The 288358-nt window shown below is 36.8% G+C and overlaps 1 protein-coding gene and 4 long non-coding RNA genes across 7 annotated transcripts; 2 read left to right on the forward strand and 3 right to left on the reverse strand.

The window, feature by feature from the left end:
• Nucleotides 1–60439: 60439 nt before the first annotated feature.
• LOC145554276 (uncharacterized) lies at nt 60440–61197 on the reverse strand. Its single transcript, XR_014090298.1, has 2 exons — nt 61043–61197; nt 60440–60887 (listed from the first exon to the last, which is right to left on the reverse strand). It is a non-coding gene; the product is annotated as an uncharacterized LOC145554276 (long non-coding RNA).
• A 31578-nt stretch (nt 61198–92775) lies between these two features.
• Nucleotides 92776–93876, reverse strand: LOC145553977 (uncharacterized). Its single transcript, XR_014090039.1, has 5 exons — nt 93849–93876; nt 93634–93751; nt 93449–93536; nt 93291–93343; nt 92776–92922 (listed from the first exon to the last, which is right to left on the reverse strand). It is a non-coding gene; the product is annotated as an uncharacterized LOC145553977 (long non-coding RNA).
• A 14605-nt stretch (nt 93877–108481) lies between these two features.
• LOC103473837 (uncharacterized) lies at nt 108482–170328 on the reverse strand. 3 transcript variants are annotated; one of them, XR_014090078.1, is made up of 5 exons: nt 168139–170328; nt 168003–168060; nt 167524–167645; nt 164648–164702; nt 159194–161260 (listed from the first exon to the last, which is right to left on the reverse strand). It is a non-coding gene; the product is annotated as an uncharacterized LOC103473837 (long non-coding RNA). The 3 variants fall into 3 exon arrangements; XR_535078.3 differs by lacking the exons at nt 159194–161260; nt 164648–164702 and adding an exon at nt 108482–109024; XR_535079.3 differs by lacking the exon at nt 164648–164702.
• brinp1 (bone morphogenetic protein/retinoic acid inducible neural-specific 1) lies at nt 111163–234201 on the forward strand. The gene is made up of 8 exons (XM_008424389.3): nt 111163–111514; nt 139012–139279; nt 170358–170548; nt 186237–186406; nt 201877–201982; nt 218195–218431; nt 221948–222170; nt 229863–234201. The coding sequence occupies exons 2-8, from the start codon at nt 139062–139064 to the stop codon at nt 231001–231003; spliced, it is 2286 nt and encodes a 761-aa protein (XP_008422611.1). The 5' UTR covers nt 111163–111514; nt 139012–139061; the 3' UTR covers nt 231004–234201.
• A 7973-nt stretch (nt 234202–242174) lies between these two features.
• Nucleotides 242175–243880, forward strand: LOC145554242 (uncharacterized). The gene is made up of 3 exons (XR_014090272.1): nt 242175–242737; nt 243220–243326; nt 243421–243880. It is a non-coding gene; the product is annotated as an uncharacterized LOC145554242 (long non-coding RNA).
• Nucleotides 243881–288358: the final 44478 nt, after the last annotated feature.

Below are 288358 nucleotides of genomic sequence, written 5' to 3' on the forward strand. Positions count from 1 at the left end.
TTGCCCCTGTCCTCATCCTTCACCCCCCACACAGACATTCACTTTCTCGCAAGTATCAACATACTTACCCACACCTCACTGACTATCCACAGCCTGGTCCTTGGTAATCCTCTAACTTATAGGCAGTGCAGTGTGCCCCAAGCAAATCCCATTCCTTGAAAATGCAGTCACCTCTGAAGATGATGTTTGGCTAAAACACATCAGAGGCAAAACAGCACAATGTTTATTTTTTTTTTTATTATTATTATTTTTTCCTTCATGTTGGCCTCCTTGCTTTGCATTGTTCTTTTCTGTAAGCAAATAACTGTTCAGTGTGCCAATTCAAGACAGCATATTTGTACAAGTAAGTCAAATATTATTCATACCTATCTATGTTTAAAAAAATATTTTAATTTGACTAAAATGTTTCTTCCGACTGGCAGTGATGCCTTTCAACCTCAAAGACACACAAATGAGGACTATGCAGTTAAGCTGGTAAGCAATCATTGGATTGCTTACCATTGCTTGACATTGATTAGAGCAATGTCAATAATTATTCCATTGGTTATTAACAAGGTTAAGATATTAATATATATATATATATATATATATATATATATATATATATATATATATATATATATATATATATATATATATATTATATATGTATAAGTAATATATATATATTACTTATATATATATATATATATATATATATATATATATATATATATATATATATATATATATTTTTTTTTTTTTTTTTACTTTTTTTTTGCAAACAAGATGCTACTTTTAAAACATTTTCGTGACACATTGCTATATATATTTTTCCCTTTCATAACCAAATATCTTGGCTGAATGTGAAAAACTCTAGGCCTAATCACATATCCTAGCAAAAATAGCAGTGGCCCTTGATTTTGTTTAACACAACATGTTATCATGACTGGGTATTTACCAATCTCATATTAATTTAATGCTCACTCAATCATAATTCCTCAACACATGCCATTTTAAAGAAGCCATATACTATTGAAATGGGATCTTTGTGTTTTGGTTTTGGAAGATGTACTTCAATATTTCTTCAATGGCACATCAGGATGCATATATATGATATATTCTATGTTTATTTGTTTTAAGCATAAATTCCTTTTTAAAATATGGGAAAGACTCTAACCCTGCGTGGTAAAAGTGAAACGACAACATCTCAATTCCACATGATTGACAAATATTTATATCAGAGTGTCAGTCATATTTAGTTGAACAATATCGGAATATCAGGTGTGGAAAATTGTCTGTACTGTGTCACCCTATTTTTAGTCTTTGACAGATTTTTGAATTTGTAATACTCACAGCAGGAAGATCCCTGAATGAAGTGTCAATACCACGTATATTTTGGGAAATAAATATGCAATTATTGAGTGCTGCCTTGTGTGTGTGAAATACTGATGATCTTCTAGGTCAGTGACGTTTGATTTCAGTCTTTAGGGGCTGGAATGCTGGACGTTTTTGAAGTGTCCCTGTCCCAACACAGTTCAAATGGATTCAAGTAGTGCAAATACCATATTCTGTATGTCATCACATCCTACAGAGGCCTATAATGAACTATTCAATTGATTCAGGTGTAATGAACCAAGGAAACATTTACAACATGCAGACCCCAGAATTTCAGGAATTACTTTGGACGCTATTTGTCTAATATGCAATACTGTGAAGAATGGTTTATCACTTACAGATTTATTCTGTTTTTGTTCATTTGTGTATTTTTTTCCTTTTTTTTGTGAGGTCATAAAAATGAGTTCAGAAGTGAATAAAGATAACTCGAGTAAATGTAAAAGCATACTTCAAGAAAAAAAAAGAACATGTCTCTATGTGAAAAAGTAAGTCACCATGAAACTCAATTAATTGTGCCACATTTAGCAGCAACTGATGTCAACAGTTTGGGGTAGCTGGCAGTGAGTCTTTAGCTTCACCACAACTGACCATTTACCGTTTTTCCTCTTTGCAGAAATATTTTTGTTTTAGCCATGCCATAAGGGTTTCAAGTATGAATGTGTACGCATGTGTTTAAGGTCATACTACAGTATCTGAATTGGATTTCAAGTCTTTATCCAGAAATGTGTTTGATGACCTAAAACTTGTAATTGCAAAAGATTAAAAAATGGCAAAAACAGAAGAAAAACTTATGCCTGACGTCTCCTTCAGTATGCTCCAATTCACTCATGATTCCTAAACTGCAAAAAGTACGACTAAAAACGGGATTATGAAATCATTCTAAAAATGTTTCCAACTCTTTCAACATCAGAAATGGCTGTAGGATTAATAAAGGATATTTCAATTTGTTACAACTTGAAATTAGACATCCTGGAACAATATCTAGCCATTCAGCTTTAAAGTGTGGTAGTTTGTAGGCTTAACAAAAATTCTCATGCGAGAGAGCAGATACCTGACTGTTAAGTATATTGATTGGGTAAATACAATGGCGAGACTGAAAATTGTTCTGTCTTCTGCAGCTTGATGGGATTTTTTTTTATTTCCCAAGGTGTTTAGTAAGGTGTTCTCATACTTCACATGAAAACCACATATCTGCGCTACCTTTTAGGCTTTACCTTGACCTCTGACAAAGTTAACCATGCAAAATAAGTATTATATTGAATGTATAGTACTCCACATGAGGTGTCGGCAGTACCATTTGTGATATATATATACAGTGATTCTTGAGAATAGGGACAAAATGGGTTTTAATTTTCCCATAATTTTTTTTTGTTATTTCTCAACCTTATGTATGCAAATATGACAAATAATGTTTTGGAAATGTAAAGATGCTAAGGTGCAGGCTCCCAGTTGTAACATTTTTTTTTTTAAATTACATTTTTAATCGGCCTGACGTAGAACGCTGTCATCACCATCTGACAAAAATAAATAAAAACAAATTTTTAATGACCTTATTAGTGATATTTTTACTCATTTTACAGACAAATGCTTCTCAAGAAACAAAATAAATATTATTTAAAACAAAAAAACAACAAAAAGTCTATCTGACGGAGTTGACACTGCATGACAGAGTTGACACAGAACTGAAAGTGGTGACAAACTAGTGAGTAAAATGACAAACTTGATACATGTGAAGTAATGCAATTTATGAAAAATACATTAAAATGAATTAATTGCACATTTAAGTGAGATTTGACAACAATTTCACTGAAAGAGTCAGAAAAACTCTGATGGAGTTGACAAAAAGCCAAACTACCTCAATTTATATGATGTTATTCTGAAGGAGGCCATATTGTAGCTCATCAGGTCCATGAAATCTTTATAATATACCAAAATTAAGCTTTTATTTCACAAAATTTCATCAAAGTTTTGTAAATTGTCAGTTATGGTTTTGACACATCATGGCTGTGACAAACAACTTAGGAATAAAAAGAAGAAAAAACTAAAGAATAACATAAGCTAACCAGAGCTAACTAGCCCTCTTAGCAAAGGAAGAGAAAGGAAGTGGTCATGAGGTCCTCAGAAGTTCTGGTGCCCCCCAATAATGCCTGATTTTTTTACATTCTTTTAATTTCTGACTGTGTTGTCAAAAACTAGGGACACATTTCAATGGAGTTGGAAAATATATAAAAATGATTTTTAATTCAATTTATTGATACTTTTATAATTATTTATACGACTACTTATACTTAATTGTCCATCCATCCATCCATTTTCTTGCACCCTTTTTCCCTCAGTGGGGTCGGGAGGGGTTACTTAATTGTCATACTATATAATTTTAGTATTTCTTTAATTATTTTAAACTATTGAGTTCTGCTCCTGGACAAGGGCTTTTACAGGCATCATCCACCGACTACAATGTTTAAAATAATAAAAAAAAAAAAAACAAATACCTGGAAAATATACATTGTTGTGCTCACATGACCCAGGTTAGTTTAGTCAGATATTTGAAAAAAATAATATTTTGTGTATATTTTATTCAAATTTTGTGCTTTATCCATAGGACCTGTTTTGTCCCTATTCTCAAGAATCACATATATATACATATATTTTTAATTTAGAGACATAGCAACATTTTTGCATAAGTCAATTATATAATCATGATCAAAACCATAATCTCTGTTTAATTTAAATGTCTTTTAATCTAACTCTGAAGAGTGAGAAGGCGCTGCTGTGTATTTTCTCTCGTGGTCCGGTGATCCAGCTGATGTGTAATTGCTTACTGCTAACAACTTTACAGGTATTGGGTTTTGTTTCTCTTCTGATTTGGATCTCTGCCTAGTGCCACAACACATTACTGTTTTCTCATCCCACTGCTCGCTCATTTACCTTCTTATACTGATCTATTAGAGAACATTTTTCTTGATTAACACTTTTACTTGAAATTGGCTGAGCTGGTTAAAGGTGTTCAAAGAACACAGCTGAGGGGTTTTTGTGTTATTTGCAACTTCATGGAACAGGACAGCATCGAAATGCACACGGGTTTACGTAGTTGTGCGAGTTTGCTTGTAACAAAAAGAGGACTACATATATATATATATATATATATATATATATATATATAAATGTTGGACATATATATATATATATATATATATATATATATATATATATATATATATATATATATATATATATATATATATATATATATATATATTTATATATATACGTGACCTATTAGAGATGCAGAACCTTGACCTGAAACAAGAACCATCACACAGAAATTTTAATAGTATTGTGTACTTCTTTCTTTAGTGGTTTCATTTCAATATTTAAATGCCAGATGGTATTGCAAAAAGAAATAAATCATTTTCCAAATAAGAGCTGTATTCCCGTTTCATTTCTCCTAACACTTCAAATCCCAACCCTGACAATTTACAGACCTGAAATCAGAACCTTCTTGACAAAGCAAAGCCTGAACATTCTGATCTCTAACATTACTGTATTTGTTGTACGTTTACATCTCACTACACTCTAATATTATGTCCACTCGTTATTTCACCATCCTTATGTATGCACATCACTATCCTGAGGGAATCCACGCTGTGCTCGTCATCCAATTAGGATTAAATCTGATTTCACTAAAAGGCTTGATCATTTAGACGGTCTTTTAGGGAGCAGCCATTAAGATGCATTACAACAGGAGAACTGTTTACATTCATTTTCACAGCAGTTAGCACATTCTTTCCTGACTCTTAAGCAAAAGCACCAGTGCCAAACTTCTAGTTGAAACAGCTGATAGAGAGACAAGTTTAAAGTCAGAACATTATGTTCCTAGCTCAGGAGGGATACAAAGGTACAGCTGACAACAGGTCAGAGAACATGACCCTCTAATTATCAGATCTGTTGTAAGTTACAGTGTTAAGCGATGGGACTCATCTGCATGATATATTCTGTCATTATGTGATTATTTTCCATTAGCTAAGTAGAGGTACTGATGGCACAGTATTGTTAGCAGATAGGAGGGATCTGAAATAATGAAGGAGGCTAAGATACTAAATAGGATAAGATAGGCATTTGTTTGCATTTTGCACCCGTAAGCTGTCTCATGCTTATCAGATTCTTTTATCAGGAGTGACGTACAGGTCGGGAACAAAGTGGAGGCAATAAATCAACTGAAACTATATTATAGGACATTTCCACAGGTTTCTACCCACTACCGTATAGACTTCAAACAATCTACATACTAAATGTCAAGCATTCTCATCTCAATTTTTTTCTTTTAGAAATGTATATGACACCCAGTCTGGTTCTTTTGCCAGTTCTTAAGTCAAATGCTCTTATATTAATGTCATATTTTTAGATAAAATGGTTTGGATAAATTTTGATGTCGTTCAAAACATATGTCCAACAACTATGTGATTCTACACTGTCAATATTGTACATATTATAAGATATTATATTCAGTGCAATATAGAGAAGGCCTTTTTAAGCACTTTGTACCCCTAAAAAATCAAATAGCTTATATAGGATAGATTAAACACAACAAATGATGTCTGATAAGTAGGTTGTTCGCATTGACAGCTGAACATTTAGTAGGTAGGTTTATAAGAAAATGAGAGCTTTATTTCTAAATATTGCATGTATTGATTGACTTATTTAGGTAACTGTAGCATGTTCAGTTGAAAAAGTTGCTGTATTCTTTTTTTGCATTTTAAGATAATCTTATTTTCTTTCAATCTTTTGGCAAGGCGAATATTTTTCCCTGAAGCAATTTGTTTCTCACCTTCAGTTATGGTTCAATATTTAATTTATGCCTATAAGTTGGTTTCTTTCTCTTTTTCTTTTACTTTTGGTTAGAGTCTTGTCTCTTGTATTTTGGCTAAATGTTTAAATCTTAATAACAGTATTTGTTTCTATTTAAATTTTGCCTGTCACAGACATGTTAATTTGTTCGACCATTTTTTCGTACGCTGCCTCAACCTGTTCTTTGTTTCCTCACTACTCATTTGATTCTAGCTAACTTATGCTAGTGCGTGTGTGTTTGCGTGCGCATGTGTGTGTAAGTGAGTGTGTCATAACCTTTGATTTTTTATTTTTCTAAATTAGACTTGGTGTCTTGCTAAAAAACCTAAGCAACAGGCAGTTTTTGTAATTCAGGCTGTCATAAGATTTGATTGTTGTCCCTTCAAGACTATTGCATAAATTCGTTTTTTCACTGTACTATTCAGACCACTCTTGTGGTAATTAGAATTCAGGTCGTTTTCTGCTGAAATATTGATGTTGGTGAAAATATAATGAAGTTTGCATGAGTTTAATTAAAACACAGAAAGACAGAGGTCTGCAAAAAGGAACATCTTAAATGAGGTCCCTAAAATATTTATAACATTTTTAAACATCATGCCACGTAATGTGGCGAGGATTAGGTAACTCTTTGTGCCTACATCAAACTAATGCCATATGTAATTTAAGTTATTAATGACTTTAGGATGCATTCTCAGAAATAAAAATAGGGCAAAGAAAAATTTGTCTTAGCTATGGTAAAGTAATTTCTAAATAATTAAGCAATTATTTAATTTACAAGCCTAGAAAGGCTTGAAATTTCACAGAAACCATTAGCATCAAGACAGCTAAGTCATTCAGTTGGACATTGTGTATGTAGTTAGTACTGATCATACTGAGCTCACACAGCTAGCATCAGTGCTCGAAAAGAAAGAGTTTACTTCATTTATGTGTTGACAGATTTGTTTTCCTGTCAACTGTCTTGCCTTAATGTTGTGAGAATGCAGCATACTAAATAGGGAGACAAGAAAAGGGAGAAAAGCATGATAACAAGTTGAAAGCAGCATCATCCACTCAAAAAGAAGAAAAAAAAATAACAAAGGTTATTTTTTTTACAACCACAGTAATTATCTAGAGAACATGGATAGTTGAACCACAGTTAATGTCTTACAAGAAAATGTTGTAGACAGCTGAAGAGAAGCAGTCATTTGCAATGGATGATTGGATAAAGGATACTTTTTTCTTTTTGGTGAAATATGGGCCTTTTCACCATCCGCCAAGTAGAAGAGAGCCTCAGATTTAAATGAGAACGCTTATGCAAAGGCAGAATGACACATCTTGGTATTCCTCAGTATCATCAGTTGTAAATTTACTAAACCTGAAGTATGAAGTAATTTTTATAAAAATATATATATTTTTACATATTTGTTGAAGCTGTCTCTATGTCATGAAGAAAACATCCATCCATTTTCTCTACACCCTTGTCCCTCAGTGGGGTCGGGAGGGTTGCTGGTGCCGATCTCCAGCTAACGTTCCGGCTGAGAGGAGGGGTCACCCTGGACAGGTCACCGGTCTGTCACAGGACAACACAGAGACACACAGGACTAACAATCATGCACACACACTCACGCCTAGGGACAATTTAGAGAAACCAATTAACCTGACAGTTATGCTTTTGGACTGTGGGAGGAAGCCGGAGTACCTAGAGAGAACCCACCATGCACAGGGAGAACATGCAAACTCCATGCAGAAAGACCCCAGGCTGGGAATCGAACCCAGGACCTTCTTGCTGCAAGGCAATAGCTGTACCTACTGTTCCACTGTGCAGCCCATGAAGAATACAAAATAAATAAATAAAAATCAACCTCCTCTGCCTTCTTCCAGTGTTAACTAGAAACAACCAACAGGAGCCAGCAGGAGGGTTTTATCACTGTCAATCATGCCCATGTGCTTGCCAATCACACACCCTCCCTCATATCTTGCTCTCTTGCTCATTAAACCTGCATTATGGTAAAGAACTCTAGATTTGACCATAATGCAGGATAATTCTTACTGGACACTGATGTGCACAGGTTTTTAGTAACTAATTTAATCTCTAATCAAAAAGCAACTTAAAGTAAAGTTGACACTGACATTCAATAATTTTTTTCAATCCTTTTGTTCTTAGAATAATACTAATGTGAATAAAGAGATCCATTCAATTTGTCAATTAATTCATAAAAAGCTTACAAGTGGAGTGTGTATGCAGCATGCATTCCACATAAACTAACATCTTTAACATGGTAATTATTTAAAATGTAGAAGAGGGAGAAAGCCTTATGCTCTGTTACAACTTTCTCATTAGCACATTGTTGTACTGTCTACACACAGCACTTGACATCATTGCATATTTGTGTACAGATTATTAATAGGATATGTATCAAATTTCCATATTTGGGTCCACTTAAGTCCTAAGACAACTAATATGCCCCGTAGCAATATTAATAATTATTCATTATTACCACGTGGAAAGGAAACCAATACAATGTCAAAATTTCTTGTAAAGTTACCAAAATTATTTTATTTCAATAAGATAAAAAAGAAAAAAACTGCAGAGAAAACTTGAGAATGATATGAAAAAAATAAATAAATCCACATTTTTCTTAAAACAATTAAAAATTTTTAATTTTAATTTGGGTGATGCAGGCCACAGTTTCTTTCACATTCCTTAAAACAAGGAGCAAGATAGTAGAGCCCTAGACTGGTTATGAGAAACTTAGCCTGAAGACCTGCATACCTGTCAGAGATATGGAATGTATTCTGACTTATGCCTTCATATTTTATTACACTTGATGAGTGAGCCTGTGGTGCAATTAATCAAGCACAACATGGCAGACATATCCTCTGAAGCCTGGGCTCAGGCTCACCCCCATTCCCTGCCTCACAGGGTAAACCTACCTCTCCATTTACATTTTAAAATTCTACCAGGCATAAATGCTAAATAGCTTCTGCGTTCAATTATTTATCAAGGTAGAGGCCATCGATTGACATCTTGGCTATATTTTAAAGCAATGTAACTACAGGATTTGAAACCACATTCAATTTTAAACTAAAGTCACTTTTAAATGCAGGTTATAGTAGAAGTTTGGTGTCTAAGTTAAGAGTGCTGGACAGTCTAGCAAAGAAATTAGGTTTACGTCACCTGTAAGATTATTGAAGAGGTTTGCTATAGCACAGAATTATATTGTGAATAAACTGGGTCTTGTGTATTTCAGTCTACAGTTTGTGGAGTATTTCCAGGAAAAAATGAAGAGGAAAGTCAGCATAGTTGTCAGTGTTTAAAGTGTATAGTAGGGTTAATCTGTCGGTTGATGACTGATTGATATGATGGAGCATACATTTTTTTAAATGCAATTTAAAACAGATAAAGTTTAATCTGATACATCTAACCATTTTAATACTCTGACAGATCCATGCTTAATTTCCAATTAGAAACAAATATCTTGGTTGAGTAAAAATAATCTCAAAATCTCAATAAACCAGGGGTAGGAGAGTTTTGGTCTGTTAGCCGATTCACACGTCCGAACAACACTTTGAAATTTACAACTGGTCCCAAATTTGCTGGTAAATCATCATAGACTCATAATGTTGAGTAGCCATTCACTAAATGGAGCAACATAAAATTTTATTATCACTATCATCCAATCTGACATGAAAAGGGCAAATACTCTAAATTTACCCTTATCGTAAATGAAAAGGATGTAGTAATGTGACGTGATTGGTCATATCTCTGAGAAGATAACTTTGATAGATGCTAAAGATGGGTATTAAAAGACCATAAATGTGCTATGTGCACATGTAGAAAACCCTTAATAGCACGCATAAAATAATTATTTAACCATTGAGTACTTTTATAAAGGAGAATTATTTGTTTTTATTTAACTGTCACTTTGTGTTATATCATCCTAGATGTGCACTGCTACTGAGAGTGGTTGGATAAAGCACACCTGCCATCTCAAATTTTCACCAACAGCACTATCCACACTTGCCTAATTTAAGATGCAAGACCTAAGGCAAGCTGTAAGAAAGAGATAATTACAAAAGAAATAATGAGAATTTTTGATCTGTGGGGCTTCTGACAGTGGAAATAGTGCAACAAGTGTCGGCTTTCCACGCGATTTCATGAAACCAGGGTGATTGTGGCACAGGAAGTGGCACTTCTAACACTGTTGTCTTGTTGCCAGAAGCTTTTTGCTGCTCTGTCAAAATACAGTAACCTTTTAAAATGCTCCGCAGTTCTCGTGATGTAGGAGGTCAGGCTGGGGTGCCAGAGTCTCTCAGATTCTGTGTATCATTACAATTTCTTGTTTAATTTACATACTGCCAAGGTAAAAAAAAAAGTTTTAACAATTTACCCATAATGTATTTTATTGAAAAACAGTTTTTTCCACAATGTTAGTTTATACTTTTTGTTTTTTAAAAAAAATAATGACATGGTGGAAACTATTGTGTTTTATACACTGGATCTTGAAGCAGCAGTATGTAACTTTTATAAAAAATCAGTTTTTTGCATATTTGTTAAAACTTTCACTATATTGAGACAATATGTCATGAGACAGATAATCTGTGAAACATTCAGGCTCCTCCACGAGTTACTATTTGAATATATAAAGTCCCGTCATTGCCATTAAGTAATCAAGATATTAAGTTTAGAGTCATCAACCACCCACCAAGGTAACACAACATTTTCTCCTGTGAAGTACAACATGTACATCCCTGGGTGTACAACAGGCCACTACAGGGGGCTGTCCATTCCAATTGACTGGACATGCAAACAAGCAACAGAAAACAAAACACCTCATCATCACTGCAACTAGCAGAAAATGGTTTTGGTCATCTTATTGTGTCATGGCACACATCTCTAATACACCGCCTAACCAAAAAGATGTCTCAGCAAATAGGCATGTGCCTCCTATTAGATAGTTCTTACATGTTAAGTAACCTCAACATCTTGTGATTGTTGAAAATATGTTAGTCAGTTTGATAATGGTCAAGTCACTGGCATGCATCAAGCAGAAAACACATCTAAAGAGATTGCAGTGGCTACTAAAAGCCATAGACCACATGCAGCCTGCGCAGAAATATGTTGTGCTGGGTTTGATTCCCAATTTGCTGAATGTCTTCCTCTTCTCTTTCCACTTTGTTTCCTGAGAATTGACTGTTCAATAAAGGCCGCTAAAGTCAAACAAAACTTGGGAAAGTAAAAGCACTTCCACATGCACAATGCAAAGGGAACTCAAGGGATTCTCTGGGGTTGCTGCAGTTGGTCAGGTCTAAGTTTGGCAGTATTTTATTTCCAAACAATTATGTCAGCTGACTATATAAATCTTGAATGACCAAGGAAGGCCAAAGATAGATTTTTTTCCTCCCTGATGATACATGCATATTCCAACATAACAAGGATTCATCTGATAAAATTGTGAAAGTGTGGTTCAAGAACAAGAGACATACATTTTACACATGGCTTAGACATCATAGGATCCAGACCTTGACCCCACTGAACATTTGTGAGACATGCACGTGTAGAGGGGGGAGCTGGGGGTACTTGAGTACCTGCCCTTTTTGCTCCTTGCCCCCAAGTGCCCTTTTGGTCAAAGTTTTTTGGTATTTATTATTATTATTATTATTATTATTATTATTATTATTATTATTATTATTATTATTATTATTATTATTCATTGTATATGTCACATTTTTGTAATTTATCATTGTTTATTAAACTCTGAAAGCTGGGAGGCTGTTAATATTCTGTCCTAGAATGCGGTTAGATGTGCCCTTTTTTGTTGTTGAGCACCTGCCCCCTTAGTGGTCTCTGCACGGCCCTGTTGTGAGATGAGCTGCAGAAGGCTTTAAATAGTAGTCAGTCTCCCATCATTAGTACAAGATCTCGGCAAAAAAATTAAAGCAACACCGGATGGATGATAAATATTCTGACATTGCCAAATCACGGTGAACGTGTACCATAATGGAAGTGATAGGTGCTTCACAAAACATTAGTGTGTGTGACTGAGCCTTCCCATTTTAAGAAGAACATACCCCTCACTTGTTACGTTACTAAGCACTAAAAACTGGATTCCTATTTTTTTTGTGTCGTGTTGCATCTGGATACTTAGTCCATGTTGCTTGGAATCCCACACATAAAAAAGCAAACATCTGTTACTTTGATTCATTGTGCATTGTGCTTGAACGGCGTCATTTCTACAAGATCTAAAATAAGCTACTCATGACTAAATACCATATATTAACCGTCTCGCAGTCCAAAGAGATGGGGTCCATCACACAAATGCCTAAATGAGGGATTTTTTAAGTGGTTTCGGGAACTAACAGATTGATGGGACACTCCCTCTGCCGCTCTCCTCCTGAGAATCACACTAAGATGCTCCCGTGGCTAGATAGATAGATTCTTTCAATTTACTGTTTGTCTAAATTAGCGGTTCTCAGCGTGGGCGGTACCGTCCCCCATGGGGCGTTCAGAGGACGGCAGGGGGCGCTGGCGGACATTTTTACAATAGGGGGGCGCTGAGATGCCTTTGGGGGGCGTTTGGTCGAAGGTAAACTTTACACCTTAAATGCACAACAATGCCAGTTTAGACTTTGAGCAACGTGGTAAAACTATATTGTGTAACATTAAACCTTGCATGGCTGCAACGGTATCGATGGCAGCTCTTCTTCTATTCAGTGTTTGTTAGCTTCTGTTAGCTTCTTGGCGCAGCTCTGTTCTCCTGCTACTGGTAGCTAAAATCACAATACCCTCACTGTGTATCCCTCTGAAAAATGAACCCATTTAAATAAAGAAATCAAGAAATCCCTCCATTGGTGATATCACGATAGAGAGCGTTCATTTTATAGCGTTAACACGGTGCTGTACAGTGGTCCGGTATGAAACGGGGGTGATAGAACAACACAGCACTTTTAAATTTCAATAATTAGAATGCAGAAATTGTTTCCTTCAAGTTACGCAAACTCTGAAACAGGAGAAACGGGACATAAAACGGAGCAACGAACTAGATGTGAATTATGGCATAAAAACAGAGAATCTGATGCTGAACAGTGAAAAAAGATGATGAGATTACTGATGGTGAGCATCAATAAACAATAAAATAAATCTAGCAACAGGAAAGAAACTAAAGTGGACATAGCAATAAACCAAGAGAGGATAATACTAATCAAATGAAACTAAATGGAAATGAATGAAGAACAAAATGAAAGAATAAAATAAGAAACTAAAGTAAATACAGAGGAATAAACCTGTATGGCAAGACCTTTTGAGCAATAATTAATACAGAGGACTGTATGGCAAGAATAAACAGACACTATTTCCAGATAAAAGGTAAAATAATAGTGTTGAAGTGCCATGGGTTTGTTGAGACCACATCTAGTACTGAGAATAAATATATCTTACAGACCATAACAGTAAATAACTTATCACTTATTTATGTTTTTAATTAGATTTGATATATTTATTTCTCCAATATTATTTTCATGTCAGTGTTAATGTCATGAGGCTGATGACTCCATGGCACTTTCAATTTGACTCATTAGGATTTGATTAAGAACCAGATTTGTTTATTGTAATTTCTGTCCAGTAAAACTATTTTTAATCTATAATCAATAGACAGGTCTATATAAAGATATAATCCATGTTTCTGACTCATATTTGTATGACATTAAAAGGACCTGGAACTTTTGTTTTTCCACTGAAAGCTCTGGTTTGCACAATAAATGCCATGTGGGTGAAATTTTATGGATGATACTCTGATGTCCCATTCTCCTGAAGGCAGCACAGAGCTGCACCACCAGAAACCCACAGAAACACTGAAGAGAAGTGTACATTATGATTAATGTAGTTACAGTTCTATCCATGTTTTAATGTTGCAGAGCTCAGTCGTTTTGCAAATAGTTCAACGTTTAAACTGGCATGTTGAACATCTTTTATCTGGTCATTTTAACCATAACCCTACCAATTTTAACTTGAATGTTCATTGCATTTTTCTTAGACACCTGTGAAAATAATTTCTATTCACATGACTTTTTTGTTCTCTGGGAAATTATTTTTGATGATAAATACAGAAACAAGCATAAAAATCAAAACATCTACAATAGCGATAGTAATATTAATGATAAAATAATGGTCAGTGCAAAGTAGTCTACAAATTCTTTGGTGGGGGGCGGTGAGGAACCTGGATAAAGGCTAGAGGGGCGCTGGCCCAAAAAAAAGTTGAGAAACACTGGTCTAAATTGTCTTTCACACCAGGTAGTGGTCAGTGGACAGCTCCGCACCTCTCTTCTGCCCTTTGTCACCGATTCTGTTCATTACTTTTATGGACAGAATTTCTAGGCGCAGCCGAGGTGTTGAGGGGATCCGTTTTGGTGGCCTTAGGATCGCATCTCTGCTTTTTGCGGATGATGTGGTCCTGTTGGCCTCATCGGAACGTGATCTGCAGCTCTCACTGGAGCGGTTCGCAGCCGAGTGTGAAGCGGCCGGGATGAGGCTCAGTGCCTCCAAATCCGAGGCCATGGTCTTGAGCCGGAAAAGGGTAGAGTGCCTTCTCCGGGTCGGGTTATCGTCCTGCCTCAAGTGGAGGAGTTTAAGTATCTGGGGATCTTGTTCACGAATGAGGGAAGAAGGGAACGGGAGATCGACAGGCGGATTGGGGCAGCGTCTACTGTGAAGCGGGCGCTGTACCGGTCCGTCGTGGTGAAGAGAGAGCTGAGCCAAAAAGCGAAGCTCTCGATTTACCGGTCGATCTACGTTCCCACCCTCATCTATGGTCATGAGCTTTGGGTCATGACCGAAAGAACGAGATCACGGGTACAAGCGGCCGAAATGAGTTTCCTCCGCAGGGTGGCTGGGCTCTCCCTTAGAGATAGGGTGAGAAGCTCGGTCATCCGGGAGGGACTCAGAGTAGAGCCGCTGCTCCTCCACGTCGAGAGGAGCCAGTTGAGGTGGCTCGGGCATCTGGTAAGGATGCCTCCTGGACGCCTCCCTGGTGAGGTGTTCCGGGCACGTCCCACCGGGAGGAGGCCTCGGGGAAGACCCAGGACACGCTGGAGGGATTACGTCTCTCGGCTGGCCTGGGAACGCCTTGGGATTCCCCCGGAGGAGCTGGAAGAAGTGGCTGGGGAGAGGGAAGTCTGGGCCTCCCTTCTGAAGCTGCTGCCCCCGCGACCCGACCCCGGATAAGCGGAAGAAAATGGATGGATGGATGGATAAATTGTCTTTGCAAAACCAAATACAACAAGGAGTTAACTCCTAACTTATTCTACTACTATGCTTCCAAAATTCTATCCCAGTGCAACATTGACTCAGTTCATTATTTATGACGAAAGGTTTTGCCTATACATTCTTGATGCATGGGTAGTGTCAATGCTCCAAAAAATGGACCCGTTGCATACATGTAGGATACCATATTTCATTAGTAAAGCAGCAATGAAGATGGATGAAAATATAATTTTTCCTTAGAAATATGTATTGAATTTCAAGCACAGCCAGTAATTCAATTCACACCATTTTTTTTAAGTTTAAAATCAAGTTTCAGCCTTGCAGCACCACAGATTCAGAAACTGTCTTTCATTTGGAGTCTTGTAGTGTGAGACTTCAATTATCGCTTAACTTGATGAACTGCAAAAATGCATTGCTAGTAGAAGATATCGGTGACCTTCAGTCATGTAGGAAAAGCAGTTTTCATACAAATGTAAAAAAACCCACCAAATATTATCTTCAATTTAATAAATTATAAGTCCACACAGTTAACATGTGGTATTACTGCATAACTTACAGCCAGTGACAGTGTGTTGTACAGAAAAAGGCTAGATTACGGGATTTATTACCATCTGTAACTTTATACTTTATTCAAAAAAATAAAAAATACAAGAACAGAAATATGGCAAAAGGATGTCTGAGAAATTCTCCAATATTGTTCCCACCTCCTACCTTATCTGCCCACTGTGTTGTAGACAGAAAGGATTTTCCACAGCACCACTCGGTAGCAATCATTCACTTGGTGCAGCAACCCGAACTGTAATCAGCTAATATAATCTAAAGCAAATATCCTGCAGGTAAAAAGAACAATCATAGCAAGTCTTTTATAACAGGAGAGCTGTGTATTTTTCTGTTTGATATAAGCGGTGGAGGACCTTTTAAAGACACACACAGCCTTATGTTGTCATGTCTGTATTCATCATCTGCATCCATTTCTAAGTCAGACATCATGGACTGGTCTCAAATGCCTCTCAAAATCTAATTTGACCTTAAAGTGTTTTCATGGTCGGTCTTGCTGCGCTATATAGATACTTAGCATCCAAAGACACGCTTTCACAAGAGTGACATTTAGCAAAGATGAATTGAAATAGTGAGTTATACCCTTTGATGGAAATGAAGCATTCCTCACAAAGCACACTAGGCTGTAAAGAAAGTAGGAATCCTTTTGTTATTCTGTTTTGTATAGAAAATGTCTGAACTTGCAGGCCAGATTATAAGCACTTTACAGTCTATAATTTAAGATAACACATCACTGAATCCTTCTTACTTGATATTGAAAATCTCAATAGTTCATACAGCATCTCAACCTTTTTCTTAAGAGTCTATATTTTCCATTTTTGTGTAATTGTTTCTTTTAAATGAAAATACACTAGACATTTTTTTTTCTCTGTGTGCTTGAAAATCAACTCTACAATTCAAATGAAATAAACCATTTTGATCTGAAGTACCTCTGCCCAGGGATGAAATAGCAACATTTTGTAGTGAATGGTTAATAGCTTGTTTTTATTCTGACAAGGACACAGACTCTCCAATATGCACAGGCAGTATTACTGCATAGCAGAATAAACTGAAACCCAATGTTTCATCAAGTTGAACGCATCAACGAATCAGGGGGAGAAAGCTCAGACTACGCTAGAAGCAAGAACTTTCTGTCTCCTGTTTTAAAGTCTTTATTTTCATGATTAAAACATTTCATTTTACCTCTCTGCCTGTATTCCACAAAACACATACACTATGAAAAGCCACAAATGTTTGTTTGGCTTTTGCCAACTCTTTTCTCCAGATTGCATACAATGACAAAGTAAGAATGCAGCAGCTGTTTGATGATAATAAAATGGGTGATTATTCTCGGAGAAAATGCTATACCTTGAGGACAGTTGCTAAAGAAATTTTTCTGGGTTACAATAGCGAGCAACTGATACAACGCAAGTCAAAAACAGAATGGGAAATATTTTTCCTAATGAAACATTGTGCTTCACCAAAGGTGTGCTGGTGGGCCCCTTCAAGGAAGTCCACAGGGAGGATTTCAGGTTGCAAATCAGTAACTTAATTTAGCTAATTACCTATATTGAATATAAACTAATGGCTTAATGTTATGATTTTGATTTCGCACCAACGTGACACGATTTCAGCAGGAAGTACATTTCAATGAAGGTAACTGATTCAGAGATTCCATATTGTAGCGCTTTAGATTAAGTTTCAAGACAAAGATGGCGAAAAATAAATTAACAAATATGGTTGACGTGGCCCAACATAGCCTCAGCACATTTTGACCACCTTTGTTTTTCTTTCTTTAACTTTGTTTTCTACTCTCGATGAAGAGATACCTCCGTTTTGAGGTAATATTATTGATGATCGAGGTTGACTGGCCTATCAACTCATCGATACCCAAAGAACAGGGACAGCCTAAAAAGTCCAGATGAAGTTCATATTAGGCTAAACAATTAATTGTGTACAAGCGCATACTGACAGCCTACTGGTAAAAAGAGTCACAAAAAACAAGTTGAATACCTAACCTGGTGTTGACAAAGTGGTTGCTTGAAGACACCGTCATTAGCAGACGATACTCTTCCTGACAGCAGACGTAGATTTAACATCCCCCTTTTATTGCATTGTTCTGTGAGTTTTTCTTTTTTTACATGTTTCACATTTATGAACGGCAACCTTTAGCACTCAGTAATAAACCTTTCCATTTTCTTTATTAGAGCGATTGGAGCAGCCATAAATTGCACAAAATATGGGAATTTTTTTTCTAATGGTAGATCCTCAGTGACTTCACTGCCTGTCCTCCATTTTCATTCCACGCTCTTGTTTGTATGTGTCGTCACATAAAAGCAACCTAAGCAATTTAATTATGTTCAAGCTTCAGTTAATTGCTGTCATTAGCAAATAAACGCTCCTTAGGCTACCTACACGGATTAACCTCTTCGTCTTTATTAACTTGCACGCAAACAAATGACAAATAAGCATTTTAATAGGACCAGTGTAATATGCAACATAAAATCTGCCACTGTAATATTTGAAATTTGGAACATAAAATTGTCCCACATAAATTTTCTTTTGCATTGTTTTCTTTTCCTGTGTGGTTCTAAACTTTGTTTGGATCACAGTGTCTCAGGAGCTGAACCGTTGAAGAAGTGTGACATGATGGATGCTCTGGGGCAGTGTTGTGGAAAACGTGATTCCACCTCACACTTAATGGACTGGTAAGCCTTCCCCTAGTCTACCAGAGCTTCCAAAATAAAGGCCTTCAATCTATCTCCACTAGCACTACAAGACAAACACGTCATTCCAGTTGTTTAACAAGAGCGTTCAATCTTGAGATTAACTCCTTTAGAAAAACATAGGGAGTAATTTAAGGGTTTGCATTATTTTTCAAAACATTTGCGGGAAACTTGTTTTCCAGCTTTTTTTAAGGAAAGACAAAATTCTTTGCTGTCCTAACGTATTTACACAAAATTAGAATTTTTTTTTCCAATTTTTGTAAATATAAAATATTCAGATATCAGCAAAAATAATAGTTAAAACTAAAAAAGTCAGCACCACAATGAAATATACAATAGGAAAAAAATATAAACCTTCCCAAAAATTATAGCACAATCCTAACAAAAAAAGCATAACACCATTCATCTATATTCCACAGGATACCAAAATGTACTTCATTTTCTTTTTTTATTTGTTGCTGTAAGAAATTTAACCTCAACATGCCTGTGCGGTAATCACAACACAATTTCTTGACTTATTTAACGTTCATTCACCCACACAACCTGTTGGACCGTAGACCTAGGCGAAAAGACAGCGAAGATGGTTTTAACCTTTTTCCTAGGACTCACCTTGTAGGCATCACAAACACAGAAGAGAGGAGTGGGCAAACAAGGATGCTGCCCCGCTCTGACCTCAGTAGTAATGGGATGACTTTGATATTCCCAGAGCGTATGACACGAGGTACTCGGATTAAAAGCCTTTTATTCACCATGACCTTTCCTTTGCAGTGTTCCCTCCAAGAAATCCTCGGTGGTTCTACTGCCATCGCACTGACAGGCCATCCCCACCGAAACAAAAGGCCAAGTCGTAGTGACACAAAGTCAATATGGGAGACTTGTTGATGTTTGAACGCGTCAGAGTGAAAACCCTCTCTTGTTGCTGTATGTGTATCTAACTAATGAAGGGAGGCAGCGCATAGCAAATACAAATTAAAATCACAATTTGTTTAATGTGCTTTGTATTTTGGGCCAGATATGCTTAAGATTGAATGGAAAAAAAAAAACTCAACCATGGTGCTGTGAGTGACAAGACTCAGAGTGACAGAAACCTAATTGAGGTCTGGTTCCAATTTTTGACCATCATTATCACCTCTCCACCGTTTACAGGACGGCTCGTCCTCGATATGTCATGTCAATGAGTACACACGGATGTGATGGACGTTCCCAAATCCAGCATTTGTTGTTTTGCCATGTCTTCCATGATGTTTTCATGGTCGACCAATGTTAAATGCCTCTGAGAAGAATGGATGTATATTTCTGAACACACTAAATCAAGAGAAACGAAATTGAAAAATCAGTTTGTGCTTAGAACATCGCTGGAAAGTACATTTAATAAAATGAACTGTAATTGGTTTGTGGAGCTGTTTCTTACCTAGTATCTTTGAATTTGCACATGCAGTGATTTCATCTGCTGCAATAGTGTGGCTCAAGGCAATACTGGGGCTCAAAGCATTTCAGATTTTTAACAACAATAGAGCTTCCAAGAACAGAAGTTAGACTCAAACAGGAAAGAAAAAAAAAAACTTGCATTTCTCATTCCAAACTACATCTTGCAATTCATCATTATCTATAGTTTTGCTCACAATACACATATAGAGTTAAGCCCAAAATTATTCATATCCCTGGGAGGATAATTGATGATGATCATTTGAATGATCATTAAAATGTATCCAACATATTTCTTCTAGTTGGAAGTAATACAAACATCTTTTGAGCAGCCCAGCCAGGGTCTAAGCTTGAGTGTGACCTTCCCATTCTCTCCTTAAAATAGAGCAGTTAAAAACCATGACCTCCAGTCATGAATGCATTTATTTGAACTTGTGAGAAGTGTTAGTTTAATATTAAAAAAGAGGACTATCTCTATATTAGTTGACTTCACATCAAACAGCGTAATAACTGAAATTGGTTTTCCAGTTGGACCTGAAAAAACACTAAAAAATGTTTTTAAATGATTTGGACCTCAAACCAGCTGAAAATGCTAAACTACGTCTGTGACTTAAGTTTGGGGTCAGTTTAAAGAAACTCTGTATTCTCACATAAGATTGATCAAATATCCTCTTTAAATCATGCCAAGAGCTTGTTGATCAGTGCAAAAAGTAGAGTGGTTTCTCGACAATTTGGCAAGGGAAATTTACTCAGACCTCATTGTTTTCAAATGTAGCCGGCTTGTATGCACTCATTTGGAAATGTTTGTATAATTTTCACTGTGTGGATTTTTAGAAAATTCACAGTAAATTTAAAACCCAAATTTTAATTTAAAATATTTAAAGCTATGAAACTGTGCATAGTAAATAAAAAAAAAACAACAATGCAGCATATTGGCTTAAAACTTTATTCCCCCCAAGCTACGAAAACATATGGTGAAAAGATTCAGCGGGCCCTAAGTGCTAAATATTATTTTTCAAGAACAAACACACAAATCACTTTCGCAAACACACTGAGAGAAATCTTCTTTTTCCTGCTTGCAGCACACATAAACATGCTTCCTATCTCTTTTGGCGCATGGAGGAAATGTGGAGCATAATCATAATAATTTCATTTGAGTGGACATTAACATGTATGTTGTTCAGCTAAATTCATTACGGTTGTTCTTCTGGCTTGCGGCTCTGTTTGTCATTGTCCAACTGATACACACCACCCGCTAGTAACTTTATCACACTGTCCAGCTTTCCAGCCACCGTGGCCAAGTCCTCTCTTCCTCTGCCGACAAAAAAATGTCCTCTTTGCACAAGCCCCCCTCATTCATTCTAATTAAGCCAACTGAAACTAAATAACAGAAGCTTTGTTTACAAGGGGATAGTTGTGCTCAGCATTCTGTGCACGGAGCCGCTTGCAGTTGCAGGCAGTCAGGGCTTTATCTAAAGCTACACTTACTGCTTTCACCAATTTACATTTGTGTTTTCCTTTCCACTTATTTCCATATTTGCCACTGTGGGGCTACGTTGCCTTCACAGAGGAAATTTATCAATCATATTTAAGCCACTGGCTGTTTCAGCAGCCTGAAAACATTACCATACACTCAGTTTTCAGAATCCTAATGATTTAACAACCTTATTATACCTTGTTTAAATATTAAAACAAACAAACAAAAAAAAACCGACTAGACATGAAAATAATTAAATTGTCTTTAAATGTTTAAAATGGCATGTTTCTGCAAAAAAAAATCAACTTGAGCCGTAAACACAGGGTGGCGCAGTGAGCAATAATGCCTCAAGGTTTCTTGTTTGAGTCTCTATTGAGCTTAAAGTAAAAAGCAGGACAATTTAGAACTTCGTAGTTTCTTCCTGGAAAGGGATGACATTTCACATCTAAGCTTGATAAAACTATCGCCTGGAACAAGCTTCTTGAATAACTTTTATAGCTACTTATTTTGTAAAAAGGATCAATAAGCAGTATACTGAGAAATATTGGCTGCAAAGTGCAATGTTTAAGCAGTTAAAGAGTTGATGGTGTATACTGTATTTCCCTTATACTGCCTGTGCTATTAGATGTTCACAAAATATTTCTTATCTACTGGAACCTCCAACTTTACTGTATAGATTGGAACTATGCCGCTGACAGCTGGCTAGACGTTTCACTGTGACTTAACCAAAGGTAGAAACAGAAGCTGGATTTGCCCGGGAATTGTTCCTACATCGTACCACGCTTCACTCCAAGACAAGTAATACTCCACATACAGTGAATCCTCCCACACACGGTGAATCCTAGAAAAAGGTTAAAACCATCTTCACTTTATTTTTTTACTGTTTTTTTCCTTTATGTCTGCTTCTTTTTCCATGTGGTTATGCGTGGGTGTGTAAACCTTAAATAAGACAAGAAATTGGATTCCAATTAGAACACAGGCATTGCTCACAAAAAGAAAAACATAACAGAAGTTTTATGAGTATTTCTCTTTTTCTTTGCAGCCAGGGAAATATGGAAGTATGGTGCTTTGCTCGTCTTTTTAATCACCTTCTTACTTTTGTGCTTCATTCTTACCTAGAACTTGTAAAATAACCCACTATTTGTTTTCTGAGGTATTGACTTGTTTCCATTTGGTTCATGTTCTTTTTGACAGCAGCTATGTGCTACACAGGGTCCTCTGAGATGTCTCTAAGGATCTCAGTACTATTTAGATACCATGTAGCACATGCAGTTTGTAACTCAGGACTTGGCCTATGAGGCGTTTTATGGTGGCTTGGACAACAAACAAATCAAACAGAAGTACCACAGGCTGTGCAGACAAATGAATGTTGTAGTATGCCATGATTAAAGCTGTATCATAAAAATAAGAAAAGCTGGTCTATTAACTTGTCGTCTTGCTTCAGGGCCTAGGTGCCGACCTGGATGATTTTGCTGTTTACCTTTTTGATCTTAATCATACAACCATTTATGTCCATTTTTCTTTACTGCAAGAACAAATGCCTTTACCAAGCTCCATTAACATGTCTGTTTTCAACATGGATTTTAACTTTTCCTCTTGTCTTCTGAGAGTCTACGAGGCCAGAGACGCCCCTTGAATATCCCGAATAAAGTTGAGCAAGTTAATATCGCGGAGTTGAATGAATTAGAGTGGATTTGAAAAGTCTGGCCCCAGCTCTGGTCCATTTCTCATAGCCTTTACTGGAAATTCATGCAAATCTTTTCTTCATGTCTTATGAACAGAAATGCATTTCTCCTAACATTGTATTACTCTTAATGTCTTAATCCCAAAGGGCCTTTTGCAATTTGGTAAGTCCTTAGTATTTGGTGAAAAACTTTCTCATCCACACCATTGTGTTATATAGATATTTCTGACACCTCACCATGAAGATTTAATGTCACGGCTGCCAAACTGAAAAAGGCTTTGTTTCAAAACATATTTATTATTACCTTTTCCATGATTTATTACTTCCTTACAAATATCTGTCATGAGCTTACACAAAAGTACAAATCACCAACTTTAGTGTAATGGTTATTCCATCAACCTGATAGTCAACAAATGGTTGATGATGGTGCTATTATTTTCTTAGGTTAATATTGAAGTGAGTGCCCAACATTCACTCTAAACTTGCATAAACACACTGTAAAATGATATGCACAGTTTGAATTCACCCTGATGTACTTGAACAAGGTTGCTGCGTTCAAGTACAGCTATTCTGGACAGGACATGAACTGTATCTCCAGGAAGCGTAAAACACGTGGAAAATGTTTTGCAATAATTTATTGTGGTCTATTTTGTTTACATCGCCAAAACCCGCCACATTAACATGCGTGAGTTTTTTTCAAATGAAGAAAATGTGAAATGGTTTTGTCAACATTTGTGTCAAAATACTGTGAAAAATACTGTGTAGTGTTCATCCTGTAAAGAAATGATACCATATGTGGAGGTTCTGCCAAAACCATTCTGGCATGAAAAAATACCCAGTTTTATGGTCAGGTATCCACAAGCAAAGTGGAAAATAATAATAATAATAATAATAATAATAATAATAATAATAATAATAATAATAATAATAATAATAATAATAATAATAATAATAATAAATTCAGTCATCAAGGACAAGTTCTGTTGCATTTCAAGTCTTTCACACACACATAAATGGTTAACATTTTCTTCTTTCTTGCATAGCAAACCAAATAAATGGGGGGAAAATGCATTGTGATATTTATCTTGCATATATTTTTAAAAATACAAAACACATACATTTTAGACACAACTTGCTAATTCTGCTAATGTGCCACAGCTCAAATGGATTTTGAGAATAACAAAGAGCAATAGAAGCTTCATTATTCAATCAAAGCCCTAACCAATACAGCCTTTTAAAGCGTATCCATCTGAGGAATGTCCTGCTGCTTTCCCAGAAGGAGGATTGAGGCTATAGCCTGTCATGATCTTCAAACAGGAACAAAGGCTGAAGCAGTAGGGATAGTGGCACACTATGAAATCTTTTATGAACCAATGAGTGCAAGAAACAGCAATAATAAAAAATGCACCTCTCTCCAGTGGAGAACAGAGGTGAGATAACCCACTTTTGACTAGGTATTACGTTAATAAGCCATTGTACAACAATTAATTAGATTTTGCTATCAGGGGATGTAGCATATGCACAAATGAGTGAATAGTTTGAATGTCAAAGAAGCTACAAGTTGAAGCAGACATTTATTTGCTCTTTATTGAGCATTTCTGGAGGATTCAATTCAAAACATTTTTCAATAAAAACCTCATAAGAATGCTGGTCAAGATACATGATCATTGTTAACAGATTTTTGCTCAACATGTGTTTTTTTGGGGGGTGGGGGGTTTGATGAAACAGCATGCTTTTACAATCTTAACTATGGCAAAATTAACAGAAAGGAGGAGAGTTTGAAGAAAAAACATGAAAATGCAGGGTTTGAATTTTACTTTCACTAAAGGTTTTTTTTTTCTTCTTCCGCATCAACATAATTATTTAGGTCCAACAGCCTCAGATCTTAATTTTAAATCCACATGTTTAAGGCTGTTTGGTTCAACCATACAGCTATGGGGTTTATGGAGGAGGAGGCGGAGGAAGGACATCTGACTGGGCGCTGTTGCAGTCCATTGACTGTTTTCTTCAGTGGAAAAGGTCAGAGGATACAATGTGAGGCACCTGCTGAAGGTAATCATTAATAAACCTGCTGGCTTTGCCAGGTATACTCAACTCTAAAGATGCCAATACTGCAGTAGTTACTCTGTGCCACGATGCAATTACTCAATCTAAAGCAGACAAACAGCAGTGTGCGAGGTGAGTGTGATGTATGGTACAAGACTGCATTTGCTAATTGGAGCTCATGTTGGAAATATATGTGACTGGTGCTTTTTAAACATCTTACCGTCTAGGATGGATGCATAAAAATTCCAGAATACATGCATGGCATAATGTTTGGATTTGTAACCATATCAACCTTTTTTTACCCAGTTCACCCGTCTTTGCCTGCCATATTTGAACAGCGGCTACATGCAAATAAGGCTCCTGTCCTGCAGAGGAGAAACGGTGGGGAACTAAATTGGATCGAATGTAATTCAGTTCACCAGGCCGCGCATGAATCGATAATGCTGAGAAATGGCTTTCAAAGCAGTGTCCACCTTGGGCAGGAGCTCTCTTCTGTTTACAGCACAACCTGGGCCTGCATACTTATGTATTTTACAACAAGTTAATCATGAATCACAGCACCTTCTGTTTCATCTGAAGCAGCCCGTCTTGTGATGTTTGACTGTGCTGCAGCACAGAAAACGACCCACCTGTTGGGTCTTGTAAACGGTTGGCTTGAAAGGCCTTTCCGCTCACGATTTGTATCCTCATCTTTGCGTAATGTATTCACTAAATAAAGTGGCGGTACTCTGCACGCACATCAAGTCGCTTACAAGAAACGGCTCAGCTGAACATCTGACTTGCAGGTGATGTGTGCAATAGTAAAAAAAAAAATAAAAAAAATAACTAATTGTATTTTTTTTTTTTCAATTTTGGTTATAATTTTGTTCCTTAGTTTTTCTGATGTCCTGTTTACTCTTTATAAATGTAAGCAAAGTAACTAAAGGCAAACAAAGAAGCACAAACATAAACAAGAAGGACACAGGAGTCCAGGCGTTTCTTTGCTGAGGACAGCATGTGATTGTTTGAGCACTGAAGAAATATTAAGTGAGCCTCCATCCAGAAAAATGTGTACTTGAGGAGGTGTAGAAAACCATGACTTTTTTTTTTTGACACAAGAGTGTGGAAGAAGTTTCAGAAAAAAAATATGTCTGGGTTAATATGTGTGACTTGTGTAGAGCATTGCTTACTTGGACACCTGGCTTGAAAATGGATAGCTGTATGCATGTAGCACCCAAGGTTTCATCAAAAGCAATATCCTGTCCAGAAGACCTTGAAGCGGACATTTTTCAAATCTCTGCACATATGCTTGCAACAAATCTTCTGTCTCTCCATTCATATCTGTCCCAAATGGAACCTTTGACACACACTTTTGGGAGTCAGCAGGATGAAAACTCGTAAAAATGTGCAGCGTTTCCACCAAACGACATCCCTGCACCGGTGTTAACAGTGACAGATAGACTTTCTAAGATTAAAAAATTGGTATTGTTTCAAGTTGGGATGAAATTGAATTGCAGAGTTTTCATGTTGAAAACTTAAAGGAAGAAGAAAACACCGTTTTTGCACGTGTTTAAGTTTACTCAAGATATTTCTGTCAGCTTTAAAACAAAAATAGTTAAGAAATAAAAACAGAGAGCGGAGAAATGGGATGGTTACCGAAACTGAAGATTATCTGATTGTTTTATGAGACTGTCAAATATGTCAGTCAGGTTTGGCTGTTACTGGATTGCTTTAGCTTTATAGTTATAGTGGATTGCAGGTTCAACTTTGTGCCAAAGTGCTTCTACATCGGTGATACCTTGTGGTACTACGCCACATCAGGATGGTTTATGAATTCTTCTTTGTCTCTAGCACAAAACAGCCTTTCAGTTTCATGCTGGTAACTCTAATGTGAAATACTGTAGCTTTCAGCTTAGTAAGAGTAAATGGACAGTCAAGTTTTTTTAAAGTGTGGTGGGATGGAGGCATTATCAAGAGTCAATATCTTCATTAAGCCCACATGTCTGTTTTATTCATTTTATTTGTCTTACTTAAAATTCTAATCTTAAATGTTGTGTGTGTTGGTTATGAGCACCAAATCATCATAATTAAAAGAAATAAGGGCTTCAAAACATCAGTGTGTGTGTAATTGATCTATATAATGTTTCAATTAGTATATTAAAAATGAAAGTTTTAATAATTTCCAACTTTGTGAAGATGACTTAAAATGTTGTATGTGTGTAACTTTTTTCCAAATACTTTATAAAAGTAATGTACTAATTTTCATTTAGTTACTTTAGTGTTTTATATGACAATTTTTGGATTTGTCACAGCAGCTGCAGCTCTGTCACAAATCCAAAAAGTGGCAAGTGGAGACAGGATTTATGACTCTTTGAAAGGAAACGGAGGTTGTCAAAAAGATCCTTTTAAAACGCTTTTGAAAGGATGGATATTTTATTTTTGAGAAGCAGGCCTGGGGTAACTAATTTTGTCCAGTAAACTAACACCGGCAGGACAGAAATTATTTTTTAACCCAGACAAAAATTAGTGTTTTTTTGTTTGTTTGGTTTTTTTTGGAAAAATGCCACTTTTATCTACTGTTTGTGTTATATTGCTATATTAAATGTTCTGTTTAACAAAGCTGTTCAGACTCCTTAAATATTCATTGAGTGTGTTGATTAACCAACCAATTTGACATTTTCTTTGTTTTGGAGACACAGTGGGACCTTTGAAATTTTGATTGTGCCAAATAAAGAGATATTCACACATTATGCTGCAGCAAAAAAATAAAAAATAAATGAAGAAATTAAAGGAGAACTCATTTGTAGATGTTTTTGTTTTAATTTATGTAAATTAGAGTTGTTGGTTTCTGTTTGTTTTTGTGCCATCGCAGAGTACGAAAGAAGAATATTCTAATAAGGTACTTAAGCCTGTCAATATCAGCTACCCATGTATTTTTAAATAAGAGAGATAATCTGTTGTGATATTTTAGTCGATTGGCATGTCCTAATGTATTTTGTAAAACAATGGAAATTTTGATGCAATGTTTAGTCTACCAAAATGTTGTACTTGTGTCTTTAATATACATATGAAATCTTTATGTTGCTTTTTGCATGTGATTTGAACTATGTGACATTTACAAAGTTGTGGTGGGTGTTGGAGAGCCAAAATCCACATACTGCCATGGACTGGCATGAATGAAACATAAAACATGGCCAGAATAATCCAAAGGGAAAAAAAAAAATCTGGGCTAAAGTTTAAACTATGAACATAGGCATGAACTGTCATGACAAAACCTAGTGAGGAGTAAAAGAAATTGACAGAATATGAAAAGACTTAAACTAGAATAAAACAAAGAACATAAGCTAACACACCAACAGAAACTTAGAGAAACTTTCCAGAAAAGAGAATATCAGATAATCGCCTACCAGAAATAACTAATGATGCAAAAATTATGAACCATAAATAATCCATAACAAAATCCACAAGCTAAAACCCAAACACCTAAGAATCCCTTGATCAGCTGCTTAATATTACTAAGAAACAGTCCTATATAGCGTTGCCTGTTGCACGTTTTGGTGCATGAAGGTGCTAGATATAGTTTTCAATGAACTGTTAGATCTTCTGAACACTCTATCCTCTCACCATGGTATGGAGACTTTTAAACTTTAACTCTTAACAAACCTTCCTTGTTTCACTCGTCTTACTCTTGTTTATTCAGCAAGGTTGAATTTTGTAATATCATTAAATGGTGCCCTCTGTTCTTGATGTCTGCTGGACATGTCCCGGTAGATGCCAGTCAAACACAGGAGATGGAGGGACTGGATGCACTATGTAGCTTTGTAAACCATTCCATTTTGGATTAGCTGAAAATCTGACAGCACCAGCTTAAACATCAAAAACGTAAAATAAAAAAAATATATAAACTAAATGGTTATAAACATACAGTCTTGCTTTTTCACAGAAGATACAGTAACTTGAGAGACAAATTGTTATATTTTCATAAGTAACTATATTTTATAGGGTATTTTATTAAAGTTACTGTAACTTTAACACATAACTCTTATTTTATTATTAACTTAATAACATTAAGTAATGTAATAACATTAAATGCAACTAGCTATTCCCTAGGCCCAATCTTCAATACATTCAACCCGAAAACCCAACTGAGATTTAAATGTGGGTGAGGGAGGTTATGTAAAGTATTTTTTTACCTGTATATCATGTTACAATGTTATTCCCTCATCAAAAAACATACACGAAGGGTTGCTATTATTCTTTCATGCATGTTTGAAAAATCCTTGACTCATCCATGGCAGCTTGCTCACACAAAGCCTGTTCATACAAAGCCCTACCTATTTACCCAATGCTCCTCCTTGGAGCTGCAGTCTCCAAACAAGCTACCACATCACAAAGGACCACTCCCCCGGCCTTCCCCTCTGAGCTCCACCAAACTATCGGCAACAGCCATTAGCAAACACCTAGTACAACTGGTACCAGGTGTACAAAGTACTTGTCTGTTCAATGTTCCTAAGAAGAATTGTAAACAGAGAGGCATTGTTGTGATCACATGCTGAGGGCGACGTGTCAGAAATACCAGGAGCATCTTAAAGAGATAAAGGCAAATTTCAAGGTGTCAAATTGCAAAGTTACATTTATTTTAACCCTCCTGTTATGTTTGTTTCTGTGGTACAGCAATAATGTTCCTGGGTCAATTTGACCCGTGGAGTGTTTAATCATGCAGTTGTGTCAGAAACCAAAAAATTCCTCCAAAACATTTTTGTATCTGATTATTAACTCCGATAATTACCATTTCAATCAATATTTGAGCAATGATGTTTTTATTTCTCATAAATAAAGGATCAATGACGACAATTTACTCCTTTACTCATTTGAACATGAAAAAATACATAATAAAGCCTATTTAAGTAATTGTAGCTATGAGTCATTTGTATTAACCTAGTCATTACACGTTTGTCAGACAACCACTCATGTCACACTTATCCTATTTTACAAAACATTTTCACATGGAACTTGGCAGACGTTTGCTTCGGAATCGTCTATCAGCTTTGTCTATTGGGCCATTTCCAAGAATGTCTTTATGTTTAACCAACTTCTTCCTGCTATAGCACAAACTTCCTTTGCTTTTATGTATGGCTAAAATATGCCATAATGTCAACTATAAAATAGCCATGATGAATGTGTTTTATAGAATTAAGCAGACAAATGTTGCTCACGCTGTTTTGTTTTTTACTTTGAATCCAATGTTTAGTTAAACAGCAAAAGCACCCATTCAATCAATGTGAAGCAGGTGAACCAATGAAACAGTGTTAAACTAGGACTTAGATTCATTGATATGCCTAAACACCTCTGCAGTCTTTGTAGTTTGCCAACCATTAGGCAACGTTATAGAAGGCAGTGATCCATCAGCAGACCATTAGCATTTTGTTTGAACAGTTCATGGCTGTGTCTTGGTTCACTCTGAATGAAAGTGAGGGAAGGGTGGAAAAGCAAAGAGGAAAAGGTGGTCAAATACTCTGTTATGTACAAAGTACAGTGTGAAAGGAAGCCCAGGAGAAACTGAAATTAGATTTCCATTTTATGACACTTCTCAAAGAAGAAGAGAAGGAAAAGCAAACCTGAGGGAAAAGGACACCTGAAAGATGCAAAGTGGGAGGTAAAAAGATGTGGAAAATTGCTGGAGGGATCAAGAGAGAGACATATGGGAAGGCTGAATGCAAAGAAGAATGAGGACGCATGCCCCAGTGACAGTGGCATTATAGCATCAAGGTAAAAGGAGAATGTTGAAAAGGCGGCTAGACCTGCTGGAGCAAACGGTGCAATTACACCGCAGAGTGATATTAACATTAAATGTCTAAATTACTGAACAATGTACATATAGTAGAAATATTGCTTATAGGCAACAGCCAATGCTATTGAGAAGTAATACTTTGTAATTGCTTGATTTGAGTAGTTTCACTTTTTCAGGATGCTTTGCAATGGAACACCTGTAGACGACAGGTATTTGGATTAAAATCCAGATCAATGACTGCAAGCAGGAGGTTCATGCTTAAATACATTTCAGTGTCAATGACTTGAAACAGATCTGCAGTGAAGAATGGGTCAAAATTTCTTTTCAGCATTGTTTAAAACTCGCTGTTGTTTATTATAAACACTTAAAACTTCCACTATGTTCTGGCAGTATAATATGTGATACATAATGTGTAGACAAATTGAGTTCATTTGCCTCCTCCCTATGGTTATACTGCCATCTGCAGAAATACGCTGCAAGGTCAGAAACATCCAATCATAGCCAGGATAAGAGTCTTAGCACTATCAATCACCTCATGTACTCGCTGCTCACACCCTCCCCCTTGCTAACCAACATGCTACATCTAGTTCCCCACAACGGAGCACGCCATGAATGCCGTTATCCCTTCATCATTTTTTACTATTTGCAATCATAATTGCTCCCTTCTGAAAGAAAACAGATAATGTTAATACATGTATTCTGTTATTTGGGCTTTACACTACAATTCAAAGTGCTCATACTTTATTTTTAAATTATATGCATGGAAATGAAATAGTGTCGTCTATTTAAGCAAGCTTTTTTCACTGACTAAAATTAAAACATTAATGAAGTGCAAAGAGCAAATTGAAAACTAGAAATAATTAAAAGCAAATATCATCATATTTAAAAAGACCTTAAGTGAAAAGGAGTTTGAATAACAGTGTCATCATCTTTTAAATTGAGTCAAGACTCTCGAGAAGATATAAAAACCAAAGGAAGCTTGTTCCACTGTCAGTGTGCAGGTGCTGTAGATGACAATACATTTACCTCAAAGAAATCCAGAAAATGTAGCTTGAAACAATGGCATTTTGAAACTTTTTGATATTGAAAAAGTTTAAGGTCAATTTTTGTTGGTATAACAAATTTTAGGCTTCTCTATGAACATTTGTAAAAGTAAATTTAATACCATTTATAAAGTAACTTGATTATTCTGCCTGTGTAGCCACGGGCCTCTCTAATAGCACTTGAAAGCACTTATGACAGACATAAAGACAAATGTATCCCATGACTCAAGTCACCATACCCAAGGAGAGCCGTGTTGCCCCGAGCAACACAGTCTGCCGTCCTTCTTTTTACTTTTTGAGAGGAATCCATGACAAACAAGCATGTCGAACACGGTGGCTGAGACTTAGTGAGTTAGACTGCTTTCATGTACCCAAGCTCAACGAGGAAAAAAAAAAAGAAAAGAGGAGAGGATAAAATATAGCAATACACATTAATAAAGCAAACGTGAGAGAGGAAGAGTAAGGGGACGAGAGAGAAAGACAAAGAAGGGCTGAGTGGGTAAAAGCAAACAAAAAAAAAGAAATCGCATTCGGCAGGGCACTACAACTCGCAAAACAGAGCATGGGAATTCAATAGCTTGGTCATACTCACTTAATCTGATGCTGCGCTGGCATTGGCCAGCTGAGAGTCTGAGCACAATTAGAACTGGTTTTGGACCCCTGATTTTTTGATAGATGGTTACTTAGAGATCTTATACCTTCTGAATAAGAAACCCAGGCCAGTGTCTGGGGAGGTGCCATCAATGCTGCTCACGTAACGCTCTGAAAATAGAGGGGTGACTGGTGGTAGGGGGGAGCCATGCTATTTGGATTAAATCCACTCATGCACTGAGTGCACATAAGCAGCAGCTGCAAAAGGGAAGGCATATAAAGATTGCAGACAGTACAAATTCACGTTGGGGCTGGCACAATGAATTTTATTATTATTATTTTTTATTTTCAAATAAAATGTATGTATCTAATTTAGATGTGAAAATACAGTGTTATTACTTTATAAAAATGTGGATCTATAGATTGCTATTCTGCTTTAATGATAATAATAATCATCATCATCATCATCATCAACACATGTATCCACTGCCTATATCCGCTCTTCCTTGAAGGTACATTGGGTTTGGGCTTGATCTCTGGATGACAGGATAGTAGGTTGCAGCTTTCAGGCATGAAGCTGCAAATATCAGTTGTTAAAATGATATTTGTAGTTTACTTCCACATGTCTAATGTTGGAGACAAAAAGCAAGTCCAAAACTTGAGGGTTGGATTGAAAATTGGTGAAAAATAGGTCTCTGGTGTGCGTCTAATATCTTGGTCTGCAGGTGCCTAAGGCGTTCCCTAGGAGTGAACTATTGGTTAGTATTTTTTTTTTCTTCACAAAATTGCAATCACTTGTCACAGAAGTCTGTCAGTTTACAGGCATTCACTCTCAGAATGTGTATTTCAAAAGAATCCCTTAAGGTTTAAGCTCCTGATTTGAAATGCAGCGTCATGGCCTGTCTAATTGATCTTCTGAATAAAGAATTGCAAAAAATAGGAGGAAAACTAGGTTCTTAAGATTTAATAAGGGCAGTAATAGAATGTGTTTCGGCTACATGCCGTCGTCAGCTTGTTACATAACAAGTTGACGACGGCATGTACTCAAAGCTCATCCTAAACGTTGGTTTAATGCATTTTGAATGGCTAAACCCACTGTTTCTTTGAAGAGCTGCTGATTGCATGTTGTTTTGTATATTGCTGCAATATACATAGCAATTTACATACACACATTTTGGGTGGCAGGTGCTCAAGTGGAAAAAAAAGGCACCACGTGTGCCAAATGGGTCTGCCGGCAGATTTTTGATTGCATGTCTTGCACAGTTTTATAATTCCCCCTGGCAATGTATGTACACTCACGCAAGAAAATAAATATCATTGTATTTGATGTTGTCTTTCATTAAAAAAATAGATTTCCCAAATAAAACGGGTCAGAACAACGTGTTGAGTTTAAAACAGAATATCTGAGGCCTTTATTATACCAGCCAATATCTGCTGACGCAAAGAAGGACACAGACATATCAATAAACACCTATGAAGCAACCTGTTCTGTTCATGTCGTACACTGAACACCACTCTTTTGTTCTGTTTATGCCATTCTGTACTTTCAACACAAAATATCTTAATATTTTCCATCTTTTGAATGAATATAAATGTTACCTAATTTATCTGATTTTGCTTCTTTTGTGAATTTCACTCATAAAAACAGGTTTCTTCAAATTAATATAAAACTATATTAGTGATAAAAATGCCCATTTGCAAAAGTGGACCATTAGAACGGTTCTATGAAGAGAAAAGATCCTGGAAATTTGGTTCCATTCAAAGACCGATGAGTTCCAACATTAGCTGACACTGAATCCTTGGGGGTGGAACAATTGCAAAACAATGTTATAGAACTTTGATACGAGTCCGAGTTTTCTTTTCACAAAAATTAAAGTGATTTAAGTAAATTCCAGCATTTCTCTCTCTCTCCCCCCCACACCTGCAACCTGCTAGCTTACCAACCCAGGTCTTTTGTCCCAGCATTCATTCTCACAGTATTTAAACTCTTCTCCTGCTCACACTCCTTGCTGGTTCCTCATGTTTAGTCCCTTCATATCCTGGTTACTTCTCTGTTGATACTCTACTTGTTTTTTGTTCCTGGGTCTTGTTCTTATTCTGCTCTGGTTCCCTGCTTTCCATGACAATTACTGCATCATGCATTTTGGTAAACTAAGGTAAATAATTTAGTTTGCAAGTATAATCTTATTAACCATAACATCATATGTAGCTTAGTATGTTGATTTCCTATTGTTAAACAATTAGTGACTACAATGTGCTAGGGCCTCACAGCATAGACCTGCGTGAGGAGAGCATGCAAACATTAATTAGGAAGGCCTGCATATGTACGGTTTTAACCAAAGACTTGCTCTGAAGCAACAGTGGCAGATATTGTTAGGCCTCCTTGGTGTGCATTACCGATGGAAGAGATGTTGCTATGGTAGAAATTTAAAATTTTCTCCAAAGAGGAAAGTAACAGTTTTATCCTTCTTGTCATCTAGTATCTACTCTACATGACATTTATTAAGAGCATTCTATTTCACAATGCATTCTGCTTCCTATGTTACAGCAACTTTATCCCTCTCAAACATTTTACCATAAGTCTCTACATATCTATGAAATGGAATAATATGAATTATTGCAACACAAAAAGACTCCCCCCCATCAAATACGCAATTAAGAAACTATGTCAAAAACTGTCACACTTTAAGAAGCAGCCAGATGGTGTACCTACTAGCTGATAGTCAGGGAGTGTACTCCTCTATACAACTCAAGGACACAGAATAAACAGCAATCTGCAACAACAAAGATTGGTTTCCTTCAAAAATGTATTAGAAAACGGCAATTCTATAAAAACATTATACAAGAAATAAGTGAATAATATAATTAGAAACACTGTAGCATAGCACACAAAGAAGAAGACATGGCACTGGCCACCATAGTTCACCATTAATAGAGGTGTGCAATCACAAAAAGGTCATTCCATTGTGTCCTGGCGAAGCAGGGGCTCTTTGAAGGCACCAATTACAGCATTCACTGCTGCCAGGGCCCTGACTTATTTCTCTTCAGAGATTTTGCTGTACACAGTCCATTTTGCTTTTGTCCTATTTAACATCATTCTGTCTTCACATGCTGTTCTGAGCTCTTGTTACGACTGCTGTGGCTTCTGGTACAAAGACCTAATTACAGTAATGGCAAGGGATAAACAGATAAACAAGCAAGCAGATGAACTGGAGGCCATGAAAGCAGTTTGATAATATGTAAACCTCCCACACTGCTTACATAAAATATATTACAACAAGCTTGTCACAGAGGCCAGTTAAGGCTAAAACTAAGCAGATGATAGATAGCATAGCCTTAATGTGATGAAGCTCTGCGTAGCAGTGCACACTTGTGCATGAGTGATTAACATAATTATACATGTATTTAAAAAAAAAACAAAAAAAACATGGTTCACATGTGAGCGCAGTGCAAATATATTCAATATGTGCAGACAGTATAGCTCTGGGTAATATAGCAAAATCAGGTGACTAATGAGGATTTGTTTTACCGCTGTTGCCTGGACTCTCTGGGAGCAGGGCTTAGTCGTGACTGTTCATTGTGTCCACCGTTTAGCCATGGAACTCTGTGCTCACAACGAGGGCTTTGGTGCTGATGAAAGATGGGGCACATCTAGGAATCTGTTGTTGTCCTTGATCCTGCACAGTCTGGCATTATTGATCCAAGAAAACCCATTCAGTGATGATTGTGTGGTTATTTGAGCTGCCTTCACCAGTTCTGAGGTTGTGCACTGTTCTGTTCTGGGAACCCGTGCAAAATTCCTGCAATTCTTTAACAATATGTCTTGCTGTCCTAAAGACTATGTGTCGGATATAAGCAGGAATTCATTGCACACACAGGCACATTCAGACCCCCCTCTCTAGATCTGTTTTTTTTTTAAGTCTGCATGGCAAAACAATTCCACTCTGTAGATGTATAATTCAGCTGCAGCTCGCATAACCACCCCCTTCATGGCAACACTCTCCTTCCCGGGAGGCACTCATACAACGCTAACATTTAATAAAACAGCTGTGCACCTTGACAAAAAAAGCACTGGACATGTGTGGATTTTTGAGTAATATTAAATTTGGTCTACAGTGGCGTTTTTTGTTTTTTTTTATACAAGGACTCATTTTACCAAGAAATAATTTAAAGGTAACAAGCACTTAGAGTGTGATTTGTAATTGTTTTAAAGAAGTTAACAGTATTCTACCAAAGACAGATTTGAATTCATTTTTTTAGACAATTTCCTTTATATATCAGAGTAGGGTGAATGTTGAGTTTATGTGAACTCCCTCAATCAGTACCTTGTTGATTTGTAATTTTTGACTCTTTGCAATAGTTTTTTTTTCTTTTTCATTTGCATGTCTGTGTTTGTCATGGCTTGTTTTTATTTGTGGTTTCTTTTGAGCTGTTTGAGTGTGTTGTCTTAGATTTCATGGTTTGCATTTTGTGAGTTTTCCCATCTATGTTGCTTCATAGAGAAACTGTGTCACAAAAAAAACACTAGGTCCTTGTTTTGAATGTTCCATCCATCCATCCATCCATCCATCCATCCATCCATCCATCCATCCATCCATCCATCCATCCATCCATCCATCCATCCATCCATCCATCCATCCATCCATCCATCCATCCATCCATCCATCCATCCATCCATCCATCCATCCATCGCTTATCTTTACAAGGTTGTGGTTACCTGGTGCCTTTCTCCATTGATCATAGGGTAAAGTGCAGTATATCCTGACCTTCTGGTTCTGGTCTGCTCTGTATCCCCAGAACCAGAACCAAACGAGGAGAAGCAGCATTCAGTTTCTATGCACCACAGATTTGGAACAAACTTCCAGAGAACTGTAAAACAGCTGAAACACTGGGTGCCTTTAAATCTCAACTTAAAACCCACCTGTTTAGAGTTGCTTATGGCTAAATTAGGGTTAGAGTGCGGGTTTTGATGTCTTTGATGTTTTTATGTTTTTACCTTTTTAATCTTTTCTTTTTTTTTCTTTTTTAAAAATCTCTAATGTTTTTATCTTTACTTTTTAATTTCTTTTATTTCTTTTCTACGTTTTAATGATGTAAAGCCCCCCGGAAATGTTCCAGTTAAACGACGTTTAACTAAAGTTCTACGGGGTTTAGAGTCCCAGTTGATGGCATTCAACTAAAAACCTAGAGGTTGGAGTCCTTGTCAAACGTTGTTTTTGACTAAAGTCCCAGAGGGTTTAGAATCCCAGTTAAACGACATTTAACTGAAGTCCTAAAAGGGGTTTTAATGTTTCTATCTTTTTTTAAAATCTTTCTCTTTCTCACTGTTTATTCAATGTCACATGCTGTTTTTATTTTAATTATGTAAAGCACTTTGAAATGCCTTGCTGCTGAAATGTGCTATACAAATAACATTTGATTGATTGATTAATTGATATCCTGGAAACATCACAAATCCATTACAGGGAGATTTTACATTTATAACATTATTCATACCCCTATTAGTTTTAGATTTAAAGTGATATTTTAAATTTGCCAGTGTGTTTGTTCCCACTCAGAGAAATACTGGCACTTTGGATTGGCCCAGTCAGTCCTGACTTCAGTCCAACAGATAAGGTGTGAAAGGGAGCAAAAATATTTGGACGATTGTAGGAGGCTTTTTTAAACCAAAATAACCAAAAACCTAATCAAACCAACTTTTTTACATACATATGGCCACACACTTCTGTTTTCTAATGTAACAGCGATTTTGTATTTCAGGAAAAGTAAAACCACTTTCTGTCATCAGAACCTGTCATCATCCATATTGCCCGATTTCCTTTATTTTTCTCTCTAGCTTCTCTCAAACAGGTATCTAAAATTCAACTTCTGCACACAATAGTTTACCTGCAAGTAAGAGAGCGATAGCTAGATACCTTTCATAAAGTTCGACCTTCAATTGGATACAAATACTCACATTTATATGTGTTTGTTTGATTTCATGTTTGTTTGTTTGATTTTTTTTTATAAAAAAAATGTAATAATATGAAACATTCATTGAATTTCTATTTTTTATATTATTTCTATTATTGAAGTGTAATAATCAGAAAAGAAATATATTTTTTTACACTATGTTGCTTTTATCCATTTCTATAAAACAAGTAACAAGACAATCTGAAGAAGTAAGTTGTGTTTATTTTGTCAATTGATACACTGTTACTTTGTAAAGACATTTGTGTGTTCAATATTATGAAGCTAGCTAACATGAACAGATTGCTATGAGTCATTAGCAACACTGTAATCCACAAACATCACTGGGTAATTATCAAACTCATCCTTTCGCAGTAAAGCAACATGTGCAGCAGCTGCAGTGTGTAGCTCACATTATGGCTTCCTTTCACTCTTTAGTACATGAGACAAAAACTATTTCTAAGACTTGAGTCTCAGCCCCTAAGTCCAAGTCAAATTTAAGGTCTTGAGGGCATGAGACTAATTCAGATCTGAAGTCTTTTAATTTTGTGACTTAAGTGCGACTGGAGTTGCCATCTCTGGCATGTGAAATATAATGCTGCACAAATTTCTCCATTTACTTTCTTGTACAGTCATCATCCCAGGCTGATCTGTTGTAAAAAATTTTAGGTCCTTTTCTTTATTTGCATTCTGCACTTCTTGTCAAGATATAAGCTCTGCACCGCCTCATGTTTTTGGATTTATGTTTACAGGCTTTCACCCTTTTTGCAGTATATTTTGTTTTGTCATTACACTATGTTAGTTTCTACACTCACTTGCATCAGCAGTATTCCCTGTGCTTCATTGAAATCCTTTCCTCGGCAGTTTGCGCCAACTTCTCAGCAGAGGCATGCCCTTTTATTGACATTTGCCTCCTCCCTCTCCCATGGTGGGAACAGAAAGTGAATAAACGATAGGGATTTATGAATTTTAAACATAAAGGAAAGTCTTAAAAAGTAGAGGCGGAGAAGCAAAAAGAAAAGAAAAAACTTTAGCCGTACCGAAGTAAGGAAAACTGTGGAGTTCATCTTCTAGGTTTCACATAACCTTTTCTTCATAATAAAAGTGTAGAGATAGCTGTTGCAAATTAAACAACTGAACCAGAAAGCACAAACACATAAGACAATAAAGTGCAGGAGAGCGCAGTAATGGAGAGGGCTTGACCTCTTTAGGTTGATAGATGATATTTGTCTGACCCAGCAAACTAAAAAAAAAGAAAAACATCAGAGGGATCTTTGTTTTTCTACGAATAAACCAAATCATAACATTGGCAACATTTTGAAGTTTGCAAAGCAATTTAAAAATATATACAAAATCATTGAATATATTTCAAAGTGTTTTCTTTCTAATAAAAAAACACTTATTTATTTACTTTTATATTTGTACCTGTGTAATTCACGAGGAACAATGAAAAATACAGAAAGAAATCAGATGTGAACAAAGATTCAATTGCGTGTGGTCACTCTGTTACTGTAGCAGGGACACTTTTAATACAAACCCAAATGAATGTCAAATAAATTGTACTAAAGTTACATTTATCTGAAGGACAAACAAGATTTATCTTTGATCTGTGAAAAACACATATTCATAGCTGCTTGTTCGTGGCCAAATAGATATAAAAAAAAAATGCAAAAAAGATTTTCTGGAAAAAAAAAGAAAAAAAAAAGTGATAGAGGTCATGTAGCTCAAATGGGTCCAAGGTAAAATACAGCTTTAAATTTGAAAATTTTGACTCAGAAAGCAAAACATGTTTTATAATTAAGCTAATATAAAACCTTTTGATATCAAAGTTAAAATGTATCTGAAACTGTCATCACTATTTCATATTAAGGGTATATTCAATCTCCAAAGTAAAACACAGTCAATTTAAAAACTTATATACTATACGCTCTGTTTTGTAGAAATGAATCACTTACATATTTAGCAAATTACGGTTTCAAATCAAAGATCTTGAATATAGATAAATTACTTAATCTTCTTACTTTGTTTTCTTCCATTTTTGTCATAAAACCAGGCACTGAAGAACACAATCAGGGATAACTGCATTTGTCACTTTCATGATTTGCACGTAAGCCCTTGTCCGACCCCAAGGACAAGCGAACTCAATAACTGTCTCTGTCCAGATGCAGTAAGCCTGCTCGACAATCCTTTAAACCCCTGAACTCTGACACGCTTCAATGAGGTACATGAAGTATCCTCCTTTGGGAGATTAAATTGAACCTCTTTTTCTCTCAACTCTTGATTAATTGGATTTTTTTTTTTTTTTTTATTTGTACTCATTTGAATTGTTTTGTATCATCATCAAGCAAAAGTGGAAAATGATAACACTAGTGCATGCTGGTGAGACATAAGAACGCACATTAAAGCAAAGCACGTCATGTGTTCATAACTCACTTTTCACGCTAATACGTGAACACTATTGTCTGCCTATCTCCTTTTATTCTTTGCTGTCTACAGCATGCATTTGTGTTATCGAGATCCAAGGTACTGATGTGCGCCTGGCACACTATTGTTATCACTGAAGTGAGCGAGGGTGCTTCTCAGAAAACTCTCTCTGAAGTGGGAAAAGGAAAAAAAATTGAGGCGGTGTATTATTGAGTGCTTTTATATATATATATCTGAAACTCTTGCCTTTTTGGGCTCGAACATGGTGCTCTATAGAAAGCAGGGCTGTCACACACTGAATTGCACTTCGTCCTGGTTAACACTTTATAAGTTCTCTCGTGGAAAATTATCTGTGGTGATTAAAGGACTATGACAAAGTAAAAACAATCAAGCATCTACGAAAAAAAAAAAGTTTTCAGAATAAATTATGGGGTGGTGAAGAAGTTGTTGCTCTTTTTGTTACTTTTGTGAGGCAACAGAAAGCTCAGCATCTCTGTGTTTTAAAAGGAGACAGTGTTCTATTTTTTTCACTTATTGTGTTTTACATTTGTAGGACATTAACATTCAAACATTCTAGTCTTTTGCTCTGTTTCCTTTGTAAATATGTTTATTAAATCTCCCTTTTGGGTCATTGAATCATTTTTTTACCATAATTTATGAATTGTAAATAGTTTATCACACAAATGTTTTGATTAAATGTTCTGCAATTGGCTTTGCACGCCCCATTATTAAGGAAGTCCAGCCAGATGTTGCTTTTTTTCAGCTTTCTAACTTCTTCTTTTTCCCTGACATGCTTGCATTTGAATCTGGTTCCTTGTTTTCTTGTATTTAGCCTGTAACACTACTATTACCATTTTTGCACTTCTTCTCCCTGCATAATTCAACATAATGCCAACCTTACTTTGTCTTTATGTGATGATGTTTGTAATATGACACATTTAAGTTAAGTCCCATCCCTAACTGTATGAATTCTCAGCTAAGCTGAGTGTGCGCGCCTGTAAATATGGATTTACCCAGTGGCGGTAGGCTCTGCCCTAATGCTACTAAAAGTCATTTTGTTGAGCCAGGTCATTCAGAAATGACCCATCACTGCCATTTCAAATCCCCACAGCATCAATTTCAGGATTTCATTTTATATAGAAAATCAGAAATTGCATGCAATGATTTTTGTCAGATCCTGACTCTTTTACTTTGAATACAGTGCATGTAAAGGATATATATATTCATGTCTTGTGTTACAATCTGGAAATTCACGGTTTCTTGGAGAACAACAGCCAACTTTCTAACAGAACTACAGCGGTATAGATTAAAGCATATTAATGTGTTGGGGGGCTAAATAAAAATAAAATCAATGATGCCTATTATTTTAACTTGACAAATTTTGGAAAAATTCAGCGGATCTCTAATTAAATAACAATAGATGTATCCTTTGCATGCATATGAGCTGCCCAGTCTTGTCATCTGGAGCTAAATCTTATGTGTAGTGTCCTCTGATTGTGGTGCAACTGTTTAGTACTTCAAGTTCAGTTGTGTGTGCAAGATATATTTGGAGAAAATCCCCATAATTTGTAGCATTTCTGACACTCTAGCCATACAAAGGATAACAATAGTCTGTCGCTTGATGTTCCTTTTTTTCTCTCTGCTGGAAGCATTTCTCTCCATTAAGAAGGTATTTAAAACCCGCTGATGCCCAGAGTAAGCTTTTGTTTAGTCAGCAAGAAAATCATGAAAGAAACACTAAACCATCCAACTGCGAGGAGAAGAAGCAACAGTAATTCATAACGACTGAATTCCCATATGTAGAATAAATGTCTTATGATGTTGGTATTTTATCAAGATACAGAATCTAACCACGCTGATCTCCCGAGAAACAATACAAACAAAAACATATATATTCAGCTCGATACTTTAACACTCAGACATGAGTTGAGAAATGTGGTCTGCACATGCTTGTGCAAATGCTTTTTAACAAAACTAGCTATTTCAAGACTTAAAGGAAAAGCGTTTTATTTTCAGTTTACTGTCATCCCTTTTGTTGTGCATGAATCCATTGTTGCTTCAGAGTTCGAACGAATACCTTTTTTTTTTTATTTAAAAATGGCTCAGCAGCATAGAGCATCAATATACGTTCTCCTTATGGAACAAAGCCTAGAGCTTTCATGAGGATCATTGCAGAACGCACCTTTCAGATATGGTTCACCAACTCAGTATTGCTTTTTAAGTGTCATTTAGAAGCAGCATGGAATGGATCTCACTTCATTGTTTGATTCTTTGGCAACCTGTGCTGGGTGTTTAGCTTTGTCATCTTACCTCTTATCATTTAATACTCTTTGTGTACGTCTCTGACAAGAAATCTCCTATCTCCCTAGTGCATAAAATCCTATTAATTTTTCTATCCACTTATCATGTTTTGGAGGCATGGTGTATAGAGCAAGTCTCATAATAAAATCAGTTCACTGATTTGAAAACCAGATTGAAAAATGTCTCCAAAAAACTTACGAGGACAGCCTTTAGGTTTTATTTTTGACCATGTACCTTTCTATGGGTATTAATGATTGTATTCACTTTGCGAATGCTATGCTGTTTGTTGTTGCAAAACTTTAAGTCTGCTGCCTGCTTATTTTATTGCAAAAACTTTCCCTTTTTGCAATAAAGCTGCATGTACTGTCGTCATCATGCGACAGTACATCTCTTTCTGTTGTGCTACTCTTTTTTTCTCCATAGAAAAGGCTGTTTCTATTGTTATTGCTCATTCAGCTGCAGCCTTCTTCATCAAACCGCAGCATAATAGGTGACACAGCTTTCTTTGTTGCTGTGATTTTTTAGTAATTTTAAGTTACTGATCTATTAAATCCTAACCATGGCACTTCGTCCTTATTTTGAGCATCCAGTGGAATGATTCTTAAATCTCAAATCTCCACTACAATAACTACTTGACATCCTCGCCTCTCTTCGCAGGAGTTTACTTAAATCAGCCAATGTAAAGATACATCAATTATTCACTCACCACTTACCTGTCTACTCACTATTTCAGCCAACCCAGGATCATCAACAATATTTCCCCTGAGTTGGTAACAAGCAACAAGTATACATCATTCTGCACTTTAACTCTAGTTTTATCCTCTTGAGGTCTTCTAATGCATCGCTCCTCTTAGAACTTTCCCTGGAGTGCTGTACAAGATCAACGGCTCTCTGAAACATAATATTCAAACTCTGAAATTAAGCTAATTCTTAACCTTACCTCTCACAGTTCATGTTAGGAAAATCGTCCTTAGAATGTGTCAATCTCCCCCCGACACACATTTTTCTATCTTAACAAGGACTTTGCTATAACTTCCCTTCATTTTTCAAGCACAAATTTGTGAACAAGCTTTAAAAAAAAAAAAAAAAAGTTCATACACCATACAAAACCATACACTTGACTTTTGCTCAAAGAGTTAAGTAAGCGCACACAGTGCAGCACACCTTTGTGCCTACCTCTCCACTTTGCGTGTTTGAGAGAGGCCCTCAGCAAGGCACCTCACATTTGTGTGTGGGGGCGGGGGAGTCTTGTAGTTTAAGAATTACAAAAATGTGGAGCACTGACTATAGATTTTTCTGTTCAGAAATGCTATATTGTGCCACACTGTAAAAAAAGGAGAAGAAGAAGAAAAAAAAATCATTCAGAAGGGCACCTTTATGTCCAGAGGAAACGGGGCAGCACCTAGTTTTCTATATGTGCTCGTCCTGGCATGAGTGTTGTAAATCCACAGCAGACAAAAATATACTTAAAAAAAAATAGTTTAAAATAAGATCAAGAATAAATGGAAAATCAGTTTTTATTAATGTAGTTCATTTGATAGCAACCAAAAAATAGAACTTGCTACACTGATGAAAAAGAGTTTATTATTTACAGAGAAAAGAAAAAGATGCCAATTTATGGCCAAGATCCCCTTGGACTATTTCAGTGTGACATGGTGTGGGGGTCTCCAACATCTGTGTATGGATTTCTATGTGTCAAATAGTTGGTCTCCATAATCAACAGGCACACAAAGCCTTGTTTTAGAAGAAGTCGGTGTCTGTTAGCTGGACGGATCAACAGCCAGGGTTCCAAGCCCGTCCCCAAACAGCAGAGCTGTCAGTGTGCCTCAGGCATTGCATCATTAGTTTAACCCCATGCCTGCACCATCTCGAATATTAGCAGAGACCAATCTTTTGTAGTTAATGATATCTACACGGGCTGTCATAGCTATTTTCTTCCGAAGACATCAATTATGTCTATTTCTCAATTTTGTCAAGATGTTTAAAAACATACACCTTTAATTTGACCTACAAAAACATTAAGAAGTGTTGTTTACAATGTTGCTGGCGATTAGTTCAGACGGTAAGTCTAACACAATGAAGCTAACAGACTGAGCCGTACCGCGTCTTTTTTGGTTGTCTGCCTGCATCCCGTGTATCCTAAACATGAGCAGAATGCCCTGCGAGATGAGAGTATGTTTTATTGTGATACATCCACTGTCAGAAGGAGAACCAACAAATGTGTCCACAGGGGAGCCTCCAGCCTCTCTGTGTGTCTTTGTGAGAACAGAGAATGCATGGTCGCTGTCACTGATGTCACACACGATGCTTGTTAGAACACAGTTATAAAAGACCACCGCACCATGTATTGTGAATGAAACACTGCATCAATTACAAGCAAGTTGAAGACTGCACGCTGAAATAATTTTCACCTACTTTTGGTTTATTTTAACAGTAACAAACAGAGTCACTGTCAATAGCAGTAAATTAAGATTGCATCATCAGTACTGATAGTGATTGAGGAATGATTTGTAAAACTATAAACCTTAGTTTACTAAGAAAAGTCTCAGACTGTCTCTGCAGGGGGCTTAAATTCTAAGTACAGTTGCCAAGAACCAGAAAGTCGTCAGTCTAAATTTTAACAACTGCCAATAGCCCATTTGTAGGGAAATTTACCAACTCATCACCGTTTTCACCACAGTCATAGTCAGAGCGAAGGAGCTTATTGCCAGGTTATCTTGGCAGGGGTATTGACTTTGATGGATCTACAGATATTCTGCAGCCTGTGGGTTTGATGCAGCCAGTGTGCTAATGACCTTACGCAATCCTTCTCCTACACACACATTTTTCCTATCTTGTATATTTTGACATCAGCTCTTTTTGTTTAAACTGTGCTGCTCTGTTTTCAATAGACTGCAAAATTCAGGTACACTGATAAGTCTTACTACTACTGTACTGTTACCATGATTAATTTTACCTATGAAGATGGATTTACAGAGAACTCCAAATTACCACTGAATGGTTTATATGATGAGTTCCTAACTTCCAGAGATTTGGCGATTCATTTTTCTTGCGTTCAAAATTCTGCTGTAACTGCAGGGAACACATCACCCGCCAGTCTGACAGTGCTTTGGCACAATCTTGATATTTGTTGTAAGGCTAGGAGATGACATTCTGCACTGTATCATAGATTGCTTAGACTTGAAGGCAGACTAAATCATTATCTGTGCAATTATGCAACCTAATTATGACTGCTACAGGGTAACCCTGTGCCCTGTACATCTGTCAGGCATCCTGTGATTCAATCCATTTATTTTTTGCCCCTTTCCTGATGATTCAAAGTGGAGTATGTGGGGAAAAGTGGGATTTGAGAGCTCAGGGCTGACATCCGTCTTTTGTTACTTTAATCTGATATTGCATCAACTTCGGTTGTCAGATTTTCTTTTTTTTTTTTTTTTGAGACTATTAGGAAATGATGTTCACATTGCCAAGAACTCCTTAGTTGAAATATTCTCTCCTAGGCCTCTCTCTCTATCAAAAGTGTAACATCTTTATCTGGAGAATCAGTCACGACAAACACCTGTGTCTGTAGGGCAGGTGTATTTATTTCTCTTACATCTTTTTGTTTTTTTATTTTATCCTTTCATACATTACAGACTTTCAAATGTATACAGACTGCATAAGAGTGATCTAAAAATTTGCTGCAACCAAAAGAAAATGTAGCATATAACCCAATTTTCAACTTTCATAGCTGCATAAATTACAATGTTTGCAAAGCAATAATCTGCAGTAACAACCCCCTCTGTAAGGCCTGAACCAGTTTCATATCAAACTATTGTTTTCATGTGCTGAGAGGCTGTGATGAGTCCAGAAATTGTACACCCAAGAGACAGATGAGACACTGTGTTTGCTGTTTTGTTTGCTTTTGAGTTTGTGGCATGTTAGGTTTTCTTTTTTGATTTATAAGTGCTCCAATTTTCTTTCTTTTTTTTGTATTCTTGTTTCTTTTGCTAACAATGCTACTGCTGTCAAACCAGTTATTGGTTATTTTTGTGTTTTTGGTCAAATGCCATCTCCAGGCCTCTAGACAGGTTAAATGAAGCTTTAATACTATTTTTAAATATACAATAATAGCAAGCATTTGTAAATGCAGGATGTTGACTCATTTGCCCTAGACTATGGGCTCATTCCAGAGTATACAATAATTTGAGACTAAAAATTAAATAAAGCAAAGATGAACCCTGTATATGTTGGTTTAAAGAGACCAACATATCTAGTAACAATATGTAACAATATGCCTCTAAGTAACAGGCATAGCAATGGAAATCCATTTGACTTGCAGGGGATATGACCAGTGTGAGCTTACTGTCTGAAGGAAAAGTTTTAAGTTGTGTAAATGAGAGCATGGATGCACATAAAGGTGGTCTGATTGTCTCATCAATAGCACCTTGTTATCACCAAGGCACTTTGTGCCCACATCGTCTCAACAAAAGAGAACAGAAAAAAGAGGAATGTTTGATCAAATATAAAGTTGAAATAAGGTTAGCAACAGGGTAAGTGATGAGGTGGACAATAGCAAATCTAGCCTTTAAGACTGTATGAATAAAGGACCATGTTTTTCTTGATTTCCTTTTGAATACTTCCAAAGATGTCCTAAAGTATTTAGTTACAAAATTTGGTTTTGATTATCAAGTATCCTATAAGTTTTAAGTTAATAAAAAAACTATATATTAGTGTTAACTTAAACCTGGAGTTCATTAAACTAAACTAAATCATGAAGTGATCATATAGGCTCTATGTAAAAGGATTTCATCTCAATTAGATTATATGTTGCCTTCAAATTTGCTTACGTCCTTCAATAATAAAGCTTCTTCAAGCATGTTTCTTCAAATAATTTCCACTAATGTGTCTCAAAACCAGCACAGAAAAAAAAAATATTTGAAACATGCTGTATTGTTTTTTTATTTTTGTTGAGAGGATGAACCAACTACTACTGCACAATTTTTCATAAAAAAGTTAGATTTTGACTTTTTAATGTTTCTTAAATGTTTTTATTCTTTTGCCTCTCCATAAAACTCAACCAAAAACTCAGACACGGAAATATCAGCAAGAGAACTGTCAGTATTTCACTTTTCTTTTTTTTTTACACAGTGATTTTTACAATGGCATCATTTCTATTTTTAATACTCTTCAGTCCAAAGCCCTTACAATGAGAACTATTTAATCTCAGTTTTATATATAGATATATTTTTGCAAACTCCTGCTAAAAGTTTGACTTTAGATAAAGGCAAAACATTTTCATACACATGCATGATAGTTGTTATATTGGCAATAGACAGAGTTTAAATAAGTACATGAGGACATAACGTTTGGAATAATTTTTTTTTAAAATGTTGCTAAGCTATGGCTTGCAGTTCAGGGATCTTCCAAGCCAGGGTCGTGCAGAGACCACTAAAGGTGCTCAACAAAAAAAAGGGCCCATCTAACCGCATTTTAGGACAGAATATTAACAAAGCCACACAGCTTTCAGAGTTTAATGAACAATGATAAATTACAAATTTGAGAGTAGTGTTTCTCAACCTTTTTTGGGCCAGCACCCCGCTAGCTTTTATCCAGGTCCCTCACCGCCCCCTACCAAAAAATGTGTAGGCTACTTTGCACTGACTATTATTTTATAATTAATACAACTATCACTATTGTAGATGTTTTGATTTTTATGCTTGTTTCTGTATTTATTATCAAAAATTATTTCCCAGAGAACAAAAAAGACATGGGAATAGAAATTATTTTCACAGGCATCTAAGAAAAATGCAATGAACATTCAAGTTAAAATGTGTAGGTCTAACAGCAGCCAATCAGAGTGTCTTCTCTTCAGTGTTTCTGTTGGTTTCTGGTAGTGCAGCTCTGTGCTGCCTTCAGGAGAATGGGACATCAGAGCATCATCCATAAAATTTCACCTACATGGCATTTATTGTGTAAACCAGAGCTTTCAGTGGAAAAACAAAAGTTCCAGGTCCTTTTAATGCCATAAAAGGACCTGGAATATGAGACAGAATCATGGATTATATCTTTCTATAGATCTGTCTACTGATGTATAGATTAGTAGTTTTACGGAACAGAAAATAAAAGAGCAAATCTGGTTCTTAATCAAATCCTAATGAGTCAAACTGAAAGTGTCATAGAGTCGTCAACCTCATGACATTAACACTGACATGAAAAATAATATTGAAGAAATAAATATATCAAATCTAATTAAATACATAAATAAGTGATCAGTTCTTTACTGTTATGGTCTGTAAGATATATTTATTCTCAGTACTAGATGTGGTCTCAACAAACCCCATGACATTTCAACAATATTATTTTACCTTTTTCTTCTGGAAATAGTGTCTGTTTATTCTTGCCATACATTCCTCTGTATTAATTATTGCTCAAAAAGTCTTGCATACCAGTTTATTCCTCTGTATTTACTTTAGTTTCTTAGTTTATTCTTGCATTTTGTTCTTCATTCATTTCCATTTAGTTTCATTTTATTAGTATTATCCTCTCTTGGTTTATTGCTATGTCCACTTTAGTTTCTTTCCTGTTGCTAGTTTTATTTATTGTTTATTGACGCTCACCATCAGTAATCTTATAACCTGCTGCGCCGCGTAATCAGCACATGATGTGTTTCACATCATGTGTTGATTTTTTCACTGTTCAGCATCGGATTCTCTGCTTTTATGCCATAATTCACATCTAGTTCGTCGCTCCGTTTTATGTCCCATTCCTCCTGTTTCAGAGTTTAGCGCAATGTGAACGTCTTGTTTTTAAGCCCCTAAGGTGCAGGGCGGTCGGGAAGCGTATCGATGGGGAAAAGGTAGACTGACATAAACCTTTTAAAACAACGGAAACAATTTCTGCATTCTGATTATTGAAATTTAAAAGTGCTGTGTTGTTCTATCACCCCCATTTCATACCAGACTACTTACAGCACCGTATTAACGCTATAAAATGAACGCCCTCTATCGTGGTATCACCCATGGAGGGATTTCTTGATTTCTTTATTTAAATGGGTTCACTTTTCAGAGGGATACACAGTGAGGGTATCGTGATTTTAGGCACCATTAACAGGGTGAACGGAGCTGCGTCAAGAAGCTAAGCAGAAGCTAACAAACACTGAATAGAAGAAGAGCTGCCATCGATACAGTTGCAGCCAGGCATGGTTTAATGTTACACAATACAGTTTTACCAAGTTGCTCCAAGAGTAAACTGGTATTGTTGTGCATTTAAGGTGTAAAGTTTACCTTCGACCGACCAAACGCCTCCCAAAGGAATCCCAGCGCCCCCCTTTTGTAAAAATGTCCGCCAGCGCCCCCTGCCGTCCTCTGAACGCCCCCTAGGAGGCGGTACCGCCCACGTTGAGAATCGCTAATGTAGAGCATACAACTATGCATATGTAAGATATTTTAATAGTAATTTCTTTCTGCAGCTCTATTTTGTTATAGGAAAGTATTGAAATATTCAAAACCACAATTTAGCAAGATATGTAAATCACAGCTAGACCACCAGACATATTTTGTCTTTACAGAATTACACTATTAAAAATATAAAGAAGGGCACAATGCAAACTTTAAGTGTACTGTAATCTATAAAAAGACCTGCCTGTTTGCTACTGTAGTGGAGGTGAAGATGGTCCATTTAGGAAAGCAGAGCTGCATCAAACTTTAACTGGAACTGCAGAAAAAAAAAACAAAAAAAAAAAAAACAAAAGCAAATATTGAATTGTTAATGCATGTCACCATGAGAAAAGCCTACTGAGTTTAACTTAAAAAACCTTTTTCTTTTAATTAAAATCACACATTTTTGTCTCATGAAGTGAATTTATTTATTTTATTAATTTATTTAAGTTTTTGTTTGTGACTCAAAGTTTTGCTTGTGATTCTCACATGATGTCGTGGGAAGGGCCCAAAATCACCACAAAAGATTTCTGATGTGTGCAAATAAAAGTTTGTTTGGCAAATAACTTTTTAAGTTCACAAGACAAAAAATAAGTTATTTAATAAAAAAAAGTATTTTAAACAAAACTTTATGTTTTAAAAAAAGAAATCATTATAATTCCAAAAGTTTTGATTGCAATTTTATTTTACTTAACTGAGGTTAGTTCTTTTCTTTTTTTTTTATTAAATAATTGGGGAAAAAATTTACTTCATATTCTGTGAACCAGACCCTAAACTTACTTAAAGTCTGGATTGAGATTTTCCCCTTCATTAATGACAAACTTTTATTACATACATTATATCTATCATGGTAATTCAGGGTGAGTCATTTTTAATTCTAAATGAATATCCTTGTTGGACTTTTATTTAAGTGATATTTTCCTTCAAGATACATTTACCTAACGCTAGAATAAATGAATGTACATTATGCAGCAAAGGAAATTAGAAGATCGGACATATATCCATTATGGAGATGATCGGTTTTGGACAGGCGATGTGCCCCGTATTGCATAAGCAATACTGATGAATGACTGATATCATTAACGATACAGGAAATAAGCTTTTTAGTTATCTATCTTTGCTAGCAAAGTCATTAGCTATCAGCTAGCTAATAGCACAACAACAACAGCCTAATGTCTGTATGATAAAAATAGTGAATCAATAGATAAGAACAGTTTTTCCTCACCTGGCTGTCTCCTCCCGCTCAGTGGTTCTTCAGAGAAAGGCAGACGCAGAGGCCTGTTAGTGTCTGTTGTATTTTATTACCTCTCTGCTTAAACTGCTAATCCATGATGAAGCAGAAACAATTTCCGTCATCTGACAAGTAGCAAGTCTACTCCACTTTATTCACCAAAAACATTTTTTTTTTTTAATTCAACAAAAACTGTTCTGTAATCTGGAATGTTGGCTACGTTGAGCTCCAGTTAGCCGCCTTATGTCACTGCGCGAGAGGCAATTGCGTCATGCGTCAGGGGCAAAGGTCAAAGGTAACAAGGTGACCGGCTTATTATGTTGTCCAAAAAATAAAACAACAAAAAAACTACATAATTTTAGTACATGTTATGTGTCAGAAGAGGGCTTAGGAAATAATAATGCAAAAAAAAAATTACCAAAAGGGCACTTGGGGGCAAGGAGCAAAAGGGGCAGATGCTCAAGCCCCCCTAGCCCCCCCCCCCCCCCCCTCCCTGCACCTGCCTGTTCCAAGCTGTTCTATGGACATTGGACATCAAATATATGCATGCACACTGACATTATTCATGAAGGTGAAAAACGAAGCTGACGAATGACTGCTCATTTATGGGAGTGCACACATTCATACATAAAAAGACATGCATCCAGATACCAGTGTTGTGGTCAAGACCACCTAACCCGAGACCAAGACAAGACCAAGACCAGAGTGTATCAAGATCGAGACAAGACCAAGACTTTTATGGTCCGAGACCAAGTCAAGACCAGCACCCCGCGCTCCAAATGATATGATAAAATGTGAAATATGATCAAAATTACTTCTCAAATTGATCTGAAAGATCCACATTCCCAAAAAAACACATAAAAAAACATATTAAATACTTAATAAATTGAACCAATATTAAATTTAACAAACTATTTGTTGTGCTTTGCTTCCATCTCTGTGCTACAATCCATGGTGGTCTCGTGCGATCCCTCAAAATATAACGCCCTGGTTGTTTTCCCCTATTGCTCTTGTCAGAAACCACCACTGTCGCACCATTAAACATAGCAATTGAGTCAATGCCCTGACGCTCAACTATGAACACTGACCAAGGAGCAACAAGCAAGAAGTAACCAAGCACAAAACGCTCACCTTGACTGTTCTCACCCTCTCTCCCGCTACATGACGCCAGATAGTCTGACACTGTGGCAGACTACCATTACAGCTGCCACTTTGAACGAAAACAATCAAAGAGCAATGTGCATGCTCTGTGTGCTCTTTCGTTCTTGTGTTTTATTTATTTTTTAATAAAAAAATATCAACATAATTCAATAAAATCATCATAGCTACTGCAGTGTACACAGAACATTACAAGAACAAAGAATGGTGTTCCGTCAGGTCAGCATCCGCTGTCAGATCGTCATACGCTTAGCACAAACTCACGGCTATATCTGTCAGACACGTCATTACCATATCATTTAATTTAATTTAATTAGCAACAGAGAATCATGACGTAGATCATCATATACTTTATTAACAGTTGTATGGCATCCTGACTTAGCGGTTAAGTAGGTTAATGAGTTTTACACGGGCGTGTGTTGTAGCTGACTCCAGCTGCAGCCAGACCCTGCTTTAAATACACTTTGAAACCACAACAGCGCATGTATATCTTTAAAGTTATCATTGAAAACAATTTAATGACTTATTTTCTTCATAAACTTTTGCGTATGATGAGCTGACAACTCCTCTGACAGTCGGTTAGAATCATGGCAGCAAACCAGCAAAACGCAAATAACTTTTCACAGTCTTCCCCCCAAACTAACAGACTGTTTAGTAAAGCTGTTTGATGCAGGTACAGTTAGCTAAAAGATGACTAGCTAGCTAATATCAATACATCACCTTAGGCTTGTTAACAAGGAGCTTATAGGCTAAGTTGTTGTCTATGTTCAGCTACATAGATTCATTTTGCCCCCCAAAAAGTTGGATTTCTTATGATGTATGCAGCGCTGTTCTATTACTGACATCAAAAAATGGTCTCGAGACCCGTCTTGAGACCAAGACCTATCTCGAGTACTACAACACTGCCAGGTACACTTTGTATATGATACATATACAAAGAGAACATGCACATTCTGGTTTGAAACCATTTCTTTGAGTCTTAGGCAGACTCAAATACTTGCTAAATACACTTGAATTTAACATTTTGTTGTTACATTTAGTCCTCATTGATTTTTTTGTCCCTTTACTGCTGAATTTGCTGAAATAGAGGATAATTTGATAATGAAAATTAACTTGTGTAACATTACAAAATACATTAAATGTTTTTATTAAAACCTTTTAATTATTTTACACCTGAAAAGCATGATGTAGCTTTAAGAGAAATTAGCAGAGAGTAAAACAAATCAAAGACAAATTGACTGTGATAATTGAGATATTCCTCCTGGTGGACAAAAAAATCTAAAAAGTAAATAAATAAATAAAAATCAGACATTTCAACACATAAACATCACCAAGACAATACATGTGGTTCAAGAAAATGTGGAGGGTCAATTTGTGTCATGGGTGTCATTGTCTGTGTGTGGGTGTATGAGCTGTTGTTTGTCATATAACCATTTGTGTACCACTGCTATGAGTTACAGCCTTGGCACTGCTTTACACTCCAGACATGCTCCTCCACCCACACAAGAGATCTGGAATGAACCACACGCACCTCCCACCCAGCAACCCTCTAACAAGAAGCCGTGCTGCATGTGTGTGTGAAGCAATAAAGAAATAAAGTGGTTTTCTCAAATGTCACACTCTTCTTCAAATGTTGAAACTGCTTTACCTTTACTTGCTGCAGATTCAGTTTTGTCAACTGATTTAATGATGTTATTGAGAACAAGCTCTGGCTTTCACACTCGTGTGTTCTTCGCAATATTGCACAAAAACATAATTCACTATGGAAGCTTAAGAATCGGTTAAAAAGAGAAGAAAAAGGGACTGTTTAACAGTCAACATTTTCATTCAGTAGATTGCAAAAGTATCCATCTTAAACTTGTTCATAGTACTTCTATGTATTTTATTGTAATGTTGTGTGACATCACCAAAGAGCAATGCAATATTGTTAAATAAAAAGAAGAGGAGACATGGATTTCAAACTCTTTTACAATTTATGATCTTAAAACTGTGGCAAGCATGTGTATGTAGCTCTCTCAGACTATGTAGATTTCCCTGAAAGCAGTGTAATGGCAAATTGTTTATTCACACTTTAAAAGGTTGCAATTATATACAGTGGAATTTGGCAAATCATTCAGGTTAGCCTCCAGAGAAGACAGGAGAACAGAGAGATGAATCCAAAAATGATAATAAAAACAAGTTCAGAATGTATTCTTGTTATGAACTAACAGATACCGGCTGTAGATTTGGCTTTAGAGAAGGAGATATCGATCATGGCAGCGAGCAGCAATGTGAGGCTATCAGGAGTGTACTGCGTTTTCAGAAGAAGCACAGAAGAATGGTTGCGAGTGCTCAAGCAGGTGTCCGTGGGAAGTGGAGCTGGAGGGAACAACTGTGGTGGACCCAATGAATTTTCCAGGAAAGGTAATTCACAAAGCGGCAAGGACTCGAGAGAATCTGTGTTGGTTTGAAATGTAGCATATCTTTATTGGAAAAAAAAACCAACAACAACAGAAAGACCATAAAATACACTAGCAAGATTACAGATTACAGTTCATAATGTAGCATAGTCTTAGGAGACAGTATCCCAAGCTTTGAACAAATAACACAGCATTGTTCAATTCACCATTTGAAAATTTAAAAGCAGAACACAACTATTTAAAAAAGGTGGTAGTTATGGAGACCTTTAGTCAGAGAATCAGCCATTAGATGCAGAAGTTGCAAAGATCCACAATTCATGTATGCATTGAATTAAAAAACAAGACCTCTATCAGTAATGTCATGTGCTTTAAGTAAAAGCCATTTACAGCTTGAGGTTAGCCATGTAAGGTACACCACAAAAACATAGAAGAAGAAGACCAAAATGTAATGTTTAACATGCAAACTACTATATGTGGCAGAAAAGAAACATTGGCCATCTTCCTGAATACACAATACCTGCCTTTCTTTCTGCATGGAAAGCAAAGCTGGTCAGAGTTAATGGGAAGATGGATGGCGCTAAATACAAGGCAATCATGGAAGAGTACCTCTTAGAAGGCACACAAATGACTTGTGGAGGTTAACCTTACAGTTGCAAAGAGTTAAGATGAAGGTATTCATGTGTTGAAATGGCTCAATCATAGTCTAGACTTGAATATATGGAGTTAATTTGTTTCACAATTATTCAATCAAAAAAAATTACACTCAACCAAAAAAAAGAGATTCAATCAAAAAAAATCTTCTCAAACAAAAAAAAACTCATAAAAACTATTTAATCATAAAAATATTTTTAAACATTTTTAAAGTTTTTTTTTTTTTGATTGAATCTCTTTTTTGGTTGAGTGTAATGTTTTTTTGGTTGAGTGTATTTTTTTTTTTGTTTAATTTATTTTCATGCTTATACAACTTTATTTGCTTTGGGGAAGCTTACATGAACATTCTGGGCGGGGATTAAGGACGAGCGGTGTAAGACGTCTGCCTATTGGTTAACGCTGACTGACGCGACAGACTCTGAGCTTCTTCTCAGAACTTCTCCGCCATTCTGCTTGTAGCAGAAAGCAAATTGTAAGTAATCTTCACAATATTACATTGATTAACAGCTACTAAGTGTCCATGCTTTATTCAGAGAATAACATCTTATGCAGCTTATGAGCACAGTTGCTATATATTTTGTGCCTTGCTCCGGGTTTAGTATATCAGGTTAGCTAATGTTAGCATCAGCTGAAGTGCTATGGGGTTGCCGCCTAACCCGTATTTGGCTGTTTAAAGGTTGCGTCCCGTATTGAACCGGTACCGGAACCGGTAATCTGTTCCATATTTCTATAAATCCCATATAGACATGACTATCACAAACTAAACTAATAACAATATTGACAAAAAAAAAAAAAACAGGAAATTTTAAGGTCAGTGTTTCTGTATGTGCTCAGGTAACAGAAAATGTTTCACAAAAAATTAAAACTTGTGGAATACACAAAAAATGCATAGTCACTTAAATATAATCCTTAACATAATACATGTTTAATATGTATGTAATTCACAAAGAATTAAATGATTAAAATAAAATTACATTACTGTAATGTTACTGGCAGATTGGGCTTAATTTGTAAAAAAAATTGTTATTATTTGAATGACAAATTAACACTTTTATTAATATTTTTATAGATGCAGAACAAACTGACAATGAAGAAGTGCCGACTCTGACTGTTCCAATGGTGATGCAGTGGATGACTGGGCAGGCACATAAACATCTGCTTGTATCAGAAAGAAATGCATTTAAAGTCACTGTGATTTTTGATCACCATTGCCTAGAGCATACACCAGGCCACACTGTGTGGTATCCTGTAGTGAGTGCTTGTACCAGCACAGTGACATTTCCAATGGCCCATCTAAGTGATTATGAGTCCTTCAAGAGTAACCTCAGCATTGCTGTCACATGTGGATTCACCTTTGAGAGACTGTAGTTCAGGATGTATATAAAAGTGGTTATTGTTGGACCAATAGTTCAGACCTAGTTTTAAAAAATGCATTTTATATTGTTCAATCACCAATGTTGCATGAGTTAAGAAAATGTTAATCTTTCTTCAGATTACACAGAACCACAGTGCCATTTGAGCACGCAGTTGTTGCTTTAATGGTACCTTTGCAGAATTTATTTTTTTGTTCTGTCTAATGTTATGCGGTTTTATGTATTTTACTACAACACTAATCAGACTTGTTCATTGTGAAAGACATTGTTACCTTTTCTAATGTAATTGTCTGGGATAGTGTTGATAAAATTGGGCATTTCTTTATTGTCCTTATGTAGCATTTATGAAGTAGGAAGAAACATGACATCCTAACGCTTGAATGGATTAATGCAACTGTAATGTTCTTCAGAACAAGGAAACTTTGAATTTACTCTGTAGCAAACCTGAAGTTGTAAATGTTTCACTAAAATAACATGGTCTGTAAATAAGTGATTTGATTTGAACATGTACTACATAGTTATGGTAACTCACACAAAACTTTGATAATGTCCCTCTTATAAAATTGTGACATTTTGAAAGAAATAAAATTGTGTTAATGACAACAATTGCTTCTCCTTATTTTTGTTCCATTGCTGCTGTAATTAGAAATTAAATTATCTAATATAGAAAAAAATAGCTTGGTGCTCTCTGGCATCTTGCTTGGAGCTCAGAGTCTGAGAGGTTTTTCCCCTAAAAAAACTTTTTATTTTGGTCTCTTAATTAGTGTAAATATTGATGATGACACTTAGTGGTAACCTTTTTCAACCTTTATAGCTCCAATGTTGAAAATGAGGCTCTAACATTCACAAATGACATTGAAATAAAATCCAGTCCAACATCTGGTTTGAGGTGATTCCTTTGGAACCTATTGGAGGAAAAACATCCCAAATTCAGAAGATGAGCTTTAACCTAACAGACTCTGGTTCCTCCTGTTAGTCTGAGAGTCAGGATGAGGAGGCGCCATGTTAGGAAGAAGCTGCAGGATCTTCAGAACAGGTCATGATGCTAAGCTACTGATTATCCCTCTGTCTAGACACAGGACCAATAGAACCAGTTTAAAAGATAAATAAATTGTTATATGCCAGACATGGAAAATTAGGATTCTTTTCACAGATTATCCATGTTATATTTTTAGGACATAGTTTTCATTTTAATTAGGTAAAAAAAAATTAATAAACATTACATACTGCAGCTTTATGTGGAGAGCAGGAGACAGTCATGCTGAAGATCCTGAGGGAGTTTAGATATATTAAGAACTGAACTGACTGGACATATAAATTAACTTACTTAAAGTTATACATTTACATATTTTTCCTTTTAAATATTTTTATTTGACTATAAACTTTATACTTTGCGCAATTTTTCACATTTTTATTTGGTATTCTTTTACTCAAGGCAATAAATTTTAATGTCAGCATTTGATGAAAATAAAGTTCTCTGTCTTTCTGTCTATGGTCTGCCTATCTATATAGCCAGCCAGCTGGTAGAGGTTTATGTCCTCACATCTAATGGTCTAATAGCCTACTATCTTGCTATGAATTTCTCCATCTACTAAGACTGTATGTGAGGACCCCGAGCATCAGGAACAGTTGGGTAGCATGCAAGCTACCTGATGTGCAAACAGGCTGAAGAGCTCAGAAATGTGCAAGCTCAAATGTTGCACCAAGACTGCTTTGAAATCTAAGACTTCATGCTGGTAAGGTAGTTCAGCCAATGATTTTTGGTGTGGATAACAAGGGACACATCTAAAAATTGCAGGACTCTGGCCCTTGAAGAATGCAGTTTGAGACCACTGCCTTAGTCTGTAGAGTACTGGAGTTGTTAACTTCTTCTCCGGTACAGCTGGGTTAAAAGAAATGTGGTAGTAAATGAATAACAAATGCTGTTCAATGCTGCTGGTCACCTGAAGCTTTCTGTAGCTTTTGGTGTACTTCTAAATTTGCTCCTTAGTTGCATCTTTTCGGGGTAGGTACTGCCTCCAGTGGCGTGGGGTGGTAACACAATTAATATAATTACATTACTAAATCAGAATACCACAAAGTCTTTTACTTATTACTATTTTTTCATTAGTATTTTTAGTATTAGTATCATCAGTATTTTAGTTGTTAATTCTTGTGTCCCTGATGTCTCTGGATATCACTGGGATTTAAGAAATGCATCTAGTTTGGTCAAATGGTGTGGAAAATTTTGTAATAATTTTGGTGTAATGACCTTAATGACCTCTGTGTTGGTCAGAGAAACTCTGAACAAGGATTAAATGAAAGCCAAGAGTGTCCCCTTTAAGGTGATACCAAATATTGCATTATAGACCTTTGACAAATGCCCATAACATGACCCTAAACCAGAGATAAACCAGCCTCAAAAACGTATTTTTTAAATGAGTTGTTTACTTGATGAAATAATAACTATGACTCAGCTACCATTTTGGAAGGGCTATTGATACCAAAATATTAGAGACATGTCTCTTTCCAAAAAATATTGATAGACTTTACCACCCTGAAATGGACAAAAATGTCCAAGTTTGACCTCTGGCCCTTGGACTAATATCTGAGGCTTATACAGTATGTGTATGTTAACTGGCCATTTTAAAATAACTTTGGGTTATTTGATTGTGCTTTCTGGAAAACAATAGATTTCTACATTTAGGCACTCCTGCTATCGTCACAATTTTTCTGTTACAAACTAACTCCGGCCCCAGCAGAGAAGGGAAAAGTATGTGGCCCTCACAGGAAAAACTTTGGGAACCACTGATGTACAGGATTTATTAAAAAACAGCATAACATTTTTACAACCAATGCATGTCGTATTTAATGTAAATCATTTCCTTACAGTAAATTCTTCAAAAATGTGACATCGACAGACTAAAAACAATATTGACTTAAGAAATAAAATAAGATACATATCTTAGCACATATATATACCTGTAGGTTTGCCAGGAGGGCTGGTACATCTCCAGCAGTTTTCTGTGTACACACCATGCTCTATCAGATCAACCAGAGGTCACCTCAAGAGCTAAGAAATAGAGATCTTCTCCAAGTGATGTAGACTCAGCCAAACGGTTTACATGCTCCTGCAGTGCATTCAGTCTCTCAGTGGACAGCGGGCACTGGATTTCTGGAATATTAATTCCGTGTTCTGTACTTTGTTGATCTTGGGACAGCCCTTCCGCACCTTGCAGGATCTGCTTGGACAAAAGTCAAGGACAGATCCTTTACATAAATCCATCCATCCATCTAATAAAATAAAAAAGATGTATCCATGCATGTAGTGATGCCATGTTTGTGTTATGAAATCTGAATGTTACAATTACAGCCAAGTAAAACATGGAAAACACACCTCTGTGAGGTCGGGCTCTGGCACTTGTTCCTGCAGCATTCCAATTGTCCATAGTCGGTTCGGTGACAAGTTTCTCTCAGTTCTCAACGGATGAGCATTCCAGCTGTCCTCAAAAATCTGAAGATCTTTTCTTAGTCGTGGTATAAAGATGTACCCCAAACAGAACAGATGGACAGCGTTGGACAGGTCAATGAGACCCTCTTCCTCCAAACTGGAGCATGTTGTAATACTTTGAAGTTACACTCCAAACATCTCTCCACAAGCGTTCAATTCTAAAACATAAGAATAACACATTTGAAGACAAAACATTATTACTGTCAAATTCTTTATTTGGAAATAATTGTGTAGTGAATATTACTTCCTACTGCTAATCACAAATATATAAATTTGGTTTTGGTTTTCAATGGTAGTAAAAAAAAACACAAGTCACTCCACACAAATTATTCAGTCAATAATAAAAGGAAATGACTCCAATATGTCAGGTATGCGTTTCTCTTGTTGCTACATTTTCTTCCACAAAGGAGTTTAGTAAAGTCCACAAAACCATGAACAATCTTCACAACCTGTTTGATTACTTGTTTCGCTGTGCATTTTTGCATAACAGCAACTTGTCATTATTGAAATTTTGCCAAATAAATTTATTGTAGCAGATATTTTTTATAAAAGAAAATTAACAGATACAAGCTTTTCATTGTTGTAAATAGCAGAAAAAGACAGACGCTTTTTGGTACATTACCGTTGATTATGAACACTTTTCCCAGCAATGAAACTGCCACGTCCAGTACCTCGAACTGTAAACATGCACTTTGCAATGTCCACATTTTCAACCCCGTGATTCCCTCGAACTCTGTAAGGGAAACAGTAAATTATGTCATGCAACATTCAATGCAATATGTTATTTAGCACAAATTTAGTCCAGAAAAATTAGGTATTTTTAGATTTGTTTTTTATTTCTACACGGCTGCGTAATGTCGGTATCTAGGCAACCATGACGTCAGCGTACTGGGGTCCTTTAGCTCCCGCCACAACAACTTAGCTGACCTTAAAATTTCCTGTGTTTCTTTTTTTTGTCAATATTGTTATTAGTTTAGTTTGTGATAGTCATGTCTATATGGGATTTATATAAATATGGAACAGATTACCGGTTCCGGTACCGGTTCAATACGGGATGCAACCTTTAAACAGCCAAATACGGTTAGGCGGCAACCCCATAGCACTTCAGCTGATGCTAACATTAGCTAACCTGATATACTAACCCGGAGCAAGGCACAAAATATATAGCAACTGTCCTCATAAGCTGCAAAAGATGTTATTATCTGAATAAAGCATGGACAATTAGTAGCTGTTAATCAATGTAATATTGTGAAGATTACTTACAATTTGCTTTCTGCTACAAGCGGAATGGCGGAGAAGTTCTGAGAAGAAGAAGCTCAGAGTCTGTCGCTTCAGTCAGCGTTAACCAATAGGGAGACGTCTTACACCGCTCGTCCTTAATCCCCGCCCAGAATGTTCATGTAAGCTTCCCCAAAGCAAATAAAGTTGTATAAGCATGAAAATAAATTCAACCAAAAAAAAAATACACTCAACCAAAAAAAAATTACAATCAACCAAAAAAAGAGATTCAATCAAAAAAAAAAAAAAAAAACTTTAAAAATGTTTAAAAATATTTTTATGATTAAATAGTTTTTATGACTTTTTTTTTTGTTTGAGAAGATTTTTTTTTTTGATTGAATCTCTTTTTTTTGGTTGAGTGTAATTTTTTTTTGATTGAATAATTGTGAAACAAATCTAACTCCATACGAATACAGCTGAAAATCTTTGGCAATGGTCACAGCATTGTTGTTTAAAGATAATCTTTTTGGGATAGTTGTTTAGCTGTTTTGGTGGTTTGATTTTATTCTAGTTTCCTTATTTTGTTTTACTTTCTTATGCTTAGAGCTGTCTTGTTCCGGTTTCCCTTTACTTCAGTTCGTCTTAGTGTTTCTAGTTATCTTTATTTCTTGTTTATAGTTGGTCTTTGTTACTCTAGTTTTACAAGGTTTCCTGTTACCCTGTGTACTCTCCCTTGTCCCCTGTGCCACTTTCTATCTTCCTCTCCTCAGTCTGCTTCATGATCCGTCCACTCACACCTGCAATCACTTTGCTCATCAGCCCAGGTCTTTTGTTCAGCATTGAACCTCCCTAGTATTTAAGCACCCTGTTCTCAGTCACTACTCTCCACATCTGGGGGAAAGCATGTAAAACAATTACAAATCCCATCTATATTTTACAGAAACGAGCAATAAGATGTATCACCAGGAAACATTATAATCACCCGTCAAATGCTTTATTTTGTCAGTTGAAATTCTTGAAATTTTATGAGTTGGTTGATTACAATATTTTGCAGGTTATGTATAAAGCTCATAAAAGTTTATTACCTCTTAATATGCAATTATACTTCGTTAAGAGAGCAAGTAACTACAATCTTAAGGGTATAGAAATGTTTGTAAAGCCTAAGATTCGGACAAATTTGAAGGACCGATGTACATCAGTACAAGGTATAAGATTGTGGAATAATCTGGAAAGTGATTATAAAAATGCTGGTTCGATAGATATATTTAAGAGAATGATAAAAGTTAAGTTGTTGAAAGTATATTCAAATGTATAATGTGCAATCATAAAAGTTGTTGTACAAGAAGGAGCTGATGTTTATTTTTTTTCTTTCTTCACTTTTTGTAATGCTTTATTAATGGAAAACTATTATTGTTAGAATGTGTTTATTGGAAAAAAGGGGCAGATATTAATAAGAATTTTATTCTTCTACTGCTACCTTTCATTTTATTTTTATTTTTTGATTTGTGTTTTGTATATTCTTTTTGTATGTATAGCATCTGTTTTGTTTTAAAATGAAATGAATAAATTTACTAAAAAAAAAACAAAAAAAAAAAAAACATCTTCTCATTGTCTCCCATCATCTTTCACATCTGCTCCTGTGATTCTTCCTGTTTGTTCCCTGAGATCTTTTCTTGCCAGATTTTTGGTTTGTTTTCCTCTTTGGCTTTTTTTTCTGTAACTTTGTTTTTTTATTTTTTTTTATTAAGTGTTACTAAAAACTCTATTCATTGTATACTCCTGATGCATTTGGGCCCACTCAACAGACATGACAACTCTATCTAATCTGACTGAGCTCGAGCTATTTTCCAAAAAAAACTTTGAGCAATTTTTTTGTTTTTTTTTGTTCATATACAAAGGAAGTAAAGACATGCAGCAGAAAGTGGTTCAATCACAAGGATATAAGAAAGTAAAAACCAGAAGGAGTACTACAGAAGTGGGAATATTGAAAAAAACATGTATTTGCATTTCATCATTTCACATTAATACTGATAGTTTTAATCTAGAAGTGAAAAAAAACTAGCACTCTGGCATTTTAAGTGCTTTTGTTCACTCAGATAAAGTACATATCAACTTTTGACACAGTTTTAAAAAACTACTATTTGAAAAAAAACATTAGAAAAACACTATCTGCAGCAATGACTCAATAATGTGGATCCTGGAAAAGATTTTTAAAAATCCCATCACTACACTCAATACCTTCAACGCCATTTCTGTGGCCTGTTCAAAATAACTTCAGCAGTTTTTTTTTTGAAGGCTCAACAAAGTGAGACTTTACACAATCTCTCATGACCTAATTACACACAGCGAAGTGATATTACAAACCTTACTTTCTGCATCAACACACAGAAGCTGCCAGCTGACTTTCAAAGCAACAGAGCTATAAAGGAAGTTAGTATTGAGTGATAACGCTGTACAAAAAAGAAAAAAAAGTGTTAGCTAGCTTCTTTATTACTTACACCACCAAATGTTATCAAACTAGGACTGCAGCTGGATGTCAGAAACATCAGATAAATGCTTTTCATGGACTGCTGTTACCCAGCAAACAGCATGAGTAGCAAAGGAACACTACACAGCTATGCAAAACTGCATCAATGCATGTCTAGATTTATATCTATGAACTGGAGCATTGTAATTACATCCTTAAGAGCGGCTGACTTGGTGCTAGTTGAACTCAGTGTTTTGTGTGCAAGCTAACCAGTGTGCTGTTTCTTAATTCAGTTCTTAATCACACACGTAATCACAAACTCACTTGGAAACCAACACGGCGAGCAGTAAACGTTTAATCTTGTTCAGATTGTACTATGAAGATCTTTAGTGCTCAACATGGCAACTCGGACTTCTAGATCAAAATGTAGGGCCTGGATTGAATTTGTGTTTTGGTCTTTCCAATGCAGTCCAACTCCTATAAAAGAATGTGGTGAAGTTTACACCTGAGAATGGCAGTTACATTAAATCCTTTTTCCACTTATGAATAATCTTTCTGACTGAAGAACACTTGCCACTAAAATGTTGGGAAATTGCTTCATAATCTTTCCCAGATGGGAAGCAAAATTAGATTTTCTAAAATTATTGTTGATGTCAATGTACAGTACCTTCGTATTGTTTTACCACTCCATTTCTAAATTATCCTGGCCATTGTCTTGCTATGCAATTCTGCTTGATTTGAATCTCTTTTCACTTCTCTGCCTGGGCTTTCCCTCATTTCGCTGGATTTCTGCAGTAGAACTTCAATCAGGTGAATCAGAGAACAGAAGGAGAAGTTGTGAACGATGACTTTGATTTTCGTCATTATTTTAGTTTTAGCAATAGCAGCGATGGAAGTGAACAAAGTTATTCAGTTTGACCACGCCTCCAAATATTGAATTAACATCAACAGTCACCTTGCTGAGCTTTCTACTTGTAGTGGATTACAGTCAGGACTTTCAATTGGCTCTATCAAAACATGAAACCCATTCCTTGTCAGGGAAGCTGTCTTGCTCACTCTTAAATGAGGCTTAGTAATGATGCCTTGCTGCACAGCCCTGCTTCTGTTGGTATTAGGTTCAATGCTGGTGCAAGACAGCCCCAGGCTTCAGGGCAAGACAGTCAAAGCATGCTCTGTCTATCACGATGCATTGCAGTATTAAGTCTTTATTCCAGTTTGTAGCCTGCCCTTTCCTTGCGTCTTGTTCAGCCAGTTGCCACTTAACATTTAATTCACCAATTCAGGTGTAATAACAAGCAATGGCCAAGTGGCATGTAGCTCAATCTCACAAAGATCATTATTTGTCATGATGTCTGTCTCTGATGAGGTATTGTTGTATGTTTTCTCCCCATTGTTCTGTATGCCGAAGCAGCTTTTTGTGAGACAGATGCAACTGCAGCTCACATATTTCATAATTTCTTCACAACCGGTTCCTGGGTGTTGCACCACAGACAATAAAAAATGAATACAATGTGAGTAAAAAAAAGAAAAAAGCTTTTGGTTAACTTTATCTGTATCATCTTAGAAATATATTTTTATTATATTATATTTATATTTATATATATTTATATATTATTATATTGTATTATTTTTTTTCAATAATCTTAAAAATCCATCCATCCATCCATTTTCTTTCACCCTTGTCCCTCAGTGGGGTCGGGAGGGTTGCTGGTGCCTATCTCCAGCTAGCGTGCCGGGCGAGAGGCGGGGTTCACCCTGGACAGGTCGCCAGTCTGTGGCAGGGCAACACAGAGACACACAGGACACACAACCATGCACACACACACTCACACATAGGGGCAATTTAGACAGACCAATTAACCTGACAGTCATGTTTTTGGACTGTGGGAGGAAACCGGAGTACCCGGAGAAAACCCACGCATATACAGGGAGAACATGCAAACTCCATGCAGAAAGACCAGGGCCGGGAATCTACCAACTGCGCCACTGTGCAGCCCCCTTAAAAATCCCTAATCAAAATAATTATTGTACACCATGCAACCAGTTCCTTTTTTATTTTTATTTTAGGAACATCTGCTATTAAATACACAAAGACAGTGTTATAATTTGTGAGCACAAGCGAGCAGAGAGAAATGATGTCACAAAAATCCATCCATCCATCCATCCATCCATTTTCTTCCGCTTATCCGGGGTCGGGTCGCGGGGGCAGCAGCTTCAGAAGGGAGGCCCAGACTTCCCTCTCCCCAGCCACTTCTTCCAGCTCCTCCGGGGGAATCCCAAGGCGTTCCCAGGCCAGCCGAGAGACGTAATCCTTCCAGCGTGTCCTGGGTCTTCCCGAGGCCTCCTCCCGGTGGGACGTGCCCGGAACACCTCACCAGGGAGGCGTCCAGGAGGCATCCTTACCAGATGCCCGAGCCACCTCAACTGGCTCCTCTCGACGTGGAGGAGCAGCGGCTCTACTCTGAGTCCCTCCCGGATGACCGAGCTTCTCACCCTATCTCTAAGGGAGAGCCCAGCCACCCTGCGGAGGAAACCCATTTCGGCCGCTTGTACCCGTGATCTCGTTCTTTCGGTCATGACCCAAAGCTCATGACCATAGATGAGGGTGGGAACGTAGATCGACCGGTAAATCGAGAGCTTCGCTTTTTGGCTCAGCTCTCTCTTCACCACGACGGACCGGTACAGCGCCCGCTTCACAGTAGACGCTGCCCCAATCCGCCTGTCGATCTCCCGCTCCCTTCTTCCCTCATTCGTGAACAAGATCCCCAGATACTTAAACTCCTCCACTTGAGGCAGGACGACCCCCCTGACCCGGAGAAGGCACTCTACCCTTTTCCGGCTCAAGACCATGGCCTCGGATTTGGAGGCACTGAGCCTCATCCCGGCCGCTTCACACTCGGCTGCGAACCGCTCCAGTGAGAGCTGCAGATCACGTTCCGATGAAGCCAACAGGACCACATCATCCGCAAAAAGCAGAGATGCGATCCTAAGGCCACCAAAACGGATCCCCTCAACACCTCGGCTGCGCCTAGAAATTCTGTCCATAAAGTAATGAACAGAATCGGTGACAAAGGGCAGCCTTGGCGGAGTCCAACTCTCACCGGAAACAAGCCCGACTTACTGCCGGCAATGCGGACCAGACTCTGACACCGGTCATACAGGGACCTGACAGCCCGTATCAAAGGGCCCGGTACCCATACTCCCGGAGTACCCCCACAGGGCCCCCGAGGACACGGTCGAACGCCTTCTCCAAGTCCACAAAACACATGTAGACTGGTTGGGCGAACTCCCATGCACCCTCCAGGACCCGCTGAGGGTGTAGAGCTGGTCCAGTGTTCCACGACCAGGACGAAAACCACACTGCTCTTCCTGAATCCGAGGTTCGACTATCCGACGGACCCTCCTCTCCAGGACCCTGAATAGACCTTACCAGGGAGGCTTAAGAGTGTGATCCCCCTGTAATTGGAGCACACCCTCCGGTCCCCCTTTTTAAACAGGGGGACCACCACCCCAGTCTGCCAGTCCAGGGAACTGCCCCCGATGTCCATGCGATATTGCAGAGTCGCGTTAGCCAACACAACCCCGCAACATCCAGAGCCTTAAGGAACTCCGGGCGGATCTCATCCACCCCGGGGCCCTGCCACCGAGGAGCTTTTGACCACCTCGGCGACCTCGTCCCCAGAGATTGGAGAGCCCAGCCCAGAGTCCCCATGCTCAGCTTCCTCAACAGAAGGCATGTTGGTGGGATTGAGGAGGTCTTCGAAGTATTCCGCCCACCGGCCCACAACGTCCCGAGTTGAGGTCAGCAGCGCACCATCCCCACTATAAACAGTGTTGGTGCTGCACTGCTTCCCCCTCCTGAGACGCCGGATGGTGGACCAGAATCGCCTCGAAGCCGTACGGAAGTCTGTCTCCATGGCCTCTCCAAACTCCTCCCACGCCCGAGTTTTGCCTCAGCGACAACCCGAGCCGCATGCCGTTTCGCCCGCCGGTACCCATCAGCTGCTTCTGGAGTCCCACAGGCCCAAAAGGCCCGGTAGGACTCCTTCTTCAGCTTGACAGCATCCCTCACCGAAGGTGTCCACCAACGGGTTCGAGGGTTGCCGCCACGACAGGCACCAACAACCTTGCGGCCGCAGCTCCGATAGGCCGCCTCGGCAGTGGAGGTACGGAACATGGTCCACTCAGGCTCAATGTCCCCAACCTCCCCGGAACGTGTTCGAAGTTCTGCCGGAGATGAGAGTTGAAGCTCCGTCTCACAGGGGACTCCGCCAGACGTTCCCAGCAGACCCTCACTATACGTTTGGGCCTGCCAGGTCTGACCGGCTTCCTCCCCACCACCGGAGCCAACTCGTCACCAGGTAGTGGTCAGTGGACAGCTCCGCACCTCTCTTCACCCGAGTGTCCAAGACATCCGGCGGCAAATACGATGATACGATAACACAGTCAATCATCGAAGTGTGGCCTAGGCTGTCCAGGTGACAAGTGCACATAAAAACGGCCATATGCCAGATCATGGTGTTCGTTATGGACAATCCGTGACGAGCACAGAAGTCCAACAACAGAACACCGCTTGGGTTCAGATCGGGGGGCCGTTCCTCCCAACCACGCCTCTCCAGGTCTCACTGTCATTGCCCACGTGAGCGTTGAAGTCTCCCAGCAGAACAAGGGAGTCCCAGGAGGGCACTCTCCAGTACCCCCTCTAAGGACTCCAAGAAGGGTGGGTAATCTGAACTGCCGTTCGGCCCGTAAGCACAAACAACAGTCAGAACCCGTCCCCCCACCCGTAGGCGGAGGGAGGCTACCCTCTCGTTCAACGGGGTGAACCCCAACGTACAGGCGCCCAAATGGGGGGCAACAAGTATGCCCACTCCAGCCCGGCGCCTCTCACCGTGGGCAACTCCAGAGTGGAAGTACGTCCAGCCCCTCTCAAGGAGACTGGTTCCAGAACCAGAACCATGCGTCGAGGTGAGGCCGACTATTTCTAGCCGGAACCTCTCAGCCTCGCACACTAGCTCCGGCTCCTTCCCACCAGAGAGGTGACGTTCCACGTCCCAAGAGCCAGCTTCTGCAGCCGAGGATCAGACCGCCAGGGTCCCTCCCTTGGCTGCCGCCCATAGCACAATGCACCCGACCCTTTGGCCCCTCGGACAGGTGGTGAGCCCATCGGAAGGGGGACCCACGTCTCCTCTTCGGGCTGAGCCCGGCCGGGCTCCATGGGTAAAAGCCCGGCCACCAGGCGCTCGCCATCGTGCCCCACCTCCAGGCCTGGCTCCAGAGTGGGGCCCCGGTGACCCGCGTCCGGGCGAGGGAAAACGCAGTCCAAAGTTATTACTCATCATAGGGGTCTTCGGGCTGCACTTTGTCTGGTTCCTCACCTAGGACCTGTCTGCCTTGGGTGACCCTACCAGGGGCATAAAGCCCCAGACAGCATAGCTCCTAGGATCATTGGGACACTCAAACCCCTCCACCACGATAAGGTGGCAGCCCAAGGAGAGGATGTCACAAAAATCAATTGGCAATTTTCATTTATATTTTATCACTACAAGAAAGACATAGGTAGACTTTCAAAGCAACTTTGAAAGTCTACCTGGAGTTGGTAACAACTCCTGGATGACTCAATCACTTATCAAAAATAAGAAACGTTGGTCTCATCTTGATGATTCCCAAAACCTTTAGGAGAAAAATTCTGCTCATTGGTGGAAGAAAATTAACTTTTGAAAGTTATGCATCACATTCAATTTGTTGCAAAACTACACAGCCTTTTAGAAAATAAATAAATAAAAAATAAAATAAAAGCTTGTACCAACACCTAAGCTGGGTGATGACAGTCATGTGGTCTGGTGTAGCTTCATGGCAGTGGCAACTTGTCATAGCCTTCAATTCTGCTCCTCAGCAAAATCCTAAAGAAAAATGTCCAGCAATTTGTTTGTGATCAAATACTGAAGCCGACTTGAGCTACGATAATTATCCAAACACCAGCAGGTCAAATTCCAAGTGGCACAAAACATGCAAAATTATAAGATTTTTGAGTGATCAAGTTCTGGAATAACATTAATATAAAGACCTCTTACTTTTTTCTACACAGGATCAGTTTAGTTTGCATAGTTTTTCTCCTTAAACATGTCTTAGTTTAAAATATGCTTTTTGTATTTGCTCTGTTTATCTTTGCATGATTTTAAAATGTGTCTTTTGATCTGAAACATGAGTGTGGGAGAAGAAATTGTAATATTTTGTACTATTATCACCATAATAACTTTCCTCTTCTTTTCCCAGTGGCAGCAGGATTTCCTTGTGTGAAAAATATCTTGTGCTCATTTGTGACTTTTCAGGCACTCAAAGACGTTTATCTGGCAATGACTTTTGTTAGAACTACTCCAAGAGAAAATAAAAATCAAAGTTTTTTTTTTTTTCTTATATTGTGACACAATATATTTGATTGTCTTGAGACTGTTGGAGTTCAAACACTTAGCTTCTTTTTTTATGTGCTTTGTTTACGGGTAATTTTATACTTAGATTGGAATTGTCAGGTCTTACAAATCAAAAGGAAATAGAAGCATGGTTTGAGCTTTATTAACTCCAAAAGGGCATCTTTCTATCATATATATATATATGGCGTACATGGAACGACATAAACAAGTGGCGGGCATAGTGTACAGGAACATCTAGGCAGAATATGGACTGGAAGCCCCGAGATCAAAGTGGGGAACACCCCCAAAAGTGGTGGAGAATGACCGAGCTAAAATCCTGTGGGACTTCCAGATCCAGACAGACAAGATGGTAATGGAGAACCAACCGGACATTGTGGTGGTGGATAAAGAACAGAGGAAAGCCGTTGTGGTGGATGTAGCAATACCAAGTGACTACAACATCAGGAAAAAGGAGCATGAGAAATTGGAGAAATACCAGGGCCTCAGAGAGGAACTGGAAAAGGCCTGGAAGATGAAGACCACAGTGGTGCCTGTGGTAATCGGAGCCCTCGGGGCAGTCACCCCCAAACTGGAGCAGTGGCTCAAACAGATCCCAGGAACAACATCAGACATCTCAGTCCAGAAATGTGCAGTTCTAGGCACAGCCAAGATACTGCACAGAACCCTCAAGCTCCCAGGCCTCTGGTAGAGGACCCGAGCTCAGAGGATGAAACAGACCACCCGCCGAGGGTGAGAAGGGAATTTTTATTTATATATATATATATATATATATATATAAAGTAGTTTATGTATGCCACACAGAAAACTGAGGTATCATTTTAACTTCAGCGGACATTATGAAATAAGTAATTACAGTCTCTTTTTTTCATACCACATTTCATCATTTCTGAAGGTGTATGTCTGCAGTATTTTTTTTTTGTCATCAAGTGTTAAAGTACTAAAATATGTCCACAAACAACTCAATATCTGTCCATTTCCTCCAAGGACTCAGCTACCTAGTTGCAAATGCAAAGATGAATGTTTTCCCTTCGCAAACAAATCAATAAAACTCATTTCCTTTTGGTCAATTGTTAATTAAATGGCAGTTTTCCTTCAATTAAAACCTGACGGAAGTCCCAAATATGGCATGTAATCATATTTTTCCTCTGCATTCCCCAAGGCAACCAGACATATCCATAGATGATTGCTAATGTGAAATCCTTTTTTTTGTCATATCTACAAATTGCTGCTCCTCTTGTGGTATTATCAAAGCAAGGTAAGCTTGATGAGTTTCCCATCTGGTAAGTGATTTAAAAGTTTATGGGCTGTATTACTAAGAGTGTAAGGTTTGCCAGTATGTAAAAGGTCATGCAGAATTATCTAAAGAGTAGGCCAGAAAATTGCAGGAAAAGTAAGTGACATGAGGTATATATATGCAGAGTATGAAATATGAAACGTTCAACAGCAATGTTATTTTGTACAAGGCAAACTTTTGCCTTTTCTGACGTTTCTGAAAGACATTAAATAAACTGGAACAGATCTACCTCTTATGTCATTTGTACTGACAGTGGCTTTCCAAGTAAAAACTTTTTAAGGAGATATTTAACTGTAAGATGATCTGACTGAAACCGACATCTGTCTAACTATCACTACTTATCTGCAAGAGCAATAACTAATTGTTTCTGGACTTGGTTTTTGTCACCTCAAGATCGTTTTAAGTTGCATGTAGAAGAATGGAGGCAGGGGGAAAAATAATGAAAAAAAGAATGTTTTGGATAAACATATGGTGGAAAGATCTTGCTCAGTGGGCAGAAGCAACAGTTTGGATGGCTGTTTCTTGTGGAAATACATTAGCACACCGCAGCCATCACACCACTTGCTCTCTAGGGTGTCTAAAAAGAATACATAACAAAAATAAGAAAAATAAGAAACGCTTTTCAAATTCTCAGTACACATTGATTTCTATTTCCTACAGTGAAATGAGTACAGTTGCTTTCTGTCATAATCAGAGATAGAGCGTGTGTGGACATATATCTTCACTGCCATGCTTTCAGCCAGAAAAAGGACAACATAAAAAACCCATCTACCTATTAGACAGATTGTTTCCTCCTTAACACTAAATGCACTAAAGGCTCTGTCACAATATAACTTTTCTCTGTTTCATAACAGATGCGAAGCAGAGTCACCAAAATATTTTTTTCTACATGCAACCTATTAACTGTCTCCACCGCTACTTTTTTGTACGATTACACATACATATATTTTATCCATTTAAAATAATAAATATGTTAAATGAAAAAAGAAAAAAAAAACACAGCCTGCATTTCAATTAGCAGTTACTCAAGTGCTGCCATTTGTGTTGTTGTGGGCAGGAGATTTTAGATGGCTTTATACCTTTTTTACTGAAATAAAAAAAAAATAGCATGTGGATAAAGCACAAACAATCCTTTCATAACTTAATGGGCTTATGCAACAAAATGATAATGAAAACAGTCGCTCAAAATTCAAATAATCCTGTGTGGGAAGGGGTTGGAATATTTTAAAATACAGAGGTCAAAAGGTTCATTGACTTTAACGCAACAATTGGTAAACCCTTACTTCACTTTTGAATTTTTATCATCGGAAGGAAGTTATTAAATGCTTTAATTAAAAATCATTCAAAGTCACTTTAGGTGTGATTTTTGAACCAACTCTTTCTAAACTTCACACTGGATGTGCTGGGGAAAGTAATGCAAATAATGGAAACCAATTCATTTTGCTATTAGTGAACAAAAATAATCAATGGAACCTCCTTGAAAAACTCCAAACATGTTCATAATTTACAACTTTCTTTTTGTAAAAATGTTTTGTCAATAAAAAAAATGCTTTACTACAATAAGGACAAAACCTAAAAATATTGCTTTTAAACCCAACACATGTCATACTTCTGTATGACACATTTCGTGTCATACAGAAGTATGACACGAAATGTTCAAAATTAAAGGCTTACTTTTTTTTTAATTGACAGCAAATTAATGGCTCAGGAAAAAAATATGTATACCTCAACGTATGCAAAAGACAAATATATTTAATTAGCACAAATATTCTAATTTATGACTTTTGCAGAAAATATTGTATCCATATTAAATAACCAACTTATCCCTCTTGTTCGCTCTCATTAGCTTTCTTTTTATGGGTTTTATGAAAGAGAAAAACAAAGAAATCCCTATTCATAAGTGTAAAAGATTTGAACCAATTGAGTACTGGACCAGAGAGTCCTACTCAGCTTTCCAGTGGTTTGAGCAATATGTCATGGTAGATAGTGTCAAATGCTGAGCTGAAGTCCAACAGAACCAGCTCTGTGGTTCTTCCACAGTCTGTATTTATGTGGATGCCACTGAACACTTTGACGATGTCAGACTCAGTACTGTGGCGAAAACAGAAACAAAACTAAAGATGATAAAAGTGGTTGATTATCATAGGAAGACTTTTAATTGTTGAAATGCAGCTTTTTAGACTATTTTCCTGATGAGTGGAAGGTTGGACTTTGGCCTGTAATTCTGCACAAGTGATTGTTTTTTTTTATTTTTTATTAGTGGTTCTTACCTTCCATGCTCTCTGTATCTTGCTTCTGAGCCCTTGGTATTTCTCCAATTTCTCGAGCTCCTCCCTCCATCATTTGGGATGATTACAACAACTGTTCTCTGCTCATTATCAGTGATCACACAGTCCGGTTGTTTAACCATTACTGTCTTGGTTTGTATCTTGAAGTCCCACACCACCTTACCTTGGTTATTCTCCATCGCCTAAAGTGATTCCCACTTTAAACGTAGTGTTCCCAGTTTGTGTTTTCCACAAATATTTCTGTACATCATACCGGCAAAATGGTTATGGGGTTCCACATATTCCATTCCTGCCAGTATCTCACACCCTGCTGTGAGATGCCGAGTTGTTTCTGGGACAACTTTGACTAGCATGCACCTGGGATTTTGATGAAAATCCCAGAGGGTTTCGAAGTCACAAAGGGTTTTTTTTTCCACCCACAATGATTCATTTTGCTTCTATTGTCTGGAAAATTAACTGAGACTTTATGCTTTTCGTCCATCTTCATGATGTATTCTTGAAGTTTAGATATTTTCATGTGGGATAGTGTTTCTGTGCACTCAGTTCATAACCTTTAGACACCGAATTCAGGGTGAAATTCACATATAGTACGTAGCTTTCACGTTTTAATATCTGTGGTCTGAATATCCTCCTTTGACCAACTTATGACCCCATAAGGCTCATCCACAGAGACACAGACGCTTCTAGATTCTCTTCAAATGTAAATGGCTGACAGTAGTTCAATAATAAAACAACCGCATCTATTGAATACTGCAAAAGAAAAAAAAAGAAAAGAAAAAAATTCTAACTATTGTTCAATGGTGCAGCAGTTTCTGAGGAGGCCCTGGGGTTCCATCTGTCATGCATGAACCAAAAACACGCTCCCCCGGAAGATGAACTGTGTCTGTGGTAAGCCTTGAGCACAGGATGAATCTTATAAATCTATTGCTTCTGTCACCAAAGGTAAATGGGGATGTTGCTCCTCCAGTCGATAAGTTGAGGGGGCTCCTGTTAAAAGTTTCAGAATGCAGAAAACGACACTGTCAAACAGTATTGTAAGAGTCTTAATTAAGACCTAGATGGTATTTTCATACTAAGAATAAAGACAAGCAGAATGCTAGTCTTTAAAAGTGATGTCACATATGCGTAGACAATAGCTTGATTACAGATGACTTCAGAACCACCAACATTTCTTGGTGGTTCTGAAACTAATGACTAGTCAAAAACTAGTCATTAGTTTTTGACTAGTCATTAGTCAAAAACTAATAACTAGATTTAAAAGTATATTGAAACGGTGAGGGGGAGAATCCCTTTGCCCGCTGACCTAAGGGGATGCCGCGTAGACAGTTCCAAGAAGTCAGGTGACGCAATTACAGTAATAACTACTTGCTTGGATGCTTGGAAGTTGTTGTGAGCAAAGACATATCTTTTAAACATTTACCCAGGTTGCATGCTTTGTGGACAACATCCTCACCAACGGTTCAAATTCTCCAAACACAAACACAGGTGACAAAGATACAACTTCTTACGTTTGTGAAAAGAATACAAAGGATGGGATATTTGCCTTTCTTCTAAGCCGATAGTACAGTGTTTCTCAACCTTTTTTTGCCCAGCGCCCCCCTAGCCTTTATCCAGGTCCCTCACCGCCCCCCACCAAAGAGTTTGCAGGCTACTTTGCACTGACCATTATTTTATCATTAATATAACTATCGCTATTGTAGATGTTTTGATTTTTATGCTTGTTTCTGTATTTATCATCAAAAATTATTTCCCAGAGAACAAAAAAGCCATGGGAATAGAAATTATTTTCACAGGTGTCTACAAAAATGCTATGAACATTCAAGTTAAAATTTGTAGGTCTAACAGGAGCCAGTCAGAGTGGAAAATTATTCTTATTTTGTGCCATTTTCTAGTTGTTAAATATTCCACAAAATGACCAAATAAAAAATATACAACATGCCAGTTTAAACTTTGAACTATTTGCAAACTACTGAGCTCTGCAACATTAAAACATGGATAGAACTGTAACTATATTAATCATAGCTCTTCTTCTCTTCAGTGTTTGTCAGTTTCTGGTGTTGCAGCTCTGTGCTGCCTTCAGGAGAATGGGACATCAGAGTATCATCCATAAAATTTCACCCACATGGCATTTATTGTGCTAACCAGAGCTTTAAGTGGAAAAACAAAAGTTCCAGGTCATTTTAATGCCATACAAATATGAGACAGAAACATGGATTATATCTTTATATAGACATGTCTATTGATTTATAGATTAATAATTTTACTGGACAGAAATTACAAAGAACAAATTTGGTTCTTAATCAAATCCTATATTGAAGAAATAAATATATCAAATCTAATTAAAAACATAAAAATGATCAGTTCTTTACTGTTATGGTCTGTAAGATATATTTATTCTCAGTACAAGATGTGGTCTCAACAAACCCATGACATTTGAACAATATTATTTTACCTTTTATGTGGAAATAGTTTCTGTTTATTCTTGCCATACAGTCCTCTGTATTAATTATTTCTCAAAAGGTCTTGCCATACCAGTTTATTCCTCTGTATTTACTTTAGTTTCTTATTTTATTCTTTCATTTTGTTCTTCATTCATTTCCATTTAGTTTCATTTGATTAGTATTATCCTGTCTTGGTTTATAGCTATGTCCACTTATGTTTCTTTCCTGTTGCTAGATTTATTTTATAGTTTATTGACGCTCACCATCAGTAATCTCATCACCTGCTGCGCCGTCTAATCGTCATGTGTTTCACATCATGTGTTGATTTTTCACTGTTCAGCGTCGGATTCTCTGTTTTTATGCCATAATTCACATCTAGTTCGTCGCTCCGTTTTATGTCCCGCTACTCCTGTTTATGAGGGGCCGTTTAGGACAAAATCTATGTTTTGTCTCTCACACACTACAAGAAACTCACGCACACTCAAAAAAACATCACGCACACTCAAAAAAACATCACGCACACTCAAAAAAACATCACGCACACTCAGAAAAACATCACGCACACTCCAAAAAAACATCACGCACACTCTAAAAAACATCACGCACACTCTAAAAAACATCACGCACACTCCAAAAAAACATCACGCACACTCCAAAAAAGCATCACGCACACTCTAAAAATACTCAAATTGCGTATACATACTACTAAAATGTCTCACGCACACACATTTTATCTTTCTTGCACACATACACTGTATTAACAACTCGCACACACACACAAATGCTATCTTTCTCGCTCACATACACACTACTAACATGTCGCACACACACACAAAAGCTATCTTTCTCGCTCACATACACTACTAACATATCGCACACACACACAAAAGCTATCTTTCTCGCTCACATACACTACTAACATGTCGCACACACACACAAAAGCTATCTTTCTCGCACACACACACAAATGCTATCTTTCTCGCACACATACACACTACTAACATGTCGCGCACACACACAAATGCTATCTTTCTCGCACACACACAAACGCTCTTTCTCGCACACATACACAAACGCTATCTTTCTCGCACACATACATGGTACTAACTCGCACACACACAAACGCTATCTTTCTCGCACACATACATAAATGCTACCTTTCTCGCACACATACACTGTACTAACAACTCGCACACAAATGTTTCTCTCACATACACAAGACTAAAGTTGCGCGCACACACTCACACACTCGTTTTATGTATGTGTGAGAGCGAGACTCTTTTTTTGAATGTGAGAGCGAGACTCTTTTTTTGAATGTGTGAGAGCGAGACTCGTTTTTTGAATGTGTGAGAGCGAGACTCGTTTTTTGAATGTGAGAGCGAGACTTTTTTGAATGTGAGAGCGAGACTTTTTTGAATGTGAGAGCGAGACTCTTTTGAATGTGTGAGAATTGTCACGGAAGAGGCGGGGCATAATTTTTGATCAACTGCGCATGCGTTGATCCTAAACTATAAGCTTCGATTGTTGACTCACTGTATGTTCTATTACTTAGTATATTTGTGCTTTTAAATATATATAGAACTTTAAACTTTCTTGTAACTTAAATGTACTATAGAAATAAATAAATCTGATTGATTGATTAGAAATAGCAAAATTGCTGTAGTACAATCTGTCCACTGGGTGCCAGCATTACAGGAATTATTAACCGGCGCCAACTAGTGCCGAAGAAGAAAGAGTAAACCTTGGTGCGCTGCGGCCGGGAGTTGTGGAGAACCCCCGGCCGACATTAGCGTTCATAAATCGGATCAACCTTGTGCTAAACGCCCCTACTCCCCGGAGCTCGAATATCGAATATCCAACTTAAAACTAACTTCACTGCGGTCCAATACCGCCTCGGTTTGAACTAGAGTTAGCCATGTTCGGTATAGCAGACTCTTTCTTCTTCGGCACTAGTTGGCTGTAATGCTGGCACCCAGTGGACAGATTGTACTACAGCAATTTTGCTATTTCTAATCAATCAATCAGATTTATTTATTTCTATAGTACATTTAAGTTACAAGAAAGTTTAAAGTTCTATATATATTTAAAAGCACAAATATACTAAGTAATAGAACATACAGTGAGTCAACAATCGAAGCTTATAGTTTAGGATCAACGCATGCGCAGTTGATCAAAAAATTATGCCCCGCCTCTTCCGTGACAATTCTCACACATTCAAAAAAAGTCTCGCTCTCACATTCAAAAAAAGTCTCGCTCTCACATTCGAAAAACGAGTCTCGCTCTCACACATTCAAAAAAAGAGTCTCGCTCTCACACATACATAAAACGAGTGTGTGAGTGTGTGCGCGCAACTTTAGTCTTGTGTATGTGAGAGAAACATTTGTGTGCGAGTTGTTAGTACAGTGTATGTGTGCGAGAAAGATAGCATTTATGTACGTGTGCGAGAAAGATAGCGTTTGTGTGTGTGTGCGAGTTAGTACCGTGTATGTGTGCGAGAAAGATAGCGTTTGTGTGTGTGTGCGACATGTTAGTAGTGTATGTGAGCGAGAAAGATAGCTTTTGTGTGTGTGTGCGACATGTTAGTAGTGTATGTGAGCGAGAAATATAGCTTTTGTGTGTGTGTGCGAGATGTTAGTAGTGTGTATGTGAGCGAGAAATATAGCTTTTGTGTGTGTGTGCGAGTTGTTAGTACAGTGTATGTGTGCAAGAAAGATAAAATGTGTGCGTGAGACATTTTAGTAGTATGTATACGCAATTTGAGTATTTTTAGAGTGTGCGTGATGCTTTTTTGGAGTGTGCGTGATGTTTTTTGGAGTGTGCGTGATGTTTTTTAGAGTGTGCGTGATGTTTTTTAGAGTGTGCGTGATGTTTTTTAGAGTGTGCGTGATGTTTTTTGGAGTGTGCGTGATGTTTTTTTGAGTGTGCGTGATGTTTTTTTGGAGTGTGCGTGATGTTTTTCTGAGTGTGCGTGATGTTTTTTTGAGTGTGCGTGATGTTTTTTAGAGTGTGCGTGATGTTTTTTAGAGTGTGCGTGATGTTTTTTGGAGTGTGCGTGAGTTTCTTGTAGTGTGTGAGAGACAAAACATAGATTTTGTCCTAAACGGCCCCTCATACCTGTTTCAGACTTTTGCGCAATGTGCGCCTCGTTTCTTTTTCTTTTTTGTTTAAGCCCCTAAGATGCAGGGCGGTCGGGAAGCATATCGATGGGGAAAAGACAGACTGACATAAACCTTTTAAAACAACAGAAACAATTTCTGCATTCTGATTATTGACATTTAAAAGTGCTGCGGTACCGTTGTTCAATCACCCCCGTTTCATACCGGACCACTTACAGCACCGGTGTTAACGCTAATGAACGTTCTCTATCGAGGTATCACCCAGGAAGGGATTTCTTTATTTAAATGGGTTCATTTTTCAGAGGGATACACAGTGAGGGTATCGTGATTTTAGCTACAGTAGCAGGAGAACGGAGCTGCGCCAAGAAGCTAATAGAAGCTAACAAACACTGAAGAGAAGAAGAGCTGCCATCGATACAGTTGCAGCCAAGCATGATTTAATGTTACACAATACAGTTTTACCAAGTTGCTCAAAGTCTAAACTGGCAATTTTGTGCATTTAAGGTGTAAAGTTTACCTTCGACCAAACGCCCCCAAAGGCATCCCAGCGCCCCCCTTTTGTAAAAATGTCCGCCAGCGCCCCCTGCCGTCCTCTGAACGCCCCCTGAGGGCGGTAACGCCCACGTTGAGAACCGCTACGATAGTACAAAGGCTTTGAAGGTTGAGACATACCACAGTGAAAACTAAGACATGCAAATCAGGCTTTAGACACTTTTCCCTAGAAACATCTAATCTATTAAGGCGATAAAGCTACTGTTGAAGCATTTTATGAACCTTTTGCTAAATTCTGTGTCATTGCTTAGTGAGAAATTAATTTAACATGTAAAACTGATAAAAGTCAAATTAAGCGTACTCTTTTTTTGGCTCTCAGTGGTGAAAATTATAGATTGCATAAATTCAAAATTTCCAGCTATTTTCATTCTACCCTCTTCTGCCACAGGAACATTTTATCCTGTGTATTCTTGCATCAAAGACCAAAGACAGCTATCACCCTCAATAGAACTGACGCTGTAAATAGTTTAAGTATGCCTCTCATGAGATAGGTGCTATCGATATCCGATATTCTCAGGCTTTCCACCCTGATGGTGTTAAAACGTTTTAAACGCCATGTTTTTGAATTTTGCATGCTGAATGAAAATTGATCTGCTGTTCTTAAGAACTCACTGAAAACCAAATGGCCTCAAGACCCCGTTGTAACATCTGCTTGTTAGTGATATCATTGCTGTGCAGTGCTCCAAGTATAGAGGAGCTTAAAAAGGTGTTACTTTAAGTGAAGATACAAATTAACTGTAAAGACATAAAAATGACACACTAATAAAAAAAAAAAAAAAAAAACAGAGAAAGAGACCAAGTGATGCCTGCAGTTTCTTCTTTTGTAGCAGTGCAGTGAATATTTTTTGTTTTTCAAAGAATCATTTTTGTTCTGGAGATAGATCATAAAATACACAATACATATAAAAAGAAGTACTATGAAAATGAAAGAAAACATGATTACAGACTTTAAATATTACTTTTTTTCTCACCATTTTTTCTACATCATATTTGTGAAGCATTGATTTCCTTTGATAAACTATTTTATAATATGGATCCCTTTAAATTAAACCCTCACCTCATGTTAAGCCTCGGCTGTTACTGTTGGATATTGTGAAACAGCACAGTCAAATTATCCAACTAGCAAAGCAAATCCTCAAGGAATACCACATCCCTCTTGGATTTAGGACATACAAATAAAATTTTTATTGCAAGAGAAATAATAAGCCCCTGTGACTTGTAGTCTGAAGATGTAAAATTAGTCACCTAAATGTTTCTATTGTTTTCTTCTACAGAATATTTCACCCAGTTATGGGAGGCATAAAAATCATTGATTATAATTTCCCTTTGTCTAAAATCATCATTATAGTTTCAGTGTATTTCTCATTTGAATTAAGTTGCTTTGGTATTTCCGTTATACTTTGTGGGGTCATTATGCTTTATGGTCCTTGTTAGCATTCCAGTTGCTGAATTTCAAAGTGCCTGTAATGAAGCTGTGGTTCTTTTACGAAGACCACAAAACAGAACATTACATTTATCTATTCTACAAGCTGTAAAATATGGAGGTAGAACCTCTGCATCGGACTTGGAAAGAAGGAGTCTGCCAGAGTTCTCCAGATTATAACATTCAGGTGTAGTTTTGTGAAACCTAAGTGTGAATTAAATGTGACATCAGGTTTTGACCTGGGCTAATTCACAGTGAGTTGAGTTTCTTTCTCTGGGTGTAAAACATAACAATCAATCTAGAGCTTTGTCTTTTTTGTGTGTTATTAGTTTAGCTATAAAAATTAATGCCACATCGACTGATGACACTGCTAAACAGCTGTATATGAACCAAAATCCCAAACATATTTTTGAAAAGTGTTGAAAAAGCTTCTATGTTGAGTTATAAAAGGCTTTGCTCCCAATTTCAGTATCAAGCAGGATAACCAAAGGATATATTCACAAGTAATTTTTTCCAAGTAAAATCTCAAGTCTTTGAGGAGCAAGTCTAAATCGAGGCTCTACAAACTGAAATAAAATCAATTCCAAGATTTGCATCGATGTAGATAAGGAATCCAAATCGGTAATGTTTGTCATTAGGGCCAAAAAGACACATAAATGTTTGATAATTATCTTTCAGTTTTTAATATTTATTAACAATTTTTTTTTTTTTCCATTTCCTGGAAATCCAAAAATCTGCCTAAATTATACTATTTCAAAAATGAATCAAGCATAAAATCTTCATAGGCATTTTTGCTTTAACAAAAGTAATAAACATGCTTTTATTGTGATATTCAGTTGCTACCAACTACCAACTTAACCAGGGAATGTCAAAGTTATATTTAATTTTGATGTGAAACTCTCCAAAGTCAGTGTCCATGTGGAGACACATTCATGTGGTCATTATTATGAAGCCAGAGCTAACAGGAACAGATTGTTATGTGTCACTAACAGCCCATAATCCACCAATTGACTGGTTAGTAATCAAGCACATCCTTTTACAGTAACACATGCACAGCTGCTGCAGTCATTAACACATACTGGCTCCCTTTCTGTCCTCATTACATGACATACAAACTTTAATTATAATCAAAGGCTCAGACCAGGAGTACACTTAAAGTCTCAAGTCTTTATGGCCTGAGGACTTTTTATTTTTGCTGACTCAAGTGCGACTCAAGATTCAAACTGGAGTCACCATCTCTCACAACCAACTAACCAACAATGAGGAAATTGCACTGCTATAGGGAAAATCAAGCCTGAACAGAACTGAAATAGAAAAGTTATACCAATGATGAAAAATGCCTTTAAACCTGAGGAAAAACATTTTTATTCCTTTAAAAGATCTGGGAGATATCTTCTTCTCTCAGAACAACAAAATTTAGGCTGCACACCTTGTTCTAGGATTATGCCTCTTCAAAAACATAGTAAAATATATTCAGTGTATTGTAGCAGCTTCATTTTTCTATTGATAAAAATTCTAAATGAAGAAATTCTGCTAACTTTATTTCACAGTGCCAGGGATATCTTAATTCAGAAATGTGATTTAGAGTTGAGTCTGCACATCCTGCAGGATGTTTTACTTTAAGACTAAATTGACTGTCTTTGCCGACTTCCTGAATGCTTCATCTGGTTTGTGCATGCTGATGTAGCTCCCAACGAAACCAGACAGCTACATATTTTCAGTTAAGAAAGGAAAAAAAAAAACTCTTCAAGTTTGGTGCTTGGGTATATTTCTGGAATATTTCTTAAATGCCCATAACTATTTTCTAGAGTGATTGTGATGTGCTTTCTCTTTACTGCGGTTTAAAAAAAAAAAAAATTAAAGGTTGATGAATTTCACCAAAGTTTTCATATGTTTTTGAGTTCATGCTATGAGCATCATGATTCAGGCATGCATTTTCACTCAGTTTGTATATTTGTATGTCTCCCTTTGAAATAAATGTAAAAACTAAATAACTAAATAAACACATAAATAAATAGATGGATGAATTTTTTGGTTTGGTAAAACAAGAATAAAGAAAAAGAAATGTATTTATACCCCCAATGAAGCCTGGCCAGTTCTCTTAAGATGTAGATTCTGCAGTAGTTAGAGGAAGTTCTGCTTCTCGGGAAGAAAAAGTGAGGATCTGACTCTCACTCGATACGAGTCTTCTGATTCACTGCAAGGCATTAGATCTTAGAGCTGACCCATCAATACTCTGCAGCAATCCCTCATCCTGAGGAAGCATGTGGTGACAGTGGAAAGAAAGTGAGTCTGGAGAGAACAGAAAGCAGAAACTAAAATACAAAGAAAATGGCCAAGGAGTACTTTTTATGGCCAATATAATCAAAGAGTAAGCCAAAGTAATGACAGCAATGGCTCTCTGGTAATGTATAAGTCCAGGAAAAAGTGAAAAACAAACAGGCAAAAAAAACGTAGACACCTCTCGCAGATCTCGAGAAACACTTTGATTTTATTAGATTTTTTTTCATATTAAATAGATTTTAAACTACTGATGTCATTCATGTTTGATTTTCCTGTCCTAGAAAGAGTCTGTAGAGAGTAAACAGAATCTCACTGGTACAAGAAAATGGTTATGCTACTGTAACTTACCAGCAACTGTCAAGCAATTAAGAACAGTAATGAGAAAAATGTTAATCGTGAACATTTTTGGAATTTAGTCAAATTAAATATCGGAATTTGGCACCAGCTGTGAGGATAAATGAAACAGCTAGAAGAGAAAGGAACCTATATTCTGAACAAGATCGAGTCGCTCTACTGCCAGTGCAGTTCATGCTGAACAGATAAGCCACAAGCTGCACACTTTTAGAGAGAAAATTGCAATTATGTGCACCCCTAGGCCGTTTGCAAAACCGAAGAGAACATACATGTATTACATTGATTTACAAATGAGCCGGGACATTTAAAGTTTTTGTGTGTGTTATTTTTAATTAATGCAATGTGGAGCTTGATTGTCTCACACAGCATTGAATTAATCTTGAGAATGTGCTGCCTTAAGCTAAAAAAAATTTTTTTGCAAAGCTTAGATCAAATAAAAATACTATGTTATATATTTTTATTTGAATTAACATTTGAGTGTGTGTGTGTGTGTGTGCGCGTGTGTGTGCGTGTGTGTGTGTGTGCGTGTGTGTGTGTGTGTTATGCTAAACAAGGAGACAACTGAACATATTTCCAGGCACTTTGTTAATGGTAGTGACTTTCTTGTCACATTTTTCAAACTAGCAGGGGTTTAGCATTTTATCTAATTACATTTATCAAACGACTAAAGGCCAGCACAGGCAGAAGAGATCCACACTAATTACATTAAGGCTGGAGGAAGATCGGCACCTGTGATGAAGAGATTTGACCACTCATGGCCTCACGACTTCAGACCCATCCCAGTCGCTTATTGAATTGGGCTTTCATCCCAACACTAACAATTAAGCGCTTGCCTTAGTTGTTTCGCCTTAGAGACCCTCAAAGAAATAAATTATGTTTAATGCTGCTTATGCATTAGGTAAAAAGGCAAAACTCCGGTGAAAGAATGCTTGGAAAAAAAGGATATTTCTATAGTTGCTCGTGACACAAATTCACACGGCTTGCTATTGTGCAAATTCACACTCAACAATGACAGCCACTGAAAAAATTACAATTACAAAGAGCAAAAATGACTTTGCTCCCATGCTGTTTTACTGTCACCCCACTATTCTCATCATCATGCAAAGCCCTTTTTGTTTATTTTCTACACCATTTCACGGTCCAGATTCCTGACACAGTGAGCTGCAGGAGTACCATGATGCTCAATCAGGTCCCAGGAAACTAAATTCTGCATTGCTTTGTGGTGGTATTTTCCCCCTAGAAGAGAAAGTGTTGCTTTCTTTACTGTACAAGCTCTTCAGCATCACTCAGAATCCTCTGTTGACACAAAAAGGTGATTGTGAGAGTGAGTGTGTATTTTAGTCGCTGTCTTTGTTGGTGTTTGCTGAGGGGTTACAGACAGGAACTTTGTAGTTTGCAGCTGTCACAGTGAGATGTCAATATTTATGACATGTTGTTTGCTCTCTGGTGTAAATTTGCTCTCCTTCAGACATCTGCTTCAGATATTTCTACATCTACAAAGCATTATCAAGTGCTCCTGAATAAAAAAGAAAAACTAGAGAACCTTAAACAGCAAATTAAGAGCTGACATTTATCTAATTTTTTATTTAGGAAATTTTGGATTTGTTCTCCTTTTTTAATACTTATAGGCATATACACATTTCAGAATGAAGCTGCAGAATGGAACACAGATATCCTTTTGAGGAGCTGATGAGTTTTCTAGATATTAAATGTGTCTCTTTACGCTTTCCACAAATAGATTTTTCAAATAGAATAAACTACTTTGGAGTTTTCTCAGTATACACCTGCTATTCAGAAATGGACATGCATTCTTCAAAGTACAACTGTAATCTTTCAGTTCTAATACTTTCAGAAATTTCTGAAGCAAGTTCTTTTTTTATCTTTTTTTTTAAAGACAGAAATGCACGATTTTGCAACCCAGTGCCAATGGTTGCCAAGAGAATATTGCACAAACTGATTGGGGAATTGGATAAACATTTATTAGAAAGATAGTCAGAAATACATTTGATACTTTCTTTTATTACTTTTGAAGAAATTGAGAAATTTAGCAAGTTCTCAAGTTCACAATGAACTTGCAGTTCTCAAGTTCATTGTGACTCTCAAAAGAGTTTATATATTATTGTTTGTTCTTCAAAGTGCATAAGCACATTTATTTGTGGTATTAATGCACACTAGAATAATCTTTGATCATGTACAGAAAATAAAGACATTTTCCAGACACCTGCGTAATGCAATTAAAAAAACTATATTTTTACTTTTAATTCTGGCTTCATGTTAACTTCCCTGACTCTGTGATCCAGTTGCGTATGGTGCTTTGAGCTAACATCTTTTCATTCAGAAAACGAGACAGTGTCATAAAATGGTGGTTGAGGTGGTGGGGAGAGACGCAGAGACCCAGGTTGTGAAAGGAATGATGAATTTAATGACGAGAACTCAGACAGTCCAAATACAGGCAGCACGGCAGAAAGTTAGCACACGGCTAAGGACTTAGCCGTGAGCAAGTCAACAGCACACGGCTAAGTCAGCAACAGCCTGGAGCGGGCTGCTCATCAGCAGCGGACGAGGGAAGCTCTATAGTTGCTCGTGACACGAATTCTGGAGGCTGCCTCAGTGCAGCAGCGGGCACGGGAAGCTCTGGAGGCTGCCTCAACCCAGCAGCGGACGCAGGAAACTCGGGACGCTGCTCACTGGTAGCGGACGCAGGAAACTCGGGACGCTGCTCACTGGTAGCGGACGCAGGAAACTCGGGAAGCTGCTCACTGGCAGCGGACGCAGGAAACTCAGAAAGCTGCTCACTGGCAGCGGGCACAGGAAGCTCTGGGGGCTGCTCAAAGCAGCGGGCACTAGGGCCTGCGGCAGCATGGAGAGACGCTGCCTTGGTGCAGGGACAGGCAGCTGTTGCGGGGAGCTCCGCCTTGGTGTAGGGACGGACGGCTGCTGAAAACAGCCAAGGGCCATGACCTCCGGCGGCTCAGGGCGGCGGTGACGTCGGTGCCCAGGGGCCGGGACCTCCGGCGACTCAGGGCGGCAATAGCGGTGGGGTCCGACCCCCGGTGGGCAGATCACCAGCCGAGTCCCCCACCAAGGATTAGTCCTGGCGTCCATGATGTTAATTGCGTTCCTCACCGGTGTGGTCGGATCGTTATGTCATAAAATGGTGGTTGAGGTGGTGAGGTGAGACGCAGAGACCCAGGTTGTGAAAGGAATGATGGATTTAATGACAAGAACTCAGACAGCTACTGAAGGACAAAGGACTGCAAACGATAGTGGAACCAACACAGGACTTAACAGTGCGACTGAGTGGCAAGCAGACAAACAATGACATACAACAACGATCCGACAAGAGACAAAGACAACAGGTGGACTTATATACACAGGGAGGGTAATCAAGGAATGAGACACACCTGGGAACAATCAACGGGGAAGACGCAGAGACAGAGACTCACAGGAAGGAAACTGAACACAGAAAACCCTAATAATAAATACACAGAAACACAGATCATGACAGACAGTGGCTCTGCTGCATGACCATCCATCCATCCATCCATCCATCCATCCATCCATCCATCCATCCATCCATCCATCCATCCATCCATCCATCCATCCATCCATCCATCCATCCATCCATCCATCCATCCATCCATCCATCCATCCATCCATCCATCCATCCATCCATCCATCCATCCATCCATCCATCCACGTTGAAGGAGAGACTGCTCCTGTAGCTCCCGCTCACGTGATCTGCTCTTGGCTCTTGGCGATGTATATCCCCACAAAGCTTTTGGTGTTGCTCAATAGAGAGCAGCTGAAACGCCAGTTGTTAAAGGATACGGTGCTCAAAGGAAAGCAATGAAGCAGGAGAGTTACTTCTCTCCTGCTTCATCCATCCATCCATCCATAAAGCAGGATGGATGAATGGATCCCAGCCACTTGTTCCAGCTCCTCTGGGGGAACCCATGGCATTCCCAGACCTGCTTAGAAACATCATCAGTGTGTCTTGGGTCTTCCCTGGGGCCTCCCAGTGGGTCGTGCCGGGAACACCTCACCAGAGAGGCGTCTAGGAGGCATCCTGACCAGATGCCGAGTCACCTCAACTGGCTCTTCTCGACATGAAGGAGCAGCAGATCTACTCTGAGTCTCTCCTGGATATCTGACCTTCTCACTCCATCTCTAAGGGAGAGCCCAGACACCCTACAGGGAAAACTAATTTCGGCCGCTTGTATCCGTGACCTCGTTCTTTCGGACATGACCCAAAGCTCATGACCATAGATGAGGGTAGGAACGTAGATCAACCGGTAAATCAAGAGCTTCGCTTTTTGTTTCAGCTCTCACTTCACCACGACAGATCGGTACAGCACCTGCTTCACTGCAGACGCTGCACCGGTCCGCCTGTCGATCTCCTGCTCCATTTTTCCCTCATTGGTGAACAATATCCTGAGATACTTGAACTCCTCCACTTGGGGTAGGACACACCCCCCAACCCAGAGAAGACACTCTACTTTTCTGGCTCATTTATTTATGCATTTATTTCCATAGCTATGAATTTTTATTTTATTTATTGAGATGATAAAAGAAAGAACCTTGAACACATTGATCAACAGGTTTTGCATGTCATTCAACACATTCTCTCTCTTGGTTTTCTCATCCAGGGTTTCAGACACACACAGAGACACATGCAGACACTCACATAGACATGCACACACAAATAATAAAGATACACAATAAAGTATAGGCGGTAATGTTAACTAGTTGGTTAGATAACTAGTATTAACTAACTTTGAAGAAGGCTAATGTGTTGATTTGTGACAATAACGCGGTCACAGTACTCATGATTGACACACACAAACACATTTGTGAGATAAAACATAAAGATAATACTTATATTTAGGAGTTCTTGCTATGTAAAATAATATTATTCAGGGGTGACACTTATGTCTCAGTGTGTTTGGTTTACAAAAAATGTTTTCCTGACAGTCACAGTTGGTAAGAAACAAAGATTCCCATTAAATTCCATAGGAAATGAATGCGGGTCATTTTGGACCCACTCACGGAAGAATGGGGTAGTAACATAAAACATATTTCTTAAAATGTATAAAAGGTAAATAAAAAATTTTATTTGCATGATATCAGTAACATGTTTCTTGAGGAATACCTGAAATATGAAGTGATGAAAACTTTTCATTACAAAGATATTGCAAAAAGATGACCTCACCGGGTCAAAAAGGACCCAGTTACGCATCAGAGGGTTAAGCTGTAGAAAGTCTGTCCAATAAAGAGTTTATGCATAAAAGGGTAATAAACTGAAGACATTAAACAGATGTGATTATCCATTAATGACATCATAGAAAAGGACGAGTTGTAAAATTAGATCTTAGACACCAGTCTGCCATATGGACACAAATTGTTCCAATTATTTAGATAAAACTAGAAAAAATTCTCAAGATACCTTTTGTAAGATGTACACACATATTAACAGCTTGGTCAAGATGTGTGTGGACACAGATGAGTTTTTGAAACTGTGTTGATGAATTAATGACTTCCCTACCATAAGCATCCAAAATGTGAACATGTCTGACAATAAAAATCCTTGAATCCTTAAATCATAAACACAGCACTTTGGCTTCTTTATATTTCAGCCACCAAAATGTTGAACCGAATATAAAATAAATGAAAATACAGGAAATAACCAATGGTTGGACTTCGTCTTTTTTTCTCTAATGCACAACATGTAAATATAGTCAGCGACAAGGGCTGAATAGAAATTACTTAAAATCACAGAAAGCCTTAAACAGACCTTCAGATGGCATGAAGAGATCTTAATCAAGACTCCTCAAGATGAATCTGAGTTCTTAAAAGCCAAATATAATGAAGAGAGGTGGTTTACGTTGTACTTCTTTTTACTGATAGAAGAGTCAAAAAAAAATAAAGAGTTTCTTCTTTGTTGTCACCAGGCTGTTGAAACTGGCTCTGTACATGCTGATACCTCTTTTCATAGTTTTCGTACTATTAAGAGCTTTCTCACAAAACTTTTATTCGTCATCACACCATGGATATTAGATATATTTTTTTATTTAATATGCAAACGTTACATATTTTCAACTGCCCTTTACTTTTACTTATTTATTAGTTTTACAACTAAATCCTCCTCCTCTGTATTTGCACTCAGTTTTTCCTCTCTAATGCATTTCTACTGATTGCCTTCATGCTGAGATTTCAAATAAGACAGGTGTACGTAGTGTTTTCAGTCACACTGAATATGCACAAGAACCAAAATGGTCATAAAAATTTGATCTAACTGCCACTAATGTTTGTGACGCCACAAGAATCTGAATGCTACAAGGACCACTTTTGCTTCGGGAGATTAAAATATAATCACACCTAAATTAGCATTCCATTAGGAAAAACCACTTATTTCACAAAGGAGCAGCCAGGATCATATGCAGAAACAACAAAAAAAATGATTTGAGCTTTAACAAATAAAACAGCAGTGTAGGAAATTTTGAGATTATTAAGTCAATGTGAGAATAGCATTTCCTCAGTGTAATAGACTTCAAAAAGTCAAAAGCTTAGAATGCTCACACTGCTACGTAAAATATATAAATGATGAGTGCCTATTTCACACATGCAGAAAGCAGTGGAGCAAAATCTAATCTGAAAAAGGAATGGAAATATAAATATATACTACAGATAGAATTAGGAAGGGAAAGAGAATAGCAAGGACTGGAAGAGTTGCTGTCAAGTGGAAAATGGAAAAGTGGGTGGTAAGTGAGTTCGTCACCGCTCACTGGAACAATGCATGTATTCCAAACAGAAAGCTTCAGACCAGCCTGCAGCAGGCTACTGAACCCACCAGACAGCCTTTGGCCACATCCTAATCACTGCTTAATTATTTAGAGTGAACAACTGCTCTCAAGGCTGCTTTGTTTTCTTTCACATTGTAATCCTATTGCATGTGTTTGTTCTTGTCTTCCGTCTGGAGTCTGAAACAAAGCCTTTTTTTTTTTTTTATTGTATGGTTTGCCGAGAGCAATAAGCGCACGAGTCCCAACAGTCAGCAGTTTTCAGATTATTTAATTGGCCTGCTGCAGTAGGAGATTTTATGTAATAAATGTTAGTGTGCCTCATTATGCTGTACGTCACCTGAGCTATTTAGACACTCAGGTTTATAGTCAAAGTATTGTTATTAGATAATATTGTTTTAGTAATTACTTAGTTTATAACTTATTAATGAGGCCATCCATCCAGTTTCTGTAGTTTTGTGGTTGACCTACACTGGACGAAAAGTGGTTTTTTTGACCCTGTATTCTGACGCGAACGCAGCTAGTCAGCGACAGATATCGACAGCAATCGACAGTCTACATTTTCAGTGTCTCACGACTCAGGGGAGTCTAAATCTGTGGATTGCGGAATCCTTGGAGGGGGGGGGGAGTGGCGGTGCAGGGAGCGGGCGGGCTGGAGGTGTTAACGACTCTATTTAGCATGACGTGGATTCTCAGTCATTGGATGAAAAACAATGACATCAGAGTTCATAATTGACATGTGATTAGTTGGTTGATGTGTGCCCATTGGATAGCACTTATCTTTATAAATAAACCCCGCCCCAATCATTAAAATTTGTAATGCTGTATTTTAAAAAAAAATCTATAAAAAAAAAATAAATGCTGTATAAAAATATATTCATTTGATATTGCTTATATGCAACATGTTCATATATGAGGCACATAAAAGAGACAATGAAGTTTTTTTTTTATTTATTTCATTTTATTTTTTTTACTGTTTGCACACAAAATAAGACATAAATGCTTGTCCATTTCTGGACCATCTGGCAGTTTTTTTGTCCAAACATTAAGCTGCGTTCAGGACAGGCCCAACGACTCTCCTGTAGCCTTCCTCCATCAGCTGATAACAAAGAATCATTATGAGCTACAGGCATCTTTTAGTCATTATGAAACTACAGTGAAATTGTTTGGCAACTTCCGGCTTAGCATGCACACATAATACATTAAAACAAACAAACAAACAAACAAACAAACAAACAAACAAAACAACACATTAATACAAAAAATAAAAACTTTAATGAAAAAGAAAACACTTGGAAACAATTGGAAGAAAAAAAGAATTAAAAGCAGTTGGTAATGAATAGTAAAACATAGTTCAACGTTCAACAAACTCTGAGTCAGATAATTTGCTTTGATGGATTTTAATAAATCACAGTACTTTAATCATTCTAAGAATTGTGACATTTCTAGATTAGTAATAAATCTTACCTTCTTCTTTCTTTAGCTACATCTGGATGACTGGCAGTAGGACCTGGATGCAGCTGGAAAACATTTTTGTGCATTGTCAATACATAGCATAATTACATTATGTACATAAACAATGTTGAAGCTTTAAATATCAACATTCTAAAATAGTAGATACTCACACACAGTTGCATCTCTGTCCTCATCACGGACGTCAAAACGTTCCTGAAGAGTCTGACTGACACAAATGTGACTCCCATTCCGTGGAGTCTGTGGAAATAAATGTAAAATTAAAAAAATATTGTAGCAAATATATCGCTTTCTCAAAAATACATAAGTAAATAAGTTAAAATTACTCTCAACCAACCCTTGTACAGTCGGGATTCAACGCAGTGATTATACGGCTTCATGACTTCGTCCTCAGATCCGTCCTTCGTCCGCCATTTTGTAGATCTTTACTGCGTTCCACACTCTGCCTTGCTGTACTGCGTTATAACAAAATAAATAAAATAACTGGAAGATCAGTTTTCCTTACAAATATGCTAGTGTTCACTATTCACTAAATGTGAAATCATAACTTACTGAATTTCTCTTCGTCCTGGTGGAGCTCCTCAGCACCGTGGTCTGAGGTCCTACTGGTACGGCTTGGCCATTTTTCAGGTCTGAAATAATCAAAGATGCGAGTATTTTTAAGAGTTCAGAACATCACATGTAATAGAGATTACAATACAAAATCTCACCCTACACTTGTTTCGGCATTAAGAAAACGACAGACCGCTTTCTGTTAGAAACAAACAAAGCAACTCGCCTCGCTCCACGTGCTATTTATAAAAACTTTCTTACAGTGAGTTCGTCTTGTTGGACCGCCGCGGTGTCATCTGTTGTTTTCCGCCGGAACATTGCTTAATATCAAAACGATACTGAAAAGGTAACCATTTCACACAACGTCCGGGTATTTTCGTTCGTGTTGGGTGTAGGCAGTTAGCACTCGTTACCACCAGTGCATATCTTCCTCTGGAGGTTAATGGCGGCTGCTTGACCGACTATGAAAGCGCATTACTGCCACCAACTGGACTGGAGTGTTAAATGAAAGTTGACAGAAAAAAATACATTCTAAAAGTTATTTTTTCAAAAGTTACGTGACAGTTTATTTTTATTATAATTAATTATATGTTTATTTACTCAATTCTACTTTGAGCTGTCTCCTTTTTAGTTTATACATAATATGATTCATAATCCGTGAGTTATATGTAGTTCTTAACTAACAAAACTTAAAAAAGAATACAAATGTTTATACTCTATCAGAAGGTATCACAAACTTTCAGCCATTTTGTTCTTCAATTTAAACTTGAGAGTTAAGCAACTGAATACTGAAAAATCTGTAGTTTCTTAAGTCCTTGTATTGTGATGTGGAATGACCACTACCACTTCAATATAGCATGACTCTGGGTCTTTAAAGCAATCAGTGAACATTAACATTAGTTTGAATATTATTCACAAAAATACTTTATGTACAATGAACCACTCTGGAGCATGTTTTTTATTATTATTTTTGATTAAGTTGTGCAATTCCTCCCATCACAAGATAAATCTTCAGATAGGAGGAATGTCAAAGTAAGATTGTATTGCTATTGTATGTAATCATGCATATTCTTGTTTTATATCATCAATTCAACCAAAACTAAGTTTTTCAGTGCTGCTACCACACATGTAATATATATTTTAATGGATAAGATAGATTGTTTTAATATTCTTTCTCCAAACATACTTCTTTATGGTGAACAGAAGGTATAAAGGATTAGCTACAAAATGAATAAGAGTCAAAAGGCGGTGCTCAACAGTTGATTTGCATTTGCATGGCACTCAGCAACTTCATTTAAATACGAAAACCTCTGCTAGGCACAAGGGGAGGGGGGTGATAGGGGAACACGGACACACAGCGTTTTTGACCATTTTTGGCAGTGCTCGACTCTGACAAAAACCTCTTGCCGAAAGCCCTCAATGTCTAGGCGCACGTCAGAACAAGGTGTCAATAGCTGTCGAAAATCCCATTTTTCGTCCTGTGCCAGCTGTTATTGGGTGCAAAGTGAGGTGATGTATATGCATAAATAACACACCATGTGCCCTATCCCTCCATATTTCCATACAAATTAATTTAGGTAAAATACAATGCAAGCACACACATCAAAAACCTCTTCTATGCAAAGCAAACAGAGTAAAACACATCCAAACTTTTCTATTACAAGACAACATGTATATTTTAGACGCCAAACTACGGTTCCACCTATTTTACACCATTTGTCACAACAATATGTGGAGAACTATCTGTAACCTGGAGGTAATTTACATACAGCAGAGGGCACTGTCTACTCCCGACTCACTAGATGCACTGACTGGACTATGTGGCCTGAGTGGTGACAGAAGACTGTAGCAGTATGCTAGCTATTCATCCATCCATCCATTTTCTTGATGGATGGATCAAGAAATGAATGGTTACCCACTTGGAGTAACCATTAGCACAAGTGGGGTCCCTTTGTGGGACCCCACTTGTCCCTTGGTAGGGTCGGGAGGGGTGCTGGTGCCCATCTCCGGCTAATGTTCCGGGCGAGAGGCGGGATACACCCTGGACAGGTCGCCAGTCTGTTGCAGGGCAACACAGAGACACACAGGACAAACAACCATGCACACACACATTCACAACTAGGGGCAATTTAGACAGACCAATTAACCTGACAGTCATGTTTTTGGACTGTGGGAGGAAACCAGAGTACCCAGAGAAAACCCACGCATGCACAGGGAGAACATGCAAACTCCATGCAGAAAGACCCAGGCTGAGAATTGAACCCAGGACCTTCTTGCTGCAAGGCAAAAGCTCTACCAACTGCGCCACTCTGCAGCCCGCTAGCTATTTAGTGGCTGTCAAGTATTTCCCTCAAGACACAGAAATTACGCGTAACTATGAGGAGCCTTTTCAAAAGGTGATGATGCCAGTCACTGAATAGACTGTGATCATATGAATGTGTAAGCAATTTAAATAATGTTTTCTTCCTAAGTCTTTTTGTTAATTTGAAAAAGTATTGCAGTATTCTTAAATCTACAAACGATTTTAATCAAATTTGTACATATTTTTGTTTTAATAGTCATAAGAAGGAGACAAATCAATAATATTTCTTGCAATGGATGGAAGCATAACAAGAAAACTTTTTTAGTATTTGCAATCACATCCTTTACTTGAGATGGAAATAGTGTAGATGCCGGACCAAATCTCCCATCTCCTGTTGACACAACATCTTTTACTAGTTTGCTGCCCAGGAAAGTGACAAGTCAGTCATTTCTGTCATAATTCCCTCCTTCTCCCTATTTGTATTGCTGGTTTGTACCATACTATGTGCAGTAGTTCTATGTCTCATGAAGTGTCCGGTTTCAAGGAGTAAGGCACACAAAATCAATACACCAGTCAATTTTTCTTAGCAGGTGATGTCTCCAACTTGCTGCAGACAGATTTTAAATAGCAATTTGAGATCAGAATAAATTTGGACCTCTTCCTCACAGTAATGTTCATCCTGAAGCAATGGGAAGTAACATTGAACTTGTGGTACATATATTCATTTCTGAATGTAAAGGAACCTTTTTTTTATAACCCGTATGGACATTTTTTGCAAGAAAAACAGCAACCAGAGTCAAAAACAAAACTTTGTTGTTAAAGCAGCTAACAAGTTGAGACAAAAAAAAGATTTACCTGAAATTAAATTGCTAAGTATCCATTATTTATTCACTAATGCATTTTGCACATCTAATCAGGAAAGATTAACAACATGTCAGACAAAAAAAAAATCCTAAAGGGAATTTAACAAATTACTTAAGGCCAGAAAATTCAGAGATAGCAGACTACAAAGATCTGTGCACTATGAATATTGATGTTTGTGGTTTAATTTGATGAAATGTTAAATGAATCGGTGATGAAGTAGCAACCTGTCCAAGCTGTACCCTGCATTTCACTTAATGGCAGCTGGGAATAGATACCAGCTTCCCAATGACCCTGGAAGGATGAACAGTGATATTGTTTATACCCCCTTTATTGAAAAGTTTAATGAGCGTTAGGAGTTTTGGCACAAGTTTTGTTCAAAACTGACCAATACATCTGCCTCACATTTCACAAACAAAAATATATTGAACCATCTATTTTATACCGTGTCCTGTGTATTTTAGATAATTTATGGAGATGGATCTCTAATCCAGTTGATGGCTTTTCTAATCCAACTTTATTGAGTCCAAATGTATTTTTTACTATACATTTAATTTGTTGATATTCTAAAAAATACTCTTGTTAATCCTGTGTTACGTATTAAATTTTTTGAATGGAATAAAGTCGACTCCTTCAAATATATGTTCCAGATATATAATTCCTTCACACTTCCAGCCGGAGAAGTTTGTCATGTTGTTGTTTTGAGGGATGTCAGTGTTTTTTCCAGATGAGTGTACGTCGGCATGGGATTAGTGAGTTTTTCTTTGATTCCAGGTGGTGCAATGCAGATGAGTGGTTTTTGGACAGAAAGAATAATTGTTTTTCCCCGTGTTTACATGTGCTGGCTGAGGTGAAATATACAGGAGGTGGGAGAAATGGTGGGAATTTGTAATTACTTCTACCTCAGCTTCGCATCACTTCCTGTATTGTTTTCCAAGCCGAGTATGTTCCCCAACAGTGAATCAGAAAAGGAAATGCATACCATAATGAATAACTGTCCACCGGTAAAGTAAAGATCACATGGTTTACAGGGACGACAGTGTGAGGAGTTTCATCGTGTAACTGGTGGGTTGCCATTTCAAACCCCTCCTCCAGGCATCCCTTGTGATCACCAACAGGTTTCCTGTTGGTGATCAGAGGGCCTGGTGGCGACGGTGCATGGTAGCCTTGCTTCCGTCAGTCTGTGGCTACAATGCTCTAGCATGCAACCATTGGCGTTTGAATGTGTGCATGAAGGGGTGAATGACTGCATGTAGTGTAAGGTGCTTTGGAGTCCTCTTCACTAGATAAAATGTTATACACATGCAGGTCATTTACTCTTTGATGTAGGTTGCCAATGTAAAAAAAAGAGAAAAAAGAGCACTTCCTATCCTCCCATATCTAAAGAAAAAAGAATCAGTTCAGCCATGCACCTCCTAACAGTTTGTTGTTTGTGGGATAGGGTTCAGATCAGGTGCTGTATGCTGAAAAAAAGTTACCATTCTCATTCCCGCATCTCTAACCTCATTTCTCAATATGTCAGTCTTTCTTCATTTTCTCAATCAGCTTATATTTTCTGAATCGTGTGTCTTATTTTTGGCTTTCTCAGTATAAAGAAATAGAAACGTATTTTTTGACTGTTCATTATCTCTAAATTAGTGAAAGAAATGTCCACATTTTATCAACCAGCGACATCCTGGTGGCTTTTACTGACCCCTGGAAATAAATTGACGTGTTACCAATCTAAAGTTAGATAAGTTTAACTCACAATGCAGCAGTCTAATTACAGGTAATTTATTATATTTGTGTAAGTGTTGATTGTACAAAGTTGAACATAATTTTCTCTGTGTGGGATTTGCATGAAAAAAAACTTCCAGACCTAATCCCAGCATGCCTCGCTGCCAGTGGTCTAATGGCTTGTGCCTTAACGAAACCCTAGCAAAGAGTTTCATATCTTCAAACCCTTATCAGAGTAAAATAACTTATTTCTAAGGTTTGTCCTTGACTCACAGCAGGATAAGCCGTTTTATGGTCAACTGAGCCTGTATTTGTTGTTCATAAACATTTACCTTTGCTTTTTTCAACCCACTACTCTTTCCTCCACCTGGGAGATCGTCTCAGTAGATGATGACAACACAGAGATACGTCTACATTAAATAAGTCCACATAGAAGCAAATGACCTCTAACGCAAGTTCCCTCGGCTCTCCTCATCGCCTTACTATGGAGGGTGGGTGAGACTGCGAGGAAGGTGTCCGAGTTGATACTGATCTCACTTGAGCTGTAATCTAAAATGTGTCTGCAGTCAGTTGGCGGCATCAGCTCCTAACCAAAATGGGCAGTTGTATTGATTTTGTGTTTGCCACTTCATGAAATGTAACACTTTGTGTCATATAGAACTAAATGGTATGGTGGAAATCTGTATTATAAAATAGAAAGAGGAAAGGGATTATGGATAATTTTAAAAGCTTGTCACTTACCTGGCAGCAAACTGGTAAACAAAAAAACAAAAACGCTTCGGGATGTAAGGAAATGTCTGTGGCACCATGGCTACAGCTGACACCCCTTCATCTGTCATTGCTGTGAGTTTGGCCATAGTTATGTCTGATGTAAGAAATTTGATTCCATAATTTTACTATGGTACTTCTGACTCTTTCATCCAGTTATTATTACAAGTGGCACCAATGTTTGTCTTTCATTTCACTTTATAAAAAAAATTTCTTATTTGATTGAAATACTTTGTATGTTGATTTAAATACTTAAATGAATACTTGAACAAAAATACCACGTTATTAAAAACTCAGTTGTCATGTGATCAGAGTCTATTCAGTGATTGCCTTATTCACATTATAACAAAGTTTTTCATAGTTTCAAAAGAAACTTCTACGTGTGGATCTAACAATTATTTTTTTTACCAGCGATATTGGTTTCCATTTATTTTAAGTTCATCATCAGCAAGTTACAGATCATATAATCACAAATCCTACATCCATTTGTTCATAATCAGTCAAGCAGTTACTGAGACCTATCTGGTATCTGGATCATATCACACTTCCTGACAGCTGCAACAGAATGAATGACTGTCCAAGACTTTTTCCTGGTGCATTGATCATTGGAATTGCAGAAGATCTCATCATATAACTTTGTTCAAACTATGCCAACAATCACTGTATTTATGCAGGTTCCAAGACAAATCACTGTTCTCTTAAATAGTAAATGAATAACACTTATCACAAAAGGCTATAATTGCAATCGGCACCCTCTGTTGCAGTTACCTTCAGGTCACAGTTCTGCGCCATGCATTGTGTACAAATGGTGCAAAATAGCAGTGCACCACAAAAAAAGATGTGACTTGTAAAGCAATATTTGCAACTCACATGTGTGCGGTTGCATTTGTTGTCTTGTTTGTGTTCATAAAACATATGATAAAAAAAACGTGTCTGTTCTAAATAGAGCAAAAGTTTTAGGGCAGAAGTTTCATACTTTTGTGAGTGGTAGAACAGAATCTGTATACCTGCACTGAAGAATTTTGAAGGTGCAACTGCAGCTGTGTGTGCGTGAGTGAAAAAGTAAAGAATGTGATTCACATCCACATAAAGCTGTGTATGGAGGAATTTTGCATCATATGTTTTGGATCAATTGGAGACAGCTGGATATTAGAGGGTTCTGATCTGTGACTGAACCCATCAGTACTTGAGCTTAAAATGCACACTTTGAGTCAGAAACACCTATATAGCAACTTCCCTGTGTAGACGATGGCTGAATGAAGAAAACAACAAAATGTTATGTCACGGTACATTAATTAACACGATTGAAATTATGTAGTTTTACGACCCGTGTCACATGGTGCCAATGAGACAAGAATGTTAAGGTCGCCTTAGTGGTAGAACATTTCATAAAATCAATTCTCTATTTTTGTTTATAATTTCAGACAGTTTTTGTAAAATAAAACATCCCTTTGCATATTCTTTCACCCTGCTTATTTCTCTTAGTGCTCAGGTTTTGTTCTTTGAAGATCTGCTGATTGTTGCATGCCTCATTGTGGTAGCAATGTGTCCAAAGTGCACTTTATTTTTTCCTATCATCCTATGTCAGCTGGACAGGAACAAGCCCACCTGAATCCCTCTTTCACATCAAACAGGTACGCAAGGTCCAAATATGATTTATTGTCTCTTTGTTCCATAAATAGCATTAATAGAGATGAAGGTAGCGGGAAATAATTAATGACACATTTTCACATGCTACGAAATTTAGAGAAATCATTCAAACACACTGCCAAATTATTCAAAATAATACTTTCAAATTGTTCATAAAATGTATTTAATGCTCTGATCAACACTGGGATGTTGTGTAACCACAGTATGTTCAATCCTCTGCTTTTATGCCAGATGGGCAATTAAAAATACGGTAAGTGCATGCTGAGCAGCTACCCACATACTGGTAGCAACATTGCCACATGTGGAGAGATTACCTGTGACAACCTTCATAATGGATCACTGTATGTGCCTCATTGCTTGTCTCACGCATAAAACTTTTGAAATATTATCACAGCAAGTTTTAAAGACTTTGGAACTGCAGCAACTTATAGCACTTTAATTAAAAGCTAGGCTAAACTTAATTAGAATTTGATACTGAATATGAGGATCAAAATGCAATTCATTAAGAAATCTTATCATTAATGCAGTTTTTTTTTTCACCATAAGTTGTAGTGCTTCATTTACAGCTAAGAAAGCCAAGCAAGGTACAGAGAAGAAAATAAATGCAGGTCAAACTCTAGAGGTAGGTTGATACTCAAATAACTTTCTTAACAAAACAAATGCTCTGGACAAGGAGGGATCCAAGAAGAAAAAAAAAAACCTAATAAAGTAATGACACACTGGGACAAACGATAACCAGACAACAAAACACAATTGTGGCTGAAACCAGGGTTTAACAGAAGACAAAGAAAACTGATATTTTTATTATGTCAGTAATAACCAGTTTTGGTACTGGTTATGTGAGTAACCAGTACCAAAACTTTGAAAGCAAATGAAAAATGGAAACCAACCAAATAAAAAGTTGGAAAAAAAAATTCACGAAGTTAAGAATAAGACAACACAACCAACTCCTCTCATCACCCACCTCCTGAAATACAGTATGTGACCCATACCGAGCGCAATGATCAAAGGCACAAATTAAAACCAAAATTAGATTCTGTAATATATCTTAATTGGCCGGTTGCACAAGGTGATGCAGCATGAAATGCTAACCCCCGACATAAACTTGAAGAACCTAATGAATTACTAGCACACCATGTGTGCTGCTAAATTAGGTCTTTATAGTGATAATTAGCATACCAGTTCTGCTGTCTGTCTGACTGTCTATCGTTCAGAAACTGCACTCAATATTGCAGTAAAATATTTGTTGTGTCTCAGATGTTTGAATTTGACTCTCTGACTGTCCTCTTGTTGAGAAAACTTTATGAAAAAAAAAACAGGGACTAGAAGGATGCCATCTTCATTCATCTGTGTGTCTTCCACTTGACCCCTTGTTTTATGTCCGGCAAGAGAAAAATCCGGTTGACTGATGGACCTCCTGGCTATTTGGACACATGTCTCTATCTTCACAACCCTGTCAGTGAGAAGTTTGGGTACAATGTGACAGGCCTGTGCAAGTGCGTGTACTAACACTGGGTAGAAACATCTATGTGGCCTATAAGCCTTAGAGATCAGCCATTAGTAAGTTGTCAATCTAGCATGCTGTAACAGTCTTCTGGGCACCTGGGAGGAAAATTCAACCTATTGGCTTCTAACAAGGAGGCGGATGTGAAATCATTACAGTCCAGATAAATTTAGCACCTGTAAGGGTATTGTGCTGGTGTTGAATATGGTCCAATTATTGTGGTTACGCTGTGCAGATAATGGAGTAAAATCTGCACTGGATATTTTTAGTTGACAGTGATATTCTATACACACACAGACTGCTGCAAGTTCTAAACTTTAGCAATATTGTACATGCAGAAACACATTCTAACTAATATGTTAAACATTAGTGGTGAGTTGTAGCATATTTCAGTAACATTTTATTTGAACGGCTGTGCATAAGACTGACATGACACTGTCATAAACATGACATAACATCTGTCATGAACATAAAGAAGTCTTTATGAATGTTTATGACAGTTGTCATGAAATGTCATTCGGTAAATAATGACACTTTTAATGCAAAGTTGCTCTAAAAGTTGCATTGAAAGTCCATTAAAAATGCCAACTTTGCATTAAATTATCATAATTTACAAAATCATTCAAATCATAAACATTCATAAAGACTTCATGTTTATGACAGTGTCATATCAGTCTTATGCACACCCCTTCAAATAAAGTATTACCCATATTTCTCATAAAATGTACTTGAGTGTTCTCATACTTTTTTTTTTTTTTACTATGATTTCAAATAGCTCACTTTTGTGCAAAATTGTGTCAAAGTAAAAATTAGCATATAGTAGAGACAAAAGTAGCTCCAGAATGCATCCACATAGGAACACTCCAATACCGACGCAACTAATTCTGCAGTGTAAATTCAAGTCTTTAGTTTGGTTCATGATTATGTTAGCTAAATGCATAGTGCACTCTGCTCAGAGTTGTAAAGACCTTTTAAAAATTATACAAATTTGTTTGCCCTGCAGTTGATACGGCAAGATTAAAAAACTAAAACAACCTATACATTTTTGTCAGGATGACACTACAGGGAATTTTGTGAATGTTAACACAAAGTGGTCTGAAACTGAATGCGAAGTAGCATAGAGTAGAGCAATAAGATTGATACCCATTTTGGGATGCATCAGTCCTTCTGTTTTTGAACACAATGAAGGCAATGGAGCTCTTCAGATGTCTTCCTTTTCTGCTGCTGCCTAGTCGAGCTTAGATTTATAAATGTTGCACTACACTTAATTACACAGCAGCTCCAGTAACCGCACAAGCACAAAGCAACATCACTTTATTGAAATAAAAATAAACTAAGAAAATCATACCCTCACCATATCGTATAACAAGTGCACACCTACTTTTGAAAAGTACAAATAATTTTAGCAAGGTCTTATTATCAAAAATGTAGAGCAACTCTAATCCTAACAAGCAATAAAGACAAAGTTCAATAATATCTGACAGCTATGTTTGAGAATATTTAAATGGAGGCAAAAAAAAGGGTTCACTGTTTCAGTTTAATTCATGCTTTTCTACTTAATCAACAATAGCAATGTGAGTAATAGTCATTGTTTTGTTTAGGCTTCTGACCCACATACAAGAAACTCAGAAGAAGTGAAACCAATAAATTATGTTTATTTACAAAACTAATGTTCAATGTTGGTTATGCAGGGATGAATGGAAACATGGGGAACAGAGCGAACAGAGCTCTGCAACGCATGAGTTACTGCAGGGACACTGGAATTGGACTAGAAGTTCTACAGAGTAAAGGGCTTGTGATAAAGATTATTGAGAGGGGTAGGTGGATTCTGCAGTTGTTAACTCGTGTGGGCTGATGGTGGTCTTTGTAGGTGAGCTGGTGATGAGGAGGACGACATGGTTGGAGAACTTGATGGTAAATTGCTGCAGTACCAAACGAGGGCAAGATAGGCAGTGCGGATGACATTCAGGATGAAGGACCTTGAGGTCACAAGTTGAGGAATTGTTTCTTGGTGTTTCTTGCATGTTTTTGTCTGACAGCAGTGAGTCCGGGAAGAATCATGGGCAGGTACAGCAAAAATATTCACATGGAAAAACACAAGGGGAGTTATTCAGGGTAAGGCTCAAGGGCATCCAAAAGCAGATACGCTGGAGGGCTTGGAGTTACCACAATGATTAACAATCAAACATCAAATGACTGGTAGCCAGCTGCTTTTAAACATGGTGAGATAAACTTGATGAATCTCAGGTGTGCAGCTGTACACCTGCAGAAAATGAACCCAGTACTGCAGGCAGTCTCCTCGGCGCCCTCAGGTGGAGACCTTCACAAAGTGTTAGGAGAGCCCACATGAAACACGACAGCTGGTTTCCTGACACAATCAAATTATTAGCCATTTTATAATTTTCTTTTTATTTAAACTCTGTATTGTTCAACTCTGTATTAATTTTTTTGTGGTTTCTTTAGAGCTTATCCAGCAATTAGTTCTCTGGGCAGGTACCTGTGCAGCTTATGTCAAAAGTTCAGCTCTGGACAAAAACCATTTCAAATATTCATCATGGCTGATGGATTTTTTTGGACTAGCTCCTTTAAAAAGGGTGAGATGACAAAAAGCCTAAGAAAGCCTAGAAGAATATTTTCTTAGGCTAGGAATATTTTCCACTCTGGACAAATATTCACACCAAACACTTTACAAAGCTCACTCTGCTTCACCACGCACAGTTCAAACCAGAAGCTTACATGCACAGAATAAAAAGACACTCTTGCTTTTTTCCTCACTGTCACACCCCAATAACAGAAAGAATAGCAAGTCAGAGTTTTTTTTTATCCATTTCTTCAAAATAAGACATTTACCTGCATTTCCACAGTATATTCTAGCACTGTGTTTGACCTGCATGACTCGAGTGAAACATTTTGGGTGTCCTTCCACAAGCGTCTCACCATAGTTTGCCGTTTTTCATATTTATATTTATAGTTTAACTTTTATGGTGTTTTTTTTCTACCCTGCTGCTTTTTATTCTGTTTAATTTCTGTTAGTGTTTTTTTCCTATCTACTTTCTGCCATGGCAGCTTAAATTCCTCACTAGTGGGACTAATGAAGGAAAAATACCTTACTTTATCTCATCTTATCTTGCAGCTAAACAGTTCCACAACATGATGCTGCTACCCATAAGCTTCACAGTTGGGATGGTGTTTGCAGGCTTACAGCTGTCAAACTAATTTCTTCAAATGTAACAATGGTCATTATGGTCAAACAGTTTCACTTTCATTTCTTTAGGCTACTGTACATCTCCATAGATGAGGGGATTTTTTTTTCTGCATGCTTTTGCAAACTATAGTCTGTTTTTTTGTGATTCTTTTGGAGTAATGGCTTCCTCCTTGCTGAAATACCTTTCAGCTCATGTCAATAAAGGATATATTTCACTGTGGATAATGATAATGTTTTATCAACTTCATAGAGCATCTTCTCAAGGCATTTGGCTTTTGTTCTGGGGTCGATTTGCACATTTCAGACAAAATCATGTGAATCTCTTTGACACAGAACTCGTGTCGTTCCTGAGCAGTTTTACATCAGATCCTGGATATCGTGCTTGAACAGATAAATGTGGTACCTTCATACACCTAGAAATTATTTGCAAGGATGACAGCTTCATCTGGGCTTTCTGTGCTTGTTTAAAGAGATCATAATCATTCTGTATATAAACCTTTGATTTAGAAAATAAATACATTTCTTACCTATTCTTTCCCTCATTGTTGTGGGAATTAGCCAATAGAAAAATTGGTAAATCTAACTGACCTAAAACAAAATAAATGTGTTCTGATTTAAGTTCAAACTTTGAGGGAAACCGATGTAAGTATGTTGCATCTTTTTTTATTTTGTGTTTGTATACTTCAGTTTGAACTGGATCTTAACGTCACAAAAAATATTTTGTGACACGCACAGCTCATCTGTTGAGGATTCAGTACATTTTCCCCTTGCTCACATGAAGGTCCTACATTTTCTTTGTCAGTTCAGAACTGAAGACGGTCACTGACCATAAGGCAAACTAAGCAAACATCCAAAAAAGGGTCAGAGAGAAACTTTTGTTTTCAGATAGCTTGATTTTCCCCCAAAAATGGAAAGAGCATTCCAAATTAAATTATCTACTCAGTTAGAGGCTCCTTCACTGTCACTGTCACCACCCACACTGCTGACACAGACATTAGAGTTTTCTTTAGTCCTGAATCCTGGGGCAAACAGCTTGAAGGTGAATTTTGCCAAATGATATTGCACACCAACATGTCAGGCCTCTTCAGACGTCATTGCTCTTCTTTTCACCCACCCACTGTTAGCACTGACTGATGAGAGGACAGTGGTGTCAGCATTTTGTGGAATCACATTGCACATGTTTGTCGCAAAACCTTCGCTCTACATCCCATCAGACCTCATCCTTCTTGTGTGTGCCGAAGACAAGAAAATAATAATTCAACAAACGAGCTTTCTTCCTATGCCATGCAAGTGGCACAGAGTTGACTTACAGCATGCTGATCAAAGTGGCTTTCTGGTAAGTATTAAATGTCTTTACTTGTGGCAGCTCTTCCCAAGAGTATGATCCTGTCAAATGTGGAAGATGGATGCTTTGATGGTAACTCCAAATTTGACATGCTGGGCACAGGTGCTTTGTCCATTTTTCATGTAACCACCTTGCTTCAGACATTCACTTTCCAAGCACTGGTCATGGCGTCACCCTCATGGGTTTGAACATAGTTTGTTCCTGGGGGTTCTGCCTTATCGCTCTCTGTAATGATGGGAGTGCTGGCTTGTTCAGTCATTTACTGGCTGAACAAGCCAGAATAGATCACAACTTGGCTGTTTTTTACCACCATCCCAAATTTTACCCTTAAGTAACTCAACAACTTGGCTTAGTAGCTTTAAATCCTGTAAAATAAGGTGACAACTGGTATTTTTTTTGTAACAGTTTTGTCCACATATAGGTTTAATTTTTTTTTTACATGTTTTTAGTAGTTATTGTAGGTAGTATTTAACCTTCTATGTATATATTTCAGTTAACATACAGTGTTAGAGGCTGCAACAGTTTCACCATTATATTTCCTAACATTACATAATTAACAATGAAAGACATAAGTCCAAGAAAATTGCATGGTTTTAGAGTACCATACAATGTGCAGCTCATGTCCCAGACTGATTGTCCAAATGCTCATACAGTGACTTGCACATAGGTCAAGTAGGTATGGAAGCATTACTACCAATAAAGTATTATACTATTAGTTTACTTTTCAGATGCAAGACAGGGAAGTTAGTAAGAATTGATAGGAGAATGGATGGAACAAAATACAAGACTAGAGTAAAGGGCAGATGTTTGCTTCCAAACCAGATAACGGTTCTAAATATACAGCTAGAGAGTCAATTGAATAACTCAGATAGCTGTACATTATTCAATTTGATTGAAATACCACATTTAAATATTGGAATTATCATTTATTTCACTTCTTTTGAAATTTTAACCAAGGAAATTGTTGTGATTCTTACTATCTTAGAACATTTGAATAAAGGAATAGATCACAACTAGGATCCACTTGTATGGGTCATAAAAGTAATTTAGTTAAAGTCCCATCACATAGCATTTAGTAAAGATTCATTCTATCAAATAAAAATAAGGATGTTAAGTAATTCAACACTTGAATTATTTAACATTCAAGCTATGTAATTGGATGTTCAATATATATTCTTTATTTAATGTTTGTATCTGTATAGCATCCTATTAAATCCCCAGCCATACAATATGTGAAATCATGAGACAAAAGTACTAAACTTTATTCATTTTAATTTCACACAAAAGCACTAGTCAAAACATTTGACTTTAACATCATAAAAAATTACAAAATCATTAAATGCATACATTGAGAACAGTAAGACAGAATTTTTACTATAACTTCCAAACAATATTGACTCGAGGTCTGCATGCATTTTAGAGAACAGGTAATGAAAATAATACAAAGAGAATGTGAGTAATAACACATCACCAATTCATCATTAAAAAGGAGATTAAATTCACTACCCCAATCAAGAAGAAATAGAAAGAATGAAATTGACATTACAAATATCAGCCTGATATGAGAAAATGTAGTTGAAAACGGGCCTTAATTTTTGCTGAGCTTCAGTTTGATTTAAGACTTTTTCCAACTTCACCAAAAAAGGGGCTCATATACATCAGTGATTCTGGTCTGCTGGCACAGCCTGAGGCAAACGGTCCTCAAATTTATTAGTCTGATAGCAATGTCGAGTCAGAACAAGAGAACACCTCATTTTGTCTTCAGCTCCCACCTTGCCGAATGTCCAAGAAGCGTGTTTGCCTACAGGTTCTGCTTCATCACAAACTAGGAGGAAGCACAAACAAAAAGAATGAAAGATCTTGAGCCCATAATATGTGGTTGGTAGCTGTGCAGAAGGTGTTTGGTTTTCTTAAAAGTCAGGCTATTTAGATTAAAATAGGTGTTTTTCCATCTTAAAGCTTCAGGTCTCATGTTTACAAAAAAAAAAAAAAAAAAACGAAACTGATTTTAGCGGTCCCAATCACTACAATTTTGCAATTAAGGGTTGAGTTATCAGAGTGCAAAAGTGAGAGAACTTTTGCAGCCAGAACTATAAAACAAGAGAATGCAATGAGTTGTTGCACTGAAGATTGAGAGTATTTCCCTCTACTACAGAGAAATACACAGAGATTCAATTATAGTGAAAAAAAGTTGGTGACAAGAAAACAGTGGATAGTAGGTTTGTTACTTTTTTCCCACTCCTTAAATATTAAAACATAAAACATTTTAGACCAGAGAAAGCTGTGGATCATGCGTCCTCCAACACACAATTGTCACTCAAGGATATGAATACATAAAGTAGCCTACTCTTATCATTATGCAAAGTGAAGCAGTTTCACCCATGAGTCACCATGGTCATCTTGACAAAAACACCAACGTATCACTAAATGTATACCCTTTGAGCTGCTGTACCAGCAGCAGTAACACAGAAATATGCCATATTTTCTGATTTGCATTGCTTGATTTGATTTATAATAATAATAATAATAATAATAATAATAAAAATAATGTGTCATGAAAGAAACATTCCACATTGACAGTGATTCAATGAAAGAAAAGGACAATTTCAAAGTAAAAGTTGCAACTGTTAGAATTATTAAATGCAGCAAATTCAGTGATCCCTGTAATGTTTAATTTCCTTGGCTTCAAAAGAAACTTGTTACGTGTCACCACCACTTTCAGGCAAATGACTGTAATGGCACCATTTATCCATTTAGCCTCATTGAATTCTACGCAATGTTGCTCACAACATGTTCTTCGGCCATCGGCGTGTCTAGATGTGTCAAGCACTTGACTGCATGTGGACCATTGAACAGCCAGTGAGTTGCAAATCTGTCTGGGAATGAATGCTGTGATGTCAAAATCATCTAAAACTACATTCTTCTACATACATAATTCGGTTTTGACTCTAAATACTGAAAATACTGTGGTGGTTTCTTTCATGTTATGTTATTTATGTGGGATACGCTTTTGTTAAAATTACATGGTCTCTTTTAAACTGTTCTTTTCTCAGAGTGGATTGATGACAAAATATTACATTTGAATTGATTTTACAACAAAAAATTGAGTGGATTTCAGATAGAGTGATAATTATGCTGGTTCATATTTATAGTGTTTTGCAAAGTTACCTCTTCCAGTTTTTTTTTTTTTTTTTACATTTTGCAATCTTACTACCACAATCTCTATAAAGTTGCCATGGAGGAAAGATAACAACTTATTCAGCTGTTAAAACTTTTTAGTGTATAGACCTAAATATCACCATTGGCGTCATACAGGGTAAGTAGATTTCAGCATTGTGGTCACCGTGTGTAGATAGCTGGATCTGAAAAAAATCTCAGACTGAAAATTCAGCACATTGGACAGCTCAATGTCAGTCTGAGTCCTGAAATCGCACACAGCAGCTTAATGCCAGTGCCAGATTATTTCAGCACCACGGAGAGCTATGCTTTTGCTTGTTTTTGAGAAACGTCCTAAAAATCTCAATTTTAACAGTATTTTTAAAGTATAGAAATTGCATTTTGAAACTATATTTAGTGACCGTCTCTTTCTTTCATGTGCACTGAGAGTTTTTCTTTTAGAAATTCATAACTTTTTTTTACTTTATTCAAGCTTCAAATTTACTGAAAATTTTCTAAGTTTAATAAGCTTTAATTTCACACAATTATTATTATTATTTTTTAAAAATGACTAAACTATATGCTACTTGTGATTTAGTAATGTTTACTATTTTCTAAAAACAAGTCACGACGCATCAACCTTCAGAACCATTGCCCCTCTGTCTGACCGAGTCCGGACCCACCCCTCACTGTCAGCCATGACCATCCTCTACAATACCATACTGGCTTCTTTGTACCTCCCCTTTCTCGCCCTCAGTCTGTGAATCCCAGCCTCCCTCTCTAGATATCCATCCCACACCTCTCCGCCCGCAAACGGCTCCTACGGTGAGGAAAAAAAAAAAAAGAGAGAGAAGAGAACAGAACAGTTTCAAACACGTCGACATAAATATCACTACTCTAGCTCCCTTTTTCCCCCTTGCCCTCCCGACGGACTTCAGTACTTTTATACATTCAGCGCGCCAATGCCAGAGACCACGCAGAAACGACGGATTTTTTCCTCTTGAGCATGAGAAGGATTGCCAAATCATCCGCAATCCAACATCACCGACTGAGCCACCAGCATGAGCCCTGGATACATATGCTCCAGCAGAAGTTGTTGGCTAGAGAACTAAGCAATCTTGGAGCACAAATACAGCAAAGAGGGGAGAGTCAGTTTTAGGTAAGTGCGGTTCTTCCGACTTGGACCTCTCACATAACACGACGGCGTCATTTTTAGACATACATTTTCTGCACATCGTCTGACCACGAGGTTGTGGTTGGGTAGGCAGGGCTACCCTGTGGCACAATTATGGCGATGTTGCGTGGTCAGCATGTTACTGGGGTGGTCGGCGGTGTCCTTTTACAGGATGGAGGAAATTTTCTTTTCTCTCTCTTTTTTTTTTTTCCTGTCTCCGTCTTGGCGAAGCTACCTTTAAATATTCGCCCTACAAGTCCTGCCAAGCTCCGCCCGGACAGAATGTCGACGAATATCCATCGGGTAAATAATAAAACGTAGACAAGTCTCACACACTTACAAAGCACTCATCTCCGAACCTTATGCAAATGAGTTTGTCTTACAAATTACGTGCGCTCTCCACTGCGATGTTGCGGGGCAGCATCTCGTGGAGGTGATGCTGCGAAATCGCCGTTTTTAAAAGGGCATGGAACAGTGATCTCATATTTAAGGCTTGCATGTAATGCCGCTTCAGCAGACGGAAATTACAAAGGTAACATTGTGAATGGAGGTGTTTGACCGGGCCTGCGGTTCACTGAGCAGTCGGCAACACTGTTCCTGTGCGATCACATCCTGAATGCACTCTCTAGTGGCTTTTGCCATCCATGTTGATCACTTCACTCAAGAAACTGCGCTCTCCATCACCTAAGGCTAACGTCTTGCGTTTTAAAAATCAATCAATCAATGGAAGTCATGTTGTCATTATTATTAATCTGCAACCTCCATCTTTATTTGGAATTAAGTTAAACCTCTGCCTTTTTGTCAGTTCTGGCCTGTCCTGAGCTTTAGAGCACGTACACGAATTTGTTGTCGCTGCCCTGTGCGCGTGAGCCCGTCATCAGCGAGGCAAAGTTGCCGTTCCATCAACTCGCTCTGATTGCTGTTCCGCGCGCTACCTGCGAGGGGAGCTCCTGCTCTTTTACACCGGCTGTCATGATGTGGCCAGGGGCGAGATAACTCTGCATGATACTGATAGCAACTCTATGAAATTAGAGAACGAGCTTTTGTTTGAAATAAGCCCGGAAGCTTTATCTGCAATTGCTGCAATTTCTATCTGACATTTTCCTCCTAGGAGAGCTGCATTAATATGAGCAAGCGTGACCCAAAATGCAACTTTAAAGCAGGGGGTGGGGGGCATTTGTTTGAGATTAAATAAAAATGTTAAACCAGTGTTTGAAATTAAAAGATTTGTGAGCGCAGATCGATTTTCCCTCGTCCTGCCCTCCTTTCCACATATGCAGAGCAAAACGCATGAAAATAAGTAAATAAACAAAACCTTCTGGCAGCTGGAATTGCAGAAGAAAAGCTGCCTTATCCGGCATGCTTCATTCAATTTGGTGGCCTTTTCAATGGTAAAATGCTGGCAACGTGTAATCACTCCCAAAAGGAAAGCTGTCTAAATCACATTTCCAAAATGAAAATGCCAGCAGTAGCTTAAAGCTATATTTGTGTCATGGCTTTAGATGACCCCATGTTGATCATGCTTCCAGAGGCTGAGACAGGAGCATGCAGCAGCAGCAGTTCTTCCAAATTCTTTCACAGAGAAAATGCTTTCAAACCATGTTGCTGTGAAAAATAACTACACTATGGCAGAATTTTACCTACAGTGTATTGCAAGAGTATTGTTACCCCTAAAACCTTTCACACATTTTCTCTCATGCAATGATTGTGATTGGAGACTCAGACATGGTAACGTATGGTCGAAAAGAACACATGGCTTTAAATGTTTTACAAATATAAATCTGAAAAATGTGGCACGAATGTATTTTCGGATGCCTTTACTCTGATACCTGAAAGTAAAATCCTGTGCAATCAATTACCTTCTATAGTTACCTAATCTGTAACTCTACATCGACTCAAATTAATCTGAGTATAAGTGCAAGAGCTGCAGAGACTCACAGCTCATGTGAGACAATCTGTTGATAGGATAAATATGAGTCATGTTTCAAATTAGGCCTTCTATAGAATTGTGGCAATTAGAAGGTAATTGTTAAAAGAAACTCAACAGTAACAATTATATTTTGCCACATGTCATGTAGACACCAAACAGACATTTGGAACAATGTGTCATGCACCAACAACCCATCGAGTTTGTTGGGCTAAATACAAAATGCTAAGAGTGTCAGAGAATTTAAACACACCACAAAACACTGTAATGGCAGCATCAGGAGACCTGGGTAGAATACATTTGTTCCGATCTCAAAGTTTCACTTAAGTCCGACTTTAGAATCTGTAGACTTGAAAAAATTGCTATATGCAGAAGCTCTACAATTTAATCTTACTTGCCGCTGTTGTTGCTAAGAAAGGGGAGTTTAAAACTGTCATGTCTATGGCTTGAAGCAAATATACGCTATGCTTTCAAAATTTTTACTTGTCATATAAAATAAATATATCAAAGTGTGTGCCGTTTTTGTTCCACTTAACATGCAGTACCATGTATTAGTGTATCACATAGATTTTCCCCAATAATCACTGATATTTGTGGTTATAAAATGATAAAGTATGAAAAGGTTCAAGGAGAATGTATTCATGTGAAAGTCATGATATATATTCTGCACATGCTGTCTTTTCAATCTTCAATTTTTTATTTCAAACAGCATAAACAAACTTTAAAATGGTGCCGACCATTTTAGCACCGACGCCAAGCTCTCTCTCTGCGCGTCCCTCCGTCTACCTTAGTATTCTTGTGTTGGTGCGTCGTCGTTTTTCATTGGGTGCCGGAAGCAGCTGTGATGGCCAGCAGGTTACTCCCCAAGAGTTTTGGAAAGATATGTTTTTTTTATTAGAAACAAACAAAGACACATGACATAAACTCTCCAATAGCAGCATGTCCATGATATTTTAGAAAAGCAACTGATTTAGTTGACCTCCTTTGGATACCATTTGACCTGTTTGCTACAGCTGACAGCTGTATGAGACCACACAGGTCAAACACTGCTTTGTATTGTTAATAAAAATAAAAAAAAATTAAAAAGTGTTCTCAGCTCAAGGCTTAATTAAAGCCTTTAGAAAAATGAACACAAGTGAATAATAAAATTTTTGGTCAACACAAGGGTAATTTGGCAAATTTCAAGGAAAACCTGTGTTTTATTTTTCTTTGCAGATCCCAAATAAAATCCTCATTTGAATAGAACTGTGAAGTAATATTAATTTTTAAAGGCAGCCATGTTTTTGTTAAGAAATAAGCCAATTAAGTGCTTTGCAAAGCCAAAGTATGTGTGAAGCGTCATACATACTTAAAACAGGCTCAAAAATCACAATTATAACTGTATATCAACAGCTTGAAAATTGTATATCTCCATTCCTTCACCAAGTCCTTTTTTTAATTTACACCAGCTGCTTTCAGCTTGAATATTCGTGAATGAACCAATCCAAGCAGTTGGAGCTGAACAAATCTCCTTATTCTAACTAGCATGCATGTTCACTTTTAGACAATAAGTTTAAGTTCTTATTTAAAGTCTGACAGAAAAGAAGCACTTTTCTGTCAGAAGAAAATGCAATAAAATATGTTGTTGGTTAGTTTTACTATGCCTTCTTAAGATTTGTGCTCACCTGTGCTTCACATGGTAAGCCGACTGCTCCAGCATGATTACTTTGATAAAAAAGCATCTGTAGATGATATTAAAATAATTAATACATTCTTTTAATATATTCCTTTTAAAGGAATCCTGTGTGCTTTTGGGACACTTAGATTAGGGAAACACACTCACATATCTTTACCCAGCTCTTGATACTTGCCAGGTACGGAAACACTGGACTGAAAACTGACACTAAACTGAGCCTCTGCCTCCCGGACCTATTATGTACTGCCAGGAAACTCAAGTCATTAGTGCTCAAATATGATAACGCTCACAACACAGAAGTAACTACAGTCATTTATCTTGCCTGACACCTCCTTGGTTTTGCTGGCTTAGTGACAGCACTAGTTATGAACTTATTGGAATAATTTCACCTCGCTTTACGACGGGGAGTATGATGTCTTGATGTTCTGGGGTCTACCCTGGTGGACAATTACAGACAGAACAGTACCTTTGTTTTCCTCTTCTTTGCTTCTCATGCTTACTACAGCAATAAAAATGTTCATCTACTCTTATACAAGTTGCTTTTGACATGCTGCATGCAAAAAAAAAATATTTCTTCACTATTTTTTCACAGTGAAGTTCAACTTTTTAAATTCATATTTTTTTTCTAGTACAGAATACATATTCTAAATACTTGTTTAAAGCTCTTTCCTTGATGTGTGTAACCTGCATGTTTCAACAAAACTGTGCCAACAAAAATTTTATCTTTGCATTTTTTAAAGAGCTCTCTATCAATATATTAATATGTGACAAGTACAGCATAATTGGGATGTTGCTAAAGGTGCATTTATTATTATCCTAATATTAACAATGTATCAGATGACTGGACTTTATAATGTGAGAGAGGTTCTATGGTAATGAGGCAGAGAGAATTACCAGCAGTCTCAGTTTTCCTCTTCTCTGTGAAAGTCACTGATTCCAGATGTAACAAAAAAAAAAACATTAAAAAGCGTCATAAGCTGCACTTGTTTAGCAACAAACTCAAGACTGAGTTTCTGACTTACTAGTAATAAAAGTTATTTTACTGGACACTGTTATTTTACTGGAAAATGTGGGAAATGGAAGTGCTAAGTTTTAGTATGAAAGCATTTTCTTCAATGACAATTGACACCCGTAGCAGCTTTAGATTTAAAATTATTTTTAACTAAACGTCAAAGGCTTCTGATATTAAATGTGACAGGCATTTTAAGAAGATGATGAAATAATTTAGATGAATAATGTATATTTTTAAGTTTTTACTTGCATAAAATAAAATAACAACATGTCAAAAGTTAGTTTTCACTTCCTAACATTCAGTAGAGACAATCTGAACTTTTCTTGATTTTCTAGCTGTCGGGTAAACAAGTAGCACATGCCACTGACAGTGAACTCATACAAAGAAAATACAGAAATGTATAAGTCCTACAGAAAAACTAATTTCCCTTCCACAAATGTATTGATCCAACAAAGTGTTTTAAGGAAGGATAAGACTTCAGAATGGTATATTGTGGGGTCATAATCAACTCGTTAGTACAATTGGCAAATTTTCCTCTCACATTTTGCTTCAGACCATAAGTCAAGAAGAGTTGTTTTTTTTCACTTAACTGTCTTTATAGAAATTGGCATCTTTAAAATGTGAAAAATCATGGGAAGATAATCTGTCTAAACCTTTTTAATTAGGACTCTTGCAGAGAAAGTGTTACTCTTTCCAGGCTTTCCTGTGATGACTAAGAAGTGTGGAGTACTTGCTACTGGAACATATTTGGTGCCTCTAATTATTTCTTAACAATGAAGCAACATTTTCTGTAGTATTTCAGATCATCTGGGATTTATTATATGCCGCTTGGATGAAAATGTGAAGTGGGCTATTTTTATCACATACAGTATGCTCTAATTTTGAAATATTAAGCAACTTAGAAATTTTTGTTTTTTTTTAGCAAGTTTGGAGGCATAAACTGACCCATGGCCGATGTGATGCGGGTGACTCAGAGGACTGTCGGTCGGTCGATGCCAGGGGCTCCCAACGTTAGTGACCTAAATTGCTGTTTAGGGCAGTAGCTATCGGCAAAGCTGCAAACAACTGATCAGATTCAAACTGGAGTCGAAATAATATTGCAGATTCCAGAAAAAACTTCAATATGGTGGTAAGGACACATTCACCCCCCCAAAAAAATGTTTTCCTTGGCTTTTTAGGTAATTTTGGATGAGTGTAGATGTAATTTATTTATAGGCGTTAACTTGTAGCAATGCCAGTACGATCAGCTACATCTTTAAGTCAGTCTGTGGGTGTACGTGTTGCTTGTATGCCTTCAGGTGTAAGTTACCCATACAGTTACAAAAGGGACAAACATTAGCAGTGAAAAAAAAGGACAAAGCTGCGCTCTGCTACTGCTTCACTGCCCGGCCTCCATTTTTCTGGCATTTTTAAGCGTCCTCGCTTTGTCAGGTTGGTCATCTGGCTGTCTCCTTAACAATTGGCCAGATAGTTTCTCCTTCAAAACATGCTATGCATTATCGTCCGTTATTCAGCGAAGCTCATCATAATCTAGATCAAAAAGTGTTAAAAATACTACTTTGATTTATAAACATTTTAAGTTCAATTACAGCAGCTCTAGTAATGTTGTGCGTTAATTTTTTCTTTATTGCTCTGTACTTATAAAACACTACTGGGAATGTTGTGCTGTTTAAGCTATCTTTTCTTGTAATTCTGGCATTTATAACATTTGTAGCATTACATAACCATGTCAACAGGAGAGTTATTTACACGAAGGAAAGCTGATTCCTTTTTCAAAGTCTTCAGTAATCCCAGAGATAAGACCCTAAATCTGCACAAGTTGAAGATGAAGTGTAGTACGAAAAAAAAAAAAAAAACAGTTAGGAAGAAGCAGCTTTTCCATTTCTTTGACTAAGTGTCTTGGAAAATTAGAAGTTAGTGATAAATATAACTGACAAGCTAAGAGAAGAAGAACTTCAAAGCAATGAATGAGTAATATGTTTTTAATATTTAACCTTATATTAATAATTTGTTATTGTCTATGTGAATAAAAGTAACTGGCAGGCAATGTTTTTGAATGTTTCACTGCAGAAACAATTGTTTTGTTTCTTCTCCTGATCTGTTAAAGAAACGCTTTGTCAGAGCAGTAGTGTCTTCTGCCACCGATCTAACTAGCTAAGCAAAATGGGGCATAATTTGTGGGAAATGTGCCTGATTAGCACTGCATACTTATACCTCAACAGCTTTGGTGCTGTTAAAGGCGTTGCGCTTGTGACTCCAAAAGTAGCACATGAAATGACCTGACACAGCACTTTCACAAAAGTACCCACCTATAGATTTTTTTTTTCCCCCCTTTTTATGTACCTGACCTTGCTTGTGTCTATATCCGTGTGTGTCTCTTGCACATGGAGCATATTTTAAACGGCTCAGGCTGAAAATCTGCCACAACAGCAGACATGTATATTAATTAGAATTCTAAACATAGATGCCTCATGTTCACTAATGCCAGTCCGGCATGTCCCAGTGGGTGAACCAGGAGCCCATTAGCATTCCTTGTACGTGAGCTTGTCTACTTAAGCGCCACATCTTGTCATACGTAGCTTGAGAAACATTGATTGACCAGAGATTTCTTTATACCTGTGATCGCCGGGCATTGCATTCGAAGCCTCTAGGACTTTCAGAGCTTCTGCTATGTAGTCATATATCTTCAACTTTCTGCTATGTAGTCATATATCTTCAACTTTCTGCTATGTAGTCATATATCTTCAACTTTCTTTCATTCTCTTTCTCAGCTTTATGTCTACTTGTAAGTCCAACAACATTGTACACTTTTAAATAAAAAAGAGAAAAAGAACTTTAATATTCAACTTTTTTTTTTTTACTTCTTTGAATGTAGCTACATTTCCAGGGCTACTTGAGCTTTAAAGGTAAGTTAATCTCACAGATTGTAACATTTTCCAAGTTCTTGCTGAATGTAAACTAGTTCAGCCTCAGGATGAAGAATATATATATATATAAAAAAGTAAATGAATAAAACATAATCTAAAACATAAAATACTGCTTTCATTGCTTTCCGTTTTAGTGATCTTTACGTTCTGTGTTTATGATTTAGACAAGAATAAATTGCATTGTATGCAAACCATAGTCTTATCATTTGTAATGCACATTTTGAAATGTACAAACAAGGGACTACCCAGAGGCAACTATTTTGCAGCACATCTTCCACTGTAAATGGCTTGAAGTTCTTTAAACTTCACTTTGAACAGAGTCAGAAAATGCATGCTCAAAGCAACAGTCCCTTTGCGGAACAGATAAAGTACATCTGAGCTGATCTAATGCTCTTTAATGACTATGAAAGTAGCAGGTAACAAATGTGAAGACAGGTTGAGGTACAGTCTGTAGCTAATGGTTGTGCTTGGAACAGAGTCATGCCATTTCCTCATTTGATTCCAACTGAGGATCTGAGTTACAAGCCATATGCCCCCTGCTCTTGCCTTATGTTTCCAATCTCTTCTACTCGTTGTCTGACTGTATTTGAAAGCATTTCAACTAACAAATATTACCTAAGTAAAAACATTTTAAAAAGTTGGATATTAAAAATTATGCCTACCCATTTACGCTTGCACTGTCTGCTGACATTGCAAGTGGATTAAGAAAGCAGGTGCTGCAAGAAACTGACTAAACTGAGATCAGAAAGGCACATGTTAACCTGCAGTCTTTTTTGTGCTTGTACTGACAACCCAAATGTAATATCAATGAAATCGACACTTGCTTTCATTTCTTTATAATTCCAGATCCATTGCAGTTTAGAAATGCAGTGGAGGACACTCTCCTTGAAAAATGTCAATTTCATTTTCAGGAATTTGGCAAAGGTATTATTTTCGTCTACTAAGACCAGCTGTCTTAGAGACTTAAGATCAATCCTAAACAGCAGGGACATTTTGGAGGGAAAAAAAAAAGGTTAGATCAACTGTCAGAACAGTCTCCGAAGGTCTGGGTATAACAAGAAGTGCTTAAAGCAAAAGACAAACTTAGAAAAATAAACAAAGGAGATGTTCTACATTTGCAGTGCTAAAACAAGAAAATTCTTGCTTTTATTTATGTTTCAACTTTTCCATCCGTATGTTTTATGAACAAGAACATTTCTTAAAGCTACACAGGCAAAGATTTATGTTGGAGGAAAGCTGCAGTTTTTTTTCCCCCCACCATTATATATTTCAGATCTACAACACAATTTATTTGTATATGGCTTAAAATCAATAGTAATGAAGAAGGTCAGAGCAGGGCAAAAAATTTACAATTCATCTGTACTTTTATATTAATGCAGCTACATTTTAACCAGGAAACAATTTATTAATTTATGCTTCTACACAATTTAGGGCCATCCAGCAAGCAAACAGTAATATAGAGTAGATAGAGTCGATTTTATTTTAATATGTCTACCTAATTTCAATTGCAGATGTTGCCATTTGATTAGGCATAATATCTGAATTATTTTGTCAGTTTATTTTGTAAGTGTGGACCTAGCTGATGGTGGTGTGATCTGCAAAAGGCCACTACAAAAATATTTATTGATCTGTTCTCCAAGATATAGAGGGCCTAACATCTGCCTGGCCTTAGACTGCACATGAAATCTGTTGAACCAGGGAGTCTGGACAGAATGGCCATTAATGGCACCACCACCGTGATACTTTCTGGAAATTGTTAGTACTCATTTGCTCCTGATGAAGTGGAGTAAAACAAAATAATCCCCCGCCCTAAGCAGATAATGGTAAATCGGGACACACTTTCATTTGCTATAAATCAAGAGAAATGACTTTTCTGTATCATTATCAGGACAATAAAGTTTATACTCATGGCCCATTAGTTGGGGTGGATTGAACCCATCTACACAATAAGATGAAGCATTCCATAGAAGGACTGTGGGTGATTGTAATGTCCAGGGTTTCATTATCACCCACTGACTGAACTAAATATTCAGATTATTTCCTGTGAGGCGACAGAACTAACGCATGTTACTGCAGAAGACTCTTTCATGCTCTGTTGGACTCAATTCACATCATGTTGTTTTCCACTGTGGCTGTTTGGATTATTAATGAACAATGGCAGTGGACTGCCACTTGGCAACCTATCACAATTGCCTGGTGGAGAGAAGAGACCCCTCCAGCTGCTTCCCCACCCTCTTCCCTTTCCTTTTAATCCACCACTGTCTCTTACATTGTACTTGTGTTGCGTCTAGTGGACAGGGATGCTTGCTATGCTTTCTCAGAAAGGTTATAACCCTGTAAGAGATCAAAGGAAAAAAAAAGTGCCTCTCTGTCTTTGCTAGATTTTACCAGAATGTAGTTCTGCTGCGCTGTGAGCCGTTTGTGCTCTGGCTACTGCTGCTCCTTGTGTCTAGGACTGTATATTCCACAAACAGAGGGTGAATAAAAGCTCCAAGTCACTCAATTGGCCCTGAATTGCCCAAACTTAACTGCTACATCAGCAGTACAAAAAGTGCCTGGCGTGGTCAACTCTTTTTCCTCAGTTTAACTTGCTCAGCCCCTCACATTGACACCAGGGCCAGGTGGATAGGGACGAAGTGGAAAGGGGGGGGGCTCTCGATTTATCAGTAATTATGGAGTGCTATTTTCTCTGTCTCCCATCCATGTCTGCCCTGGGAAGCAGTAGCCATTCTTTAATCTTGACACCCGGTGATCATGTAACACAGAAAAGTGCCTATTAGAGGCGGCGAGAAATTGGAAAGGGGCCTCTCTCTTGATCCTCCTTTAGGGGAGCTGGGGTGACAGAAAGATGGAGTATGGGAATACATGAGTGAGGGGTCGACACGAGATGAAGGCTGAGGGAGTGAGGACAATTACAGAACTCGTTTTCAAAACTCCAGAGGTTCTGTAGAAAAGTGGGGTTAAGGGAGGGGAGAGGAGCTCAACATCTTTTTTTTTTTTTTTGAATATAAAAAAGAAAAGTCTTGCCAAAGGACATGTGGATAATTTGCCTTCTGAGATGAACTAAAACAAGTGTAATAATGTGAAATTCAGTTGTAAAGCAGGCCTTCTTACTGTTCCCCGTAGGCTTGCTTTGTGCAGAGTCAAACACAATCCAGGCAATGTTGAGTGTAATTATACGTTATAATATATAATTGCTCATCATATAATATAAATCAAGTGATGGAAATACAAGCAAAGGCAACTTCAGCATTTAAATGTGTACGTTCACTCTGACAGCCAAAACAGTGCGAGGGTCTTTGTAAGTATACGTCTATTTTGACTCTTGGACCCAAAAGCCCAAATGGGTTAAATTCCTTTTTTTATGTCTGTGAATGAAGACACATCGGTTTGTTCTCTTTTCAAACACATGAATGTGTGATACACTTTCTGCCTTCCATCAAAATGCAGAGGCAATGGAAATGCACATTGACTGAGTCTCTTAACATGAATAATTTGTTTTCTCAATTGAGTGCAGTGCTGCCAATGTTGTGCCAGTTTGGCGCCTCACTGCATTAACACTCCTCTTCGCATATTGGAGTAACATAAGAACACTGAGTGCCAAAATTGTATTTTGATCCACCTTAAATGGTTTTCTTTAGACAAGAACGGACGGCGTCAGACGCACAGTGTAACAGCGCAAGTGTGTGAACTATGAATAATCACAAAATCACAGATTAGCACAGTGGGCCTATTTGTTATGCTGAGATGCAATTTTCGCATAAGAAAGCCCAACAAAATCCGACAAGCATGTCTGAGCCAGACAGGGAAATGATTTGTGTTTCACTCAGATTGGTGTTTAAATCAAAGTGCTGATGGTGTGCTGACTGCATGGGAGAAAAGACACACTGTTCACTGTACACACAGAAGTATCTCATGCATTATTTAATCAGCCTCTGTAAATAGAAAGCTATTGTGAACCTGTAGTAGCATACGTTACTTTACAACGTAGGAATTATGGAGACAATGTGAAAGTTCTGCCAGAGTCCTGAAGGACAGTGAGGGTCAAACTGTTTTTAATGGTCATTGTATAATCTGTGGCATGGTGGTCCTCAAATTAAGACTTTTTAAGAAGAAGTCATTCCTAAATAAATTACATTTCTTGAGTGTAGGCAAGGAATGGTGTGATATTTTCAGTGATAACTTTGCAAAAAAAAAAAAAAAAGTTTTTTGAACAAAAAGCACAATTTCATCTAGTTATTTGGATATAGTTGAGTTGTTTTTCTTGTAAGCCAGGAAAATGTAGCAGACTCCCTCCAGCTGACTGGCAATGCTCTGCTGCAGGTGCAGTTCTGTTATTCCAGGCTAAATACAACCAAACCAAATTGTTGTCACTCTGACACTTTTTCCTGCATCTCTTGTGATAGAAAATTATAGCAATTTCCAAAAAATAATTTGATAAAAATGTGATATGTCTTCTTGGATGTGGGTTGTAATACTTTGCAAAAATATATATAAAAAAATAGATTTCAGAAAAAGCTATCATCAAAGAGTTAAACATTTAATAATTCAGAATTTTTAACCAGAATTTACCATCATGTGACTAACTCATCCCCAGTGGCATTATTTGATATCGTACACAGATTAAGCGCCTCCTCCTGCAGTCTCAACAGTTTCACCCACATTTTTCACCCACAACGTTCTGCCTGTAATTGTGTTTGATCAAATTCAAATAGTAAACTCATCACTCTTATCAGGTGTTTTTCCTGCTTTGATGTCTTTGAGTCCTGTGTCTGTGCTCACCACGCTTATGAGGCTTCTCTCGCCAAAGTGTTCAATGACAGCCACATGAATACAGGCTGAACCATAGTGCTAGATTTGGATGTCAGTGCAAAATTGTACAAAACCATGTTTTGCATCTAATATAATAATGAAAATAAAAAGCAGCAGTCTCTGATACACTTTTAAAAAATGACACTGTAGACTTTAGTTTTCATTGTCACCTTCTTATTTAATTGAATACATAAGCTCTCACTTTGCATAGTCTATTTTTATAGTTTTTTTCATGTGACTTAGGGATCTTTGGTACCTTAGACATACAAAGAAACACATATGTCAGTCATGTGCAAAATGCAGACTGCCACTCATTTGTCCTGACCAGGATGGTATGAAGGAAATTTATTTTCTGGTTCATCCATAAAGCCACACTTGTGCTTTGCAAACATAAGCAGCACTGCCCTATGAAGCGCTGCAGCGCAGCACGCTGTCTGTTCCATCTGTGAGCAGATAAGAACGTTACATTTAAGAAAGGATTTCGTATTTTGCGTATTACTCTAGTCAATTTAAGGATGGCTATTTGTCCCCTGTAAAACGATCAAAACCTGGACATTTTCATCAATCAAAGAGAGGCCCCCAGATGCCCCGGACAAAACATGAAAAATGAAAAGAGGACCTTTGGTCACTCTACATTTGAGGAGATGTAATGTTGCTTGTTTTTTTTTATTTTTATTTTTTATGTTTTCATTATGCAAAGCACAATGAACTTGCCTTGCATTGCCTTGATGTAGACAATAAAACTCATGATCCATCGTGGCACAGCCAAGGGGGCACAACAAGCTCTCAGGAAACCCATTAGTTGTTGTCAAAGGAGTTTTCGATTGCTTATTGTATGTCAAGACAAAGTGAGGTATGGCCGCTGCTGTGTTTTTCTAACACTGTAAACAGTTTGTGTTGGACACAACAAATAGCTAAATAAGCTAACGTTAATATTCAACCTGCAGCTTTCCACTACCTCCTAAATAAAGAGGGATTGATATTATTATTTTGTAATTAATTTTTTTATTGTTTGTTCAAAATCTAAAATACTTAAGTTGATCTAACTTGAACTAGATTGACCTACAATTAGCAGAGATTCTGTAAATGCAAGCTTGGAGTTTCTAATTAGCTGTTTTACTTGTAAAAGCTCTAAACAGAACATTTATATGCATTTTCTTGGTTTTTGACCAACCCAACTTTGAGAAAAGCACAATTCTTAAACATCTCTCATTATAAATCAAAACTGACATAAAGCACAACTCAAAACCAATATGTGCTTGCTCATGCAAAACTTTTTTTTTTCCTGAATTGCTTACTCTCCATCAGAAAAGTATTGCTTTTATCATAGGGGACAAATACAAGTACACCCTTACACCTTTGCACACATTCTTGAAAAGAACATGCTTGTATACCATCCCAGTAGACCTCAGTGGTGCCTTACTGATGTAAGTTCTAATGATAGAGAGGCCAGTGCAGGTGAGGCTGACTTTAGCAGAATCCTCTTTGGTGCTTTTGTACACTCAGCACACCAAACAAGACACCAATGTAGGGCAAGAGAAGAAGCAACAAAGCAGATTCACAGGGGTGAGGGGGAAAAAAATGCAGTGGTAGTAGCCTTTGGCCGGCCCTCAGTGGAGTCTGCCTACTTTGTAGAAACACTACAGGGGAATACAGATCACATTTGGAGAAGAAAACCAGACTGACTTCACATTCTGTTTTTCAGTGTGTTATGGAGCTCAGGCAAGATTCTGCAAAATGTACTTTTGCTTTGATGTTCTGTTTCAATGTTCTTTGTTCAAATGGTTCATCATAGAAGTCTTTTATCACTGTAATTGAGCTTAGGAAAGTTTAATAGAGGGGACCTTTTCATTTTTAATTCTTTCACCTCAGGCTACTTCTGCTTTCATTACTCCTTCTAAGCCACGCCTTTTAGCTTCTGTCTTTTCTCTCCCCTCCTTCTTCCATTATCGGTTTTAAATTCAAAAGGCACCCTCGCCCTTACTTCAGCATCTTGTTAAATACTATAGGCCAAAAATCCTCTTCTTCTCTTCTAAAAGGAGAGCACCTATCAGTGCCCTCCTGGTTAACTCCTTTATCCCACCAGACTCAGTGTGGCTTTTTAAACCTGATGCTAACATGCATCTTCTTGATCCAACCGCAGGCAGACAGCTGTGGATAAATGTGCTCCTCGGGGACCTTTGGATGTCGGATATCAGATAGCTGCTTTATTTAAAAAAAGAAAAAAAAAACACATTCATCTGTGTCACACACTATAAAAACTGCCGTGTTAAAAACAATCCAATTAAGCTTATGTTGCTGACCAAGACCTGGGTCATATGCTGTGTAACAATATGTAACAATAAAGCCTCTGGTAGTTCATGGATTTACCCAGTATACCTGATTGTACCGGATTTTCACACAAAAAGTGGGATAAAGATATGCTGAATGTACATCCAAAGCTATGTTGAATGAGAATATAAAGAATAGTTTGTAAATAGTAGCTTATAACCTTGATTCCAAAACAAGCAATTATGTTAAAATAAAACATCTTTCACCAAACTGCCATAAATCCATTTTCTCTGAAGAATAACAAGGTCCCTTCTGGTTTCTTCTCCAAACCATTAAACCAATGTTCGACTAAATCTAGCCAACCAGCACTCTAGTACCATGCAATCCAACAAACAGCCTGGCAGTTTTTATATGCACAGTAACCATGGTCTGAGCAGCTGCATTTTTGTCTAATCACATACTTGAACTGGCATAAATGTTTCAACGTTGCTTGTATAAATAGGAACAATAGAAAGAAGTAAAACACTTTGAAAAAAGTTATATGCATTTTTACATATTATGTGAATTGTATGATTAAGTTTCCATGTTTGTTATAGTGTTGGTACTTATAAAGTATTTTAAAATAAAATGAACACAGCATGCGCAGCTACTACCAAAAACAAGGAAAACAAAATCACATAATTAAGTCTCCCATTAATCCTGTCATTAAGTGTGACTAAATAGTCTTTAATTTTCACTGATATGGTTCTCAAACATCCAATCCTAGGAAATGTTTAAAATGATAAGAAAATATTTATGGAGTTTGCTATATTTCAGTTAGCATCAGTTGCATTATTTGAAATCAGTGGTAGATGTGAATAATTTTGTCTTAAACCTTTTTGGACGTAAATCGGGAAAGTAATCGCACTGTAGTGGTCTCTAAAGTTTCCCAAAGGTAAAGATCACGAGTTTAGTAGGGGTTCCATGAATGCAGCACAGGATAGATTTGCATGAGGAATGATAAACAAATTCAGTCATGGTTGTGTTCATGTATCCAGACTAGTTCTGAAAATGGGCTGATGGATAGGATGTGAAAGCTCCTTCATCCATCCGAGGTATTGATTGCTTTATACCTGTGATTGAATAGTCCAGAACGTATGCTAACATGAGGCCCCAACAGCCCCAATTTGTGTCGACACTCACTTCCATTCTTTTTTGGTAAATTGCAGACAAAGTATTCACTGGATTGAGAGCATCCATCATGTGCACAACTTGACCTTTCCAATGATGCTAGTTGCTTATTTGTTAGACAAAGTGAATTTACATCCAAATAAAATGCACAGAAACTTGAATCAATCTCCACGCTCACTGCTTTTGTTTGAGAACCTTGTTACAATGTGATTGGACTCACAATGGAGACATTTTCCTTTCTGCCCAGTGACAACTTCACAAGGTTATTTTAACCTATTCTAGTTCATGAATTTGTTCATTTTCATAATGTATCAAAAGTCATAATTAACACTTCTTGCTTCTGATGACAATAGATCTCTCTGATTAGAGTCCTGGTCTACTCTACTAACTAAAAAGTAAGTAAAGTTAAAATTAGGTCAAATGTATTGTTTTCCTTCCTTCTGTTTGTCATATCTTTACTAGAACTATTTTTGCCACAAAAGTGCACTTTGTCTCATGGGCATTTTTAGTTGTGTAATGTGACACGTTTTTGACTAAATCAAAAGGCTTTTTTTCCCCCATTTCAATTTCTTTAAGACCCTGCTCAGAAAAAAAACATTGTGTGATTGTAAAAGTGAAATGTTTTACTACTTGTGTACGACTATTTTCACTGTCTTTCTTAGCCAAGATAAAATTGTTTCATAGCTTTTCTGCGACCATATATTCTCATGATTATGATAATTACTACAACTTATTATAAATTCTACATTTTAGTCAACATTTAAATTAGAATCGGCAGACCTTATGCCACAGAGGGCAAACATAGCTTACACCTAAACAGCCTCATTAAAATTTAAATCACAATGTGACATTTGCTGCCTTTTTGAATGCAAACATTTGAAGAAGACCCTCAAAAATCACCCCTGTTGCTCTGGGGCTCATAGCTGGAGTTTGAAAGAATTGATTTGTGAATTATTCAGTAAGTAAGGAAAAGCTGCAATCAAAAATCATGCATTGGGGTTTCATTCGGTGCATATTAGAACAGATGAGCTAAATTCTTGTCCAGAGATGAAAGTCGTACAAGACTTACATACAAGTTTGCCTCCGCTTCTGACAGGGAGAAGCGGAATACTAAAGAAAGGGGAATAGAGATCCTAGCCTTCTGGCAAAAGCCTCTGAGCAGCAGCATAAAAAAAAAAGGACCGTTAAGTGAGAAATTCAGCGACAGTGAAAGAATTTCAAAGGCATGAGGTCAAGAGCACTCCATTTTCAAAGTTAACACAGGGAATAGGAACATGTTGGCTGAAATAACCTAAATCAAGGACTCGTTTTTGCAAACGATAACCTCCCAAGAAGAGGCGCAAAATACAGACCAGAAAAAGAAAGAGTCTTTCTGACTAAAAATGCTCACTCTCGCAGCCTTATCACAGTCCAAGAAATATCTGTGGTACTCATGGATCAATTTATGTGCGCATGTTTGCTACATTTTGTTCTCTATAGCACACAAAGAAATCCATATTTGAACAAAACATGTTTAATTCCTAAAGATCCTAAACTATATTGCCTTGGATTAGAAAGAGTAACTTTACCTAGGCCTGAATCCCTTTGTTTTGTTCCTGTAGTGCATGCTGATAACTTCTAGGATTGCTTTAGCAGCGTTGCAAAAACATTTTTGGTGCAACATGGAGGATTCTTACATCACAAATTTGGGTGAAGAAAGCAAATAAAAATGCTTCATTCTGTGGTTTGCAATGCTAAGTGCAGTAATAGATAAATGCATCTCTATTGATGCATTATGTGTGAGGTTGAATTTGGCTGAGAACACACCATCTTTGCAACTCTGATATCTTGGTCAGTACAGTGACAAAACATAGTAATAAATAACAGCAAAGCTTTGTGATGCTTAATCTGCATTGAATTGGGCTGCAAGGAACCCTTTCTCTCCCTCTCTGTCTCTCTCTCTCTCTTTTTATTAAATTTCCACCATCTGCTCCATATCTCTGCAGATTTTTTTTCAGATTCATGCATTTCACAAACTTGAGGCTTTAAATTAGAAACAGTAGGATCAGAGTGCGCTCCCTTCACGTCCTGCTCCTTCCACTGCAGAAGAGCCAGGTGGTTGTCCTGAGACTCCAGCTAAAGTCACGTTGCTTATTTGTTTGTAAGAGGATGAACAGAGAGAAAGCTTCACATTTAGATGAAAACGAGGTCAGTATTTTAAGAGATGGCATTGCATCAGAATTCGGGGAGCTAATAAGGATTGCAAAAGCAAACAAAAATAACCCACTGCAGCTGGGAAAAAAAAAGTAAGGAAAGAAACTCTTTTTGCATAATGCCAGTGGGCCACTCTCCTGAGAGAACAGCAGATGTTATGTATATGTCAGTGAGTATCCTTCAGAAATGTGGAAAACATAATGAAGTCTAGTGCAAAGGGTTGAGGGGAGCAGCAATAAATAAGAAAATCTTGCAAAACAGCTTTTACTGTATTTGTTTTTTTTGTTTGTTTTTTTGTTTTTTTAATTACACATCTGTCAGTAGGAAGTGACAGTCGTTCACAAAGCAAGACGGCTGGGACGAGTTTGGGTAAGACATACTGTGTTGTGCAAGCATCATATTGTGTAAACACTGGTGAAATCCAGCATGAGAAAACAAGTACCATGTGTTTTCCCAGCAGAATCCTCACTGCCTTCACTGGAACAGGATAAGAAAAATCACACTCTCACCTTGATAACACGAGATTTCCTCACATATGTCTTCCTAAAATAATATGCAGCTACGTAAACCATGTGCACCAGCCTTGCAACACTTCTTCACACCCTCTGTGGCACTGATGGTGTGATTTGAATGAAAAATGTTACAGACACAGGCAATTATGACAAGAAAAAGTCACAGAATAGAGAGGAGTGGAAGGCGGATAGGAACGTTTAATTCTGCTGGTAATTATATATCAAACAATTCTTCAATAAGGTCTGAGGTGAGCTGGGTTGTGGAATCTTTTTTCCCCCCTTTAACTGAATGCAGTAGAGTGGAGAAAAAAAAAGCTTGAATTACTTTACAGAGTTTGTAAAGTAATTCCGACTTTCCTCAAAGAGATACTTGTCCAAGCTTGTCTTTGGCGCAGACCTTTTGGATCCTGTCATTGAGAACCATACAGTAGATAACATCGCTTGACATTTACATGCATGAGCAAGAAGCTGCTGCAGTGCGAACAGTGTCATTTACATCTTCCCAGCTATTCTTATTCAAGGTCTGTTTCATTTCACAGAGTCTTGTGGGTAAATTTTCAGTGTGACCAGCTACGGGATTCAATCTTTGATAACACTTTATTTAAAGGGGGAGTGAATAAGACTGACATGACACGGTCATAAACACCTGTCATGAACACGAATAAGCCTTCATGAATATTTATGACTGTTGTCATAAAGCGTCATTCGGTGAATTATGACACTTTTAATACAAAGTTGACATTATTCAAAATGTCTTTGTTAAGACAACTTGACATTAACCAAGAAATCATTACTGTTTAAATATTTTATAAAAGTATTAGTGATTGCACTTTAAAAAGTAGGTAACTTTATGTTATTAAAGGTAAAGTCATAAATATTCATGAAGGCGTGTTCATGTTCATGACAGGTGTTATGTCATGTTTATGAAAGTGTCAGGACAGTCTTATTCACCCCCCTTCAAATAAAGTGCTACCAAATCTTTTTTTTTTTTTTTTTTACATTTAGTCCTACATTGTTACCTTGGAATGTTGTAAAATAACTTATGATGTAAACTCCGTTAAGGCTGGAATATTTTTTGCCTCATTTCATTTGAACATTCTAAAGACTTCTGAAAGATGGGTGTGGGATGATGTATTCAAAACAAAGACTTTGCCCTGCAAGGTAAATCGAAGGGAAGCAGTGGCTGGTTTCTCATCAATAAAACCACAGAGTAATTAGAGAAAGCACTTGAAAGCCAATTTGCATGTTGACAAATGATCAATCTTCATCTTTTCCCCTGCCACAGTAGCCAACAGCAGCAGTGGCGGATGTGGTGACTAATGGCTGCCTGGTGCTACCTTGCATTTCGCTCTCTTTGGTGCAGAGCTGCGATGCTGGCTGAGGATGTTGTGTTCCTCCTATCAAGTCTTAGCACACTTCCTCTGAACGAGATGAAGACAGGAGCAAACTGAGTACTTTTGCTCTGAGAGCAAAAGATATAACGTGTTTGTCATGATAATCTCTTGGTTTCCGTTGGCACGTTAATGAAAAGGTTAAGCATGTACATTAAAATTAAAAAAAGATCCCTTGTCACAAAGGTTTTGTTTTTTTATTCTTTCCTAACTGCCAAGTCCGCTGCCTTAGAAGTTAATTCCATTTTTATTTCATGCTAAATTTAATTGCCCTTTGCTTAGCCAGTGTGAATAATCTTTCTGAGTCACGCAGAAAACAAACCTTGGACCTCAACTATTAAGTCTTTGCTTACGCTGAAACCTTATTAATTAGTTTGCTTTATGACATAGACAACTCCTGTTTAGAACCATCTCATAAACCGCCCCTGCATTGCCTCTGTTCAACCGGGCAGCTATTAAATCAACCTCGGAGCACTCTCCTTGCACCGCTTCACATGACAGATGCAACCGACTCCCATCTGCCGCCTCTCTCTCTCTCTTCCTCTGCATTTCATTGATTCTCCCACAACCAGAATAGGTTTGGATACAATAATTCAGCAAGCAGGTAAATTGGAATAACTCTGACCATTAGTGAATTAGTTTGCGCTTTAAAAATCAGCCATTGATTCCTGAGCTGAGCTGATTGGTTGCTGACCAACCAGAGGATTTAATTATCAAACAGAGCGTTGCTTGCTCAGCCATGTTTTCTGAAGGTCAGGGTGCCACTGCAGCCCTTTTTCTTCTCCCCCACCCCAAGAAACAAGACAACCAAGGCGAGAGATTTGGTCAGGGAGAGAATCCACTGCAAATGGAATTAGCTACAGCCAGCCTACCTATTCCTGTTGCTGTCTAGCAATTGGAAGTGGCAGACCGTTACCATGCATTTCTAGACATAACTGTAACCTGAGCAGTAATAATTCTTTGGATTCAGATGTGTCCTAGCATATTTAGATGCAACCCAGCTCTCCCCTCATTCTGTCAAGCCCGCTCCATGAATCTGGCATGTATCTCACAAAAACCCTTTGGTCCCCTCGAGGTCATATTAATATGAAGTGTGTCAAAATATCCCAGAGGAGTACAAAATTCATTTTGAGAATGCCAACCATCCATAACGTTACGTCAAAGGTTTTGCTTCACTTCGTGCATTATACCAGTATCACTGGGAAATAAATCCACTCTGAGGCAGATGTGCTGATAACAGTTCAGAGAGAACTCCATCTGCTCACATCCATACAGTTCCTTTGACAAATATTGTAGAGTATAAATAATACATATTGGTATCCACGTTCATAAATCAAGATTGGAAAGCATATGGAAATATAGTATAGTCTGTTTCAATTCCCTCAAGACTACCTGTCTCCCCATAAAAAGCTTCACTTCTTCCCGAACCCCTCGCCTCTCCGGGATTTAGAATACAAATAAGGAGAACAAGCCTCTCCATTCTTATGAACTTTTCAGAATAAAGAGGAACACTTAGGCCCCCACACAGGGGAGAAGGGAATTGATTGGCAAAGCAGGTGACAAGACCAGAATGGAGATTGAATCCCCTTGAAAGAACCAGACTGAAGGAGGAGTTGCAGCATGAATAAGGCTGTTTAAAAAGAGGATGGAGAAAACAAGCCTCCCTTGTCCTGCCTGGTGATTTCCTGAAGCAGACATCCTCCCTTTTTTTACCCTGCTTATTCAAGGGTAAATGTGATCCACTCTCTCTGCCGCCTTCTCTTCTTTTCTCATTTGCTCAGAAAATGACATATATGCTCAAGTAACAAAAAACAGGCATACACAAACACAAATTGTCATAGCAAATGTATGTCCTCCAAAAAGTATAGACGTAAAACATACATATTTTGAAATTGTTCTCAGTGGTTACTTTAAGAGAAGATTAGACTAGCACTGTAAGAGAATTAAGAAACAAAGCTAAGATGACCATCAAGCAACTACTACATCAGATGTACTTAGAGCTGCATTATGTAACTTCTATAAATAATAATAAAAAAAACTTCTTTACATATTTGTTGAAAGTATTACTATGTCGTGATAGTATGGAACGAGGCAGATGATGCGTGACAAAAAGTCAATCTCCTCCACCTTGTCCTACGTCTACTGTTGTCATTTACAGAAACACACTGCTCTCGGTCAGAAACAGACGCACGAGGAAGGTCTCAGCGCTGTCAGTCATGCTCGTGTACACACTGCTCAATGTTCTAATAACAACAACTTCCCATAACAGGAAAACTGTTCATCCTGCGTTATGCCAACTTGCTAACCAGCCTGAGCATTCGTGGTAGCCTCTGCTGTCAGGAAGACAGTGTAGCAGAGAGAAGCGGGAGGGTGTGAGCGCCAATTTCGGTTCTGATTGGAAATGAGACAAGTTTTATAAATCTGAATGTCAAAAATAATTTCAATCAAATGTTTCTTACAATTGCTGATCAGCTTTCTACCTTTAAATCAGTATTTTGACTATATATCATTGTTGATGAGCATGGGTGTTTAAGATTAGAAGGCTTCTTTACCGTCACCCTGATCTCTACCACCCTCCACAAGTTTTATATCAGCTTTAAGTTGAAAAACACTGAAAAAACATCATACTGGCAGTCAGCAGAAACATGCTGGTGAAATTATCTGTAGCCTATTTTAGATCCTAGTCATTTCAATAATTAATTAACAAAAAAAATCATAAATTAATTTAGCAATAAATGCCAAATATTGTCAGTGTCTTTTTCTTTACTTTAATGTTGAATTTAAACTTGTGATTGGAAGTAACAGATGTGTTCAGAGTCTGCATTAGTTGCCCAATGTAATTAAATCTGTATTATTCTACAACATTTTTGTTCGTTTACAAATACTGTGAAGATGTTACTTCTAACTTATATGGAAGGTTATTTCCTCAGTATAAAAGAGAGACACAGCAGTTATAGCCCCCATGCACTTTTTAAACCATCTCCTTGATTTTCAGCCAAAATTGCTGTCTCTGCCCGTGGCAGCACAGGACGGCTTCCTACATCGAACTGTTCTCACAGGACTTGGCTAACAGCTATTTATCAGATTTATTGTTGTCTCCCAAACCAATTAACTATAGTCCACCTTCAGTATGTTATTTACTGTACAGACAAATTTCTTCACTGTGACTCAGAACTTCCTGCGTTTGGACATTTAGTTTTCATAGGAAACATTTGTTGTGTACTAAAAGCTTCACTGCATCTCTTGGAAACTTCCTCATTTAAACTGCAAGAGGCTCTTGGAGTTGAATCTATCTTTTAACTGGAAAAAAAAAAATGTTTTTGATTTCTAATGCCTGCCCATTTCTAGCTCTGCTGGTGCTTTTACGCACCACATGGCTCCAGCCCCAAAATAGTCCATCATCCAGCTTGTTATGGACAGTGCTTTTTTGCTAAAGTGAATTGATTTAGAGAAAAGGGGGTTCTCTCTTTTTTTTATAAGCAGTCTAATAGAACTATATACATTTTGATCATCTGTCACTCTTTTGTCTAATTAGGACATCTTGTTTGACAAGAAAAATACATTAGTTGTAGATATAAGTTGTTTTTTTCTTTTTTCATTGTGCAGACAAACTGAATGTTGTTTTATAATAAATCACAAATTCTTTTAATCAACACCTGTGCAAACCTCTTTTGTTTTGTCAATTAACTTGTCACATATTTGAGTCAAGTTGATGGCATTTTGTCAAATGCCATCATGAAAATAATCAAGTAAATATACATTAAATATATTGATCAATGTTCCATTTACCGATAATCAAAGACAATTCTAAATTCTCCTTTAAGTCCTGATTTAAAGGAGATCATAGTTTCAGCTGTTTTGTAGTTTTCTGGTGGTTTGATCCAGATTAGAAGAACATAAAAACTGAATGCTGCTTCTCCATGTTTTATTCTGATTCTGGGGATGCAGAGCAGACCAGAACCAAACGACCCAAGTGGTCTTAAAGGTTGATAAACAACAAGATGACTTTAATGTATTTTGGTGCCAAGCTGTTCAGTGATTTATTAACTAACAGAAGTATTTTAAAGTCCATTCTCTGAGCTCCAGGGAGTCAGTGTTATGACGTATATATAACAATTAAACTGGCTGGTGTATTTCACACCAAATGTCAGTAACCCAGGCAATTATCACCTCCCAAAGAAATCAGCCAGAAGTTGTCTTATAATAAAGTTTTGTATAAAAAGTGGAGTGACATAAAATTAGCATTGGAAACAGAACTCATAGTATTTAGAAAACAGAACAATCGATTCTGTTAGGTGATTTACAGCAAATACCATCTCAAACCAAACAAGCAGAACAAATGCATATGCAGAAGTATGTTGACCAATCAATCCAGTCATTTAGCTAGATTAAAATCAATTACATATTTCACAGTCGCAATTATAATGAAGTCAAGATCAGTTTATTATGCCAATTGGCAAAAGATAAAAAGGGAAAAAAAAGTGTTTAGTGTATTACATTGCATTTGGATGGATTTCCATAAACCCAACTGCAACAAGTCACATACTCTGTGCTGCAATCCCTTGTCCTGCATGAGCAGATAACAGAGCTATGCAGACTCAGTAGTAACAAAAGCAACAACATACAGTTAGGGGCAGTAATGGTTCTTTCTGGTAATTTATCCAAGAGAGTGAAAAGGTTAAAAAGGGCAAACTCTTTCATCTGTTGAGAGAACATACAACTTTTTTGTTGCAAAAACATAGCAACATTTCGGTGATCGCCCTTCCTCCAGGAAGGAGTCACAGCTAAGCATAAACATAGGACCAGATGCAACTTTTGTGGAGAGAAACAACAGAGAGCAAGCATACAGGGAATGGTATTAACAGCTGCAGATAATTCAAGAGTTGTTGAGCAAAGAAAAGTATATTCTGAAGCAGCCGTCTAACATATAGATATAACTGAAGTCACTGTAACTATAAACTCCTTCAAAGAAAAAACTTTTAAGTCTGGTCTGAAGCGGAGACCGGATGTCTGCCTCATAAACAAATACGGAGATCCTGCCCCCATCAAAGCATATTAATATCAGCTGGTTTAGTGTGAATCAATGGCCTATAAAAAGATGTTTCATTACCAGGATATTGAATGTGACGTATCTCAATTTCAAGATTTTGCTCCCTCAAAACCTTCACAACCTTGTTGCAAAATGCACTGAGCTTTAGATACAGACATATTTCTGAACCTCTGAATGCACCAGAAGTGGAAAGAATATCAATTTACTTAATACAAGCCAGCTACAAAAATGTGCTCCACATCAAATTTCTGACAGTTAAGTCAAAACAATAGTCAATTTAATTGTCTGAAAGCAATGGACCACTCCTGCGGTGATAGGAGTTCATCCCAAAATGCCGGTTCGATTCACGCTCCATCCGACACAAGGCCTTGCATGCCTTGTCCAGCAGGCTAGGCAGCTTTGGTCTATGTACTTGGAAAAAGTTGGGCACAAAACAATAATATAAAAGTACAGAAGTGACAAAAAAGCAAAATGATCAGTTCTCTTTTGTATGTTTTCAGTGTTACTTTTAGATTTTGTTCATTCTGGTTTTACTTAACTTTATTTGTACGTTGTTGATTGCTGAATTTTTACTTCTATGTTGCAATTAACATTCTTGGTCTGTTTCTTTTAATTTTATTTTTTGTTTGTTAATTGCCACAATGGCTGGTGTTGGCTGCTTACATCTTTCAGTAACTTAGTGTTGTTGCTTCTTACTAGACCCTGTTCAGTCATATGTGTAGGGGCTTTTTTTTGTTTTTTTGCCTTGGATTATCTGTCTCTGCAACAGCTTTTATTTATATCTTAATAGTTTTTGAAAAGATCAGTGTAGATGTACCTACTCCACTAATCTTAGATATAGAGAGCATGTTTTGTTGTGTGAAGTCCAAACAGTAACACTCTGTGGAAAACGATGGTTTGCACATCTCCCCTAAGTGCTTTTGGCAAGAATGCGATGTTAGCAACCGACACCACTTTATTGACCGCGCTGGCTGAAATTTAAGTGTTAAACATTAATTGATGGTGATAATAAAAGTGTTCATTCTCTCACCTGCCAATATTATTTTTTAAGTGCCTGCCCTTTTCTAAATAGTTTCTAAAAATGTTTTGCCAGACGGCTGTTTTACAAAGCAATCCAGAGCATCAGGTTGGCTTAGCGTTCTTTCAAAACAATCTATTTAGTCCTTAAATTGAAAAACAAAAGTCTAAATAGTGTATCAAGCACATTAAAGGCTTTTTAACAGCCCCAAATGAATATCAAAGTAAAATTAGCATTATTATTCTGTTTTTTGTTCCCTGTTTTTCTGTATTCATTATGCGATATTAAGATGCAAAAAAAAGCATTGTAATGTTCCACTGTTTTAAAGTACAAACATGTTTTCTGTTAATGCAACTAATTTTAAATACATTAATTTTACAATTATTGATAGATTAAGTAAATATGATCCTATCAATTGATATTTTCTGAGAGCCAAATTTAAATAAATCAGATGAAGAATTAAATTTTGTTTCAACTGTAGGAGTACGACTGAAAGGTAAACCTGTATGTTTGTTATTATGAGATAGTGATGGTATTGTAGCACATTGCTAAATCTGTCATACATAATCGCATCTTGAATTAATTTAATCAATTTTGTGATGTGACGAAAGGGGATCTTCTCTATCAATATGCCAACAATTCCTCTTGTATTTAACAGAACGATTAGCTTCATCAAATTTTTCTTGCTCTTTTATGATGTTTTATTGTCTAATAAGCCATAAAAATTGGAGCATCTTATGCAACCAGCAGCATTTGATAACACGCGGTGCTGTTCTGCGCCCAGGGGCCTTAGAACTAGAAGGATATTACTGATGAAAATCTTTTTATCTGCGACATATCATTATTAGATGTGTATTTTCTCTTTGTCACAGTTTAACTTGAACAAATTGTGAGATTCCACTGATTGGCAAAGTGTTTTAAAGAATAGTATTATTTATTTTTATTTTTAAGTTATTGAACACGTAGTCAAGATTAGATCATGATACTAAAGTATATTCTGGGTTGTATGCTAGCTGGCCAATCCGGGCATGGATAGGTTCAACAACAATGTCAAAAGATGAACGTTTCCTCCAGCAGTAATTGACACCACTGAGTAAAGGGAGATGGGTTTTTTCCACATTAGTGGCTGTAGAGTGTCATAACATATCATAAAGCCATCCTCTAACCTTGTCAGAGCTTATCATGACACCAATTACAAACAGACAGCCTGATAGCTGAGGGTGAACCACATACTGATCTGCAAAAGAGTAACACCCATTGTACGCAGCGACGCACACTTTCTGAATACTGCAGTCAAGAATATTTGCTGAACAATATGAGAAAGTCAAAAAAAGTAAGCACACTCCATGTCACAGTAAAGCGACAGTGACAAGGGCACTATTTTATTTGTTCAGCAGGAGACAATTAACCTAACTCTTGGACCTTCTTGTACTGCTAAAATAGACTTTGTCATATAACAGCTCTTTTTTTTTGTGCATCCCCACCCCAACCCCTCTCTCCCTTCCTTCTTTTCTATCCCATCAGGTCTCCACATAATGGAGCGAGAATGAACAGAGAGCGGCTTAAAAAAAAGCATGAACTGGAGGTTTATTGAGGTCATCTGCTTCCTGTTTATATGGGACCATATAACAGTTCAGTCTACCCGCCAGGACCTGTTGGCTGCTGAACAACATGTCACCAAGCAATATGACTGGCTCATCTCTGACCGTGGACCTTTCCACCACTCTCGGAGCTATCTGTCCTTTGTGGAAAGATTCCGCCAAGGATTTACAACCAGATATAAAATTTATAGGTGAGTTCACTTTTAGCCTGCGTGCTGATGCCACTCATGCTTTTTAGGAGAATGTCTGTTTTAATGGTTTATCTATTTTAAGAGCATATAGTTGCAAAAAGCTGAACTGTGTATAGCTTTAACCTATTACACACACTTTTATATTTAGATGCAGTCTGTTTTGGTCCTGTGGAATCTTTTGAGCAGAATGACGCACTCTCTGTACCGTTACTGTTATCCTGGATAAATCTTATTCCACCATACACAGCTGGTGTTTAGTAAGAATAATGAGCAAAAGTGACTAAAAAAGTGATAAACACAGATACAAAATTATGATAAAAAAAATAAATGGTCAGTTATTTTAATTAATCCATAATGACTTTTAATGCATCAGTCAGACAAAGTTTTATGCATTCAAAACATACAAAAATATAATTACCTCTCTAGTTCTTCTAAAGCAACCAGTTCTTTGAGTACATTTTTGTGTTAAGAGATAACAAACCACAATATCTGTGCCAATAATGTACCTGTGAGTAATACGTTAACATGAATCGACAAAACTGATAGTATGTAATGCATGTGGAATAAAATTATAGTGCAGTTTACAGAGAAGGTGCAAAAAAATAATTTAATGACATCTACAAGGCTACATGAAGTACTAAACTTGCAATTTTTATCCACATTAAAAAGCATAATTATAATAATTATTATTATTTAGACAACACATTTTTAGTACTCAAAAGTCTGCTAAGAAAAGGCAAAATGTCAACATTTCTGTGGCGTTGCTATTAGCGTTAAGTATTTTTCTACAATAGTAGTTTTAGTCTTTTTCCTCAGAAAATTTGTGACACCATTTCTGGTGAATGAGCAAAAGGTGTAACTGCATAATTACAGTCTGCAAGACGAACACACAAAGACCCCACCATTGGGATGAAGGTTTAAGTGAAATTTTTACAGATTGTTAGTCTTGTGCGGTCAGAGTTCAGTCCACATGAAAAAGGAAAAAAAAAAAAAAAGATTTTAAAAAATACCTACTCTGGATTGCATTCACCTCTTTCCATCATCAAAAATGCCTGCTAAGTAAATTAGCCACACAAAGTGTGTTTGCACTTGGTTGTCTGTCCTGTGTGCCTCTGTGTTGCCATGAGGTGGACGCATCATCTGTCTTAACGGTGTGGCCTCCTTCTTTCCCATTTGGCCACAATGTTAAAGTCAATTGCCCTCATTTCTCTGTCTGTCACATCTATGTCACCAGTAGCAAACTGATGCTGCTGATGTCCTAACTACTGTCCCACTTCTTGCCGGCTTCTGGAACAAGCAGTACTAACGGATATGTTGGAGCTCGGATGCCATTTGATGAACCTGTTGAAAACATTTTATTGTGTCGAAGTGACTAAAACACACTTAGCAAAAAGTCGCAGTGACATACCCACATAGGAGAAAATCACCTGGCATGTAGACGTGAACTTGTTGAGCAGACTCTAGCTGATTATATTATACAATGGCACCATGTGTCCACTGCTCAGCACACCTTGCTGAACAGTTCTCAGAAAGATTCCTACATTGCATTTCAATGAGAATTAAAAATATGTGACTTTAACTGAATAATGCTCCAGCATTGCCATAGGGGACATTTCTCTCTGTGCTATATACAATATGATCTCCAGTTAGGCAAGGCTATGCTGCATATTTTTGACAATGTCAATAAAAAACGTTGCCTCAATTCCCTAATAACACTTTATCTCATCCTACCATGGAAATGCTGTGTTTGCATTAATTATGACTTTCTGAACCTTTGATCTAACACTTCAACAAACTTTCTGATTTATTTACCAAATGATTATTTGACTACTTGAGGTACTTGTGAAGTGTACGTCCTAAATAATCTGTCTTCTAAAAAGTAAGAAGTTATTCAGTCCTTATAAAGTACCACATTGTGAATTACACACCATTCATCTTATTGCAAAAGCACCATGGAAAACAGGGTTATATCAACAAAAACAATCATAGTCCTAAGACAGGACATGACTTGAAGGTCCATATTAATCTGATTCATTTCCTCAGTGTTTTATCGACACAAAACACAAGACAAAAAAAAAACAGCAACAGCAGCTTTTGGATTAATTGAAGTGAAACAATTCAGTGCTCAATTTATAGCATTTTATAAGTCATGAAATATATTTTTCTAAAATAGAAATTACTTGCATGCATTTTATTTTACAAACATATGTTTTTTTGGATGGTCAATAAAGAACATGAACAAAGCATTGTGAGCAAAACGCTTCTAATTTCTGTTCATATTCAATAAGTTATTTGTCTTTAGATGGGATCAGATTCAGAGTTAAAGTCTTATTAAATGTACCTTTAAGTTGATATTTACTTTTTACTAAGCCCACATTTCTGTAATTAAAAAAATATTTTTGTTAGTTTGATATATTATAAAATTAAAAGACATCTTTTTGTCAACTATAAGGAAAAATACAACACAGTAAACAGCAACAAAGGCTTGAAAACATCAGTAATTGTGAAATGAATCTATATAGTGTGTGTCACTTAGTAAATTAAATTACTGAAATAAATAAACTTTTCAGTAATATTCAAATCAGTGGGCAACACAGACACACAGAGAAGACAGCCATGCATGCACGCATACTCACCTACACAATTTGTACACGCACACACGCACGCACACACACACGCACACACACACACACACACCTAAGAGCAACTGAGAAAGACACATTTGCCTAACCTTGTTGGGCATGACACAGAGGACGTTCTTGCTGCAAAGCAGCAGTGCTAACAAGTGTGCCAATATGCAGCTCTGAGTCTTAAACAGATTCTGATTCAGCTTAAATCAATCAGAGGTATAAAACTAAAAGACTAAAACATCTCCTTCTCAGAACAATGTTTTCTTAATCCCGCTTTAGACTGGTACCTCAGAACTACATAGAAATGAAACAGTGAGAATATCAATTTCCTTAAGGTGCGACAGTTCTTTCTACACCTTCTTTTGAACTTCTTTTTCCTCCATATTTCTTTGTAACTTGCCTGGTCTATACTGGACTTTGTGTCTTGATGCTGTTGCACAAATAGCAAACAATGCATTTGCATAATGTTTAACACTATGGAGATAGAATTAGACTGCAAATTTCCAGTTCGGTTTCTGATCCAACTGATATGATAAGGCAAACAATCCACTTCACCTGTAAGACTATCATCTAATTTTGCTTTTCTTGCCATGGAGATGTTATCTAGCTGTAAGTGCCAGTCACCCTCATCGACAGAATTTGTCTTACCCATGTCAACACTAGTTCTTATGGTACAAACTGCAGTTCAAGCAGTGCACCAAGCACTGAAAGGTTTGGCATTTTGAGACACTTCCACATACATTTGCTGATTGCTCTAATCGATTCGTTACTTACATAATCAGATTAAAGAATCTCTGGTCTAATCTCCCCTATCTGGTCTACAAAGCACTCATCAAATGCACTTTACAGGCAAGATAGAACTTTTTTTTTTGTTTCTATTGTAGCACTAAATAACTTCTCTCTCTGACTGTGTAGCCCCTCACTAGGAAAACTCTTGGTAATCATGACGGTCAATGTTTTCTGATAAAGCAAAGAAAAACAGTGTTAAGATGAAAATGAGTTTAATTTTCAAGTAAGCAATCCTTGAAGGATTTTTCTTCAAAGCTAGGCCACCAGTTCAATTGAAAGTTTAACACATCCTGAACCTTTGAAGGGCTCAAGATGTGTTGAAGGGTGAGAGTGCACTGAAGGGTAAGAAATCTGTGACATCAGCTGGTGTGGAGTTTAGTTGGAATGAAATCATACATACCCTCAGTCCTCCCTGGTGCATGATTGTGCCGCCATGCTCTCGTCTAACAACCAATGAGGACTGAATCGCTTTGTAAATTTCCCTAGGGGCTTTCACTGCCTCAGTGATTTAGTGGTGGCAAGTGGTTGAATCAGATTCGCATAGAGACAAAGAATCCATCCCTTTTGGGTCTCACTTATCAAGAAAGATTACCCCCGAGGTACGACGTATGGACAATGCCAACTTGATCAGCAGCAAACAAATCTGCCCCATCTTTAATAACATTGGCAATGTGCCTGTTTAACGGATAAAGGCTGAATTAAAAGGTTCCAGCATTTTGTGTAGAAGTCTGAAAATGTCACTCTCACTTCTGGGAGGGGAAAGGGAGACTCCAAAGCACCACTTTTCTTCTCTCTAAATTTCTTTCTTAAAGAACTTTTTTTATTATTATTTTTATGGAAGTAATTGTAACTACTCTATTCCATTTGATTTCAATCTCCATGTCACATTCTTTTTTTTATATCATAGTGTTCATCAATCACAATACAGCTACTTTCACCTCAAGCTGCATATTATCATTGTGTCAGACTTGACCTGAATAAGGTGTGTGTTTTTCTCAGAGTAAAAAATTTGGTGGCCTGTATTGCTCACACTAGCATCTCTCGTTCTTTTGCTTGTACTCTATTATGGGGTCGAATGTGTTTCAGATGATGCGTGCTTTCTGTTTGGTCTTTGTTTGCAAAACTCTATCTCAGGTTCTTGTCTGCCTGAGCAAAAAATCCAATATAAATGCAAATCTAGTCGCCATTAATGCATTTTAAAGGCCCCAAATCAGCATTTCACTGTAATCAAAAAAGCAAGATGAGGGTTGTTATTTAGAATAAAAAATATTTATGAAAATGCGTAGCTCTGATTGATCTCACTTTGAAAAGCAATGCAGATGTGAATGAATGGAGAAAGAGAACACATTGATCATTGAACCAGGGCTCATCAAAACCTCAGAAAGGTTTTGAACACAAGCTTGAAACTAAACCAATATGCTCAGGGAAATAGTTCAGAAGGGTTCCATCTTTTGGACTCAGAATAAAAAAATAAATAAAAAATACAAGTATGAAAGGTTAATGTGTGAGCCAAGAAGCAGAAAGAAGCTCATTAAAAAAGAAAGAAATTGAGCTGTTCTGTTTCAGATAATTGCAAAGTCACGGAATGGTGCTAGTTATCATTATACTATATTACCGGCTCAAAGCTTTTTGAAATTGCTTGCACATTCTATTACCAAATGACACCAAGAAGACTGCTTTAGGAGAAACACATCAACATTATTGGTGCAATTTTAATAGTTCTCAAAAAGCTTTTATCCAGGAGAGCTGGTTTTTGATTTTACACGAAAGCAGAAATGTTCAAACTTAAGTTCTGTTTTCTTTCCCTCTCGTGTACGTTTAGGTTTCTCACTTATGCAAGAAATGCTTCTCTGCAGAAAGTGTCATTAATGTTACATTTGTTGATAACACAGCCAAAATATTGTTCTAAAAATAGTTTTTGAAGCTCAGAAGCATTATCAAGATTTACTTTGGCAGACATAGCAGCAAATGTTAAATATTTTCGTGTGTGTGCTTGTGTGTGAGGTAGACTAGTAAAAATGCATTTATTGCTTTTTGACAGCAATACGTTTGTTAAAAAGTTGGAAAATTACATTATTTTGAAAAAGCCTGCCATTTTTTTGTCTATTTATGTGTCCATGCATGTCTTAATTTATGTATACAGGCATACTATGTGTATGTATTTTATTATAGAGTTTCTGCTAGAATCTTAATTTCCCAGTGGGAACCTCTTCAAGGGATCAATACAGCTTTTATCTAACCTAAACATCACCTATTTTTTTTTTAATTAGAATGAATAGAAAACAACCAAAGCAAAAAGTTCTTATGAAATGCTTTCCCCAGAATTGTTTGACCCACTTTCAATATCCCTTTAAGGGATGTGCTGATTAGAATTTGGGCACCATATCTCAATTCATCTCTTGGTTGCCTTCAGCTCTCATCAGTGATTGAAAACTTCTGGTGCCATTTCAGTACATGTTTAAGATTGATTACATGAGACTGCCTATGTCTTTCCTGTGTGTTTCTATAATGTTTTTTTTTTTGTTTTTTTTTTCTTACTCTGTGTTCATTTATATAGTTTCATGTCTTCAACTTTTATGTTTTATCTTCAAATGGGTCAGGTGTCATGTTAAGGTACTTTTGGGCTAGATACAAGAAATCAAACCAACACACACTGTAGAATTTCAGGATCAATACAAGCATTTAACAATATAAGAGAGAGCTAAGATATGTTAGGCTATTAGGCAAAAACCAAAGTCAAAATACCAGCACAAACACCTCATACCAAACTCCTGAAGGTGCTGTTGCAAAGGGTTTTGATAATGGAAGCACCCATAGCTCATCTGTTGAGTTGAGTTTTGTCCCTTTGCCAAGGCTGTTTGAGAGTTTTGTGCATCTACAAATGGACAGAAAAAAAAGAAAAGAAAAAAACTACACAAAAAAAACATGAAAAGGAAGCTACAATAAAAATAAAAATGCAGACTGATGCTGAATCATCAAGTTACTCAAGCTGGATCTGGAATCTGCCAGGTCTATTCAACCTCCAATACAAGCAGAATATTGGCCAGTTTGTTGCAGTGCCTTCCCTGCTGCAAAAACTGGAAGGGACTGATGACATTAACCATTTAATTCCCACTGGCTGAGCACCTGGCTAATGTCTACAATTGGCTACAATAGTGGCCAGTTGATTCCATTGTTTTCTGGAAAGGCCAAAAGTGATCCTGTTGCCATGAATCCAGGGGATACAATGAACTATGATAAAGTGAACGCCTCTGTATTGAAAAAGCAACAAATTAATAAAGAAATAATTCCACTCTTATGTAACACCAGCAAAGGAATCCCTCAAAAATTGTATACTTCACTCAAAAAGTGATGTTGCAACCGCCCATATCACTGGGTACAGTACAACCCCGGTGGCATGGGCAGGCATGGGGGGTGTCCAAGGCGGTTGCCTGGCCACAAAGTCATCTGATGTTTCCTCTGTTCCCCACACTATTTTTAGTCATTACAATTATTTAATCTGTTGCCAAAATGTCATATGTTTTTCTGAGCTGATTTTTGCAGTTTTTTTTTTTTTACAAACAAGCCTAGTAAGTTATGCTGTCAAATGCAGATAATTTAGCTAAAAAAATGACTAGTTATTAATCAATAACTAGTCATTAACCAGTATTAGTGTTGAAGGTTGTAATTTTATTATCTCTGAGATTGGTCATATTTCAGTAACTTTGAGGACAGTTTTACTTTTCACTTTTACTTGATGAATAGTTTGAACTATTACTGCTCTTGAACAGATTGATTTCAGAGAAATATTAGCTTTGTAGATTTCTGCAAAGTATGAGCTAATATGCAAATCCTCTGAAACTGGGTCTGGTACCTTCACCAAGGAAGAATTGGTGGAAAAGATGGTCTTGGATCTGTGGGTTGATATAATTGTTACATAATTTAAACAGTTGTGTCATTTTCAAACAAACAAAAAAATCAAGATTAGTAAGAAACTATGACTATGAAGACACAAGTCAATTTTCTAAGTCAGCTAAAAGTTGTTTTCTTAAGACTCGGAAAGGAATGATAGTTGGTCAAAGTTCTGCTCAAATTGTACAATACAAAAATAAGCTATATGGCAGTAAATTCTTGTTTTCTGCTGAAGGATTTTATGATGCAAGAGTTTGCCATCAATTTTGTAAAATAAATGCTTAAATTTTAGTCTTAATCGTATAACATGTTAGAGGTAACTCTGATTTTGAGAGTATTTCTGGCTCCTTTCACAATATCTGCTTTTGTTTTATTTGAAAATCCTTGCATACATTTACCTCTTGTGTTATGCCCAGATGTGTCTTTCATTGCAGCCTTATAGCTTATGACCCAGAACATAACAAAATAATGTGAACACAAAAATAATCAAGACCAAGATGTAAAATTTCTCATAGTCTGCAGACTCGGGGTCTTGCTTTAGTTGGGATGAGGCATTTGTAATGATAGAGAGCGGGGAGGATGATTTGATATAGTTGGCAGAATTGCTAAGGAACGACCGGGGGAATGTTTAATTCAGGAGGCTCCAGCCAAAAGGAAGGAAAGGAGCAATGCAGTCGGGATTTCAGGAAGGATGAAACAGACTGAAAAAGGAGGACAGACACACTGAGGGGTCCGGTATGCCATCAGGCAGCGAGGCAGGACTGTGCTTAAAGTCTATAATGAAGAAAATGTATCTAAGTTTTAGTGACAAGAGGTTAGAGGGTCCAATGAGTTTGGAATAAAAACAAAGATTGCTGATGCTGACAGGTAAGCCAGTGGTGAGGTCAAACTCAAGGTCATGCAGAACACAGAATACTATGGTGGTTTAAATGACTCACAAATACACAAACAGGAATAACCTCACTGCATTGCTCTTTCACAAAAAAGGCTATGTGTTTATATTTCCATAGCTGTTGCTAAATCTTAGGGTTTTCATTTGTTATTTCTTGGCAATTGCTTAGTGGCTACTGGAAGAAAATTTAATCCCATTGAGGAATCTTTATTCTCCATGTAGTTATTTTCCTCTGCTCATTTGGTGAATTTATTTCGAATTTAAATGAATAAGCCAAAAGAAAAACATATGCATACCTTGCACCAAACTTTAAAAAATGTAACCCCCCTTTTTAGTCGTTTATTAAAATATTTTAAGTCATAAATAAAAACTCAATGTCTCACAGCGGGAACAACTTCCAAACTGGTCTTTAGACACTCATTTCAACTTATGAGTTAAAGTTCAGCAACCCTAAGATGTTTCCTGCCTTTGAAATGGCAACTATTGTTTGTAAAATTGGCAACTACTAAAAAGAACTTAGTATTTGAACTACATTTCTTTTGATTTCCATTTACTATATTTTCCGCACTATAAGGTGCACCTAAAAACCTTCAATTTCCTCAAAAGCCGACAGTGCGCCTTATAATCCGGTGCGCCTGATATATAGACCAATATACACTGGTTTGTAATCTATTAATAAAGTTTGACTGACCTATCTACCTACCGACCGTCTAGAATCAGGTCGTCTGCAGGTCATTTAGCACCACGTTCTCCACGAACATGCTGTGCGCGAACAGAGAAGGGTGATCATCGTCTGGCCCAGTCGCGGAAGGCTCTCCTTGCCAACCGGAGTCGGACTGTTTTGTTGACATTCCCTTGAGTGCACCTCCATCTAGTGGATGCATAACGTAACTCCAACCTCTACTGTAGCGTCTATTCTATGCGCCTTATAATGCGGTGCGCCTTATATATGAAAACATTTTTAAAATAGGCCATTCATTGAATGGCCTATTTCAATGAATAGGCCATTCAATGGCCTATTCATTGGCCATTGAATGGCCAATGAATAGGCCATTCATTGAATGGCCTATTTTAAAAATGTTTTTAAAATAGGCCATACGCATAGAAAATACGCACTATAAGGCGTATTTTCGCCTTATAGTGCGAAAATACGCACTATAAGGCGCGTATTTTCCGCGCCTTATAGTGCGGAAAATACGGTAATTGATTCAATTTACATCTTTCAAACACTTAAGAGTAACGCAGCTGAACAGGACAGACCTGTGTATAGATCTGTATTTCCCAGCTGTGCAGGTTACGGAGCGTCAACAAGAAGTTATCCAGGGTAACATTTCATGCCACTTTCCTCTACCATTTCCAATGTGGCGATAAAAAGCCCTTGTTGTGGGATGACTTAATTACTGGCAAGGAAGAGATGGTAATTAGTAGAGAAGCAGGAGGCTAGAAGAAACTGTCAGGGTTAAGTAGTGACTAATTCACTGTGTGGGACGCCTGAGCCACTCTCCCTTGAGACTGATTGCAACGTCATCACAAAAGCAACAAGCTCCTTGGAGGAGATAGTAGAGCAGCCATGTCTTTCATGATCACTTCAGTGATGTGGTGATCCAAGCTGCTTAGTACATATAAGATATCCCGTCAAAATAATAACTTTTTTTTTTTAAAACAACAAAAAGATGGTGAATACGATGACAGATACTCAAGTGCACTTATTACCAATTAAGACCTTTTGTAATATTCAATAAAACCATTAGCTGACATTTTTCTGTTGATTACAATATAGGCTAAAGATTAGCACTCATTCACAGTATGCTTGTTTCATTGATGGTGTGCTCAAATTTAGTATGTCCAAAGAAGAATATTTTGTTTCAGGTTAAAGCTTAGCAGGCCCTGAGCTCTTCAGACTCTTTCTGCAAAGCAGAATAAAAGCAGTTTATATGGGGCATTTAACCTAACAGTGGAGGATAATGTAGTTAAGTGTGGCATTACCAAACACTTAAGCCCCTTAGCCATTGACAAAACTCACACAAGTTAATGTTTGGTTAGGTTCGACCCAAGTTGTGTGTCTCTCTAGTAGTGTGTGTTCGTCATTATTGCGAGAGTGAATATATGTAAGAAGATGGCGGAGGTTTGAGTGTACAGGAAATCTGGTTGAAGCTCCAATGATGTTTGCAGCAGAATGCTGAAATGGAGAACCTCAAGGTTGTGGTTTAGATTAATTCAGATCAACCGAGATATTTAATTTCGTCTTAAAGACAAACGGCAAAAAATATAAAATATTCATACTGAAGTCTAAAATAATGTTGTGGGCAATGAGATTGTTATTACGGGCGACTCAAAAACACCTGTATGATTAATTTTGTCTTATAGAAATTCACTGCTGGCCCACACATAATGACAACAATTAAGATTTGCCGATTAGTTTGCAATACATTCAAATCCATCTGTGTTGTGTCATAAAAAACATTTTCACACCAAACTAATGTTATGTAGTTTTGGTTTCTCCCACCAGCCAGTGCAAAGTGCAAAAAAAAAAAAGAAAGAGAGACGGGAGACGTGGTGCTTTCAGGGCTGTGAAATCACAGTTACTCCACTTAAAGATGCATGTGCTCCTGATGCTGCTCATAATTGCGCTACTCCACACTGAGCAGCTCTGTGGATAGCAGACACCGTATCAAACAGTCCACGACAGTGGTCGAGATGTTGTTGTTCACTCATTTAGTGATGTAATTCACGGAAAATCCACAAATTCAGTCTGATGTCAATCAAATCGCTTTTGTGCAGTATATGACTTGTTGTGGCTTGGTTACAAAAATGGAGGTGGACCATTCAGGATCTGCAAATGGAGACAAATCTAAAGCAGACCAATGGAGAATTTAGCAAAAGAGTTTAGCAATGACAAAGTGGTACTTATATGAGACAAACCTTAAGAAGCAAATTAAGATAAAATAGTTGTTTAAAGATTTCCTGTCAACTTCAGTGTGTTAATTATTTTTGCAAGTATAGAGGGTTATATTTTAGAAACAGACCACCAATTGTGTTATGTTCGGAAAGGCAAAACCTCTGCAAAGCTAAATGTTATCTAATGTTTATTTAAAATGGAATATTTGGAAAATGTGTGGCCAAAATCAACAATATTTATATACAAAAGAAAAGTTTTAACAAGCTCTTCAAATGTAATTTTTTCCTAAAATGCTGTATTGCAATGATTGCGTTAGGAAGAGGACATCGAGTTAGCCAGTATGATATCCTCAGTGAGGTTGTTTTGATCTCGGGGGGCTTACATAGCAAAGATTCTGATAAGTAGGTTTAACAAGTAATGACATGTTTCTTATTTTCAGACTTGAAGCAGTGAAGCAGCAGTGGTATTATAGATTAATACTGACTTGTGCATGCCTGAGCCATGTTATCTACCAGGCCGGGTGTGATTTGATTTCACAGGAGAATTGTCTGCAACGGAGTGTACTGACAAGTGAGGTTAGCATGTCTGAAAGGAGACGCAGAGAAGAAACTTACAGAGTCATAATTCTGTTTCCTGCATGGAGCATTTGGAGATCTTTAATTTTATGTATTTATTTCTGTTTAAACAAAATTTATTTCTTGACAAAAACAGACATGAGTTATTTCATCAAACACATTATGAGTTTGCTATGCTAATCAAGAAATTATAAAGAAATTTGATAGGAAAAATAAATTTGTACACTTCTTTCCGTTTCTGTAATTATGTTTTGTTTATTTATACGCACACACACAACTACCATGCAGTTATATTATTTATTTTCAAAATAATGGTACATTTATTTATTTAACTTTTATATTGTGATAGTAAAAAGAAAGTGCACTTCCTTTAAATTCTATACTTTTACAAATTTAGTTTGAATCTAGGATTTTTGGAATTTGCTTATTCCCCTTAATTTTGCATATTTTCCTAATAAACAGCATGACATCTGTGGTGTGTGGTTTTGTGTACTTTGATTAAAAATGGTTTTAGCACATCGTAAAGACCAAACAATTTACACTGTTAAACCCTAGAATGGATAGTTTGCTTCCTTCCTACTCTTATAGTACATTTAATGACAACAATACAAATATCTGTCTACATTAAATGATCAAATAGAAATAAATGTCTGCCTGGCTGCAGGGTTTCCTTGATCTAATATGATCAAGATGATACTTGAATATAATAGCAATAAGTAGAATAGTGGGATGGTAGTTCCTCTTTCTGGAATAAAATAAAGTGATTATGATTGATGCTGGTAGTCTATAAGTTAAATATGGCTTTATGTCTTTATGGATTATGTAATTACACACAAAAGCAGGAAGAGCAAAGCTGCTCAAATATTTGCTGTATTGTCAGAATCTCATCATAAACAGGTAATTCTGTGTCTACAATATAGATATATAGAATTTTATCAAGTAATGTCTTGTTTGAACTATGATTTGTTTTTGTATATTTAATAAGCAAACTAATACATACACAAACTAATTTGGAGAGGCCAATTAACCTGACAGTCATGTTTTTGGACTGTGGGAGGAAACCGGAGTACCTGGAGAAAACCCACGCATGCACAGGGAGAACATGCAAACTCCATGCAGAAAGACCGGGAATCGAACCCAGAACCTTCTTGCTGCAAGGCAACAGCTCTACCAACTGCTCCACTGTGCAGACAATGAATATCTATTTGGATACATTTTTTTCTTGCTTTTCTTACTCATCTTCCTTAAATATGAACAAATATTTTTAAGAAAACTTTCCAAAGCTGCCTAAGGTGCAAAAAATCCCCCTAAACCCTCTTTAGAGCCTCAGTGTTGTTTGTGTTGCAGTTCACCTGACAAGCTGACAGTACAAATGTCTTGTGTTTATCTGTGTCAACACAACACTCAGATTATGTTATTTTGACATTTTTGTACGAAAAATAAAATGAGATAAGTGTCATTGGCAGAAAAAGGGAGAGGAGGGATTAACGATTTTGAAAAAAAAAATGTTTTAATTATTACACTATAAGCAGAAGGTGAAAACCTTACGTATGTCTTTTATTTTGCTATATAACTGAAATGCATAGCACTTGATGCAACAAACAAGAAATTAGCCAATATTATCTGTCAGATGTAAATACGTCTTATTCTGTTATTTATTGTACTGACTCCATGAGAGCTGCCTTCCAGTCCTCAGACTCATACTTGGCCTAGTTCATCAACAGTACAGTTTCTCACATTACACAGCTAATTAGATTCAAACAAATGCTTGTGTCAACCACCCATTCACTCGCTTCCGGCTCTGTATCCCATCAAATTCCTAAGATTAAAGTGAATTAGGAGATCGTTTTTGATTAGATGAATTTTCATTTAACTATTTCATCACAGTTACAAAGAACTCTAACAATTAAGCCAGCAATCAGATGCAATCAAGTTCCATTTTCTGATATGCTCCCATTAACAGTAAAAGTATTGTAGATGCTTCCATCTGAATACAGAGGAGGCATCTTGTGTCACTGGTTCAGTGTAAATTTCTCACATATGGAAATCCAAAGAATAACTCGTTTGTAGGTCTGAGCTACTGTAGTGAAGCATATTTGAATGCATTAGCTGCATGCATTATATCTATGTGGTGCATTATTCCTTTACTCTAACTCAAAGTAAATGATATGAACAGTTGGTAGTTTATTTGAAAAACTCTTGATTTTTAGCAATGTTCATTTTTTAATATCATTAAATAAGCATAGATTATCTAAAATGTTTGAGATTGTAAACAACAGTTAACAGATAATAAGAAATGATCAGTTTCTAGTGTTTGCCTTCAAAAACTCTACATCAAAATACAATTCCAAGCAATAAAGACCTTTGTTTTAGAGCAAATATAAACTACATTTCATTAGTACTACATGCTCCACATTTTTATGGCAATTGTGCCTCACTTACCTAGCTTGACTGTCTAGCAGATAGACAGTCATGCTACACTGTATCTGTTTCACCTAACAGCAAGAAAAGAGTTTTACATGAGACCAAAATATGTTACACCAGCACAAGCTGACTAGGTCATAATAATCAAAATGCACATTGTATTATTATTTTTTTTTATAATTTTGACAACGTGTAAAGGCTTCAATAAACTCACATATTGCTTCTGCTGACAATATTTTCTTCTGAAGTCAAAGTACTGCACTAACGCTTGCATATTTTCTCCCTGCTTTGATCGTATTTGTTGTTAATATGACTGACAACAGATTTATCTTGCTTCAAAAACTTATCTTGCTTGGAATTTTGTAGAATATTTTGATTAGTGATTCCGCTTTAATGCCCGTGTATGACCCCAATCAAACCCATTCCCATTACACAAACAAACATGGAGCTATGGCAGCCAAAACAGTGTCTCATCCCACATAATATTTCAAAAGTATTTTAACAAATTATATCACTTTGTTAAAATTTGGCGACGTGTTTTCCTGTTAAGACATCTAGTTTTTAGCATATTTACCTTGCACTAATTGTTCATTTGACATTGTTTTTTTATCCTTGTAGTCATGTAGAATTGTAAAAAACTTCATTACTTTATTCTCCAGGTTAAGAAACAAACAGCTCATTTCAGATCTATACATAGAAATGAATAAAGAAGCAAAAGGAACATTGCCGTTAATATTACACCTCCTCCTGCACAGGTCTTCACTGGGCACTGGAGCATAAGATTAAGATTCATTTCATAATATTTTCAATGATATTGTGGGATTGAATTTCTTTGCAGGATTTCAATTGTATCTCTGTCTACTTGATTTATCACCAGGCTTTAACCCCTCATTACCAAGAAAGTCCTGTATCCCTCATCTCCTCTCAATATTCCTTTTGTTTTTCCCCTAACTTTCTATCAGGCTCCAACATAATACTGATGCCCTATTGGAACACAATTCTTCCCTGAAGAAATAAATCCTATTATTCCACTCCAGGGAATATAAACCTGCACATATTAACTTTGTTACATTATCCACTAGGGGCATGTGGTGTTCTTAGTCTCTGCTTATTGTATTTAGATGAGAGAGACACAGTACAACTTGTTCACCTCTGGATCTGCGACTGTTTGACTTGTGGTCAATATATGTTGCAGTTGTGCATCTATGCACATTGGCTTAAAGGTTCAAGAGATAAAACTTGTGCCAACATTACTCATTTATGGAGCAGGTAATGTAGGCCACTAGGGCAAGTCTTCTTTCAGAACTATGAACTTTTAAGAAAGGTCGAGGGGTTCTCTGATGAACAAGAGCAAATAGGAGAGATTTCATTTCATGACTTCAGTATATGTGGAAGGCAGCCTCCACATCGCAGTACATGTGGATATGCATAAATCCTGCTGTGCTGAAAATTGGCATAGATGTCATAACATTCAGTCTACATCTCTGGAAGATAGGAAATGTGAGGACATGAGATCATGCAGTGCTGTTCTTTCGAATGGGCACATCTACAGAATTTTATAGAGATACAATTAGTCAACATCATCCGGAAACACAAAATCACTATGCAAAGCCTTTCATGTGGGAATTAACAAGATTAGATAAAAGTCTCACCTTGTACTTAAAACTTGGCCAGCTTGAATCAAATCAAATCAGATGCTTATACACATTGTAAGGGTGTCACAGAAAAACATGAAGAAACGGTTTTGGTTAGAAAGATACAGAAAGCATAGCTATTCTTAATTACTAATCCTCGTAATGTGTGTGCGTGTGCGCGTGGGTGTGTGTGTGTGTGTGTGTAAATTAATTATTATTTAATTAAATGTAAATAGACGATGAATTAGTTCATGTTTTCAATGTATTAGTATTTGAAAGTTATTGCCAACCTTTTCAACATATTCCTTGAGCTACAGTTGAGCTATATGACGTTTAGCAGGCAAGCTGTGTTGTTCCTACCAGCTAAAATCCATAAATCTGTAACTTCTGGAACAGCTGTTTCATTGTTTGTTTTATTTAACCCAAAACAGCTGGAAAAGAATAAGATGCTCACAATTAAGCTGTTCACATTCCATCCTCTCTGTTGTTGTTTTAAACAGCTATGTTTCACTAAATAATCAAAATATTTTTGTTGTCACATTCTTAGTGCAAATAGAATGTGACAAAAAAAAAAAAAAACCTGAATAAAATAGAGAAAATATTTGTCAGATTACATCTTTCATCTGTCTCTTTCTGGCTACTAAGGAACAGTGTTAATCCAAATGTTGATTGGGAGGAACATATGCTTCTCTGTCAGGTTATTTGTGGTAATTTTCAGATTTGGTACAGCTAATTTATGTTGAGGGTTTGATTTTCTAAGGTTAGCTTCACTAAAATAAAGCAAAGCTGGTATAGATTCTTCAGCTGTTGTACAGCTGCTTAGTGCAGCCTCTTTTATCTAAGAAACCCCTAATCTCAACTAAATAATTTGGTGTTTTGAATACATACAGTCTGTCTCCTGGAGATACCCGTCTTGTTGTTCAGCAACAGGTAAAAATTTAATCTCATAAATCAAAATCAAAAATGACTAGGCCTGCCTCAGAATGTACTTCCTGAAAATGTGAACTCTTTTCCACCTCCATGTTAAAGGTAGCTAACTCAATTACAGCGGTTTTATTATTTATACTATTTTCAACTGAATTAGCTGCATAGAAGTGACTGACTGATTTTAACGCATAATGCGTTAAACTGTGGTTAAATTTCCATCCAGAATATACAAAATACTTAATTTTAAATAAGCAGGAGCAACTATGCATTTGCAGCAAGTGGATGAATCAAGTCGACTGTCTTAGGTGCCCTGCTGTAGCAAACTTTGTTGCTGTCTGCTTAGAGCACAGGTTCAGTTTTAATAAGTGAAATGCAAGACAACAGTCAACTGCATTTTATTGTACTTGTTCTTTATGATTACTTAGAATGCTTCCACGTTTTTGCAAGTTGAAATGGGTGGCAAATATAATGAAGCCGCATGTAACCATAATGAATAAAAAAATGTCACTGTGGCATGTCTTAACACCTCCGGGGCTGCATGGTGTCTGCTTCAATTAGACCACATTTTTTTAGCCAGTCGGTGAATATTCCCTCGGAGTCTGACAGTGGCAAGATAAGACCATCATACTGAGTGTCACTGCAGGTGCACTTAGTTGATCCTGATGATGGAGCCCAGATTAAAACACCCTGTGAGAGCATGACAGACATTCAGAGTGGAGGTATAGAAGTACAGAGGGAAGAGAGGCACATTTTGATGGAAGAATATCCCTAATTAATGAGGTGAATAGTGGAATTGGCTCAGGTCTCTGACAACATGTTCCTGGGTGGCTCATAAAAGACATCAGAAAATGATTTAGAAAGCAAGCCTGTCAGTGACTTAAACAACTTACAATACTTTGATTCCCATTTCCGTGTGCTCTCCTGTAGAACTATCAAAGTGTTCACAGTCAAATGCAACAGGGACTCAAGTGCCGCCCTGGTAGATCCTGACATGTGTCTGCATGTGGTAAAAATCACATTTGTATCAGTACTGTTCCTAGAAATATAATACCACCAACTTTTTATTCCACTTAAAGCTGGTACAATATGAAGACGCTGGTACTCAAGATATTAAAACCATAATTTTTTCCTGGATACGTTTTCTTTGTTTTAAACAAGTTGCCATCTCAGTTGCCACATTAGGAAAACAATAACAGCAGTGCTTCATAACCACTCCAGCTCTTCACCAAATAGAGATAATATTCTCACCACTGACAGGTAAATTGTAACACTGATTATCTCTTTATTTTGGCACCTATCAGGGAGATAAGATCATGAAAAGTTTGTCTTTAGTTTTACTTCATTATGACACTTCGATATTTCAGATCACTTTCATATTTTGTTCATCTAAAAGTTACTCAACTTAAATTGAAGCCCACTCAGGGCACACGTCAGAAATCCACCAAACCATCAAGTAAACTTTTGAACAGTCTGGTTAAAGTCTGGAATCGAATCCAATTCAGATGCTGTGACATGGAGTAAACTGCCTTCTCATCCTCAAAATCCCTCCTATGTGACTGAATTAAAACAATTCCACAGTGATGTAAAAAAATACTTAATTGCAGCTGCCACCAGTAGAGGCACAAACAGGTGGAGGATTCAGGGAGCAACATTTTTTGACACAAGGACAGTATTCTGCACCCAACTAAAGGGGAGAATAGGTTTTGTTTTCAATCAGGCTTTTTTTGTTCGATTAAAATTTGTTTTATTATCTAAAACTTTTAAGACAAAAAAGTGAATAGAACAAAAGAGAGTAAATACCTTTTTCACAGCCCTCTATATATATATATATTCATACCCATTTTGACATCAATGGGGATGTGCTAAATGCAAAAAAATGGACCAGCTTGATTATGTAAGCATGTTTGGGACAAATATGACTAACTGCTGCTTTCTGGGGTGTTCATTGTCTTCATTGGTGATTATATACAGTAACAAACAAATAATTATGACATGCAGAAAAACAGTCAGTCGCTATTTGCTCACCGTTTAATAGTGAGGATGTTTGTAATGCGGTTATAATGTTATGCCTTATCACTATCAATGACAAAACAACATAAAACTAAAAAGCCTCCAGTATTTTTTTCCCCATTCTGTTTCACACACCATTTCCATTTCCCTCAAGAAATGAGGCATTTTATTCCTTAGGTTTTTTTTTTTTCTTGAAAATAAGTAATTGTGGAAAAGTACAGTCACTGAACTAGATCCAATTTTTTTTTAACAATTTACAATCTAAACTTGTAGTGTGAGAATGAATACGAACTCAGTTGACAGGTTTAAAAATCTAAGGAATAACAAATCTGGATAAATATATGTAAAGCTGTATGTTGGCAGTGCAATTTCACTTGTAGATGAGCACAAGTCCCCAATCCCACACAGCTTAGAGGGCAAGGAGAATCAATCTCACATACATCTGTACTCCATGTGCATTCGTGAAGCTTAAAACCAAATATTTTTTTACACAGTTTTAAGTCAGAGAGATGGTGACTCAACTCTGCTGTAATTTCTGTAGTTGCAGCTCGTGGATGATTTTAGGATAATTTACGACATCATTTAAGAGTAGCAGGAGGACTACATATCAAAGAAATGCCACTTAAGGCAAAAAAATTCTTACATTTTCATGAATTTTCTTTGAGCATGTAGTGTTTAGTCAAATTTGATGGTGTAATCAAGCTGCAATTATTGAGGCATGCAGTGTAATGGGATGTGAACCTTTTAAAATTTGTACGCGTTTAAAATTACTTTTTGGGTTTTTTAAAATGTCATAAATAAGATGACTGGCTATTTAGAAGCAAGTTCCATGCTTCATATTTTCGCCTCCCTTTGAATGATGCAATACTTCAAAAAAGAGGAAAGTCTAAAAATGTTTGTGCTTTAATTCATCACAGTTCGAGGAAGCCATTTTCGAAACCATGTTTTGCACGTTTCAATTGAAACAAGAAAATGAAAACATGTTTTGGTCCCTTTCCACCTGTAAGAAAAAATTTTCATACTAATAGTTAAATAACATTTTAATACAATTTAAATGCAAATTAATGGTCACCTCAAAAGTGAGAACTTATTCAATGAGGACATGAGGATGCTGGTGTCTTCAACACAGTTAAGGGGAGTTTGATTGTTTGATTGCATAGACATTTAGCAGACACTGTGCATGTTTTTTCTTTTCTGACTAAAACTAAGCTGAGACACACACTAGAAAAAAAAAATTAGATGGTGGTCTTTAGGGGCATACCAAAAGATTAATAATTTTATTTACTCCTTCAAAGAAAAAAACTATAAAATAAAGTAAAATAAAGCAAAAAACCTGCCATTAAAACTGCAGCATGTAATTTTTCTAAAATGTTTTTTTTTTTTTTTTTACGTACTGGTTAAAACTGTCACCATGTTGTGCATAGGAGAGATAATCAGTGAAAAGAAATCAAGCTCCTCCCAGGGCTACTTATGCATAAGTACAGTAAACGTTTCCTGGTGAGAAACAACCAATCAGAGGCTGGAGGAGTGTCTTGGCACTGTCAACCCCCCTCGTGTATTTGTTGCTCGTGTTATCAATGTGCTAATGGCAGACAAATATTGTTTCAGAAAAACTGTTTATCCACCATCATAACTGGCCGTGTTTCCTAGCCTGAACAGTCAGGACTGACTCTGGTGTGTGACCTTGCTGTAGTGTAGCAAAGAGCAAGGGGAAAGGTGCGAGCAGGCGTACATGAGCTTGATTGACAGAGCTGGGACCCCTTGCCTGGCTCTGATTGGTTGCTTCTGACTGAATGGTGCATTTCTGCAGATGACAGCAGGAGCACTGGGAGGACGCAGTAGAGCTTTTCACAGATAGTAACAGTATTTACAAATATGTAAAAACATATTTTTTTTTCAAAAGGTTACATATAGCCGCTTTAAAAAAAAAAAAACCTTAACACAAAATACCAATGTATTCCTTGTTAAGCTGATAGGATTCCCAGCTTCTTTACCCTTTATCCGGATCAATGTGGTCACTCATTTTTTTATGTTGTCTCTTCAAGAAACTCATCTTTCAGACATGCTGTTCCATCCTTGTCCTACTTTCATTCTTGCCTTTCCTGCTACATCTGATCTTTCCCTTTTCCCCACGTTTTTCTTTGCTCTGCAGCCTCTGCAGTACGTGCATCCCTGCTTACTACATGGAAGTGACAAAGAAGTAAATAGCATGAAAGGAAAAATAATGAGAAAGAAATGCAAGCATGTTCCTGTAATTAGAGAAAATTAAAATATCTGCAGTAATTATTGTTTTGCGGAATTTTTTCTAACTTTTAACGTTTTTGTTGTTTTTGTTTTAATTGCCATTGCTTGTCCTTTCTTGATGTCAGTTGAAATATCAAATTTTTTTTGTTCCTGCCTTAAAAGCTTTTAAATCAATAAAACTATATTTTTAGGCTATACATACATTTGAAATACTCCATACATATAGAACTGACAATAAATCATAGTAATAGTATGACTGAAATTGCATAGTTTTATAAAAATCAAGTAGTGCTTCACAAAAAAATTATACAACAGCCAAAAAGACAGCAATACACAATAATAAAGAAAAAATAATAATTCAAAGTATTATTTGATTAAAACGATATGTTAACCTTTTTTTTTTTTAATAGATCACAAAGTCCACCAATCTCTCCAAAGCATGTACAACAGGATACAGGATGAAAATTAATACCAGTGACTGAAACAAAGCTACCCTGTGCTGTGCACAGACATAATTATGGCAGTATATGTCTCTGTCTGTATATATCTGTAAGCAATATTTCAGTGATGCAAGGCAAATGTCAAACGAATAATAATAGGAACACAGTATCATATTTATTTGAGAGAACCTTTTCATATTGTGTGGTCTGCACACTGAAAAGCTTCTGCGTTAAACAATAAGTGGGAGCCATCGTTTTTACGTTGGTTAACTGATTAGAAAATTACAGCTTGGTCCAGGCCATGGATCAGCTAACCACTTTTTTGATTTTTGAGGGTTGTACAGAGGTAAGAAAAAAAAAAAGCCTCAGAACTATTCGGAGAAAAGTGCATGAAAAAAAACAAAACAAAGGAGACTTTAATTTTTTTTTCTTTTTTCGTAAATGTATTTCTATTATGCTGTCAGTACATAGCCAATGCTCTTTGCCAAGATGTCTTTGTTGCCATGTGCTCCAGCTCTCCAGTTCCAAGTTCATTGCCAGCCAGGCTGTTTGATCCTGTTTTTCATTTTTTCTCTCTCTCTGTTTCTGATTCTGCCTCAGTCTGCTCCCTTTGCTTTTTCTCTTGCCTGCGGGACATAGTACAAAGCCAAATTAATAGGTTAGCAATGTGTGATGAGACTAAAGCTAGGGTTTTCATAGTACCAAAGGTTGGTCTCTTTCTCCATTTAAATCATCACAGCTACCTATGCTAAACACAAATTTAATATTACTGCATCCAGAATTTAAAATTACATTGGCTTAAAAAAAAAATTCCTGATTAACTTCTCAAATAGTAAATAATCAGCTTCCAGTTTTTTTTTTTTTTTTTAATTGAAGGTGCTACTATGGTGCGGTCTATAGTCCAAAAAATACGGTAATTGGTTTTAAAAGATTTTTTGAAAATGAGTTATCTGCAAATAACACCATCTTTGAGTGTCTGCTGTATTAGTAGCGGCGTAATCATGTAATTTTCTTACCACTAGATGGCAGTAGGTACAGAGCATTTTACATTAAAACAAGAATTAGTGATGCATGAATGTTACAGGTAGCGGTGAGAGCACTGTGTCTAGAAAGACTGACGACAGTGATGGAAAAGACAGTGAAGCTCAGCAGTAGTTGGAAAGAACATGGGTCCATTTCTCACAACATATCTGTGTGAAGTAAGCTTCTCAAGCCTGGTTACTACAAAAACTAAAACCAGAGAGACTGAGATGTTGAGGAAGAGCTTTGTCTTTCTTCAATTTCTGCCAGGAAATCAGCTGTTTTCATCTAAACATGCACAGGTTTCACACCAGGTGGGTAAAATATACAGATATTGACATTTTGTACATGCAACTCTTCATATTGTAACAGTGAATATGAAGTGAAATGTTTCCCAAATATTATTGCTTCTTTCAGAATAAGAATTATTTTCTGTATTCTGGATAAAAGTATGCTTGTGGATTAGTTTGTAAAACACTTTGACGTTTTCTACAACTTCTTTAAATTTAATACTACAGTGTTGTTTCACTGTTCAGGTGTATTTTTGAAGTGGACATGTTAAGTGCAATTTGAAATGAGAAATGTAAAATGTGATAAAAATCCATTTTTGTGTTTATTTGATTCCTACTCAAGAGACTTTGATAAGAATTGCTATATGTAATATAGGCGGCTACAGAGTATCTTTGATTACATTTTTGGTTTCGTGGTGTGCCTCGTGATTTTTTCAATTAAAACAATGTATCTTGGCTCAAAAAAGGTTGAAAAACACTGATCTAAAACGTTGAACGCATTAATATTTCAGATTAATCGCATTATTTTGACCTGAGTTCAAAGCATATCTTTGCCAGCTTCTCTCTGCCTATTTTACATGACTGTAAAACAATGTCCAGTAGCGCCAAAAAATAATTTATAACAAACAAACATTGCAATGGACAACAAAGGCAATATATTAAATTCTATTTATTGTAACAGTGAATTATCTTCTGCCAACTGACTTAATACTAATAGTAATAATAATATATTTTAGTTATTATGTTATTTACATCTTAAGATCTCAAAGGGGTTCTTTTAAACCTTGGAAATGAAAACCTGGAAAACTGAGCTATTTGGTTTGAAACAATATAACATTTTCTTAAACATTTTATGGAAATATTTCATGAAAATGTTTAAGAAAATCTGTAGTGGGACCTTATCTCCCACTACAGATACTTAAATAAATGCCTTTTTTCATTTGAAGCTAAAACAATTTATCATAGTGATTAATCGTGTTTAATCACAAGGCCTGATTAAATGTTTCAATCAGTTGAGGACACTAAAAATGACTAAAATAACAATTAAACTTAGCAGATTTATAGTTGGTATAATGAAAAGTAAATTGAATGGCGCTTTACTGTCATGCAGTGTGAAACCTAAAGGCAATCTAGCATCCTTGATAAATTATTTTTCCATTTTTCTAACCTCGGACTTCCAACTAAAGGGTATTTGTAGGAAAAGCTGAATAGCATGTCATGTTTGACTCACTGAAATATTCAGATAAAATCTGACATTGACATTTTTTTAAGGCTGTCATTCATGTAATTGAATTAATAAGAAGGTTAAAAACACTTTTTTGCAGACAAACATAATGGTCCTGACCTCCCACTATAGATACTTAAATATCACAAAGACATAATCACTTCTATGCCTATCTCTCATCTATGGAGCGTAATGCCATTTATCTACTCCTAACTTACTTGTTGGGTCATTAAAGTGGTCTATGAAGTAAAGTACTGAATCATGTCACATGTTCCATCTGCTGACATGCTCTATTTAGGCCAGAAGGGCTCAAGTCCATTTGGCGGCCACGTATCTTTCCTTACAACAATTGAAGTGACCGGACCATGAGAGTTTCTCAGTGACAATAAATTGATATCAAAGAGAAGGAAAATGAAAGTAGAGATGGGCACAGTGAAGGTGGTGTGAGCAAAGTGAAAACAAATAAATACTACATTTGTTGTGAGCCTAAGTAGGTCTCTTGGTGTAAACACTCGCTACAGCTTCAGAAATAACAGCTGTCTGAGACTTGCACCAAAAGCAGTTATGGAGCAGGACCAGAAGCGGGATCGGGATATGAAAGTAAAAATCAGACCTGCTCTACCTGAGTACCGTCTTTTATGAACATAATATTTATGCTGCTCTTACATGAGAGACTTCTAAAAATCTCCTACAAAGGTCATTAAACAACTGCATGTTAAATCCGGCAAAAAAAAATAGAAAGTCATTCTAGTTGTGACGTTCTATATTTTATTGTTTTTTGAATGAGTGTTTTCGTTTTAGTTTCAATATTTCATTTTTCAATAAATGTCAGTCCATTCAGAAACTGACATGGATCATTTCAAGGCAGTAGTTAAAATTCGTATGTCACCTTTGTATTTCTGACTTTTAACACAGTCTTGCACATCTTGTTTTGATGTAAAGCGTAATACAGCTTTTTCATGTGCTGCTCACATAGGGTGAGGCTGTTTTTTTTTTGCATAATGAATAAAATAGTTTTTTTAAAAACTGCTTTTTGTATTTACCCAGGGTATGTCCCTTTAATATTAAAATTAGTCCGATAAGCTGAAACACTTAAGTTTAATTTAAAAAAGAATAATTAAAATATAGTTGTAAAGAAGCAAATAGTTTTACTCAAATGTATTACATTTTCCATTTTAGATAAAAAAAAAAAAAAAAAAAACTTAACTCTGAGATAAGAAAATCCATGTATTTTTTAAATTTAATTGAATTCTCCTCAGAAATACCAGGTACTACCAATGTGGTTATGCTTTGACTCAGCTCATAAATAAAAATATATATTTTGCTTGTTGTTTCACACTTCAAAGAAAAAAATTGCATTATATTGCTGCCTACATAATATAATAGAAAATAGAAAAACAAAATATCCATCAGTGAAAACTTCAATCATTGCTTAATTTAGGAAGACAATCGGTTTCACAAGTTTTCTGGTCACTTACAAATAAAACATCTGTGGAATGATAGAGGAAGTAGTATCTCTGCCAGAGTTTAAGTCTGTAGGGTGTCAAAAAAATTCAAAATGAATTGATGTACCTTTTACAGGGTCAGGTCACATATTCAGCTTGTGATTAGTGATTTATAGTGATTTAGCATGGCTCAAATAGAACCACATTTGTGATGACTGATTCTCAGCTTGATGTAAATCTTGCTTCATTGCACATAGAAAGCATGTCTGATACTCATTACTTCTTTGTAAGTTTTCTTCCCTCTCGGTTTACATTAAGACTCAGGGTTGTTTCATTGAATCACCTCCCTGACTCCTGTCTTTCTGCACGCAGTTTAGTTGTTCTCCTCATCACACATCCATCTGACATGATAGTCCAGAGTACTTTTATCCATAATTTCTCTCTCTCGCTCTCTCTGCATTACGTTCACTTCTTACAAGTCATTGGTAGTACTCTACTAAATGCAGACAAATGACTTGTCACTTGAGGAGGTTGTCAGGATATTTTCAGTAAATTGTTGGCGGCATTGTAAAGTTGTGTGTTTAACAGTCCACTGGAAGAAAGAAATGGTACTTTTAAGACTAATCGAGAGTGCTGAATAGAGTAATAAAAAATGCTGCAGTCAAGGCAAGCTCAGGCAGGCAGACATACTGCTGACTGCGTATCAAAAAAAAAAAAAAACAACAAAAAAACTAAGGGCCCAGTCAATTTGAGGGCACATACCCATTTGTGAGCAAAGCTTGAGATGAGTATGTTGTAAAACACTCTGTTTTTCTTTGAGTTGCCATTTTATGCTGTTATTTTAAAAGCATGAAATGGCCTTTTTACCATGAAACAAAAATTAGACAAAACATTGAAAAATAAAACTGCTGACAGGGCACCTCCTATCAGTAGTTTTTGCTCCAAATGCCAAGGATCAATTTAAGACATTAACCTTTATGCCAGACTTCATTCAAATCCATAAAGTACCGTATTTTCTGCACTATAAGGTGCACCGGATTATAAGGCGCACCTTCAATGAATGGCCTATTTTAAAACTTTTTTCATATACAAGGCACACCGCATTATAAGGCGCATAGAATAGACACTACAGTTACGGTTGCCACCCGTCCCGTATTGAACCTGTACGGGACGTGATTTGTTCCATTCTCCACAAATGTGGATGTGTAATAATAAGGAAGTGGTCCCCGAGTACTTTATATAGTAGGCTGCCCCAGTCATAATTTCACTCACGGTGTTGGTGTTGCCTTTCTGGGTAACACAGACCAACCGACATGCTGCCGCCGCAGTCTCTGTCTCTCTTCCCCTGCCCCCCCAGCATTAAACGTTTAAGGGCTGGTACCTTGGTAACCCTAGTCGAAGCACCACGGATTAATATCTAAAGCCACTTTGTTGACATAAAGAATGTCAACAAAACAGTCCGACTCCGGTCGGCGAGGAGAGCCTTCGGCGACTGGGCCGGGACATGGCCGGACAATGGTCACCCTTCTCCGTTCGCGCACAGCATGTTCGTAGAGAACGTGGTGCAAAATGACCTGCAGACGACCTGATTATCAGGTCGGTAGGTAGATAGGTCAGTCAAACTTTATTAACAAACTAGCGTTCTGACAACTATCCCAGCATGCACCACGCGCTTCTTCTTCTAAGGGCAAAATGAAGTCGGCGGCTGCTTACCGTAGTTGCTAGACCTGTTGTGGTTCAATATTGATCCATCTATAAGGCGCACCGGATTATAAGGCGCACTGTCTGCTTTTGAGGAAACTGAAAGTTTTGAGGTGCACCTTATATTGCGGAAAATATGGTATCTCACTACATATTACGATATAGTAGCAATCCAAAACACTTCTCTGTTTACTTGAAACACTAATAGCTTTATTGTTTTTGTTTATTTTTCCTGACAATACACTGCCTTTACAAAGCTAATATTAGTATGTTCACTATGTTTTTACACAAGACAGTGATATTTTGACTTGCTACATATTTAAATTAACTGGCAGCTAGTCAAGCGGGTAAAAAATAAATAAATAAATAAATAAATAAATAAGGAGTTATTTAAAAAAGCTTTGAGTTTTGCTTTGTAAGTCACTGCTCTAATTTAAATGCTGGAAATGTTTACATCATGTAAACTGAGCGAGGCACAATTGCAGGCAGGAATACGTGTTGCAGCAGCTACAGTCTCGCTTTCACTTTGACTGTTAATGTAAAGGGGTAAAAAACACAACTGATAGAGAATCACAAATTTTGGGTAATCAAAATTATGCCCATGTCCAGTGAGGATGATAAGGTTGGGCACAAAAACAGACAGATTTTGCAGCTGGTAATGACATTAGAGCTACAACCAGTCCTGGTAGCCACGTTTTCTCAATGATTCACATACTGATCATTTCAAACAAAGCAGTGTTTGGGACTCCAAGTTGATAGCTAGAATTAGTTTGAGCCATTTCTACTTAAACAGGTTAAGTTGTAGAAAATGTAAAAAAACTTTTCATAAAACAAAAAAGAATACAGCACATGTAAAATATTTATATGGATATTAAAATGACTAATTATGAGTGAGTAAATAATTAAATCAGATCAGAGAAAATTGTGGTTCGACTGCTGGAGGGAGCGGTAATTTGTAAAAACACACAGACAACAAAGTAGCGCAAAATTAGTGATATGTATTAAATGATATTTACAATATATACAGACAACTTCTTCAAATAGTTCATGGAATCCCCTATATGTTTTTTCTCCCTTTATCCAAGGCAACATTTAACAGGTTCAGCACCTTGATGGAGGTGAGAGGAATGATGGCAAAATACCCAATTCAGTTTGGTTCAGTCCAGCGTGAGGATGGAAGTGTGGTTGTGGGCTTGAATGCCTCCTACCAGATTGGAAGGAGTTGACAGGATGTGACGTTTCTCTTGAGTCGATGTTTGGTTAGCTCACCAGTCTTGTCCACTGGGCAACAGACGATCAGAATCCAGGATCTTGAACAGGAACCTGGCCTCTGTAAAACAGGCCTGATAATCAACCCTGGGTTTTGTCAATATCAAAAATCATTTTATATCAATCTATAAATGTACATGTCTTTACTTTCTTATCATCACTATAGTAAATAAGTTTATATTATAGAGATAATTAAACTCATGCAAGTACTCAATATTCATTTTTAAATTTCTCAATATTTCATTTTAGCAATAGAAATAGTGTTTTACCATGGAAAGTATTTTCAGTTTAAATGCATCAAGGTAACAAAACATACTCATTTCAAGTTAATTTACACTGACGGAGCCCAAACAATACCCAGGAGGCTAGCCCTAGCATGCTAGCTCCCAAACAAACAAACAAACAAACAAACACTCACCAGTTCCCGCTTGTCAAACCGTGTGATCAGTTGAAGGTTTTGTTCCACGATCACACATCTAAATATTGAGAGGCATATTAGTGAGAGAAAGCAATACGAACATTTGGTAGAGGCTTACAAACGCCTAGAAGCCCACCTGCGGCAAGGACGGACAGCGTCTCACATGTGGTGCGGTGAGTAGCTGCCATAAAAGCAGGTATGGGTTCTTTGCACGTCAGCTTCCGTGTTCGGGGATAAGCGGCTTGGTCGCTTCCGGTCTATTGAAAATGGCATTTTACACTAGGTGCTTGCCTAAGGTAACAGTTAATGATGTAGCTCAATCCAAAGCCCCAACAAGTAAGCTGGAGAAAGATTATAAGATGTACGCCTCGTTATACATTCACAGACACGATGGTGAGTTTTACTTTCTTTAAACTTTGTGGACAATGTTTTATGTGCTTATTTTAAAGTGTGTTTGTTGTCGTTAGTGTCAAACAGAGACCAAGTAAAGGGGGAGAAGTGAAGGATGCAAACTTTGCTGTGTGGCGTTAGCTTTAATTTGTCACGATGAATATTTACAAGCCACTGTCTTCTTAATTCAGGATTGTTTGGAAATCCATGCAAACTTTAAAGCCCATTTTATTTGGAAGACAACAATGTTCATGGTAGTGCTTTATTTGCTTCTGAAATATGACTGTGTCTTTTCTAGATGTCATGGTAACTCCAAGTAGAAGCAAGAAAGCCACATTTCGGCAACTGATTTCACATAAAGACAACCAAACAGATATATATTTTTAAAAATCTAAACAATTAGACAAGAATCCAATGTATACAATGCATAGCCATACATCTATCTTCCTCTGTTTTTCTTGATTGATTGGTTGATTGAGCAGCATCTTTTGGCCTACAAAGAACTTAGTTTGTGCTTGCACAGTTGTCTCTTTGTTGTTTTTTTTCCGCTGTGAGGCAGAAAGGAAACAATAAAAAAAATAAAAAATCTTTTAGGGCAATTAAAACCTAGCTAAAAGAATTGAAAAAATCTTCTTAAAAGCAGATTAGAATAAATACAGCAACTGCATTTGTGTATTTTTAATGTACATTTTTTCATTTCCATTTGTTTGTGGGGTTGCTTTTCTTTTCAAAGAGTGGGTTTACCTATTTATTTAATAAACACAGCTCCGATTTTAATTAGAACAGGCTTTTAGGATTAAGTTATAGAGATCATGATGCCCTTTGGATGTTTCCTATCCAGTGGAGATTTGAATGCACTTTAAGGTCAGACACTTGCCATAATTAATCTCACCATTCACACACTTAAAAAACATTCTTCAATATCTCAAGATATGAGATATAAAATCATATAACCAATTCTGATCCATTAACTTTGTGTTCCATCAATAATTAGTGAATTACGCTTTCCAGTACCTTTGAATAACTGAAATGAAACTGTAATTTTTAACAAAAAAACAACAAAACAATCTAACTTTCTCAGAGCAGAGGTCTATTTTGAAAATTACAGTTTTGTAATTGGTTGGTTATGAGCAAGATAAATGTAATTTTTTTTCTATTATGTCATGTAAAACACCAAGCTCAAGATATTTTACTGAGATTTTATGTGATAGAACAGCAAACATTCATCCATCCATTTTCTTACACCCTTATCCCATTGGGGTTGGGAGGAGTGCTGGTGCCTACACCGTGGACCGGTCACCAGTCCATCACAGGAAAAGCAAACACTGATTATTAATTGTGAAATGGAAGAAAAATAATGTCCAGTTTTCAAAAATGTTCAATTAAAAATCATTGTATTTTTTTTCTTAACTGTTACACTGTACGATGTCTGTAATGTCTAATGTGTACTTATTAAAGTGTTACCCACATGTGTCTTGGGAACATGGCAACTTACATAAAACTCCACCAAATAACTTTTGGAGCATTATTTGAAAGTTTCTTTTTGCAAAATACAATGTATTTTTACAATGCAATATGTAAAGAAACAGCAGATCAGGGAGCAATTTTGCCCTCGGTTTTTTGATACTCTGCTAAAATGCTAATATGCTTCTCCGGTTTATTGTTGTAACAGAATAGACGTGCGTAATAGAGAATACTATTGAGATTTTTATTTTTATGAAAGCACATCCTGTTAAATAGGGCAGAATGATGGTCATATTACAACAAAAGCAGCATCAATTTTAAGAAGTGATATGAAACAAAGAAAACACAAAATACTGCAAAACATTTTAATAGACATTTTAAAAATGCGAGAAATAGGTCTTTAGTCTTTTTTGTTTAATATTTAATTCAAATCAATGTTTTTGTGTGCAAACATACTAGACAATTTACATGAGAGCAGTTGTTTTTCTTTTAACTCATCAGGGAATTTGCACGTTGGAAGGTGAGAAATACGGCTATCGAGAGAAGGGACCTCATCCGGAACCCCGTGCCACTCATGCCTGAGTTCCAGCGCAGCGTACGCTTGCTGGGCCGACGACCCACCACTCAGCAGTTTATTGATACTATCATTAAGAAATATGGAACCCACATTCTCATCTCAGCCACCCTGGGAGGTAAGAGAGGTTTACTTGTTTGAATTATTCAGGGAAAGGATTAAAAGTATTCCCACAATTACCTAAATGCTTTTCCCATGGGGTTTGTGTATATGTGTTTACACAGAGGAAATGCAGATTTTTCATATGATAAAAAATATATATATATTTTAACAAATAATGGGTGCTTGGCAGGGGATTGACTTTTCTGTTCCAAATTAGCATTTTTTGATGAAAACATTTTGTACAGGTTATCTGGGAAAGAAAAAATAATGGGTGAGTCTTGGAGAATTTTTGAAAACTAAAATAGTAAACGTATATGCCTGCAAATAAACATAAAAAAACACCTTATCCCTATTTGATTAGACTGAGTAAATGCGACCTTTCTCTGCTGAATAATTTTTTCTAACTGCATCATTGTCAGTGAAGCTCATTTAATTAGTTTGAAGGCAATTTATTGCTCCAAGTTGCTGAGAAACCAAACTACAGCAAATCAATCAATCAATCAAATTTTATTTGTATAGCACATTTCAGCAGCAAGGCATATCATGGTGCTTTACATAATAAAACAAAAATAAAATAAAGTAAACATAAAAACAGCATGTGACATTGAATAAACAGTAAGAAAAAGAAAGAGATTTTGAAAAAAAAAAAATTAAAAAAGATAAAAATATACTTTTGTTATGGAATTTAAGCGCCTGTCGTCGCCAGACTCCGCCGTCCATTTAACACGGGTATTATCCAGGCCCTGTCGCCTAACAGGATAACGTCTCCAACCTTGCAGCCCCAGGCTCCGTCCACCTGTCACGCGAATTTTTGCGCTAGGATTTTGCCGTCTTGCACGGATTTTTGTGCACTATTTTTACATTTTAGTCTAGAATTTACAGGGTTTTTCTGTGCTCCCAATAACCCTCAATCACTTGCCACTTTTACATCATTAGAAAGAGAAATAAAAATAAATTAATAAATAGATAAAAAGTAAAGATAAAAATATGGAAGACATCAAAGCCCGCACTCTAACCCTAATTTAGCCATAAGCAACTCTAAACAGGTGGGTTTTAATTTGAGATTTAAAGCCACCCAGTGTTTCAGCTGTTTTACAGCTTTCTGGAAGTTTGTTCCAGAAAACTGTAGCTGTGGTAGCTAATCATATGTCCTGTTATAACCTTAGCCAGTAGGAGCATATAAATATTGAAAAGAAGGGGTCCTAGGATTGAACCTTGGGGTACCCCACATGTGACCTTTGACCTCTCTGATGAGAAGTTTCCGATTGAAACAAAGAAATCTCTGTTCTTTATGTAAGATTCAAACCAGTGGAGCCCTGGACCGGAGAGTCCGACCCAAGTCTCCAGTCGATTCAGTAAAATGTCATGGTCAACAGTATAAATATATATATCCATCCATCCATCCATTTTCTAACATAATTGTTATTATGTTAGAAAATGGATTTATTTATATATATATATATAAATAAATAAAAAAAAATTCCCTTCTCACCCTCCGCGGGTGGGCTCTGAGCTCGGGTCCTCTACCAGAGGCCTGGGAGCTGCGCAGTATCTTGGCTGTGCCTAGAACTGCACATTTCTGGACTGAGATGTCTGATGTTGTTCCTGAGATCTGTTTGAGCCACTGCTCCAGTTTGGGGGTGACTGCCCCGAGGGCCCCGATGACCACAGGCACCACTGTGGTCTTCACCTTCCAGGTCTTTTCCAGTTCCTCCCTGAGGCCCTGGTATTTATCCAGTTTCTCATGCTCCTTTTTCCTGATGTTGTAGTCACTTGGTATTGCTACATCCACCACAACGGCTTTCCTCTGTTCTTTATCCACCACCACAATGTCCGGTTGGTTCGCCATTACCATCTTGTCTGTCTGGATCTGGAAGTCCCACAGGATCTTAGCTCGGTCATTCTCCACCACTTTTGGGGGTGTTCCCCACTTTGATCTCGGGGCTTCCAGTCCATATTCTGCACATATGTTCCTGTACACTATGCCCGCCACTTGGTTATGTCGTTCCATCTATGCTTTCCCTGCCAGCATCTTGCACCCTGCTATTATGTGCTGGACTGTCTCAGGGGCCTCCTTGCACAACCTACACCTTGGGTCTTGTCTGGTGTGGTAGATCTGAGCCTCTATTGCTCTGGTGTTTAGGGCCTGTTCCTGGGCGGCCAGTATTAGAGCCTCTGTGCTGTCCTTGAGTCCAGCTTTCTCCAGGCATTGGTAGGTTTTCCTGACATCAGCCATTTCAGTTATTTGTCGGTGGTACATCCCATGTAGGGGCTTGTCCTCCCATGATGGTACCTCGAGCACCTCGTCCTCTGTTCCCCATTGCCTGAGACATTCGCTGAGCACATCGTCTGTTGAGGCTTTGTCCTTGATGTATTTATGGATCTTGGATGTTTCATCCTGGACAGTGGCTCTCACACTCACTAGTCCTCTGCCTCCTTCCTTACGGCTCGTGTACAGTCTCAGGGTGCTGGATTTGGGGTGGAATCCTCCATGCATGGTTAGTAGCTTCCTAGTCTTAACATCCGTGGCCTTCATCTCTTCCATTGGCCAGCTAATTATTCCGGCAGGGTATCTGATCTTGTTCTTGCCATTGAGCTGGCTTCTCAGGACTTGCCTTATTCGTTGGAGGTATTTGGCTGTGGCTCCTTTCCTTGTGACCTCATCGAGGTTGCCATTTGCTTGTGGTATTCCCAGGTACTTGTAGCTGTGCTCTATGTCTGCTATTGTTCCTTCTGGGAGTGAGACCCCTTCTGTGTGGGCGACCTTCCCTCTCTTTGTAACCATCCGACCACACTTCTCTAGTCCGAATGACATCCCAATGTCAGTGCTGTAGATCCTGGTGGTGTGGATCAGTGAGTCGATGTCTCGCTCGCTCTTGGCGTACAGCTTGATGTCATCCATGTAGAGGAGGTGACGGATTGTGGCTCCATTCTTGAGTCGGTATCCATAGCCAGTCTTGTTGATGATTTGGCTAAGAGGGTTCAGGCCTATGCAGAACAGCAGTGGGGACAGAGCATTTCCTTGGTATATGCCACATTTGATGGACACTTGTGCAAGTGGTTTGAAGTTGGCTTCAAGGGTGGTTTTCCACAGCCCCATCGAGTTTGCAATGAAGGCTCTTAGCGTCCTATTGATGTTGTACATCTCTAAGCATTCAATGATCCAAGTGTGTGGCATTGAGTCATAGGCTTTCTTGTAATCAATCCAAGCGGTACACAGGTTGGTGTGTCGGGTTTTGCAGTCTCGGGCGACTGTGTGGTCTACAAGGAGTAGACCACACAGTCTATATATATATATATATATATATATATATATATATATATATATATATATATATATATATATATATATATAGATTATATATATATATATATATATATATATATATATATATATATATATATATATATATATATATATATATATATATATATAGATACATATATACATATTTCTTGGGCAGAAGGGTGACTCTTCTCATTCATGATCATTGTATCTGGCATCTGCCTGCAGTGTACAGTTCTACTAGCAACTCTAGCTGTTTTTTCCCCATGTTCTCAAGCCCCTGTACATATTTTTAGCAATTTTGTTTAAGCCACTTAAAATTGACCTATGAATTATTCTAGTTCACAAAAGGCTGGGACACAAAAGACGGCATAGTGCTGCACCACATTGTATTCTAACACCTCTGACTTTATAACATTTTCAAGGCATTCATATAAACTGAGGCTCAAGGTGTTTTACTTTGTAATTGATATACAAAGAAACATAAAATTAGTAGCTATTTATTATTGTGTTGATAAGTCATTTCTAACTTAATTTTTATATTAATGCATCATCTGAATGCATTATGCATAAAATGGGGTGATTAAATAAGAGTTCACTTCCTCCTACTCTTAAAACAGAACATTTGTGGTAAGCTAATTATTTTGTTCTTGGTTATGCACATTCTTTCTCTTTTCCCATTGGTTACTTGTTTTATTTAATAATAATAAAAAAACAGTTTGAAATAAATAATTAAATACAAAATATACAAAATATAATATTGTTAGATGAAATTTCTTTGAAGTGCAATGAAGTTCATTATAATTTAAGGACAAGCAAGTGTATTTATTTACCACTAATCATGCATATGACAATACATAGTGATTTATTTACATTATTGTATAATGTTTGTAAAACGAAAAGTATTCTAAAAGCATGACATAAACAGTAATGTGTTGAAATGTAACATAATGTTGTCATACTTCATCACTTATCAGTGACCAGCCAAATAGTTAATAAGTGAGAAAATAATGCAAACAAAGAATAATGTTTTCAGTTCCAATTCAGCAACTAACTGTCTCTGAATATGTTAGAGTTTGAGGGAGTTTGTCCCAGAGCCGAGGAGGATCAAACTAAAATGCTGTCCCAAAAGATCCGGTCCTGGAAACACTTCATCAGCAAGGTTTTGAAGGCCTGATGAGACCATGTGAATCAAATTGAACATTGTTACGAACATGTATTGCTTTATAGACTAACAGCAAAATTTAGCCTTTTCATGAAATACACAGTTTAGTTTCCAAATCCTACTTGTTCAGGCATGTTGGCATGTATGTCAGTAGCTGGATCAATGATGAAAACAATAAATTATTTTGATAGATGGGCATAGTTTTATTTTGATACAAAAGTCAAACATCTTATTTATCCAAGGCTAAATTTAATCTCTTATCTTATCTCGGGCTCTGAGGATGATGCATGAAGGCAGCTAACAGTGATTACTTTGGCAACTGCATTTAAAAGATGTGATTATCAAGAAAAACCACTCTCTTTTTTTTAAGCTCTGCATTGTGTAATTGTATATAGGCTAGACTGTTAGACTGTGTATAATATTTCTTAGGTCTAAATTGTAAAATCAATGCCTTTCTGCAAATATTCAGAATACTTCATGCACTGTTTTTCTCACTGTAAAATATATACATATATAAAAAAGTATCTTAGACCCTTATTCTTGCTGAATATGGTTTTGGGGAGAATGGCATATTAGATGTGATAGAAGACAAGTAGCGTTAATATAGTATACAAAAAAACCCTCAACAATTTAAAAGTAAAATCTTCAAGAATGCACTCAAAAAAGAGAGAGGCAAAATATGAAAAGGTAAAATAGCTAAAGTAAAATTGTTATTAAGTTTTTTTTTCCACCATCATGTCTGCCAATATTTGGAATTAAACATCACTTTGACAACATTTTGCTGCTGTCACAATTAATGAAATACTGACTTGTGAAAAAATATAAATTTATTGATAGCAGTCAATTAGGGCAAAAATTAACAGTCTGTTTAAAAAGTATTAAGTACTCATTTGCCCCCATTTCAATATGTATCTTTTAACTACTCTCATCAGATCAGGATAAATCATTTAAGTGTTTTTCAGAATGGTCACTGACATCATTGGCACACCAAGTAAGTGCTTGAAGACACAATGACGTGTTTAATTGTTGCCCACTCATGTGATATCATGACATTGACAAAATTGTTTTTACCTATTTGTTTAGCTAAGAAAGGTATCTCCTGTGACTTGTGACAAGAATGTAGCTTTTTGAGTACAGTTCTGAAAACACGCTTTACAAAAAAAGAATCACTCACAATCTTGATAGAGCTTTTCAATCAGTAAAATGTTACCAATTATTGTGTTCGGATGGACCATGGTCATTTATAACCAGTGGTTGTATACATTTCTGCAAATAAATAGCACTCAGAATGATCTCCCAATTATGTAAAACTTTACTTGTCTCTTATTAAAGTTAAGTGAGCATTTGTTTTCCTTCACTTGGTCTCTGTAGGAAACTCAAAAAAAAAAAAGATCCAAAGCAAAACAACATTTCTATGCCTTGAAGTGAAAAACTTATTTTAAATGTATGAGGGGCAGACTTGGGAAAAATGTATTCCTCACAGCTTAAGATGAATGCAAATGCACCCTTCACACTTTTTTAAAAGCTATAACCTCAACAATTTATATGGAGGCTTGGCTGTTGAAGGACTCCATTATTTTAAATGACAAAAACAAAATGGTTCTGATTCAGCTGTAAGTGCACATAATGTACTGCAGATCTTTGTCCTCAATTGCTGTGAGAGAAGTTTTAATCATTTATATGTCAAAATGTTTACGTGCATTTCAGGCTCAGCTTTAGGACTGAGTTTAACCTGCTCAGTGTGCATTTTATTGCAAAATCTAAATATTATTCTCTCTACACAATGCAAAGTATGCCACATGCAGTGTGTGCGCAGACTGCAGCAAAATGTTGCATTTGAAAACACATCCCTTGATGGCTCATTTGAATAGAACTCGCATATGGTATATGGAAGATAAAGTGTTTCAAAAGGTAAAATTGCTTTCGGAAGTTATGATAATTATCCCCCCAAAGGTCTTCGAAATATACTGTCAGTGCTCAGAAAAAGCAGCAACCTTTTTCTCTTGAAGACCCGTTTCAATGGGGACTTACTTGACATTAATATTCTATGAAATATGCATAGTTAGGAGCTTCGATTTGATATCACACTTACTTTTGTAGTTGTACTTGTTTTTAAATGGGATAAAAATGCTATGACATGTAATGTCAGTAGTTAAAATAAATGTCGCTGACATTTCTCAACAATCCAATTTGAGATGCTCCTTAATACTGCAGCAGCTTATACAACTTTCACATCATCAGCTTGTTGGACTAAAAGACATACACTGATAGTGCTGTGAGAACTCTGCCTACTTACAGAGTTCTTCACTTTTCATAATAACATAAATGTTTCTAAACATTATGAAATTTTGATTGTTAGACAAAAACAATTATTTCCAAACCAACTTAGCTCTATCTGAAAATGTAACTGCCCCCTAAACCTAATCGGTTGTACCATCCTAAAAAAAAATTTACTTAAGCATTTGCAAAATAGGTTCTTTGATTGTAAGTGTTTTCAAAATCAATTATTTTCCCCACTTCAAATTAATTTTGACTCATCCCTCTTTGTGTTATTGTTATAAAACAGCCACACTGAAGGGTTTTTAAACAAGAATGTTATTTTAAGGCCAGACCTTAAAAAAACTTTCTACATCTAAATCTAAATTAACAAAAAAAATTGACTCAATCATGTTTTTAACAACGTAATTACATTTAAGCTGATGGTTGAATGTTTTCTACAGGATTTTCCAGTATAGACCATATTTCTTTCACCCATCAGTTATGACAAGTAGCCCTGATCATGAAACAACAGAGCAGCTCTAGACCATTTTTGCAGCATTTTGGTCCTGCCCTTTTCTTTTAATTTGATCATAAACACTTTTCTTAATTGAAGGAAATGGGGTCTGCAGTGCTCTAGATGTTGATATGGATTCTTTGTTACTTTGTTCTCGATGAGTTGTTGATACTGGGGATACTTGGAAGTAGTTTTGGTACACCAGTCACTTTTGGCAAGGTTCTTCACTATTTTGTGTTTGTTTCCCATTTCTGTGTGATTTGCTGAGAAAGAGGTTGCTCTCTCTGACTTTGTATGTTTTGCAGCTGAAAAGATTTTTGCTCATACATTTATTTATTTTTTTACTTTCAGCAAGTTGTTATGATGCATAAACCTGGCAATATACTATTATTTGTACAACTGGTAGCAGCTGTTTAGCATCTCAAATACTCAAATAATACCTGAAATATGACCCAGGATCCCAAAGGAGTTGAAAAGAGGCCCCTCCTGGATGCAGGGCAGGACCAAATAACGGAGAACAGGAAGTTCAAATCAACAATTTCATCAGTCATAATAGGAAAAGATTATGTCCCCCCATTCCAACATCTCTCTGCCTTTCTAATCATACTGCTACACAGAGAATTAGAGAGGAGTGACAAAACAAAATAAATTAAATTAGCAGTGCTTGGTAACAATTAATGGTGTCACCCTGGGTGTGTTACTGTGAAATAGGGTTTTTATTCCGTATTGAGCATGTCATGACAGTCCTGATGTTGTTATATAGCAGTCTGCGGCCTCTTTAGATTTGGTGCAAGATTGTCAGCTACCACTAATCCTTCCTACCCACAGCATCACCATCCATAATGACTCTTTGAAGATATTTGGATTATATAAGTTATGACAATATTTAATTTCCTTTTGGGAGAAATAAAATACTTTGAATTGAAAGAAAATTACAAACAGGAGGGGAAATGTTCAACTAAGACCGTGCAGATGAAAGCTGATACACAAGCATTGTTTTGAACGAGTGCAGTGTGATCAAATGAAACACCATTTTCATTCCTGCATCCTGAAAAAAGCATAAATATTGTTTTTATCTTATTTTTCTGTCTGGGTTATTTGATGCAACGGGATATCTGATTTTGGATTTTTATTTTTATTTTTTTCTTTACCACTCTATATCTGAGTTGTGCCATTTTTGGTAATCTTTCTCTGTTTTGGAGTGGCAGTCTGATTACTTTTCTTGGAACTGTTGTGTTGCTCTTCAGTTGCCAGTAAAACTGTTCAAACAGTCATTTGCCAAAACATTCACTGTGAACAGAACAGGTTGTTCTAAGATAAGATGCAGCAACATTTGATCTGGCCCTGGCCTACTGCGATGGAGCCCACTAGAAATTGTGTCAATCACTGAGGGATATAGAATAGTTAATAATAGACTAATCTAACTAAACCGTTTCAGCCAACTGCACATGGGTAATAACAGGGTACTGAAGCAGAGGAGAGTTATCAATCCATATTCCATACTAGCTTCGTCCTGTTCAGAGTTGCAAGAAGGCTGCACATCAGTAGATGACTGGAGAAGGTGTGGGGTACATCCTGCATGGGTTGCCAATTCATCAACAATTTAAGGCTACACTCATAGCTAGGCATAATTAAGAATAACTTTGAAATATGGTGGGAAACCAGAGTATTCAAGAACCCCCCCCCCCCCCCCCTCCCAAAAAAAAAAATCAAAAATCACCAAGCACCAAACAGATAGTTACAGTTACAACTGTTCATTCACATGATGATCCTGTGAATGAATGATCCTCTTGCAGTGTTTAAATGATCTCAAGGTACATCTGCTTTCACTATATATTTCCAAAATGTCCAAACACAGTTAGTTAAAACAAAAGATGAAATGGGACTGACCTGAAATCACATGTTTGAATAGCTCTAAAACATGCTTTAATGATATTTTGAATTTAGTTTATCTCTTTCGGGCTATTGGAACTAAGATGGTTGTGTGACCATGGTTAAGTTGAGAGAAGATCTTTGATTCAAGGAGTTTTTTGAGAGTTGTAGAAATATGACTGATCTTCATTTTATGTTATTCTGAAATATTAAAGTCATAGTAATAAATAACTGCATATTTTTTGCTATTTATGAAACAAAATAAAATGGGTAGAACTGTGAAATATAGCTTTTACATTAGTTCATTGAATTTATAATGTACTGCTCTCTGCACTGTAATTAGTTCTTTTCTTTATCATTTGCTATGTAAACAAAAATGCATAAAAGCAAATTAAGAAAAAAGGATGCATTCATTTCTATTCACTTCAAAGGAAGGAGGACATCTAATGGGGTTCTTCACAACTGACCAATCAACTTTTAAGTTACCCTGGAGAAGGACAATTCATTTCTTCCCCTTCAATTATGTGACTCATGAGACCACAAAGTGCAGGTTGTTAAAGAGAGAATAGCCTCCTCTAACTTTATCGCTCGTCCTGCATGTGCATTTTTGTTTTGTATAGCTGTGTCCTTTACTGAGCATCTGTAAAGGCTGAGATAAAAGTGTGCTGACACATAACTTGAAACAAAAGGCCCCAAGGTTAAAGGGAACATGGAAACAATCCAGAGCCAGAGGAGACAAGCCAGAGGTTAAATGTAAAGAGAGACAGGAAACACATAAAAGATGCAATACAAGAAGATGAAAATGGACGCTGTGGTTGAAAAGAAAACCATAATAATTTGGGTATTTTTAAAAATTATTCTCAAGTTTTAGCCTTGTGGTGCATTATGGCTCTGGTATTCCTCCACTGAACACCTATTTGCACTTTAGTTTCATATGATGTTTCAACCTAATATTGTATCCAGTTTCCAAAGCTGAAAAAAAGAACAATAACACCCCCCCCTGAATTACTTTACTTTTGAATTCCATAAAGTCCGCTACAAGCATTCCTCTGTTTAAATAGCTCAAACACGAGCAATTTGTTAAAGCCTGAGGAGCAATATATGGCATAAGCCATAGGCGTTTAATTATGGCCTAACAGTGTCCTACCTGCAGCAAAAGGCTTTCTGCATAATCTCAATTTGAAGAAAGACAGAAATGTTCTGACCGTCGATGTTCTGTCCTAAAGCAACTTGCTTATAAAAAACCTTGTTACAGTTGGTGCTATTGCTGTGGTATAGATCTTTACACTGCTGTTACCTTTTGCTATAGATAATATTTACAGCCAGTTTAAAGTTATTTAGGTTTTTACAACTTGTCCAAATGGAACCTATTCTAAGCATGGCTTATTGCAGATAACAAACTACCAATTTAGGGTCCCGGCTTCTCTTTACAATTTTTCTAATGCCAAGGAATTCCAGAACACATATTTTTATGGTTCGGAAGTGTATTTTGATTAACATTGTATGATTTGGTACTAACAATCGAGAGCTAAATCAGTTTCTCTGCACTGGTTCCCTATGGTTCAGAGACGAGACATACTTTTGTTCGTTTATAAATCAGTGACACCACTTGACACCAAAACGCATTAAAAAACCTGTCACCATTGTACCAACCTTCCAGAACACTGAGGTCTTCAGGTTCTAGTCTACTCTGCATTCCCGGAATCAAAAGTAAACATGGAGAAACTACATTTGGTTTTGACGATCCTCTAATCTGAAACCAATTTCTAAAATGTTGAAACACTGAGATATTTTAACATAATATTATTAATCATCTGCCCCTGATTAATAACAACTGTAACAAAATAAACTGTAGTCTGTATCATTTCCCCTTATTTTGCCACTAAAAAATAATGTTTTGCTTGCTTAGCTCAATATTATCTATGCTACTAATTTAGATATACCTTTGTGGTAGCTGCATTGTCGTGTCACCAAATCAATCACTCTATACTAGAGTAAAGGACTATGAAGAAAAAAAATACTATTTTCTTGACTTTTTGTGAGAAGTGGACAAGTTGTAGCTGAAGGGATCTTCAGTATTAATGTCTTCATCCGGGGTGTTGTTCTTCCTTGTACTTATTTCATTATCTAGGATTTTGATATGACAATCTCAATAGGGAAGTTTTTAATCTGTTGTTTTGCTTAAAGCGTTTCATAAATTCCACTGAAGTTCTTTTGCTTCAGCGGATTTATGATTTTTGGACATTGCACCGCAATAAAGAACTGAATGCTGTTTATAGAACACAATGCTTCAAATCTATATTGGAAAGCATTAAGCTGATCATTTAGTGATGCTCCAGCTGATATCTTGTTTAAGCAAACTCTTTCTACATAGCACAACTCATATGTTAACATGTGCAGTTAAGATGTAAACTTGCTCTTACATTTTCTGTTGGATTTTGGTCCTTTTGAAAACAAAAAGGCAATTTTTTAAAAAGAGATTGGGCTATATGCCAATAGACGTATTTCTGTCTTTAGAGCAAATTTATTTTGGCCACTTTAAAGATGAGATACAGGGTCAAGGAAAGGTACAAAAGGAAAAGCAACAGACCACTCTACACCAAATAATATTGGAAAAGTATTGCAAACTAGCCATGGCTACAAACTTCAAAGTGTTTATTTGTTGACATCCAATACTAGTCCCTGCATAATTAAACTGAGGAATTAAATTGAAATGAGGGTGGCTTGAGGGTTAACTTTTTAGGAGCTATGCAAATTAGTTTTTAGACCCTTCAGTTAGAACTTAATTGAGTTATTTTTATTTTTTTTAATTGTTTTATTTTTATCCTGTATGCATCTTTTTGCCAAAGTTAGTAGCTTGGGAATTTTAGTTTTGCTTGTTCGGGTAAATCCATATACGCTTCTTGAGTTTGGTGGTATTCAAATGTTTCTCTCTCTCTTTTTTTATAAATATTTCTCCTTGCAGAGTAGGTCGGGTTCAGCTTTTACACATTGTTCAGCTTTGCTTTGTGCCTGTCCCTTCCTGCTGGGGTTTAATTGTTTAGTGTGTCTTGTCAGCCCCTGTGTGTGTTTCTGTCTATTGTCCTGTCTTTTGTTATTCCATCGGTAGTTTGTCTGTTCATCGGGCTCACACTCTTCCTCTGTTACATGTCTTCTTGTTCTCAGGCTACTTGTTTAAATTCATGATTTATTGGGCTGCACGGAATTACTAGGCTTAATGGTAAATTGTTTTATGTTGAACCTTTTAATTTCTTTTTATAAAGGATTTTTTTCCCCATCAAACCACTTTCTTTCCTGTCTTGAATTTGGAATCTCTGCTTCCAACTCTATCAGTTCCTGAGAATAACCCCTTTAAGTTAATTTTGAAAGGAAAATGTGCACTTATTTATTCCTCCTTTTTAGTTAGTTAAATCTACTGGGCTGCCTTTAATATTTATTAACATATCTTGTTGATGTGCAGAGTCCACATGGCTTACAGAATATGCATAGTACACCCAAGTATGTGGGAGTCTGCCTCATGTTATGGCTGTGTTAATTAGAATTGGCTCAAATCTAAAACTTGTGTGTACCGGCCCACTTTGTGCACCAGTGGGAACCCTGTTCTCTGGTAAATTTTGAAGTAAACGTTCTCCCTGCAGCTGGGCCAATTATCTTAATTTTTGTAATGAAAGAGTTATCATTTTTCAGTACTAAGCCAAAAGAATTGCAATCAAAATTAATTTTGGCAACTGAAGCCAGAGTCTATAGTTCAAATATGGAATAAGGGCTTTACCCTTGTGTGTAATCTAACATTGGTTCAAGAGATGCTCTTACTTTATTATCCCTTAAAACTGTTATTTTTTATTTTTTTATTTTTATTTTTTGACACACCAGAACTGGGCATTATATAATGTATATGCAAATAAAAATAATACCCAGGCTTTTAAAGTGTGGTGTTGTATAAGTCTGTAATAAATAAGGTACAAATAAGTCAGGTACAGTTCAAATAAGTGCTGAATTGTATGTTAAATATTTAATCGGGAGTTCAGCATGTTACGATAAGGTTTACACAATAAATCATGTTTTTTGCATCCCATTACTGCCAATAAATACTGAATTATTTTTGGAGGGGAGGTTTTTACCTTACTTTTGTATTTCTGAAAAAAAATGAAGGATTGGTTCTCGTTTGATAAATTGAAACCAGCAATAATGTATTCCATGATAATAATAGTTTGATGACAATTTGGTGCTCAGTGTGTACAGTCTTTGGGCATGCTGGTGGTTTAAGAAAATCTAATTTCATTAGCCTGTTTCCTAGCTGTGACATTATAAAGCAATATAATTTAATGTTACCCATTAAAATGACCCACAGGATTTGTGCCAATTACGGATAATAGAGTCCCACCTTGCCATCAGGTTACCTTAAAACTGTATTTCCTCCTCTGGCAGTTACTGACCTTAACTTGGATCCACAAAAAAGATACATATTTTGTTAATGCTGCTGCACACACAAATAAAACCTTTTGTTGATTTGAGGTAAAAAGGGAAAAAAAAAAAAGAAAAGAGCATTGCCTTTAAATGCCTTTCAGCTACAAACACACAAGCTCTGCATGCGCTAATTGTTTCTGGCATAGTGTCTCTGAGGTGCGGAGTAATAATGTAACAAGGTATTACTTACAGAAAGATGCACTCACATGATTTTTAAAGCTAAATTTGTTACAAGCTTGCAGTTTCAGCAGCATGACCCACAAAACCTTTATGGTATACGGTAAGTGCCACAACGAGTTGCAATAGAGATACAAAATGGCAGATGAAGGGCTTAACGTTAGAGCATTATTCTTGTTATGTAGTGTAAGTCAAGTGTGTGTAAGTAACTTTGCAAACCCCTGAGGGAGAGGGAGAGCATGGCATCATCAGAATTGGCCTTCATATCCTCAGTGGTTGTAACCAGGCGTGAGTCATTTGCCCTGACTGTTGCTTGCCCTTAGTCACAGTCACAGGCAGTTAAGTGGCCAATTCCAATTCATTTCTTGGGGCTAAATAATTATTTAGAAAACCTATGTGACAGAATGTTGAACAAGACCCAGCCATAAGGTTTGCCTTGCTCTAATTTTAAGGCAATCTGATCTTGTTTAAATTGTTGTTTACATGTTAAAGGTCAAAGACATATGCGTAACCAAAGAGGTGTTAAGCACTGTCCTGGTGTGTCATGTAAATGGATATAGAATAATAGTTCATTTTTGGTGATGCCATATATTAATTATTTCACATTATTTCACTGCATTCACTATGATAAAAAAAAAGTTCATTTTTGAAAGCAGAGTCTCACAAAACTTTTTGTATAATTTGATATATAATTGTCATTCAGGATTGTTAAGTTTGACTTAATTAAATAAACCTAAATAATGCCATGGAGTGTGCCAGTCAGTTAATCAGTAGCATGCATGTATACAGGCATGAGCCAAACAGTGGTGGTTAAACTGTTGCATGAGAAAAATAAACAAAGCAGTTGGTTGGTGTGTTAGGATTCAGAAATTTCCACTATAAGCGTTTATACTGGGAACACCAGGCTAAGGTGATCCCAAAATGCAACCACCTATCTGTTGAACAAACGAAAAACAGACACACAGACCATTATCTGCAACTCATGCGATAGACAGTTACAATGATGACAACTTTTTTTTTTTTTTTTCATCATGGATGCCTTATCGTAGGTGTTTGATTTGGTTTTATTAGACTGTGGGAGAACAACAAAGTACTTTGTGGCAAAGTGTTTATTTTTTTTATGACTTCATACCTTTTTCTACACAGATATTTTTTGTGATTTGGAGCATACAGTATGTGTTTGAAGAAAAATATATCACAGTAATAAGAGAAAAACAAAACAGAGAAATGATCTTCTGCACTTCCCACAACAGCTTTATTATATCAACTCGAGCTCATTAATGTGATTTAACCACGCTAATAAGTAATGCTAGTCACACTGGTTCAAGCACATCAGTAAATGATTGGCACAACCCATGATGCAATATCGTAGAAAAGCTGATACAGTCTTTTCTGTAAATGACAGAACCTAAACCATGTGCTTATAATCCCATATGCCGCATATCCCTTTCTGACATTACCTCATTTTGAGACCATTTTTGCCATGAATAAATACGCACTGTCTCTTCTATTACATTATGTTTCTGTATTCGCTCTTTGTCTACTGCCTTAATGAGTAGTTGGAAGAAGAAGAAGAAAAAAAAATCGAGATATTGTTTAACATTCAGCAGAAAAGTCCTGTGATGTCAAAGTGAGAAGAATTTTCACTAGATTTTTCTTGAAAATATTGCAATTTCAATGGGCATAAATCCAGGTACGTATCTGTGAACATGCCAGGTAGAGACAAGCAGCAAATATGGGGACTTTCTGGAAAACTGGGACATCCAATTTCTCAAGATAAAACTGCTTGCCTGGATACTCTAATCTCATATTTATGTGTTAAGAACTCTTTTTGAAGGTTATAGACATGGTAAGCTTTAACAAATGGAAATGTTTTCAATCCAATCGCATTTGCTATATGAGCAAACCTTTTAAAAAAATCAAAGCCGCATAGAACTGATCAAATTAATATTTGTTACTTGTAGGGGAGGAGGCTCTGACCATGTATCTGGCCAAGAACAAGCTGGACAGAAAGTTGGTTAATGCTACGCAGAATGTGGAAGCCCTCCATCAGCTGGCATCATCCTACTTTATTGACCGGGATGGTACAATGAGGAAGTTGCATGAGATCCAGATCTCCACAAATGCTATCAAGGTTTGTATATTTTTACAATTAATATACCATGCAATGTATATTTTTACCATTGCATCATAACTGCAACATTAACATGATGCAGTTATTATACAATGACTGAAAAATAGAATTCACAGAAAAACATAATTTGTTCGTATGAATTACGTTGAGAACATAGTTTCATTTGCACACTACTCACAAATAGGGTACTTTTGTTCAAGATTGGAGATTTTGCTTTTACTAGCCATAGTGCTTTTTCATTAGCCTAATGATGCAAATCTGCACAAAAATGAAAAAGAAAAAAAGCCAAAAACAATATAAAAATGTTATGAGCTTAACTTGTTTCATGACACTTAGGGACTTTTCCCATTTTGAAAAACAAGTTTCATATGACCTTATCCATGACTTTTTAATGTGGCCACTGCTGTAAGACATTTCAGACAGCTCATTTTGACCCACTAAATTTGTTGTGGTTGAGTTTATGAGTGGTAATTATAACAGATTGCTGGTCAAGGACACATAAATATGTCAGATTAGTCAAATCAACACCTTACTTGTGCTGTCAGAACATGATTAAACTGAGGCCCTTCTACCCCCTCAAACAAAAATAAAAGTAGCATCAACCATTTCCATGGTAAAAGACTTAAATATGTCAGAATTTCATTTGTTTACATATTTTTAATTCAATGGTTCTTCTGTCTTCCTAAAGCTGAAATAGTGAGATTAAGTACCAGTTTAATTTACTTTTATCATTATAATATTCATACTTTGTGCTCAAGCTGTTTCTGTCTAAAACATTTTGAGCAATGAAGTCATTCATTGATTCTGCAGACACTGAGGCAATGGAGCTAGAAACCAGAGCAATTAAATATTGATACCATTGAGCAATATTATCAACCAAAACAAAATGGCCTTTAGAAAGATCCTGACCATCTTTCAGTAATTAAGCCATGTGGTCATTCTTAATTTGCACAAAGAAGGAGGTTGTTGAGTAGTATAAAAAACAATTCTACATTTAACCACCTTTTATGTACTTTGGTGTAATAAAACGACAAGCTTGAATTATATAGATTACTGGAACTATACATTCCTTTCATTCTTTTAATATGAATATTCTTGTATAATAATTAGGGATGTTATGGCACTGTCATAACGTCCCTTGTTTTTTATAACCTTGTCTATATGCTCTATGTTGTCTTGACATTGAATCTACTAGATTATTAAAACAAACACAGACATTTAAACAAATTAATTAATAAATACATGAAAGTGAACATGAGTGTATAACTATTTCTCAAATTTAGCAGTTAACTTGATTAGCAAGTCTTCATAACAGCAACAATGACAATCAGGCAAAATATTATGGTCTGTAGCTATGTAGCTACAGACCATATGTTCTAGTAGTGGTGTATGTATACATACATATAGAATGACTTTTTTATACTATATTAGAAATACATATTATGTATTAAAAGATGCTTATGAACAAATAATTGAACTCCTTTGTTCAATAACAAATATTTCATTGCCTAAAATGCAATAACATAGCATTCTTTTAGTGAATGTTTGATCATTTGTAGCAAAGGATGCATCTGCAGTAAAAACAATTCTCAAAAGCCCTGTCCTTTCTGTTACCCTTAACATCAGTACAGTGTAGAGATGATTTGTTGATTTATTTTTTGGATTAACCAAATAGTAATTGTGTGCCAAAAAGAGATTAATAAGAAATTAAATGCAAAATGCATTTCTCTTTTGTTCTTTGAGCTTGTGTTCTCCAGCTAACGAATAATCAATCACCAAGTTTGTTCATGTTTTTCTCAGTCAATTCATCATGATTAGTCTGATTAATTATTTCAGCCCTAACATATATGTATAAGATGTATAGGTATTTCTGCAGACCGGGTACATCCTACAAGACCTGAATTGTGGAGTTGGTTTGACCCACTTTTTGAGTCATCATAACTTGTCAAACCCATTCAAATCTTTATACTTAGCCAGTTCCAGGATATGGTCTTCATATGCAGCTCTATATATCTTACCTACAAATAGAAGACTTAATGAAGACATAATCAATACTTTCACTGTACTTGTCATAATGTCACGCCTGGTCAATTCACATTTGTTATCTTACACCTAAAAACGTATCTTCCTTTATTCTACCCTTTACACACCTAGCAGTAATGTTATGATTTAAATTGTTCTAATACTAGAAAAAAACAACAACAATGAAAAAACATGCTTCTGGATAAAATCTTGAGAACTAAACATAATAACACATTTAGAATTTGACATAAAAACTGTGTTGAGAATAGGAGTGAAGATAAGCATAATTATGTATTTTCTTTCTAAGAAGGAGAGGCAACATGGAAAAGATTATATCAAGCAAAGCCAAAATACTACTGAAGGTGTGTATGTAGAGTAAAGCAGTCTCAGCCAACACAGCTGCAGGTAGAATTGTGTCATCTGCCCAAAGTTAATGACACTTACTCTAAAACAAAAAGCTGGCTGCTGTTAATTTCAAGGTTTGCTGATCATAGTTGTTTAGTTTTGCATGTATTTACAAAAATGTTTGTCATTATTAGTATTTGAAAATTACATTAAATTAATCCATGAGAGGAAAACATAGTCTCAATAATGGTAGAATTGAACAGAAATTTGAAACATGCCAAGTATTACTTCTGTTTACGATATTATACTACATATAATCATTGCAAGCACTCCCTATTGGTTTTTCCATCAATAAATGATATTTTGTGCAAACATTTGAATTATAACCAAAATTTTAACAGAAATTGAATTCTTCTGTTTTTCAAGGTCACAACAAAACTCTGTAGAGGACATAGTAAAACCTTGTTTATAAATATGTTGGACTCAACTTAATCAAATAAAAAGTTTAAAAAAAAGAAAAAAAAACTGAAAAAAAACTCTGACCAATGTTGTCACATATCTGTGCTTGCACACCTGCACAACAATTGCAAGTACACGCAGTGCTCACCCCACCAAAGCTTAACAACCCTGTCTTCATTTAGGGAGCACCTTTCCAGCTTTTTGTTGTTTTGAGTGACAAGTGGATTAAGGGGCTTTGGCAGATGAGACTTCAGGTAGCAGGAAGTCAAGCATGACAAAATTAAGCAGACCTGACAGCGACTGCTGCTGAGTCAGTTTCTAGGGAAAGCAAGGCAAGTGGTGTTGGGAAGACAGAGCCTCGATGCGGCACACGCACTGACGCACATGTCACTGCAAAGCAGAGTGGACTCTGTGCCTGTTCATCAAAACTGATGGAGCTATAGCATATGTGAAGAAATGGGGCCTTGCCGGTGCTCAGAATAGACCTTAAAATGCATCAGTGAGAGATGAAGGGGGAAGTTAGTAAATGGTGTATGAGGTAACCTTTCTATGTTCTTATCATGGACATATTTATCCTCCAGAGGATTTAAAAGGTGTTTTTCTTCAAACACATAACAGAACATTTCTGGTCCTGTAAAAACGGTGAAGAACATTGATTTTGCTTTAAGATGGGTGTCTTTCAAACATCGGTCTCCAGGACCTCCATGACTACTCAAACATGTTTGAGATATGACACATCAAGAAAACCTATATCCAGTTTGAAAGCAATCTTGACACTGCAGTTCTTCACATCAACCTTCCCAGCCAATTCCTACAGTTTTACATCAAGATCATATCTGTACTGAAAGAAATCCTATAGTCAACCATCTTATTTGCAATTTGGAGGTGTGTGTGCTTCTACAGAGTTGCAAGTCTTATTCCAATAAGATCCCACTGCAGAATGGTCTCTATTTGTAAACTATAAGCTATATTTCACTGCGAGCTCAACACAAAGCAATCTATACATTGAAATGGTCTGATTAGGCCACTGAAGTTTTTGTTGTAGAGCTCATGGATTGTTTGTTTTAATTGCATCGTGAGATCCTTTTTATTACAGCTTGAGCAGTAAAAGAAGGAAATTTATCTTGAAGTTCCATCACCATGGGGGAAATAATCAATTGCTTCAATTGCTGAATTGCTGCCAGCCTGATTTAGACATTATTGGTGCACTGCCCAGAGACCAGCATAGACAGACTTTCAAATTATATGATGACAAGTTAAAAGGTGTTTATGGGTTCCACCTTAGGGATAGGTGACTGGTTCTGCAACAAGGATTTGCCACACAGGATCTAGTCTCCTAATCCTAATACTGCCATAAAGAGAATGAACAACAATAATCTCATCACACAAGTTGTGTGCTTGTTCAAAAAAGTAGGGCATTTGTCACGCTCTGTTCTAGATGCACCCCAGAAGACCTCTCCAGGCCTCCACAGAGAACATCTACCTTCTGACTGATTTTTTTTATCAGTTTAAATAAATTTACCTTAATGTTTGTTGAAAACAATGCTAGGCTAAGATTTTTCATGAATGTCAGAAAAATGTGCACTAGCAAACAAAAGTATAAGCAGTCCTTGACTGTGTGCAGACGTGACTGTAGAAACATCATATAAATTCCAAGACGACTCTGGTTCAGACATGCAACAGATAAAGCAGCTCTGTACCCTTGAGAGAATATTTATGTTGTACTGTAATAACAGTATTATACGGCAACCATTATTTTATTCTTTTTCAGCTCTTTTTGCAATAATTTATACAGTGAAATTAAATTGTCTTTTTATGAATTAATACAGCATCATTATGCTTATATACATCTGGAATGTAGAACACAACAAATACCTGAAGACTGAAATGGTATACGTGAACTGTAACAAAGGCAACACCATCCCACCAGTCACGTTGGCAACAGACAGACGACGATCAGAATGTACAGAGGAGGCAGAGTCCATCAGAAAGCACGGATCTATAAACACAGAGAACAAGGCCTTTTCTCCTTCACTATTGATTTGGTATGTTGGTGAAACCTGCTTTGGAGAGCAAACGTCCAATCAGTCGAAAAGGAAAAATAAATAAAAAAAGCCTATTGGTCAATACTGCAAAAATGTTTCAGACATTTTCTGTCTGCAAATAAGTTAGTTGAAGGCAGATCTACTACTAGTTTAGATGGGTTTTAAGGTTTAAATGATAAAAACTACAATTCTAAAAAAAATAATTACATTTTTATTCACTATTGCTCATGCTGGCAATGTGTACTGAAATATGTTGGCTTTCTTTTATAAAATACATCTACAATGAATATTAATTTTAGACCTGAGGCCAGTTTAGATACCAGCAATTATGTCAAATTAACATGGGAGAAGGACCATCTGGCTTATCAGCTAACAGTTCAAAAGGCAGCCTGTGCTGTTTTGTGGGCATTTTTGTTCACTGCAATGCATGGGTAACCTTATGAACACAGTTAGTACTGGACAATATGTTGGGGTTGTTTGTAGCAACATGTGGTAGCCTAGTAACCAAACAAGTTGGGTCAAAACAATTAGGTCTTTCTGCTGAACTGCTCTGACTAAACACCAGACCTGCTTTTAGCTGTTTAACATAATACAATACAATATAATATAATAAATGATGAAATTGGTTTATCAAGTCAATTAAGGACTCGCTTTGACCCGTCTACTCCACTCCTACATGATTTTCTTTTCAAATATTCGCTTATTGTAATAATATATGCTGATTATTGTAACCAAAATCATCCATCCATAACGGTACGCCTATTAGTACAAAAATATCTGGTACTACGCATATTTACAGAACAATTTCGACAGTACAGTTGCTTCATTACAAAGTCTAAAAATCAAAACAAGTCCAAAGTGATTTCAATGTGTTATTTTCAAATATGGTCAAACTCATATTTAAACATTTCCAAAACATCAGCATTGACCCTTTTCAAGTGGTTATTTTGTCATATTTATAACATTTTGCCATTGCCATTTTCTTCAATACATTTGAAGAGTATTGTAAAGTTCGTTTATATTGGTGGCTCATTTTACTAAGTGAGAAACATTAAACACATTAAATAGATCACATTCAAGCCATTTTTTTCAAATCTTTATTTTTGTAAAGTTTGACAATGTTCCACTTACAACTAATAAGAACTCAGATTAAAATATTATCTTAGAGCAATAAAAAAATTATTTGAATACAGAAATTGTGCGTATTTAGACGACAGTTAATATATTACGAGGTCAGTCAAAATTTAATGTGCAAGTGAAGACAAGTTTTCAATCCCAAACAAAATAAAGGTTAAAGATGAGTCAAAATGCTATTGCTGAAGCACGTGATTCAAATAGGATTCATACATAGCAAAAATCTAAATAATGTATTGTCAAATAAAATGACTGCCAGGTTTAGATGACTAATTGTCTTTATTTGACTACTAATGAGGCAGTAAACAACTATGTGAACATCAGGACAGACAGCGGGGTATGCAACAATCAGTCTTTGATGACATCAGGCAACTGTGCCGACTCTCTAAATAATTGTCCTCATTTACAAGCACTATATTTTTTTATCAGAGATATACAAACAGTTATCCGTTTGTTATTGGTATCCAACAGGTTTAGCATAGTGTGCAAGCTGCAGCAGTTAAAATGATGAAAACTTGTTATATAACATTTTCAATTTCTGATATAAAAATTGATGACTGAGGAGTACTTATTTTATTATTGAATAAAATTATATAATGACCAGTATGGTCCAGGGTGCTAAGTTTGAGATGTGATTTCAGCAAAAGTGGACTGCTATCTAAAAATTCTGTCCTCCTAATAACATCCAGCTGCTTTCCTATAAATGGACTGACTTGATGACTGATTCTGTGCACATTAGCAACCTTAATGAATTCAGTATTTCAGATTTAAAATGCTTCCTACAGACTATCCACATTATATAATAGTTATATTATTATGAAAGGAAACAAAAAATATTTTTCACTTTGATTGCGGCCTTGTCTGTTCTGTTTTTTGTTTTTTTCAATGCACACAAACTTGCATACACTCAGACAAACAAGCAGCTTTCAAACTGGCCTGGGGTTACTGTGTAAAGAGATAGGATGGGATAGACGTGGGGTGAGAAGGATTTCTGTAAATATGCAAAGTCTCTTTCACTAAACAGAAAAATAAATAAATCGCAGAACTCTTTTGACACAGTGGTCATATTGATATACAATATAGTGCTTTAAATATTGTATGTCAACTCTTATTAAAGAAAAGTCCAAACACATTCTTCTGTTCATTTTGGCACATTTTTGTGTATGTAGAAAGGTTCAGCTTCTCCTGCTGTGAACAATACCATCCCTTGCTGATAGAAATAAATGACATGCGGTTGTTGTGTCTGTGCGGCTGAACTCGAATGCATCAAGCCAGGACTCCAGCGGGTCGGGTCATTTAGGAATGAAATAAGATACTCAATGAAGTGTTGTAATGGAAAGAAAATGTCAATTTTACGACTGAGTGTTTTTCTGCAGGAATGTCTGATGATGCCGGAAAAAGTATGATGAGGAATTAACTGGGCTGTTTGTCCACGTGAGCCTGCGTGCTTTCATGACCATGTCAGCATGTATGTGAGTGTGCGGCTGACTGCGTAAGGTTGTTTCCGTTCATGCATGATGTGTGATAGTAAATAGGTGTGCTTTCCCCACACGAGTGGAGGATATGCTTGCTGCAACCACCACAAGGTCACCTATTCTTACAGTCACACTGGGCAGATTTACACTAGCAATCAATATGCATACTTCCTGATGATGCTGCAGTGCTGTGGATTGGTAGTGGTGTGCCAACCACAGCCAATGATCTTATCTCTTATTTCATGCTCCAGTCTAGTGAATCTCATGCAAGGTGAAATATGCAACATGTATGCAGTATGACCCAGATTTCTAAAAAAAACAACAACAAAAAAACAGTTACAAAGTTTAAAGCATTTTATTTGTAATTTGTATGTACTAAAAACAATCTAAATATATTTAATGTGCAGTGCTGCTTTAGCTTTAAAACTTGAATGTGCCACAGTTGTACAGTAATTAGAAAGTATTATTTTTGTAACAATTAACTTTGTAAAAAATCTGATTTACATAAAATTTATCCTCATTGCCTCTACATCCCTACAGCGCCACCTCCTTGTGAGACTGACGGGAACACCGGCGCCAAATGCACTATTTATGAATTATTGAAGAGAAAAAATGTCCTCAGAGATTTTCCACGACCAGGATAGGAGAACTACTGAAGAGCAAGTCTTTTCATTTTCTATGTTGCCATAAATAGCAAGTCATTAAGAAAATGGCAGGTGACGGGCAGATTAGGAGAGGCACAGCAGAGGAGATGTGTAATGGAGACAGTTGAACCTTACGGTATTCGTCCCAGTCCCACTCATATATCTCATTGCCTTCATTCCTTGTCTTTGTTATTGTACAATAACAAATCAGGTTTTTTTTTTTTTCATCCTTATGGCTCTTTCAAGTATAATTGCAACTTAGACACAAAGTATCATGTGAGGTTTGGTTTCAGAGAACACATCCTGTGAAGGATATTTTTTAAAAACACAAGAAGGAATTTACCACTTCCATGACAAGCACATGGGTTCTTGCAAAAATAATGAGTTTTTTTTGCATACTGCTGTAATTAGTTTGGTTTGTTTGTCTTTGCACACTGAAGCATTCAGTACATATTCAACCAAGGATAAGGGTGATGTCTAATAAAATAAGTTAGAAAAGTTCTTTCTTGCATTCCTTCTCTTTATGCACACACAAACATATATATATATATATATATATATATATATATATATATATATATATATATATATATATATATATATATATATATATATATATATATATATAGCAGGGGTCTATGCTTGTTTGCTTACTATGTCAGAACAATTTCATATCTATGCCGTGCTACATCAAATCACTTATTCTGTTCTGTGTTCATGACTCATTAGGGGCCATTGCATTCACATGCCACATTTTGAGTTTACATCTACATTTAAATCCTAAAGAGAGTTGTAATTGAACTTTTTATTGCGGCTATGTCTATTAGCATGTTTTTTTTATGAAATGTAGTAGAAGATGTAATGTAGAAATCATCTGCTATTCATTAATTCCTATATGAATAAACAGATTTGGTCAATCAGGCTAATTTCTCCTAAAGTATAATTTGTTAATTTCTGCTGTAACTTTCTGATATTTACAATTTCTGCATTGTGAGATGTAGGGATGCAACTGGTAATTGGGCTAGAGGTCAAATTGATTAACTAGTGCTGCAGAAACAATAGCTCATATGGGATACATAGTGAGAGATGTAAGCAGAGTAATCTATTTTCTCTTTCCCATACAAATATAGACACCAAGTGCCCAGAGGGTTTATTTGAATTTTTTTTTTTTTCTATGACTGAAAAGTTTACATAAATGAAGAAAGTTTTCAAACATTGTGGGCTTTTGGGAAAAAGACAGTTGAATATATTGAAGAAAACTTTAGATCTCATGTGCATTATCTCTTATTTACCCAGTTAGATGGTAGCCCTGATGGCAGATGACAATTAAAGGGAACGTTCCAGAACTGTGATTTTTGACTGTGTGCTGTGATACATTCCCAGCCTGGTGGGATTCCACTGTTGTGTTCTGCTCAATAATCCAAATCCTTTAAGTCCCACTCGGCCCACTTCAGTCCTTTGATTGTTCCTTTTATTTTTATTGCGTTTAACTCCATTTTCATAATCTGATGCACTGCACAGCGTGTGCTAGGGAAAGAAAAGACAAGTGCCACACACTGTTCTCCTATGGTCATTCAGATTACAACCGCTAGTCTTTAATCCGTAAAGATGACTTTGTCTGTGCTTAATTTAAAATGGAAATTTTCAAAGACATTTCTCTGTAGATGCTGTTCACTGAGTGAACTTCACTCAGTAGAACTGTATGTTACTAGTAACAAAATGCATTTGCTAGTTAATACACTCTCCTGCATACCTGATATGAGTTAATTTAATTAGTAACTAGTTGATTTGCTCTCACACATGAATCCTTTTATACTTTTCCAGCCATTGCCTCTGACCCAACTATTATGAGACTTGGAAGAAACATCCAACCTGAAATGATATTGTTTCATTCATAAAATCGTAAAGTTTCACAGTTCAAACATTAGTTATATTTTCTAGGTTTTGATATGAAAAAAAAATGCTCTTGTGATTTAAAAATATTTTGTTTTTCATTTCATTCAACTTTAGATAATGCCCAAACGTTTCAGGAATTCAAGTTCTACTCGATGTCAAACTAGGGAAGTGGAATAAAAAGGACAATGAGACAACTAAATTAAGCTACAGTAAGTTTGAACTAAGCCTATTGATTATTTGAGAGTTCCTTGAAGGAATCTGAAGTTGCAGTGATGTGAATCTTTTCGCTGGTCTCTAAGTGTTCAGACAACATAATTTTAGAGTAACTATAGCAGAGAAGTCCAGGAAGTACAACATTGCAGCAATATTCTTTGCAAATAATCAAACCAAAAGCTTCTGTAAGAAACAATCAGACTTTGACGTCATTCTTGATCTTGTCTATATCTCTTTTGCACCAGACAACACTTATTTATGTTTTAAGAATATTTTAGCCACATGCTACTGCTTTTTTTATTAAAGGTCCAGCTTTTAATTTTTTTTATCCAACATGACCGTATATATTATATTGCATTAAAGCAGCTATCCTCACCAGTCCGAGTTTAGTGGTGTTTCCTTTTCCCTGCATTTAGTTGTTCTTTATAAATCGCAAGTGATCAAGTGAAACGTCGAGTTTCTTTATTTCTGCTGTTTTGTGTGGAAAAGGATGAGAAAAAAAAATGCTGAAGGATTTATGCAAGACCAAATGGATTGAATACTATAATTATATATTACTCTGAGAGAGTTTTGGCCCTGTCTGTCAACTGCATCCACACCTCCTCGTCAATCCCTCCTCCTGATCGCCTCATGCCAAGGGTAAGATATACATCTGTCTAATTTCTTGCTTGTCAGCCCACCATCTGGTACAGTATCAGCAATAAAGGCAGAAAAAATTGCATCCCACTTCAGCTCTCTCTCTCTCTCTCTCTCTCTCTTACTTTCTCTTTTTCTCTCCCTCTCTCTCTCCCTTTCTGTCTCTTGCTTTTCTCTCTCACACACACATACAGTGTAGAGCTGCTTGCTAAAGTTACTGAGGTCAAATGTTGTGATGATGGTGAAGATAAACTTTTTTTTTCTGGTCTACTTTGATGGATGTTATAAAAATAAAGGAATCCCCGATGACTGCAACTCAGCCATCAACTCATTTAAATAATAAATAGCTGTATATTTCTGATATTTCTAAAAGTATTGAAAAGTTATTATTAGCCTAATAATTATACTAATGTTTTATGTAAAGGCAAACCTAATAAAACACTGTCATAATTGAAAAAAATAAAATAAATAAAATTACAATAAAATTACAATATTTTATGATGAAAAATACCTTTTGGACTTGGTTTTCTCTCGCCCGGACGCGGGTCACAGGGGCCCCACTCTGGAGCCAGGTCTGGAGGTGGGGCACGATGGCGAGCGCCTGGTGGCCAGGTTTTTACCCACGGAGCCCGAAGAGGAGACGTGGGTCCCCCTTCCGATGGGCTCACCACCTGTCCGAGGGGCCAAAGGGGTCGGGTGCATTGTGCTACGGGCGGCAGCCGAGGGAGGGGACCCTGATCCTTCCTCGGCTCCCTCCCTCGGAGGGGCGGTCTAATCCTCGGCTGCAGAAGCTGGCTCTTGGGACGTGGAACGTCACCTCTCTGTTGGGGAAGGAGCCAGAGCCAGTGTGTGAGGCTGAGAGGTTCCGGCTAGAAATAGTTGGCTTCACCTTGACGCATGGCTCTGGTTCTGGAACCAGTCTCCTTGAGAGGGGCTGGACGTACTTCCACTCTGGAGTTGCCCAAGGTGAGAGGCGCCGGGCAGGAGTGGGCATACTTGTTGCCCCCCATCTTGGCGCCTGTACGCTGGGGTTCACCCCGGTGAACGAGAGGGTAGCCTCCCTCTGCCTATGGTTGGGGGGACGGGTTCTGACTGTTGTCTGTGCTTACGGGCCGAACAGCAGTTCAGATTACCCACCCCTCTTGGAGTCCTTAGAGGGGGTACTGGAGAGTGCCCTTCCTGGGGACTCCCTTGTTCTACTGGGGGACTTCAACACTCGTGGGCAATGACAGTGAGACCTGGAGGGGCGTGGTTGGGAGGAACAGCCCCCCCGATCTGAACTCGAGTGGTGTTCTGTTGTTGGACTTCTGTGCTGGTCACGGATTGTCCATCACGAACACCATGTTCAGGCATAAGGGTGTCCATATGTGCACTTGGCACCAAGACACCCTAGGCCACAGTTTGATAATCGATTTTGTCATCGTTTCATTGGATCTGCGGCCGTATGTCTTGGACACTCAGGTGAAGAGAGGTGCGGAGCTGTCTACTGACCACTACCTGGTGGTGAGTTGGCTCCGGTGGTGGGGGATGAAGCCTGTCACACCTGGCAGGCCCAAACGTGTAGTGAGGGTCTGCTGGGAACGTCTGGCTGAGTCCCACGTGAGACGGAGCTTTTACTCCCATCTCTGGCAGAACTTCGAACACGTTCCGGGAGAGGTGGGGGACATTGAGTCTGAGTGGACCATGTTCCGTACCTCCATTGCCAACGCGGCTTATCGGAGCTGCGGCCGCAAGGTTGTTTGTGCCTGTCGTGGCGGCAATCCTCGAACCCGTTGGTGGACACCTTCGGTGAAGGATGCTGTCAAGCTGAAGAAGGAATCCTATCGGGCCTTTCTGGCGTATGGGACTCCAGAAGCAGCTGATGGGTACTGGCGGGCAAAGCGGCATGCCGCTCGGGTGGTCGCTGAGGCAAAAACTCGGGCATGGGAGGAGTTTGGAGAGGCCACGGAGAAAGACTTCCGTACAGTTTCTAGGCAATTCTGGTCCACCATCCAGCGTCTCAGGAAGGGGAAGCAGTGCAGCACCAACATTGTTTATAGTGGGGATGGTGTGCTGCTGACCTCAACTCGGGATGTCGTGGACCGGTGGCAGAATACTTCGAAGACCTCAATCCCACCAACATGCCTTCTGTTGAGGAAGCTGAGCATGGGGACTCTGGGTTGGGCTCTCCAATCTCTGGAGACGAGGTCGCTGAGGTGGTCAAAAAGCTCCTCGGTGGCAGGGCCTCCGGGATAGATGAGATCCGCCCGGAGTTCCTTAAGGCTCTGGATGTTGTAGGGTTGTGTTGGCTCACGCGACTCTGCAATATCGCATGGACATCGGGGGCAGTTCCCCTGGATTGGCAGACTGGGGTGGTGGTCCCCCTGTTCAAAAAGGGGGACCGGAGGATGTGCTCCAATTACAGAGGGGTCACACTCTTAAGCCTCCCTGGTAAGGTCTATTCAGGGGTCCTGGAGATGAGGGTCCATCGGATAGTCGAACCTCGGATTCAGGAAGAGCAGTGTGGTTTTCGTCCTGGTCGTAGAACACTGGCTCTACACCCTCAGCAGGGTCCTGGAGGGTGCATGGGAGTTTGCCCAACCAGTCTACATGTGTTTTGTGAACTTGGAGAAGGCGTTTGACCGTGTCCCTCGGAGGACCTTGTGGGGGGTTCTCCGGGAGTATGGGGTACCGGGCCCTTTGATATGGGCTGTCAGGTCCCTGTATGACTGGTGTCGGAGTCTGGTCCGCATTGCCGGCAGTAAGTCGGGCTCGTTTCCGGTGAGAGTTGGACTCCGCCAAGGCTGCACTTTGTCACCGATTCTGTTCATTACTTTCATAAACCGAATTTCTAGGCGCAGCCGAGGTGTTGAGGGGATCCGTTTTGGTGGCCTTAGGATCACATCTCTGCTTTTTGCGGATGATGTGGTCCTGTTGGCTTCATTAGATCGTGATCTGCAGTTCTCGCTGGAACGGTGTGCGGCCGAGTGTGAAGCGGCTGGGATGAGGATCAGTGCCTCCAATCCGAGGCCATGGTCTTGAGCCGGAAAAGGGTAGAGTGCCTTCTCCTGCCTCAAGTGGAGGAGTTTTAAGTATCTGGGGATCTTGTTCACGAATGAGGGAAGAGGGGAGCGGGAGATCGGCAGGTGGATTGGGGCAGCGTCTGCCGTGAACCGGCACTGTACCGGTCCGTCGTGGTGAAGAGAGAGCTCAGTCAAAAAGCGAAGCTCTCAATTTACCGGTCAATCTACATTCCCACCCTCATCTATGGTCATGAGCTTTGGGTCATGACCGAAAGAACGAGATCACGGACACAAGCGGCCTAAATGGGTTTCCCCGCAGGGTTGCTGGGCTCTCCCTTAGAGATAGGGTGAGAAGCTCGGTCATCCGGGAGGGACTCAGAGTAGAGCCACTGCTCCTCCATGTCAAGAGGCGCCAGTTGAGGTGGCTTGGGCATCTGGTAAGGATGCCTCCTGGACGCCTCCCTGGTGAGGAGTTCCGGGCATGTCCCACCGGGAGGAGGCCTCGGGGAACACCCAGGACACGCTGGAGGGACTATGTCTCTCGGCTGACTAGCACATCAGATATGTTTTATCACATATTTTCATACACTCATAAAGAAAAATGGGGGTTTGGCTTATGATTCATCGAGTTTAATCATTTTAATGCAGGCTTTTGTGCATCACAAGGGACTGACTACACCAAAGTTAATGCCTGATACATATGGTGTTTCTTGATGTGTGTTATTGTTTTTACTTTCTTTGAAAAGTGACCTTGATTTCTATGAAATATGATTCTTATTACAACACAAAGATATTATTCTGATTCAGAATGTATGTGTCAGTAATATATTAAAGGTATACTGTTGTCTCTCCCTGTCTATTTATTTTCTCAAGTATTTTGATCTTTTCCATCAATTTTCAGTATTTTGTCAGTCTAAAAAATGGACACCATTCATTCACAAATCACCAATGCTAAATGTTAGCAGTTTTTGGCTGCAGTTTGCTGTTGTTTTATTGGTTGTTTTGCCACCCTGGTTTTTGCGTTTTTCACCACAGCAACCTCATCATATCAATTGACAAATTGCTTTAAAATTATTCCCATCTGAATTAAGAATGTTACGTGTAAATCAGCTGTTTCTTAAATTTGCAATTGAGACTTACTTCTAGAAATGAGTCGGTGAAAGCATAACATTAGGAGTGGTTTAAAAAAATTGCTTTGGTTATTGAAGCTTTAAACTATATGGTAAAACTGCACAATCAAAGCTCTTTTGTGTGCAGGCCATGGGGTACAAATTTACTTGTATGAATGCAGTGTAATTAGCATGTATGAAAGGCTCTCAAAAAGAAAAACCATCTAATAACTGTTATGTTATTCGCTGACGGCAGTAATAAAAAGCTGACATTGTTAATGGCTGGGTAGTCTTGTGATCGTTTCTTTTCTTGACTTGAAATGCGTTGCTGCAACATAGAGGGAAGTGAGAAAAATGCTACATAACCTGATGACAGCATGTCTGCTGAAGATGAAAGCGGTTCTACTCATTGGGTGTAATATACAGGCAGACACTTACACCTACATTTCCTTGTAATGTGGCTTTCATTAAACTCCTAATTCTCTTGCAGGTGACAGAGACACGGACAGGGCCGCTGGGATGCAGCAGCTATGACAATTTGGACTCGGTTAGCTCGATCCTCCTGCAGAGCCCTGAGAGCAAGCTTCATCTGCAAGGTAAACAAATCAAATACAGCCCCATGCTTTCCAAGGATGTTGGACATCAGAGGGCAGCAGCCTGTTAAAATTAAAGGAGATCTGTAGTTGCACATGAAGTAGGAAAATGGTTTGTGGTTGCTGAAGAATTGAATGTCAATGCACTTTTTAATTGGCACTGGGTTTGGAATAGATTTGCTCCCGAATCCCCTCTGGGGGATTGCAGTACAATTTTCTGGTTATAGATGTCTGCTCGTGTTCTAATGTGATTGTGTTCCTAAGTCTTCCTTAAAGCGCTGATCAAAGACGGGCCTAAATACAAAACAGTTCCTTCGGTTTCAGAGCTGAAACTCCTTATAAAGGTGTGGTGCATGCAATCAGTGTAAAACATTGCCTGTCCTATTAATTCTGAGCCACATTCTGATTTGTAGGAGTTTATCCAATGAGCATATTATGTAAGTCACTCTCAAAGATTGTCTAAGTTGGAAAGTAAAGCATTTGCATTCGGTTCACTGGGTGTAGCAGAATTTTAGCAGCAACTTTTACTCATTAGTATGTTCTTCTCGAAAAAACATGGGTTTTTAAGGGGCAGCATAATGTAATTTTGCATAGTGCCATATTTTAGAATAATCAAGTGATGATGATGTAAAGCTCAAAAAACCTGATTTTACGTAATGCTGTCTCTTTTTAACACCGACACAATCAGAATAGAAATCACAAGAAAAAGAATCACATGCAGTGATTGACACTTGGAGGGAAAAGAATGACAGTTTTTAACAGCAATGATTGATCCATTTGTGTAGTTAAGTTTACATACATATTAACACCAATCCTAGAATCACAGAGACTTCTCTTTAATACACACACCTCCTAGTTTTACTCCAATGCGGTTTGTCAAAGAAACACTTTTAGGTCCTTGAGTGCCACTTATTCTAAGCTTCTAAGCACTCAATAAGTTTTTTCAGAAAAATGAAATAAAAAAAGAAAAACCTTTATTGTCAAGCATCAAATCTATTAGCATGAAGCATTGTTGGCACCCAACTGACAGATGACAGAGCAAGAAAAGCAGGTTTTTTTTTTATTCTCTGTGATAATACCCATAACAGAAAGGAAAAGCTTTATGAGTTGGTTTCCAGCTAAGGATTTTCTTCTTGGAGCCAAACTCTGCTTGTTACTGATGTGCAAGGATGAACGATAAGAGATTTCCTTAAAATGCGTTTTTAAGAGCAATTATTCCTGTCATTAATTACAAAGACAGCTGATGGTGTAACTTGCTGAACGGTAATAGTGCTCTTCAAAGTAATACACTTCACACCACCGATGAAGAGGTATATAAACACTGAAGAGCTTTTAGGGTTTTTGCTGCCAAATAGATTTCTAATTACTTCCAGTCATTAAAATCACCTTACACTTCTCACGTTGGCATTAACGTAGATATAAGTGCTGGTCTTCATTTTATCTCCTTGTGAGGCATATCCTCTGATCAAACTGCTAAGTCTACTTTATGATTTGAAGCTATACATTTAGCAATGGTTATTGTTGTGACTGTTACTTTTAGTTTTTTTCCCACTATTGGTTATATAATCAAATACATTAATAAAGTGAATTAATTGGGGTTATTTAGAAGCACAGTTGCAGTTTTTAATGTAACTGGTGTACTAAGATATGCTTTTTTGATAACGTATACATTTTGGTTTTAGCAGCATTATTTTTGTCTGAGGGGCTTGAGCTACATTCAGTAACACAATCACAGCACTACAAATAACAAAAGACTGATACATGTTTAGATATTTGTTACTGTTAATTGTATCAATATTATTTAAAAAATACCACAAAATATTGTAATAAAATTTTAATTCAATTTCTAATTCCAGTTTGCCCCTTTATATAACACCATGTATTCAAATCTAGATTGTGGAAAAAAAAGTGTTCTGAACTGTGGCAGGCATAAACACTCTTTGTGGTGATAAATATAATACATTTTGACATTTCTATAAAACGTTCTACGATTCACATTTATTCTAACCTAATGAGATAACATGTACAGGTTCTCTACAAATAAAAAGAGAGTTAGGATTTAATGCAAGTAAAATGTTTTAGATTAATTGATTCAGGAAGAAATAATAGCTTTGCTAGTTCACAAATATTTCTAAACATCCAGAGTATTTATTTTGCACTTTTCGATTTTAAGTGAAAGTCAGGATGTGTGTTCTTTTATGTCGAGCTACATTTGAAAAACAGCTAAGATAATAGGTCACATTTGCTTCTCCTATCACCAGAATCAATACAACATTTATTCAGCAGACCAAACAAGTGCCTTCTTTTATATCGCACAAAGCATTCTTGAAAACATTGGGTCCAATGTTACAATTACAGAGACTCTTTTCACTGCCTTCACTTAAACTGATGAATAGCTGAGAAGAAATTGGCTCAAGATAAAAAAGTCAATTGTTCCATTCAAAGGATACATTGACGGGATAGTGTTTGAATGTTTTCCACTGAACAAAGTAATCTTTAAAAAAATTAGCAAATAAGATAATACTTAAAAAAATTGGAACAACCTCTGGACTTCACAGTGGCCCCATTCATACAAAAACACTAACAGGTTTATTGTGGCCCTTGACTGGTCTTTATAGCCAATGCCAAGAAATAACAGCTTTGACAGCATTGTCCTCTTTGACTACAGAGCATAAATGGACTTTATAGACTTTCCCTTGAGAGAGACGGAAATGGTTGGGCCCTGTGCTACTCTAATAAGCTCTAGCAGCTCTCAGCACTTCTAATGAACACCCGCCATGTGTCTCATTTACAAATGCCTATTGACCTTTTACCAGACAATTAGCTAAAATGCTAACTTTTGGCATTTAAACTGTAGGGAGGAGTCGCATCTGGCCAGTGTGGATGATCACAGATCACCAGCAGCAGTTTCTAATGTGAAAATGTGTTTTTATATGGATGACTAAATGTGTCATATTTGCCAAATATGTTTTTTTATATATATTACAGTAGTAGTAAAAGGAAAATGGTAATAATAATAAGAAATCATGGAGAAAGATTAAGAAACATCCACTGAATATACCCATATTTATAGCACCAAAATTCTGATGTTCTATGTTTTGATATTTAATAATTGCACTTATTATAAAAATAGTTCACTTCATATAGTGCAATTGTATTTGTGACCTACCAAATGCATGCATTTGTTTCAACTTGTGGCCAAATCTTTCATGTATGAACATGAGCTCTTAAAACTAACAGCTTCTAGTACTGCTATTGCAATATTGAATATCCGCCTTTTAATTACAATAAAGAGGAAATATGTTGTTAACACAAATCAAAAATTTCCTTCTTACACATTTCTTACTGCAGCACTTGCTAAGCCAAGAAGCAATGGATGTTTTTTTTTAACCATATCAAAATATTTTGTGAGATGAGCGACACAATTCTGCAAGGTCATATTCAAATCTGTTCCAGTCCCAGTGCTACTGAATCAATGCTAATGCTACTCAGAAATTACAACAATGAACCCAATAATAGTATTAATTAATGTCATACTATAAATACTTTGTCTGCACCGTTGAGGATTTACTTACTGTCTGATAATACAAAAAAACCTTTTTAGCTGTTCAGGGCCGCTCATGGATTATGTATAGAATTGATCATACCCAAAATATTAATTACAAGTCCTTAAATGTGGGACAAATTTAAAATTCAGACATTGGTCTTTAGCTACTTTATATTTCAATGAAATATATAGTTTAACTAATCTACTTGAAACATGTTACCTTTTTCAATTTCTGTAAAGATGTAATCGAGCTATAAAATTGCTACCTTGTCCTCTGACCTCTATGCTCTCATCTGTACATATTCATTCTTTAACAGATTTGTGTGGAGTTATTATGATAGTTATTGTAATTTTAAAAAGCGGTTTTGCACTGCAGAACTAAATGTTCAAGTTTGTCCCACCCCACCCTAAAATGTTCACCAGAAAGCATCACGGTATGAGTTTTGTTATGAGTGCTGCTGAAATATGCAGTAAAAGGCTACTGAAATGTGCAGGTCAGAATAAATAATGAAATTAAACGACTTTAATATTCAGAACCGATTTGCTTGTTTTATTCATAACCATTCTGGTCTTTAAAAATATGCTTGTTTGACCTCATTGTTCAGGTAAGCAGTAAGGGAAAAATAAATGTTAAAGTCTCCTTTTGCATTCAACTTTATGAAACAGCTATTGAAGAATAATATTTAGTTTATACAGTTTTCTTTTTCTGCTTGAGGAATCCTCGAGGCACAGTTAGTCCCTAATAAGTTCCGTTGTGACTGATCATTATATTTCTTCCCTTTCTTCTCTATTCCCTTGTTTTTGTTTTCTTTGCTTCTCTTCTCCTACCATTTAAGTCTATGACAACCAGAGTGAAAACTTGCCACCCTGATTGAGGAGAGTTTCTGATTCTTTTCACCCTGATGTAGGTTTTTGCCTCCAGCACTTTGCTAAGAAATGAGACTATGAGATTCATAGATGCTTTTTAGACCAAGTTTGACAGTTTCCTGACTGATTTAAGATTTTTAAGCCTTTTGCACAGCAGTCGAGCTCCTCCGCTAACACTGGTGAGAGACTACAAAACAGGAAGTGAGAACAGGCTGCGTTCCAACCAGTCGGTTGCTTGATGTATAGACCCACGCTCCGACTTAAAGTTGACAGACACAAAAATATTTTGTGTATGCTGAATCAGGTACTAATGCATTTTTTTCTTGTTAATGCTTAGAGCCACACTTTTAATCATAATCACATGAAGTTTCCATGGTGACATATCTCAGACTATTTTATCTGCTTAAAGCTTTTGCAGCAGCATTCTCTGGTTACTTTAATTCACAGAATTTAATTGTTTTTTTGTTTTGTTTTTTGTTTTTTTCAGCTTAATACTGATGCTCATTCTTTATGGATTGCAAAAAATGAAAACTTGAAATATAATAAATCTAGTCTTTTTAATTGCCCAGTTATATAGGAGGATCTTACTGGTATGTTAAAATCACATGAGTTACAACAAGGATGCAGTAATAGAAAACATCCCTAGATTTGTTCCAGTAATTAAACATTTAATCATGGTGTTTCCCTTTGCTGGCATGATTTATTATTATTGTCATTATAACATTTTTTTTTATTATCTTTTTTGCTGCAGTTTGTTCACAGATATACCCACATCAGACTCTAGAGCTATGGTGTGAAGTATTTACTGTAATGCTCACTATGATCAAGCTTTTCTATCCTCACTGTGATGGCATTTGGTGTGGAAATACCAGACAGGACTTTGAATTAAAAGGCAAGAAATAAGCAACTTTCTGAATGTGGTTGCCTTAGATATTTGACTATCCTCTCTCCCACATACACAAGTTTTATGAAAGGAGAAAGTGTTTCCTTTGTTCTCACCCCTGTGGTTTTGTTTTAGTGAGTCGGTGGTACTGCGAGACGCAGATAACACGGTGAATCTGATGCTGCCTAGATTTTCTCTTTGCTTTTACGTAGATAGATGCAGATGATAAATGTATACTTTGTTCCACCCATAGAGGAAATTTGTCTAGAAAATTGTGCCCTAAACAACGCTGCTACCATAATTAAATACACTACAAACAGTAAAAATACATGCTGAACTCTGACACTACAATAAAAGCAAAAAATACACATATACTGCTCAATAAAAACATATATTCCACATTACTGCACTAGATTTAGATTAGAATGTTGTAGAAGATTCCAACATCAAGTGAACAGCCACACAATCTAAAATCAGATATTGCTCCTCTGTCATGTGGCTTTGGTATGTAAAATGTTTGACAAATATTCTTTGTGCTATTTACAACTATTTATCACTCATCCCCCTACTCCCATTTTTTTTCCCTTGACAGCGTCACAAACACTGTTGTAAGATTTTGCAATATTTTATCTATTAATGCATTAAAGTTTGGAAAATATCCACGGTCCCCATACTTTTGTCATATTTCTTCATCTTGTAACCACAAGCCTCCATTTGTTTAATTAGATTTTTTTTTCTTTTGTGAAGAATCAAAACAAAGTGACACATAGTGAAATGGATAGAAATATGATATAGGGTTTTCCAAAAACTCTGGCATGCATAGTACTAAACCTCCTTTTATTGTCATTCCCCCTCAATATAATACAGTGCAGCTAATTACGTCCAGAGATCACATAATTAGTAAGAATAATCTATAGTTATGTAATTTAATCTAGGTACAAAAGCAGATGTTTGAGTAAGACCTTTCTAAACAACACATTAATAAACAAACAGCATTGTGAACACTAAGGAAGACAACAGACAGATCAGTTCATAAGGTATTTATCAGATTTTTTTAAAAGAGGTGGTTTTGAACATCTCACAAAGTACTGTGCAATCCATTGCTTGGTAAATTAAACTGTACACCAGAATTGCAAACACTCCAAGACCTAGCCGTCCACCTACGCTGATCTGCTGGGGAAGGAAAGCATTAATCAGAGAGGCTAGCTGAGCAGTCAAGAGGCTTGTGGGAAGTCTGGAGGAGCTGCAAAGATCAACAGCTCAGGCAGGAGAATCTGTTAGTCATGCACTCCACAAATCTTTCTTTTATAAAAGAGTGGCAAGAAGAAAGCCATTACTGAAAGAAAGCCATTAAAGAGTCCAATTTAAGGGTTACCACAAACCGTATGGGAGACACATAATACATGTGTAAGAAAATGATTTGGTCAAATGGGGGCAAAATGCCGTGCAGAGGAAACAGCACTCCAAATTACCAGGAACAAACAATCCCCATGGTGACACATGATGGTGGCCGTAAAATGTCTTGGTGATGATTTTCTTTCGCAAGAACAGAAAAGTTCAGAGTATATAGGACTGATTGAAATAAATACAGGGCAATAAGAAGAAACCTAGAAGAGTCTAAGATTTGTAATCAGGGTTTATCTCGTCAGAACACTAAACCCAAACATATGCTGAGCTAAAATGAAGCGTTTTTGATCAAAGCTTAGTGTATTGAAATAATTCAAACTTCAGACCAAAATCCAACAGAGAAACTGTGGTTAGACTTGAAGTTTGAAGTTTGCTGTCCAGTAACACACCATCCAATGTGACTTGATTTTTTTACAGATAATAGTGGAAAGTAAAGTAGCATTTTCCTTCCATTTCACAATTATGTACCGATTTCTCTTGATGTATTACATCATCAAAATTTACATACAATTACATGAAATTAAAATAACACTGACAAACATTTATGGTTGCAATATGACATAATTCAGAACAGTTGAATACTTTAGCAAGTTCCTGTAAAACCTAACGCATATTTTCACAGTTTTGGATGTTCAGTATGTAATGCCATTTTGGAGTACTGTCATGTTGTCCTTATTGTCTGGGATGTTATATGGTTTAAAATTTCATTGTTCTTTGATTATTTTGCAAGTCCAAAACTTCCCCACATATTTAACTTAAATGGATAGGAACCAATTTCCTTGAATTAGTCATGTAGATGATTGTATTTGTTTTGTTTTTTTTGTTTTGTTTTGGGTTTTTTTTCTAGCTTGTTTATTCTGCTTCATTTGAGCCAAATGAAAGATCTGCACAATTTAGCTTTACAGCTGTTGGGAATTAGATAAACTTCTAGTCTCCCGCATTAATTTGTTCTTTATTTGCTTGTCCTTTCTCCAGGCTAAAGCTTAGAAACCTGATGATATTGCATTTGGCTGGATTCTCACTTTCAGTCTCCAATGAGACCTACAAGTAAAAATAGCTTATTGGGGACAGAGAATGAGTTGAGAGAGGGTATTAGCACACAGTTAAATGGTCGGGATTGTCATGGGTTTGTAAAACTCTTTGTAAAAGCCTTTTTTTTTTTTAAGGAATTCAAAACAAAAGGAGTTTCATTTTTATATTTTCTTGACCCCAGATGTGTATTTTTGTAGCACTTGTAGGGAAATGCATTTTAGCTGTTACTTTTGAAATTGAGGTATTTTAAATCTGAATACTAAAACATATTTCTTTACACTTTTTTTTTAGAAGTAACAGGCAAACTGTACTGGAGGTGATAATTTGCAAATTGGTTACATATATTAGCTCCACCATGGAAAGATAAAAGGCCCCAGAACCTCCACAAGCCATTACCCTGTGAGGACCCTATCACCCCAGTGTGGCTGTCATAAATTAGCACCAAAACAAAAGCAAACTAATTTGCCTCTTTCAATCTCCAACGCCTGCTTTTGTCTTTTCTCTTTTTCCAGTCTCCTCAAGAGCCTATCTTGGAAGAGCCATGAGCCTATCTTGGAAGATTTATGAATATGTTAGAATAGCCTGAGCCAACAGTTTTCAAAGTGGGAAAGTGAAAATAAATTAAACTGGCCCTGGCGAGTCATGCAGAGAGTGATGAATTGGATACTCATTGCTATGTTCCTCAATGCATGTCCCTTTTTCAGAGTGAAAAATGCTGTAAACAGTTTGGGAAAGTAAAACAAACAGACAAATCAATTGGGTGTTTCTGTGATGGACTTGTTGAGGATTTGATGTGCAGACGGGAGTATCAGTAAACAAAAAGCTTTTGGTTAGCAGGGAATTATTTACTGACGACAAAATATTTGATGCATAACATGAAGAGCAAATATTGGATGAAAAAAAAAAATAAGCCCAGGCATTTTATCAACGTCCATGTTTTTTTTTGCTTTGGCTCTTTCCTAAAGTGTTCTTTCTCTTGATAAAGTTATTCGAAAGCTTAACAAACAACTAAACTAAAAGGATTGTAGTTTTTTTGTAGATTTAGACGCTTTGAAATGACAAGCATTCTGTTTATAGAAACATGTTTAACTTTAGGCTACATATTTTGTACCTATCCAGGATTTTCAAGATGCATAGGATCAGCAACATTGTCTTACATTTATAAATGAGCTTATTATTAATATATATTGTTTGACTGTCTTATAAATATGTACACTTCCCATGGGGTTTATTTATTTAGATAGCTGTCCTTCATACATGATCTTGCAAAGGAATTAATTTTAAGAATTTGCTAGTTTTCATGTATTTAGAAAGAAAAATGCCTTTATGATCAATGTAAAGTAAAATGACCATGATTTGTGACATCAGAAAAAGTTCCTAATTAAGAACAATTCTAAGTATTGAAATGACGTGTATTTACCTAATGAATGTTTGATGAAAGTCTGGCACCTAAAAAAATAAATAAATAAAAAACATTGATCTTTAAATCTCTTTTTTTTCAGGGGAGTTCCAAAGGTTGTTACTTTTCTCCTTACATTTGGGAAGCATATACAGTTTTCAGCACATTATTTTTTAATAAGCACTTCTCTAATTTGTTATAAACCCCTGTTGAAAACATGAGGACATATTTATATATTTAACTTACACTTGGACCAGCTTGATCATAAATCACACATTTTTTTTCCCCTCCTCTGTTTGCTGCATTTGTTGTGATTTCTTCAGATGGCCTTTCATTTCCTGTATCAAACGTCAATTTTTATTTCCAAATTTTAAATTAGAAATTTAGTAATACTTATTTTTAATGTTGAGTGGCTTTCATTAGCACTTCATTGCATATCCTGGTGGAATTAAAACTTGTATTTTCAAAGGCTTTCACAATTAGGTTACAATATAGTTTAAACTGCAGTCGCATCTATTTAAGTTAATGTGCAAGACTTTGCTAAGAATTAAGTTTTGTCCATTCTGATCAAAGCGTGAAGATAAACACTAATACTGCGTTTAGGGATATGTGATATCTTCTCTGTGATAACTCTGGGCTTTTGATCTGAGATGTGCATAAAGCACACAGTGACACTTTGAGGACAGTTGTGTCTGTTCTAGCTCAAATGGAAATGTCAGAGCCTGTCATATGTCTCTCCTCCCCCACTCTCTGGGCTTCTTGTAAAACATGTGATTTCTGCAATAGCTCACGGAGGCTGTGGATCTACGTGTGTGCATGTGGGTGCATGGTTTCAGTCTGTGCGCCTATTGTGAGACAAGTACAATAATCTTGCCAGTCGAGGTCTACCGCTACTGCTGTGAGGGGACACATGGCAACACATGACGGAACAGCTTGAACACTGAATGAGCAGCCAAAGGCAATCACATTCCCTACTATACACCAAAGCATTGTTTTTCAATACAGCTAATACTGACTGAAGCTGCAATTTGTGAATTTAACATTACTGCACGCATCTTGAAATATGCATTATTGTTTAGAAGTGCAAAAATTTGATTTGCCACATAGAGGGGCACCACATTTTGTAAAGGGGAATAAAAGTAATCATTCACTTATTTTTCTCCAACTCAACATGTATATCTTGGTTTTCAGGGTGCAAAATATCAGGTAATGATTCAGCGCCATGGAGGTTTCATTTACCTCACTACTTCTCCTGCCCTTCACAATCACATTTGTTCCAACATGCAATTTCAGCATTTTGTTTTTATACGGCAAACACAGCAAACCGAATGCCAAGATTATTTCCTAGGTAATTTATGCTCTTACTGTGATTGCTACACCTGCAAGATAAAAATATATAAGCTCAGTTTCATCAAGACAAAAGCTGAAGTATGGTGCAAAAGTTTTAAACCATGCTTAATTTGTTTTAGTTTGCTTCCAAACTGGCAGGCATTTATATAATCTTTTTAAGTGTTCTCCAGTCTAAAGCAGATTTATCTTTTGGGGCCTTTTCAGTTTATTGTTGTCTTGTCTTTGTATCTGACAATGACATTGTATGTTGCTGTAAGTGCTTAGACATGAGCAAAATGGATAAGCAGACTGCAAAATAAGAATGTGTGTCCTACCGTAGGTGAATATTAGCTAGATCAGTGTTTTTATCTGCAATAATATTGGTATTTCACATTACTGATATTTTTCACTTTATTTGTGCCTATTGACAGCACACACTTAAATTAAAATAAATAAAAAAACACATTTGAAACACTTTTCAGACTTACGCCAATGACTGGAATAAAAGTAAACTGTCTGAGAAAGCACATGATTTAGTCTATCTCACGATTTTCCATTTGTTGAATTTTGATGGAGTTGATGCCGATGTTATCGCCACCTCCTGGCAGGACAAAGCCATTGTTGTGTTTTTGACTGAAATCAAAGAGGACATGTAGCTTGAGACATTTTCTTTTCAAAAATAGTTGGAAAAACTATCCATTCAGAAAAAAAGGAAATTTAGTAGTGAAATAAGTAAATAAAATCCAGTAAAAACCTAATACATGTCTACTGCAGGGTATTTTAATTTTTTTTTTTCTTCAAGCAATACGTTTTTTTGCAAGTAAGTATTAATTCATGCAACGTAAATTGCTTTGCATAAATTAATTACTTTCTAAGAAAATTAGAAAAATAGTGTATTTGTGTTAGACTAACAGTCTAAATGTGCTATTATAAAATTTTTTCTGTTCTTAAGCTTTCTGATTATTTCTTAAGGTACAACTCTAGCACAGCAATACATTAAGCATGCAATATTTAGATGAAACAAAGTCAATAAAAGCAAATTATTGTTGGTCTGAAAAATACCCCAAATGAAATTAATGAATGGAAGGTTTGCAGTTTTCTAACTTTTCAAACTGAAACCCTCACTGTATTTAGCCAAGTTAAATAAGTGGCTATGCTGTACCGCATTTTCTTTTTAAGATCATAGAAATGCATCATAAAATTGTCACCCCCCCCCCTCTTAAAAAATAATAATAATAATCACAAAACGTTTCCATCTACACCTTTGATGGGTGGCCAATTTGTACTATTTTTAAGCTGCAGTAAAGGGCAACACAACATTATTCAGATGGCTCCAAATGGCAGACTGCACTTAAAACATCTCTGGTTTAGATCAAGCACATATTTATATTTGCTGTTATTACTGCAACAAAAAGTAAAATCAAGGAGACTGATTAAAAAAAAAAAAAAACTACAAGCCATGCATTTCAGTTTATTTGTTGCATATATATAAAAATAAGATCTGCATAAATTATGAATGTTCCTTTCACTTTGCATTAATGTGTTTTATCACATAAGTAACAACTGATTGCAACAAACAAAATGTGAAAACAAGGGTATAAATACCTTTGCAAGGTGCTGTGTGCATCTATTTCTGTTGCCCGGCTCCGTCAAATACATTCCTTTTATGAGCACAAGGATTCTATGAAAATCCTAAAACTAAACGGGACATTTTACAAAAAGAAACAGAAAGCATTATTCCAACAATAAAACGTCCTGTTCCACAGGAATTTTCCAAATAAAACTAATACAAAATTGTGAGTCAACAGTCCTGTATGACAACACAAGCTTCTGCTTACTCGAGTGCTTAGAGCACTTATGATAATCTACGATAATATACTCTGCACTGACACACCACACATTATCTGTTTGAATGCTAAGTACAGCTCATTCTGAACTTTAAAAAATGCTAACATATTCTGAGAGCTCAGAACAGCTCCAGTGGAACATGTTATCCTCTGTCTGGCCCAATACACACACCTCACACTCTATACAAAAAAAAAAGAAAAGTGGATAAATAGCTTCTTCAGCTGCACTTCTACCTCGTACGTAAAGACAAGGAGTCTGTATGCGAAAACTGGCAAATGTAGCAACATTTTAAATTATGTTCCCCTTTCACATCAAGGATGTATTATCAACAAGAAAGCCTGTGCAACTGTGAACTTAGGAGTCTCTTTTGTCTAAAGCCTTTTGGAATGGTATTATAGCTGCAACAATAACCTCCTGTGGTAATTTAATGCCCCCATTGAGGTAACGCACTTTATTGCACCAGTGGATTAAGTAATGATTATTTTGTGAAATTGCAGCTACACAATGGTCAATTAATCTTTAATGAAACTGTAACTTATGAGGCGGAGCATGGCATTCCAGTAAGTAGGCAAATGCTTGCCAAAGCAGTTACAAGCCTCAGTTGTGGCCTACACTCCCTATCTGTCACTATGTTTAAAAAAAGAAAGAAGAAAAAGCACACATGAAAGAGACATAATGAAAAGGCAAAGTCACCATTCGCTTTTAGCATTCATAGAACGTTTGTGGGTCCATATCCATCAAAATATGAGAAGCGAAATCTATCAGCTTATATGCAGTATGATTATGTGCCATTTTGCAGCGCTATTTATTTAGAGCAAGCTAGGCATCTGTATTGAAGAGAATTATTTACACTGACAGAGCATGAAGTTGGAGGTTATCAAATAGCAGCAAAGCTGCTGCAATATGTACCTTTCATTTCATCATCTCCCCTTAAATGATGGTAAGTGTAACACCTATACTCCAGTATCTAGTGTTTCCCCCAACACATGCCTGACTCATAATCCAATAAACTAGCTTTATGGTTCAATCATTTTCAATTTTGTCACATGTTATTGCGCTAACCTAGAAAAGCTTGCTAAGTCACAAGACAAATGTTTTTATATCTGATTGGTTTCTCTCTTTATTTGTAGCCTGCGGGCTCCCATACTTTTGCTCATTTTGACAATGCTCTAACAAATGTTGATAGATTTACGTTTATTACGTGACATCATTTCTGCATAGTAGCAGACGGGGCAACGCAGGGCATGAATTTTCTGATATCTGAATGCGCACTCAGCAGGAGAAAATGTAGGGGAGAGCAGAAGAGGTGAAGAAACAGGAATGAAGAGAGTGATTGATGGAGTGAATGGGAGCCAAAGGATGATGGGGGGAGTCAGGGGGCACATGGATGTGTGTGGTAGGAGTAGCAGTGTGTGTAATGAAGTAAGACAGTAGAAGATGTGTACAAAGACAGAGTGAGAGGCAACGAGAGACGCAAAGGAAGAGAATGGACAGAAATACGAAGTGCAAAGGAGAGTGAAATACAAGAGATTGCAAGACCAATAGAGTTGAGCTGAATGTCAGACTCTCAAATGGTTTCTTCTTCAATTCTTCAGCACTAACACACCAATATTAAAAAAATAAAGTATGTGTGCATGTGTTGGTAGAGCTGGGGTATGCAGTGTAGTTATACAGATAAGGAAATGGGGGGGAGGGTCTCGTGGTGGGAGTGATCGTGGCGTTGGGGGAGCACTGAGGCAATCGGTGTTATTGTGCAGGCGGCCGCTGGCACCAGCACTGTCAGGGAGCAGCGTTGATCCGTGAACTTGCCATCTGGATTTTCCCACAAATCACATTAAAGTTTCAAGCCCAGGAATACATCAAGCTAAATGAATATTGGATCCAGACAAGCCTGATGGAGAAAAAGCCCTGGGCAACCAAACTCTTTTGTGGTCAGACATGATCTATCCATCCTCTTTACTTGCTCCATCCCTGCTTCCTTCTGTTCCCTTCATCACTGATGGGCAGGGCTTCTGATGAGGTGTGGGGAATAGAAGAGATTATGCAAAAAGGAGGTATGTATTGTAAGAAGACTTTTAGTGCAAGGTGTAGGGGCTGTGTTTGAATAGCTGCAAGTGGAAGAATTCCTTTGAGTAGTCTCTGATTTGATCTTATAAACAGATTTAAATAAAAACCGTCTAAACTCCGAAATGTTTTGAGAATAAATACAAAGCATTTTCTTTTTCCATCAACAACCAAAAACACACTATGTGTTACTTCTCTTCAGAGGCTGTCATCATGATGATGACTATTGAAGTGTTCTGTTTCAGATCCAAACCATTAAGGCTTTCATCTGTTTCTGAATTACCCACAGCAATGTTTAGCGTTTGTGGGTGAAAATAAGGAGGATTAATTGCTGCATGCAAATGCATAATGAGATACCATTTGACTCCTTGACAACACCCTGAAAATGATTCATGTGTACAATACGAAATTATATGCTTACTTTTCCTTTCATTTTAGCCACATTAAGTTGACTTTGCATAAGTGGATTCCGCCTTTCACCCGAAGGTGAAAATAAAATGTGAGCAGGAGGAATAATGTAATTATTCATCATTCAATAACGTGTTGTGTCCTAGTTCTTGGTTGCATATGTTTTGTACTGAAGCACAGTTTGTCTTCAAGGAAAAGCTATTAAGAAAATACGGTCTCGCCAAGATGTTGTTTCATACGAGAAGGAAAAATCTATTTAGTTCTTTTCCAATCCAGTGGCTTGTAGAGTAAGGGATTTATTTTTCCCGGTCTGAACTGAAGTGAAAGCCTGAACTGTAAGATGTCCAAGCTTTAATTCAGTGAGATCCCCAAAGGGATATGGATTGGCTGGGAGTCTTAAGAATTATTAAAAGTTTGTCATTGATACTGAAGAATGAGCAGCTTGAACTCTGAAACTTTAAATGAACCTTTAAATCACAAATGAGACTATTACAAAAATATCAGCTAAATATGTCAAAGCCCAGCATCAGGCTTTCCCATTCCTTGTCACATTATATGCGACTCGCCATAAACAGCTCAAAGAAAAGAGATGAATTCTTTGAAGGCGCGTACTTCAGAAAAAATAACATTGACTGCTTAAAACATAGACGTGAAAGGAGGGATGGAAACTACGGGAGTTGTCCCAGATCTGGGGAAATCAGAACTTCAACCATCAAATTATGCTCAAGATTATTCATTTCAAAACAGGCCAATTTGTGAAAAAAAAGCATAATCCCAATATTTAAATTGCATGAAACTGTTTCTTTGTATTTTCTACAGAAAGAGTGTGGTTGTCCCATCTTAAACTTTTGTAGTTCTGCATGCTAAAAATGTGCTTTGTAGGTCTAAACATGAATATATAAACCACATTTTGGGAAGGATTTTGTGCAGTGATCTCTTTGGAGTATTTCTGTTGTTTTGACACAGCCTCATATTTTATGGTTACATTTCCATCACACCCTCATTTCATTTCATTTTAGTTCCTATTTAATGATGACTGCTGTTATAACTTCTGAAGGACCCTTGCGGTTCAGTTGGGTATTTACATAAAACACTGGTAACTCTTATGGGTCACCAGAAGACTTGGTAAGAACTTCAGATCTTTTAAACCCTGACTACCAAACTAACTTGTTTCCTGTATACAAATGCTGCTATCGTTTGTAGAAAAAATTGTTTACCTGATGACTATTACTTACTATTTAAATACAACAAAATATTTACATACAATTTCACATTTTCTCATTTTCTGTTTTGTGACTTTGTATTACATGAAGAAAGTTAAACAAAGTTTGTTTTCTCAATCATGTTATCTAGTATATTATTAAAAAAATAAAGAAAAATGGGTGTTGTCACATTTTTAAGCAAAACTTCACTATTTTTCATTTGTTTCAGGCCTTCAGGTCATATTCCCAGAATACCTGCAAGAGAAATTTGTCCAGTCAGCTCTGAGCTACATCATGTGCAACGGAGAGGGTGAATATGTGTGCCACAACAACCAGTGCATCTGTCAGTGTGCTGATGACTATCCCCAGTGCAACTGTCCCATCACTGACATCCAGATCATGGAAAACACCCTGCTGGTGATGTCTGAGTCCTGGGCAGCCTCTTATAAAGATTTTGAAAACTCTGGTAAGCTGAAAACTCCTACAAAATAGTTTAACCTGGCTTCCCTCTGTGACTATCAAAAGACTTGAAGTTTGTTTGTTATTCCTTTTACAAGCATTTTTTTTTCTTTTTGTGAGAGCTTTTGAAGTATGAAAAAAAACATGCACATAAGATGCAAAAGATGCAGAAAATGGGTTATCCTGTAGAGGCTTCTGTTTTCAACAAAAAGTGATGAAAGTGCATGTCAAATTTGGACATTGTGGAAAGAATGTAAATATTAGCTTTTAGAGCATAGCTACTCCAAGGCAGCGCCTACGTCTCACTCTGATTAATAAGTTAAATATCATTGTGAATTGAAGGGATTCCTAGTGTAAACTCCTTGAGACACATAGACATACATGTTAAAGTGAAATGGATGAGTACAGCAAAGATAAAAGATGTAGAGCTGTAGAAATTAATTTGCATTGCATTGTAGTGAGATTTATTAAATTTCTGGGAATCAATAGTCAGTTGTTTCAACGCTGCCTCTATAGGGATATGTTCTTTAGGTTCAGAAAGAAGATGATCTCACACTGGACATGACACATCCATTGCTTGGTAATCCTATCAAAAGGCAAGAGCTTTGACAGTGTAAACTCCCTGGTTGTGAGGACAGCTGCGGCTGCTGCTCTGGCTAGCTGTGCGGTCTGAGACTCACTAATATTCTGACAGCTGCTTGGGATGAAGCTGGTGTAATATTATTTTGTGGTATATGAAAGTATATATTTGGCTTTGGCAACTAATCTTTTTTTTTTTAATCAATCAATAACATTGACAACAATATTCACATTTCTGTTTCGGCTTTAAATGTCTCAATGATTTTAAAAGGGAAATATTAAATATGACAGACGCCCCACCATTGCTTCACGGGAGTAGCCCAGTTTCTCCAGTGACAACACGTTCATTGTGTATACTGTGCCAGTTCACAGTGCATGCTAAATTGCTGCATGCTGTTAGTGTTAGTTGAATTGTCTCCCCCGTTATTACAAAAAGACACACACTGCACTCACAATGACACGTTGCACTATGGTTATCACAGTAATTACAGCTAAAGTCTGTCTCAGTTTGTGAGATGTTCATGAGAACAGCAATGAAACTAGTTAACTACTGCAAAGCATGCAACAGAGAGACAGACAGACTGGCAATCTTTTGACAAAAGGGAATTGTAGAAAGTACGAAGAGGTTTGAAACGATTTCTATTTTTTGAAAAACAAACATTTGTGAATATGAACTTTTTTCCTACTAAATATATATACTCAAAAATTGGCATCCTCTAAAATTTTCTGCTCCAATATGAGCTTTTTTGAAGGCTTTATCTATGCCTTTGCCAGAGTTGCCGGCAAACTGGTGGCTGCCACTATAAAGTGGCATCTGGCTGGTTAAAAAACTTCCAGTTCAAATATTTGTAACTGATGTGAGCAAACAAATTGATATGAAATGAGGGAAAAGTTAAATTATGAGTTCTAATCTGTCGACAAGGTGTGCTGGGTGGGTTCAGATAAGAACCACCATGTGGACTACTTGGTTGCTCTGTAAAGGAAAATGATACTTGAAGTCTTTGAAGCTTGTATAAAAGGGTTTGCATATCTGCCACTGGGGCACAATATGATAATGTAGCTTCTTTTTTTCATGTTGACAGAGTTCTGAATGCTAGGTGCTGGTGTCGCTCAGATTTGTTTAGGAAAGAATTAAAGACGGTTTATGTCATCTCTGAAAGCTGGGTGGAGGTTTGTGGCAAGTTCAAAACAGGGGAGGAGATGGATCCTGGCTCCTTTGAAGAAAAAGGGAAATCTGAGTTCTGACATGCCAGGGAGGAGGGTGAAGGAATTCCTGACATTTCCCAGCTGTGACTGAAAAAGAGCTCTTAACTCTGGTTAATACTGTTAAAATGTCTTGAGGACATGTCTAGGAGAGTGCCAGCATGTTTTGCAGGTGCATTTCTTGAAAATGTGGGTCTATGTTCTGAGCGTGCTAAAACTTTTGGTGGTTTGCGTTTCTGCTAAACTGTGTTTTTATTCATTCCGTACGTTTGTTTTTAGGTTTATAATTTTACATCACCTCAGCTGTAAAAGTCTAATGATATGGTGTTTTGTCTCTTCTTTAAATGATTCATTAAACATTTCTGGCAATATTGAGCTAATATTTAGCAAATTGCTATTTTAACATGTGCTTTTAGTATTCAAGATTAAATTTATTTAGAAAATATTTGAAAGAAAAAACATTTCATTTTAACATTTCAGGATGTGAACAGTTCTTATTATTGTATTTAGCAAACATCTTCAACCCAATCTTGATGAGCCAGCATTTAGGATAGTAATTATTTCTTTCCATTTGCTCAAGATTAAATTCCTTTAGTTTATATTAAAGCTTTGCTGAATCATTTAACTTTAGTATATCACAATGCGAACAGGCGTAAAACAATTTTAGTTATATTTAAAGAAATTTTAAGAAACATCTTAAATCATTTCTTGCTAAGAAATTAATAAAAACAAAACAAAACAGTGGTCTCAAGAGGAAACAAGAACATTTTATCCTAGGCTGTATGCTAGCCACTTGGACAATCACTAAGACTGGCTGAAAAAATGTGGGGGCAGTAATCTTGGTACCCAAGAGCTGAGAGGAGAGGATGATTACTACTTCCAGAGTCTTATTTTCTGCACTTGAACAACAGAATCAGCCTTAAGTTTTCAAACCAAAGATGCAGAGGAAAACATTCACTGGCAACTTTTAAAGAATAGGAAAACAATGATCTTCAAATGTAGATCGTATTTTTTTACTACTTTAATACAGTGAAAAAGAACTCGGACTCACATTTCTCCTTTAATTCATTTTTTAAACTGCATTTTTACACCAACAAATTATACCCTTGAGGTTACCAAGTCTTCACAACAGCAACTGCATGCTGTCTATATACCATTCAATATGCTAAAAAAACAAAACAAAAACAGTCTGCCCTACCGTCACAAACGGATATGTGGAGTTTTCTAAATTCTGCTTGGATTGAGTGCTTTGGTTAGATGAGACTAAGATTAAGCTTTCCACTTAAAGTGGGTTTGATATGAAACAAAGAATGACCATCTGAAATCAAAACAGCTTATCCCACTGTTAAGTTTGGTGAAGCGTTCATAATACATGTCATCATGAAATACTCGGACATATCGAATAATAATCTGGTGAACTCTATCAGCATGATAAAAAAGGTATGAGGTATAAATATTAAAAATGCACTGCTAAATCAACAATAAAATTGTTGAATAACTTCTTCCTATATCATCCCTAAACCTTAATACGTAAGGGTTATGCTAAAGACTAAAGTGCAAAAGAGAGGACTCAGGACTCTGGCCTATCTGTAAGAGACTGTGTAATGAGGAATAGTCATAGTTAAATGTTTTGTGTCAGTAAATTTGTCTTCATCTGTCTACAAATTACTTCTGTTTAATTTCAGTCTTTATCCTGTGTTACATTTGTTTTGTCCCATCTTGTCCCTCCACTGTTCTGTAGATGAGTTCAAGTCATTCCTGAAGAGACTCCCGTCCACTCATTTTTTGCCCATCAGCAGTGTGCATCTTTTGTGGGGCAGCGACTGGGACCTACAGGCCCGTTACAGACTCCTCCAGAGTTCCCTGGAGATCCAGCGGCTCAAAATCCAGCGCACCGCCCGCAAGCTATTCAGCCTCAGCATCCGCTGTCTTCACAATCCCAGCCACCAAATGCCAAGAGAGAGGTGAGTAAAAATAGTATCCATGGGGATTTACTAAACCAAAGACTTGGTGTTTGTGTTGTTTATTTTATTTTATTTTTAAAGAAAATAATATTGCTGGAGATACATTTTTTTGTATCTCAATATAGCATGGAAATCAAACATGCAATTTCTAATACATTTTTCTTCAATGCTGTGCTTTTACTTTATATCAAATCTATTTAGTGCTGAGACTTGCACATGCACAAAACGCTGTAGCTTACTCTTGTTATTTCACTTAGCAGTCTTAAAAGAAAATGTAGCTGTGGGAGTTTTCTTGTTAGGTCATTGCACACATCTGTCACCACATACTGCAGTTGCAGCTTAAGAGCCTTGCTGCTGATGTGCCACAGTGTCAGCGCTGCAGGATCTGCAAGGAATTTCCCAAATCTGCTCTCACAAATCAAAAAACACAACGCAAAAAAAAAAGAAAACACACAAAATGTGGAGTGCCAGATGAAATGCCAGCAAAAAAACTGTCCAGCATTAGTTATGTCACCATAAAAATGGGGAAAGAATATGTAAAATATTGATTTAAGTGGCCTGAAAATCAGCCATTGTCTTCTGTCCCTGACAGAAAGGATCACACCTACATTTGTGTGAGAGTTGGCATGGGGTCTGTTCTGAAGTGTTATCAAAGAACCGCAGTATGTGCTTCCTCTTCCATGGAGTAAACATTGAGAGTGCCTGATGGCACAGGAAATAAGAGCAGCTTGTTTATTTGTTTGCCTGTGTGAAACAGCTTTGCATCAGATGGTGGATTTATTTGATTTCGTCATGTATATTTAAGGTCTTATATATGTTCTGCAGGGGAGTTGCGGTTGTTGTGCACAATGCAATTTCCCCTCAAACTCAAACTTCCAATGTTCATTTTTCATTGTTCATTTTGGAACAGAGGTATTTGATCCTTTATGACTGTTTCAAAGATGCAATGCTAGAAAGCTGTGCAAAAGCTTTTTCACCTACTATGTGAGTTTAGCTTGGCAGTCAGTCATGCCATAAATCTTTAAAAATCAGCTCCCATCTTTACCCTTCTCTCTTACTGAAATAAAGTGCTCTTCTATTACCAATAAAGGCTCTAAGTCTCATGCCTTACCTCTGCAGCCTGTAACAGATAGTTGTAAGCAAAGCTTATTCAGTACATATCAGCCCACATAGTGTCTTGCAAAGATATGTTTACCCTTTAGACTTTTGTTTTATATTTTATGTTACAACCATACCTTTTAGTCTATATTTATGTGGCACAGCAACACAAAGCAGCACATAAATGTGACGTGATAGAATAACGACAAAGTATATCTCTGGAGGAGGAGCTAAGCTTTAAAGCTCAGGTGAAGGAGGCTGTTAACAAGACAAATATCATCCCTATACAATAGGAGAGCGGCACAGATTATTGTTGAAGTAAATCTTTAGGATGTCCTTAGGATTCTTTAGGAATGTTTTTGTGCAAGATGATCAGAGTTGAAGAGAAGATGGATAGAACTGAATGCACACCAATCCCAAAGAAAATCACTATGAAGTTGCAAAACACTTAAAACCAGAGACGGTCCTTCCAGACACACAGAAAAACCTGAAGGCCACCGTTGGAGCTTATTAAGTATTTAACAAATAACTTATTTGCTAAATGATGTTTTTATTGACCCCGCCTCTCGCCCGGTACGCTAGCTGGAGATAGGCACCAGCACCCCTCTTGACCCCAATGAGGGACAAGGGTGTAAGAAAATGGATGGATGGATGGATGGATGGATGGATGGATGGATGGATGGATGGATGGATGGATGGATGGATGGATGGATGGATGGATGGATGGATGGATGGATGGATGGATGGATGGATGGATGGATGTTTTTATTGATCCAAAATGATGCTAATGATTACAGATGGTAGATGAGCTATTATTTATGTATTTATTTTTTGATTAGGGCCTCTTTTCTAGTCAGGTCAACCTCCTGCTGTGATTCAGAAGAAAAGACAGCTGCTGTACTTGGTCTGATTGTTATGCAGTGATGGAGTGACGAGTGAAACAATGTTTGTATCACAAAATAACGTTTATATTTGAATTTTGTATGAAGTCAACCTGGAGAATATTTCTGTTACTTTTATAAGTTGAACCAGAAACCTCTATGTGAGTGCTTTTTATTTTTAGTGTGTCGAGAACCTCCTCCTCAGAAACTACTCTGACATTCTTTTTTTTTTCTTCTTCTTTTTTTGGAGCTAATTATGAGTAGCCATGACAGACACTCAAAAGGGAATAAGTATTTTCTCCATCAATGAACATAATAGAGACATATTACAGTTGACAAATGCAAAAAAACACACACACACACAAAAACATATTCTCTGTAAACATGTCTTGTGGCCTGACATTTTCGTCCATAAAGGCAATCATTACATTTGAAGGAAAATGGAAAAACTCACAAGCCTTGGAACACCATCCTAGCTGTGAAGCAAAGAAGGCGGCAGGATCATGAAATATCAACAAGTGGAAAGTTTTCTTAGCCATTGCCATTATAAAGCCCACATCTCAGTCTCATTCGAAATCTGTGGGCAGAGATGAGTGTGCATATGAAGAACTACAAACCTGCCTCTATTACAACTGATCTGCCAGGAGACATACCACAAATTTCAGCAAACTATTGTGAGAAGTTTGTGGGAACACACGAATATCAGGAAAATGAATATGAACCTCTAACATTGAAGAACATGATAAAAAAAAAATAAAATAAAATAAAAAAAACACTCATTGTAGCTGATACACATTAGCTGCATACCTCAGCAAAGAAGCCATTTGAACTCTTCCAATTTTTACATCTAACCCTTATAAAGGACAGCAATAAAATCCGTGACATACTTCAAATTAAACTTTACTTGAATATGTACTGTGGTGTTATGTTAATTGAGGATTTAAGATATCCTACATTCCTATGGTAAGAGACTTTCCAACCTTTAAATAAAGACACTTCAGAGAGGCCTTTGATTACATCACCTATAAGACAGTCTCTGGAACAATACCTGTCTAATAAATAAGCTAGGAATAGTGTACGTCCTCATGGGAACCATGTAAAATTGACAGTTATACATTTGAACTCACTTGCATTTCCATTAACATCTACAACACTTCTACTGTACATATTGAAATTTTAAAAATGCACATGACAACACACTTAAACCCACCAAAGTGCTAATGGCTTGATGCTACTGAGATAAAAAGAGAACATCAATGTCATTGTCTTGGTGGCAAATATAAGTATGTAATACACAAAAGACATAAGAACCCAGTGCTTTTTAGGCGGTCTTGGGTTGCATTTGTGTAAATGCTGCAATGTTCTGCAGAAGAAAATTAGATGAGAAAACGGAAAAGTAAAAGCTGCTGTTATGCCGTGTTTCCTAGGGAACATAATTCATTTTGTTTCAGTGCTTGGGGCATTGTGTATTAAGCAAATAAACAGCATATTCATACCTTAGTTAAAAATAGAAGTACTGTAATATGTAGTTGGGCTTAATGAAACTTCAAAGAAGCAGGTTTTATTTAATTTTCTTGCACAGATATGTGTTCTTACTAATGGGCCAAAAGATCACTCGGGTCCCTCGCAGCTCTTAGTTTAATTACAAAATGGATTCATGATAATAAAAGAGGAACTTCATTGTTGTATTTATTTAGGCACAATGATACAGAGCAAACTAATCCAAAATTACAGCTTAGAATTTTGACTATTTGCTATCCCACTTTAAGAAAGTTACAGCCAATAAGTAAATATATTTCACTTGATGTAAGGAAGGTATTGTATTATTAGGTAGCTATAATAAAAACTACACATAGAAAGTTTACCATTGCCCTGGTCTGTGTTTTCATTCATTACAACCATCATAAATTCTTGTTGTGATTACTCACAGTGGAACCCCTAAATAGATTTACTAGTGCATTTTCTTTATTAGTAGCTTGCTTCAGGTACAATGAACTTCGGAATCTTCATGTAAATGATTAATAGTGACAGATATGGAGTTGCATCATTCCGAGCCAAGTCATTTGCATCCAGTTTATATGCTCGGTTTAATTATTCATGTCCAGGGTCAAACCCGTTTTAATACCTCAGCCTCCATACAACAAAGAGTCATAAATTCTACTTAACATGGCACACATCATAAGTCCTTTGTAGGTAGGTTTTCAGTAAACATATCTTAAATAAATTGTATTTTTTAAGTAAATAAATGTAAGATACCTTATCTTATTATCACTATAGAGCCATTTATCATTTTGTTTTCATGCCCACTTATTCATGACAGTGATTTAGGGAAGAATTAGAAAAGTCCCATTCTTTTGGATGAGAGGTACCTAACAAATGGATGATCTCTGGATGCTTTATTTTGGTATGTAACAGGACTCATTGAAAATGCTTTTCTAATTAAAGAAAAGCATTTCTAGAAATGCCAATCAAAGGAAAGAGCATTTTTATGTCTAGAAATGCTATTCACTCATAGAGCCACATACAACCAATCAATCTGTCAAATGTGCACGGATTCATACACTGATTTGGAGATCAATAGGTAACCCCAAGTTTCTTTCCTATCTGCCAAGGGGCACATCGACATGTGGCAGGAGGAATCAAACCTATAGCTTTGAGACTGCAAGACGATAGTGCTAAGACCTTCCTCCTCGCTCCGATTGGCTGTTTCTGACCGAGCGGTGTATTTTTGCAGATGGCTGTAGGATCACATGGAGGAGGCAGAGGAACTTGATTTTTTTTTTCACAGATCATCTGTCTCATATCATGCTGTCAGTAAATAGTGACAGTTTTGACAGATATTTAAAAAGCAGTGTTTTTAAAACTCAGATACTGCAGCTCTAAACTCTCTCCTTGAAGTTCTTGGTGATTCAATAATTGAATAATTTGGCACGTGAAGTCCCCATTAAAGCAAGCCAATGCTGTTAGCATGTGTTTTCTGAAAGTCAGCCATGGTTAAGACGAGAGGGAGGATGTCAAGCACCATTCCCTTTTAAAGCAAGCGTTCTGTTCTAATCCAATCAGAATGACAGATTGATAACAGCTGCCGTGTCCTCATTAACACTTTTCCTGAGCTCATAGATATAATTATAGCATTTCGGTTTGTCATAGGGCCAAAAGGAATAGCTAAGATTTTTTTTTGATTGCATTTCTTTTTCATCAGATCACTTTTCACTCTTTATAACAACTTAGAATCAATAAACACGTCCACTACAAAAATGGACACAGAAAGGTTTGTCAAACAAGAATTCTGTCCTGTCAGTCTTACTTTTGCTCAAATCATTAGTTGTTTTTTTTTATTATTTGTTTGCTTAAACACTGGCCAATAACAATCATTTTGCACATCTATATGTAATAAAGGTAATAATATAATGACATACCATTAATGTCATAAAGTAAAGCCTAAAGATGATATAATAACCATTGGCTGGGTTATTATAATAATGGTGTGGCATACAAATAATTTTGAATATTTTTATTGGATTTCAACAAAGTAGATTACTAACCCAAACATTCATATCCACACATCCGTTTCAGAACAGAGAGAAAAAAAAAAGGTTGACTTAGTTAACTCCATGCTTGACTGACAGATTGACTGGAAGTCCCTCAATGTGACACAAGAATGGCCGCCACACTTTGTAAAATTTGTCCGCAGAACCCCGCACAACATATCTTTGTTGTTCAACTTTGAGAATTGAAAGCAAGTCCTTAATCCATTGTTTATGGGAAGGAGGTGACTCTTTTTTCCATGGTAGAAGTATGAGTTGACGAGCAGCCAATGTGGAAAAGGCTACAGCTGAAGCTTGTCGGGTGGACACACAACATGTCCGAGGAACAACCCCAAATATTGCAGAAAGAGGGTTCGGCAGAATATTAATAATCCACGATTCCGACAGGGTCTTAAAGATAGCTCTCCAGAAGTGGCATACAAATAATGTAATAACTATATTTTCCATAGATGAAATTACTGACTGGCATATCTCCCAAAGCCCCAATATTTAAAATAAAGATTTTGTTGAATAACTTCCTATGTCAGCACTCACAATACCCTTGATGAATTAACAGGAAGATTAAGATACCTATATTTGATTTAAAAAAAGCTAGAAATCTTCTATTTCCAAGTTATGTAGTCCAGTATCTGAGTTGTGCCATTATTGGTGATGGTTTAATCATTTTATTTCTATACCAGTAATGTATTTACTAGTGAAAAATGTAGTACCATACAACATGATGGATAAAATATGACTTTCTTATTGCCACATTATAATATCTCTGATGCATTGTTGTTTAATTAGCTTTGTTACTATAAAAAGGACAAAAAGAATTATTCTCCAGGCATGTATCACATTATCAGCCACTATTACATTATTGGCTGCTATACACCCTGCTATATTTTCATGCTTTAATGTATTTTAAATAATAAGTACATTTGAGCTGAGTGTGAGTATAAATATTGTTGACATAATAGTCCGTGGTGTGTGATTTGTACACTTGAAAGTAGGCTTATTCAATTGCAGAACTTGGCAAAGAACAGAACATTTCGAAGTTGACATTTTATTGACAGAAGAAAAAGCTGTAAGACAAGGTTGCCAAAAGTTTTAATGCCTTTAGAAAAACAGATACGCATATAAAAAAACACGAGCAAAAGGACAGAACTGATTAAAGATTGAATTGTATCTCTGATCCTATGTGAAGGACATGTGAGTAAACAAAGATGAGCTAACAGAACTAGTCAGTGGTACAGCACAGACACAAAGAAACTAATGAAGAATTATCCCAAATTAAATTAAGCTTTTTTTTAAAAAAAAACAATCCTATCTGGAAATAATTATTTTTCCAGTGTTTGAACTCTAAAAGAAATAAATCTAAATAGATCATGCCAACATCAAGAACATGTTTAATACGTTGACATTGCTGGGGATCAATAATTAATTTGTCTTTGAATTTTATTAAGTTCTTTTTTTTTATAAAAACAACCATTTTTGTCAATGTATTCCACTTGACAAGACATGTTCAAGAAATTAAAGCGCATTTTGAACACTTTTGAAAAAATAATGCATTTTTAAAATTGTTTAACATCTATAAAGTTTTTTCTGATTGCCTCGAAGAAAACATAACACCCAACACTTGTCCAATTCTCAGTCTGCAGTAAGAAAATACGAACCAGAGGAAGGATTTTCATTTGCCTTTCAGTCGGATGAAAAAACGGCAAAAAGCAATATGTGGTTCTGTGTACTTTTAAATTAAACTATATTTTAGACTTTGGTTTTACTTTTCCTGCTCAGAATGCAGTGTCAAATGTCAGAGTTATTATACAAAACTTCAATAATATATAAACTAACCTTCACTTGCCAGCTTCTCTGAGAAATCAGAAGTCACCTCCTCTAGTCAGAAAAGAAGTTACAGCACTGTCAAGATGACAAGGCTAGATGCCTTGAGGGAAAGAATACACTAGATAAGAATAGCAATTAATGCTTCCTATCATAATGCAATTCTTTTCCCTTGAGGGACATCATATTTTTTTCTTCCAAACTTTATGCTGGGTGTTATATATAGAGAGCAGCCATTTCATAAAAACAAAACAACAACCAAAAAAGAAACGCATATCTGACCTAATCAAAATTCTACTCGCTGTTCATGGTTTTGTTCTTTTTTTTTCCTTCTATCACTCCAGATCTGTGATGCAGTGGCTCAACAGGGTTCAGTCCTTCCTGTACTGCAATGAGAACGGGTTCTGGGGGACCTTCCTGGAGAGCCAAAAGGCATGTGTGTGCCACACAGGTGCAACTCTGTGTCAGCGACCCATCCCGTGTGTCATAGGCGGCAACAACAGCTGTGCCATGTGCAGCCTGGCCAACATCTCACAATGTGGCTCCTGCAACAAAGGCTACAAGCTGTACCGCGGCCGCTGCGAGCCGCAGAATGTGGATTCAGAACGCAGCGAGCAGTTCATCAGTTTTGAAACCGATCTGGACTTTCAGGACCTGGAGCTGAAATACTTGCTGCAGAAAATGGATTCACGGTTGTACATACACACCACTTTCATCAGCAATGAGATCCGGCTGGAGACATTCTTCGACCCGCGATGGCGTAAGCGTATGTCCCTGACTCTGAAAAGTAACAAAAATCGGATGGACTACCTCCACATGGTCATCGGTTTGTCAATGAAGATCTGTCAGATGCGAAACAGCAGCATTGATCCCATGTTCTTTGTTTATGTTAACCCATTCAGTGGCAGCCACTCAGAAGGCTGGAGCATGCCATTTGGTGAACACGGTTACCCACGATGGGAAAAAGTGCGACTGCAGAACTCGCAGTGCTTCAACTGGACCCTCCTGCTGGGTAACAGGTGGAAGACCTTCTTTGAGACTGTGCACATTTACCTGCGCAGCCGTGCTAAGGTTCCGACTGGCCTCCGTAACGACACGGGACAGGGTCCGGTGGATCTCGCAGACCCCAACAAGCGGCAGATCTACATAAAGATCTCCGATATCCAGGTGTTTGGTTACAGCCTGCGGTTTAACGCCGACCTGCTGCGTAGCGCCGTGCAGCAGGTTAACCAGTCATATACACAAGGAACTCAGTTCTACTCGTCCTCATCTGTGATGCTACTGCTGCTGGACATTAGGGATCGGATTAACCGCCTAGCTCCCCCTTCTGCACCCGGCAAACCACAGCTGGACCTTTTCTCTTGTATGCTGAAGCATAGGCTGAAGCTCAACAACAGCGAGATGATTCGAGTGAACCATGCCTTGGACATGTACAGCACAGAAATACTCAAACAATCAGACCACCTGACTGCAAAACTTTGTTGAGTAAAAACATTAATGTTAAGGACGGTAAGCAACAGAGAAACACCCAACTAATTAACTACGAGGGGATGTTAGTCTTATTTTTTTTCTCTTTTCTTTTTTGACCTTTTCTGCCTTTTGATGTAATATTAACTTTGTAAGTATAATTCTTAAAAAAAAGAGAAAGAGGCAGTGATGAAAAGCTTTTCTGGCAGATAAAAAAAATGAAAAAAGATCAGTGGAAACACTGTATGGACTGTATCATATTTGTCCCAGCATGTCTGTAATTCCCTTAAAGAACCTTGAAAAGAGAAAGGGGAGAAAAAAAAACAAGTATATATATGTACTGGATGAAAAGGAGGCCTTGATTATAACATAAGGGATCAAAGGTTGCATCTGATACTGCCATTCTTTCTTGAGGGAAAAAAAAAGAAGACATTTTTAAAGGTACAGAAAACACAATGGCAGACCAGATATCAGTTTATTTCACCTACTGGGCAAAGTATTTCAAACATAACAGACAGTTTAGTATTAAAATGTTTATACATTGTAAGGAATTTAAAGCTCTAGCGAGTAAGTAGTCATCACATTTCTTACGTTTCAGAACCCACAGTGAATCTGCATTGCTTTTAGAAAGGTATTTAACACCGTCATTGTTCTGATACACGAGGCACACAGCAGGGCAGTAATGGATAGTCATGTTGAAAACAAAAGCCAGCTGTTTATATATACATATGTGTGGGTGAATGTGTGCGAGTGTGTCTGTAAACCTCTTTTTTTGGGGGGGGGGCTTAATGCTTAACGCTGTTTGTTAATTGAATGTGTCACTTGAGACTGACCCAAGTCTCTGCTGAATCTTGCATTTTGAACGCTTTTCTCCCCCACCGTGTATGAAATTCCAGCTGTGTGTTTTTTGTTGGGTTTTATTTTTTATTTTTATCTTTTTTTCACAAGGCAGTATACCTCCTGGTGCGTGAATGCAATATTGTGGTCTGAAGATTATAACAATCAATGCTATTTTGTACAGCTTTGCAAAATGTACATGTTGTGACTGCTGATCTGTGGAGCTTTTCAGCACTGAGAGCAAAATGTAAACATTCATCATTCAGCCACATTTGCAAGACAACCTTAAAGCCATACACTTCCCTGAGGTAGACATACAGTAAGTCATGAAGTTCACCTTGTACCTGTTCCATTTATATGTCTTTGTTCAACTCTCTCAGAAGATTTCAGACAAGAGCACAGCAAAAAGGAATATGACGAGTGGAGACATAACATGTTGAGTGAAATTGTGTCGTTAAAGCCATTGAACTTGTATTTTGTGCTGCAGGAAAAAAGAAGAAAATCTTATATTAAAGCTTATAATACCTTTTGAAAGTGTTACTCTGTAAGCTTTTTATGACCACATGTAAAAATTTCTCTCTTTTTTGTTTTGAGCTAAGAAGTTTGACATTTTCTGCATGTTGCTGGAGGTATAAAAGAACTGCAACTGTGTTCAACACACTCAGTCTTAAACATAAAACACTACCTATGTATTTGATGGTCACATTTTATTTTGGTACTCCAATACTGAAACACAACGATGTGATTAATATTTGCAAGTGGACGCATTCACTAAATGTTCACTGCAAAAACAAAGTTGGTATGTTGTACAAATCCAATATTTTTGTTTACGAAGTGTCACATAACAAAATATATTATATATTGCTGTCCCCTGAAACACAAATTAGCTTATGGAGTAAAATGTGTCAGCTTTAAAAAAAAAAAAAAAAAAAACCTACTCATATATTTTAAAAAAAAGTCATTTCTTTTTTCTGGTAAACCCTATATATTAGTTTTTTTGTTGTGTCGTTAATTTAATGTCTGTTAATATCATGATGTGTATTTTTTGTGCTGTATTTTCTTGTGTTCTTTACCAATAACTGCTGTTATTGTTGTGAGACAAATTTGGAGGAAACATTTTAAGACGTAGATGTGCAAATCATCCTGTGTTGTGAAGGACTTAACGCAAGCAACAATGAAATTGGAATCACAAAAACATTTAATAAAATTGGTTTTGGGAGCTCCAATTTCAGTCGATTTCAATGCATTCAGCAACACAAAGCCAGATTTTTCTTGATCTATCTGGACGAGCTTCTAGAATTAATGTAATGCAGTGCTTAGTGTCATCATAATTTTATTTATTTTTATGTTATTTATTCAATAGTCTCTGGTTTTTGTTTTCCCTGCTGTTTGTCTGACTGTCTGTCTTTAAGCCCTTTTACTACTTTAGATCAAGAATTGCTTGGTAATTGTTAGGCAACAAATCTCAACATAATTAATTTTCTTGAAAAGATGAGAGTAAGGATTTGTCCATTCATATTAGCAATCATTAACCTGGATTATCTCATTCAGAAAGCTATTAGCTAAAGTTTAAGACAAGACTTCGTAGTTCTAAAAATGTTTAGCTTATTATTGGCTCTTTTTTGGACACTGCCAGTCTTTTTCATGTTTTTGCAAGCCAATGGGAAAAACGCTGTGTCTCAGTTGATATATTTCCATGTTACACCTGCTTTCTTGAGCACATTAGTGACTTTACACACACACACACACACACACAAAAAGAAGGTTTGCGACATCTCTTGAATGAACTCCCTGGAGCGTAAATAGCTTAGTATAATCACCACTGATTGTCAGTTACTTGGTTATGTAAAGAAACAACCATAACAATGCTGCTACAATGCCATACATTGAAAGTACATGTGTTGTGGTATTACTTGGTGCTTATGCATGTTAAGCTATTGTCTCCATTGTAGTTTTACTGTTGATGTATGTTCAAAGGCTCAACATGTCTGCAAAATGCTCTAACCAGTGCGGCCATCATGGTTGAACATTGCATTTCACTTCCCCCGCGCCCCTGGCTTTAAAATCTACTAATTCTGACAAAAAAAAGCTAAATTGTGAAATTGCACACACTGTATAAAGCAATGAAAAGGTAAAGATGATCCATTTACACAGAAGTATCAACACTGAGACACAGTAAAAAGTAAAACAAGCAGACTAATTGGCCAGAAAAATGCATCCCATATTTATTAAGTATTCAGTATTGGACTATCCAAATAAACTGTTACAAAATTATTATTATTATTATTTTTTTTTTGTTATTATTATTATTAAGTGCCTGTTATCGATCCCTTTAATATGGTTAGAGTTGAAAAACTTACATTTTACAAAAAAAAAGAATGAGAATAATTTTGTTTCATTATTAGGACCATAAATGTAGATCAAATATATTGGTTTCAACTTCTCCAGAAGACTAAACCTTAAGAGCAGGCTTGTGCATGAGGGAGGGGGGATTGATTACAAGACCAAGCCAACAGATATCACAAAGGGATGGTTCATATTTTTGTCCCCTGTTGTACAATGTATGTGTAAATAGGATCTCTATCACAGTAACAATGCTGTGTTACAGTAACACTATGATAAATTATCAATACTAAAACGAAATACAAAGATTATTTCAAAAAATGCCCTCCAAGTACATTAGCACAAAATGCAGGGCAGCCATGTCTTATATACCTGATTAGACTCATGACCATCTATGACTGTTTTATATGATAAACAAACTGTATACTGCAATTTAGTTTAAGCCACTTGCAAGGTCCATAAGACAAGCACATTTACTTGTATGGCATTTTGCTACCACAGTGTTGCTTATTGTACATGTATCCATGATTATGTCTGAGCATTTTTACACCTAATAACTTGCCTATGTAATTATTTTGCCTTTATGTTGGGATTATTATATCAGCTAATTTTAAATGAATGTTTCATATAATAATCTATTTCTCATTAAAATGTTATATTTAATAAGAAGTGAAAGGCTTGTTTGTACAGTTTCCTTTTGTAGAATCTACTGGTGTTCAGTACATAAGACATACATTTAAGACATTTATTTAAAAAAAAAATCACCTACTATTATTGTGGCGGCAAGGTCAGTAAGAGCAAAATCCATTCTCTGACCACAACCTTTTCTTCTGTTGAATAATTAACATGCTTTTACTTTTTTTTTGTTTAATTAGTCCCTGGCCAACCAGTTATTTATGTTCAGTTGGAGTTCTGCCTTTCCTTCGTTAATGAAACTGCATCTTCAGAGAGCCATTGGTCACGTTAAAAATAATATCTTAAATCTGACATGTTTTTTCCAAAAAGGTTAGTTCTTCTTCTCCATAACTCACACATCTGTCATTATTGGAGATGATGGCATCTAGAATTATGGTCAGAATTTTGAGACTGACTTTATGCTATTAAAGTCAGATTTAGTTTTTCCAATGACCCTAAAACTATTGCATAAATGTATATCAATAAAATTCCATCTGCCTGTTACTTTATCATTCAGACTGCACTGCAGTACCTCATGTAAAGACAAGTTATGACCGTCCCATAAGTGCTATCAAACTACGCCAATTAGTCTGAAATTTTGGAACAAGTAAACTGCTCTTTAATTCATGATTTTAGGTATTTCCTTAGACATGCTTTAACCTTACACATGTTACAAAGTGTGTTTTAATGGGTTATTAAAACAGATTTAGTTGTATCATCTTGTGTTTAAGATTGCAGATAATAAACTGACAGAAATGCATTTAAATAGACACACATCAGAGCACTAGGTGGTGTCATTTTCTTTCACTGTTGCATCAATGCTTAAAGAGTTTCTGATCTTGGCAGATGCCTTTTTGTGTAATATGTGCATGCCCCCCACCCCCAGGATTTTCTCCCGAGTTTTTTGTGAAAACAACTCAATTTTTTGTAAGGATTGACAACACAACTATAGATGTATCCTCAGATGTTTGGTACTACAGCACTGGCAGAAGATAATTTTGGCCATGTGGACTGTGGGCGGAGGTCTCTGCAGAGAAAGCCTGGTTCTCACAGATGCCACAAAATCCCGTCTCACTGGTATGCAAGTTTTATTTAGGTCCCAATTAATGCAATCCAGTAAAGATGTAGTGGGGGTGTAACTAACCAAGAGATATTTAGGTAGTAGTAAATAGTAAATTAGCTGTCACATAAATGTCATGATGCAGATGTTCATAACAGAGTGTGGCTTTGTCATAATATCATCAGTGTTATTCAAATCCAGGCTAATGTTTACAATTGAACTGATGATCTGCTTGTTTTTTGAGCGTAAATTTGTGAAAATAAGAATAGTGGTGCATATGCCTCGTCTTTCAATTGCAGTGGCATCGCAAAGAGGAATACAAGATGGAAATCTTAAATTTCAGGAGCTGTGTTTACAAACTTGAAGTGGTACCTGACATTGACAATATACATGGGAGATGAAATATATATTTTAAATAGCCTGTAGGCCTAAAATATCAAAAAATAAGTTGATGAATAAAATAAATTAACTGAAAAATGAACAAGAAAGTGAAGTAGCAATGAAATATCAATTAAACAACTTATGCCCACTGGAAGAGCCCAGAGAAGAGAGAACATTCTTAGTTCACTTGCAATCAAAAGTATTTTTAAAGAAAAAAAAAGCAGTCAGGGGTGGTCTAAGTTTTCTGACATTATTATATTAGGTTGGTTTTATATTGACATTTAAAGTAAAAAAAAAAAAAAAAGAAAAAAGAAAAAAAATCATTAAGATATTGATTTCATCATCAAACGATAGATGTGATATTATTTTGAATGGCTGCTGATAATCATCAAATCCATTCATATCTATGCTTTTATTTGCATGCATTTACACTGACAAACTAATTACTTATTTTCTATTAAACCTTTTAGAGAGAGCTCAACATAAAATGCTAATGTTTCTCACTTCTTCCCTTACTGGTGAAGGGGAGCTCAATAATCTGACTCAGTGTTAATATGATTGAGTAATCAATAAAAAGTATCTAATTTTTCATTAAAATGTTTCACAACATTTTGAGGTGACATTTTAATGGCATCAAATCTTGAAGGAGAATTCCCAGCCTGGCCAAAAGATAAGATGCACTTGAGTTATGCTGCTGGACAACGATCCAAAGCATGCCCGCAAGTGCATCTGAATTGTTCAAGCTCAATAATTTGAAGATTTTGGAGTGACTTTGTCAAAATCTTTCTATAGACTGTCTGAAATGTGCATTAAATAGGTCATTAATGATTTAAACCAATTCAACAAAAGAGAATGGACAATAATTCCTCTAAATTGATGCAAAAACTTATTGACAGTTTTTGCAAAGATTTGATTGCAATCACTTTTGCAAAGGGTGGCACGACTAGTGATGAGGTCAACATAGATATAGTGCCGGATTGACTTGGTTAATAATTAAACCATCATCTAAAACCTGCATTTTTATATTTACAAGCCAATATTTGTTTGAGGGTGAAGTCTAAATGAACACAGCACTGTATGCAAAGAGAGAATTTGCAAACTCTGCACAGAAGGGCCCAGGTGTACACAGATTTAGACTAAAAACCGCCTTGTTCTTGCTATTGCTACCGGCCCTAACCCCATCATAGAGATCCTGCTCCAAAACAACTAAGCTACATATGGCCAATCTTTTGCTCTAAACACATTTAAAGTTCACAGTTCCATACAATTCTTAAGATAGGTCAAAATGCTCTAAACGGGTAAAAGTGGAACAGTCACTGGGAATTGCTGGTGGTCTGCAAGGCTCCATTGACGACCATGTTCTAATTGATGTCTTCATCGTTCGACCCGATTTTTCATCTTTTATAGAACGAGTTACTTTTCTATTCTATGAATAAACTTTTTCAAAGGATGGTGTAACTTTGTGACTCAGAACAACTTTCATTTAGCAAGACAAGACAGAAACAGTTCTAAAGGTGCTGACCCCTGATCTAGCTTGTTGAGACGAGATGGAGTTACTTTCTCACTGAAACAGCCTGACCGTTGTTTTTATGTAGGTAATCAATTCATGCCCAATTTGTGTCATGTTTAAAAGGCATGAGGTTTTTTCAACTTTGAAAAGAAAACAAAAATAAGAACACTGGAAGGACTGTTGCATTTTTAAATTTGGAACACATTTAATCTTAAAGATATGGTGAGTGAACTAGCTTGTTGAATTAGATCATTAAAAAGGAAGGTCAACAAATTGTATGTTTGATTTGGACAAAGATGTATGGCATCTATCGCTCCTTGTTCTTCATAAATACACATATTCTATTTAAACTATGTTACTAGCCAAATGTCTTGAGGGTGTAATCTAAAAGCAGTTTGTGTCCATCCATCCAATTCCGTATTAGCCACAAATTGAATCAGAGATCTGACCTTTACACAAAGTGTTTGGTAAAGCAACACATTTGGTTTGATGCCTTGTTTCTTATATAACAAAGTGGTACATCCCTCTGATCTGCCCGTCCAATAGGATGAATTCTTCATACAGCTGGCAGCTTGCATCAGTCATAAAAGTTAAATTAATCTTAAAGCACACTCTCTTACCTATCTGTATGAAAGGTTGCACAGTTTTTTCCTTTCTTCCAATAAATAGAATCAGCATGAAGATCTATAAATTGTCCAGTGTGTACCCAATCTCTTGACCAATTATTGTTGGGATAATTACCAGCCTTCCCCAAAATCCATGTAAAGGATAAAGTAGGATTAGAGAGAGTAAAGAAGATGAAACCAAGGTTATGAATGCACTCTGTGGTCAGCAGACCTTAAACTTTTGGTTTGAGGTCTTCTCTCAGTTTTCTGGGGAACAATCTAATAAATACCTTGTATCTATTGGTTGAATTGATATTTGTCAGAGCTTGAACTTAGAGGGACTGGATAGTTGAATTTAATCGGTTATTCAGTAAGAATTTTGATAAGGTTAGGGATAAGGTTGCCTCACTTTATTCTGTGCAGCAGCAAGAGAAAAAAATATATCAGAAGGAAGTTTGCTACCAAAGCCATGTCTTATTTTGTTGATTATATTCAACACAAATGTTTCCCAATTTTGCTTATGCTTTCATTTTCACAGCTCAGTTTATGATTTTAACAAACTGAACTGACCTAAAGTAGGACAAAAGAAGTGTGATTTAATTTTAATGACAAAATGGATATTTTTATACATTATATGCAAACATCTGGTTTCAACTGTACAGTAGACTGGATAATCTAACTTTAAGCCCATGAGTCAAATAGTTATTATGAAACCAACCCAAAAATAGTCTGAATATGAACAGATCAGCAGTTTTTGCACACAGTCATAGAAACCTTGTCAAAGCCTCAAAACTCTAGAAGAATGGTTGAGGAGATAGTGCCAGGATTTGCAAATTGGGAAATGTCATAAGGGTTATTTTCTCCCTCTCTCAGAGCAACAGACCGGTCTTATTCACAGAGGGCTTGAAAAAAAAGACAATATACATCCAGCAAAGGGGAAACATGGGACTATTTTACATAATACAGTCCTTAGCAAAATGTGTCAAAGGTGTGGAGATAATTCTAAGCTTTTCTAAATCATAAAGGGATTATTTTATGGAATGAAAAAAATAATAGAGATTAGTTTTAAGGGCTGAACTAGTGCCTAGAGAAAGAATTTAAGATGGACTATTAGAGTCTTCTTTTTCTATTTTCTCTTTTCTCTGCGCAGTACAGTAGTGTTTTTTTTCTTAGTTTTTATTCACCCAGTATACTTTATTCACATCTATTGTTTACATCTTTATGGAGAAGTCAAAACAGCAAATAAGACAAGTACTTTACAAAAAAATAAAAAATAAATGGAACACTGTAATGTGTCACCTGCAAAAAGTGATTCACTGTAGAGAAATGGAAGGTAACACTTTATTGAAGGGGGGTGAATAAGACTGTCATGACACTGTCATAAACATGACATAACACATGACATTAACATGAATAAGCCTTCATGAATATTTATGACTGTTGTCATAAAGCGCCATTCGGTAAATTATGACACTTTTGATACAAAGTTGACATTATTCAAAATGCCTTTGTTATGACAACTTGACATTAACCAAGAAATCATTACTGTTTAAACTTTACCTTTAACAACATAAAGTTACCTATTTTTTAAAGTGCATGCAGTAATAATTTTCTAACAAATTTTTATAAGTAATGATTTCATGTTTATGACAGTGTCATGTCAGTCTTATTCACCCCCCTTCAAATAAAGTGTTGCCAAATGGAAACTTATTTTCAATTTCCCCATAGAAATTGAAGAACTAAATCAATTTAGTACTCCACTAAAAATATATATTTTGTGCAATGTACAGCAAGCTATGTCTTTAAAGCATACTTCAGCTGATATCACTTGGTAAATATGCTGAGAAGTCTTTCGTAGAACTGTAGGAGTAACAGAATTAGCTGAATGCAAAGACTCATGCCCTGAATGGCTTTATGATGGTCATTAAGCAGTTTTCACACTAATCCCCTACTTTTCGATAAGACATGGTCTTAGCAAGTTTCGAATGCAAACTTTTCCTAACTACTAAAATGAGTACACAGCAATGTCTAATCTGAATCAACACAGCCTGCTTACCTCTCTTCCCACATCAGCTCAAGCAAGAGTCTTAGATGCCTGTTAATTACCAAACAGCAATTGACACACAAAAAAGAAGAAGAAAAAAAAAAACAGACTGGTGCCTAAGGAAAACTGCAAGAAGACAGCACTCATGAAGTGCTGTCCTTGCATCAGCACTGTGTGTCAGATGTGATTAAAATTCTACAAAATCTTACATCACTCAGTAAAAGTAAAGAATTGCTGTGTATTGGGTGAGTCCAGGTAGAGCAGAATCATAAATAAATCGAGTGTATTTGGAGGACAGTAATACACCTGTCGCAATCAAAAATAATCTGTCAATACCTTTGTCCTTTATTTGAGTTTTGCTTCCAACAAGGTTCAGCTTTGGTTTTCTGTTTTATAATTGTAGAGTATAATTGCACATCTTGGTGTTAGAACATGCCTGTGTTTTTCCAGGCTAATGTGAGTTTTTCACAATTTCTGTTTCTAACAGCACAGCTTACACTGCAAAAACTGAAATCTTAGTAAGATTAAATATCTTAAATTAAGGAGATTTTTCTTGTTTTCTTTCTGACAAGATAATTTTTCTCACCAAGAGGGATTTATGTTAGAATATTTTTCTTATTTTAAGTGTTTTTGTACTTAATTATCTCAGTAAGATATAAAAGCTTAATGTTAAGAAAATATTACTTATTATGAGTAAATATGTGCTAGAATCTAGAATATCAATATTTACCAATCAAACTTCAAGTCTAGAACTTATTTTATATAAGTAAAAATTTCTTATTTCAAGCACAGAAAGCGAAATCACATACTTAATGAAATGTCTTCAGATAATTAAAACAGACTATGTCCAAATGGAATCCTTTGTGTTATTGTCAATGAAAAATTAAAAAAAAAACCATGAACTTATACTCTTGTATAAGTTGGCAGAGTGTACAGGAAATTATAATTTAATATTTAAACGGTTGACATTTAACACAACAATTTCAGAGACAATATCAGTTTATATATCAAGATAATTCTTGGCATGTTTCCATCTGCTGTGGACCTTAATCTGATCTTCTTGATGCAAGATGTGGACCTCTTACTGATATGTCATGAAATTTCTATTGATGTGTGATTTGAAATGGCTGGTATTCCACACAATGAGATTAGAATCAACAATATTGATTGGGTCAATGTCATGATAAATATTTTAACTTTTGGTTTATATTTCAAATTCTTACTTTATAAGTTACTAATATTAGTTTGAACAATATTTTATTCATCATGTTTGTAACCCCTTTTATGACATCATACAATCCAAATGGGAAAGCGCCCAAAATGTCAGTGAGATAGTATTAATGTTCGATACAACAGATTTTCTTTCCGATCCATTACCGAGTAAAATTTAAGATGGTATTGGCAATACAGATCCCATACTTTGTGCAAAGACAGTTAATTTGTTTCTTAATTAAATAAAAAATAAATGTAATCCATATCTTGGCTTCATAAAAAGAACACAATGTACTCTGATGCACTCATTTTAAACTCAGAAGTACATTGAGACAACAATCTTGTTTACTATAAACTATTTTAATTCAGCAGATATATACAAAATATGTGAAAATGGAGTTGCAAACTAAAAAAAGAAAATTAGTAAAGTAATACCCTACTAAATATACTGCTCAAAAAATAAAGGGAACACTTAAGTGTTCACTTAAGTGTTTAAGTGTTCCCCTTATTTATTTTTTTTAGCAGTGTACATCATTGTTTAATTATTAAAACTACTATAAAATGACAGCTGAAATAGCTCCATGTCACTTTTTTTATAATCTGTCAACATGTTCATTTCTGAGTGAGTGAGCGTCAGCAGCACGCTGCGCTTGGGCATTACGTCCTTACACATTACATACTTACCAGGCGGAAGAAAAAGTAGTTCCCATTAACAACGTTTCATTTAGGCAAGATCTCAATAATTTAGTTACTTTCTAACGTGCTCTTGTTAATCTACATTATATCAAATTACTAAAATGTTGAAAGTATTGATCCTTGGATCTGACAATAGATTTTAAAGAATTAAGTTCTGGTATCGGAAGAATCGATATTTCAGTATCAATCCGCACATCACTAACGGCAACGCCAGAGATCATTTAACTGCCCTGATTAACGGTTAATTCAGTTGTAACAGCCTAACTAACCTTTTATCTACTGTACTTTTATAAGATTTTCTTTTGGCAAATTCTCTAATCTCGGTTGGACATGAATGACGATGGAGGACTTTTTTACGTGTATGGACCCTACAGCTGCTGTACTGAGAGGTAAGTTTAAAGTTGTCTGTCTTTCTAAGATAAGCTAACTGAAGCTAGTTAGCATGTCGTGATATGCCAATTTTCATCCGCGGTTAAAGAGCCGCTCTTGTGAATATGAGCTTTGAACAGTTATTAACCACAATAGATGTGGCTTAAAAATATCGACACGAGTCTTGGTAGCTTCCGTTTTTTAACATAGCTAAGGTGGCTTCTCATTTGTAGCTTCTGATTCGGGAAATGGTTAAAGGGCAATTCCGCCTAGTATTTCACTAACGGAGGGTGTTTGATGTGCTGTAATTTAAAAACTTAAATGCAATGAGTCTAAAAGGTTAGATATTCCACACTGTTACCAGGATATTTTAAACACTATTTCTAATTGGTGAATTTAAGTAGTAGTTTGATTTAATTAAAATGACTTTCTTGCCATCTTGAATTCATGTAATATTGTAATTGAGCACATGAACTAAAATAAGACTTGTTTTATTTTCAAGTAAACCAAACTGTTGCCATGGTGAAGCCTATGCCAGACAAGTCTCCATCTACAAGAAACTTTGAAACTTTGGGAATTGCAAGTGGCGGTGTCCTTCACATTCTTGAGGTAAGAAATGTATGATACTGATTCATCATGACACTGATTAGTCCCTAAAACGTGGTTTGTTTTGTGATTGTTTTTCTGTCTGTGCTCCAATTAGCAGATGACCCAACAACTTCAAACAAGACCACTTTTCAGCTCTGTGGTGATCGTGAAACCAACTTTCTACTGGCCATTGGAACCATGCCTGCCCTGATCTTCTGAAAGGAGGACATCATAGCTACTACACCTTTCAGCATCCGTGTGTCTGGGGCCACTCCTCTCTGTGCTGCTGACAGATGTCTTGAGAACAGCGTCTGTAACTGAGGCAAGACTTCCACATATAAAAGGCTATGGCTTATTGGAAGAAGTTCCAAGATTTTTTTTTGCTTTGGACAATTTGGTTTGCTTGACTCTTAGGGCATCTTATGAGTGCGGCAGATGTGTCAGATCTTCATTGTTCTGTCATTTTACAGGATTGTTTCAGAATCAGATGCCCATCCAGACTTTAAATTCTGGCCAGTAGTCATGTTTTATTGTGTTTATGTGAAACTTAAATGTAATAAAGATGTTAAAAGTAATTGAACTTATGTCTTCATTTCAGCAAGCCAATAACATCTCTTGTTCCAGTATTCACAGGATCAATTTGTAGATTTTTGTCTTGGCATAAGAACCTTGAGTAAAGCTATGAGGAAATATATATTTTAATCCTATGCAACAATAAAATAAACTAGATTTAGGTATATCACTGCAAAAAGTCCCCTTTCAAAAACAAGAAAAAAAAGTACAAAAATAGGGTATAATTTTCTTAAAATAAGAAAAATTATCTGCCAACAGAACAAGAAAATTTATCTTGTCAAGATTTTCTAAAACAAGAAAAAATATCTAACCAAGATAAACCTACAAATATCTTAAAATTAGTGTATTTGTACTTAAAACAAGCCAATTTTACTAATACAAATAGAATATATGAGATTTATTTTCTTAATACATAGAGCATTTTTCTTAAAATAAGAATATTTTACGCTATTTCAAGAAATTCAGTGTCAAGTAACATTTTCTTTACTTGAGATAATTTTTCTTAAAATAAGATAATATATCTTACTCGTATAAGTAAAATTGGCTTGTTTTAAGTAAAAATACACTAATTTTAAGATATTGTAGGTTTATCTTGGTTAGATATTTTTTCTTGTTTTAGAAAATCTTGACAAGATAAATTTTCTTGTTCTGTTGGCAGATAATTTTTCTTATTTTAAGAAAATTATACCCTATTTTTGTACTTTTTTTTCTTGTTTTTGAAAGGGGACTTTTTGCAGTGTACAGGTATGTGTTCTACTGAAAAATATATAAATATGACAAACTAATTCCATTAAGTTCACAAAACCTCAAAGTCTCCACTTAAAGGAAAAAAAAAAGAAAGAATGACTGAAAGTGTAATATCGGATAAGTGGGGAACAAGGCAGTCCAAGTTAAATTAATGTCAAATAAATAAAGCATATTAACAGAGAGCAGGTGAGCCTAAGTTTGTGCTTTCCTCTGGGCAGAAAAAACAGCTGACAGGAATAAACATACTTGTTAGTGTACACTCTCGCCTTGCAAGGAATTAGACACAACCTGGCAGGTAGCTCTCCTGATAATTGAAGACACTACACCGTAAACACCTTAAGGCTGTTGTTATTCTTGAATCTTGTTAACAGCTGTGGATGACAGAAACGTATGAGTGCTGACGTTAAGGGTATTCTACAGAGTGAATATTGTGACAAGTCACACACACAAAAAATAAGAGAATAAAGTCTTTCAGCGGCAAAATGCTGTCAAAGAGCTCAGAGTCGGAGGAAAATGACTTGAAACACCTTGATGCAGTTTCATACGCAAGACACACAAGAGTTTTGTTTTGAAATCATGATGTGCTTTTGTTCAGCTGGAGTTATTTATGGTGGCCCTCAGGTGGAAAAATGGATCACAAATTTACAAGGAAAAGATGAAATGATATATCAAAGTAGGTCTTCAGAATAAGAAACACTGAAATATTCACTTACTTTGGCCTAAACCTTAAAATTTCACACGCACCACCACGTATCTATATATATATATATATATATATATATATATATATATATATATATATATATATATATATATATATATATATATAATGTTTGTGCATGTATGTATTAATTAGATAGTAATATATGTATAGTAATTTAATTGTGTGCCACACCACACAGTGTGGTCATGACGAAGAACTATTTGTTCCTTTATTAACCGTTGTTATTCAGCCGTATTTTCTGCAATTAATAATTATTTGCTGGTCTGTGATAGTCTAATGTAAAAGTCCAAGTCAAGTTTGTGGTTGTAATGTGTCAAAATGTACACCCTTTCAAGATTTCCCAGGCACTGTCTAGAATATGAACAACATGTGAATTGATGCTCAAGCTGTTTCATGACTGCAATTAAGTCAAAAAGGGAATGGGGCAAATTTAGTAGTTGTTTTTTAATCGTTATTTTCCATATGTTGTGAATTGAAACATTTTTTTCTATTTTCTAGTGTAAAGATTAAACTAAAGTTTTATTTTCTCAATTCAACTACAGCCATTATTAAGTAACAGCCTATAACAAACATAACTTTTTGTTTTGTACAACAGAAATGAAGCTAATAGGTATACATTTCTATCCCTTCAAGGTATTTCTATGAAATTTCTAAATGACATTTCACTCAAAAGTGCAGCAAACGTGCGCAAGAGTCTAACATAAAATGGTATTCAAATCACTTTTTCTTGCAATCTTCAAAGGCCTTTCAATAACACAGTGCCACCAATTTAATTGTCCTATTTTTACTGTGTAATTGCCAGAATGTGACATACTACCTACATACTAATTTATGTTAGTTTTACTTTTCTTTTTGTTGTTGTTAGGCTACTCTAGGGCCCTTTTGTCTTTGTGTTTCAAAGGCATAGCATAACTCCCTCTCTTAAAGATCACAAATAAACTAGCGCTCCAGCTTGCTTGATTCAGACAAGCAGTGCAGAGATTGATGATTGTGACTTGAAAGCTGTATTTCAGAAACTACTCGCTCTCCCCTGACAGTATTCTATAAACCGCTTCCTCTGGTAAATATGGTGGCTCCCCGTCCATCTGTCTCTGTCAGGGCAGAGACAAACACACATGGAACATGAGCACAGTTTCAAAACACGAGTCAGTAGCGTCTCCAAGCTTTCTCGCTTCCATCTTAAGAAGAAATGCAGGATGGAATGAGATCATGAAGATGGATTCATAAGCATTCATCAGTAACAGGCTGGTAAGATCAGATGTGAAACTTCATGTTTTCTATTGCTAGGGTCACTGTGCCATCTCTATTAGGAGCCTGTTTCTGTTTTAGGAACCAGCTCCTCCTGGGTGCTGAGGGGAGCTCTGAGAGCTAAATGCCCAATTAACCTCGCCTGGCCCAGGCACAATTTTACAAATTTAAATGGTTCCCAAATGACAAATGGTAATTAATTAATTCAATGGGATGGCATGCTTACCTTGTTGTAGAAAGGTGCCAAGTTCACAAGACACTAATCAATGGGAATACCTTTGGCCTTATTTTGCCTGCCGCTGGGAAGAATATTAGGGAAAACAAATTGTGAGTTGAAGAACAAATAATTAGTCTGTGGTTATTTCACAGATGTATGTCATGAGGAGACAATAGGAAGTGTGTCAAAATGAGAGCAAATTCGTGATCTAAAATTCATACACATTTACAGAGTTGCAAAAATGTTTCGTTGGCAGTTCAATTTGAAAAAGTGCTAATTTTTATGTCAAGCTTTTTGACTTTCTTTATAGTTTTTAATGTTGCAGGTCATCAACTCTTAATTATCTTCTAATGGACCCTTAAAATAAAACACTTCACTGCACTTAAAGCCATTATTTCTGGTAATTCATGTCATACAAGAATAGTTAATACTTAGAGCTTTTGCACATGCACTTAGTAGCAAATACAATCAGTATGAATGAACCAGCCATCCAGGCTTAGCAGGCACAAATAGAACACCACTGCTTTGTGGCCTAGCCCTGCTTGAGAGAAGATCTCTGTCATTGGACTTTTCGCTGTCTTTTGACAGTGGGAAATCTTATTGTAAAGGGTAATATTTATTGCTTAATCTAATAAAAAGTAATAAAAAGTTTTAGCTGCTTCACTGTGGAAAGTGTTGATTTAAATCTTAGACATCTATATGTGTGTGTGACTTCTCCCCTTTTGAATGTGTAGGTAAACTTCCAGTAATCTGGTTTCTCCCCACAACACATTAACATTCTGGTTGGGTGAGTTCAGGTTAGACAGCTATGACATATGAGTTTGGAACCTTTATTGTTCCAAGAAAACTATCTTTATTCTAGACTTTATGCATTGCAATGCAAGTTTTTTTTCAGTTTTTCTTTTATAGAGAAAATCATGACCTTCTATAATGTATTAAAGAATATAAATGGCTCACTAAGGAAGAAACACTACATAGCCGACTGCTGAGGAAGCAGAGTGGCGACACACAAAATCATGCCATAAATATATCACAGCTCTCTGAGGTGGAATGTTCATCCATTGGATGGAAGAATCGGTTATTTACAGCTGCAAATACATGTAGCATGTAAACTTTCAAGTAACGGTCTGCTGTTTGTATATTTCATAGACTGTAAGGACGCCTATCTCAATCCAGGTTCAGGCACAAGTGGGCTACCAGCTGACATACTTCCACAATCAATAAAAGTGCGCCTCTGCATCATACAGTAAGTCATCTGGACCTATGCCAAGACCCACAGCGATACTGGAATGGCTTGGGTCAAGCACTTGGTCTCAATGGAGATTCTGGTCACAAGGCAGGTGAAAAAAAAGAAAAATCCATTAAGGAAATATGATGATGAAACCCCATTGAAATCTTCTTGAATAATACAAATCTGTCTTCTCAGATATTCTGAATTTACATAAAATAAATCATTATTTATTTTATGTATATAAAATTATTTTATGTATATAAAATAAATAATAATTTATTATTATTATTTGCCATATTGCCATTAGTCCTATCATTGATGTCATGGACTGTTAATCTGTCTTGGACTGCTGGGATAGCCTTCAACTTCCACCTACTGCCTAGTTAGTTAGTTAGTTAGTTAGTTAGTTAGTTAGTTAGTTAGTTAGTTAGTTAGTTAGTTAGTTAGTTAGTTAGTTAGTTAGTTAGTTAGTTAGTTAGTTAGTTAGTTAGCAATTACTTAAAAAAACTTGTTCTTTATGACTCACCCAAACAATATGGTGAACCAAAATGTACATGTAGCACATTCTATTATTTGTACAAGGCTTGTCAATAAATCATGAAAATCATTATCAAACGTTAAATGACACAGTAAGAGTGAATTTAATAAAAATATCTAAATCTTTAGTGACAGTTTAAAAATAGTGCTTCCCAGGCCTGGACACATATTTTGCAGCTGACTTAGTCACAGACTCCTATAAGAGCAAGCAATATGAAGAGAAAGGCATTCAAATGAATCACACAGTAATTTTTATGTAGTTTTTTTTTTTCAGGTTTTCCCACTTGTCAATTTAATTCTTATTGTTCAATGTTTTTTTTTTCTTCTCAACAGTTTCACTGCACATTTTTCAAATGCCAGTCACTTGATGCACTTGACCTCCCCTCCCTATCACTGAGATATGCCACATATTAAACAACATTAACGTACAATAGAAAACTATACGAAATGAGGTTCCATCTGGCAAATTTATGACATGACTCATTGTACAATAAGTGCACAGAAGGAAGCAAGGGGGAAAAAAAACTTTGCCATATAATCATTTCTATGTACATAAAGTAGCAACTTTATTGCTCACCCTAGTCACAGAGGCAAAGAGGCCAGCTGGCTGCCACCCCTTGGGAGAGCACACAGTTTTGCCATCTGCCACTAAATTCAGCAGGTCTAATATGTGCCTCTTGCTGCAGCACTAATGGCCAGGATCCAGTGCTGCTGCACATAATGATACAATGACATACCATAATGTGGACAAACATAGCAAAAACAGAAAGAATGCTAATTTTGTTTCTATGTATATGTAAGCAGCAAAGTTATTTCATTTTGTATACATGGTTTTTCAATTTTGATAAGGTAACATACCAGACCTTAAGATTTTGTTTTTGCGGCCTACTTCCAGCTACGCTCATTGCATTTAAGAGTGCTTGATCACAAGCATCCACAGGGAAATAGGATGATTCCAAAAATGTTAAGGGAAACGTACACTAGAAGTGTTGTTCGTTGAGATAATAGATGCACATTAATTGGCATATTTAATAGACAAAGCATGCTCCAGTGCACCAAGAAGGAAAACAAAGCTGTACTTGTGGATAGTTGTTCGCATAAGTCTTGACGCACCTAGAGCAGGTGCATAAAGATTAGACTAACGTAGCAGAATGTGAAATCATCATGTTAATATGAGTATTGCATTGATAAAAAGCATTCATTTGCAAACCTGCCCTTTGTCAATTCAAGCGGTCTTGGGGTCCCAGCCCTGCAGGAGGGCCCAGTCAACTGCAAAGTCTGCTTATATGCCTCACAACAACTCCACCACAGTCAATTGTAGAATGTAGGTGCATTCGAAATACTAAGGGACTGCTTACCCTGCAATGATGGGAAAACAGCTGGTATTATGTTTGTAAAATCAGCTAAATTTAAGCCTTGACACAGTTTTCTAGGTCTTGAATTAAAACACAAAACATCACCTTGAAATCCAATGAAAGGTCTAGAAACAAACCAACAATTTTACAATAGATGCTCCTGTGATGAAAAAGTAAAATATCAGAAGTGAACATCAAACCCTATCCAAAAAAATAATAACTTAGCACATTTAAAATAAAAGTATTCTTCATGGTCTATGACAGGGCTGTCCAAACGTTTTGTCACCTGGGCCAAAATCTTCAAGTCAAAAGAACACACGGGTCAGAAAAAAAAAGATATAATACTGAAATCAGTCAAATAAAGTCGTTCTTTTCTTTTGCAGTAAAGGGATGTAAATCCAAAAATGAAAAAAAAAAAAAGGATTTTGCATGTTTGCTATAAAATCTTTGCATGTTTGCCAAAAAATGCATCTACTTTATTTTTACCAAAGACATTTATTCTCCGTATAAGGGCAGGGTTCGGTTCACTTTCCTTCAGAAATATTTTTATATTTAATTGAATTTATTAAGTTAAATAACATTTTTGGATTTTAAACTGCTTTTTAGCAAACGTTTTTGGATACATTTGATTCCACTTGTCATTAAAACATTGTAAGAAAATTATGTTGGTAATAATTTTACCCTGATTAAAATTACAAAGTCTTCATCTCTACCCATTGGTTGTGATGGATGGGTTACATTTGTGTCATGGCCGTCAGGCCACACTTTGGACTCTGCTGGTCTATAGTAAATTGACCTCACAAAAGAGCTTAAACTCTGATTTTGAAGCTTTTTTCATCCTCATCTTCTTGATTAATTTGCTCCTTTCCAGGAATGTATGTTGCATAACCAATTGCAGGCAGCTATTGCCAGGAAAATGTTTTCCATAACATGTGACTTCAAAAATCTATCGAATTGATGGAGCCTGTGTGGTTTGAACACACATATCAATAACCTTCTACTCCCTGGTACTAAAATAAAATCCATTAATGCATCTTAAAAATCTATACAGTAGTAGTAGTAAAGTAGAATGGGGGATGCTGAGAAACTTCAGTTACTCTATATGATAAAATCTTTATCATATAGAAGTAATGTAATGTTATTTGAAAAACGAGACAAAGATTCATAATGTGTATAATCTTCAAAGATTGCACACGTTAAAAACAATGGAATATGTTTTTTCAGGGATAGTTTTGTTCCTAATTTGTTATCAGCATGGCACTTTTCTTGCTATGGAAAACTTAGTTATTATTATTTATCATTTATTAACATAAAACGTTTTTTCTTTTATCTTTCAATAGCATGTATTGATGCCATATACATAAATTGAACAGAATTGATTGGATGGAAATAAATACAGTAGTCCTTATAAAAAAAATTAATAAATAAATAAAAAAATAAAAGAGCTGAAAAATGAATGTGTAGTTTTAAGATAGAAATAAAATACACCTTTTATAAAGATAAATGAAATAAAGTGCTTTATTGTCAGTTGACTCGTGGGTCCAAAACAAAATTACTGTAAATACTTTGCTGTTGCTAATTTCACTTAATATTTTTTTTGTGAATTGTTGAAGACTAAGACTTCACCACTAAGATACACAAATCTGTTTTATCACAAAAAAAGCTACAATGGTAGATTATTATCAAGCAAACTTTATAAAGATGATCAAATTATCTTAAATATAAAATTTATTTTACAAATTCATGACATGCATTCCCAGAAACAAACACCGCTCATTCAGTACTCTGTAATAGAGACTGGTGAAGTGCTTGTAAAACTGTTAGGACTGAGTTAAAGTAGGGCAGGGATTCATCTGCATTTATATCTGATATCCAGCCACACAGTTATGAGCATGACTGATTCACTGCCCAAACTGACAAGTTAATTGCATACTCCACGTCAGCCACCCGAGGACAAAAAGGCCATCAAATACAGTGACCTTTTGTCTTTTCCTTTGACAACAATAAACTGCTAAATGGGACTTTGTATATCAATGTTTTCAGTCACCCTCCCTCCTGTCCCATGCTCCATTTAATTTTTTAAAAAAAACAAACTACGTCACTATCCCCTCCATCTATCTCCCATTTTTAATCCCCTTCTCTCCTCTTCCTTGCTGAGCATTCAGCCTCTGCTCAATCTGTTTTGATCCAATTCTTAACAGCCCTGTGCACGTCTGTAAGTAAGAGTGAATCACCCGAGGGGCTCTCATCAAAGGGCTGCCAGAAAGACAAAGAGGCTGGGCGGCCCTGTGCTAACTGCCAATGTCCTTAAAGGGGACTTGCTGGCAATGCCAGCTTTGATCAGTCCACAACGACTATTTTTTTTACCCCACTGGGACTGTTAGACAGCTTTCTTTGTCTTATTAAAGAATTCAAAGACATTTTTTAGCAGCCTATTATCAAAAAAACAAAAAAACAAATGCGTGTACTGATCTAATATTTAAATGAATGGCGCTTGGTGATGTTAATGTTTCTGTGGGGGGTGTTCATAAACTGTACAGGGCTTAGGGGGATAGTTCCACTACTCCACAAAGAGTAGAAGGATAAGGTCTTTCATACGACAAGGTTAAGCCAAAGTTTAGGCGTCCTGCTGCGGAAGCACAAGGACGAGGGCAGCCTTGCAGAGCTGAGCCAGAGCAGCATTGGTCAAGCTGTGCATGAAAGAGACCGCTGTCCTCTTCCTTTCTTTACCTTTCAAGCTTCCTTCCAGATGCCAATCTAGCAAGGCCCAGCAGAGGTAGAGAATGGTGCTGTGTCCCTCCCCTCCATCTGGTGCTGCATGCTGCTGTCAGGATGTCAGCCTGCACATAGTAATGAAGGGTGTCATCAAGGTTACTGCAGGCTGGAACGTTGCCTATTCTGCCTCCTTTTCCTAAGCATGCCACATACTTGTTTCTTACGGCACATAATGTATGTCAGCTTGAGGGGCTAGTCGTCAGTAATCAGGCCACACATTTTATTTCAATGGGTTAGTGTTAATCAGACGTTGTGGACATCTTATTGATCCAGCTGACTGGTGAGCACATTTTAAAGGGATGGGAAGGGGTAAAAAGGCTGATACTGAGTTGAAATGCATTAGAAGACACCCACCCACACATACACACACGCACACGCCCACACGCATGCATACACACACACAAGGATACTCTACAAAAAACACATTTTTATAGTCCAGCAATATCAGTAACTGTTGATGAATTTAAGTGAACATAAAGCAACCTTTGAGGCCACATAAGCATTTAGTTATCCATAGATATTGTTTATTATCATGCTTTTAACTGATTAGTATAGATGTGCTGCCCTTACATGTGCTTGATTACTTATCTGAAACCCCATCTTACTCCAGATGAGGCAAGGCTTATAGATAAGACGTCAAAAGGGTAGTGAATACCTTGTACAAGAGCTAGAGCTCTCTCACTAACTTAATAGCGTAAGCCCCCCAGGTTTGCATTTTATTGTAACCTTCATCCATCCATCCATTTTCTTTACACTCTTGTCCCTTAGTAGGGTCAGGAGGGTTGCTGGTGCCCATCTCCAGCTAACGTTCCGGGCAAGAAGTGGGGTTCACCCTGGACAGGTCGCCAGTCTGTCGCAGGGCAACACAGAGACAAACAGGACAAACAACCATGCACACACACACTCACACCGAGGGACAATTTGGAGAGGCCAATTAACCTGACAGTCATATTTTTGGACGGGGAAAACCCTCGCATGCACGGGGAGAACACGCAAACTCCATGCAGAAAGACCCGGGCCGGGAATCGAACCCAGAACCTTCATGCTGCAAGGCAACAGCTCTACCAACTGCTCCACTGTGCAGCCCCTTTATTGTCACGTTTCATGACCATATTTTATCATATTGTAAACTCCCCGTGTTTAGGGATATCTTAAAAATGTAACATTTCTAAACTTATATTTATGGTGCCAGTAATAAGTGTGTTTACATTCATTATGGGCTTGAATATAATATTGATTTAGGTCTTTAAAAATACATTTCAACTGGTCCACTTCCTAACCTTGCACTGCAAGTTCTTCAAACTCAGTCATGGTGGCAAGTTGCATTGTAGCCACAGTTGCCTCGGGGCAGATCTGACAGAGGTGAGGTTGCCATGCATTGGCACCTTTGGGTCTTGTGACCACCAGAAGGCAGGGGTTACTGAAGTGTCTTGTGCAAGGACACAACAACTGAGATAAATGGAATAGGACTTCAAAGAGGCAACGCCACTGTCAACCTGTCTGGGAAATACCGGAAAACTCTAGATGCAGCAAAAGTGGCAAATGCACTGTACATCATCTTCCTGTAATCATCTTCATGTTTTCCACCAGTAGTAACACCCAGTTGTTGATCACATGACTCATGAAAAGTCTTTACACAAAAACACAAATTTCGAGACAGTAAAAAAAAACCCACCTCACTTTAGTGTAAGAATTGAACTACAGGAGTTTTTTCAAAATTGATATTTTTGAATTCAGCAAATTTATTTTTGTAATTCTAATTTGTGGTACTATAGTCGATGGAAACGCAGCTCCTATAACAATATTTTGCTCGAGAGGAATTGCGAGAACATTTCCACACTAATGTTTTGTTGGTTTTTGCAAAAATAAATAAAACTAAATGAATAAAAATGAAATAGGTACATCTGTAGCGTGCAAAGCAATGTCATTTGTGTAATTAAAAAATTATGTAAAAGTTGAAATAAAAAATGGCAATAACATACAGAATCCATTCAAATAGTATGAAGTCTTAGTAGTCCTAAGTCCTAAGAAAATAATCAAATGCATGGCGGTAAAATGGAACATATTTCAAATTATGTGAAAATTATGAATTAAAAGAAAATTATATGTATGCGAATAGGATAAATATGAAAACCTTTTAAACATTGTACTCATTTGAATAACCGCCCAGAACGGACCACAGCGAGGAGCACACAAATGCTGCTGAATTCTTGAATGGTAATGATCATTAACAAAACATTAGCTTTTAATCGCTTCATCGTGTTTGCAACCCATCACGTTACATGATAAATTGTTTCTCTTTAAGACCCATCCGTAATGTCTTATTAATGACACCATAATTAAAATGGAGGGGTGGGAGTGCGGGAGCTCCAAGAATTGCGAATATTATTGCTTCAGTTTTTCTAACCTCGCACTGCAAGTTCCTCATATGCAAAATGCTTAGATGTTATCAACATCACCATTCATCTGGGTTCATTTTTAATGCAGGGATGATCCAAGAGTTTCAGAAGTGACCTTGAACATACATGAGATGTTTAAGAATAAAGTTGAAAATAAAAATGATATATAATGATAAAACGACTTGGGGGGAATGTAACATCGGCGTTTAACGTTATTGACAAGAACGTTCAAAGACTGGGAAGCCTTATATCATCTATCCTTTAATTTGAATGCAGTGGCAAGGATGAACTTTGCTGATCTTTACCGTGTCTGACCACTGAGCAAGATGCCATCAGCGGCACTACTGAGCTATGGATCTCTCTGACATTAATTTTCCAGTGTCAGTGCTGATGTATGGGGCTACGGGATGAACATGGTAGAGAGGGCATGCTCACCTTGTGGGAAACTGTTAGGGGTCAAACCTAAGTCATCTTCCAATCTGTGTTTAGGAAGGCTTGCAAAATGATATGCATGATTTATTTGTTCACATCTGGATGCTGCCACAATGTTGTGAAAAAGTATTCCCTACCTTACAAAGTTCCAAGGTTTTTTTTTTTTTTTCCCCTTTCTGTTTTTGTTACTTTTAAATGTTTTGGATCATTTTAATACCAGACAAAGACAACGTATAAAACAACAAAAATGCAATTAATACATTATGCTTCATTTATTAAAAGTGAAAAAATAAATTAAACAAATTTATCCTCGTAAGAAAAAGTAATTGTGTGGTGCTGAGTGGCTCAGTAGCTCAGCAGGTGCATCATCCACAAAAAACTATCTCAGTTTCTGTCTCAGGTTTGACTCCTAGCCCTGGACTGAACATGACTCATCCAGAAGACTTATCCGCAAGGTCAAAAAACACTTAAAGACAACTAAAGTGCTGCAGACCTCTCTTGCCTCGGTTAAGATTAATGTTTAAAAATCATCAATAAAAAACAGACATGGCAAAAAAAAGTGGCCCTCAGAGGAGAGCTCTGAGGCGCAAACACCTCCTGTCAAAAATAACAGAAGCACTAACCTGTATTAATATATAAATTACCCTGAAAAGCCCCAGGACTTACAAAATATTCAGTGGACTGAAGAGACAAAGACTGAACCTTTGGAGGGTGTGCATCACATTACAACTACTGTACATCACCATAAACCTTTTTTTTTTTTTTTTTCGATGCCAGGGCTTTTATAATCAGTTATTAAGTTTTATTTTTCACATATGGCTTTTTTAACACCCTCGATAAAATCATTGTTTGAGAAATTATAAATGTATTTATTTCATCTTTGCATAATTTTAACATTCTTTGGTTAAACAGCAAAAGCAGAATAAATGTATAAGATGGTGAATGGCTTTTTTTTTCCACTGCATTGAAAAATTCTAAGGCATATGTTCAACTTTCAGTCCATATTTTCTAGTTTTGTTGCTTCTGAAAGGGACTGGTAATAGGAGTAAATTGATTTCCTATTTCTAACATGGCGGTGAATGAAAGGATTTCTGAATCTTATCTTTTTGTTCCATCTGTCTTTTCTGCCCTAGTCCTGGGAATCAGGGTAAAATCCAGAGGAATAGAAAAGGAGATCAAGTTCTCAATACGGATCTTTTGAATGAAGGTGTGACATTGCACTACCACATCATTCTGCGCAACATAATGTTTCTGTGACTCAGAATGGACTCCATGACTACACAACTAAAAAAGCACTCATGTGAGAGGATGTGCAAAATGTGGGGCAGTTTCAGCTCAGCTTTGTTATATAGCATAGGTAATTTTTCTTCTGCCATACATTGTTCATTTTCTGTACACCGTTGTCCCTTTTGGGGTTGGGAGGGGTGCTGGTGCCTATCTCCAGCTAATGTTCCAGGCGAGTGGCGGGGTTCACCCTGTACAGGTCGCCAGTCTGTGGCAGGGCAACACAGAAACAGACAGGACACACAGCCATGCACACACACACTCACACCTACGGGCAATTTAGAGAGACCAATTAACCTGACAGTCATGTTTTTGGACTGTGGGAGAAAGCTGGAGTACCCGGAGAAAACCCACGTATGCAAAGGGAGGACATGCAAACTCCATGCAGAAAGACCCAGGCCAGGAATTGAATCTTCTGGCTGCCAGGCAATATTGTATTGGATTTTTCTACCACATGTAGTTTTACATGAGCTTTTTACAAGAGCTTTACATCTTGAGGTGGAATCATCGTAAAACTTAAAAAATATTTTAAACATATTTTAAGTTTACTTAAAATTAGAACTTACATTCTAATTTTGTCAACAGCACACTTCAAACCTTGAATAGATACGACAGGACCATGACTGTTTGAGGCACTTCAGTCAGTTTAACCCTTGTATGTAGAAATGGGGTTCAACCAACCCCACACACGTAAATTTGTATCATTTGCCATAGTCCTCTACGTTTGCCTCAGTCCTCGCACACACAAGGGTTAAAAGTCATAAATAAATGTGCTTCCATATAAATGGGGTAAAAAAAACCCAGAATGATTAACATAAATTCTATGAGCATTTAGATTTTCTTTCCCTAAATGATTGAGACCATTAACTCTGGTTAATTGTGATTTATTTTCTTTGGCAATTAATTGTATTATTACAGACTGATTAATTGATTTAATGATAGCACAGGTTAATAGAAAATTTTCTTTAAAATATTCTGTAAAAAGGATTTGTCTAAAGTTGTTCCAGTTAATATTAAAAAAAGTGTTAATTAGGTGTTTTGTGTTGTTCTAATGATACACTGACGAGTACACTGATAGAAATTATAAAATGTGCAAAAGTTATTTCTTCAAATGTAGGAGAAGAGTAGAGGTGCAGTATATGACTTTTCTACAGGGCAGAATTCCAAGACAAGCAATCTAGTGGTCTATTTCTATGCTCTCTCTCTACAAATCTTTAAAGATAAGACAGAATGCAATGTTAAATTCCATCCTCAACTCATTTAAATCCTTCTGGCAAAAATTTTTATTTTTTGTAAAATTCAAGAGAATTTGTTTTACTGGTTAGAGTTGTAGAGTGTCAGGTATTACATGTCATAGTCATAATTCTCCACTCATCTATTGAACCTGTGGACTTTAGAATCACACCAATGATCCTGTCATCAGAAATGTTTCAGAAATAATTATTTGGGATATCTGTGTCATTGATTACAATGGTATCAATGTGATTGTGAAATAGTTATATATATATACATTTATATAAAGAGCAAGACGTAGTTTAGTATTAGAATTTGTAACCTAAGACACAAAGAATAGGTTACATAATATATTTGGAAATTGTATAGAAACTGAATAAAATATCGTTAAACACATTGTAAACAAGCCGCCAACTTGGGAGCTATTTTACTTGCTATCTCTAGGTTTGTGTTATTTATGTTTGTTCTTGCTCTTTTATTTTGTGCTTCTCTAAAGCTCTGTATCTGTCTCTCTTCTTGGTTGGTTTTGCTCTTCGCTCCCTGATTTCACTTGCTAATTGCCACAGCTGCCCCTTGTTAGTCTTCAGATCTCTCAGTGTGTTCAGTCACACATGTTCAGCTACTCTTTGTCAGGGTGCTGTGTTGACTTTGCTTGCTGCTCTTTGAAGTTTAGTGCTGGCACAAACTAACCTCTTATTTTTGGAAGGGTCTGTACTGTACTTGCACTTTTATTTCCAACTATTAAGAAGGGGCAGTATTATACACCAGTGGTGGGTAGATGAGGCGTCATGTATCGTTTCGATACATAGCAAAACTGTGTCGATTCTGTGTTAATGCTGTGTCACTCAATACTGACACCTGCTGGACATAAAAAATTCCTACACTCTTCGTAGTGATTTGATGACCAAGTCTATACAATAAGATTTAAGTCTCGGTATTTTATTGAATATTATATATTGTATTATGTAATATCTTCAGTTAAATTTTAAATATATATAATATACAGTCAAAAGAGAATGTGAACATGAACCATGAAGTGACATTTTCAGTGAATGTGTTTGGAATGAGGATGCTTGGACTGTTTTTTCCCCTCAAATTTTTATTTAAACAAAAGTTTTTACAACATTTTGAAATTTAGCCTGTTATGCTTTTTTGACAAAACTTCTTCTGCTGTAGAAAACTACTAAGTAAACACTACATTTACAGCGAACCCTTGTTTTTCTTATTGGTTGCGTTTCGAAATAACCCGTGATAGGCGAAATCCGTGAAGTAGTTACCTTTATTTTTTACAGTTCTTACACAGCATACATAAATACTCTACATTGAAACCAAATAACAAAACCTGTTTTCAGGTCAGCAGATGTACGTGTGCATCAATTGGGCCTTAATGTGATCCGGAGTCATGTCATTAAAGCGTCTCCTCCAACCTGCCCCACGAGATTCACTGCTGTATCTACAGCAGAGCGATGGATCTCGTCAAACGAACCTCCAGTCGGGTTTTGCGCTGCCTCTGGCCACAGTTTTTTGTTTTTTCCAGCAGACATTGAAAGTTCCAGTTTCCATCTCCTGAATGCCCAATCTGTATTAACCCTCTGATGCGTGAGAGACTGACTATACAGTCTTCTGTGAGTGGGTCCTTTTTGACCTGGGTTACAATCAATGTGTTTTTATGCTACTTTTGTCATTTTGATTCAAAATAATGTTTAGTATGATACTTTCTACTGTGTTTTATTTCACACAAGAATTATTTCATGTTTTAAATATTTTCATTTTTCACTTTTTTAAACGTTTTTAGAACAATTTGTAGAACATTTTGGACAATTTGTAGAACTTTTTTTAAAACAAAATGACAACAGCAGCAATTTTACAACAATGATGAAATGTCAATAATGGACAATGTTAACATCCATTATGTGTGTGTGTGGGCATGGGGGGCTGCAAAAGAGCATGTTTCCTGAAACTAGCTAGCTAACATTACTGTCTCTATCTTATGCCACTGTATGTGTGTCATGCATGTGAGTGTGTGTATGTGTATCATCCATCCATCCATCCATCCATCCATCCATCCATCCATCCATCCATCCATCCATCCATCCATCCATCCATCCATCCATCCATCCATCCATCCATCCATCCATCAATCCATCCATCCATCCATCCATCCATCCGGGGTCTGGTCGCAGGGTCAGCAGCCTTAGTAAGGAGGCTCAGAGTTCGTTCTCTCCAGCCACTTCTTCCAGCTACTCTGGGGGAACCCATGGCGTTCCAAGACCAGCTGAGAAACATAGTCAGCATGTCCTGGGTCTTCCCCGGAATCTTCTCCCGGTGGGACATCCCTGGAACACCTTACCAGGGAGGCGTCCAGGAGGCATCCCTACCAGATGCCGAGTCACCTCAACTGGCTCTTCTCGACATGAAGGAGCAGCAGGTCTACTCTGAGTCTCTCCTGGATATCTGACCTTCACACCCCATCTCTAAGGGAGAGCCCAGACACCCTACAAGGAAAACTAATTTTGGCCGCTTGTATCCGTGACCTCGTTCTTTCGGACATGACCCAACACTCATGACCATAGATGAGGGTAGGAACTTAGATCAACCGCTAAATCAAGAGCTTCACTTTTTGGTTCAGCTCTCCCTTCACCATGACAGATCGGTACAGCACCTGCTTCACTGCAGATGCTGCACCGGTCCGCCTGTCGATCTCCTGCTCCATTTTTCCCTCATTGGTGAGCAAGATCCTGAGATACTTGAACTCCTCCACTTGGGGCAACCCAACCGACCCAAAGAAGGCACTCTATACTTTTCTGGCTCGTTTATTTATGCATTTATTTCTATAGCTATGAATTTTTATTTTATTTATTGAGATGATAAAAAACCTTGAACACGTTGATCAGCAGGTTTTGCATGTCACTCAACACATACTCTCTCTTGGTTCTCTCATCCAGGGTTTCAGACAGACACGGAGACACACCCCGACACACACACACAAAACAAATAAAGATGCAAAATAAAGAATAGGTGGTAATGTTAGTTAGCTAGTTGGTTAGATAACTAGTATTAACTAACTTTGAAGAAGGCTAATATGTTGATTCATGACAATAATGTTGTCACAGTACTCATGATTGACACACAAACACATTTGTGAGATAAAACAAAGATAATACTTATATTTAGGAGTTCTTGCTATGTAAAATAATATTATTCAGGGGTGACACTTATGTCTCAGTGTGTTTGGTTCACAAAAAAATGTTTTGACAGTCAGAGTTGGTAAGAAACAAAGATTCCCATTCAATTCCATAGGAAATGAATGCGGGTCATTTTGGACCCACTCACGGAAGAATGGGGTAGTAACATAAAACATGCTATTTCTTAAAATGTATAAAAGGTAAATTAAAAATTTGAATTGCATGATATCAGTAACATGTTTATTGAGGAATACCTGGAATATAAAGTGATGAAAACTTTTCATTACAAAGATATTGCAAAAAGATGACCTCACCGGGTCAAAAAGGACCCAGTTATGCATCAGAGGGTTAAACACTGTAACTTTATTGGCACTCAGGTAGAGAAGAAGCGCGGAGACTATCATATGGTCAATCAGGACGCAGAACACTGTGAAAAAAAACTGCACAAAAAAATATGCTAAGCAGCGATACCGTGAAAAGTGAACCGCTTTACAGCGTGTATCTGGGACTTAATTCTCATGCCTGGCCTCATAATGCCTCAACATTGAAAAGGTGGATTTATTTAAATAAGGCCGTTTAGTTAAACATATCTGCACTTAACCTGCAGAACACAATATGAAAGTAAACTAAGAGTAAATTTCAGCTGAATTTGGATTCAGATAGATCAAGTAGAAACTGACAAGAACCGGATGAAACAACAAAAATGAAAACAAATGTATTTTCCAGTATTAGATCAAAATGGTCCCACACTATGGAAACCTTTTGTTTGAAGCTGCTCCATAGTTGACAATGTAAAAGATCAAGAATTCGTTTGGCAAATACTTTTGACAGATTGACAGATTCTCTTCCTTATAAACACAGTTTGGCACGTTAATGTCATTTTGAAACAGTTCCTGTAATGGTCACGTGACTTGCTGAAACCAATACGCACACTGACACGGGTTTTTGGTCTATGGGTTTGATGCATGCGCCGACGCATCGGTGTTGCCGGACCCATCACTATTATACACTTTACAGGAAGATACTGTCAATTTTTTTTAACACAATCAAAGAACATTTACCTTCAGTTGTTTAAAATGCTGTGTATATATATAAAAGAAATTTGATTCCATGAAAACAGCCTCTCTTTTTAAGATGCTCCTTCTCTGTCACAACAATGCTTTTCCGTTATGCTACAACCGTTATGCTATGTTGCACTAATAAGTAGGTATGGTAACCTCAGCATTCTTGCAGTTCCAACAGGTGTTTGCTAATTGCTGCTGCCGCTAGTCTGGTGGAGCTGACTAGCACTAGCGGATGGAGGCATGGCACTTGGCCGGATCTCGCAGCTCTGAGGAGGAGCTTTGTGGAAATAGGCTTTGTGAGAGCAAGATTTGGGCACTGCCAAATATCTGCCGTGGAGATTCAAGGATTTCTCAAACACACATGAAAGAATCAAAGCAATATTCCAACTATGTTTTTGACAAGGGAATAATATTATGACATAATATAGAGCTAAAAAAATTATTTTACAGAACATATCCCCTAAAAAAAATAAACAAATTTTTATGTTCACCTGCTTTTTGCTTCTAAACAGGTCCTTCATGTAGGCAAACATGCACAAACACATAATCAGCAGGGACCTTTACAATACACTATGACAAAATATGAAAGCAAACACTAACAGTCCCACAAGTGGAATACAGAAAGCAGCTTGCTCTATTTAAAAAGAATACCATGGGTCAAAGGAAAATATTAATGGAGGTGGAAGAGCTCTGTGGCTTTTAAATCTATGGCCTAATGGACTGTATTGACTGCATTAATAAAACAGGATATGTGTTTCTAATGCCCTCTCTATGGTGCATTAGGCCCTGCTTGGGCTATGGTTCCATTTGTCTATCCAGAAGGCAGACTCGGTACAAATATGGATCTAGATTCAAAACTTATTTTATCCCTAGCACAACCGGTGGGGGAGTGTTCATACATATTCCTTTTCCATTTTGTTAAAAAATAGGGTGAGGAAAAAAAAGGGGTGTAAGTAAAACCAAATTATATCTGTGATTTATTTTATATTTCCTAACATGTGACTGTTTTAGTCTTCTTGTTTCTCAAGAAACAATCACAGTTTGTGTTTTAATAGCAGTAAAGAGATACAATCTCAGATACATAATATTAAAAAAAAAATGTCATGCATGAATGTAGACATCTTCTTGTTTTTTGTTTTTTTATAATGTTAAGAGTTAACAAGTCTATTTCCACAAAGATAATCAAGTGGTGGTCCCAATTTTCAAATTTGAAATTTTGATAAAATAGCAGCAAGAATGTATCGTTAATTTATTATTTTTTTTTGCCTCGTATTGATGATTGGAACGTCACGCACAATCCTTGTCCTACACACTTGAATTAAATGGCTAAACTGCTTGGCTGGCATGAAGTAAAGCTCCACAGAGTTCTGCTAATGAGTCAATATAAGAGCCAGGTGTGCTGAAACAGAGTGACATCTAAATCTGTAGAAGAACAGTCTTACAGAAACTCACCAGAGTGGAATATTGTTGTGTCAACTTTATTTATAGAAATGGTCATTTTAAACTTATAGAACAGTCAGCTTCAGGTTCCAAACGCAATTTTATTCGTTTGAAAAAAGCCAAATGTTTACATAAATATGATAAGTCCTTAAAATAAAATAAAATAATGATGAATATAAATTCCGGTAGAAGTTTTTATTTTGTTTTGCTGAATCAATGTAAATGTATCGGTGTAAATTCATACACATTCTAAATTTACACATTAAGCAAACAAGCTCACTACTTCGGTAGATTGTCAACCTGTTATAAACCTTTTTGAAGTAATATCTTCATATCACCAGAAATAAAAAACGTCTTTAAATGTCTATGAGCTGTAATGTCTTGGATTTAGTTACTATTATTTTTTTCATCCTGCTATGCAGAAGATCCGATGTTTAAGCCACAAATTGCTGAGAGAAAAAAAAAAAAAACTTATTCAAGTTTTCATTCCAAGCACTAATCATAGAGAAAATTACGGTTGTAGTCGTAGTCAACATATTCATCTAAAAATATAGACATTATGTGGTTTAATCAAATCAAAAGAAACTCCTTTACATTTTAAAGCCAATCAACCACAAACTTAATGTTGCATTAAGTCCTTCTTCACCCTTGAGCAAGCATTTTTCGAGTGGAAATTCATGGCTTTGCTAATTAAATTTTTGCAAACCTGCTTTAGCCCCTGGCAGCCATTATCTGCCAACAGGATTTTGATTAACTGGACATGAATGAACTATTATCTAGAGTTACTGTGTGGGGCTTATAAACATCAGCCTCCTAATTAAAAAGAATAATGCCACACATATCCTGCGTGCAGCAATCTACATCTGCCATAGGGTAATTCAAACACTATAAGCTGCTCACAAATATGGCAAAGGTAAAGTGTATATTATTAATTTACTTACATTTATTTGTTTATTTGCTGACACTCCATCAAGCTTTCCTTCATGCTCTCCAAATTTTGAATACACTAGTCTCCTCAAACTATTTTAGTTGAACACCTTCACCAAACCAAGGGCAACGGATATAAACGTTATTCACATGAATTTTTTAAGTCTCTAGTTTTACTTTATTGAGCTTTTCTTAAAGAAAACATACATGCTAAAGTTGCAGTATATAACTTTGATTGAAATACATTCTTTTGTACATATTTGTTAAAACTATTGCTATTTTTAACAAAAGAACAGTACTATGCTGTCACTATGTCGTGACATAAAATAAGGCAAAACTGTAAAACAAACAAAAAAAAGGAGATCCTCTGCCTTTTCTCAGTGCTCCCAGAAAAGCACCACTCCAGTCAAAAACAACCTATCAGAGCCAGGAAGAAAGTGAATCACCTCCGTGTACGCACTGCTCAGTATACTAATGTCAGGGAAGTAACTTACTGTTACATGAAAACTGTTTATCTGTCATCATCGGTGGCCATCCCATCTAGCCTGAGCACTCATCCTAGCATCTACTGTCAGGAATAAACTGTAGCGCAGCAGAGATCAAGAAGTTGGGTGTGAGCAGCACATACACAAGTATGATTGAAAGCACTAGGACCCTTTCTCCTGGCTCTGACTGGTTGTTTCAGAAGAACCAGTGTATTTCTGGGAGAAGGCAAGGAGCTCATCCCCCCCCCACATATTATGTACTGTCAGTACTGTCACGACTAAGTAACAGTTTTAACAAATACGTAAAAAGCATATGTTTTATGAAAATTACCTACTGCAGCTTTAAATAACAGGAAACATAAGAGTTTTCTTAAATTGTAAGAGAAAAAAAAAGATCCTCCATTTTTCTCTTGGGGAAAGAGAAAAGAACTGTGCAGTTGGAAGTGAATAAAAAACAATACAAGAGTGCTGGGTGTATCAAATCAAATATCTGTCATTGCTGCGGCCTTCTATTTTCCAAAACCAAAATTCCAAAAAAGGCAGTGGGTGTTAACAATTGGTTTGATTTGAACGCACTTCCGACTTGATTTGTTTTGAAAAAAACTGATTATTTATTTCTTGTAAAAAAATAACGACAAAATAATTACTAAAAATGTCTTACAACTTAACCAAAAACGAAAGTTTTGACCACTTTTTCAAATATGAAAAAGTGGTCAAAAAATAATTTACAAAAAACCTCCCGTCCTCACACCAAACATTAGCAAAACAAAGCCTCCACCAAGCACCCGGTGTGTTTTTAATTACTCAAATGAATGGGAGGGTCTAACCAATTACCAACATCATCTAATCAATTCAAATATACAAATTAATTAGATTTTGGATCTAAACTAACTTAAATAAGTTCTAACTTCCCAAAATAGAAAACTAAATTAGTAGAAATTACAATTTGCAAACTTTATATAAATGGCCACAACCATCATTTTGATCGATATTAAAAGTCAGCTTACACAGCCTACCCACAGAGATTGTGTCTTAAGCTTTCTTCTTACTTATCTTACAAGATAAAATTGTGTTTTTCCTGCTGTATTTATGTCGTCTTCCTGGATGGAGGTATAACTGTTTGCTGCCAGAAAAAAATGAACAATTAATATAAAGATAATAACATCATTCTAAAAGATTATAGAGGGTCTAACAAAAGAAGAAAACACCAGTACAGAAAAACGGACTCCAACACTGGGATAGCATTATCTGCCTAATAAAGTGACTGGTGTATGTATTGTAAAACATTATGATAAACTTTATAATAATATTTAAGATAATGGATACTTTGCAACAATTGACAAATTTATCTTGTACTATCTAACTTCTTATGCCCATGTTAAGTATTGGCCTGAATCTATTTCATTCTAATAATGCAACAAAAAATATGCTGTCAAAATGATTACAATTTGTCATAATTTTCCTTTTCAATAAAATGCATGCTCATGGAATATTTAACTTGAAATTAGAAAGATTTTTGTTATCACACTGTGGTTAGTATACTAATGACTACACTATTGCATGGAATAGGAAGGATGAAAAAATAGTGGCTTATTAATTTAATGTTAGCTAGTTTCAATTGTTTATGTTTTACGGATTGATTTTAAATCTTGATTAACATTCAAATAGCTCACTATGACTCTTGAGTGATCCACATCCAGATAAAGTCAGCTGTGCTTCTGACAGGGTAAGCAATTACGTGCAAGGATTTTCCTTTGAAAGGTGATATCTTTCACTCTGACATCAGTCTTGGGAATCTATGGACTTTCTAGGGGATATTGAAGCAACCGACAGCAGATATCAGCTACACTGATTCAAAGACATTTATTTATTTATTTCCTTATCCTTTCAAGACAACTGCTTACCTTAGATACTCTAAATTACAATTTTTTCCCGAAGTATTATATAATAAGATATAATTTTGAACTCTGCACTGTTTTATCTTATAAAAAAAATAGAGCAACAGAGACAATAAAAGAGTTGCTGCTGCCGACCTGAGTAATTGTGTGCCTGTGGTGTTGTATATAGAGATGTAAGGTTTTCTTTCCTTTCCTGAATATACTTCACCCTTTACTTACATTTATCTTGATTTTAAACTATAAGCCCACCAACATCCAAGGGTTTAGCTGAGTCCAATCTTCCATGTAATTTTGTTTTGCTCTGCCAGAGGCCACAACGTAATTTGACATAACTGAGCCTTGCCTCTGCCCTGGTCTGAGAATATTGTGACCTTACATTATAAAGCCCCCTGTGATTCCAGTTCATTGTCATAGCTTAAGGTTTTGAAGGAGGGAGGAGTAAATTGGGTTACAAGAAGACTGGAGGAAGCACTCTTTTTAATTCTAGCTCTAAAGCAACAATAAACTAAAGGTGCCTTTTCTTATTTTCCTGAGACTGACTCAAAAACACTTGGAGTACTGTAATGTCTGCAAGAGCACAACTTGTGCAATTTCTCAAACACATACAGTAAAACCTACCTCTATTCTCCTTGCATATTGTTCAGACCCCCATTTATAAATAGAAGACAAGCTTAAAAATAGATATGAGGAAGAAAAGTTACATAGAGGATTGCATGTTTGACAGCTACCTAATGTTTGGCCATTTATACTCAGTGATTAAAAAAAAAAATTCACATTATATACAAGGCCCCATGCAGAATACCAAAAGTATTCCATGATGTGCTGCACTTTCCAACGTCTGCCCAACAGTTGAACTTTTCTAATCTTATAAGATGGGCAAATGCAGGGCAGCTTTTCAGTACTTTAAATAAAGGTCAGCAGTTCGATCTCTAGACCAGCTGGATACAGTTAACGTAGGTGGAGACAGTCAGGAGAAGCACTTGCTCCCTACTTATTAGCACCACAGGGATTCTGTTGAGCAGATCTTTCAAGTCTTTCGTGCTAAGCAAGTTGTAGGTGTCACTACATGTACAGTAACTATGTGAGAATGTATAAGCCACTATAGAAAACTGTTCTACTAAAAGCTTTTTGATTAACTTTTTGGTTAATAAAAAAAGATCAAGCAACTGCTCTAATGGCTAAACTTTATTTTTTTTAACTTGTTGTTTCTATTTACAGTATTTCAAATGCAGTTTGTTACATAAGAATGAATATGATAATTTAGCCATAAACTAAAAATGTTAGATGAATACACAAAATAACAAGAAAAATAAACAAACTCTGGTCCTTTTTACACAAGCAAATGCAAATTTTGATGTTATTTGCAAATTTACTATTCACTTTGTTCAAATTAGTGCAAAATATATTTCTTTTTTATTTGCAGGATTAAAATGTGTCAACTGTGGCTGACGTGATGTTGGAGGATGGACAATTGTCTTCCACCTTTTCTTCTCCCCTGTGAGAAGAATATTTTTGGACATTGCTGTAAAAACAAAATTGGCTTGAGCTAAAGGATAGCTAAATCAGTTTGCTCAACCGTTCAGAAATCAACACAAAGATAAAGTAGATTAGTCTTGACTTCAATACAATTTTATACTCCAACTCCCACAGTTCCTTCATTCAAAGTTTGGGCATGAACAGTAATGATTTATCTTTTAGGTCCAATCTCACTGCGAGTCATCTGTTCAACTGTAATGGCTGATTTTAACACAGCACCGATTAAATGTTAAGGCTAATAAAATGAATGGGTGCTTATTGGAAAACTAATTAATGTAACACTTGAGACAGTAGGTGGATAACTAAGGGACATGACTTATATAGATAACAGCAGGGGGAAATGGGCAGTAAATTTAGGGGCTGATTTACTAAGCCATGAAAATCCCAAACAGTGCTTATGGGAGAGTCCTGCTCTGTGGGTGAAGTTCTAAAATGATGCCAATCTGCAAACACAAGCAAAATTTGCTAATTTTAATCATGACCAAGAGGCCTACAAGGATTTGCACAAATTTGCTCAGAGTTGCAAATAAGCAGCTCTGTTAATAATCAACAGCCGGCAATTTACCAAGACTATGAGTTCTTTGTATTTTGCCAAGCTACAAAATAGGTCATAAACAAGTCCCTGATCACCTGCTCAGCTTATTTAGGGCATGCTCTTTAGTTAAAGTCAGGAAACATTGCCTATCCTGGTGAAAGTTAGTTTTTTTAGATATATATTTATTGGGCCCTTGTAGTGACATCAGATTGAATTTGTAGATTCTGTTTTCTGGATAAATGGCAGGTGATAGTTGCAGTCTGCAGTGGTATTGGGCCACATGTTCATGAGGTGCTGTTAAGACCAACTGTGTGACTTCATGGGATACATGTTCAAGTACCCCCATTGTGGAAGACCTCCTGTGTGATACCAGTGCCAGAAACCAAACACTCAAAGGAACTCAGCAGCTACAGGCCAGTGGCCCTGATTTATCATCTGATGAAGAGCATAAGCTGAGAGAGTTTCAACAGTCTTCAGCAAATGCCGGTATGTTCCTCAACTATCTTCACCCTCAAGTGAGTTTTTCAATAGATCCACTGCAGTTTGCCTACCAGCGTGGCATGCCGGTGGATGATGATATCATTTACCTCTTGCACTGAGCTCTGACCCATTTTGAGAAATAAATGGAGGTGGTGGGAGACTGGACGCTGGCTAAGACAGTGGTTCTTAACCTTTTTTGAGGTACCGAACCCCCCAGTTTCATATGCGCTTTCACTGAACCCTTCTTATTCCACCCCGCCGACCCACATAATACTTTGCGGTATTTTGATTTAGTAATGTAATTATATTGGCTGTGTTACCACCCCCACGCCACTAGAGGCAGTAGCAACCCTGAAAAGATGTGACTAAGGAGCAGATTTAGACTATAGAATTTGGTAAAAATGGCGAGTTTTGCTGACATGCGCTCAAATCCATCTGAGCTGGAGAGCTCCAGTGACAGACTGCTGTATTCTAATTGCACAGAGAAGCATTATTGCAGATCCTTCCTCCCAGCAGCTGTTAAGTCGCTATAATCATCACTGCTCCCAACAAACTTAATTAGTGCTTACATCCATACTGGTTGTCTGTACAACTCTTATGCTGCTGTTTTTTATTGTCACTAACTGTAAATAGTTGTATATTAAAGCTCAAAGATATTGATCACATTTTGTGCACTTATTATTTAACCAACTCAGTTCCACATTTCCCTGGACTGAAGTATTTTTTAATGACTACACAGAATTTATGTTGAAATGTTGTTCTTACAATATTTTATTTTATTCATTCAGTTTTTTATGTGTATTTATATTATATCTTTGTGTGAGTCTATTTGCTATTATTACCTGTCACTTTGCTGCTGTTGCACATAAATTTCCCCACTGTGGAACAGTAAAGGATATTTCTATTCTATTTCCATTGGTTTTCTGATAAAACCATGAGTTGGTACAAATAATCCCCTATAAAAACTTTGACCCTCACAGATTTGACTTTGATGACACCGACTGTTCCTATTATCTCAGCTCCTGCATTCTTTATAGTGGTCTAAACAGGATTTTCTCCACCGGTGGAGAGACAATAATCCACTTTGTCACTTTACCTAGGATGACAGGCAATCTTCTACATCTTCACTAAGTGGTTGAGAGCAAATACTCTGCTGAGGTCTGCTTTTCAAGTTGTGCTTCCACCTCTTAACCTACAAAAACCACAAGTCTGAGCAGAGGCTGTGTTTTAAGCATGATGAAAATTCTATTTAACTATTTATCCCATTTTTTTTTCTTTTACTGCAGCATCCCTGAGTGCTCCAGAAATGCAACAAGAAAACAGCACAGGAAAAGAAATGGATAATATCATCAATCACAAGACACCAAGACAACGATCACACTATTCGTCTCCAGCTCCTTCACTCCTTCTAGATTTCTTCTCTCTTCTGGGTTCTGATTTTTCTCAAATCTCCCACACCTTTCAGTGTCACTTCTTCTTCTTTCTTACCTTGCCCTCTTCTACTATGTTATCCTTCCCAATTTGTATTTATCATTCTTGCACTGTCGCTGTAACTTACGCAACCTCTCAATCTTCTCCCCTCTTACCTCTAGTGACTTGGGTGATTCATTTCCAGTATGTGTCAAAGGCAGTTTATCAACAAAGACTTACCTGGACAGAGAGAGAAAAAAAAAATCAGCACATATTATTAAAAATAACAAAAAATGATATTTGTTTACCTGATGTTTGATTTGAAAGGTGTGTAGCCAAGTATAGAGGCAATTTCAGAATGATTGTGCATTTGTTAAAGACATATTTGAGTTGACCTAGTAAATAAAAATGTAGTTATATTTACCTCAAAGTGAAAGAAAACTATCTGATTGTCCAACTATTTCTTTTGCAATGAATCTCATACCTTTGGATTGGCAGTTTATTTCAGTTCCTATTTAAATCGTGCCAAATTTGTGACAAAAATGGATTTGTGGCCTTAGGTGCATTATTGATTAGGAGTGTTGTGCATACAACTTGTTAAATCCTTTCTTATAGTGCCAAATAGCTTATTCCTTTTGTTTGGCCCTTGATTGGTGCAATTTATCAGACTGGATGACTAACATTTAAAGAAACAAGACATAGTGGGAAATTAACAAATCGTTAATTTAACAACCAAGGGCCTCAGTAGCGTGTGGGAGAACCGTTCAAAACTACACCAACCCAGAAACCTCTGTTCATGCTGGTCACATGCTGCTGAGATTTGGCAAAGTATTTATGGACACAAACTACACACTGAACCCTGCTGCTCAACTCATACATTTCCCTATAAATGTAGCTCAACTTAATGGGAAATACAATGCTTCCCAGCAGTATGGAATTAGTGGCCAAGAAGAATTGTTAACACCACAGAAATCAACTTAACAAAAATCTTATTTTTTGTGCCAAATCTATTTACATGTTTACATAGTAAATTAACCGACCTCTTGACAAAAGATTACTAGAGCAACATCACTTTGCTGTTCTCAGAAAAAATACATTCTTTAAATATAAATAATGTATTGTGCTAATCCAATAATATGTTGTCAGAACAATAAAGCTTCCGTGTTCTAACATCATACTTCTTATTTTTAGAACATAATATATGTTTCCCTTACAACATTATACCACTGATGACTGGGTAGCTAAATAGTACAGAAAATGCCTCGTCTATTGGAACTGATTAAGTTCTGTTTCATGCTTCGATTGAGCCATGAGAGATTTTTGCTCTTACTCAGCAGCTGGGACAGCATTGTGATAATCAATGCATACAGTCACAAGGAGCATAAAGCACATGGGGCTATACAGTTGGGAGAATGTACAGTGGCAGCATTTCTCATTATTCAGCCTAGGAGAGGTGACTGGAAGCTCAATGGATACAAATTACACTGCCAGTATGGACGTTTTATGATGCTTTATGTTGTCACAAAGAGGACTGTGGGAAATATACTAGGACTGAAAAGATTAATCGGATTAATCAAAATGAATCGATAACTGAAATAATTTGCAACTACTTTAGTAATCGATTAATCGTCAACAGGAGCATGTTTAAGGCAAAACTATACAATAAAAATTCTATATTTTGCATTTCAGAGAAAAAATAAATCTTCTTTTTCTTCAAATATGTTCCAGGCAGAACCTGCTTCAAATTCTGTAAAAAATAAATTAATAAAAAAATTCATGTTTAGCACCTTGTGCTATAATTAATAGGTTAATCAAAAGATTATCCACAGATCAGCCCTACACTGTTATTGATGTTATGTCAAGCAGAAGGGCTGAGCTTTTCACATGTCGATGTTTGAAGTATTTTATTAGCTGCAAATGAATTCTTTGCTACAAATGATTCATATCCTTTCTTTACACTAAAGAAAGGACATTATGTTGCATTTTAGGCAATAAAAAGTTTTTTTTTTCTTTTTAAAAATGAATTATTTAGCATATTTTAATGTATTTCTAACATTTTATTTAAAAAAGGCTTAAGTAGTTCAATTAAAAATCTGCAGTGTGGCACAATTCTTATCTCCGTTTTAAATTGATTAATCATCACAATAATCAATCGATTATTAAAACCATCATTAGATGCATCCTTAAAATATACAGATTGATCTGGGTAGTAAAGAGATAATTAGCTAAAATGATCTAAAACAATTGTGGCACATACATTTTTATAAATGATGAGTTAAGGCTATATTTAAATGTTGCAATAGATGATGTTTATGAAAGCGAATGCTTATTTTAATATGTTTTTGATGTTTGCGCACAAAAAAATACCATGTTGAGCATGTGGTGGAATATTATATTCTTTGGTATTCCCTGAACTATGCAAGTGCACGCTATTTTGCTTTGTTCAAGCATGATAAGTATATTGTAATAACATCACAGTATATTGCAAAATCATAAAGAAGTGTATTTTTAGAAAAAACAAAGTTTTCACTTTATAATGTAACTGCCTGCCTGAGTGGCAGTGCTATGCTTATGTACATTTCTACATGTGTTACTTAAATGTTTTCAGTATGGAGGAAATGTATTTAGTTTTTTCCACGGCTTTTCACGAGTTTTTAAAAACATGTGATAAAAATAACAATTAAAAAATAGGCCATAAGAAGATATAATGTGTTGGTAGCAAGGCAGTTGCTTCTCCAGCTTCAGAAATAATAGCTCTGGGAAAAATGTGTAGTGTTTCTGCAGCAGAACAGTTTAATCACATTTTTTTTCATAACATAGGGTAAATATAAGAGAGAGCGAGAGAATCAAGAAGAAAATGTCTCAAGGACAAGGCATGATGCATGCTTTGCAGAGTGATGACTGCAGATAGGGCCTATCTCCTGGATATCTTTTATTGCTTTCATATTTGCGCTTGTCCTTGGGTACTTTATGAATTGGAATTTGTTTCCTTGAAGTGGATGTCTCCCAGCACACGGAAAAAATAAGCAAATTCAAATGCCAAATAAGACACAGAAACCCTCCGAAAGGATTTCAGGTAAATCAAGAAAGCTGCAGAGAACCGATTCAAAGTTGTGATACACCTTATGCAAAAAGCCAGACACATTTAATGTTGTAACCAGTTATTTGATGCCCCTCCTACCAAGAAGAAGAAGAACATATTTAAAGATACTTAGCAAGACACTCATCATTATTTTACAAAATATCGCAATGACAAACATTTTACAATAACTGAAGAACTGGACAATGTTTTGAAAATGTGAAAAATATTTCTTTGGTCATTATTTTCTTGACTTTTTCTTTCTCTGTTGAGTACAAAATCTGCACTTTGACTTTAGGTCATCTGCATCATTCAGATTGTTGTCTCTCATAAAATGCACATTTAGAACTTTTAAGAGTTCTTTACGTTGTTTTTTTTATTTTTTTTTATGTTTTATGTCTCATCAGAATGCAAACCCAGAAGGAAGTAATGTGCCCATAGAAAATGTTGCTGTACTTTTGGAATGCTAAGGTCAGCTATTTTGCTGAAGTAGTGAAAAGAACAGATCAATTAATTTAAAAGTCAAATAAGACTATTGGCTGCATATAGCCCCTTTCATTTGATTAAACAATTAAATATGAGATTAAGCTGCCTTTTTTAAAATCTTTGCATGTTTTGTGAAGTTGCATTTGTGTTGAGGAAGATTTCAGACAACACAGCAAAAAATAAAAAATAAATTTTCAGACCAAAAATAGCAGCAATACCTTCATCAGACTCTTGCATATATGTCTTACATTTCAAAAGTGTGCAAATGTACCGTTCATGCTTCCAAGTAAATAATTTTCCGAAATCATCTTTCTCTGATTTTGTAGCAAACATAATTTAATCTCAAGTCAAACCCCACTGCTTCAAATTTGCGAGACCCGAGAAGAAAAATGTGTCACAAATATTGCAGTTTTACAGATGGAAAACGTGCAATTCATAGTTGCCGCTGATAAGAAATTTATGCAAATGCTATTCAGATGTTATTGCAATCATCCGCTACCATATTATTTGATCTAATGTTACTATGCTAATACTCAATTTGGGCAGATTAACATTTACTCACCGCAGCACACTGAATACTTGGATTGGCTTAGATCGGAGGACAGTGGGTTCTCTATATAATTAATTCAGTTAGACAAACATTTTAGACTAATATACTAACAGTTTTACAACATCCCAAACAACGCATGTAGTACTGAATGTAAAGTATTTCAGTAATTTAGTCATATTTAATAAATTGTAATATCATTGAAAAGTTTATTTCAGTAACTCAGTTCCTTTGTGAGGATTTGATTTTCCTGTGTCGTCTTGTCTGTCTTGATTGCTCCCAGCTGTGTCTCTTGTTCCCTGATTACCTCTTGTGTATTTAATCCCACCTGTGTCAGTGTTTCCCAGTTGGATCCTTGTCTTAGCTATCGATACGTCGGTAAACTTTACCAGTTCCTACCAGTGTTTGAGCTCCTCGCCTTCAGCTCACCTGTGCTGCCTGGACTTTTGTACTGGCTTGACATATTCATTAAATCATCAAACTCAGTTACTGCCTCACCTCTCTGCTTTTGGGTCAGAACCAACAACAACCACAAATAATGACATTCTTAAGTGAAACACATAATACAGACTGATGTTTTCAAACCTTTATTTTTGTGATTATGAAGATTTTCCACATTTACGATTAGAATATTAAATCAGACCAATTTTTAAAAAAAAAAGTGTTTTACAGAATGCAACCTTTACAGAAAGCATGTTTAATGCCTGCTTTTAATCCAATAAAACGGCCTCATGCAAATCATAATTTATGAGTCACTGTGTACAAAGAAGTCATACAAAGTTACATTCGGGATAGGAGCAAAATTGGGTGCTTTGTGCATTTTGTTGAGCTAAGGCAGTGACAAGGAAACCCTCTGTGCTGTCACTTTGGCTGTGATGGGAGCATGCAGGAAGGTAATAGTTTGGCCCCCAATGTCAGCTGCCAACACAAGGCATGGCTCAGGAGAGGTGCAGCTGTGTTGTTTACTCCTTCTGAGACAGTTTGATGAACGTGTACTTAAGTGTGTGGATAAGTTCTTTGCTCCTTTACATTTGATGTGGTTTGCTCTGGAAGCATCTCCAAAGCAAGACACTGCTTTGCTGTGAAAAGCTTATCCATTACATTTGGAGTTGGTGTAGGTACATTTTATAGGTAATGCTACAAAAAATACAACAACAAAAAAAACCTAAGAGATCTTGTTGTTGATAATCATTCATTAAGCCCTTAAAAAAATACAAGAAGACTGTGAAAATCCAGCAATGTTTCTTTTGTTAATTTTAATGGAGATTTAATTTGGCAATGCGCTATTGACTGATTACTTGGGCTTTATTTTATGGGAAATTCAGCTAAAATTACTAGTTTTATATAGTATAACAACATTTGCATAATTACAAACCCTTACTCCAAAATTATTGTAGTTTAGTGCATTTCTGACTATATCTATGCTTATAATGTTGACATCCTTAACACGGCGGCATCACGGAAACACCACACTGCTCTGAACTGTATGATCAAGGTCAGCTTGGTGTTAATGCCATTCCTTCCACACCACATCCATCTCTTCCTCTGCATTCTAGAAATGCACTCTTGACATATGTGTTCCATTAAAATATTACAGCACATTTACCATAGACCTTCGGTTATTTCCCTGCACACAGGCAAAAACAATTTCCCTCTCAGGCTCTAATGAGGATTGCAGAGCCTTTCAAATTATGATTTCACATAGCTTATCATGTCTCGGCCTATCTGATATTGATGAGAGGCAGGCAACTGCATTCGTGAAATTAAGGTCTGAAAGTCACTGCAGCACAGTCCAGTACAGTTAGTATTTCCTCTCTTGATTTAGGGGGTATATTCGCTGGCAAGTGCATGGTTTATGACTTAATTCATGCTCGTAATTCAACTGCAACACCATTATAGGACCTGGAACACAATCCATATACAAGGTGAAAAGCGAGGGATTAAAAGAAAGGAAGATTAAATAAGAAAGGTGAGAACCAATGCAACTTTGAGGAAACCAAAGCTGAAATGTGCATTTATTTTTTTGTGTGAAAAACGATGCACATTATTCCTTTTTACAAATTGTCACATCATTTTTTTGTCAAAGTCATCTTTTAGCAAAAGAGAGGCAGTGTTCTTTTTTTTTTTTACTTTTGGCTAATGATGACTTAGGCCACAATATTAGGAAGGTGATGAAATGTTACCGTTATACTATTGTTAATGATAGTCAAAAGGACTAACAGAGCAATCAATATCCACATATATTCACCAATCACTTTATTGCGTATACTTGTTTAATTAGTTGTTAATTAACATAAAATGGCAAATCAGCCAGCCACTTGGCAGCTACTCAATGCATTTAGAGATGTCTAGAAGTGGGATAGACTGCTTCAAACCAAGCAGCAGAATGGGGAAGAAAAGGAGAACTGCAAGCACCCCTGTGTCTGCAATCACTGGATGTCTGTTAGTGCCAGAAGAACTGGTCTGAAGATTTCAGAATCTGCTAATATTTTCAGTCAGTCATCTCTTTGGTTTACTGAGACCATAAAATATCCAGAAAAAAATCAAATATCTATTAGTGTGAATAAAAAATGTGTTCTTGAAGCCAAGCATCAGAAACATGACAGAAAGTCAACTGCAATAGCTCAAATAGCCAATCATTACAACCAAGGTATGCAGCATAGATGGGCAGATGGGCTTCAGTACAGCAGCAGAAGATCATACTGAGTGTCACTTCTGTAATCTAAAAACAAGAAACCGAGGATAAAATTCAAGCATGTTCACCAACACCGAACAGCAGCAGATTGGAAAACATTGCCTTTTCTGGTGATCCTTCAATTTGTTGATACAATCAGTTGGTAGGGTCGGACTGTGTTATAAAACAACATGATCCACAAACATGAATTCATCCTGTTTTGTATAAGCAGTTCAGGCTGCTGCTGGCGTAATGGTATAAGGATGCATTTTTCATACGATGTGGGCCACTGAGTATTTATTAATCGAGCATTGTTTGAACACCACAGCCAACGTCAGGGGTGTGAAACGCCACTCCTTGAGGGCTGTGGACTTTGCAAGTTTTTGATGTTTCCAAAGTCCAACAGATCTGAAAAGGATTGCATTTCCTCCTCATGCACTCAATTTCCACATAGACCTGCTAATGGCCTAATGAAGGGATTTATGTGTGTTGACAGAGAGACACATTTAAAAATTGCAGGACACCAACCCACAAGATTGAAGCTTGTGCATGTTCGTAACATGGACATTATGCACCAGCTCTTACCAGCACATATTTAGCTGTACTGGTACAAGGTTTACCTTCTCAAGGCCATCTCAGGATTTTCTGACCACCTCTCAACACCTAGGCATCTTCATGTCCTTTGCTCTCTCTATATTCTTAATACATATACTTAGAGTTTTTGAACCAATTGTGTTGGCAATAAACCTGATTTGTCTGTCTTCTTCGTCTCCCACTTATGTTTTTGTCACTACAAACCAGCCGCCCTTCCTGAACCTGTTTGTGCAGGATCTTTGTTTGTTTAAAATAACACTTTTACCCCTTCACTGCTAACAGTGGTCTGGAGAAAACCAGCCCCTCGTCTTATGCTATTTGCTTCGTGCAGAAGGTCTAGTCTCTCATCTGTTGAGGAGCGATTGCTTCCTGGAGGCATGGATTGTGTTGAGGTTTTAAAATCTTTCATGACGTATGTAATGTGCCAGTTTGACACTAAAAAGCTTACCGGAAATCGCCTGCACTAAGCAACCGTCCTCCATTGTGAAGAGAGAAGTGCTGCTCCGAACAACGTTGTTGTTAATGTTAATTTGATATTTTAAAGCATGATCAACACGGACTAAATGGCTTTGTTCACTTCTTCTGCTACCATTGCTACAACTACAGGCAGACAACAATTATAAAACGGTGCAGAAAATCACCATTATCATTCACAACCTCTCCCTCTGTTTACTGGTTGGCCTGGTAAAAGATCTACCAGAGACAATCCAAGTAAGCCCAGACCGTGCAGTAAGCAAAAATTTATTAATTTATTTTAGCAGAACTTCGCAGCAAGGCAATGACCGCCTAATTAACAACACAGAAGACCGTCATAAAAATTTCCTTCTTAGCCTTCTTTACTAGACAACTTTATGAAAGGACATTTTTCATAATTACCTGCTTCTGAACTGGTACATAATTCAACTGGTTTGGAGTTAAGAAAACTAGATTTGAGTTTATTCAGAGTAAACTGTCTGAAAGCTGACTGGAATCCCACTTGAAAGCCAACTAATAATGAACTAAGAAGTATTCTGGAGAGCGTATGAGAGCACAGTTTGGTGCGGGGGCACAGTCGGTTGTCCTAGCTGCTCCTCAATCGATCAAACATTTGCATGAGCTTATTAAAAATGGGTCAAGAGAACGGTCAACATTCCCAGAAGGTAGTTTCTGATGATAACAAGCTGACAGACATAAAGGGACCACAGCACCTAAACTGAAGACGGATGTGACAGGGACCACCATTAAGGTACTGACCAGCTGACAAGATGTTTCTTACTGACTGACAAAGGGCAACAATCAAGCGAGGCAGACACCTGAAGCACTAAATGGAAAGGCAAGATAAAGTATTGCACTTTATTTTCTCATACATGCTTGTTCTTTCTGCACAGTAGCCTGTATGCAGTTCAAATTAAGATTTGTCAGATTAAATGTAACAAATTGCGTAAGTGTCCACAGTTGACTAGCAAATTAATCTCAGATTTTTAAAATCTTCATTTATATGTATATATATATATAAATACACAGAGCTACATACATACTTGGTGGTCATACATTACCAACAAAGAAAATATTTAAATTGCTTATAATTTTATTCTCCATTAGATTTTTGTAAATAATAAAAACTAATAGGTAATTTAGAATAGAATAAATAACTTATTTCAGCCTATAAACCACATGCACATAATTTGTCATCTTTGAGCCAACATTAGTTCAAACACTTAAGTTGACGACAGAAAAAAATGGATGTAAATCGTGGGTAGTTTTTATGTTGACACGGCAAAATGAAGTTGTCTGACCAGATGTATCACACTTCTGAATGTGGCACCTTTTCTCACAAATTTCACAGCGGCTCATTCTGAGAAAACATCCTCCGCACAACCTCCTACCACAGTGCTGTAACACTCTCTGATTTGCTTCACAACTCTGACTGATTTTCTTTTAACACTATAACTAAAAGTGCTATCCAATAGTATAGATTTTTTTCTGTGAGTGATTTGAACCAGAACACCCAACTTATGAGCTTAGTATCCAACTTAAAGTGCAAAAACTAAGTTTTAATCAAAGGTTTGTTATTCCAATGTAATTAGTCGCATTTGCTCTTTCATATCAGCCAGTAAGTAAGCAGCAAATAATGAAGTACATCATTAGTATAAAGATTTGTGCGACTCTCAAGTAGTCATTTTTTGTCCTTCCAATTGTTATGGAAATGAAATGGCAAGCTGTCAGTTATGTGAATGAATGATGACAGTGAGTGTACGACATGATGATACGAATTGTTTGTTTGATGCCAGCAGAAAGAGGCAAATAAATATTGTTAGCAGACACGGAAAGCTTCATCAAAGGAACAAAACAAGATGAAGTAAACAGCAGTCAACCAATATGTATATTTCCCCCCACATTATTTATAGATTTGCCTCAAGTGTTGTTTGGGTTGTTTCAGAATGTCAGAATTTTAAGTAGTAATATATCTGACGGCTCTATAGTGGCATGGACAAGTAAACTCAGGCCATTTCAAGGATTTTTCTGCTCAAGCAAATATTTTCACATTCTTAGTATCGCAACTTGCAGTAATTCACAATCATTTACTTAGATGGGGAACAGCTTCAGAGAAGAAAGTACATTAGAAATAGTTTTTTAAATTATTGAGACAAACAATGATACTGATATGCTACATAAAAGTGCCTCTTGGAAAATCTCCTTTCTAACCTTCCAGAGTGATAATCACCAAGCCCTCTTTGTGACCTTGAGTTTCATCTTCTGCCACCCTGTGTGTAAAGCATCAAAGGAACTTCAAGGACCACACACGGCCATCTAGAAAAAAGGTGAAAAAGTGGTGCAAGCTCAGGCATTACTGTTGGACATTGTAATCTCCTGTGGTTAAAGGTACCTGCATACGTAAAAGAGATGAAATGGAAAATAAATCATAGTACACCTTTAGGAAATCAGTTCTATCTGCATTGTATTTATTGTTTCTCCTGCAATCTTATACTCTTGTCTAGTCAATAATCATAACTCCGCCCCCCCCCCCTTTTAGAAGCATAAATGTGAAATACCTAAGCACCAATCACTCACTTATTGGTATGGTGCAGTGAAAGGGACACAATGAAAGCATTGAGTAGATTCTCACCAAAGTCACCTACTGTTCTGGATGATGATAGGTGATAGGTATTTTTCTAGAACCTACATAAAAGAACCACAGACAACGTATATGAATTTTATGACCAAGCTTTTGCAAAAGGAGAAAACTCTGTCAACTGCTCCTCCGAGCCGTTCACAGAGCGTTCTGAAGATCTTTGGGTACAGCTTGTCTTTTATTATCAAACTTCAAAGAGGGAGGATAGGCAAGATAGACAGCAGAGGAAAAATAGCAGAGGTTGTAAAACATTTTACCCAAACAACTAGCAACCCAGTTCCAGATGTGATATCTGATCTACGGTCTGAGCCCGGTTCAAATCTCGGTCAAACTGTTTCACATGAAGATGAACAGGCAGTTGTGACCCCCAGGTTAGTTCATACACACACTAAAGAAGAGAACACTTTAAACTGACTAACATTAGACTGAATATGAACTAAAGTAACAACAAAATGATAATACCAAAAAATCTCTATCAATAGGCCTGGCATGAGAAAAACAAACACAACCAAGGTAGAAACTTATGTCTCACCCAGTGATACAGCTGCTCCACTTAGCAATTGGCAGATTACTGTGTAACCACTTTGGCTGTACGCTTTGGGTCATTCTTCATTTGAAAGACCCATTTAGACCCAAGGACCAACTTACTGGCTGTTGAGATGTTGCTTCAATATTTCTACGTGATGTTATTTCTTCATGATGCCATCTTTTTAATAAAATGCACCAGACTCTCCTACAGCAGACCAGCCCCACAACGCGATGCTGCTACCCCCACTCTTCACAGTTGGGACGGTGTTCCCAGGCTTACAAGCGTCTCCCCTTTCTTCTTCAAAATGGAATAATGGTCAATATGTCCTAATTGTACCCCTCCTGACCCCACTGAGGGACAAGGTTGTCAGAAAATGGATGGATGGATGGATGTCCTAATTGTCCCACTGTACGTTAAGCAAATCACAGGATATATCTTAAAAAATAAAGGTCTTTATTCCTGTGTGCTTTCGCAAGCTACAATCAGCATGTTTAAAAATGTTCTAAAAACAGAAAACATGTAAAAGCTGCGAGTGAATATGGTATTTGAACATCTTTTTGTACTGCCACATTTTAAAAGATGTGGGGAAAAATCTTGAAGTCATTTGTGGATGGTTACTATACATATATTCTGTATATTTATGTAAGTTGCAGATTTATTATTATTTTTCATTACAAGTTAACTAGGGGACCTAGCTGCACACTTTTTTGCTTTAAATAACATTAGAAACATAGAACAATGATCTCCCATCACCATAGAAATATTTACCTATTAACACAGTAACAATGAACAACCTATGAGATGCTGTTTATTTCATAGAAAGCCATTGTTCACACTGAAAAATGAGTAACCTTTATTTTGGGATCTTTGTGATTAATTGTTGCAGTTTGCTGAAAGTTTTAGTCTGTGCCAGTGATGCAGCGATAGGATCCAATATTCGAAACTAATTATGGAAGCCCTGGAAAGGTCATGAAACTTTTCAACACATTATCTGTCTAAAATATTAATTTAGGAACTTTTAGTATATTAAAATTAGGCTATGGAATATATGACCAATTTCTAACGCGTTTAATGTTTTTTGTTGTTGTTGCTGTTTGTCTTTTATTCAACAATAACTGGTAGCTTAGCAAGTTGCAAACTAGTCCAAAACTAAATAAAAATGACATTTGCATAAAGGATTTGTTTTGACAGAAAATTACAAATAAAGGAAATGTTTAGTTTTGACTTTATCATTGTGATGCATTCATAATTTTGGCTTAAATGAAACTATTGGGAAACTGCAATGCAATTAGCCTGACAATATGTCACGCAGCTGCATTTTTCTTGGAATTGTGTTTGACCATTGTTTCTTAAACTATTTCCCTACAAGCTAACAACTTGACATTAGCTATGAAAACAGGATATTTCTTTAGAAGTCAGAGCTCTTGCACTTTATTAGCACAGACACAAAAGTGGCTTGCCAGCTGAAAAGCCTGCAAAAATTGTGCTCTTTTGACTCCGCTGCTGAAAATTCATGGAGGAAATCCCAATGGGACCTTTCAAACTCCAAAGCTTGAGTCTGCATTCACCCTCAAGTCTGAAGTGCACAGAGTTACAACAGGCAGATCACAAAACAGGCATGGATCAACAGCAAGAGTTTCAGTTCTTTTTGAATGGTACTTTAATCCTTCTTGAAAAATCCATGCAGATATACACAAATGAAAAACCATATAAAGCTGAAGTAGGAAGTTTTGAGAAAACCATTTTCTTAGCCTGGAGATTTGAGAAAGAACACGTTACAAGTCCTGCAGCATACCGACAATCTTCACAATGATGGTGTGAGGATGTGAGCAGCATCTAGACTGAGCATGATTGGCACTGCTGATAAAATATCATTTACAGGGAGCTTTCAAAACGTATCTGAAACATTACACATGAAGGCTAAACTATATCAACAAAACGTTACTGTTGCTCCAGTGCACCATATGTTATCGTCATGGTCGTTTTCACAGGCTTGAACTAAACATGTATTCAATGTATCCTTCCTGGGGTACCATTCTTTTGTCTTTTCTCTCCCTCTACTTCAAATCATCCAGTTTTCCTTCACTCCTAAGAGCTACAGCAGCCAGCTTCACAGGGAGATAGAAAGGAGCCGGTGTTGTTGGTTCTTTAAAATAAAGTAAATTTTATTGTTTTATGATATTTGAATTCATTTCAAACTCTTAGTGGGGTTAGTATAAGTCCACAAAGATAGGCTATCATATGCTTTACATTGATAGAAGCCACACAAGCATACCAACTAGAAAGAAACAAACGTACCCACAAGGAGAAGCGGCTTTGTGGCTTTTACACTTGATGCGTACATTGGTTCCGAGTCTTATAAAGGATCATACAGGCAAACATGCTATGCAAGAGCACCTTTGAAATTATTTGACTGGAAGATGGTGTGTGCAATGTGCACCAAAAATGTTGGTGGTGCGCAACCAGATGCCTCGACAGCTGAGTACCCTCGTTGACTCTAAGTCTACTTTGAAAGAGAACTGAAAGTGGAGGAGCACCCAAGTTGAAACAATAAAAGCTCACAATGCTATAGTTAACATTAATAATTTTATCAACCTGGGTACACATACAATGACTTGTGATCTTCTAGCAGGGACTCGTTGGCACAGCAGGGTGCCAAACCGTGGATAATGGCAGGGGAAACATTGATGTAAATATCTAGTATAAGACACAGTGATGTGCAAATACGCTATTTTTAAGGAATGAAACGGTTATCTCCCTCGCAATTCAAAATATGTCTTCCCGCAAGACTTTTTGTAGAAAAGTAGAGTGAAGACCCACTGCGTGACCTTCTTGTGGCTGTGAATGCAACTGCCACTGTTCCTTAATTGAGTTGAAACAAGTTAAATGTATAATCTTGTATAAATAATTAATATTTACTTAATTATTTATACAAAATTGTTCATACACATTCTCCATGTCTAAAGGGAGAACGTGGAATGACTGCTTTCTTTGCTGTCTAATTTAGTTAGGAATTATAATTGCACAAAGCATGCCTTATAAGCTAGACTTGTGATATAAAAAGAGTTGTTCCAGTACTCGCTGTAGGACTTGTGTTCTACAGAATGTAAAAACGGTAGGAGACATAATTTTAGACACATATATTCACACTGCAATGTCTTTGATCTGTTGCCCTTCCAGACATAAGAGGAGCTTTTTGCTATAGAACCTCTTTCTTTGTGGATCATTACAATTTCCAATAAGGCATCTTCAAGCAACAGATTCACAGAAGTCATTCAATATATTTAGAATTTTCTGCTATTTATGTAGATCACCTGCACATATTGGAAACTCTTTGGAACACTGTGCATATGTGCACAAAACTCAAACTATGATAACCTTCTTTAACCCCTTACATGTTGCCCAAAAAACACTGAGATACAAGTCGATGGGTACCAAAGGACACTTGTGTCCTCATGACAGTTTAAACCTGAAAGTCGTCTTACGACATTTTTTTTCCTCTTTTCACAAGATGTCTTACCTTGCCAGACTGAGATTATCCTACTGCTCTCGCAGGTATGGATTATACCAAAAAAGATGTATCTGCATTATTGTGTTCAAACCTTTGACTAAATTAGACAGCAGTTCAATGTTAGTAAGAAAGTGAACATATATTACCTTTTAATAAATAGGTTTTCAAGGGTGCTGCAACTATCAGCTTTTACCTTTTCAAAATATCACATTTTGTTTTCATTCTGATTATCTGGATAATTTTATTGATTTAACTTGTGCATCTTTATATAAGCTGTGTGTCTACTTCCATCTCTTATTATTTGATTGACAACATTTCAATAGGAGTTTGAATGTTAGTACATTGTTTGAATTTATATTTTCGTACCGTATTTTTAAAAGTATTTTTCCTTTTTCTTACATTTGCATGTCTTATTTTTCTAATTATTGCATTCCATCCTCTCAGGAATTCTAAATTAGACACACAGGCTGGGCTGCACAGTGGCGCAGTTGTTAGAGCTGTTGCATTGCAGCAAAAAGGTTCTGGGTTCGATTCCCGGCCCCGGTCTTTCTGCATGGAGTTTGCATGTTCTCCCTGTGCATGGTGGGTTTTTTCCGGGTACTCCGGTTTCCTCCCACAGTCCAAAAACATGACTGTCAGGTTAATTGGCCTCTCCAAATTGTCCCTAAGTGTGAGTGTGTGGTTGTTCGTCCTGTGTGTCTCTGTGTTGCCCTGCGACAGACTGGCGACCTGTCCAGGGTGACCCTGCCTCTCGCCCGTAACATAAGCTGGAGATCGGCACCAGCACCTCCCGACCCCATTAAGTGTAAAGAAAATGGATGGATGGCACACTGGCTGGTCATGTTTTGCACTGTGTTTAGCTACTGACACACAGAGAAAGATTCTTTATTTGGTTTGAGACTGTGATAATGGTGAAGAAATATAATGGATCTTCTTGAATTACAACCTGTATTGATTAGGAATAGACACTATCACGTTATGGCAGAATGAGAAGGTAGTGGAGAGTATTTAACGTTTCTTTTAACTGACATTATGGCTTTTTAGCAATCTTTAGTTTCCACTAGTTGAAAATTATAGCTAAGTAACTTCATAATACTGTTGGTGGATAGTCCTAATTTTTAGTAATTAGGCCTAAAAAAAATCCTAATTGCTGTAGCTTTATAGGGCAACATTTCTCTATAATTATTATCATGTCTTAACTTTTTCTTTGCTTAAATTGTGTAGATTTGCACACTTTACTTTTATGCAATTATTAATCATGTTATGATTTCATGTGATGCTTTTTTGTTTGTTTTTTTGCAAATGAATTGGGTAAGATGTATTTATCTTCTTTATTTTAGTTCCTTAGGAAGGAATGGTGCTATGCAAATAAACTCATTGGCCAACCAAATGGATAGTCTCAATAAGTTTGAGTGATTCTCACTCCTAGTTTGTATTATTATTATTATTGCAATTTAACAAGGCAGCAGTGAAAATGCAGTAAATGTATTGTTGATAAATAATGAAAGCAAATTAAAGTATGTTTTTCTTTTTAAACTTTAAGCTCACAGGTCGAAGTAAAAATTGTACAAATCAAAAGTACCACAGATCTTAAATGAAAAAAAATAAATAAATCCGCAAATAAAGGAAATCAACCATTGAAAGTATATGTGTCACATGGAAAAGCAGATGAGATTGTCACATATTGGTTTCGCATATTTCCAGATAGGATACACATGTGATCACAAGTTTACCACATTTTAATGAACAAAATAGTTTAAATAGGAACCATATGTGAACAGGCTCCAAGGACAGAGATCTTTTTCTCACTCATGGACAAGACTCAAGTGTCGAGAGATGAGCTCATCACTCATGTTGAGCTGCAGAGCCACAGAATGATAAAATCGGAACCAGAGCTAAATTTAAGTAATCAAAGCATATTTAAACATTTTCACAAGAGTTTCTTTACTGACATATTATTGTGGTTTACGAAAAAACTATTTTATAGTTTGTCACATTGCCTTATTTTTCAATTCGTTGCTCTTTCAGAAGGCTCTTTGCACAAAGGGTATCACTGCCTCCTGATTCTATTTCCCATACAAGATGTCACAATTTTCTGAACAAATAACCACCAAATACAAACGTAACGATTCGAAGCTTGATAAAAGACTCAAAGTTTGTTTTGCTAATAGATGTGGAAAAAAAAACTTTTGAGTAGATTAACAAAATAAGAGCAAAAGCCAGTCTTTGACAGTGCTCTGTACTTTGCTATCAGATGCACAGTTCAGTACACCTCAGGCAGCTGAAGAATGGGGAGTAGATTTTATAAAAAGGTCAAGCCAATTACAAGCCTTGCTGAAAGCAAATTGCTCCACTATCAGAAATCTCCATCTAAATGTTAAAGGTTTAAGAGTATGCTTTGGAAATCCCATGTTATAAATGACACTACTATTCTGTTGCTCACGCTCAGCCTCCCAGTATTGTGTTGTTTTTTCCCATGTGGTATGAAAAAGCCTCAAAGGGTAAAAGACGGTTGATAGGTGATGATGAGACGGGCGGTTTGAAGGGGGAGTCAGAGCAACTGACATTCCTTTGCTAGTAGTTTTACAACCAAAATTATGTGACTCCGATGACTCGTCTGACTCTTGTGTAACCCTGACAAGTCATATCACCATTACCCGTAAAAGTGTGAATGCCTGGTAGCTCCACAACATGGCTACACTAAATGAGCAGGGTTGCTCACTTCTGTGTTCATACAAAATCAACACTTTGTAGAGTTGCTTTGTGTCCAGTGGAGATTGACCCACTGCAGAAATGCTCTCATAAC

The sequence above is a fragment of the Poecilia reticulata genome, chromosome 12 (assembly GCF_904066995.2).
Source record: "Poecilia reticulata chromosome 12, P_reticulata-male-v2, whole genome shotgun sequence".
NCBI lineage: Eukaryota > Metazoa > Chordata > Actinopteri > Cyprinodontiformes > Poeciliidae > Poecilia > Poecilia reticulata.

Bases quoted from the DNA above. Each gene is read 5' to 3' on its own strand.
- brinp1 (XM_008424389.3), top strand. From the start codon at position 139,062: ATGAACTGGAGGTTTATTGAGGTCATCTGCTTCCTGTTTATATGGGAC. The intron at 170,549-186,236 runs GTAAGAGAGGTT...TGTTACTTGTAG, and splicing joins CATCTCAGCCACCCTGGGAG to GGGAGGAGGCTCTGACCATG. The intron at 222,171-229,862 runs GTGAGTAAAAAT...CTATCACTCCAG, and splicing joins CACCAAATGCCAAGAGAGAG to ATCTGTGATGCAGTGGCTCA.